Below are 288,358 nucleotides of genomic sequence, written 5' to 3' on the forward strand. Positions count from 1 at the left end.
GACATTAAAAAAGCAGGAATGGAATTTCTGTTAAAAAAATACTAATTATGACTGTACAGGACAAAATCAAAGAAGAGATAAGATGCATCACTTTGTCCACAGGGGGCGCCAAAATTGACACAAACCGAAAGTTACTCACAGGGGCTTTAATGGTTCCTGCATTCAGTTGCAAATGTTAAAAATAAAACATTTTGTATTCCAGAAAATAGGGTGTGAAATATTCCAGGCTTGTCCTTCATGAATGTGGAAATAAATCAACTTTTCTGTCACTTAAGAGGCTCTTAAAGTTATTTGTAAGTGTGAAACCATGTGCTTACTGAGAAGGGACAATTCGACACCTTTGAAAAGATGAGATAATCCTTTATTGATCGCCAGAGGGTAGACTTACGTTTTGCAGCAGGAAAAAAAAACAAAAACAAAAAAAAACAACAACATGGGCAATCGAGTACAAATAAAAAAATAAATAAAAATAACATGTAGTTACAACTATTTACTAGTAAGTTTAAAATAAACTGTGAACCCATTAATTGCCAAACAAACAAAAAACTATACAGGACATTCATGTTGTGGAGTAAGTGGCAAGTTAATTGGTTATGAGATAAAGGGGATTCATAGATAGGTAGGCGTACTTTATTGATCCCAAACTGAGAAATTGTGGTGTTACAGCAGCAGGTTATCAACTAATATTAAAGCAACAGAAGAATGAATACACAATAAATAAACCCTTACAAATATAAAGGAAATAATTATGTATACATACATACACATGTAGCTTAACATGACTTATAAAGTCTTAAATACAGTAAATTAAATTGTATCAGAATGTAAATATACTTAGGATAGGATACGATATGACAATACTTTATTGATCCCCAGAGGGGAAATTCGGGCGTTGCAGCAGCACAGACACATTAAACTATTCTGTTTAATGTATCTATTCTGATAAGATAAGATAGATAAAAATGAAAACAGGGGGTATATACAAGTACAAAATGAATGATGAAGTTAACTAGGCAGGGAATTGAGACAGTATTTGCAGAGAATGACAAGATAAAGTGACAAGTGATGATTAAAGTGACTTGGTATGATCAATAGCAGCAAGTAATGTAAAAACAGCAGAGAAGAGAGGCAGTGTTGTACCGAGTGCAGTTATATAATATAATATAGTGCAATATGAATATTCCTAAAAGAGCACATGTCACTCCGCTGTTCATCTCCTTACACTGGCTCCCAGTTACCGCTTGCATCAAATTTAAAACTCTGCTGCTCGCTTACAAAACAACAACAAAAACGTCTCCTCCTTACTTTAACTCTCTCATCCAGGTCTACACTCCCTCCCTCCCACTACGCTCTGCCAACGAAAGGCGTCTGATCCAACCTTCACAACAGGGTCCTAAGACGCTGACTAGACTCTTCTCCTCTGTCGCCCCCCGGTGGTGGAATGAACTTCCAAACTCCATTCGATCTGCAGAGTCCCTCTGCACCTTTAAGAAAAAGCTAAAGACCCAGCTCTTTCATGAATACCTACTAACTTAATGATGATGGTCTCCATATTATTGATGATGATGATGGTTGTGACGATGGTTTTTGTTTGATAACGACGACTTATAAGATGGTTTCTATACTGATTAGAGCTCTCAAGAACTGCCCTCAACGTTGTGCTTTGCCTCTGGTCACTTCCTGTCAGCACCTGTGTGTCCAATCAGACTCAAAGCTGATCGTTTGCTCTCACTGACATCGTTCCCTTTTTTTTCTTTGGATAAAAGATAAAAGCGGATAAAAGCGTCTGCTAAGTGAATTGTAGAATTGTATGAACAATATAGTGTAATATAATGAAATGTTATATTATATAGACTAATATAATAATATAATAAAGATATATAGAATGTACAGTATATATATATATATATATTGATGCTAAATAATAATAATAATAATAATAATAATAATGATACAATGTTAGTAATGATAACAATGAAGCAGGTCATGTGGGTAACATACTTCACTGGGAGGTAGAGGTGCAAATGTGCAAAACAGTGATTGCAGTTGTAAATGTGCAGTTACATTATATCTTAAAAGTGCAAATACAATGTGCAAAAAGATGTTTAGAAGCTTGGTAAACTTGGATTAAACATCAGATGATATAATAATAATAATAATAATAATAATGTTCTCTGTTCAGACATTTCACCCCTCTGAGCATGTTGAAGAGAGGCGCTGTGTGTCTTCAGGCTACACTCAGCTGCTACGCTACCTGTAAACACAAACCACGTGACGAGCCGCTCTGCCTGTCAGGAGCTTTTTGCAGCAGTGGGACGAATGACGGCTCAGTCAGAGGAAGTTCTGCTGGTTAGCAGCTGTGCTAGTATGTAACCTCACACGAGTTGGATCCGGCAGTTGCAGCAGTTAGTTAGAGGTAAGAGTCGCGTAATAATGAACAAATTAACGTGTCTTACTATCCATACTGCAAGTGTTGGAAAAACAAACGCATGTGGGCGGGAACATCTTGCAGCACTCCGGCTACAAACAAACTTGGTGAGGCCTATGCTAAAGCGAGCTAGCTGCAGCCTGTCTGACAGATTTTTTTTTTTAACATCAACATTAACACAATTTGAGCGACGTGTTTTAACTTTTCTAGCGCTTGTATTTATTGATAAAGATGTGCTTTGTAAAAACTGCTCCATCGTTTAGCACAACGAGTATCTACTGGTGATAACTTCCTCCACAAGTTAACGTTAGCATGCTAACGCTCTGCAGCGGATTGTTGTTAGCGGTCCTGCAGCGTTAGCATGCTAAGTGGCGAGCACCTTATTCTGAGAACGATCACTACTAATAATTACAACACCAGCGTGCTGCTTTGAAGTTTCTACAGTTTTGCTACAAACGTAACCCTGCAGTACTTAACTAAAAAACACCAAAGGTTTGTTTTTAAGTGCATAATTTTAAGGTTTTGTTAACGCGGAGCTATCAGCTCTGCAAGCTGGGCAGCATTTCCAGCTGATTGAGGCAACAGAGGAGGGAAGTTTGGAGCCAGCAGTCTCTCTATTTTCAGATTTTAAAGTTAACAGAGATGTTTTATGATGTAAAAAAATGTTGCACACGCTACATACAAACGAGCAAAATAACATATAACAGTTTTCTTTCTGTTTTGTTCCCCTGAAACTTGTAAATACCTGCTCCCTGTTTTTTTTTTTTAGGACACCTAAACCTTTAGGACACCTAAACCTCTTCTCTGAAAGTACATGCATTCATGAACTACTTCTATGGTCATGGCAGTGTTTCCTGTGCTTTCTTGTGCATTATTTGGTAATTATTTAGAGTTTGTTTACATTGAAGAGGTCAAAAAGCTCCTGCAGCTGTAGTGCTTCCCAAAGTGGGTTAGGGGGGACATCAAGAGGGGGGTCAGGACTGGAGATGCCTTCCCAAAAAAACTAATACAAATTGAAAATGATTTGAAATGCAATACGTTACCCATTCTATTTAAGATCACTGGCCCCACCACTGTTACAACTCGCCCAGAATCATTCATATTAAGATTTACTTTATTGATCCTGCAAGGGGAAATTCTGTTTTTACACTCTGTAAGTCATGAACATGCACAAACAGGATCCTATGGATCTGCTCTAATGGCACCGGCAGGCGCTCCTGAGCTGGTGGTGGGTAGGGGGTTTGGTGCCTTGCTCAAGGGCACCTTGGCAGTGCTCAGGAAGCGATCTGGTACCTCTCCAGCTACCAGACCAACTTCCATATTTGGTCCGCACCGGGACTTGAACCGGCGACCCTCCGGTTCCCAGCCCAGGTCCCTAAAGACTGAGCTACTGCCGCCCCAAAAATTACTTTTGGTTTGAAAAATAACAGTCAGAAGTTAACAAAATTATCCAAATCTGATGCAAAACTGATTCATTAAAAAAACGCTTATGAAACATTGATGTTGTAGCAGTTAGGAACCAGATGATCTCACAAGAATGCCTGACAAAAAAACAAGTGTTACAGGAAAATTATGAATTAAGTGCGACTGTTTTTTTTGTTTTTTTTGACGGGCAGTATTTTAACTGGCCCGAGCAGGCCTGGAGTCTTTCAATTACGCACCATGCCAGTTATAATGTCGAGCTCTGATTAAGTGACATTTATGCTGAAAAGAAAGTTGCGCGTAAAGAATATTCTTAAAATGTCATATTGCACATAAAAAAAACAACAATGCAGGTGTCTGCTGCTCAAAGATTCACACACCTGTGAGTCTGTTGATAACATTTTCTATGGCCACTCAGTGCTCAAGTATGAACATGGAAATAACTTGTGTTCTGCTTCTGGTCTTTCGCACAACAAATTGCTATTTCTTCTTGCTTTAAGACTCTTTTGTGTTGTTCTTTTGTGTCGCCAGTCTATTGCTAGACTATTAGTGCGTGTGTCTGGCTGTGTGCAAAGTTATATGCTTTTACCATCTCCGTTGACAGTGGGGTTTCCCCAGTCTGACTCTCTAGCACCTTAATTTTGGGGGTTGTGAGCTGAAAAGTTTGGGAACCCCTGTTTTCTTTTGACTTGTTGCCTTCATTAGATTCATCAAGCAAACCTCAAACATCATAATCTAAATGATGTTTGCAATGTGTTTCTTGATGACCCTGATGGAAGTAACATACTGAAACACGTCAGTCTTATAAAGTTGTTCTTTAAACTGCTGTTGCTGAAACTTTTTGACCTTGACAAGACTTTTTCATTCTCCATTCACCTTGGAGGTTGGTAAAGTTGTGCTAGAGAAAACTCTGCTATGCTTCTACAGGACTTAGTTTACATTACCACAGCAGAGACTCACAACGACTGATGCGTTGTACAGGACAAGATCAGCAAAAGGGATAAGATGTACATGTTTGTCCACCAGGGGAGCAGAAATCAACATAAAACCAAAGTTCCTCTTAATAGCTTTAAAATGATTTCACTCATCCCTACCTCCTCTCTGTTTTGTTTTTGATGCAGGAAGGCAGCAGCATTCATGGATATTGTGGACACCTTTAACCATCTAATACCCAGCGACCAGTTGGATGAGTCCCTGATAATAGGCCAGAATCTGGAATGTGAAGCTGGTAATGAGTTTGGGACAGGATTGCGGGTTGAAGATTCACTGAAGAACATGCTCAGTGACAAAGATCCCATGTTTGGCTGCGCAAGCGCTCAGTTCAATCTGCTGGACAATGAGGACTCCACTTTTCCGATCGCTGGCTCAACAGGTATGTAAAACAAAGCAAACTAACATATTCCACTACTAAAACTTAACAAAAGGCCATACACAAAGAGTAGAGGAAGTAGACACTATCAGCTTCTATCAACGTTTTCAATCAGCCAGACTTTTCCCCAACTTTAGCTTTGCTCAGTTTGAATTCTACTAAAGCACTAGGACGGTTTTTTAAAACATGGTGCCTGCTAGGAGTTTTATGCCAGAATATGGCTGTGGAAAATGATTTAAAGGTGTTTTTTAAAATTTCTTTTTACATGTCATTGTAATTTAGCTGGTTTCAGTTGAACTGCTTATTTTTTTATGTGTCTCTCATTTTGATACCGAGGTAGAAGTATTTATTTCTTTGGCTGTTGCAGGTCTTGAAAGTGGTTCAGCATCCGCAGGCCTCAGTAGTGAACCGACGGTTGCAGAGAAGACCCCAGGGAAGCGAGGCAGGCCGAGGAAACGTCCACTTTCATTAGAATTCGGTAGGTTGGTGCTCATTAAGCTTCTGTTTCCACAATATGACACATTGAAACAAAAGATGTTGTAACACACATTTTGTTTCTTCTTGCCTAAACAGACCCACAACCCGCTAACACACCCACCAAAGCCATGGCTCCAGGTCGACCCGGGAGAAAACCAGCCAACAGGCTACACAGGACTTCTCTTATTGGGAAAGGGATTAAAGGCCCCCAGCTGAAAGAAGAATTGATGCTAGGAGGGCGTGTCAATGTAAATGATTTTGATGGTGGATTATGGCTGAAACCCACGGTTGTATTGAGACGGTTGACCGTCACAATTGGAGGATTCAAGATTGAGCTGCTTCCTGGACCTTCTTATGTGGAAACAAGCAAGTCTTCAGGCTTTGAAGATGGATTTACTTACGGTGGGGATGTTGGGTTTGCCGTGTTGCCAGATGAAGCTGTAAATGCACAGATTCCATTTCAGGAGAATGTGTCAGAGACGGAGAAGAGCTCTGCTGATGATGCAGCCTTTGGGCTGGGTCCGTATGTGAATCCTAACGACGTGCAGACCTCCAACGGGACAGTGAAGGGGAACGCCGGTGCACAAGAGACAAAACTTGACAATCAGAAGGTTTCTGAAGAGAAGTCAGAAGTTAGTAAAGACAAACAGCCACAAAACACAGAGAATAATGGAACTAGTGTCAGTAATAAGACTGATGCTAAGGTGAAACAACAGACTGTAGTGACAACAGTGAAGCCTAAAGAAGGTGTGACCGCTAACAAGAATAAAGACTCGGTTTCAGGTAAACCAAACAACATTACAAAGGGACACAAAGTGTCCCAAAATATGCCATCCACAATCATCCAAAGAGAGGACCTGCACAAAATGAAATCCTTAAAGGATAAGAAAGGTGTTGCACCCTTGAAAAGGCCAGCAGAAATCACCCAAAGTGAGCATGCTAATAAAATGCAGAAGATACAGAGCACAGGAGAAACTAAAGTGAAGCCAAAATCGCCAATTTCACCCACTGCTGCTGTGGTGAAAAAAATCCCATCGTCCGGCAACCAGGGACCAACTAAACAAACTCCTCCTCAGAATAGCTCCAAAGCTGACCCCTCTAACCTCGCACAGGGACGTCCGGGGCATTCTTTAAAGTCTCCGGATGAAGGAGGGCAGGAGAAGGCCAAGCTGAAAAAGCCCGAAAAGATCATTCAGAGACAGAAAAGTAAAACCGCAAGAAGTATTTCTGTGGAGGAGCCGCAGCTGTTCATCCCAGACAACGCTCCTGTTTCGAGGAAGGAAAGTGCTGACGAGCAGCCTGCGAACAGTGAGAGTGTTTGGGATGGAAACAACTGTTGTGGCCTGTGCAAAAAACACCACAACAACATGTAAGTTTTCCTCTTCACTCGAAAGCTGTTTTCACACACAATCCTGAATATTTTAGGACAGCCTGCCCTTGAAGCCTTCCTGAGTTTCTTATCAGCATATGTTCCACATCGCATGAAGTTTATCCTGTCCAATGGGAGGAGGGGTGGGTGTAAACAAGACATTAAAAAAAAAAGATGCCATGTAATTCCAAGACGGCAGACGAAGCAGTTGAGTCGGAACACTTTAATGACAGATTTTGCCTTCATGTCAGTGGAGGTGTTATTTGAAGCATCGACGGTATTGGCTAAATAACAAAGGGAACATTCTGGTGAGCAGAAGAGAGTAGGAAGCTGCTTTTATTACCTTTATGACGATCCCACCAGTCACTCACCTGTTGCATGACATCATCTCCTCCTGCTTATCTGCATTGAATTTGCCTGAATATGCTCACCCCGACTGCACAGAGATATTTAACTTTGGGAAAACACCATTATTTTTATATATAGTTATAGATGAAGCTTGATGCGTTTTTTTTTTTCAAAACTGTTAAAGCATTAAGTTGTTAAATATTTTATTTACTCAGCAAAGATTGCAACATTTTTAGAAATTTCAAAACGTGTGATAATACAGATAATGATGCTTTAATGACCCAGAACTTTACCACGATTATAATCTTCTATATTTCAGTCTTTGAGCGTTTTTACATATGTCCTCTCTGAGCATCTAACACACCTCTTTATAATTCTGTATAGGTTCATGGTGGGCTGTGGTCGCTGTGACGACTGGTTCCACGGCGACTGCGTTGGTCTGGACCTGACCAAAGTGCGAGAAATGGAGGAGGAGGACCAGATGTACGTGTGCTTGAAATGTTGTGAGGAGGAAAACAAAAAAGTGGAACCAGAGCCCCCGAGTGTGTCCAAACCAGAAGTTCCAGTAAAGACTGAAGTACCAGATCAAAAGCTGCCCTCAAAGCCCAAACCAGGACCCTCCCAGACACTAACATCCGGAGGGGTCAGACCAGTACGAAAGGTAAGCAGAGTCACCATCAGTTCTTTTAACACAACTTGTTTTTTAAATCATGCTTCTGAGACATTGAAATCTTTTATATACAAAGGATCCTTTTATCTGTCCCCACAGCTAATTCATCCTCTGATTTTAATCATAGCCAAGGGTTTGTTGTGTTTTTCCTTTTCCTTTACAGAAGGCTTGCACATGGGTGTGAGGTTAACATGGTGTACTCACCAAAACTTTGTTTCACACACATAAAACTCACCCTTTATTTGTTTGTAAACCTTTGGCCAGGGCAGGTTAATGTTTTGCCACTTTTCCCCCTTATGGCTGGCAGTGTTGTTAATCCGGTTTGTTTGTTTTCCACTTCCCTCCGACTGCAGGACCCTGACAGAAGACATTCTGCAGAGGGGAGAGACTCGGCTCATAGAACAGGTATGTTTATATTAGAGATGTTCCTATCAACTAATTCAAATGTTGATTGAACACAACATTTAATCCAGATATGGAGCAGATATTTTCTGGAGCTACAGCACCAGCTGGTGGCAGCTGGCTGCATTACAGCTTACACATAACATTGAGTGGCATTGCCTGCCTGAACCAATACAAACATCAATTATTATTTTATCCGAGTAGTAATTCTGGTGCCAACTCGTAAGGGTGTCATTGTCAAATCATGAACTTCTCTAGTTTATATTTCAGGAGCTGTGGATGTTAGAATAAGTTGTCGTTGTTTTCCCCCCTTGTGTATTCTTAATGCCACATATGAATCAAGGTCAGGCTGTGTTCATTGTTATTACATTATGTAAACAAGATGACATGAAGGAAATCACTACACATCAATATATATATTTTTATACAGAGTGAAAAAAAAGGTTTTCTGTTATTCAGAGTGATATTTGCTGCAGTGTGGTTGTGTACATAAGGGTGTGACCTGTTCACTGGTACAAAAAAAACACGTACTGAAAGTGTATTTGAACTAAGATTGCACAGCTGACAGATTGATTCATAACTTCCCTTGAACCAAGAATCCTCTCCCAGGGTCCCAGGACCCTTCAGAAACTCAAGTTTACAGTGAGTTTCAAATCAATAGTGAACAGGGACGACTTTCGAGGAGTTTCAAATGCTGTTTGAAACTCCTGGCAGGAAAAAGAGCCCAATTTTTTTTAGCACCATCTCGCTGCCTCATACAGTTTTTCTTTTTGCAGACGAGGTCAGGCTGGCTTGCCAAAGGTCTTCTATAGCTACTTCTAAAAGTTGCATAACAGTTTGATTTGCACTTATTTTCATATGAAGCATCTTTGTGTGTAACATTGTGTGTGTGTGTGCCAGCTCAGTGCATATATTGTCATTCTGTCCATATAGGCTTTCACCTGAAACAAGAGACAAAGAGTAAGACGTCTTCTTCGGCTTCAAAGAAACCCGTGTCTGTGGAGGCAATCAGACGCAGCGTGCGTGACTCCCTGAAAGAAATCCTTATTCAGAGGTAAGAAGTTCACGAGCAGAAGTCATCAAAAGAAATGTCTAAATACCAAGATATAGAGTTTATTTTTATTGAAAAACTGTACAAACAATTACCTCTGTGCACCAAATGTGTAACGCTTTCTGCTTTTCCAGGTTGAAAGAGTCTGATTTAAGCATCTCTGTGGAGAGAGCTTCTGAAGTTGCCAAGAAGACAGAAAGAGAGCTTTTTCACTTGTACAAAGACACCGACAACAAATACAAGAACAAGTACAGAAGTCTAATGTTCAACCTTAAAGACACTAAAAACAATGTAAGTACCATTTTAAGCAGAAATGATCAAAGAAAAATGTCTTCGATGTAACTCTTAGATATTCTTATTTAACTTTGTTTGTTATCATTTCAGGTCCTCTTTAAGAAGGTGCTCAAGGGGGAGATTTCTCCTGCTAACCTGATACGATTGAGCCCTGAGGAATTGGCCTCAAAAGAGTTGGCTGCATGGCGACAAAGGGAGAACCGACATGTGAGTTATACTTGAATTTTATCAAACGAATTCCCTCTAATAGGCCTGCCAGTCATTCCCCTTACAGCTGATGATAATTCTTACAACAGATAGAAATGAGCTATAAGCTAACTCTTGTACATTTACATTTAATTGTGCACCATCTCTGTTAAAAATAAACAGAAATTAAAATAAGTGTGGAGTTAAGTGGCAATAATGACAATATGTTTTTGAGATTTTTTTTTCCTTTAACAAATTTCCTTTAACAAAAATTATTATTGTCACATTTTGGAAAGCAAAACTTTCACTATCTTTCTAAAAAGCCAGCCTTCATCTTTTTACAGACGATTGAGATGATTGAAAAAGAGCAGCGAGAGGTAGAGAGACGGCCGATCACGAAGATTACGCACAAAGGTGAAATTGAAATTGAAAGCCAAGAACCAGCGAAGGCACCTGAGCCTGCAGAGGTAAGCCACAAGTCCTATACAGTTCCTCATTTCTTCATGTCTACCAGCAGAAGAGTGTTGCTCATCCGCCTTTATTTCCTCTTTATTTCTCTTGTTAGGTTAAGTCTCCTCCCAGAGCAGCTGAACTGTCAGCAGAAAAACCTCCAAACACCCCGGAGCAGACGGAAGAATGTGCCAAGACGGAGAAAGACACAACCAACCAACATAAGTCCCACTTGTTTGACCTTCACTGCAAAATCTGCACCGGTAAACCATTACACCGGGAAAAAGATCTTCATCCAAGTCATCAGGCTGTCTTTTTTTTTTTCTGCTTGCAAGTCACTCTCAGTAATCAACTTCCTCTGTTCCTATTCATTAAGGCCGTATGGCGCCCCCTGCAGAAGAGGCTCCAACCAAAGTGGTCAAAGTTGCTACTACAGTTGTGAGGAGGCAGTCTACCAAAGCAGAGGAGACAAAGAGCTCAGCTACACCTGCAATGGACGACGACCTGCACCTCACAGTCTTAGAGGAGAGCTTAAGAAACGCTAAGTCGGGCTACGAAGGACGGTAAGACACTCGATGTGATGAACCTTTAATGTGATTTTAATGCATCAAGGATGTTCTTACCAGCCTGAAATTGGAAATGAATGTCAGCGGAACATAATTCTTACCTTTTTATCCAGAGCCTTTAACTATATACACTAAATCATAGAATAAAAACGGCAGAAGAGAGTTTAAATACATGAGTAATTGGCTGAAAAAATCGTTTACATTTAAAATCTCTACACAAAACTGCTGCAGAACAACTCGGGTCTTTGTACAGAAACCGATGTGGCTTCATGTTAAACTTATAATTACGGTGGAAGCAGTCTTTGATCTAGGTTATGGTGATACAATAGCAGCAGATGAATAGACCACAGGACCTTTAGAAACTGGCTCTACTAACAATTAAATACACCTTTAATTTTCATTGATTGTAATCTTCACACATTCATAAAACTGCCAAAAGTTCCAGAAATGTTTAGGGGGGAGCTGCATGTGTGAACGCAACATCTCAAATTTTTCACCCCTGATATTAGTGCACATGCTCCCCCTAATGAAATTTCCCTTGTAAGTCGGGGTTTGGATCTTTGTACACCGGGGAATATTCAGGATAATTGAAGCTGGATCCAAAGGCAACTGGACTTAGTTGAAGATCTTCGGGACGTTTCACCTCTCCTCAGAAAGGCTTCTTCTGATCTAAAGTAACGGCTGTACAGAGCTAGAAATATAAACCTCTATGGATCATTAGCATACTAAAGATCAAGGATGATCACATACGACTTGTTAGCTGCGTCGTTGACCTAGTTTCCCATCATCTGCGGGTCGCTAGGGTCACATGTTCAAGGTGGGACTTTGTTTCAGGAGAGAAATTCAAAACAGCACCGTAGGTTGGTGATAGACCACCATCCCTGTCTTACTTTACCATCCTTGATCATTAGCATGCTAATGATCCACAGAGGCTTACATTTCTAGCTCCATCCACCACTCAGTGTAGAACTGAAGAAGCCGTTCAGGGGAGAGATGAAACGACTGCAAGCTCTTCAACTAAGTCCAATCGCCTTTGGATCAAGCTTCGGTATACCATGACCTGGATGACTGAGAACCTCCAGAGACATTCAGAAAAATTAACTGGGACTAAGCAGCAGCCGTGTGATAACATATCACACAGCCAGTGCTGTGGGTGTTCATGTAATGGAGCAGCTTCATACTCTCTTATGTTCACAAACACAGTATGTTCTTTACCACTCATTTATTGATACTGTGAACATGTCCAGTTACACAACGCATTGACATAAAGGCAAAAACTGTCTTTACTCTGTCAGACTTCATCTTCTGCCATCTTAGATTCCTGCAGCATCCTTTCACGTCTTGTCTTGCCCCCCTCTGGTCAGACAGGGAAAACTTGGGACACGTGAATAAGCAACTCAGGAAGATTTAAAGGGCGGGCTTACATGACATCTTCAGCGATGCATGTGTGCAAACAGCTACTAAATATTGTATATAACAGATTTATTTTCATTATCCGTATCTCAGTATTGTTGCAAATGAGTGGAATCTCTGGATTTAAGAAGGGTTTTAGTAGGATTTAAAGCAGTTATTCATAACCCCCTGAGCCATTCTTTTCTTTTTGCAGTTTTGTTATTTGAATGACAACTTAATTTCTGTTGTTCACCACAGGTTGGATCACACAGCTGGCAGAGACGAACAGGCTGCCTTCCTGTCCAACCTGAAGTCCCTGTGGCACGGATTAATTAACATGCACTGTGTGGCAAAGTTTGACACTAAAGCTTTCCCCGTCTCCGGCATTTTGGACCACCTGACCGAAGTAAAGTGGAGCCAACTGCCTCGCACTTACAGTTCAAACAAAATCCTGCAGAATATTTGAAACAAGTGCCGTCAGTAAGTTTTCATGTCTCCTTTCAATAGGACCTTCCAGACCGCATTCAAGTGGGGGGAAGGATTAGCCCACAGACGGTGTGGGACTATTTGGAGAAGATTCGGGCAACTGGAACAAAAGTGAGTGTGGCTGCTTTCCCTCTAAAGGACTTATGCAGCCTATAGTGCAAACGCAGTCATTATATATATCAGCCACAATAACACGAGGTTCAAGAGCAGCTCGAGCTGCAGTGCAGACCATTAACACCCCCTCTTGAAAAGGCACGTTATGTATTATAGAGCAGCTTCAGGTTCTGGTCAGGTTCTCTACTGACACATGCTTTTTTTTTAATTAAAGGAGGTGTGCCTGATTCGCTTCGCCCCTGAGACGGAGGAAGATGAGATCTCCTACACTCTCCTTTATGCCTACTTCAGCAGCCGTAGGCGCTTTGGGGTGGTGTCCAATAACCTGAAAGAAGTGAAGGACATGTATCTTATTCCTTTGGGCGCCACTGAAAAAGTCCCACATCAGCTTGTTCCCTTCGACGGGCCAGGTAACACTTCATCTTTTTTTCTCTTGGATGCTTATTTTTCCTTACTCAAACATTCCTCATCCGTCAGACTCAATGAATCTCCTGATTTCACAGGTTTAGAAAACAACCGTGGCAACCTTCTCCTCGGACTCATAATCCGCCAGAGACTGAAGAGAGATTTTCTTACAGTCGACATGAATGAAACCGAGAGGGTTGTTCCTGAAATCCAGCCCATCACTCTTTCTGCGAAGGAAACCAGAGAAACGGAGAAGGAAGAGAAGTTATTCCTCTCCTCTTTGACCGCGGTGCAGAGTAAAGAGAAGGAGAAACCTCTTAACACGACTGAAGAAGTTAACGAGCCTATCACAGAGTCTTCTGAAGAACCATCTGCGTCAGAGGCCAACAGTCAGGAATCCCAAAAACCGCTGCGCTTCCTTCCGGGTGTGTTGGTAGGCTGGGGCGGGGAGCTACCACCTCTGCCAGATGTTGGATTCAAACCTGCAGCGACAGCCGACGACATCCAGAAGACCCAACCGGCCCCGAAAACAGAGGCGTCTTCTGGAAATGTGAAAAGTCCAACAGCTGTTGCGCAACGAGAGCGCTTTGTCATCAAAAAGAAAGAAGCTAAACCCGTCAAAGCCGAACCGGAGCTCCCCGCCTCGACTGATTCATCTGCTGCTAACAACTCGCCAGCCAAGAAGCCCGCGGCGGTGACCCCCGCTGCACCGGTCTCTCTGAAAGATAAGCCCACAGATGTATCGACTGAAGCGTTCCTGGCAAGCTTGTCAACAACTCCGAGTGGGATCGAAACTAGCAGCAGCAGCGCCGCCTCGGCAAACAAAGGCGATACCGGCCTCGTTTCTGAAACTGAAAAAGGAACATCTGAAGGGAATTCTTCGTCGCAGTCGCACTCCCAGGCTGCCACGGCTCACACAAACAGCTCGAAACCTCCTTTGAGTGGAATATTGAAGAAATCTTCAGCGTTTTGCAGTGCGAGTGAAGATAAAACAACGGTGCTACAGAAGGATAAAGCCAGCCACGCAGCCCCTTTGAGTCCTAAACCTGTTCCCAGCACTAGAAATATTCCAGTTACACTTTTTCACCAGGGATATTTGCAGGTTTCTCAGGCCAGAAATAAACTCGAGGAAGTAAACCAAGCAACAACACGATCATTCTTAAGTGTAAAGGAAGATCCTGGCACGTCCCAGGCGGATGCTTCAGTAACTCAGACGGCAAATCCTCCTACAGTCCAAGGACCACAAGCAGCATGTAACACAGAAGCCTCTGAGCCCCAGCACTACACAGCTGTGGCATCCGCTCCCCAAGTTGACAGCAGTGCTGTACCGATACCATCACCAGAGACTCAGGTACCTGACGGCTTCGACTCCACAACCAGCCCTCTTCCTGACACTAACTCCGACCAGGATCAGAACAACAGCGAGTCGTCCAATCAGGACAGCACCTCACACGCCATCCCCGGTCTGGAGGGCTACTCCGAACCCCCCGGCCCGCCTCCATCTCAGCTCAAAGAGTACAAGCGAGTAGAGGAGCGATACAGCGACCCGTGGGAGAGGCCACGGATCGCAGAGGAGAAAGACCACCACGGGAGGCACAGCCATCACAGGGACTCCCATCACGGGAAAAAGAGCCGACACCACGACCGGGAGCGCGAGAAAAAGCAAGACCGCAGTCATGACGATAAGTACAGAGAGAGGAGCAGACACCACGGACACTCAGACGACCGCTACGGCGAGAAGAGGAAAGAGAGGCACAGCGACGACTACAGCAGCCGCCATAAGGACCGACACAGACACAGGCGGGACTCTGATTATGAGAACGGACGCAGGAGTTCCAAAGACAGTTACTCATAATTGTGTTTTTGTTAGTTTTTAAAAAGCCCTGCCAGGGCTCTAAGAGAGACTGTTATCTTGTTGGTTACTCGGCTGGTTCAAACCACTTCGGCTGAAAACGGCTGATGGCGTTTGGTTTTGTTCACCGGTCTGCAGCTTCATTGCCATTTCCTTCCTAGAAGTTTGATTTTATGTTCTCGACAGTACAGCCAAAATGAATTCTCATTTCAAAAGGATTGTGAATCAGAGCAGCAGAGCAGGAGGAACTCAATATTGGAATATTTTTAAGTTTTTAACCTTTTATTGTAAAGAAAACAAACAAATGTGTCCATATTGAGCTGCTGTACGGACTACAAACAGTTAGTAAAGGTTTCCAGTCGCGTGCGGACCATTTGGTGAAAAGTTGCACTCAAACATTTGGCCTGAATGTAACACAGACAACACTGAACTGAGGACGGCGGTTCAAACAGCAGCTTTGCTTCTTTTTCAATTGCTTAAATATTTTATAACCTTACTTTGAATTGCAAAAGGATGTACATTTTGGCTTGTAATATACAGTAGAGATTATTTGTGCCTTTGCACTGTGTGTTTATGTACAGTTCGTAATAAAGCTAATCTTTTTTTATTATTGATTATTAAAAAAAAAAAAAACGTCCTCTTATTTCCATCAAGTTGTATTAAATGACCTGGTTACTCTAAAAGTGTGCGCATTCAATAATTTAAGACAGTCGAGCTGTTTAAAATTCACACAGGAACAGCAAAGATCTAAATTGATTTGACACATTAGACTGCTAAACGAGGGAAATGTGTCAGTCATAAAACACTGCCTAGACATGTGAAGCACGAGATGGGGAATAAAGAATTGGTGCTATACAAATAATGATTAAGGTCTCCGTAGCAACGACAAATTTCTGTCAATTTCACAATTTTTAGTCCGTGTCAACCAGTCCAGAAAAAGTCAAACAGAATGTGTGTTAGTGACAATCCTTTACATGCAAAATTGTTTTTACTGTCAGGTAGTGTTGTAGTCACACTAACCGAGAGATAGCTGAGACCGGAGTGCTCCAAGAACGAGACATTTAGGGCTCAAGACCATAACTATCACTGAAAAACCATAATCCTGTGTGCAGCAGGCGTGTCACTCACTTAGACCCTAGCACCGGGAAGGTTGCGGCTGTAATGGGGATAATAAATCTAACTATGACAAATTAATGACGAGGAAAAATAGCCTATCAGTGGTGGTCTAAATCGGTCTTGATTTAATATCTAGAGTCTGACACAAGGCCGAGTCAAAATGCCATAGAATCTGAGACGAGTCCCAGACCCTTAAAAAAGTAGCTTCGAGACAGGTCTGAAGGACATGACTGATTTTGAGTCCTACAACACTACTGTTGGGCATATGTCTGAATCATGTAACACGTGTTTGTGTGGCAAAAGACAAGATCGACAAAGATCAGACGTATCACTTCGTCCAAAGGGAACACAAAAATCATCACAAACCAGAAGTTCCTCAGGAGAACTTTAAATTGTGCTGTTACGATCATTTGAGACGGTAAAGTTGTTTTAAATACAGGCATGAAGTCATGGAATCACACAGACTTTTTTTAAATTGTCTTTTTGGTAATTTTAACAGTGACTCATAAATCAATTCGTGACATTTTATCCAGTGGCGTGCAGAGCTGGATCAGTGTCCCCATATTGTATTCAAGTCACTATGAAATCCGTATGAATTGTTTGATGGCTTTTATTTGTGAAGCACTTTTAAACTGAGTGTTTTAAAAGTGCTATATAAATAAAGTTTTACACACTTACTATGAAACAGTAGAAGCCATATGATTGGTCAGTATAGTGCTGAAGAAACAAGCAGAAAATGACCGATCAAGTCTAGGCTGCTCACAGATCTCTGATCTCTTACTTTTTATAGACTAAAAACAGCACTAAGCATTTCCTGGATAAACATTAAAACCCTCACTATTCTGAAGAAGCAGCAGCGGCTTTGTGTCTTTAAACAAATAAACATTTCTGAGATTTCCTTCGAAGCCTTTTGAAAACAACCCGGAGGTGACGGTTGAAACGTTCCTCTGCAATTCAAATCCTCCCAAGTAAAGCTGGCCGCCGTAGTTTAAGGCGACGTAGCGCTCGAACGGGTCCATATCTTCAAAGACGACCCTCCTGTTGTCGAGGAACACCTGGATGGCGGTGCTGTTTAAAGACACGGACACGTTGTGCCACTTGTTGCAGCAGAGTGAAAGGTTCTTGAAAGTCATCGGGCGCAGCAATCTCTCCCCGAGATTCACCGCTACTTTGAGTCGTCCTCTTTCGAGTCCGACCGCGAGGTAGTCGTCGTCTTCCTGTTCCGCCTTTCCCATCCAAAGGATCAAACTGTCATTGGAGCTCGAGCGGAAGCTAAAAGAAACCTGCGCGTATTTCAGATTCCTCGTGTTGTGTCTCGGGTCCGAGTATTTAACGTACGAGTTCCCCACAAACTTCAGAGTGTCCGTGGTTACTTCGGCGTCGCAGTACCTCCCTCCCCATCCTAACGGGCAGACGCAGCTGTACGAGAAGTCGCTGGATGGAGAACATATGGAACCGTGTTTGCAGATGTTGTTAACGCAGCTTATAGACTGGTTGCATGCAGAGCCGGTCCACGGCAGCGGACACACACAAGAGAACGAGTTACCTCCCAACGGCAAGCAGCGCCCGCCGTTCTGGCACACCTTGTACCCACACGCAGTCCCGTCCCAGTCCCCTACATTAGCTCCACTCACCGCCCCCGTCTCTGTTAACTCTAACTCCTGACCGTTAATCACAAGTTCTCTGAAACCCCCGGTGAAACCAGTCGGCTCCCGTTCTGTTGCGTCCGTGGACACCGAGCTCAGAGTGGACACCCCGCCAATGAAGATGTCGGTGGCGACGTCCAGGGTGGTCATCCCTTCTGTCCCGTTCCCTCTGACCTCCTTATCGTCCAGACTGAGGAAGCCTCGGAGACCAAAGCGGCCGGCCTTCACCGTGTGCCACGTCCTCCCGCGTGAGTCCACTTTGTTGGCAGTCTGCAGGACACGGGTCCCGTCTCCCAGGTTGTACCGCAGCTGCACAAATCCAGAGGACAAGGAGAGGCAGAAAAAGTCTCCTGCAGGAAGAAATCAAACAGGGATGTTAATATACATTCATTTCATTAAAGGCTTTATATGCGATTTTTGGATCCAGTAGATGTCGCTCAATTAAACAACTTTTATACTCGAGGGGAGGAGTCAGCCGGCCGTCCGGGCGATGTAAACAAAGTGAAGATAGGACTCTGAAAACTCTGAAAACATCACAGACAGTGGGACTCGGGAGTTACACCCATTGTAGACAGTCATGACTCACAGAGTTATTTTCAGAGGATATACTTGATTTATATTATATTTAAGTGTGAAAAATCGCAGATAAAGCTTTTAAGTAAATTAATTCATAAATAAAGGTTCAGATCACCTGCTATTTCTAGAAAAGTTAATGATATCCTTTTTAAAGTTGATTAGTTCATCAGCAACATGCACTTTAAACCTTCTAGGTTCATATAAACCTTACATTATCTTGTTTAATAGAAGTAGCAGGCCTTAAAAAGGGATTTGAGTGTCCTCACCTGCTCTGGCACTGAGATGTTGTGCAGTGTAGACGAGGATGCCATCTGGTGATAAAGGCTGGAACTGCAGCTGTATCACAGTCCTGTGTCTGATACTCATAGGAGGGAATGACATCCATGACGACTGGTTGCCGCTGAAGAACGGATCACTGATGGTCACAGCTGAACAGGAAAAAGAATAGAGCAGTTTAATAAAATAGTAAAGGCCTTGCTTTAAAAAAAAAAAAAAAAAACAGAAACACAGATGTATTGTGAAACAGTTGAGGTTCAAGAATTGCAACCTTTCTCGCAGTAGAGTCCTGCGGTCCCCAGGGGGCACTGGCAGGTGTAACCATCAGGCAGAGGGATGCAGGTGGAGCCGGGGGCACACAGAGGAGGGGGACTGTGCTCGACGTCGCACACAGACACGGTCTCAGAGCAGAGCGCTCCCTTCCATCCTAATGGGCACTGGCAACTGCAGACAGACACAGTCAGGCACTGTGAAAAGCTTGTAAACACTGTCATTTCCCTGAACTGTGGAACGTATTTTCCAAGGGTTATTAATATCCTATTTACAAAACAGATGAGAAAAGACACTGAGGCTGTGTTTTCACCAAAGGAACTTCATATCCCAGGGGCTTCAAAAATAATCTCACTGTTCCAAATGGTATTGTTTTAAAGCTCATGTGAGGAGTTTCAACTGGTTATGAAACTGACTAAAAGTTATATTGACTTCATGTTATGATCTATACCGGCAAATGAGACCATCAGTGAAAAGATGGTATATTAATGGCCTGTGCATCAATGGTGCAGAAGCCCTACTGGTTGTTTTGTTTGGAAAAGAGAGTACAGATGTGTGCCAAAAGAATCTCATTTTCGACAAGCTCAAAAAGTCATGAAATGCAAATGTTTGGAGCCAAATGCCCCCACAGCACCCCCTACCATATTATTTTATGGAGCATGCCACACAGTATGTTCCATCTACATGTACATGATTAAGTAGGCATATGTTTCATGTACTGAAGCTACAAAAACTTCCATGTGCCAAAACTCTAAACTCAACAGGACGTCCAATATTTCAGTTTGAAGTTGAAATGTAGGTATATTTTTTTTCAATTTTCAGGGTTCATTCATGGTCAAAATACTTCTAGGGGATGAATCTAATCACGGTAAAAATAGCTGATCAGCTAGAGATGGCCTAACCTCTAACAAGTGATCAAAATCCCTCTCATTGCTCAAAGGGTGTGGCCCTCAAATTTGAAAATAGAAGTGGTTTACATCTCAGCTGTAGATACTCAGCAAGTCAAACCACTTGTTTCTCTGCAGATCTTCTTTATGCTGTAAGAATTTGACCAAATGACATTGACCAGCCCTGCAAGGCCCCGCCCCCAAAGTCAAAGTACATTCAGAAAGTATAACCGCACTGGCCCAACAGGAGTCCCCGGGACTCAATCTAGACCCTTTATTCTATCTCAAGTCTGCCGTCCCTTGTTGAAGTTCCAGCCGTGGAGATGCAGCGATAATTTAACGTTTTTGTGTGTGCATTAAATTAACCTACAGTATATCTTATTCAAGGGAGGACTCATTCTAAAGAAAATGAATCATTTGTCCTTACTACACAGATGAGCCAGAGTCCACACACGTCCCTCCGTTTCTGCAGTGAACATGAACACACGGCGTGACTCCACACTGACCCACGCTTCGCCCGAAGGCTGCATGTCCCGCAGGCTGTCCCAGTACCTGGAACTTCCTGTCCCTCCTAGTGGAAAACTGCACATCAAAAATGCACCCTTTGGAGAAAACAAACACACACACAGACAAAATGCATGTAAGAGGGATGTTGTTTACCTTCCATAGGGCATTAACAGAATAAATACATTATTTAATTTGAAGATCTGCAAATCTGATTGAGTGTATTTGAAAAACATTTCTGATGGTGTGTGCAGTAGATTCATTAACGTCTTTTCTAGATGTCTTAGGCCTTCAAAGCAATCTTTATAAAGTCTTCAAACTAGAATCCGCCTTATTTGATCTTAACTCTTGAATTTGATGGAATAAAGTCTGCAGTCTCTTCACATCCAAGCTGTCCGAGGTCTTTAAAATCTAATTTTTTCCACCTGTCATCCCGCATCTCTCTCATCCTATTTGCTTTTTTTTTTTTTTCATAATTCAATTTGATCAAGACAATATTTGCTTTGGCCCTTACCTGCAGAGCACAGGGCCCTTCTATAAATATAAGGCCAGAGCACAAGCCTGCTTGTCATCTGCACATGCACACAACCCTCCCCTTTCTCTCTGCTGCATTAGTCATTGGCATAAACAGGATGCAGGGGGAAATGTCATGCTCATTCATGAATATTCATGGCGTGATGCCGTCTACTTGGCAGACTCAAGTGATGGTTGCAGTGCCCCAAACATGGGCCGCCGAAAAACGCAAAGCAGATTCATAATAATGAAAGTTAGCTGCAAACACTGCCTTCAAGAAACCCAAGGAGTCGAGAAGAGCAATTATACCTCCCAGAGAAAAATCTGAAATTGAAATGATTTGTTATTTAAGAAAACATTTTCTTAAGAATAAACAAAATCGTCGTCGCTGGCACATTTCAAATCAGTTCTCAAAATCATTTTGGAGACCGTCTTGTCTTCAGGAATTTCATCTCTTTGTAGCTTTCACTCTTTATCTCTTTGTTTATATTTGATCTTTTTCACGTTTTACTTTAATTCAGCCGTTTACTCATTTTGAACCATCTAGCTTTCTTTTTCTTGTACATGTTTTCCTCTTACTGTTTCTCTGTATTGATGAGTGAATTAGCATTGCCTTGCTTTGTTGTCCTTATCTGGGTGTGTGTTGTTGTGTCGCCTCCTGTGTTTTCTGTTTTTGCCTTTCTAGTCAAAGCACTCAGTTGTGTTTTTAAATATGAATATATTCATATTTTCTACCATTTCACTGCGGCAATCTTTAAAAATAAATAAATAAATGACCAGAGGCGCGAAATAGAAATGACCTTCAAGATCGTTTAGCATGCCGAATAAATAATATGCATCCAAAGCAGCAGGAAGTCAAAGGACGAAATTGACCATGAATGGATTTCTGGGGGTCTCAGTTGGCCTAGCGTTGTGTTGCTCCACATGTACAGAGGCTATAGTCAACGCAGCGGGCGGCCCGGGTTACAGTCCGACCTGCGGCTCCTTTCCCCACATGTCATTCCCCACTCTCTCTGTCTGTCTGTCTCTCTCTCTCTCTCTCTCTCTCTCTCTCTCTCTCTCTCTCTCTCTCTCTCTCTCTGTCTCTCTCTGTCTGTCTCTCTCTCTCTCTCTCTCTCTCCCTAATTTCCTTCTCTATCCACTGTTTGAAAGCCAAAAATATATGTAATAAACTAAACCCAGTTCATTGTGCAGTTGGCTCTTTACAGATGTAATACAAGTTTCACCGTTTAAAATCAGTCTCCTCCCTTCAAATGAGTCAGCAGGAGCAACTCATCCGGAAAAGGGTAAAAAAAAAAAAAAAACACTCCCTATACACATCTTATTTAACCCCTACTTCTTATAATAACGTAATATCAAAGTAATACTTAATGGAGGTCTTTTATTTTGAGGTCATAAAGCGGGGGGATTTGTTGTCTTGATCATTGGAAACTTTGAGAGTAAAATACCTTGTTGGAGCCGTGGATGGATATAATTGTCTTTGTAGTATTTATTTAAGGTTAAGGTAGTCTGTTATATGTTGGTGTTTTGGGTTATTGATTATTATATCATTTATTAGGATTATACTGAGTAGGGGGATGTCGGGTCACATGGGTATGGGCGGAGATGTGTTGATTTAACTCACCTGTTCACCTTTTTGTTCTCAGTGGAAGAGAGGGGGTGAGCTGGGTTGCCGTATTTTTTGTTGACCGCTATTGTTTCTGGCTCACTGTGATTATGAGTTAATGCACGTTATCATAAGTTAAATTGATTCTCTTTATTCGTTAATAAAAAGGTCAAACTTATTTTATGTAAGATTTACTTTCATTGATCCCTGAAAGGGGAAATTTCAATTTTTACACTCTGTAAGTCATGAACACACATATAGGCTGAAATATACACACACAGGATCCTATGGACCTGCACTAAGGGAGAGATGTCAGAGTGACGGAGCCACAGCGGGCGCTCCTGAGCTGATGGTGGGGAGGGGGTTCGGTGCCTTGCTCAAGGGCACCTTGGCAGTGCTCAGGCACCTCTCCAGCTACCAGACCAACATCCATATTTGGTCCGCACCAGGACTTGAACTGGTGACCCTCCAGTTCCCAACCCAAGTTCCTACAGACTGAACTACTGCCGCCGTATCACAGTATTGTTTTGAAAGCGCGTCGGACAAACATATTAGGCCCAACCTTAGCCTCTCAGCGGCTTCATCTTCAGGAAAGCCGCTATATACCTTATAAATACTGTGGCGCAGTTACCACCAACTCTCAACAGATGGCTAAATGTCCCCCTCACTGTGCTTGGCTGAATGGTTTGTGAAATACACAGTTTCTGCAACGAGGTTAATTTGCACAGGAAGGGGCCGATTTGCCTCGAATGACTGAGTATGGTTCATATAAATACATTCAAACAGCACCGGTATACAGAGAGGCTAGTTTCTGTAGCGCATTTTGCACAGCATTCATTTAACCTCTTTTTTTTTTAACAATACCAACTTCCCACTTCCTTGTCATTTGATCAACAGCTCAAACTGAGTAAGTGATTTCCCCGCCCCCCCACAGCACTCTCAGTGCCTCCACTGCCACCTTTTCCACAGGAGAGTGTGGATCTGTTGATAACTGGGAGTGAAGTGCATTATCGGAGTGTTCCCTGCCAGCCATCATGATTAGGGCTCGAGGAAGGTCACACAGATCTGATTAGACGCTCATGAGTTCTCATTACATCCCGAGCAGAGAGGTTATGGTTCCACCGGTGTCGCCGGTGCTCAGGTAGTGATCGCCGGCGCGGAGGAGAGCGACAGCGTGATACAGCCGGGGCCAAAACGACGCGTCACCAGCACTGATTCGATTCTGGAAGGTTTATTTTGCGGGCAGAAAATGAATTATTGCGATGATGAATGAAAATGGCTGCAGTCCTTAAACAGAAAAAAAAAAGCTCTTGTTCACCTCAAATGGATCTGCCCTGACATTTTATAATAACAAGCCTCATTGCTGTAGTGCAGAGACTGCTGAATGTGCTTCTGATGATATTCATAGTTGTTGTCTGATTGCTGTTATGGCAATTTTGCGCCACAGCTCTGAACATTAGCCGGCAAAATGAATTCTCCCCAGAATACATTCCTACACGAGGTCACCAGAGAGAAGCATAAATGATGTAGATGATGACAGAGATTATTTGTACGGCATCCTTGTTTAAATGACTTATCAGCAGTGGAATGGATTTGCACACACGCACAAAACTGCACATGGTGAGGATTGATTAAAGGGTTGCAGATACAATCAACCTCAGAGCTCTGTTCTGGCTTGAAACACAGTCCAAGCCTGTAACTCCCTTTTCATTACACACTCTTCCCCCCTCTGCTTACAAACACACAGAGATCCTGGGAGAAACTCCAAGCCCCAGCACTCACACTCCAGGCAGCAGTGTTGGGTTGTAATAAAGCCGTAGCAGTCTTACCCTGAAAGCCGTAGCGGAACCTGGAGCCAAGTGGCAGCAGTTCAGGGGTGTACTCATTATATCCTCCCACAAAGAGCTGGTTGAAAACATTGAGGCCCACCAGGGGTCCTGGAGATGATCCTGTTCGGTTCCGTTGTCCATCAACCTAGGAGAGGAAGCAGGGAAGTGTTGATACTTTTAGGCATCAGTGTGGGCGCACAATTTAATTAATACCCTGCACAAGTTTACAAAATATCAGATGGATCAGAGTTTTTTTTCAGTGTCTACCACTGTTGGGAAAGCAACTTATGGAAGCAAATACAGTAGTAAGTAACTAATTACCTCACACGAGAAGACATTGAACCACAGTACGTTATGTAGTTTTGTGCATAAAGCTACCTATGGTTGTCAAAATGTTCATACCTTTCAATTTCAAGTGTTTGAAACTTTTCAACCTTCTTTTTTTTTTTTAAGTGGAGGATAGTATCAAAAGGTACTGGAGCTTTAAAAAAAAACTTCAGCTCTACAGTTATATTTGTTTTACCCAAAGCTGCTGCAAGTGAAAGACTGAAAGAGAGCATTGTCTAACTTGCATTAATACATTACACACATTATTTGTGCAATTTTAGACATTGTGCAGGAGTTTGCTTGCAAATTTTGATAATTGAACACTAAAAATAATTCATAGTTTCATTAGGAGACTGCACAAAACACTGCACACTAGAACTCTAACTACCTAAATCAAAAAGCAAATATGTAAGAGGTTGAACTACCAGTAAGCTACAGCACAATGTAGTTAAACTTTTAGTTGACCTATATGGAGTTTAAAACCCCCCAAACACTGGAGTCCACTTGCACTACATGCTCCCATGAGTTAGTATCTGAAATGTTTGAGGCATGTTTCCTTCTTTCCTTACTGACTCTATAACATCTTCACTGTTCCTACAGAGTTTTCTGCACCACTTGGATGGAGCATACAACCTGTTCTTCATGATCTCTGAGCCAAACTGATTTGTAGATGCAAAGAAAACTGAGCTAAGGAAACATCCAACTCCACATCCTACATACTCTACTTGAAATATAATGTGTGTCTGTGCTCCTTCATACCATACTGTTTGTTTTTGAAATAAGAAAATCTCTAGAAACTAAGAACATCCCTCAGGGAGAAATCAAACGTTTGAACATGTTTAAACAACAATTTTAAATTGATCAACAGTGACTTCAACTAATTGGCTCATTTAATATCTATCTGTTACACATTTCATTGCACTCATGATTCCTTAGTTCTTAATTTCTCGTGTCATTGTTCTTTTTGGAGCCTGTTTGGTGTTTTATTCATTAAATCGTTTGGTTTCAATCACACAGTATCTTTTGTTTTACTCTCCTGTTTCTTTACTCGATTGGAGAGCATAGTGTTGTAGTACTTTAATTCAGTCTTTGTCTCCACACCACTTTTTGAAGGACTCTGTCACGTCTAGGAATCTATGAAGCATTTTTAATCGGTCTTGTCTCAGACCGAGCAGACTCTGGATTTTAAATCAAGACCGGTGAGACCACCACTGATGAGCTATTTTTCCACGTCATTACTGTGATTAGCAGAAACATGCCTCTTTCTAAAAGAAAAAAAAACTTCATTTCATTTGATGTCTGATTTTTATCCCCCGGTTATGGCCGCAACTTTCCCAGTGTTACGGTCTAAGCGATTGAAGCGCCCGCTGCCCACAAGTTTATGATTCTCCTTTGATATTTTTGGTCATGGTCTCGGTCTCAGTCTCGCACTGCCTTGGGCTCGTTCTTGGTCTTGACCCGGTCCTGATCCCTAAATGTCTTGGTCTTGACTACAGCACTAGTAGAACACTTACAACCCTCCTGCAGTATGTATATGTTCTCTAGCATGTTTAGAAATTAAAATCACCTTCAGCCATCCTGTTCTCTTGGACCTTCCAAATATGACGGTGTGGATGCTGATCCGCGGGTTGAGTCGATCGCTGACGATGGTCGCTACACCTGATCCGAGGTTGAATTTGTGCAAAACTCTTCCGTTTCGTAACCCCAAAACCAGGAAGTCATCACCGTCGTTGCCTGGAAAAACACAGGAAATGAGAAACATATGAATCATTGAAAAACAACAGAAAAAGGAGTGATTCAAATGTTTCCCAAAATGTGCTAAGAAAATATTGTCTCTAAGCAGGGCTGTTTGCATGTATTTATATAACACATTATATCTAACTTAAGGGTAAAACTGTCCCCTTTCTATGCAAATGAACCTCATTACAGAAACCGTCTAATTCACAAGCGACGACCAAGCGAAGTAAGGATGACATTTTTTTGCCTCCTGTTGAGAGTTGGTGGTAACTGCACCACAATATTTTTAATTTTCCATTGATGGGACAAATATTCCACTTCTCTATGACCTAGAATGATCTGGAAAAATGTCAGTGAATATTGTACTTTTATTATAAGAATCAAGGTTTAAATAAGTCCAGGGCTGCCCGGGACTCTACCCCAGCACTTGTGCACATTCTGCCCACATGACGATGGAGATTGTGGGAGTCGTTAAGGAGGAAGGGTAATTTCTGTGTCACATATTTTGCCTCAGTTTATTTCAGTGCAACCTCATCGCTGCAGTGAAACAATTATTTCTGCTTCATTCCTTGGAGTTGGTTATCAAAAGATTCCGCTTCATTAAACCAATTATCATGCGTATTCTTCATATTTCATCTTTTCCTTTTATAGTGCCTTTGAGTTTGTACTTTCTCCAACTGTGCCGCTCTCTTTCCTGACACGTGTTTCATTATTCATTATGGCTCTTGTTTTGTTTCGCCTCCACCTTGATGAATTGTACTCTCAAGAGACAATAAGTGCAGGAGATCCACAAGATCCTGTGTGTGCGTGTATGTATGTATGTGTTGTGCATGTCTCTCTCTCTCTTTTTGTCTGATGAAATATGCTGCTGACGATGACACTGCGGATACCTGCTGCTGAACCGGACCCTGCAGAGAGGAGATCCTAATTTAAAGTGATGGCTGCTGACAGCGTCACATAGACCCTACACCCTCACACGTCTGTTTAAAGCAATTAAGATTGATATTTTGTGAGATGCTCGGTTCACATGTTCATTATATGCTCACGTTGCCAACATGCAAGTCAGAAACAATCACAATTAAGCTGGAAATCAACTCACTTTTTTGGGCTGCAGGAAGAATAAATTATCAATGTCTCAAAATCTGCCAGGAAATAAAAGCCTTCGAGATTAGTCTTGATTAAAGGATCTCAGAGGAGAGTGGAAATCTATTAGAGAGCACATTACCATACACAGCGGGGGGAAACCTCTCAAATTGGCAATAGCACTTCTTTTTAAAATCCTTAATGAAGTTTGACAACTAAAATCCAGCTAAAGACAAGTCCTTAAGTTGTTTTCCTCTTTCCATTTGACCATTTGGGGTTTTAAAATTGCTGTGTGGGGTTCTCAGACTGAGCTCACCTCGTCCTTTATGCCCAGCGAACAGCATCAGGTTGTCTTTCGCAGCAGATGAGTTATCGGCGAGGGTGAACTTCAGCTTGAACTCGTAGAAGAAACCGAGGCTGGGGATGGAGGAGTAAGCCACAAAGGACGTGTAACCGAACTCATCTGTTCCGCTGAATCTGGCACGAGTTATGTTGATGGCTGAAAAAACAAGCACATCATCATTGTAAAAAATGTGGCTTGTGAGGGGCTGTGTGTGTGTGTGTGTGTGTGTGTGTTTGACTGAGGAGAAAACAGGTCTGACTCATTATCTCCCTCCCAGGTTACCAAAAGATGGCACTATTGCTACACAGAGGTTAGAGAAATATTGTCCTTTTCTGACTGCTGTTAGATGATGACCTGTTTTCAAATACTATCACCTCCCTCAGTCCTATTCGATTTTCATTAGTCGCTCTTTAGGAAGGTTTTTGGCAAAGCATGCATCGCTTTTCATACTCGGCGTTCACAAGGGTAGCACAATAATCCCTCATATATTCAATTACAATCTCGGCTTTACTCGTTCAGAATGCACGGTTGATTCAATAATGCTCTCTCTTGTATTCCATCTCGGCATACCCATCTACTTGATTTTACACAGGGGGGACTCAATGTAAATTTCCCCCCACGCTCATTCAAAATTACAAGCTGCTGTGTGGGTCCCCCCGCGCCCCCCCTTCTTTTCCACACATCAGTGAGGATTCAAACAAAACAAAAAAATCCTCCTGCACCTCTTCACAGTATACCACCTTGCATATTCCTCTGCAGCCCCAGGCGTTGGCTAAGAGGGGGTTCAGAAGCTCCCCTCTGCGCCTGCCCCTCGGCTCTGTTTGGCTGCTAAATTATTAATAAGGCTGGAAAATGCTTCTGTTATCATCTGTGGTGTGGTAGGTATAGAGCTTTATTTGCTCTTTTGTTTCAGAGAACAGCCCGAGTGTTAAAGCTCCAGCTTATTTGGAAGTTGTGCTTGAAGTTCAACATACACATGCTAATGTTTCTGCCCCCTGTAATAAACGCCTGAGCTCTGCGTGTGGTCCCCCCACCTGTTCAGAACAGATACGTGCAAACCTGTGAGCCATTACTACAATATGAAATGACCTTGAGCTATTTACTGTGTTCATGTATGTATGATGCTTGAGTCTTTGGTTCCAAATTAACAACTAACTGAAATGATCTTAAAAAAAAAACTATCATCACAGTTTGATTCAATCCCTGAGGGGAAATTCAGGTTATTGAGAGACATGTTACCAACAAACACACATAGGACTAAAATACACACATGCACAAACAGGATCCCGTGGACATTAAATGTAAATGTAATATAAATCTAAAACTGTAAATTCTGGTTGGCGTTTTTTGTTTTGGATTTTTGAAATTTAAAAAAAATCAGAGAATCAAAAAAGACCAAGTACTTTGAGTTTTCTGTTGTATCTTTCATCACAAGAAGTACACTGATTTACACATGGGGGGGCGCCTCTGAGCTACTGGGGGATTTGGTACTTTGCTCAAGAGCACATCGGTAGTGCTCAGGAAGTGAAATGGCTTTTTCACTGTGACTAGATTTTTATTATCCCTTAGACTGAATTTATCTTGAAATTAGTGCAATTCTCAACCTTTAAATTGTCTCTACATCTTATTAAAGAGCCAGGAAAAGTTCTTTACTTAAAGCAACAATATGTAGGAATTCAGTTTGGGTGCTTTGACTCCTAACAAAGGTTTCTGAGAGACGCCACTCCCCCCTGTTGAAAGTTGTTGTACTACTGGATCAACTTTTTGAAAAGACTATTTTAAGATGGAAAAGTTGTTGCTTTAAAAACTATTCTGCTGAGCTTTTAAGTTTCACAGTGTTATAAGCGTTTGTTACACTGTGTTTGTGTCATGGACACATATACAAGGAAATCGTCATTACCTTTTGCTTTGGGTCTTGACTTTAACTACATTTCCATTTCCAGGACTTTCACTTTTAAAAACCCTTGATCTAAATCTTATTTAAGGGTCAGCAAAAGATTGAGAGATCCATTCTTCCAAAGTGTTCTGCAGGGCAGCTTTAATCTCCTGCAGTAACTGTACGCTTGTAAAAATAGGTTGATTTTACTATCAGTTACCTTTGGGTGCTCTAAACAGCATTCATCCAAATTCACAAAGGGCCATAATAACTCCTGAAACCAAGGAGGCGATGGGATTGTAGAAGAGAATTACTTCAGGTTTCTCTAACTCATTGAACCAAAACGCAGGCAGCCACTTATTCTCAGGCCTGCAGCATTAAATGTGATGAATACAGAATCATCAGAAAATCACAGAGGTTGACTGAAAAACACATTCATATTCCTAAACTCATCATTTCTGCTGGCTCACTCATCATTGCATCAACACACTGACACACCGCCGGTCACAGAACATATCATTACATAATAAATGTTAACATAATATTTACAAAAGGAGCTTATGAATCGCCTCGGTTGAAATGCATTCATGTATGGATTATAGCACCACACGCTATCAAATATTATTACATAGCATTTCCACTTTGCTGGGTATTTGTGTAATATGGTGCAAAAAGCAAACAGGAAGCCTGCAGAGGAATGAAAAAATAAATAAACCCAACTGACATCCCGCACCAGATTGTGAGACGCGCCCGGACACAGGCTGCATGTGTACGGTGCTCATCTGAGCAGCTGGGACAAACAACACTTCTCCTGACTTACACATACAGCACACATCACGTTTTTTTTTTTTGGTCTCAACTCAATGAAAGGCTGACAGAAAAAATTATGAAATCAATGCTAACACTGGATCAATGCTACCACTGCAGAGTGTTGAAGCAGGTGCAAAATCAGAGCGGAAAATGGACGAAACAGAGGCACACTAATGGTCAATGGACTTCAGTCACACCTACACATTCATACAGGATCTGGGGATCAAACCCCCGACCTTCCAGTTGAGTGACAACAGACTCTACCAGCTGAGCCACAGCCACTTAGAGCGGCCCCTAATAAAATAATTTTAAAAAGCTTACATTACATAACTGTCCGTGAACACAAGGATGTTTGTTTTTGTGTGTGGACTCGTGGGGACTCAAGCATCCTTACTTGACTGGAAACATTTTAATTGAAGATGATAATCCTCATCATTAACATTTTAAATATCAAACAAAACTAATATTCAAAACAGGCAGGATAACCAATGAACAGAGCTGAAAAACAACAACAATTCATAGTACTGTACTAACAGTACTGTACATTTCACACATGCATTAAGTGTTCCTGTCAGTTTCTTTCTGTATTCCTTCCACACATGAATCTTTAACAAGAGGTGTGGGTATTGTGTAAAAGGTAGAACGTTAATAATTCTGATTGAAGCCGTCTTAAATATCCGTTAATATTTAATGAACTTAAACTCTTGAGGCATTCCAGCACTTCCTCCTCTTCTTCCCTTTCCTCCACTTCCTGCTTCTTCAACCTTGTGTATTAAAGCGCACATGGGAATTACGATCAGAAAATATTACATGTAGAGAAATATTTGTGCAGTCTTGTCAGAAAGTGGTGGAGAGAGAAAAAAAAAAGAAGATGTTTATCAGGATATCACAAGTCATATTTAGCTCAGAGTGGTTCAGAGACCTCAGATCAGTTTTTTTGGACTCGGATGTTATCGGGATTCAAATTCAAATGTCAGCCGTACTGACTGTGACAGTGGAGGGATGCATTAGTGTGTCTGCCGTGTGGGGGCTGAGAGTGCGTCAGGGGCTGTGACATGGCTGAGCGACTTATATGCCAAGCACCCTGCTGCTCAGTTTAGTCGAGCAAAACCGTTTTTCTCTGACATCCACGATCTGAGAAGCCTCCTTCCTAAGGGAATAGTGTTGCGACTTATAGAAAAGACTACTATGATACAGGCATTTTTATTTTCTATTATGTGTAGGTCATGTTCATCTTCATTTTCAGTATAAGGAAATAGATGGTTGCTAAGTAAAAGTATTTATTGTCTTTATTTTTGAGGTAAGATAATCTGGGTTTTGATTATTTTGGCCGGTGCTCTACCTGAAGTTTGAATCATTTTTTGTTTAGTGGATGATACATTAATTATTGTGGACTGCAAATTTGTTCTCATCCTGCGACTGGTGCCATAACCCCAGACTGTACGTGCATGTCAGGTGCGCTCTCTCTCTCCATGCATGTTAAGAAACTGCTTCATTATAGTTTTCTGTTCACCTGTATGTTATTCTTCTTCGCTCTTTTGTTGATACCATGAAAATGTTGAACTGCACATTGCACTGAATAACTTGGATATAAAGGCAACAAATCTCATCGCACCGCCTGACACAAGCAGCAACCTCCGGTGTTAAAGGAAGAATGTGCAACATTTTACCCATGAATACAGAAGAACTCAAGTATATTGACGGCCTTGTGTAGGAAGATGTTTTAGTCGAGGACTAGAGGAAAGAAGAAGAACATCCTCACAGCTTTTGTAAATGTAACATATGTGTGTTTCGATCAAGGTCATTCTGTGTCAACTTCATGTGCAATATGAAGCTATGAGGGAACCAAAGTGTGCTAACATTAGCCTGCTAACACAACAATGCAGGTCACAGGTGATCGCGGCTCGGGCAAAGGACGATTTTGTCTGACCGCTTGTGCTTGGTGGTGCTCAATCGTGGCGCATTCTACCTCGAGGGCGACATCTACTGGATCCAAAAGTTTCACATTCTTCCTTTAAAAATTGAATCCTGCAGTTCATCGAGTGTCCACTTGAGGCTGGCTGTAGAAGCACCAGCAGTCACACACACACCCATTCAAAAAGGCCAGTTTTTACAGCAGATTTAACATATTTACAACTGGGTTAAAAAAGCAAATAGGTCTGATTAGCTCACGTCTAGATTGACACACACGAGGAGGGTGAATTTTTTGATAACACATCCGTGGTTTTTTAATGAAGGATAAGCGTTATTCACAATAAGGTTTGTAGCTGACCTGATCGACAGGTGGGTGCGATGTAACAGTTTGTCAAGAGGCTTCAAAACCGCCATAGCTCCATCTCTGTCGTTAAGTTGTGGCTCATCAGTGGGAGTGAGCGAGGGGAGGTCTTATGCTACGTCTGGTTTTTCCCCCCTAGGCTGGGCGTAACACTAATTGAAATGGCTTCTAATACGTTATATAACAGAGAACTAAGCCTGTCTTTGGTGAGTTTCCATTGTTAGATAATGGCATGACTATTAGACCCTTTTCCCAAACAACTGTCCACATGCTAACAGCTCAGAGTTATTATGAGTCTGGTTTGCAAATCACTCTTGTAATGACCCTTAATCAAGTCCCTTTTCTTGTGGCTGTGGAGTTTTTTTTGATTGAAATAGAAAGTCATTATACGCCAAGGCATTGTGTGAAATCTCGGTCTTCGATGAAATAATAAAAAACAAATGACCACAGAAAGACAGCAAAAAAACCCCAAAAAAACAGCAAGCCAGCTGATTAACATAGCTGTGAGAACACTTCAACACCGCACCGCAGAGCTGAAGAAGCCTGACATTTGAAGAAAAGGTTGTTAGGAAAAGTTTCTCTTAGTTACAATGAAGAAATTTAGACTTGTTAGGGAATAAGATCTTATAAAGTTAGACGAGTCTTCTGGAAAATTCAGCACAGCAGTCTGGAGTTTTTTGTGTTGATTCTCCGACTATATAGCTGGAGGAAGACGTTTTCTGCCTTTTCAGCAGAATTCATTTTCATGAATCCCTTTACTTAACAACGGGCTCTCATTCTACCAACAGCTCAAGGCTCTCATTCACCAACTATTAGCACATCAGCCTCTTAATAAAGCTGCTTAATCTACGCCGCATTGATCTGCAGGGGGATCCGTTCTCCAGTAACACTTACGTTCATCACACAGTAGACCTTGTCTTCCATAAGGGCAAAGGCACACAGCCTCCAGTGGCGACTTGGGGATGCATGTGGCTCCGTGACCGCAGGGGTTGCGCTCGCAGGCGTTGAACTGGCATAGGCGGCCCGTGTAGAGCGGCGGGCACTCGCAGAACCAGTCCTCAGCATCGCTACACATAGCAGACACAGAGTTAAGACACCATTAGGGCCAGAGGTGAAAATGGACCATGACATTGCAGACAACATGTCCAGATGCTTTACAAGCTCGCACAGCGGCCTGCAGAAACACACACAGTGGGAGAAGAGATGAGAGGTTCAAAAAGATATTAAGAGTAAATGTGTCCAGCCGGGCTTTTGATAAATGAGACCTGCTGCATAAAAACTAAAGAATTTGTGTGAGTGAATGTGGAGATATTTCTGGAGAAAAAAAATAACATTCTTTTTAAGGACTTATTCGTCTTAGAAGCTCCTGCAGGGGGCAAGATATGTCTTTGCATGCCTTCGGTAAAATCAAACACATGAACCTGGAGACAAACAGCAGCAGAAAAGCACATGATTAGTGAAATGTCAAAAAAAAAAAAAAAAAAGTTAAAGCAAGAAGATGTACAAGATTCCCAGTGTCTTCTTTCCTCGATTTATATAGGTGCACTTCCTCTCTTGGCAAGCAGAAGAGGGTGACTTAGCATGCAAAGTACTCTCCAGACAGGGACTTTATAAAACGCTCTGAGAGGTGCACGACTTCGAAAGGTATAATATCAGATCGAGGGAGCATTGGTGGGGTTTCAAATCTATAAATTAATAATGCGTTTTATGCAGCTGCACTGCAGGATGTATCTTGCTCCTTGAGAAAACCGGCTTCGTGAAATGAAATATTTACCTCCTGTCACCAGCGTTGAGCATTGTTAGACAGGACTGCATTGAAGAACAAAGAGGAAGCTGTATAATGGTGTTACATTTCTTTTGTAGGATTATTGGCAAGGCTGCTCACATCCATTTCTTAAGACATCTTAAGACCCGGTTACACAGAAATACACACTGTCGCTGCCAATTCTGTCTGTTTTTTTTTTATTTTTTAGAATAATAGTCAGAGATGAAAATTTGTCTGAAAATGTATTTGTATACTCTTTGACAACATGCAAGAGGAAGAATGAAATATCTAATAGCGCTCCTCCTGATGCAGTCTCCATGTTTCAATGCTTTGCGTGCTGCTAATTTGTCCTTCTGCATTGTCAGATAGTTTTTAAATGTTGGTGACACACAGATCGCGTAGGCTTTTTTTTTCCTCCAGATGCTCCAAGTTTCCTCCCACAGTCAAAGAAACATGCAGGCTGCAGACTCTAAATTGCTGGTAGGTGTGAAAATAAGTGTGAATATGTTTGTCAGTTTTTTTTTCACTGAGAGACTGAAGCCTCTCCAGGGCTCCAATACACTCCTCTCGGCACATGATGAGCGAGAGGAGCAAACAGATTGATGGATGGATACGTGAAATAATGAATGTTTTCTCCTCCTCACAGCAGACTTTTTACAGATGTCATGTTCACAAAATTTCTATTAAATTTGCGTATTTCAAAAGAAAGTTATTCATGCTGGCAGGGAGCTTCATCAATAGCTTGCATCTTTGTTGGAAGTTTTAGTCACTAAGTGGAGGATGCAGTTATCCATTTATGTTCCAACATGACAAAACATCCTTCTGGTCTGAAATAATGTAAGGCTTATGTGAGTTGTAGTTTTAATAGATTACACAAAATTTGCTCAAAGTTAAAAGGAAAGTGAAGAAATGCACTTAAAACCATCTATGGACGCCAACGGGAGAAAAACAATTATCTTTGGACGACTTGCAAGCAACCTCTAATTAAAAGAAGAAAGAAGAGTTCAAATATATACGATGCCTATTTCATATAACATTCTTCTTGTTTTTTCTTCATCCGCTTGTCATTCATCAAAACTCCTCATTCCTGCATTATATGTGTAATCCTACTTAGCAATGGACCTTCATTCTGATGCTGAATCTGAGCAGGGCTTTTATTTTTCTCTGTCATGGTGAAACATCTCTCTGTCTTCATAGAACATTTGATCCTCAAAAGGATTAAAAAACAAAACCACAGTCTCACTCAGGGTTGTCATAATTCCAGTATTTTAATTCATTTAATTGGAACCCAATATTGGGTCATTTCGCATTTTTAGATAACAAAAGGTGTTCGTAAGAGACATAAATTTAACTTTTAAATCATTATGAGATGCAAAAAGGACTTAAGAAACATCAATATTAGCGAACATGTGATTTTTAATGGAGCATGGCTGCTCTCTCTCTCTCTCTCTCTCTCTCTCTCTCTCTCTCTCTCTCTCTCTCTCTCTCTCTCTCTCTCTCTCTCTCTCTCTCTCTCTCTCTCTCTCTCTCTCTCTCTCGCTGCAGCTTTGTTTTGAAAACATAGCAGAAAATTGTAGGAGGTTGTACCAATTTCAAAATCATATATTATCAAAATGTATCATAGAAACAACAATTTGACAACCTTATAGTGCTCTCACACAATCCAGAAAATCTTCTATAATGTTTGAGGTGAACTGTATGTGTGAACGCTAACAGCTGAATGTGTCAGTCAGACTTTACCCAGAATTTTCTTCCTGCCAGCCTTCTAGTAAATCTTCCATCTGAAGTCCAGGTGGGCTGATGTGAGAATGCAGCATATGATAATCAGGAAAATGTATATTCTGTATGTACTCTCTCCTAGCATGTAATGAAACTGGTTCATTATATATTTTCTATTCAACTTTCTATTCTTCTTCACTCTTTTATTGATGTGTTTAAGATGTCAAACTACAAATAGCACTGAAATTAAAACTTGGATATAAAGGCAAAAAATCTCATCATGGCGTCGGACACTAGCAGTAACCTCCAGTGTTTAAAAATAAAACCCATGTAGAAGTGCAAAATCCTGCAGTTCATCGAGTGTCCTCTTGAGGCTGGCTGCAGAAGGACAGGAAGTCACATACACACTCATTCAAAAAGGCCTGTTTTTACAGCAGAAACTAACATATTTAAAAAAACAAAATAGGTCTGATTAGCTCATGTCTTAATCTGCTCACACTGTACAAGGGGGGTACATTTTTTGATAACTCTACGAGGGGGGTGAGTTTTTGATAACTCGTCCATTTAGATTCAATGAAAGATAAGCGTTATCCACAATATTGCGCGTTGATGACCATTTCCAGCATGGTGAACGCCATCGATGGGACTGCAAAGCCCCCTGCAGTAACAGATGAGTGACGTCACTCAAGCTTCATCTCATTAATATTTACAATCTATGGGTTGACATGTTTGCTTTGTCAGTCACTTACGCAATGTTCTTTTTACATCATCTACTCTCCTCCTGAGACACCTCACCACCACCACTACCGCCAACGTTCAATAGACCTAGCCTCCTGCTGTGAGGTGCATGTTTGAACTAGCAAGTCAGGGAGAGTTCAGGGGCAAGTGAAAACAGCTCCAGTCTCATTAAATGGATTGAAAATTGATTGAAAGTTGACTTTTGTAAAAAAAACAAACAAAAAAAAAAACAGGTTGCATATTTTTTTTTATTGGCTCCGTAAAGGTAAAGGGGGGAAAAAAGTGGCAAAGGAGCACAGTTGAAAACACTTGAGTATGAATTGGCCTAATCAAAAAACGCACATGTGTAGGGTGACAAAAGGTTATTTCAATTTGCCGGCGGTAATCACTTTGATTGCAAAATTGAAGTTATGTTTGCAGACACATTTGAGTAGGTTGATCACAAATGCATAGAGTCGGAACTCGCCATATTTCACGTCATTCAAAGAGCGCACCACGCTACAACACGCTGTAGGCTGAATAAATAATTAAGGATACATTTTCAGTCTAATGAGAACCAGAGAAAATGATAAATAATTGACCGGTTAGCTTATGATTTCCCTGTCAGCTGGAACAATGGGCTGTGAGTGCATCTCTACATGCATTTCTCATATTTCACAAGTTATTTATGGAACAATTCTTTTCAAGTGCAAGTTGGTATGCAAATCCAGTTCCACAGTAAAGCACTGATGAGACTCTGCAGTCTTCAGTTGTTGGGAGGAAAACATTTAGCCCACTTCATCCTTTGTTAAAATAAAAAAGAAGCAGTGGGTTTAGCTGATTTTATTTATAGAGAGGAGAAGGAATGCTTTGGTGCTGAAATGCCATTTGCATTCCAGTGTTGTAAACAGCCAATTGGACAGCACAGGCAGACAGTGGGATACTTGGTGGGTGGGAGGGATAATCATTTGAAAAGACTGCAAAACTCCTCACTCAATAATTTGACATCTGAAATGTTACACAAGCAAAAAGGGGGAGCAGTAGAATTTACACATTTCAATCACCTGAAGCATTCAGGAGCCTCTTTCTGCAGACGGCCTCTACGGCTGTTTCGATATTTCCTTGACCTCTCCCAGGCAGCCTCGCAAACATTTTCCTTGGCAGCGAAGAAGGGTGATGTCTGGTGAGTCTGCCTCACAGACTCTTTTGAAAGAGTCTGCCATAGAAAGGCATACTTTAGATGACACTTGAAATAAAATCCTTTAGAATAGAAAGCTTATAGCGTGATGGGAACTTTTCTCAAGGGATCAAACATTATTTCTGCGGTCCAACCTGGAACAGACTGCACTCTGCAGAAAGATGTGCCTCTCTCTAACACTTTTAAAGTATATTCACATGTTTAGACTCGTGTATTTATGCTTTTTTCTTTCTAAACTCCTTATACACTGTCTGAAAAAAAGGGGAAAAATCTCATCCACCAAAAGAAACACATTGTCCTTTTTTGAGTCCAATGTCTGACCTCCATATCTCAAACATGGATTATCATTAGGTTTTTGTTTTCACAGATTACACCAGATAGATTGACGTAAAGATATACCCTTGCTGCTCCATCAACCACTTTTATCACTGAGATTTTCTTATATGAACACAAAACGTAACCCACACTTAGGATGCATGCTAGCACCAGAGCATTTTTTTTTTGAGCATTCACACCACAAACCAAACCAACTATCCGTCAAAGTGCACCAGAGTTCATTTCAAACGGACCAAACAGCTTAGGTGTGAATGGGCCCTTCTACTGTACAACGCTTAACTCAAAACCAAAAAGTCTAAAGTAAACCTCTCTTATTGAAAACAAAGGCGTCAAATCAACATTTCATTTGTGTCATGTATAGCCAGTTAGCTGAACAATAACCTGTGATACTGTCAAGGCACAGAGCGAGCTAAGAGCTTATTAAGGGAGTTACACTTTTAAATAAAATTGGCCTGTTTCCCTTCATAACAAAAAAACATGACTGGTGGTTACTGTATCCTTTTTTCACATCAACAAATCCCAACATCTCATAAAGCTTTTACCTTTAACCAGGTGTTGTACCAGTAGAGAAGATGTGTCGTAAGCCATGATTTCGCTCGGCAGTCCCTCTCAAAAAATGGGCACACACAGGAAAATCCGTTCAGTTTGGTAGAGTCGTCGCCTCTAAATCGAAAGGTCGAGGGTTCGAGCCCCAGCAGAGCAACATGTCCGATGTGTCCTTGGGCAAGACACTTAACCCTGCATTGCTCCCGCTGCTTCGGTGACGGTGTATGAGTGGATTAGTGTTGTACTTATTCTATAATGTACGTCGCTTTGGATAAAAGCGTCTGCTAAGTGAATTGTAGAATTGTAACATTGTAACTTTATGTGTATCTCTACTGCTAAAATTAGGGTTAGGGTCCCAAACTAATATACATTTGTTTTTGTTTTTTGATTCACATTTGGTAAAATTACAATTCCCAGCTGTTCCCAAGGACATTAATGAGGCATTTCTGTTAGTGATGCTTTACATTTTGTTCTTGACGATTTACATCGGTACCAAGAAGCAATGGGCTTGAGGCTGAGGGCTGCAGGCACATAAAGAGAAACAGGAGAGTAGTGAGGGACAGACTGCTGAGTAGATTTTGGTCTTTACAAGACATTTGTTGGCAACAAAAAAAAATCTGCTTCAGCGCCCTACACCAAATCACGCTGATTATTTTCAGTGACAGATTTTTATTCAGCGCTGTCAGTATGAGATGGTGCAGAGTGTTCATGAACCTAAAATGAACTTTCCTTAAAGCCTCTGGAAATTTGGCTTGAAACCGGAAAAAAAAAAAATGCATATAAATGATATCAAAGCTGAGGCTCCACAAAACTCTGAGGCAGAAATAAAATCTGCATATCACTCTAAAAAAAGCATTCCTGTACTCTGTGTAGGCATGGCATAGGTCACATTTTGATCGACATCTGCCCAGCTCATCTTTACAGAACACACATGTGACTTTCAGTCAAAGAGTCAGAATCAAAGAAGGAAGCGGAAGCACTGACTTCTGAAAAAAACGATTTCAGTTTGTCTCTAAATGGTTGCCTCATCTGTGTCCTCAGCTGTTTCTTTATTAACATGTAGTATCATCGTAAATGGACTTGAGTTTGTATAGCTCTTCTTTAGTCTTCTAACTCCTCACACCTACACATTCACACAATGATGGTAAAGGTTTCTATGTGAAGTGACCATCAGAAGTAACTAATCAAATTCATACACCACTGATGAAGCAGTGGGAGCAACTTGGGGTTAAGTGTCTTGCCCAAGGACACATCGGAGTGAGCTACAGCCGCCCACCGGTGTGCTTATTAATTGGAGCTTGTAAACGAAGCCTGGGATTGTGTCTGCACTGCCAACACAACTGTCAATCAAGTCATGACTTTGGAACGACCAGGAGCCCCCCACCAGAGGATCTTCAGCAGCTGGCTCATGGGGGGGGGTCAACAATTCTGTAATGGAACTAAGAGGCAGACCTCTCCGTGCTTTAAAGTGATGGGTAAAATCTTAAAATCAATTCTGCAACTAACAGGAAGTCAATGTGGGAGGCGCTTAAACGCTAAAATTGGGGTGATGTGATGTCGTCTGACTTGTATTTCAATTTGTTGTCTATTATCTGGAATCAAAAAGGTCTGATCTCGACTAAAAGACAGAAAAAAAAAAATCAGCAGAATTAATTCTTCCTGTTTGTTTTTCATACAGACCCGCTGAGACTCGTCCCCAAGACATTCCAACACTTACATAATTATCATGACTAGCTCCTAAGTATGTCAAGGTTACATAGAATCTCATTTTTTAAACAAGGAAAATGTGCATATGAATAAATATAACAAACTTTGCCAAAAACAACATCCCACAGCTGTTTTGAATGCACTCGTCCTCCAAAACTCCAAGACACAAATGCAGTAAACTCCGTAATGAGCAACTTTTTCTCTGGAAGTATTCTTTAGGGACTGTAATCACACACACACACACACACGCTGTTTGTTTCTCATGGTAAATTAAAATAATTGTTTCTTGGACCTTGGGTTATTTTATAGGTACTTTGAAACAACTATAGCTGGAGCTCTGATTAGGATAACATTGGGTTCACTTTCTTTGTTAAGAACTCTTGTAGGCATGAGAAGCATCTGGAGAATTCACTGTTAAGTGGAGGTTTGTGTGCCAACGAAGCTGGACCATCGCAGAGAGTGAGCAGAGCACCGTCTCTACTGCAGCCAATTAAGGAGAGAATGTGTATGCACCTATTCTGCTGCATGCGTGTGTGTGTGTGTGTGTGTGTGTGTGTGTGTGTGTGTGTGTGTGTGTGTGTGTGTGTGTGTGTGTGTGTGTGTGTGTGTGTGTGTGTGTGTGTGTGTGTGTGCTCCAAAGCCTACATCTATTCCTTGCTAGGTAACAGTGGCTCTGTTTTTATGATCTATGTGTTTATTTGGGGATTTTACCTCAACAGGGGAGAAAATCTTATAAAAACTTTAAAAGCTTTAACAAATATTTTTGTATAAACTGTAAACCAAGACTACCTGCAAGAAAAAGGCGTCATTTATAGTGAATTGGAGAATTGTTTCCTGTTCCTGCAGTTCTTCTCACCGTTTCAGCTCCTTACAGCGGACTGCTTTGTAGGAGACGCTTGAGAATATATTGATGTGTTTACTTTGATTTGTGTCACGAACAGCAGCCAATAGCAGTCTGACAAAGTTAGCAACTAAGGAATGCATGCCCCTTATCATGCAAATGTGTTAATAGCTGTAAGGCTTAATGAAATCAGAATGATGGAGTTATAACCCACGCTCACACGCTTGCTGTCAACACTGCAGCCGTTAAATATTTGATTGTGTCATTCTTTGCATCAACAAGCCTCTGTACACCAATCATCGGATATGATAACAACATATCGAGTGAAATGGGAGTAAAAAAAAAAAATTCTAATTGAGTGTCTCTAACGAACAGCTGATGAAAAATTGTCAAAAGAGCAGAACCCCCCCCATCACATCGGAGTCTCCTCTGCACAGGTACAGCATCTTTCTGTGGTGAACACTGCTTCAATTGTTGTGCACAAAAAATAAATCAGGCCTTATTTCTGCTTGTAATATCTTAAAATAAGATGTTTATCTGGACTGTGAATGGGCTCAGATTAAATGGAACGTGATATTTTAGACCAGAATTTAGACGAGTACATTTTTCTTGAGTTGTTGCAGTGTGACTAAAGGCATACAGAAAAGTCTCGTTGTGATGGGTTTTGTTTTTATCATTTTCTCTCAGACTGTATAAATACATCCGTTCATATTTCTCTCTTATGAAATATTATTTTCTTGCATTTACAGTTCCTATTTGTTCAGAGACACTTGAATGCATTTACAACCCGAGTGTTTGCTCTTCCTGGAAACTGTATCTGCTTTCTCTTTTCCATTTTCTGCATTTACCTTCATGCTTTATGTCTTCTGAAACACACAGCTGAGGTTTTTACAAATCACACACATACTAAGCATCATAGAGCTGGCACTGAAGAAGATAAAGGCCATAGTGCTTAGATTCACACTGCCAGGCTTTTCACATTTATGTCACTTTAATACCTAATATGTATGTATCACCCCCACACACCACAGGCCATTATCCTCTCAGGTCTAGTATTGATATTCCCACATGCCTAAGTGAACTGAGAGCCACATAAAAACAGGGACAGCGCCAATCTCACCCCAACTGAACCCACGATCAAAATCCCTTTTTCGTTCTTTTATAATGTGTCGATGTAATCCGGGGAAGCTAACAGTATGAAACGTGCTCCGTGAACTCCCTGTGACCCCTGCACGCAGTGTGGTTCAAGAGCTCACTGCATTAACACAAATTCATCACAGCGATAATTGCACAGCCCGCTGTGTCACACATGACAAGCTAATGTGACCACAATGCCACCGGCTCTTAATTGGTATTCTTGAAGTCGTTTATATTCCAATATTCGTGGCGCCCTGTTCCATTACCTGTTTAATAAAAGCGCCTGTTAAGTTACAGTGTCATAAAACAATGAAGAACGCATTAAAGGCTCCAACACTCGGGATGAACTGAGGTGAAAGAGCAGCGTATGCACTTGACTGTAAACAGAGGAAAATGCTGGTGAGTGGGCTGGGGTGGCAATCTGATGAGGTATATCAGATAAATATAAGGGAGGAACTATTTGGCTAACTAAGCATGAGGGGCCAGGGATCACCTTCACTGAGCAAGATGAAGGAATGAATAAAAAAATGGCTTATCATAATTTCATTTCCACTGTAGAGAGACAATCTGACATGAACAACAAAATGACACAGATAAAAAAACATGCTGTCACAGCTTGTTGAGATTTTGTAATATGCAACCAAAAATGATAATTAGCAGAAAACATCTAATGAGAGAGTTTTGTAGCTTTTCAGGAGCTTAAGGCCTCGGGTCCACCCAGTGATTTTTTTTTCCTGGCAGGAAAGTGCTGGCTGTGCGCTCGGGAGCGATTGCATGAAGCGTTTACGCACTGACCAGAAAAAATAATAAATAAAAATCGCTGCAGGTCCCTCCTGTCTCTATGACAACAGTCTGTTGACAACGGCCGCTGTATGACCAACACTGCTCCGTTACTTTTAACTGTATGTTTTTTTTATTTGAGATCGTTTATTTACTGATGAGACACGGAGCAAAATGAATGTGGGCACAAGACTTGGAAAAAATGCGTAGTGCTCAGAAATAAGACGCTGGGCGCTGCTGGTGGCCGCTCCAGGTGGCCGCCTGCTCCTGAAAACGCTCTCTACTCACTGAAAACAAATTAAAAAAGGTGCTGGCACTCACTCAGAAAAAAAACACTAGATGGACACGGTGAATTACTGGGCATACATTTTCAAGTCAACAAACTTTTTATGGACTTTTACTGATTTTACTGCTTTACTTTACTGCTGAAAACACCATTGAAGTTTGAAGATGATTTCGATAAGCTCCTCCGGTGTTAACACAGTGGCAACAGTTGTGCTCTTCTCTGAGTTTCTCTTCGGGTTAAAACGTAACTGCTGTAAGACATTTTGGTTCATTATCTGAGTAAAATGTCAAACGATGACCAAAACTAGAAGTCGAATCAAGGAGTTGATTTCTAAAACTTGAACTAGAAAGTTCAAGGATCCCCACTCTGTGACCTCTGTAAGGAGAAGAAGAGAAGCTCCTCACCGAGCTGTTGCTGGACTGACAGAGATCGGGCGCTAAAACACTGCGGCTGGCGGTTTCTCTCTCGCCTTCTCTCGTGTTGCTGCACATTTTATTTAGTGTTGTGCGTTGGTGCAGTGCTAAAAAAAAACTTGCAGAGTTTACAAACTTGAAAAAACACTGAAGCATTTATGAGCTCACAAATCTGCAGCCAGTGTAACACTTTGTTATCAAATATCAGATTTGGGAACGACAGCATGCATGTGTCACTTCTCAAACTCAACCACAAATAACATTTGAATATTGGATGAATTTTAAATGAAAATCATCCTCAAACTTAATTAGATACACACATACACACACACACCAGTAAGCCAAATGTTTTTTTGTTTAAAATCATGTATACAATTAAAAAAAACTATTAATGTAATTTCTCTGCTGATACAAAGTCTCGGTCCAAAACATTTGTGTGCAGTTACCCTGAGAAAAGCCAAAATGGAAATTTGCACAATGTTGATAAGAGAAGCTAGACAACTGAACAGTTCTGCATGAAGAAAATGGTTGTTGCTTTGGAGAAGAGGACTTTTGCCAAAACTGTCATTTCACTAGCTGGCTGTCTGGGTTAGTTTGCTCTCAAAGCTGCCGCTGCATAGCTACAGCTCCATTCATGTTTGTAGAGATTGGGGAAACAATTTAAACTGGAATATATACCACAGAGACGCTGCCTCTGACAGGGCTGCATCATACTAAGTTTTTAATGGGCATGGAGAAAACAGCAGGTCTAACATAGAGTGAATGGACGTTTGCCTGTCATACTTTATCTCTTTACCAGAGCATACCCAGCAGTTCCCCCAATGTGGATGATTTCTTGCCTTTTTCTTTATAAAGCTGGAGACATACTTGCTGTTTGATAAACATATGCATGCCCGTGATGGCTGCCTCGCATCCCCTGGGTCTGTTTGGCACCTTGGCCCGACACGTCCTCAAAAATGGAGGATGCAGTATTCACATGTATGTTAGGGGGCAGTGTAGAGGCAGAGAGGATGTGACAGAGTCAACACAGCAGCAGGAACAACAAAAGCTATGACGTTTTGGAAGGCAGGCTGTTAGACGAACCCACCCTCCTGTCAATCATGTCAGCTACACGCCAAACTATGGATAACACGTATCGTTCATAAAATCAAAACAGAATCGTTTTAAAAAAGATTCAGCCGTACAGTGTGTGCCAGCGGTGACATTAACTAATAACTCATTTAGCACTTCGCATTCCCTTGATTTTTCAAGACCTGAGGTACACGCTTGGTGTTGCCATGTCTGTTGTTCACATCCTGCATATTTGGTAGTCGCAGACAGCCTGAGCACTCTGGGGTGCCCTCTAGAGGTGTCCTCCAGGAACATGCACAGTGCATAGCCTATATATGTGAAAGATTACCTTAATGACAGCTGGCTGAGTATGAGAATGCAAGGTTAAAAAACAGGAGTATCTCTTCCCTTATTTCACAGAAAGACAGAAACTTTTGAATCCTTAATGCATTTTCAAGTTCAAGAGTAGTTTAGTAATATTTCCTTAATGTAAAAGGTGACCCAGTACCTGATGCACGTTCCTCCATTCCGACAGGGAAGGTGTTGGCAGACAGGCGGGTCACAGTTCTTGATGTTTCTCCCTCTCACTGCTTCCCCCATCAGGTAAATCTCCTTTGAGTTGACCTGAAGTTCCCTGATGCAGCCAATGAATCGCCTCGCTCCTCTCGCACTCCTGTTGTGCATCTCCCAGTGGGATGAAACATCCCCGAGAAATATGGGTCCAAAGATTCCCTGCAACAACAAAACAAGAAAGAAAGAGAAAGCCAGTGATCAGAGTCATTATTGAGTAAATAACTCTAAATATTTTTCATGTTTACTTCCTTTTCAGCTATCCCAGACTCTTGATATCAGTGTGTATGAATCTATTAATATTGTTATGACATGACAGGATCTTACCCCCCATTAACATCTACAAGAAGGTAACACTATCACCTTCTCTCCAGTAGCATTACATCATATGATAGCACACATCCTTATGCAATTAAAGAGAGGTCAAATATAAAAATTAATTCTGCAGGTCTTCTTTGTTCTGGAAGGTAATTGGGTAGAATTAATGTAGATGCATTCTGTTATCTTGCAGCCCATCTTACCATAGCGGTCAATTGAGCAAGTAAGGCATAATTGTGTGTCTGCTTCCAAAGTGGAGCTGCAGAAAATAAAACATGTAGCACGAGCCTGTCTAATATTAGAACTTAATTACATATAATTCACTCACAACTGTGACCCCCAGTTGTGAACATGAATGTTTAATGCTACCTTCTATTAGCTGGTTTACATCACATTTTAATACTCGCACCACGGGTGAAGATTGTTTTATGAAACACAAATCAACATTTTAAAACATTAAACGTTCAACTTATTTCAAATTATGCTAAACTAGTGACTGCATTTTAAAGTTATCTCCTTTAAGTCAAAGACATGTTATTCTTATTGTAGAAATAGCTCTATAGAATATGTCTTTTTTTGAAATTGAGCAATTTATCATTAAATACATCAAATGCTAACAAATAAGTAACAGATTTTTTTCAGTTTACTCCACAGACCGTTAACACTAATGGATGAAGCCTGGGTGACGTCACACATCTGTTCCTGCAGGGGGCTTTGGTGTCTCATCGATGTTTAGTCACCATGCTAGAAATGCTGTCTCCATCTAACATTCAGTCAACGTAGAGCTGGAGCTGAGGCGGGTTTTAAGCCTCTTGACAAACCCTTACATCGAACCTGCCTGTCAATCAGGTCAGCTACGCTCCTTATTGTGAATGACACTTATCCTGAATAAGATCAAAACAGACGAGTTATCAATACATTTACCTCCTTATGTTTATGTCTCCAACGGCACACACTGCCTACAGTGGAGACATAAGCTAATCATTCCTATTTCTTTCTTTGAACCAGGCTGTAAACATGTTAATTTCATTGGTGTGTATGTGACTTTCATACTTCTGCAGCCAGCCTCAAGTGGACACTTGACAGGATTTTGCACTTCCGCATCTCTTCATTTTTATTTTTATGCCTTTCTTTTGAGGCTTTTTATGTTTTTATGTTAGAGATAGGACAGTGGATACAGTCAGAAATCGGGCAGAGAGTGAGAGAGTAGGGATTGACATGTGGGAAAGGAGCCACGACTCCAATTCAAACCCGGGCCGCCTGCTTGAAGGACTTTAGCCTCTGTACATGGCGCAAACACCAACCTTTAGGCTACCGACGCCCTGGCTCAAGTTTTCAACACCAGAGGTGGTCGCTTAATTTACCCTTAAAGTTCCTGAGGAGTTTTTATCTGGTTTTGAAGCTGACAGAAATGAACACAGACGATTCTATATGAACTACAAAAGAAAATAAAACCAGCATCAACAACTTTGTTTCTGTTGAGTCATTTTATATGCTTGTAACCACTGCCACCAGGTAGGTGTCAGACGAAAGGAGTTACAGCACGCTGCAGAAACTATCTTGTTAAAATATATAGTACAACAGACATTTATCTTCCTTGTGAAAACCAAACTAAATCCTTTGACAGCTTCTTATCACTCTTAAAGGTGGCTGATTGTACTCACTATCTTTGTTTGAGATTACTTAGCTGGATACTTAAATGTATCCCATCTTGTCATGGCAGTTGTGAATATGGCTTCTCATAGAAAGAGACATTGTAATACCTGATTTTAATGCAGGCCTCTCTGCCATGTACTTAAAGGTCTGTATCTGATAGATGTGATTGTATTGTCATGGGAGGCTGCATGTCAGAAAAACAAATCACATTTATGTAGGTGTTTAAAGAGGCGTCTTTTAGGTAACATCTCATGTAAATATTCACACCTATGCTGATGATATGCTACTCTTTATGGACAACAATATATGACTAAAAAAACCTTCATATAGGATACAACACTGACACTGTGAGCACTCAAATGCCGCTGAATCTTGACAGGTTCAATTTCACATCAGATGATACGAAATATAAGCTGTCACTTGAGAATTTATGCAGCTTGCATGTTCCTCAAATGTAACATCGATCCCGGTGGTGCACCAAGAAAAGGTGTTAGACAGCTGCAGCGGAGGTGTTCAGTGACACCACATCATCATTTGCGATTCTTGGCTTCATTCGCGTTTAAATGACATAGCTGTTGCACATTTTAAAGCCAATAAAGACACAGATGACAGGGTCCATAGGAGTGTGTATGTCAGGCCTACCCAAAGTTAAAAGCCCTAAAACTATCTTTAACAAAGCCCACGATTCAAATAAAATAAGCAGCTGTGTCTGGATACTTTTACTACGAGCTAAACTGTGTTTTTATGGGACTCGGCCAGCTATGAGCCACTGGAGCTGCATGATTACAATGGGCTGATATGGAAAGGCTTTACGGTGCCTTCAAGTGTGTTTACCATGTTTATGAGAAGGGTCCATTTGAGAGCCCCGCTGATGTAATATTCATGAGTCTGTAAGTGGACTCGAAGCACACACAGTCCATGAGTGCTGGAGGCTGATTTTCCAGCTCTATCTGAAGTTAGCACCAGTGATTGTGGAGTCAATTTCTACACACTGTTCATTTGCACTTGTGGGCCAGTTTAACACGGTCATACTAAAAAAACAGAGTCTCCAGGCATGTGGTGGTGCAGTAAATTGTAAAGAGCGGCTTAAGCTTCCTTTATTTAAAAGGAAATGGTTATAAACTAGCATCAAAAGTTTGGGAGCATATTTAGAAATATGCCAGATTTGAGACAACATTCAAACTTTTTTGATTTGAAACTTTTCTCTCTCTGCTGAGTGTTGGCCTTCAATCTGAATTGCCAAAGGTTATGTTGGCTATGACTTGATAACTGACTTTGCTGTCCAACATTTCAATTATAGCCCATGGCTTGAAACGACCTCTTCTGGTAATGGTATGAGTAATTAACCAGCAAACAACAATGACTAAAGACACTGGCTGTAACATCATGATATTTTTCAGCTAAGCCATGTTTTAGTCTGCTAGTAGCTTCTGTTTCTTGTCTTTTTCCTGAGTACATTTTTTCTACTCTATGAATCCTCCATTTTGGCGCAAAGATAGGATAACCACGAGCTAACCCCGCCAGCGATGAGAAATTAATGCATGAAATAACTTCCAACAGATTGTTGACCTACAAGTTACTAGAAAACACACAACGTCTACACATGGATTTATTTCACTTCCTCTGCACGGCAGCTTGACTTACTGATCATCATGGTTAAATTCCTTGAACGCACAGGCCGACGACTTTTGAGCAATGACGTGTGAATCAGTTCAGACTGAAGATGCAAAACCACTTACTAAGCATCTTATCAATTAAGAAATGATCAGTTTTAGTTAACTTTGCTAAAGTTTAATAGATTGTTTGTTATGTTAAAATTATTGTCTGGATGCTAATTCTGTTAGCCTGTTAACAAGTGTTACTAAGTGTTAGCATCAAGCTAACAACCTTATATGTATATCTTGGTCCTTAAGTGAGAATCATGAGCCCCTCTTGGAGTATAATGCACAACAGTAAAACCCCAAAAATCATTTAAAGAAACAAAAAATTATTGAAGTTATTTCCACTTTTTACATTTAAGATTTAAGACACTTAACAAATGTAAACTTTTCACAAAATGCTCCAACATTTACAAGAACTACAATTCTGAACTGTTGTTGATCATTATATGTCATGCCATGCTATTTGTGAAAGGTTTTCAAATTTGTGAAATATAGATGTCTTGGTTTTTTTTGTAAGATATATTTGTGTGTGGTGACTTTTGGTGTCACCATGTCAAACCTTTTTTAAATGTTATTGTGTTTTATGAAATATGATGTTGTGTGACCAGTTTTTTGTTTTGTGAAAGGTTGTATTTTATGAAAGTATATGAATTATCAGTCGATTCCAGCTCCTGCAGCTACATGTGGTCGGTGTCGTATAAATGGGATTAGTAACTTCTGATGGTCATTTACATAGCAGCTCTTACCATCAGTGTGTGAATGTGTCGGTGTGACCTGAGTGCTTTTCTAGTGAGAAGACTAGAAAAGCACTACACAAGCTCAAGTCCATTTACCATCTTTAAAAATGTTGTGTTTTCTAAAATATTCTATTTTTTTGACCTTCAGGGCCACTGTACAAAGCCCAACAGATTGAGGCCAGTTATTATAATCATTTTGTTTAATTTGCGCAAGAATCATATATTCAATGTTGCTGACTAACAAAAACAAACGAAAACCAAAAACCTATTTAATCACTGTGTCTATAAAACATGCCAATACATTATTATCTTTTAGAAGAACTGGCAAAGGGTAACTGCAAATAAATGTGAAATTAATTGCAGCTGAGCCAAGATACTTGAATGAATGTCTAACACACAAAACAGAAAAAAATAAACATCTTGGCATCTCAAATTAGAAGATCATAAATCACAGAGAGGAAGGGGGGGGAGGGGGGGGCATGTTGGGCCTGTGGGAAGGTTGAGCCTCTCTCTGCATCTTTCAAAGTGAAAAACAGAATTATTAATTTAATAAGAAATAAAGGTGTTGTTAATCAAACTAATGAGCCGGAGTGAAAAAGCCCAGCCTGTGATTAAAAAGAAAAAGAAGAAGGTCGTCATTTGCCGAGTGTGATCATCTTTGCAAATAATGCAACAGATGCACATGTTTCAAAAGAGAGCTGCTGTTCCTCATTCATGAAGCTACAACGGTGATGCTAATTCAGTGTGTGAGTTTGGCTTTGACGACATATGGTTAATCTAGTCATGATTATGTTGTTGTTGTTGTGAGGGCTCATGCAATCCACAATTAGGCTGTATAATAAACCTACAGGTAGTAGCGAGGTGCTTTTATCTCATATAAACCAATCAATGACACTTTTAACAGAAAAGCTTTGTTACTGTTGCTGTCATATATCAGCACCAAAACCAGAATACGTTTTGTATTCAATACCTGAATATGAGGAAAATACTCATCTTCCTTAAAAGTAAACTTTTTATACTATCACTATCGAGCTGTTGGGGGTTAGGTGCCTTGCTCAAGGGCAGTACACGGGAAATGCCCTGACACTTCTCCAGCTGCTAAACCACCTTCCATATTTTGGTCTGCACTGGGACTTGACCCTTCGATTCCCAACTCAAGTCCCTATAGATCAAGCTAACTGGCGCTGTTTAAGGGATGCCGATGGCTTAGCGGTTAGATTGTGTCCCATGCTCTAAGGCTATCATCCTCCAAGTGGGCACCCCGGGTTCAAATCTGACCTGTGGCTCTTTTCCCACTTCATTCCTCACTATCGCTACTGGTTTCCTACTCTATCCACTGTCCTGTCTAAATAAAGGCAAAAAAGCCGGAAAACACATCTTCAAAGGTTATTTCTTTGAGAAAAAAAAAGATCCACATGTTGAACCTGGTTCAGATTCTGTCTGAATAGGCCCAGTTGATACATTTGTGACCTTGAAGGAAATATCTAATTTTTAATGCGGGCTTCATAATGCCTTTTCAGACACTAAAGGGTGACATCACTGAAACTCTGTCCATGTTTTATACAGTCTATGCATCAAACTCATGGTTCTACATCTTATACTGGAATCCCTCGATCATTTCCATGTCCTTCTTATGACGAACAAGCAAAACCAACTCAAACAATTTCTTCTTTTTACTGACACAGAAGCTTTTTAAAAATCAACATTCTCACTAGGCTGAAACATACGAGAACAAAATGTGTGCAAGTTTAACAATCCACCTTCATCCGGATAATTAAATGCTTAATCAAGCAAATACAATTAATTAAATTTTCCTGATTGCTGATTGGAAAATAATCCAATGCAATTCATTAACAAAGTTTATATCGGGTGTATTTCCTGATTGGTAATTCATGTGAGTTCAAGACAGCTCATCAAATCATACAACTGTTTGAACTGACTTGTTATTATGTGTCTGGCACACTCCTCTGTAAAGAGAAGGAGACACAGGAACTTGATTATTATGGGTTAGAAATGCTAATTTACGCAAATGCTCGTACAAAAGGTTGATTTGACTGTAGAGGGGTCAGGTTACCTCTGACACGGGCTGTGACACGAACTCCTGGTGCCGCTGAGCTGTGCCATTATCTGCTGCCATTTCAATCATACACGACCCTCCTCGTTTGCCAACAGGCAGATTGTATCTGTGGAGAGAGAACGGAGAGACAGCGAGGTCAGACGGAGAGAGGGTGTGATATCTGATACCGACAATAAAAATCCAGCAAAGCATGAAAAATAGACTGATGGAGAGACGGACACAAGAGCAGAGCTGCTAATGTGACCACTGAGAATACACTATAATTTAAATTGACAGTGTATATCTATACATTTATACACTGCTTTCTGAGAAACTTCACTGTTAGGCCTGGTTGGAAGCGTGTTAGCATCCCACATTATTGCCCAAAACCCAGGAGAGGAAGCAGAAATACACATCAACATCCACAGCTGAATTTAAATAAGCCCAGCATAGATATTCTGCTGCGGTGAAATTCTTTAAATCGTTGTGTTATTCTGTGAATATTGAATTCACAAATAAATATACTGAAAATAAAACCCTGAAAAACCCTGGTAAGCATGCAGTCATAACAAGGTGGGTTAACGTGATCAGGCACATCATCAGATGATTTTTTGGGGGGTTTTATTTCAGATAAAATACCTATAAATAAACCAACATTATAATAATCATTATGGTAACAATAATAAGAGGAGACAAACCAGGCTGCAAAAACATCATCATGAGCGCTCATTATGTCATTCGGGATAAATTAATGAAAAAAATGAGGCCACAAAGCAGATATACATTATAAAGCTAATGAGTAGGGAGACAATTTTATCATTTGACCCCCTGCTTCTCTCTGGGGAAATATACAATTGTACTAGTCATTAATGTTGCAGCCATGATGTTAAGTAGCTGGTCTACTTGTGTCATACTGCAGCTTTGGCAAAGTCAAGTGATTCCCTCTCTCCAATTCATCACCGGCTCGGTACGGGTGATACACAATAGCAGCCTCTTCACGGGTCTGTGTATTATGCAAAGGGGCTACACGCTCGCACTATTAATGAGTTTCTGTAATCTGCACAATGCACCTTTGTTCTATACATTTTAGTCATTGTTTGGCTTTGAACATGTCAACAAAGCAAAGCAAATCGTATCTGTAAAAATATGAGTTTTGCGTCATTTCCCGACTGTGATTAGGAAAAAAACAAACCGTCAAACGTCTGCCAGATGGAAACAATCAGGGCAATAGTCCTCCTGCTAATATGAAACAGCCTTCTAGGATGCCTCCCTCAGGTAATTTTACGCTAACAACTGCAGGTAAGATTAATTAGATGTATGTACATCATGAGAGCTGTTTTGCACACACACAGAGACCACTGAAGTGAGGCACATTTCAGTCTGCTAACATGTCACTCAGCCATTGACGTACTAACACTCGTGCTGTCAGGTATCTGCACTCCACTTGAATATTCATGTTTAAGGTAATGGTAATTTTTATCTTCATGTCGTACAATTGAGCACAAATATCTTTTCTTTCAGCTCCTTACATTTTTAAAGCATGCTAGTTACTGTAGGCTTTTTTCATTTTGAGATATTTTAGTTAAATTTCATTTTTCTTTCTTTTATTCTTTATTGATTCCTAACTGGATATTCAGGTTTACACTCTTATTTATTTTTATTTTTTTTACCTTTATTTAACCAGGTTGGTCCCATTAAGATTAAGAACCTCTTTTTCAAAGGGAGGCCTGGCCAGGACAGGCAGCAGCAAAATCACAAAGTTACAGACAGAGACACAAATAGAGACAAAGTACAATTTACAGAAGTCTAAATTATGCATTAAAATAGAGAACCATCTATGAGTCAAACCTGGAAGTCAGTAGTTCAAGCAGTCGAGTTAAAAGCATTATCATCCTATAGAATCTGTTTCCAGGTTTTTCATTGTAGATCTAAAAACATTTAAGGACTCCGGCTTCTTGAGTTTTAAGTCATTCTTCAACAGATTCCAGGCTGAGGGTGCAGAATACCCAAAAGCCCTTTTCTTATTTTCTGTTTGAGTGTTTGGGTCAGAGAGCGTAAAAAGGTCCTGAGAACGCCAAGAATACTGTCCCGTACTTTTCTGCATGATAAAAACACATAGATAGTGAGGATAGTGTTATTGATACATGCAACTCACAAACATAGGCCCTAAATACACAATGCACCATCAGGACCTATGGAGGTGTCAGAGTGAGGGGGCGGCACACAGAGGGCATCCCGGCAACTGGGGGGTCGGCAGTAATCGGGAAGTGAACTGGCACTTCTCCAGAATCCAGACCAATCTCCATACCTCGGCAACCCTCCAAGTCAAAAACCCAAGTCCCTTCAGACTGAGCCGCTACCGCCTCAAACACTAATATCTGTTCTTTCTGCTCCCTGCATTTTGATGCATGCAAGTTGTGCATTTGAGTTATTGATTATCTTCAGTAAGCAACATTGCCCTCTGCCTTTCCAACACTAACATGGAGTTCAATCTGAAGAGGGGTCATAATAACACAGTGAAGATTCTTCCTTGGTGCATCAATGGTCCCATATCATGCACACAAAAAACAACTTGAAGATGTATCAAGATTCTCAGGATGTAGAAACCAACATCACTGAGGATGTTTTTCTTTTTCATTCAAAGATGGAATGATAAAGTCGATGATGTCCAAAACATGATGTGAGGTTCAGTATGCTTTGCACAAAAACAGGCAGTAGAAATATCCTTCAGAGGGCTGCATACTGAAATGTAATTTCAACATTTTATTTTAGTAAAAAATATATTTTTACTTCTGCTTGGCTCATTTATGTGTCTACCTTTGCCGCCTCTGTAGAAACCTGCTGTCCAGAGAAGACGCCCGTCCAAAAATCCCCAAACACATCAACAACCCTAATAAAAGATTCTGTGACTTCATAATACTGAAATCAATGCGCAGCAAACATGGGCTGCTGGTGAAGCATGAAACATCACAAAGTTGTTGCAATACTCCCACTTGCAGGGGGCTTTTTTAAAAAACATTTTTACTGCTTACTACTGTAGTTTTTCATGTTGCCTGCTAATGCTGCAAACACGGTCCCGATGAGACACAAGAGAGCACGCATGCAAACAGGAGGATGTTACTTCACGAGCTGACGTGAGCACACTGAATGCTCCAACCAGGCTGATTTACATTGGTCTTGCTCTAAGGCAAAGATGACTATTTATAAAGATGACTACCTTGCTTGGTCGTGTATACAGACAGAAAGGGATGAGCCCCACAGTCCCACATCATCACCACCCCCACCCCCACACTCAGACATACAAACAAACAAACAAACACAAAAGCACGATGGATTATCTCACACAAACAAACAGAGGAGGGGATCAGATGAAAAAGAGGCCAAGGGTTTGTCTCCTGTAGAGATGAATCGCTGTGTAATTTTTTTTTATACTGGAATCCCCGGAGCACCACTCAGCGCAGGGGTCTCAGAGGACCATCAACAGGAAAAAATTCCCAATTTGAGATAAACAAACAAACAAACCAACAAACAAACAAACAAACGACGTATGAATATTTTATTTCCTCCAACCACAAAAATCCACAATACGGCTGTGATCATTTGTACCCACTCCATCATCATTTATGCATTTCTTCATCTGGCTAATGTGCTAATCATGAGCGATTTGTCATTTCTAACATCCTCATTTAGAACTGCGTCTGTGTGTGACTAATTCAGTGCAACTAAATGCACAAGAGGAACTTTCCGGAGAATTACAACTGAAGGATAACCTGCAAACAATTCCAGCAGAGCAGCTTCACACAAAGGTATTTGGTATTGTGTTTGTATGTACAGTCCTTATTTGAATCGGCCCCCCTTCATAGCCCCACCCCGGCAGAAAACTAATAACAAGGGAGAATCAGTATTAAAATATCACCAGTGCATTAAACATCTCAAAGTATTGGCAACAGATGGCAGTAAAACATCATGCACAGCGCAATGCCCTTGCAACAGTTCCCACTGCCTGAGAGGCTAGATGTTACTTTTTTTCTTCAAATGGCTTATTATTCTTATCATATCTCAGATTCTTACAAAAAAGCAAATGATAATGTGGAGCACGTTAGTGGTGAATTCATAATGTGCAAGTCATTTAATGATTTAGAGTCAAGAGTCTATTAGTTCTGCATCCAGAGACAATGCTCAGTGTTGTTTCATAGTTTGTAAATGGGTCACACAGATTACATTTCTATGACATGTGCCACCTGTTACTCTTTCTTCTGAGAACAACAGGCTGCAGGACTTCAACATCAGATGTGACTGAAAAAGAGGAAAAAATAAACTCCCATGTGCTTTATCATCATGTGTTATTACAGACTTTCACATCACAATGCAGCACCTACTGCACACAATGTCAGGAAGGATCTGCTTGTTTTTTTTTTTCCTTGAGTACAACAAGCCCTCCCTGTATCAGACCATAATCTACACCTACATTGACTGTGATGCCTGCTCGGGCTCTGGTGCAGTGACTTCCTCACACGCAGCACTGCAGCATTTGCTGCATAATTTCTGCTGTGACTGGCAAGCCTCAATTAATTTGGGTAGCCTGTGTTCTATCATTATATCTCCAGCAGAACAATTAGACAGAACACAGCAAGTCTCTTTGCATTGTGGGGCTTCACAAAAGAAATTCCCAGTGAGCAGGGAGGGCTGCTGGCTGCCTCCTCAATGAATCTTTTATCGGGGAGCTTGTCAATACAATATGACACTGATTAGCATGTGATTGATAAAAATAAATACACTGCTTCATATTTTGCATTGTATTGAGAGGATGTTGATTTAAAAAGTGAGGGCTTCAATTTAAGGATATGCTTTTTAACTCACTTGCACATATGGCACGGCATTCACCCAAAGTAAATGTTATTTTCCCATTACTCTTCCATGGATGAACCCTCAGAGGAAAACAACTAAGGACTGCCTCTGTCCACTTTAAGTTCAGCTCAGAAATGTAATCAATGGCCGTTTACTAATTACTTTTCCAATTTTCAAAGGGATTACTTCACCTGTTAGTCAGATAAACACTAATTACTGCAGTGATTATTTGCTTTTGAGTTACCCACAACCCTATATACATCATGTGTAAAAAAAGTGACATTTAAGCGCCCTCTATCTTCTAACCAACGCGTTTGTGGGCGCGTTGACAGAAGTTAACACGTTTTTCTGACCTGGATTCATTAGTTTCTGACAGTTCCTTATGCTTCTTTGAGGATTATAAAAACAACTCATGACTTCTCAGAAGTTGTGACTTTTGAAAATGTTTTTCTCACAGTACCATTCTGTTGTCTTCCACTTACAGCAACTGTTGCAAAGCAACATTTTACATGTGGATTTTAAGGTAATGGTGGGTATATTAATAAAATTTCATAAAATTTAAATTAAATAATGCATGAAGCTAAAAGCTAAAAGCACTCTTTAAAGCTGAATAAAAGTTCAGGCATTATTTAGACATCATATTTACAGTATTTCTCAGTGTTTTTTTAGCCTAATGAACACAGTGGTCAGATATGACTTTAACTCAAATAACAAGACCTCATTGATTCAGGAGACTAAAAAGAAAAGTGCAGGCTTAGCGAAATGCTGTGCCTCAAAAATGGAACCGGAAATAAATCTGTGATGATTTTGAGGAAATTTTCAAACACAGAACTTACAATTGTGCCTTGCTGTAGGATAACTCTTCATATTGGCAATCATTAGAAAACAGTTCGGCTTATAGCTTATGCTAGTTGTCATACGTTACCATCAAGCTATGGCTAATAGTTTACTCTTAACTCTTGCTAGGTAATTAAGAACAAGGTTAAAGGGTGTTTGATGCTAAGATTAGCTAGCTAGCAACAGCTTACATAAGGATGCCATACAGCCAACGTGAAATATTTTTAGCTATCATCAGACAGCTAACGTTAGGTAGTGGTTAAGAGCTAACAGCCAAAGTGAAGTATTGGTTGAAGGCCAGTGTAAGCTGATATTTGCTGTCATTAGACAACAGTGTGTTCGGTCACTGCACTTGCAGCGCTCACAATCTCAGTTTCAGAGCCCTTCTCCCCGGCACTTATTGTTGCTAGGATACCTAAGTTGACTTCCACTTCCCTCTGTGATGGCCGTTAGTCTGTTTTAGATAGCTCTGAGTGCTTCATATTTGCTTTTATTGAAAATATCACCAAGGAAACATGAAAACAATGTAAAGGACTTCTGTCCTGGCAGCAGCTCTAGACCTGGAAATTGTTCCCTCGAAAAAAAGACGAGAGATTAGTTTCTCCTCTGTCATTGTTGTTGACAAAGCTGATATCTGAATTCTTGATTCTGAAATCTGAATTTCTTCATGATTTTGATCGGTTGGTGTGGGAGACGGTAAATTGGTGAGCGTGGCGCTGTTGTAAAAACTGAATAACATATCATTTCCACAATGGGAGTGACATTATAGCAAAGTGGCTACTAGACTGTAGTTTTAAAAGGGAGACCTTTCAATTTCCCCCCTACTGTTGCTTCGTGATGGTTGATGATAACTGCTCTTTAAATGAAAGTGTAAAGAGCTTGTTTTGATTTGACATTTTGGGCCTTTGAAAAGCTGTTGAAAGTCACAGAAAATGACAGTGAGAATCTGAATGGATCATGAATTTGCCTATAGCATAAAAAATGATCAACAGAGAGCAGAGCCAGTATTTCAAACTTAAGGGGAGAGCTTTAGGATGTACGGTAACTTCTAAGAAAAGTCACTATTAAACTATATCATTGGAATTGTAGGAACCAGCATTTTTGGGTGAGCTTGACTGCTGGGGGAATGTAAGTCAGGACAGCTAGACTTTTGCTTCGTCCATTATTAATACATTTGCTAGATTAAACCCTGGTTCAGACGTGCTACATGTCAAAGAGTCCTTGAGTGAGATACTGAACCAAAATTGTTCCTGCGGTATGTGCACAGGAAAAAAGACTTCAGTCACGTTAGACACAAATGTCTGCCTAATGAAAAGATGGCAAATGATATAATAGGGTTAAGTCAGAGAATATTGAATCAACCTGACAGATATTGGACGGACATTTGACTTCTAAACTCCAGAAGAGCTTACAGGTAATGTATTTTGCGTCCTTTACCTTCTGTATAATCAACCATTACCCTGCAATTTTAAAAGCAGCATCCCACAAAGATGTTAAGAGGCCTGAAAGAAAATCACAGGCGTAATGGCCAGGTTTTGATGCGGGGAATATCTAGTGCATTTTAGACTGAAATAAGATGACGGCCTATAAAGGCATCAGCATGAATATCAAAAGCATTTCGAGACACATACTTGAGACTCCCATTCCGTTGACTGGAGAGAGAGAGAGAAACGCACCCACAAAATTGGCACACATTTGAATAAAAGTATCTGCCAGCTACTTTGAGTTCACCTGTGACAAAGGCGGCAAAATGTGATGCTGCAGAACGCTATGTGTCATCCTACTGAACTATGAGCGTGTGAGAATGAAAATGACAAGAACAGTGAAATCTTACGACGAATTGGATTCAACCGAAAACGTACACATCCCTGGAAAAAGACCATGGGAGCATTTGGAGTCTGCCACTCTCGGCTTTAATCCTCGCAATATTGCCCCAAACAACCCCAAAGGAAAACTTACCCACATCAAAAAGCCAAGTCAACAACAAACATGTCCTCCTGAAATGAAAAATGACACAGACCCCCCCTTCCCTCCCCCCGCCCACCCTTCATACTCCCCTTTTGTTGGATTACATGTCAGCACAGGATGTTTCAGAAGTGGCCTTTTTTTCTCGCAAACCTTTTCTGTCTTTGGGCTATAAAAGTAGAAAAATTAAATTAAACATCGGCAGAAACAAAAAAACATACTTTAAAGTTGCCATATTATGGTAATGTTTGGAGTTCTTCACTCTGCTATCCATCTGCCTGTCCATTATGCATTCTTCCACCGGAAAACACAATGCAGCGTAACACCATTACAGTCAGAAAATCTGCATAACTATTCATAGCGCGCCTGAATAAATATGAGCTCAAATATCCTACTTTCCCTGAGCCGAAACGGCTATTTCTACCCCGAACTGCAGTTTCAGACAGAGCATAAAGGGAAAGTAAATCAAATGCAAACTCTTTTCTTCTCATTTTTAAAGAAAGGTCTATCCAGAATGTTTCATGTTTGTAGCAGCTGCTTTGGGATTCTTCTGATTGTTTTAGTGCACTCGTGCACAGAGAAAAAGCTGCTCCACAAAAGGAAAATGTGATTCATTCAATTCTGTTTACATTCAGAACAGGCTTGCTAAATACTTGATTAAATGTCCACAATGTCTTTCAGTCATTTGTTAGAGATGATTAGTGAGATAGAGTGGTTTGGTTTAAGACTGAACACGGGAACTGCAGATGAGCTGGGGGAGGAACACCAGACCAAACATCCTTCCCAGTGTAATTGGTAAATGGACTTCAGATTGACCTTGTATAGCGCTTTTTACATGTGGCTGCAGGAGCTGGGGTTCGAATCTTTGACCCTCCAGTCGAGAGACGACCGACTCTACCAACTGAGCCACAGCCGCCCCGTGCCTGTTGCTCAGTTTGTAGGAATACCTCAATTTTCTCTGATTTATTGACATATATTACCTTAATTGTGTTTACGCTTGAGCAGGAACAGTTTAGAGCTTAAAGATTTGAGCTGCAGCAACAGCTGTGTTGATCACCCACTGGAGAGCTTTTAATGTCATCTAAATAAACTCTCCACATTGTTGAATGTGTTGTTGTGTGCTCATCAATGTAGCTACTTGTGGCAGCAATTAAATCACCATCAAAACAACAGCGTGTTAAAAAAAAAAGAAAAGTGCCATTTTCTCATATGCTTTACAGAGGTGTCACACCACTTCTTCATGTCAACAATGTTGCATCAGTGTAAGAGGGAGCCAGCTTTGTGGTAAGTAGTGCAGCTGTATTTGTATGAAAGCACAGGCAAATACTTCTTTTTTCTGATGTGCTGCCACCACAAGTGCTCGAGATTACGACAAGATTGGTGGGTTGAAAATAAAAGCGAGTCAAGAGGACAAAAAAATGAGAGAAAAAAGACGGAGGACGATGAGTCTTTGTTGGAGTGTAAAGTTGGATATTGGAGCTTTGATTATTTACAGTTAAATACAACCACCACCCCCCCCCCCCCCCTGCACTGCATGGAAGCCGACAACAAATTGACATAGAAGCATTCAGCGTTGCCAACCACCATACAAGCAAGCTAGGCATTCAATAGTCAAACATGACAAGATGATGTCACATGCTCGTTTGCATGTGAATGAAATTGCTGAAGCGATGCAGAATAAATAGAGGCAGAGCTCAGGCTCAGCAGCAGACCCCCCTTTCTCCTTTCTCCCACCGGCTCACTCTGCCCTGCAGTGTGTGAGCTGTAAGCCTGTGTGTGCACATCGGAGGCAGGAGATCAGCTGTGCATGCGGAGGCATTGTAATCAGACCTATTTTGGATGAGACTAGCGAGTAGTGCAAATGCATGAGGATCAGCTACTACATTTTGAGATGTGTTGCTTAACAGTTAGGAGGCAACAGTTTCTCTCTCCCTGATAATTCAAAAGAAACTGCAACATTTTGCTACTTGTGGCTTTCGAGAAATAATTGAACCCGAGGGGGTGTCTAAGAAATTCCAAATGAAGTCACATGGAGTTTGAAGACAGAATTGCTTTTGATTATTACATTGTTTTCTAAATGAGCTACTTTATTTGACTCCAGCTGAGATACTGCGATGCAGTTCATGAACTGTATTTACATACCGTTTCTTCTTAACACATTTATGTACAAGGCGATATAGGTGGTCACCTAGGGGGGCCAATTTCTACTGTAAGGGGCGCTGGCACGAGCCCTGAATGTTTGCCTGTAGCTGTGAATATAATGTTAAATGTAAACCGACAGGCAGATTGAAAACCACACAATAACACAAGTGATTCACTACTCGCTCTGTTTCTCACTAACTCACAACAAGTTGCAGACAATAGTAACAAATGAAAGTAGGGACAATATGGGGTGTTGTGGAAAAAAAAATATCATGGATTGCGAACGTCTGACAGCACACAATTAACATCTTAGTCCGGTCTCGTCTTGTTAAGAAAATAAAATGTACGTGTCATCAGAGTTTTTAGTGTGAAAGATCTATTTTCAGGAAGTCAACGTCTCGTCTGGGTCATGGAAAAACAGTGGTTGACGAACATTTCTCGTCATATTTTTTTAAAACAAAATCAACACTGGTTTCAAGAAAAAAACAACTGTTCAATATCCCGGCCAATAAAGTTTTTACTTGGTTTGGTGTAGAGGTAAATCATTATATCTTCAAAGGTTGACATTTGGGATCAGTCCCAATACACCCCTTGCCCTTACCACTTATTATGTTCAGGCTACATTCAGAGGCACATTCCAAACCCAGAGTTATGAGAAATCTCCCTGAAAGCCTATCTGGTAACATCTATTTCCGTAAATGCTGTTGACGACTATTGATGACGTTTCAGGGTCTTGAAGGGTTGTCCCCTTCCATAGGGAGAGATTTCACTATAACCACTTCTAACTCTGTTCCGAGGGGCAAAGGAGGAGTCGAAAACTCGGGTAAGGGGTAAAGATTAGAAAATGGGACTGAGCCTTGAGCTCCTTGCTAAACTGATGATATTTTCTGCTTTCTGTAGCTTCTTTACAGAGATACATAAAGTATTCACACTTTGTACTTCTGCACTTCCTACACAAAAGTTACAACATAAATGTCATGCAGCGATGATTACATAATGGTTCAAAGACATTAACAACACTTTGGCTGTAGATATGAGGGAAAGGAAAGGAAAGTCTAGGAGGATTATCATACCTGATTGTGAAGGGTGTCCATCTGTTATTATTGATGTTCTGGACTGTAGCCACATTCAAGATATGGCCGCCACCACACCCAAGGTTAGCAGCGGGACATCCGTCCTGCAGGAACACGTGGAGGAACTGCTCCCCAAAGTTCTGCTCCTGAGCTGAAATGGTGAGAAAATGTGGTTAGTAAAAAGGTCTCTCTTTCCATATTTCCAAAAGCAATACATTCTGTAAGCTGCAATATTTATAAGATTTCTTCAGGCTTATATCTCAAGATACCGACTACAGGAAATGAGTCCCCTCTGGTTTATGTGAGATGAAATAAAACCAGTTTAACAAGACAATGATGGAGGCATACATACCCAAAATGGTTTTTTGACAGCTAAATTGTTTAACATGCTTTATTTGGTTTTCTGTTAGGATCTCTGAGTTTAAATTCCTCTGTTGGATTACTTCTTTTGTGTAGGCACTTGTCCCTGCAGGATTTTTCACCATTTAGAAACAACTCCAAGTCTTAGTTTCCTCTAAAGCCACCTGATGACAACATTCAAAAGGTTATTATGGAATTTCATGTTGTTTTATCAAAGTGATTTCTTGTAGTGTGCCATCGTAAGGTTTGTTATTTCTCTGTTTGTGTCTCTCTCGTGTGTGCTCCAGGTGCTGCTCTCATCCTCAGCAAGGGATTGAGTTCACCTGTGTCCACCTGCAAATCATGTCCTAAGTATAAAGAGCCAGTTTCAATGGACCATCAAGCTGTGTGTGTTACTTGGCGTCGCACAATAGTGTTTAGATAGATAGATAGATACTTTATTGATCCCGAGGGAAATTCAAACTTCATATCTGCAGGAAGAGAGTCATTTTCTTTGATACTTCTTTTGAATAAATAAGAGTTTTGGATATTGGACTTGGATTATGACATTTGAATTGCCCACTCTTTTGCTTGTAAAACAAATTTATTTTTTTGTTTTAAAGGGGACATATTATGAAAAATCCACTTTTAAAAAGGTTTTTGAACATATATTTGAGTAACCTGAGTGTCTACAGACCCACAAAATGTGAAATAAACCCATCCAGTCCTTTGTTTGTGGTCTGCATAAGTCTTACAACACAGAGAAAAATGCTCCGATTCAAATTTGCTCTCTTTGTGACATCACAGTGGGAGTCTGGTAAAAAAAAAATCCCCTCCCCTCCCGTAGTATCTCCATCCATGGACTCCACCCCCAGCCTAGAACCATTTTTATTCTCGCTACAGAGGAGTGATGTCTACAGGGAAAACTCGGGGGTCTCATTGCATTTAAAGAGACACACACACCAAAACGGAGCGTTCTGAGAGAGCTGGTTTATACAGGGTCACAAACCTCCTCTGCTGCTTGATTCATGTTATATTTTGACCAAAGCACAGCACAGATGTTTCATTTAGACCACAGGGGGACTGTTTGAAAAGGTGGAGAAGGGGGATAATATGTCTTCTTTTAGTCTTTGCATTTGTGAGTTAAATAATTCATTTTCTTGCTCATTCTTTGCTTTCCTTTAAAGGCTTTATATGCGATTTTTTGATCCAGCAGATGTCGCCCTTGAGCACCAGCATGAAACCAAAACAACTTGCGGTGCATTGTTGTGTTAGCATGCTAATGCTAGCGATCTTTATTATGCTGGTATCTTCACACTGCATGTAAATTTACCTGAAATGAGCGTGATCTAGAAACACAGTTAAGCAGTGAGTACAGTATGTTATTCTTCTTTTCTCTAGTCCCTCAATTAAACAACTTTTATACTCGAGGGGAGGAGTCAGCCGGCCGTCCCGGCGATGTAAACAAACTGAAGATAGGACTCTGAAAACTCTGAAAACATCACAGACAGTGGGACTCGGGTGTTACACCCATTGTAGACAGTCATGACTCACAGTTATTTTCAGAGGATAAACTTGATTTCTATTACATTTAAGTGTGAAAAATCACATATAAAGCCTTTAACCTTGTATTCATTTAACTATTACTCTTCTCACCAGGAATGTTACTTCTACAGGCAAGAAAAACGCCATTGTCTTGTAAACAAACAGTCAAAAACACAACAAAAGTTCACCGTTTTCCGCTGAAATCATTACCCTGTAAATGGGGCCCTAAGTCCTACAGTGTGACCTGACGTTCCACCACGACTTTTATACAATCGTACAGTGTACGCTGGGCTTTAGACTTCATAAGAACAGGGATGATTTCTTTAAAACATGAGGTACTGTTACACTACAAGAACAATGATACCAAAGAGCTTGATCTTACTCTTATTCTCCTCTATGATGGGGTTCAGTTCCTTGGAAAACATCCTTGGTCAAAGTGATGAGTTTTTCTTCAGGGTCCAAACACTCACAACACTGCTTACAAAACAGTTTTGTGACTTCACGGTAATGGTGAAGGACAGACACTTTTTTTTTATGTTTAGAGCTGAGAAAGGTTGTGAGACAGGACACCATTATTGGATACGCCGCTTCTCTGACTCCAGAACATTATATCACAGCGGGACTCTCTCCTTGGCTCGCACAGAGTGTCTTGGAAGTAGGACGATTCAGTGGGGGAGCAAAGGACAGCGGCAGCATTAATCCTCCCACACTGGCTTACCAGGGTCTGAAGGAGGGAGTAAGCCAGTCTAGCACTGCCGTCTATGAGGACATGAGCAGAGGGCAGGTAACATAAGAGCGTGGCACAGTGATGGAAACAGATAGAGGGAGAGCCAGTGACTCATATGCCACTGTCAGGGAAAGTCTTGGTTGCAGGGCAGAAACACAAGAGGAATACTGCCCTGTTAGAGACACCTGAAATGTTTCACAAGACACATTTCAGCTGAAAAGACAAGTGACATGTCCTCAAAAATCCAGAGGGAGCTACTGAGTGTGAGCAACACAAGCAGGGTCGACCCCCTTTGATTTCAATCTGACAAAGATAATCGAAGACTTCATAGGAGAAGCGGGCCGATGAAAGTCCACTGAGCCAGGACTCTGACAGAGGTGTGTGGCCTGCAAAGACAGTCTCGAGTCCCAACAATGGTGCGTGTCATCTCTCGTGAAGTAAATGCATGTGCGGAGGATTTGAACACCATGGGAGAAAAAATGGCCCCGAAAGCTGAGCTTGTTGTTTCAAAAGCTGTGTGGCAACCGATATGAAAGCTGTGAACAATTCCACCAGGGTAAAAAAGGGTATCCAGAAAATCCCCATCTCTTTTGTCGGAAAGAGGCTACGCTTAGCTTAATATGCTGCACTCTGATAATGCACTTACTAAGACGGAGCTGGAAGTCTTCCCTGTCTTAGGACTCAACAGGGATGCACTTAACAGTTCTGTGTTACTAACCGCCGCTGCCGAGTGGACCACAGGAGGAATATCCTGTTCAGATAATCCACCGTTTCCTTATCCTTGTGTAGCGAACTCTTACAAAAGCAACAGTGGGGACAAGTTTGCAGCCAAAGTGTTTATTCCTTTGAGTTATAATCATTTTCAAACACATTTTTGTCTTTGCCTGAAGCATTTGGATAGTGTACAGCATTTATTTCTCTTTGACAGGAAGGAGTGTGAGGCCCTGCTACACACTGGCTGTGTGTTGGCGGGGTCACAGCTGAAATGGGGACTCCTCCAGCTCGGACCGTCATGGTATTTATAGACGCTACATGATGGCTGCGTGTATCATCATATATTGCTGCTATCATCTCTAGCTGCTAATTGGTTATAGACGTTGAAGGGAGAATGTGCAACATTTCACACATACATATAGGAGAAATCAAGTATTTGATTAGCTGGCTGTGTTGTTGTCTGAGACATGTCCTCCTTATACAAGGTATAAAAGCTGTTTTTAGTCAAGGACTAGAGGAAAGTAGAATAACAACCTCACTCTTTATTCAAACGTCACCTAAGTGTTTTTAGATCACGGTCATTTGTCAATTTTCATGCAATGTGAAGCTATGAGCTAACTAACATTAGCGTGATAACACAACAATGCAGGCCAAAGGCATTTGCAGCTCGAGTTAAGGAGAATTTTGTCCGCCATTTGCGCTTTGGTGTGAAACTGAGGGGAGGAGGGTTAGAGGGGTGTCGCTAGAGGAGAGCCGAGGTGCGACCAAACAGCAGTTTATTTTGGTTTCATGCTCGTGCTCAAGGGCGACATCTACTGAATCAAAAAGTTGCACGTTCTTACTTTAAAAATGTTTTTACGTCTGAACATCAATCAATAAATCATGCTCTGAAAAAGGGCAGAAAAAGAGCCGTCTCTTCTAGCTGTAATCCTGTAACTGTGAAAACAAAACTATCTGTGGTCTGTATATTTATGCTTCAGAGAATTAGAAGGGAATTATTTTAAGACGGCTAGAAAATGTAATCTTAGCGATCACCAAATGTTGTGCTTCATTACATAAAAATGTTATGACAGTCATGGAGAGTTTTTTTTTTTTTTTTTTTTCAGGGATTCTGCAGAGAGACTGCAAAGCTTGAACTGTAACTTCAGGAAACAAACAAGCCAAAAAGGGGCCAAGATTGAAACTTCCATTTGATGCTCATTTTCAGGAAAAGAGGATTTTAACTTTCAAGCGATCACTGGGTCTCTCGGAGTTGTTTGTGAATCAGATAGGAGGAGCAGCAGAATAAAGTCACCTTGAAAAGTACAAGAGATTGAAATGTGTAACTCACTGGATATACAAAAAAAATAGTAAAAAAGCACAGAAAAGAATCCTCCTAAAAAAGCAAAGCATATCAGTAAGTAATAATTATGCCTGTCATATAATCATCCATGTTATTGCTAAACGACACAAACAGAAGAGACTGGAGTTGTTGAATGCAGCAGCAGAGAAAACAAAAAAAAAAACACACAGACCCCACTTCCCTCTGCGACAATGAGCCTTTGTCTCCTTCAGGCGTCACACCATAACTCATTTGTTGACAAATATTATTCACTATGGATGTCAATGTTGCCCCATCCTTTATATTTCTATTTTTCGGGCTGTTGTCCCCATGGCCCTGTTACTCTGCATGGAGCCCAACAGAGCATACGTCCTTTTGTCAGGGCCTGTCACCTGTTCTCTCTCTCTCTCTTTCTCTTTCTCTATCACACACGCACACACACACACACACACACACACACACACACACACACTTCTTCATATTTCTCTTCTCGAGGCTGACAATTGAAGTCCGAGGGGAGACTCGTGTGTTTGCTAAGGGGAGAGGTGTAAAAAAAAAAAAAAGGGGGGGGGGGGGGGGCGGAGGAGAAGGAACAGGTCTGGGGCGAGAGGAGAGATTCTCTGCATCTCAATGCATGTCTTTTGGTTCTCTTCTGATTAACTTTGTCTGTTTGATCTCTGGAGTTTCTCTTTTTCTGTTCCTACCCTCTGATGTGAAAAAGAGATGCTGCACTCTAAGCCGGGGAAGCATTACCAGATAAAAGGCACCGTGCCCTCTATGTATGCTTTCTGAACATTCATCTCTTTTTTATGACAAGGCTTGCAGTCTGTTATCTGGCTTCCGTATGCTGCAGCAGAGAAACATTGTAAACATGATTTGGAGTAAAGAAAAACAGAAGATGCTGATTTAAATATCTTAATCTTATTTACAGAAACATAGTGAGAAGTGAAGATGGTATCATGTTATCACAGTAATTATGAGTTTCCATTATTATCTATGCGGAACATCAGTGAACACTTAGATGCAGTTACTTAAAGATAGGGTTGGTAATTAATCCAGCATATACTCATCATTAAAGAAACAATGTGCAACATTATACACATTAATCGCAGTTATTTACTCTGTGCACTCTTCAGTTAGCTTGTAGCTTCACATAGCATGCAAATTGACACAGCGTAAAACAGCTTTTATATGCAAGGGGAGGAGCTGGCAGCCCCGTCCATGTAAACACAGCTCCAACAACAACACAGCCAGCGAGAGCTGTGCTTCTCACTCATTGTAGACAGTCATGACATTGGTGTCTGCAGACATTTCACATTTTTTAACGGTCCTCTTTTTAGCTTTTTTCATTTACTTTTTGATCCAGAACCAGATCCTTTTTCCGTAGTTAAGTTAATTTTTTATTCTAATGTCTAATTTTTTCTTAGAAATTAAAGTTTTGTATCCAAACAGGAGGTAAAGTACCCTTAGATTAAGAAAGAGCAAAAATACAAAATAACAGCATTTTTTTTTAACTATAGAGTTGTAGTGTTGAATTGTAACAAAAAAAAGAAGTGCTTTGTCAACCCTAATAAAAAAGCAATACCAGCTACAACAAAAGGTGACTACAAGTGACTGAAAAGTCATTTGTCCGGGGGCAGAAGGATTTTAATTCTTAATTTATCATGATTTTATGCATTTAAAAGGAGCAGTACATGGGATTGAATTGCATGGAGGGACAACATGAGAGTTATATAAAATAATTGAAGGGATCTTTTTTATTTCTTTATACAATATAAAGGACAATATGGAGTGACATGCAGCAAAGTTCAGAGGGTGGGAGTCGAACCCAAGCCACCACCCGCTTCATGGCCTCTCGTCTCTGTACTTGGGGGGTGTGATATAACCGCTTGGCTCTCCTGTGCCCCAGCCTGCAGATTCTAACTAAAATCTAAAACAAAAGGGAAGTGTGTTTCTGGATCTTATCTTTAATCTACAGTAAATTGTAAATATAGAATATAACTCATTATAAATCACTCAAAACACAACAATTCTTCATTTGATACTTTATTAAAAGCATCCGTCTGAATGTTGGATTCCATTCCTGCTCATAGATCAGCCCAAATTTAGGTCCTTTAAGGCTTAACTGGTTGACCTTTCAAGTGCACCAAGCGTACAGTATGAAAAGCACTAAATTAAAGTCCTATTAGGTTGTGAGAGCTGGCTAATTAACAGCTCATTGACTACAAAAGATTTAAGTCTTTGGTGGAACAGTGAGGCACTCAGCTGCCATCATGGGAGGCCTATGTCAGCTCAGAGAGATAAAAGTGGAGCCATCATTACTGGGAAGAATTCAAGACCGTTTTATGGTTAAATTAAGAAAAAATGGTGGACTAATACTTGTTGGTAAGTCCTTCACAGAAACACTGTATCTATGTTAGAGAAAGACACATGCTTTCATACATTTAACAGTTGGTTTGATCTCATAGATTACCAATAAACCTCTTTGAATAATGGAGATATAAAAATCCTAATTGTGATGCCAGAAGAGATCGCTTCGGGTTAACCCTGAGGTGTTCGGGCATCGTAAACAGGACTGTAAATGAAACCCAGAGGCCATGAACCTGTGGACATGTCACTGATAAGGGGTTGATCTAGGTTACATCGGCAAGATGGATGAAGCGATGTCAGAGCCCGTTCGGTGTAGAATAAATCACCTTTGATCAGGACACAATTTATGGCCGTTACAGTTGTGTTGGACTTGCTGCAGAGTCACACTGGGACCTCGAAACAGCCTCTTAAGATCAAGGTGGCTGCAGTTTTCAGAGCAAGCAGTCCAGTGAGACACCCTGTCAGATGTTTTTAGAATCATTTGAGGACGAAAAACACAAAGATGTCATGAAGGGTCTTCAGTCCTGAGCTCACCGGGTTTAATGTAGGCTTTAGGGTCGGGAATTTATCTCGATTTTACCATCATCGCACTATGATCTTTCACAAAAAACACATTGCAAATGTCTGAATTGATCGCAAGCAATGCTTTTCTCACTCAGCATGTGTATTTTTGACCAGTTGTATGGAGGCCTGTGTGTATGCTTTAAAACAATTTGATGCAGTAAGATGGATCTGAAGCTAAATATTAGCTACTCTCAAAGTAATTAGTGCCAAATGAGTGGAGAGAAAATGTTCTGATTGATTTATTTTTCTTTAAGAGTTAGAAGGGACATGATGCAAACACAGATGTTCTGTAAAACATGGTGAACATCAGATAAAAATAGAAAATGAGGCACAACGTTTTTGCACATTTTTCTTATATCATGCAGGTCTATCGGCATACATACTTATAATGGACAACTCAAATGTTTACAAGCATTTTTGCGTGGTTACCTGTCAATAATATCTCATTACACTCATAACTAAGCCACATTCACTTGACAAATCCAGATACAAATCTCTTTTCGAAATATAAAAAGCAAAAATGTAGACCTGAATTGCTTGCAATAAGTTAAAATAGTAATTTTTGAAGTTTTTGTTTTTGAAGGTATACTATGCAACATTTTAAACGTAAATTTAGCAGATATGAAATCCTTTAGCCAGCTTTTAAGTGTCTTAAAATGAGACATACTAACTAATTTAGGTATTACATCTCATTTCATGAAAACTGAAAGCTTACAATTTGGAGATACTTTCACTTATTAGGAGCAATTCATTCCAATTATATTTTGAAATGTAAGTTTTCGGGACTTGTGACTCGTGAATGTGGTTTATAAAAGCGTTTTTAAAAATATTTTTGCAAGAAATTAAATGATTACAACAGCAAAGACTTGAGTTTCTGTCGTGTATTAAACACACAAAGCTGGAAAATGGAACATAATTCTCCTGGCTCAGCTTTCCTAAAGCCCTAAAAAAATTACCCCAATCTAGTGACTTCCTCTGATCTAAAAACAATGCTCTATTGTTAGGAAGGTCTACTCTGTGGCAGTCAGGGCTACCTTTCCAAATCTCTCTCTGAAACAAAAGAGAGTGTGTCTATGTTTGTGTGCGTGTGTGTGTGTGTTTGCAGGTGTGGGAACAAAAGAGTGGGCGAGAGGCAGACGTACACTGTAGAGCTCAGTGTGGATGTAAAGGGTCAGCCTGAGCCCCCGTCCCCCATGAGACCCACCAGCTTCTCATGAGGGTTCCTTTTGTGTTTGAATCCTCCGTGTGTTTGAATTCGGCTTAATTCCACTCAAAGGAAGTCTAACTATTGCATGTTTCTTACCTCTTCTCTTCAATTCTTTCTTATCATCTAACAAAAAGCGTTTTTCATTGACGACTTTCTTTATAAATCTTCAAAAAAAACAAAAAAAAACTTCACGAATGTTTGAATCTAAATAAGTAAAATATAATGAAATCTTGTTAAATTGTGTGAAAGTTGCATAAATAACACACTCTCAGTGTTTCTTTGATTTCTCTCCTGTACCCATGGAAACACAGGAGCGGTGAGCTCATACTGCTGGTATCCTCAAATGACTTCTTTCTATCGACCTGGAAACTTTATGATCATAACTAGTTCATGATTTTTATTTTTATTTTTTTAAATAAACTCTTTATCAAATCTCTTATGTAATCATCCTCTACATTCAGAATAATGTTATCAAGGAAATCCTTGAAAGTATTGTTATGAAAGCAACACAACTTGAAGAAAGTGATGACTTATATATTCTCAGAGATGGGTCATCATATTAGAACATTCGGATAGTTTATACAAAATGAGAGTTTTTATACTACTTTCATCTCATCTTTGAAATGTTTTTTTCCCCATTATTTATACCAGCTGGTTGTGATGCAGTTTCACCGCCAGAAGGTGGCTTTAGCCCATGTGAAATCTTTTTGCCAACCGCCATCAAAAAATGAACAAAGAAGAAAGGATTAGTTTACACAACTGTGGCAGCACAGACTGTAGAGATGCCAAGAAACTTACTGAGCATCTCTTCACTTAAAGGTCACATATTCCCCAAAACATGGCTGTGAAGTTTCTTGTTGTAAATCCACTCTGATCCTGTATTTGATCATGCCTATAAACCCCTCTATTTCAGCCCTGCTCAGAACAGGCTGTTTTTGTGTCTGTACCTTTAAATGCAAATGAGCTGTGTCTGACCACGCCCCTCTCTGGAAGGGCTTGGGTGGCTAGTGCTTTCTTGCACTCTTGTTTGCGGTGAGAAGGCAGACTCAGAGGGTAGAACAAACACCTAGCTGTGGGAGTGTCACCCACCTGGGGGAGGGGCTACTGCCCTTTGTGATGTCACAATTTCCAATGTGTTAGCATCGACCTTTATTAACTAATCACAATCTGAATCAGAAATACTTTATTAATCCCAGGGGGAAATTCAATTAAGATATACTAAACTATACATCATTGTCCAACTGTGGGAATTTGAATTGCTGGCAATAATTTGAATATCAAAATATTTGGTTAAAATTTAGTAAAATGACAAAAAGAAGAAAAAAAGATCAGATCTATCAAATGAAAATGAGAATTAAGAAAGTAAAAGTGACTCCAGAAATATAAAGTAAGGATGAAGAGCTCCGCAACATGTTGGAAATTCCAAAATTATCTGAATGTGTTCAAGTCCTCAAAAGGGATGTATTTCCAGTTGGTCTATATTTATAATAAGGCGTGGATAACTTTTGTGGATAACGGTACAACTCTCATATTTTTCTTTCAATTTTATATGATATTACAAGCAAAGATTTCTGCATTATTTGGGGGATAAAATATAAATCGATAAATCTAGTCCCCCCTGGTTAGGAATATTAAACTCCAAAAAATTATGCAAAATGTAAAAATGTGTAACATCTCTTAAAGTATAATCTATAAATGATCTGATTGGATGGCAAATACTGACTAGAATCCTGATCAATGTGCAATTTTTTCTCCAAACCATTGCTGAACAACAGCAACACATCAGCCACTTAAAACATAATTATCATTATAAACCAAAGGCGATTATGGTTTTTATTCAAAGAGACTCCACAACCCTAGTGCACTCACAAGAACCCAGGTAAAGAAAACGCTGTATGAGAGGGTATTCAGCTCGTGAGACATGCACAGTATGAGGAATGTATATATTTTTCCTATTATCTTTATGTGGCCTTGCTTTCAATATGTTGCAGCCCTTTGAAATGATTGCTATAAAGAGAGCGTGTACTCACTGTAGAGGATGGTGCCCTGAGCTGATCTTGTTTTCACCGTCAAATAGAGAGTAACTGTGGCGTCCTCGACAGAAGCAGGAAGATCATTTCTGGCACCAGCAGGCCGGAGAAAAGACGCAAGTGGCTGCAGCTCCAAATAAGATGTGCCATCAAACGAGGGTATGTACACTGTGGCATCTAGGAAACAAAAAAATGCAAAATAAAGGTGGAAAGGCATAAGAGAGAACAGTAATCGCGAAAACCCTTGAAAAAAAAAAACATTTACATTTTTGCTCTTGAGGATAAAACGCAAGTACACTCAAATCTAAATGAAGGGTCTAGTAAAAAGACATGCCCTGCAGTGCTTTTGTTAGTCAACAGAGCAGCAATAACTGTCTGGTTTGTGCCTTGGCAGCACTGATAGCCTGGCTGTGAGCAGAGTCAGCAGGGTCCTGTCAGGGCTGTGTGCTACTGTGTTATTTCCCACTGGATGAAAAAGGAGTTTGACTTTAAGGAGAGGTGGAGGAGGCATCCGCTCAGGTCATCAACTCCACCAGCCGGCGATGATCTGTTGGCTTTTACACAATGGACATGGTACACCTGGCGGATAGCTTGCTGTTCAGCTTGCTGTATGACAGTTGATTCAAAACAGGCGGCCCCTGCCTCAGCTCAGAGGAGTCTGCCCTCCGAGTCCAGCCCTCACAGATAAATTTCAGTTTATTCTCAGCTGAAAACTTGTAATATACAATATGTGTCGGGTTCAAAAACTCGTTTTTTCGATTGTCAGAGAAATATGAACATCCTCCCAAGACTCTTGTGATCTCTTGCGCTTTGATGTTGGATCAAATATATTTGAGGCAGAGCTGTGAATGACTGACAACAATTACAAGAGAGCAGCTGCTAAAGAAAAGCAATATGAGGAATATTAAAGAGAAACATTTTCCATTTCTAACAGTGTACTGACCCTTTGAAAATGGACCACCTGCGGGGGGGAGGGGGAGGGGGGGGGGGGGCGCTCTGGGGCAGTTTTTTCATAGTCTTGTTAAAATGATTCAAAATTAGAACGGGAGATTTCACTCTTTCAGAGCCAAGGTCCAAAACGTTTGTCTTTTGCATCAACATGTTGTGTTTGTTAACGCAACAATATGTAATTTCTACACCTTAAATAGTTAATTCAAAGTCGATTTAATAGGGGAGAGTGGTGCTTACCCCGTTTCCAAAGACTGCCCCAGTCGCCTAATTTCTGGACTATGTAACAGCAGCAGGCTGAGTTTCTCTCATGAGAAGTGCTTACTGCTTTACGGCACTAGTTCACACAGCAGCCTTCAGCTAAAAAGAAGCCAGTTAGGCCGTCTCAGTACTGTTTGATACAATGCAGAGACGGAAAGGGACAGTGACAGATGAATATAGGAAGAGAAAGGAGAGAGTGACAAAGAGAGGCCGGACTAGAGGAAATATTGGATAGATGTTGGGTGAGAGCTTAGTGAAACAGAAGGCTACAATTCTGATGCCAACCTGGGTATGTCAAGACATTATGAGGTTATTCGTCAGTGCAGTTAAACTAGGAGAGCTTCAGGGAGTGCCACAGGGCACCAGACTGAAACGCTCCTCAGTTAGCCAGGCAAAATCAAACCAACAGGTGTTGCAGCGATGACAGCAGGTAAGCGAAATGGTCCAGATATGACTGATTCTACCCGACCTAAAAAGCCTCTGCATGGTTCTAATAAGCTCCACGAGCAGAAACGTGCTCAAACTAGGATCAATATTGGAGATTCTTTTGAAAAAATGGAGAATGCAGAAAGGTTTCAAGACTGATGCAGAGCTGGCTAAACGCTGAAGCTTCAGTGTACGCGAAATGGCAACCTGCGTGCACATCGACTCTGGGGAGGAGGGAGTAGGGGGAGACAGTTCTTGCCATTGTTTTGAATTTGGACTGCAGTACACATTTTAAACACTAGGTGTCAGAGTTGCATATTAGCCCTTTTACAAAAAAATGTAACAACACTCTGGAAAGTCAAAGAACAGTTAAAGTTGATGCTTTTTCTTATGGTTTACTTTTGGGCCCTTTGGTCTTTGATCCATTCAAGAAAAAAATGTTAAAAAGACACAAAAACAAAAATAATTAAATACAAATGTGTATGCTGTGAAATGAGTCATTTCACAGGGGCTGAAAATGATGACTCAATCTTTTTATGTTTTTGGCAATTTCAGAAAAAGGTTTAAATAAAACTGGCTTGCTTTCAAAGGATCCAGCGATAACAGGAAACACATACTAGATGCCCACGAAGAAGCTGGCAGCATCTAACAAAAGGTTTGGCAAAACAGGAAGCTGACAACCCTTCATCAGGTGCTATTACTGTCAAACACAAACCTAGAAAAAAAAACAACTTTTTTTTTGTTGGTTAAATTTTACTGGCTACATCTTTCTAGGTCTGATATTTACACAATAAAGGTTTGGAGACGGTAACTGAAAGACTATCAAAGAGAGCCATGTTTGAACTATTTTACAACAAACTAACACAAATAAGACTTTAAATGAGGAAGTACGAGGAGCACATCTCATTTGGATTGATGTCGAGGTCTGGCAAAAAGTTGTCGAAAAGACATTACTGGGACAAATCTGAGCTCTCACCCTTCATTTTATTATTCCTCCCTGGCCGACATCCCACATCACAGCTTCAAGAAGTGAGGACAAAAGGTAATGAGCCGTGGAAGGAGGTCATGATCAATACCGACAAAGTCTGAATAATTTCCTGCCTCACTGGTTTCCTCTTTTTTTCCCCCTCTTCTGCCTACTTCCTTCTTGCGGCCATTTCCTGCGTAACTAATTTTTGTGATCACTTAGCTTTCAATTGAATGCTTACATACTTGACGGAGTGTCTTTGGCAAGGTCCTCGACCTACTGTGTCTTCTTTGAAGAGACTATTTATCATGGCTTAAAACCCCTGACAGACCCGGATGAACTGGCTTTATCTTGACAAAACCTGTCTTATGGTTGGCTACTTGATATCAAATACTCACTCAACCACCAGGAGGAGCTGGCCTGGATTGTGACACACACTTAAAAAGTGCAGCAGCAAGAGTCCAAACATGAGAAGAGCCGGACTCAGAGCTCAACACATGTCAAGCTTCTTATGTACAGGCTGCAACATAGCTCCTAAATCTGACTGTGAAGTACGTCTGAAAGCTGCTTTGAATAGACAGGTTTAAAAAAAATCTATTGAAATGCGGTGATTTAGCTGGTATGGTGATATTAAATGTGTGCAGGCAATCGCTGTGAAAGGCTAAGGCATGCAAATCTGTTCCAGTAATGCATCTGACCGTGTGGCACCTGACATTTATGCTACAATGGAGGATTGAAGATTTGCTGGCGAGGGAAATGTTGCAGTCACCAATACTTATTGTAGTCTTAATCCAGCATTGACTTTAGGACCCGCTGCTCTCTTGCACTGTATGTACTAAGAGGTGTCGGTAGCTGTAACACCAAAATGTAAACACACTCACATTAAAGTGAACGTTCCCTCTGACGGTGAAGTGAACACACAGCACCTGAATGAGTGTGTCTGCCTCCTCAGAGTCTGATGACATATTCTTTTCCCTTCATACCATGTTCTGTCATGAGTAAAATATGTGACGTCTTCAGCTGTCAAAGCCACTTTTCTTATAACCACTTTTCACAGCTGTTTCCGTCTCCTTGGTAAACGCACAGATGTCAACCAGACTTCTTTCTGTGGATTTCTATGATTATAGTTCATCTTGATGTTAGTATTTCAAGCTGCATCACTATAGCAACTGCCTGCTTTGCATAGTAACGTTATGTTTTTCTTAGCAACTGTGTGCCAATTGAGGAGTATCACACCATAGCTATAGGCGTTTTCACATTAAGGCTCAATTGTTTTGTACCGGGCCCGAGCATGATTGCTCCCCGCTCCCCCCCTCCCCTCTCCCATGCTGTTCTGCATTCACATTATTAACATCGCTCTGTGCCCGAGTACACTTGTGTATGTACACAGTACGATGCAGCAGGTGGCAGTACGCACATTGTTGGTTTGCAAATCCGCTAAAATGTAAAAAAAAGAAGAAAGAGCAAACATCAGCAGTCCACTTCCTTGTTTGAGCGCGGTTGTGTTCACATCTCCTCTGGACCGTAATCAAGTACACATGAATCGTGCCCAAGACCACCTCTTCAAGCTCACTCGTGCACAGTACCTGAGTACGGTACTAGTAGGATACGCTAGTGTTCACACTGATTAAATGAGTCTAACTTTGGGGTCAAGCGGACCCACACCCGAGCCCGGGTCCAGTTTGAAACCCCCCCTATGTGTAATAAAGAATTTATAACCTGTACAGCACATCACATCAGCTTTGTAGACTTTACAGCAAAGTCAAGCTCATTATTTAACTGTCCACCCAAAGCTTAAACAGGGAGATAAACAGGGATCTATGTGAAGAAAGTGTCATCTGATCTGTTCTATTTGTCATAATGTGACACTGACATTTGGTACTGTCTGTGTAAAAGGTAGGTATGACTCTAAGGAAATAGTTTTTATGATGGATTCTTGGAAGTCTTGAAGGTAAATTTGTGATCTAGTCCTTAAATACAATTTACCAATTGACTTGTTTTTTAATAACCTGGAACCCTAAACCTAACCCGATAAATGCAAATCAAGTTAAAATGTTAGCCCACATGTTAATGAACATGTATTGCTAATCAGTTGCAGGTTAGGCCTTCATGGACAACAATAAGGAGGCCTCAAAGGCTCATGCATGCTGTATGCATCCTAATACTTCTCTTAGATCCCTCCAATGTGACATCAGCTTTTCATCTATCGACCAGAGACACAAGTCCCCATGTCCCCATTAGTCACTGTGCAGGATGACTTTTCTTTTCAAATGACAGCAGGAGTGACTTTCTTCTCTTCTGTGAAATCTTAATTCAACACGATGTCAGGACCACATCCACGTTGTCACCTGGCCAAGCTGCCACAAGTTCACAGACGTTGTCAGCATGTACACAGCCTCTGGACTCTGTCTGCAGGCTATCAGGAGGAGTGTTGCAAAGCACATCACTGCATGAGTGCTCATAAGAGATTGCACAGTGTTAAAACCTGAGAGACCCGGCTGCTTTTGAGGAGGAGCGAATATAGTCAAACTCAGCAGAAACGTCTCCGAAAGGCCAACTGCTGGTTTTCAAAGGGAAAGTTTATGAGTGTGACAAGTTCAGGGATAAGAAGGTACTTACTTTATGGTCATGGAGGGAAATAGCAGAGGGTAAATCCCATTACGCTTTTTTTAAATATGAGTTATATGAAGGGGAGAAGAAAGGAAAAATAGTTGTGAGAATGAATTATCAAATCAAGCATGAAATCTTATCAAGTCAAGAAGAATGGAAGTGGGAAAATCTCAAGTCACAAATTAAAGGAATACATTACTAATGGCATACATGGTTTACATTCAAAGGTTGGATTTTGTTAAAGCTCCTGTGAGGAGTTTTTTTATGTTTACATTTTTATGAGACCTTCAGTGACAAGATTTACAATTTCCATTAAGATCTTTTTTAATGTCTGAAACCGCTGCCACAGGGTAGGTATGTGATTTACACTACTTAAACCTGGCCCACACTAAAAGATCAATGATATGACCAGAACGAATCCGAGTCCATTCAAGAACAAACCAGACTCTGACCCTCAAAAATGAAAAATCTCCCCAAATCTCTTGTGGTGAAACTTGACTTTTGAGTAAACAAACATGGCCGACACCTGGCAGGAAGAATCTGTGATCGTTTTGGGACTACTTTTAAGAGAAAATTCCCAAAGAGAATATAAAACTGTGGATGAATTGTGGAGATGGCTTGAACATGGGCCGTACATGAAGCTGGAGCTGTGGGATGAGTAAAAATTGATTTGCTGCAGTTCATGTTCTTCCTTCTTCAGTCAACTTTCTTCCCAATTGGCTATTGTGTGGTTCCATGGGATAATCCAATAAGTCCTGAGCAGGATATTGGATTGTTAATATTGAATATTTTTATTACTTGAGATTTGAAATAGGTGTGGCCAGAATGTTCAAAGCATAACAGACATCCCTCACGCCACAGGAAAATCTTTAGAGCCGTCAAAAAAAAAAAAAGACTTTGTCTACTCATATCGGAAGGTGGAGTCAGGCCCAAGGTCAACTTGACAATCTTGCAGTGTTTACCCCGCTAAACACACATACAAATCAAGACTATCAAAGAGATAGGACATACTGCTTTGTACTACAGGGGTCGCAAAAAATGTGAAGTATCTCACAGAGGCTTAAAGTTGACTGGAGGTCTTGTGTTTTATATTTACCATATATGCTCTTTTGGATGTGCGATTTTGGCCTAAAAAAAAACAATACAATGGGGGCACAAGTGGCCTAGCGGTTGGTGCCTGTGCCCCATGTGCGAAGGCTTAAGTTGTCGAGGACAGGCTGCCCCGGATGTCCTACCCCATTCTCTCTCTTACAGGTTTCTGACTCTGTCCACTGTCCTGTCTCTAAAAGAGGCACAAAGGCCCCAAATTTAAAATCTATAAAAAACAACACAATGATATTGTTTCATCATTTTGAGAAGTGTATATCATGTATCATCCATTAACATTGTGAGGTTACGTTGCATCTTTAGGTTATCTGGTTAAACCTACAAATAGTAAGATCAGCCTTCAGGAAATATGGCCTTTCATTTTGTGAATATGCTGCACAACTGGCTACTGATGACTGGCAGCACATTAGTAATCAGTGTTAACCCGGGTGCTACGTTTGTGAGGAATAAATGAATAAGTGAGTGAATCAATAAATGATACACTTTCTTATTTCAACTTTCTGTTTAAAAGTTACCCAAAGCATCTTAAATAATTGGTTTCACAAAGCGGCATCTCTGTCATGTAAACGAGGGGTCGGGGTGGGGGTGGGGGGGGCACAGCTTTCCTCAATGTAGCCGTCTCCCACGGGGGGGAAAAAAAAAACAAATGAGAGTGAAGTCTTAAAAATAGCATCACTATTGTTGCAGTGCCTGGAGAGACAAGTAACATTTCCAGCGATTCCTTAAACACCTGAAAGTGAGCATTTGTAGAACACGTGGCGGAAGTGTCACATTAAGGCGTCAGGTGCACACACGCTGCTCAAGCCACGTTAACAGCTGTTAACATCAGCTTTGAGCGACATGCTGCCAGATTTACACGTAATGTGTCAAAAATAATCAGCCTTAAGTCATGTGTGGGAAGGTAAATATCAATCCAGTTTTTATTATTGAAATTACTTAATATGCTCATGAGAGTTCTTGCTGCTTAAAAAAAAACGACCCCAGGATTCAAATCTGACACTTGGTGGCCACTTTTTTTTTTAAGCGCTTACTAAAAAACCCTGACTGAAAGCATTGTAACAGCAATGACCTTCAAAAGGGGACAGGTGTGCTTTATTATATGAGGTGAAGAAGTGATCAAAAAGGCAGAACTCACAATTTACAACAATTATTGTCTGGTTTGATTCCTGCTAAATTCCTGGATACAAACAACACATCTAAACTGAGAAGGGTGACACGAGGAGCATGACGAAGAGGAGGTATAATCGCTCCAGTTTTTCCTCCACATAGACGATACTCAGGCGGTCTACCCGGGTATAATCACGGTCACACAGGTGTATTTCCTGACCTCTCTTTTATCCAATAGCCAAAAAGAGAGAGAGAGAGAGAGAGAGAGAGACGGAGATAGAGAGAGAGAGCCGGAGATAGAAAAAGAAGTCTGCAGGTACTTCTATTGACAGCCCAAAATGGTATTGTCTGTACCCGGCATGAGGATAAAAAGTGTCTTTTCCTACAAACACATTTCAATAATCACTGCTAGAAGTAGGTGGGTAAACTAGCAAATGGTTAGACTGAGATAATTAGGCCGAACTACAGTTTATTTTCTACACAGCAGAAGAAAGCTAAAACTTTGGATGAACTTAATAGAAGAAGAAGACATACTTTACTGATCCTGTGAGGTGAAATTACATTTTTTTTACATTGAGACATGCTCCAAATATACAAGAGCTCAAGGGCACCATGGCAGAGCTCAGGAAGTGATCTGGCACCTCTGAATCTACCAGACCAGCCTTTCCCAAAGTTAAGACTGCCGTGGCCCGCTTTGAAAAACAAAATTACTCCGGGGCCCATTATAAAAAAAAAGTATGACTACATCTATAACTTTCAGTAAGGATAAAATTATCGGACATGACAACATGATATTATGGCCCAAGTCCCTACTGACTGACCTTTTACATCTTTATTCTAGCAGTAGCATTTCAAACTGTGTTTGAGGTATAATCTGATATTTGAGCTAATCCAGGGGAGAGTAACCTCGCTATCATGACTCAATGCCTGCAGTGTCTCTCTCTTGTGAGCAGCTTGGCTGGCCTAATCAAGCAAACAAGCTATTATTTCAAAACCTCAGAGCTCCTGCTGTGTGACAGTGACTCAGGATGTTACAATAGCAGGTTGTTGTTATTTACACTGTAAGAGAACAGGATGTACAGCTAGAGAGGCAGGAGAGGGACGTCATTGGCCACGTAATGAGAGCCCTGAGAAGAAACCTAGAGTGTAAAAAAACATTTGTAGCATGTGAGTCTGTGAATGCTGCTTCCTTAACGGTGTCCCAGTGTTTGGTTAAAGACAAATGTTTGTGTGGAGACGGGGCTGAGGGCTGGATGTTGAGACAGAGCTGCAAGGTCACGCACACTCGCTCCCAGAGAGCTCTCGAGGTGAACATGGACACAGTGACACTTCAAGCTGCTTATGTGGATCTTTCATTTCATTAATCATATCCTGAATTATTCACATCACTCTAAATTCCTAAAGCAGTCGACTCTCTTCCCCCTCACAGTGAAACCTATTAGCCAAAGAGGCTCAGCATATATTATATTAACCCACATCATTTGTTGGCTGGCCCTTGATGGTTCCACTGCGGAGGTCACGGTACGGTATGTTTTTTGAAGCCTTATGCTCTTTTATGTGTGGGTGAATCTTGAAATACAACTATCTATATATCTATCAATATGTATTTTAATGTATTTGTACCTTTATAACAGTATGTATTTTCATGTCTATTCCTCTTTAAATGCATCTCTATCAATATAGCCTGTTATTGCACATATATTTTTATCCTTGCACAGGTTATGTACATTTCTTGAATAAGTTTATTATTTTTAATTGCACAGTTTAAGTTTGATTCATCTAGGGGTATTCTTTAAATCTTTTTTCAGGTTAACATATACTGTATGTATGGGAGGGGGGCGTCGGTTTTGTGGTTTAATTCTTAACAAATGTTTCATGTCATGTACGTCTTTGTAACCTGCTACTGGATGCTTTGAATTTCCCTCAGGACCAATAAAGTATCTATCTATCTATCTATCTATCTATCTGTTATTATTGGTATTTCTGTTGATATAGTCTTTCAGTTATCTAGATCTATTTATTGGTATCTCACTCAAAATTGTTTTTTATTTTGGTATCAATACATGTTTCCATTTTTGTATCTAATAATCTTTATCTTTCATTATTGGTATATGTATTTTATTGGAGCCCGACAGATTAAATCGGCCAGCCGGTTTCTTTTAATTTCTGTTGAAAGGGTCATGTATGCTTGTAACATGCAAAGCTTGGGGGGAGTCAAATTATGGAGCAGCCTTAATTCTGTAGTTCTCTGTGGAGTTTAAAAAAAAATAACCTTCAAACGCAAATTAATTCATGATTTTAACATGAAATGATGAATACTTGAAAAAAATGCTTTATAGTTCATCTGCTTTCGTTTTTGTTGGATTGCTTATGTTCTGACTTATATGAAGGATTTCAGCCTATTCCTTTTTTGGTCATTGATTGTTTTATGTGTAAACATGTAAAGGTTTTTTTGATTCTGTTTCTGTAAGTGGACTATTTACACAAATATTTTTGACTCTTGTTATTCTTTAATGAATGACCAAAATAAAAAAAAACACTCATTCATTCATTTCTGTTTCAACTTACTGCTTGTCTATCAATAGATTGTTGTGAGTTCTCTGAATCATTTATTGAAACCTATCTATCTGTCAGTATCTATTAATGTTTTTATCTATGAAAGTATCTCTCAGTGTCTGTCTATTGTTATCATCAATCAGTATCATCTACCCATCTATCAATCATTCCGTCTTTCTTTCTTTCACATATAAGAACAGGAAGACAAAGACAGTGAAAACATTTTTTTTCCCTTTCCTACCTTTTTCACAAAAAGTTCCAGTAAAGTGAAGCGGGCAGTGACAGAGCGGCAGAGGCCCCGCAGACATCTGCAGCTGATGACATGTTCCTCCGTTTCGGCAAAGACCCTCGTGGCAAAGTCGAGGTGCTTGCAGAGGATGTTTTGGTGTCTGTGTGGGAGCTGCCTTTGCTGTCTCGTTCGCTGTATTGGCCGCGGTTGATGGAGTTGTCAAACTTGGCAAAGGGGGTGTGGAGGCTTCTGTGGCTTGCAAACTAAAAATGTAAACATTGGATATAACTTTGAGTAGTTTAAATGGACCAGAATCCAAATTTACATTATGTGTACTTGATCTGAACACTGAAAATATGAATCCTATATCATTGCAGAGTCAGTATGGTCCTTTACCAAGCAGACTGATTCATGACTGATACCCCAGGAGAAGAGAAAAAGTGATCAGATGTTTCCACTACATATGTAAGTAAGAAGGGGCTCTTGCTTTTTTTTATTAATGTTCTTATTACTTAAAGGAAGAATGTGCAACATTTGACACGTAACTACAGCAGGAATACAGTATACCCTGTGTAAATGTCTCTTTGAGTCATTACTGTCTACAGTGAGTGAGAAGCTCAAGTCCCGCTGGCTGTGTTGTTGTCAGAGCTGTGTTTACATATACAGTACATCATATTACTGCATGTATCTATCTGTAAATCTCAGTCACTAACCACCTACTTTCCTGAGAGCTCTTGAGCTCTCTTAGGCTCCTCGAGATCATTGGTTGACGGCCTGCCTGAACAACACCCCCCCCCCCCCAACCCCTTGCTCCCTATCCCTCTTCCTGCATTTTATCCCATCTCTCCCCCTATCCCTTTCCAAGCCCGGCGCAGTCTAGGCCTGTGAAGGCTGTTTCGTCATGAGCCGGGGATCTGGCCGAAGATTTCTGAAGGTCTTTTACCTGCTTTTTGTAGCATAACAATGAGTAAGGTCTTTTACCTGCTCTTTTGTAATGTTAACAGACAAAGAGTAAGGTATTTTACCTGCTTTTTGTAAAGTGTCTCGAGATAACACTTGTTATGAGTTGACGCTATACAAATAAAATTTGATTGATTGATTGATTGATTGATAATGTTTACATGGACAGGAAAGTCAGTTCCAACCCTTGCGTATAAAAGCTGTTTTAGTCAGGGCGACATCTACTGGATCAAACAGTCGCACATTCTTCCTTTAAAATGTTGATGCAAGCATTTTGTGGCAGAATCTTCTTTTATCAAAGAGGCACTAAAGAGAGACAAAATGTGGATTTTTCTTGTATGAATTTCTGTTACGTTTTATTATCTCAGACCACTAACAAACATTTTATGTTGCTACGAAAACATCAAACATGTCAGCTAATTAAATCAAAAGATGAGATCATGATGAAGCCATTGACTTTTCCACAATCTAAACACTTTACCTGCATCGGCCGATGTTGCTTCCCGATATCGCGTCAGACGTGTAAAAGCTCCTCCTTTTATTAATTTCAATGATCTCAATGCAGCCGCTGTGGTTGTGGAAAGGCTTGGCTCTCTACATGAAAAGAAAGGACAACTTTTATGAAGATAGTTCATCACTTATAGCAGTAACCTTCCCATTCTTTAAACATATGTACATATATTGTAACATTCATGTAACTCGGCTGACACTGTTTGTCTCTCAGAACATCCTGACTGAAGGTGAGAAAACACTCACTCAGGTGTCTTACCTGATTGGGTCGATATCGTTGAGGCAGACCGCCTGTGAAGATGTGGTTTGTTCTTTTTATCATGTCTCCGAGCCAGTAATTGCTTATTGTGCTTTTGATTTTCTCATGACCAGAGAGTGTGAGCTGCGCTTCACAAGGGGTAAGATGTTGTCTAAAAGAAGAGAATGGAGAATTAATGATCATTCAATAAACAGAGGCATACTGATTGTTATTACGTTTTTTTATTGGTTGGAATATCAGACTGCACCTGAAAAAGTGGGATTGTCTTGTTTTCAGGGTCTAGACTTAACTGAAGTTCACAACAGTAGATGTGCCACTTATCTGTAAAAGGGAGTGTACCGCTAATGACTGAGGCCAGCTGTCACTCACGCCTGCCGGGGCCAGGAGGAGACACAGTGATTGCCCGGAAAACAAAGTGGCTCAAAAGTAGGTCAAGTTAACCGACACCTTTAAGATAATGGTTACTAAATCAGCATTATATCCCCGTCTAAGAAAGATAATGGTGGACGATCTGCACCCGCTCTCTACCCTGCGGACACATGCTCAGCTGTTGTAGATTATCAGAGAGAGAGAGAGAGAGAGAGAGAGAGAGAGAGAGAGAGAGAGAGAGAGACGTCTGCTGTTAGGTCTCTCCTGAAATGTGTAGAATATGGTACAACAGAATCACTAGAACATTGTTCAAATGGGAGTTTTGTTTTTTTATGTGACTTTGTGAAACATACTGCTGATGAAGATTATCAAAGGAGCGGGACACTAACAGGAAAGATAAAGTATAATGTATAATAATGTATAATCTCTATTTACAGATTCTTCATAAAATGTACAATCTCATGGCGCTGGTAGCCTTTAGTGGTTTGTGCGCGTGCCCCATGGTGATGCTATGGTCCTCCACGCTGGCGGCCCGGGTTTGAATCCAACATGTGGCTCCTTTCTAGCATGTCATTGCCCACTCTTTCCCCAACATCTGACTCTACACACTGTCCTATCTCTACAAAAAAAAAGGCATGAAAAGCCCAAATATTAACCTTTAAAAAATAATCTGTACACAGGGTTCTGGATTTGCAGCATCAGAAACGTTCTTGTTGGTGCTTGTAGTACATTTGTAGTCCAAGCTGTATTGACCAATTAGGAATCAGAGGGCTTTGGTGTATACAGGGAGAAACATTGTCTGTGGACAGCAACAAACAGTCCGAACAGTATTCTATTCAGTATTATTTATTTGTCTCTATATACAGATATCTGCAGTAAAGTGAAGCTAACAGTCAGTTATGGATTGAACATTTCAACATGAGAAATTAATCTGCTTAATGCTGTGTTGTGAAAAACAACCTTCCTGGTCTTTTAATCGAGGTCATCTTTTTATTTTGACCCTTAAAATATGCCTTGTCATATCACTTAGTGTCTAGAGAAGACAGTCTTATAGTCATGATTTTTTTGAATGCACGTTTCTGTTCTGTCTTCTTAAAAGTCTTTACGATTTCACAAAAAAATACCCCAAAAATATCTCCTAAGCTGAAAAGGTGGGAACTGTAGTGGCCTTGATAAGAGGATAGTTAATTCCCTTTCAGAAATTAAATTCTGGCTGTCATAATAACTCCACACACTAAGAAGAAAAAATCCTATCCTGATAAAAAAGTGAAGGGGAAAAAGAACCTTTTAAACTACAAGACCAGATCTAATGCTTGACAGAACAAAGTCCAGTAAAGCTATCCTGCAGAGTTTAAACAACCTTTTGTTTGTAGTGACCAATACAAACTTTTTCGACTAGAACTTCATCGTTGTTAACTTACCTCTGAGTAAGAAGAGTGAAACAGTGAATGTTCAGATTTATAAATGGGTGTAATTATCCTGTTTACATTCATTCATCAAGAATCTCTTTCTACGGTGCCAATGCAGAACTCCCAATTTGTTTTCTCTCGAACACCTTCACACACCTATTTTGGACCCACCCCACAGCCATTCATGGATTTCAAAAACCAATCCTCCTCTCTGAAACAACAGGGGAGATCAGATAATTACCTAAGTGCAGATTCTGGACCAGGCATGTGCAGCTCGAGGGTACTCAGGCCACAGATGCTCTGTCTCCCCCTCCCTCAGTCTCCTGGTACCTCTTGTTCCCCGAGTGGAAGCTAGGAGCTCCGCTAAGCAATCTAGTCTGATTTGTTAAGCCTGTACTTTGCAGGGCTGTTGCATACAGCGGCTAAACACTCGGGGCTCTGACTCGGAGCTGCATAAGTCCATCCTCTAGAGCCGGTGTGGAGAAGCGGTTAATTTAGGAGCAGCCTGCCAGAGCGGCCTGGCCCGCAGCCAGAGGGCACTGTGCTCAATGTCCTTGAGAAGTCAGCCCCACCGGGTTTCTATTTAACATATTGAAAAGACTCTTTGACGGGGGAAGATATATTAAAAGTCTATAATGAGCTAGGCGGTGACGTTGAGGATGGCCATGGCGTTGTAGCTCTGGGTCAAATCAGACAAAGATGGAGGGACTCGACCGTCAAGACAATTACAAAGAATTTGCTTTGTGACACCCAGGAACCATTTCTCCACGCTCCCAACCCTCTGGTTATGACAGCTCTCTTTCTTGCGATGTCTCCAAGGGGGTTGGTACAGAACATTATGATTGATTCACACTACTGCTGTATTTTTGTGCCAAAAAAATAACAAACAAACAAAAAAAAACAGCCTTGTAGTCCTTACACCTGATTGGCCTTTTCTGGATGCACTTGCATATTTAGGGCAGTGCAGCTTTCTGCCAAGAGTCACAAGGCAAACTTCCTGCACAGCTTTGTTTCTGCAGGAAATCATTTGCTCATTTATTTTTGGCACAGCATGTTCATAATCACCTTCAGTATCTTTCCTTTAATCTGTGCTCATCGTTTTTATAATTTCATCTGCAGTTCACCTCAATTAATTTTTTTTCCCTGCCTCTTAATCTTCAGTCGTTTTTTTCACATACACACTCCTGAAGATATCTAGATAATTACAGGTGGACTTCTACGGATATTCTCCTGACCTGGCTGTTCACATATGAACCTCCCAGGGGGAGACTATCCCTGTCAGACAGGAGGGGGGGGGGGGGGGGAGGTAAGACATTACATTAAAAAATGATGTGGAAGTAGTGTACGTAGCAAGAAGCATAATGCAGCCTTTTAATTACATGCTCAGAAATCGTAGCAGTCGTGGGCAGACAGTCAATGTACTGACTCCAGTTACAGAATATAAACTTCACTCCCCCTCCTATTGGCTCGTGCTGAATTCTCCAGAGAATATCCTGCTGCGTTCTCACATCAGCCCACTCAGACTTGCTGCGGAAAGAAATACTAGTGGTCTTTTTCGAGAGATTTGTGCAACAAATAAAGTTTAACAAGCAATTGTTCCCCCCCCCAAAGCAGAATTTCTGCAAAAAATTGATGAAATGTCCTCTTTGCAATGTTAAATTAAATTGTCTATACTCCCTTCAGATGCAAAGTAAACAGACTTGATATGAGTCAAACACGAGCACACTTTGTCTCAGCTTCCGTCTCCTACATAATAAACTTTGTGTCTCCAAACCTAAACCGCAATCTTTCTCATGTCAGAAGATAATGGAGAGGGGCTGGCAGCGGGATCGCACGCGGGCTTAGGAACAATATAACTAAAGGGGGCACAGCCTCACTTTAAATCATTTAAACATTGATTTTGTGCTCGGCTCTTGCTTGTTAATCTTTTCGTAATGAAAAACTGCAAATGAAGACTTTGGAACAGCCAATAAAACATGGTCAGTGATCACTAATGCATTTTAATAGGCACATTCTGACGTTTGTTTTACTTCTTTCAAATGGAAGCCCATTTTGTAATAAAATTGAAATTCCCAGTCCGGTGATTCCTGCCAATTAAAGGCCTATACCTTCTCTTTCCCCCCCACCACCCCTGTATTAGTCCTTCTCCATGAAAAACCTGCCACACTTGAAATGAGTGGATAACTGAGGATCAAGCTAATACCACCTGAGGTGCAAACACTATTTGAACAAAATATGTATACTGCTAAGTAGCTTATCATGAATGTGCCTCTTTATTTCCCAACAGAAAACATTTTGGCCTGAAGCAGATACATAACACACTGTGCTGGGGGTTTTATGTCGTTCCCTGGAAATTAGAAGTCGTAAAAGGAAATTATAACTCATTGACTTCTGAAATAATACGTTTCTTTTCCTCCAGCATTTACAGCAGCATTTCTTCGGTTATAAACGCGCTGAACATGAATAAACCAACACACCGCCTGGTTAAGGATCCATGACGGTAATTGATGGGAACATACCTGATGTTAACAATGTGAACCTTGGCATCATCAACATGAATCGAGGTGGTGATCTGTTTCACCTCTTCCTCCTCATTACAGCTGAAGGCATACTGAAACAAGGAGATGAAAGACATGTTTGGTGTATGTTTCATGTACATACCCAATAAGCTGTACAAACTGCCTGCTGAACTAGACAACTGGCCATGCAAAGCTAATATTCATGGGCAAACATGAGGCAATTAGGCGTAAATTATACATTATAAATACATCACACCTTTACATGCCTTTATGATGGATATTTAATGGTTTTCTTTCATGTCATGTGCTGCCCTGTAGTCTTTTGTTATTTATGTTGTTATACTCTTGGTGCAAGACTACGGAAGCCCTTAGAGGACATACATCCACATTTTATTTTACTACATTTTCCCACGATAAAGACTACATTGTGGATGTTTTCTGGAGTTCTCAACTTATTCATTTTGTAGTTTAGGATAACAAAGCTGGTTTTGCTATGATAACAAGTTAGTTTCAATTGTTTTTTGTGAAATCTCGAGACATTAAGTTACTAATGTGGGAAAATAAGCATCGTTATCCTGAGAAATTGGATAAATAAGTCGAGATCTTGAGAAAACAATCGTCATTTACTCGGAAAACTGAGTTAAATAAAATGTATGGATGTATGTCCGCTTAGGGCTTCCGTACAAGTAGTCTTAATGAAGTCATCCATTGGACATAAGGGTCGTTTTAAAAGCCAATTGATGGTGGTCACCATATTAGAAATTCTCTCTCTAACTACCTCGGCCACGTCACTAATTATGCAAATCTATGAATATTCTTAGCCTTAATAGAATCAAAACAGATTAAAAAATGTAGTCACCCCCATAAAGTGTGTAACAATAACAAAATAAGCCATGAAGACCAAAACTAGGAAAGCGCTATATAAGACCAATTTATTATTATTATTATTATACATTTTAAAGCTCCTTTGAGGAAGGTTTTGTTTCTGTTGATTGTGGCGCCCCCTGTGGACAAAGCAGTGCCTCTTATTGCTTTGCTAATTTCGTCTGGACATTTGTCAATTAATGTTATTAATGTTTTTTTGATTGTACAAAAATCCCCCACCCCAAACTTTCTTTTTTAAACAGTTAAATGTATCATCAAAAATATTTTTCTGTGAAAATATTTTAAAAAAAAGTTTTTTATGCAGCTTGCTATTAATCACTCCTTGTGACATTTTACCCTGGCTGCAGATTTAGGCATTAAAATAACTCTATAGAAATAGCCAATCCTGTCAGCTATGCTCTATTTTGCTTTTGGGGGTTATAGAGAGGCATCAGAATTAATTTTATTCTATTTCATAACCAGCTAAAAACTCCTCATAGGAGCTTTAAAATGGGTGTTAATGGTGTTTCCAATATGATTTTGCTGCCAACCCCAAGTGGCCACTCAAGCATCTGCACTTCTTTCCACTTTTGCATTGGTTTCACTTTCAACATCCGAGGTTTCTTCTGGGTTATTACCTGCAAGATTCCATCCAGGATGAAGAGTTTCATGAAAAAGAAATCTCCATTAGCAGGTCCTTGGTCCACGTACAGCAAAGTCCCTTGCGCTGCTTTAGTTTGAAATCTCACCGTGATATTATTGAGTTCACTCAGGTCGATTCCCTCAAACTCCAGGTAGGAATTCCCAAAGTACTGAACAAAGCTTGAATCTGGGAAAAAGAAAACAGGGGTTTAGGCAAGTGGTGAAAACAAACCTAGGGGGGGGGACTGCAGTTTATGCATCTTTACTATAAATTCTGCAAAGATTGTCTATTGATTCCCTGAGAGAACAATTCAACTTTTCACTCTGTGCCTCCACGGGGAGGTCAGAGCACGGGGTGAGAAACAAGAGCAGCAACTGAAGATTTAATGAAGATCCAGAGTTTGGCTAAGGATGCCTCAGCAGGGCAGATGTTTGTTACAACTGAAGCTTGAACTTGGACTTTCTCTGCGGCGGCAAACATTACTACATAGCAAGAAATGTTAATGTGACCCGTATCCTCACATAACCTTGGCAACATGGACAGAATACACGTTAAGGGACTAGTGCCGGCAATTTACTGTGTGAAGAAGATGCAAAAAAAAAGAGAAGATAATTATCATTTGGAAGCAGAAGAAAAGCCTTAAAGGGCTTATGGTTACATCACATTATAATTATTTCACCCGGCTCACTGTACTGGTATACTGTAAATAGTTTTATTTTTGCCAAAAAGCTTTGAAGCATGCTAATGGCACTCTATTAGGTAAGAGAGTCTTGGCAAAAAATCAACATTCTCACACAAAGTTTATTACATGCCTCATTTTTATAGAGGAATAACTTGGCTTATATCATCCATGAGAATGGGCAATTATGGGACATTTCAGTAAAAGTCCCACTGCCCGCGAGCTTATTGGGGGTAGTGACGCAGACAAACTTAAAAGACTGGCACAGACTGCAAATGGAGGCGAGCTTTAGGGGTGCTCATGCTCAATATATTTCTCATTTGAGGGAAGTAGTGCAATTTGTTGCTGAAAAGTCAAAGCGGAGGGCCTGTTCAAATGAAACGCACTCCTGGATGCACCTGTCTTATGCTCTGTCTGTTCTTATCTTGTTGTGTGTGTTTGTGTGTGTGTGTGTGTGTGTGTGTGTGTGTGGGGGGGGGGGGGGGGGGGGGGGTCATTACACAGGAGAAATCAGCAAAGCTCCTTTAAAGTTGCTGCCATGATTAATCGGGCTGCTGCAAGTAAGACCTTTATCAATAGTTGTTACACGTCAGGCCTCCGTTTGATCTGACGGCAGGCCCCTCAGGGCGTTTGGCAAACAAGCTAACCTTAATACCCCCCCTCATTTTCTCCCCGGAGACCAATATGACCAATACCCCGCAGGAAATCCCCCTGACAAAAAAAGTGAGAATTATCGTGAGCAGACCTACTGTGATCTGTGAATAAATGAAGATAAACGCACCGAGCAACAACGCTGCGCTGTCTTCTTCTTCACTCCTGACAATGGGGGTTGCCAATAGCTGATGATGGAAAATTAGCCCTCAGAGACGAAGCTATTCATTAATTTTAAAGCCTTGTTTGGTCTGTTGTAGTCTTTGATGCAGTCTGAGGCTGCTGCCAGGAGGCACTAGCTCACCTCATTAGCAGTTAGCTTCAGTCTTTTTCCTTTTAAAAAGGTCTCCTGTTTATACCACCACTTTTCCTTTCGTCACCAGATTCTTCATCCATATGTTTAGCTGAGCTGAATTTGAATTGTAAATGTGTATAATATAAACTGTTCTCTATTTTTTGCTTGATGTACCATTCAAAGGTAACGCAGACCAATGAGCACTGGTAGCTGAAGTTCTCTGAAGTGCTGAATGCACAAAGTAAAAAGTAGCTCTCTGAGAAACATTTCTACCAACTGTTTCCTCGTAAAGCTAACTGAAGATTATATTTGGGAGACTGTGAAAATGGAATTATCCTAACTTTAAAGTCTTTATATGTGATTTTTCACACTTAAATGTAATATAAATCAAGAATATCCTCTGAAAATAACTCTGTGAGTCATGACTGTCTACAATGGGTGTAACACCCGAGTCCCACTGTCTGTGATGTTTTCAGAGTTTTCAGAGTCCTATCTTCACTTTGTTTACATCGCCCGGACGGCCGGCTGACTCCTCCCCTCACGTATAAAAGTTGTTTAATTGAGGGACTAGAGAAAAGAAGAATAACATACTGTACTCACTGCTTAACTGTGTTTCTAGATCACGCTCATTTCAGGTAAATTTACATGCAGTGTGAAGATACCAACATAATAAAGATCGCTAGCATTAGCATGCTAACACAACAATGCACCGCAAGTTGTTTTGGTTTCATGCTGGTGCTCAAGGGCGACACCTGCTGGATCAAAAAAAATTGCATATAAAGCCTTTAAATAAAAAATAAAAAATATTGGAATTTATGAGCATCAACGTTGGTAGCCATTTTGTTTTTATTTAAAGGCAGACATCAAGTATATCCTCTGTAAATGTCTCTCTGAGTCATGACTGTCTACAATGAGTAAGAAGAGCGAGTCAAATGGTTCTTCTTAGTGATTGTGAATTGTTTGTTCTATTTGAATATTTATTTTTTTCCCTCTCTCATGATGCTTTTGATGTTGTGTGAAGCACTTTGAATTGCCTTGTTGTTGAAATGTGCTATATAAATAGACTTGCCTTGCCTTGCTAATATTAGCCGGCTAACATTAGCTGGCTAATATTTCAATAGAGGACACGGGATTGTAGTTTGAGCAAAGGACAATTGTGTCCACTTGTGCACAATGGTGCTTAATTATGGTTCTAATTGAAGCTTCTGTGTCTACAACATGGCGACCTGCGTTCACATCGAGGAGGAGGCAGGGGGGAGACGACTCTCTCCAATGTTTTGATTTTGGACTGCAGTACCCATTTTAAACACAACGCGTCAGAGTTACGTATTGATCCTTTAACATGCTATTCTCACCTGTTTCTGCCAAAAGTTTGTCCCTTCTCTTTTTGAAAGAGTTGTACTTCCAACTGGAAGGAGAAAAGTCCTCTCAGTGGGAACATTCCTTAAAATAAATCTTAAAGATCAGATTTAATCAGGCCCGGTCTTAATACATGTCCATAATAGAGGTGAAGAAGAAAATTGATGAGTCATATTTAATGTAACTCAGAAAGTTGGAGCTCTGTGTTGCAGCATATGACTGCATTCGAGTGTGAGTCAGCTTAAAGCAGAAGACATACCAGAAGAAAAAATATATTTAGAGAAAATTCAGATCAATTAATATGATGATCGACTTTGGACGTGGAGGATTAATTGATGTAGACTTAATGCCCCATTGATTTAAAGAAAAACCCAGGATGTAAGGCCTGTTTCCTCCCTGATTTATGGGGGAAGGTAATAGACTGACTGATTGAACTTGTCACAGGGCGGAGATAAAATACTGCTAAGGAGCGTTCTTGGACCCTTGTAATTTCAGAGCCCTGAGGGAAGGCAAAAGGTCATCCTGTACTGTACTTACAAGACTGTGCAGGAAAATGTCTCATATTCACTTATGTAAGAAGATTTAGTTGAACATTATCATACTGCTGAGACGTACCAAGGAGTCAAATCCTCAAATATAATGTCTCTTTTTTTTTCAAATCTTGTCTCTAATTATATCTTTGCTGTCTGGTTTTAAAAATAACTGATGACATTACTCCGACGCACCGCGATGACACTTACTGTACAGGAGCACAGAGGCCATAAAGTAGAGCTGAAATGACGCACTCGCACACCGTTTTCCACCCACCCCTGTCTAAGCCTATTTCTCATGAATATTCATAACTGTGTACACCATGCAAGTGTCATTATGACTCTCAGGCAAAGTTGTGTCACTGAATACATAAAATTCTTACGGGCCCACTAATCAGGGGCTGCCAACTCCATTAGGATCAAACTGAAAATGAACTCGTAAACATAAACCAGGGCTACACAGAGCAAATTAAAAAAAGCATGTGTAAACAGAAGGTTAACAAGGGGCCCCGCCCCCCCTAGACAGGCCGTGCATGTTTGAACTGACCCCCTCCGGCTAACCTCTTACTCATCAACTTGATTTTCGAGCAGCTTAAGTAATTTTCATTTCCGCTCCACATGGCAGCTAAAGATAACGGCTTTCTTCACCTGTGCTGTGGCGATCACTCCGAGGAAAGTCAACCAAAGCGAGGCTTAGCTTGCAGTAAGCCTCCCTCCACCAGCAGTGTCCTCTCTCTAGATTCCCATCAACTCTCATATCGGAGAGCTTAAATACTGCGCAGCTCAGCATTGCATGTACAGTGATAAAAGAAAAAAAAAAAAAAAAAAGAATACCAGAGGACAATCACCTAAATCTGTGGAGTAAGGTTTCTTTTTAGTTGCTTTTGAACTGACCTTACTGTATTTTTTTTGCATCTGAATTGAGATAAGATCCGATTAAAGTAGGTCCTTTTTTGTCGTTGACTCATTCTTTGGCTTGAAGAAGTAAAAATAAAATACCTTTTTTTTTGATTTAGGATGATGTTACACCTCACTGCATAAATTAGCTCAAACTATCCTCATCAAAGCAGCTACATCAGTAAAGTCCTCTGTGGACATGAAAGCTTAAAGGATGATAACAAGCACTCATTGGAGAATATAGAACATACATTTAATATTTTTAAATGTTTATTTGATGTCAAAGTCGAGGCATTAAGCATCAACAAAAGGTTGAGTAAAAATAAACCTTTCAGAGCTGATACTTATTGGAGTGATCTCCACAGCACAGGTTAAAATCTGACATCAGCCCTTTGCTCCCTTTGTCAATAAAGACAGAAATGGCCCAAAAAACATCGTGCACTTTTGTCACTCAAAGTCCCTCTTATGCTGGGAGAGAACCTTCTCTGAAGCAGGCGCTCAAAAGTTTCCTCTAATCGGGGTTCTAGGAACTAAAATAGCTCATAGTTCCTGCGGTGGGAATCAAGAAAAAATTGGGGTGGGTTCCAACAGTTCCTGCGGTCCGAAAAGGCTTCAAAATAACAATCCAGTCTTCCCTCTGATCACCCTCCTTATGCAGGTCAGAGGCATCTTTATTGATTTCAGTTAGAACTCCTCACCATCGCTTTAGTAAGGCAGTTCAAAACCCAACATCAGAAAAGCTGGGAGGGAAGTGACAATATTTAAAATCTGAATTGAAGATGCTAATAACTACAAAAAGACCCTAAATCACATAACTTGAAGGCTATTGAGGATGTGGGTTTCCGGTGGCTTTAACAAGAAACAGACTAAATTTCCGGCAGTGAAACACATTAACCACCCCCACAATGTTTAAATTCTATCAGACTTGATACATTTCAAAGGTTGTAGAGCAGTCTTGGGTTTAAAGGAGCACTGACTGAGTCTATTTCAAGCAGCACCAAGGGCACTGCATGCTTTTAGATGGTGACCTAGTTAGATAAACTCATGAGTTTCTGGGTCCTCTTACTTTCTTTGATTATGCGCTTAAATGTTAAAGAGTAGAAGGATGTTCTGGTGTGAAGAGTCCCAGATTTGTTTTGCCTTTTACCAGTTTCTTGTGCGTATATTTAACCCCTTTCTAAACTGGTGGCATTATCTCCAGGAAGTGGGCTGGATCAGGTGCGGCGGGCGAGGACTCCATTATTTTTTCTTTGGCCCACAGTTATTTTCAGAGTGTCGCAGTGAATTGCTTCAAGCTCGTCTGTGTTCAATAGGTTTGTTTTACAGCTCTGTGAACAGTTTCAAAGGTAGACAGACCTCATCTGTCAACGAGTAACAATCTGCCCACTGCTCCCAATTCCTCCTCTCACATAGATGACTGAATCCAACACCATTAATGTTCAACACAGTGTGCTATGTGTCTGTCATTGGAGTGTTAAAGGATATCTCGCCAAGCACTGATTGGTTGTCTCACTCTTTTAAAATTATTGTTCTGAAATAGAAATAGAGAGGGCTTTTTTTTCAAGTAGCTTCAAACTGGATTTTTTTTTACCCCCCCACCACCACAGCTGCACAAACTATGACAATCTCTCAATCAATCCTAATATATAATTTCCCGGCATGTTCCAAAGGCTCTAAAATCACATTTGGAGTGCCGCCTCAGTGGGGTGGCCCCTCTCTTTTTGAAACTGGCAAACCATGTGCTGCAAAAAATGTTTGGAGGGAAGGACAAGACAAGGATAGCTTTGTAATTTGTCAAAAATAATATTGTCTGCACCGTCCACAGTGCTAATTGATTGGTGTAATGGCTTATCTTTTTTTTTTTTAATTTGGTGTCACTTGCAGACATAATGTTAATGGAAGTGAGAGCAAGGTGATTGGAACTGTGGCTTGATTGAGACGCTCTCATTGAGGGTTGATCCTCTGCCAAATGTCTCACCTTTTTCATCGAGGTAACAGGCGTTATTCTTGGTGGTTAAGTAATTGTTCATCAAAATGATTTTCCTTTTTCCAGAAGCCATTAGTCTGTGTTTTTACAGCGTATCAATATAAGTCATTATTATATCGATATAAAGTTCTTGTTGTGCCAGAAGTTAACACATTAAAAGCTTAAGAGCGGACACACTTTACACTTTCAGCCACTGAAGTTGAACCCTACTTCAACAATAAGAAACCAAACTGCATGAAGATCATTCATTAAGTCACTTTATAACTTTTACTGTCAAACACTCATCAGCAGCACAGACACATCTGTCACTTTAAAAGACAAAGGACTTTCAAATAAAACACTGAAGCCCCATCCTTCTCACTATGTAAGTGCATTATATATATACTTATACACCTCTCATACCCTTTCAGAGCCAGGTGTACCTGCATGCTGGCGGGTTGTTATTTATCTATTCTTAGATAGGCCGAATTCCAACCAGCTCATTGAACTTCTCTCCTCTCATTGTGCCCCTGATCACACAAAACACACACAGGACACCGTCTGAAATATGCTGATGGGGTACACAAGTTATATTTCGCTGACGCCAACATCAGACACAATAAGCGCCATTTCCCAGATATTGGCGTCATTTAACGTAAGTCCATCTTTCTATTGCACCCTCTAAAGAGCAGGAACATACCACACCACAGACGTTGGTCTTTAGGCCAGCCTTCAGTTGGTTTATGGTGCAGTTCATTTCAAGAACATACCACCTTCTCATGTTAAAACCAACACATCCCTGGGCGCTAACAGGGGTGCAAGTACATTTGACGATGGTTTTTGTTTGATAATGACGACTTATCACTGATTGCACAGCTCTGGACAGCTCCCCGTGTCAATACTGTCCATTTACAACTCTGTTTTTGCACATTTACATCTATCTCCAGCAAAGTATGTTGTATTTAATCTTTTCTTTATAAGACTAGTAATGCTAAGTTAAATCCTGGTTGTATATATTCACATTCTTAGTTTTGATATTTTAGTGCTTATTTACTTTGTATTTAATATTATGTTGTGTTTAAATTTGCTAATATTGTGTGTTTGGACAACCTGCTGCTGTAACGCCACAATTTCCCAGTTTGGGATCAATAAAGTAATTCTATTCTATTCTATTCTATTCTTATAAGATGGTTTCTATACTGATTAGAGCTCTCAAGAACTGCCCTCAATGTTGTGCTTTGCCTCTGGTCACTTCCTGTCAGCACCTGTGTGTCCAATCGGACTCAAAGCTGATCGTTTGCTCTTACTGACATTGTTCCTTTTTTCTAGATCCTTGCTTGTGTTGTACTTACTCTCTGATGTACTTCGCTTTGGATAAAAGGTCTGCTAAGTGAATTGTAGAATTGTAGAATATGCTTTCTACACCAAGTGGTCGCCGGGCAAGAAAACGACAACTGCGCTGCGTCGCCAAGATGCTTTTGTGCCAGGTGTACAATGAGGCCCCGAGTCTTTCAGCCACTCAAGGTGGGTTACACTCCTCACCGACATTCCCCCCATTCACACCCACATTTGCATACTAACGACGGCACCATCTAAAGGCTCATCATTATCCGACACACTGATACACCGCAGGCGATGTCTTAGAGAGCAATTTGGAGTTCAGTTTCATGACAAAGGAGAGTTGAACATGCACACTGCAGGAGCTGGTTATCAAACCAACAATCCTCTAATTAGCAAACAGCCCACCTCCTGAGCCAGCATGCTCAACTGTTTAAAAAGAGAAGCTAAAAAACCCCCACATCTTCTCCTTGTTAGACTTTATTTAAAAGTGTACCTGGTTTTATTAAAATAAAGTTAGTCCATGTCTACTAATTCTTTAGTTTCCTATTATATATATTCACAGGCGTTATTGTCCTTATGTTGTGCATCTCTTTTTGTTATTGTTTCTTTGTCATGCTGTGTACTCTCTCTCCATATTTATGTAAAGTGAATGTATTTTCCTTATTCTGCTGCACTCCGAGCTGCTTTTTTTATGAGAACGCCCTCTATGAATAAAGTTTATTTTCATACAAGATACTTGATATTATAGCTCCTAGAAAAATGTAGCAGGGAAGACGTGGAGCCGCTGAAATGAAGATAAGGAAAATAAAGGAATAAAGTGGATATATTGTGCAGAGCGTGCACCTACATGCCCGCACAGTGTGTTGTGTACCTGCAGATTGCTCAGCTGTCAGAGCCGGGCTGAGTGTTGGCGCCGGAGCTCTAGGTGTGGAGCCGCGAGTGATGTTCTTGAGCACGGTCGCCAAGGGAACAGCCTCGGTAACGGGAGGCAGGCAGCTGACCTTGTTGATGCCATCTACACAGGAAAACGCCTCTGGACATGGACTCAACAGGCAGTCGTCATAGTTGTGCTCGCAGTTCCTCCCCTGGGTACGTAAAATAAACAACCTTTAGATGTGTGGTGTAATTCTGTGATAAAATGCTTCACAGGACTAAATGTTAACAGCTTGAATAATAAAAAAAAGGAACATTTAGTAGGAAACATGGCATTGCATAACAGCACGGCTTTTCTAAGCTTCAAAACCAAATAATGAAGTTTGTACTGTCCATTTTTGGTGCAACATGAAATTCAAAAACACATTTTTTCCCAAAGTAACTTTGAGAGTTGTGAAAACTGGTTATTTAACTTGGCAGTTGTACAAAAAAAGCTCTATGTATCAATAATAAGATTTAATTTGAATGTCAAACAAACATAGAAAACCTCTCACACAAACAGAAACAATAAAAACATACCCTGCCCACAACAGACTGACAACAGACCATTATTGATTGACTGATTGAATTTTGATTTTCAGACAAAGACTGAAATTTGTCTTACAGCAAAGCAGCGCCATTTGCAACATAAACAATAAAGACAATTAGGCACAGGTAGACACTTAGATTACAACGATGATATTTAAGAATTAAACCATTATTTCTCCTCTGTTGATCAATAATTATCAGGGTTGCAGTTTTTTATACATTTTTTATAATTAATTTATTAACGTTCGTGTGGCAATTAAAATACAAAATTTGGAGTGCTGTCCTTATCATTTTTCTTGTTCAAATATTTTTTGGGATTCAGCACCCAGATGTTTTGTTGAAAGTGAGTTGAGAATGTTTTTTGTCTAAAATGAAACCTATCATTTCTGTTGAATTTGGTTGCTGTTACTGCCAAACCCCGCTCTTACAAGGGAAGATGGATTGTAGGCTTTCTGAGCAGGAACATATCACCTCCTGTACTCTCCAGAGTTTATTGAATTAGAGCTCAAATGCCTGCCTCTGCACCCCGGTGCTTTTACTGTGAAATGCTGCTTGCCCAACATGAAGTTATTTTCTTGCTGCTATTTTGAAGACAGTGGTGATATCAAAACAGTTTCATACCGGTACAGGTATGTGTACATGTATTTACTGTATATGTATGTATGTGAGCTTCTTCTATAAGCATGTTCTCCATATTTGTATCATATATGTTATGTATTTTATATTGAAGGCCTTTTCAGAGCTATGAATGCTGTGGTGCAGTGCATTGAAAAAATGTTCAGTTTTCCATGTATACTGCATCTGTACCTGCCAAATAAAACAAGAAAATAAAGATGACAAAACCTATGATCAAATCTAGCACAGCTAATGACAGTGGGAAATCAAAACCGTAATTGAGACAGCCCTGACGGTGTATATAACAGCTGTACAGGGTTTCTATTCTATTCTATTCTACTCTAATAATAGGTGAATAAACAGATGAAGATGCACGAGGATAAAGGTGAATAAAAAAATAAAAAGAGACAGATACGGGGAATAAGGTGGGGGAGCCTCACCACAAATCCAGGACGACAGAAACAGGTGTAGCCGTAGCCCGGATCATTCTGAATGCAGATCCCCTGGTTGCAGGGCTGAGGAAGGCACTCATTAATGTCATCCTCACAGTGAAGGCCTGTCCAACCTGCCAGGAACAAAAGCCCACAGAGTGCCGTGGTGAGCCCCGGCTCTCCCACTTCCACCCTCTGAAGTGAATATCAATCAGATTCTCCTACATTGATTTGCTTCTTTTTTTGGGTTCACACACACATACAAAGACAAGAAAAGGCTTTCACTAAAGAGTAAGACGACCACATACATTTTAATGAGCTCGGGCTGTATCGTCTTTTTTTGTACTGTACGACTACAAATTTGTCCCTGGAGAATAAAGTGGAAGACTTCTGAATGAAGGTATGCAGGCATTACGGCACCCTTTAGTGACACTCATGTGGCCCCTTTCAATCTGATAGAAGCATTAACATGGTTTACATATGGTAACGTGTACTCAACCACATCTAGGCCACAGTAAATGAATATATAGTGCTTGTTCACAAAATGTCTCACCATCCAGGCTGTATCTCATAGATCTTGTTCATGAGTCACAAAGGTTTTTCTTTAACAGGTCTTAGAAAGAAAAAAAAGTGCTTTGGCTGCCTCGTCTCAAAGCAGAACTGAGAGACTCGCAGGATGTCTGAGTGACTCACCTGACCTGCAGTGGCAGACGTAGCTATTAATAAGATCTTGGCAAATGGCTCCGTTGAGGCAGGGCGCCGAGCAACATTCGTTAACATCCACTTCACAGAAGTCCCCCATGAAACCTGGTGGACAGCTAAGAAAACACATCATACTTTAAGAGTGTGCAGGCTGTCTCACAGTGCTGTCACTGCCTTCATGTGGCTCTGACACTCTGTACCTGGAAGAAATGTTTTTATTTTTTTATCAAGAAATGCAACAACTCTTTTTAAGACAGTTCTGGCTTCTAGTGTCAAAGTATATAAACAAAGGCTTGTTTTTTTTTGTTTTCTGACACAGCAGTGGAATCAGAAATGGACATGATAAACTTAAGATTGGGTTTGAGTAAAACTGATTTGATTAGGTGGAGTACTCGGAATTGGTCTTTGTCTCAAGACCGGCCTCGAGACCACTTTATGAAGATCTCTGTCTCGTCTCAAAATTAAAAGCATTTTTACACCGTCTTATCTCCGTCTTGGACTGGCCGGACTCCCAAATTTTAAATCAAGACCGGTCAAGACCACCACCACTGATAGGCTATTTTTCCACATCATCACTGTGATTAGAAGGAAAACACCCCTTTCTAAAAAAACAAATAACTCCCGGTTACAGCTGCAACCTTCCCGGTGTTAGGGTCTTGATGATTTTTCAGTGATATTTAGATAGATAGATAGTTAGACTTTATTGTCTGTCCCAACAGAAACAGAAATTCTGCTTTGACAAGGCTTGAACAATAAACCCAACTTACATTAAAAACAGAAAGTGCTGTAGATTAAAAGAGGACTTAAAAACAACAGTTTATAAAAAGGGGGTTATCTATTTGATTTTGTTCAGAATGGTTATTGCAGAGGGAATGAAGGATTTTTTGTAGATGGTTTTCCGGGCCAGAGGGACTTTGTAGTGTCTGCCTGATGGCAGTAACCTGAAGGAGTGGTGGAGGGGGTGAGAGGGGTCCTCAGGGTGCCTGATTACAGAGCGATTATACAGTTCGGAGAGGGTAGTTTGTGGTGAACCGATAATTTTGCTGGCCTGATTAACGATGCGGGAGAGTTTGGTTTTGTGTTTGGTGGTGAGGGAGTTGTACCAGGATGAGATGTTAAAAGTTAGGATGGATTCAATAAATGATCGGTAAACCACAGTTAAAATATGTTTGCTGACATTATGGTCTTAGTCTTGACTCGGTCTCGATCCCAAAATGTCTTTGCCTTGTCTTGGTCTCGGAGCACTCTGGTCTCGGGTATGTCTTGGTCTCGTTTAGTGTGGTCTTGACTACATCACTACTTTGGTGTGTTTTATTCATGCACAAAATCACATTTACTTTGGGGCTAAATGTTAATATAATCAAACTTAAATTTCATTTCAAGACACTCAACAAGTACAAGTTTTTTTACCTGGTCCAGCATCAATCATTGTAAAAAAAAAAAAAAAAAAACACTCCTGAAAACTCAAGTTAAGGCTCCAGACCTCACACTTCACTTCAAAAACTTTATATTATTTTCCCTCTTATTGGATGAGAAGATCAAAAAAGAATGGATTAATCCAGCAGTGCATTAAATCCGCAGGTGAACCAAGGGGAAAACACTTAGCAATGGTGATGGTTTTCCTGTTTTGGGGTCGATCATTTGCACAGGAACAATCCTAAACCTTTAGCAAAAGAGAGGCACTGCTCAATTCTGCAGATGTCACACCCACTGGCTTCATGTTTTTGTAGAAGAGCAATCATTTTCCAGATGGACAAAGAGCGTGATCATGCAGCAAATCTACCTGAGGCCAAAGGATGCACAGGGTCTGCTGGCTTGCATGGATTTCCCATACAGAGTCACCAGACCTGCAAACCCGCTGAACATCTTTGAGAACATGTGACATCATAAATAAGAGACACAAACGCTCACATTTATGGAACCAGACTATTTTATGGTTCTAAATTACTAACTAAGTCTTGCAACATTTTATTGGAGAACCTCTGTTGTTGAGATCTAGAAGTTTCAGCTGATTGAATCTTAATCTGAAACATTAGAAAATGTGTAAAAAAGTGTTTCATGAATAACCCTCCCGGCAGAGAAAGTGGAACAAGTTCAGGATTGAAAGTGTACCGCTTCACACATAACATGCAGACAGAACAACACTCCAGTATTTCATGTATGGTAGATGTGGGCTTGCCAAGAAACCGTTGCATGACTGATTTAACATTTTAGGCCATTAGTCAACGCACGAGCCTGACCACACCACATCCACTCATGTGGAAAAATGTGTAGAGGTAGAAAACATGCCTGCTTCTAAAAATATATATATTTTTTTAAGTCTGTGATGTAAATACATAGGGCTGGCTCCTCCAACAAAAAACATAAAATTAGAAACAGCAAACCCATGGAAATGAAAAACATAACTTTAAAGTAGAACTACACAGACTGACACTGGACTTGTGATATTATACATGTACTCTCCACTAGGTTTGCACTACACATTCAGTGTGAATATGATTTTAAGACAGCTGTTACCACCCCAGTCCTCTATAATAAGACCAGATATGTATTTATCAAATTGTTTAAAGGAAGAAAATAGCAGAAATCCAGTATATTCTATGTAAATGTCTCTCTGAGTCATGACTGATTGAGAAGCGCGAGTCCTGCTGGCTGTGTTGTTATCGGAGCTGTGTGAACATGGACAAGACAGCAGGCTCCTCCCCTTGGGTATAAATGCTGTTTTAGTGAAGGACTATAGAAAATAAAAAATACCCTTCTTACTGCTTAATTGGATGTCATGTAAGTGTTTTTAGATCACGGTCATTCTCTGTAAATTAACATGCAATGTGAAGCTACAAGCTAAATAAAGTGTGCTAACATTAGCCTGCTAACACAACAATGTAGGCCACGGGCAGAGCGACTGAGACACACATGGTGTAGGAGGAGGAAAGGTGGAGAAAAGACAGATTGAACAACATGTTTCTTCATGAACTTCACAAATAAACCTGTGGCTTGCACCTGTGTTACTCATACGTCATCAAGCACTTCTAACGATGCTCTATGATACCTTTAGTCTACATGACCAGCCCTGTGATAGTAACTTCTGATATAATGAAAGCTCACCGTCTAGAGCTGCCTTGTGACTCACACAACACTTCACATGTGCACTGCAGGGTGAGCAGCTGAAAGTATGAAATCAGCGGGACATCCTCTCTGCTAACAGATCCCTCTATGCAGCGACATCATACATGGAGAAGCACCACGCTGCTGATAGCGGGACAACACTCGTTTCAAATCTGAAATGAAGCATATGCCTCGAGGGTCATGCCGGTGTATCTGTGTAGCCGCTCCATTTTTAAATGCTTGCACAGTGGTCAGCTTTGACTACTGATGGTGATATCAGACTGACTTTTATAGCAGATTAGTCATAGAAACGATAAAACTGGCAGTTTTGATTTGCTTCGAGCAATACAAAGTAGCAACATGTTGTGCTCTAGGTGACTCACTGACATCACACACCCTTTGCGCATGTGCACCTTGCAATCCCGATGGTGAAAGGATATATTGTTCAGCTCTAAACTATTAATTTTATTCACTCAATTGTCCCGTGCGCTCCACTTATTATCTTATTGTCCATGGATAACAATGCAGGATTTGTGATAATAAGTTAATTTCAGTTGTTTTCTCAAGATCTCAACTTTTTTTTTCTCCTTTCTCTGGATAACAACGCCAAAGTAAAACAGACCAAAGTCACATTTAGCTGGACTTGTTTCTGAGGATCGATATAACTACTGTCACTCCTCCAGATGCTCTGAGTAGAGCCCTGGCAACAGTGTGCTCTTCTTCTTATTTCTTTTTTTTTTCTTTGGGTTTTTTCACACACAATCACTTTGGTTTAATGTGCAATTTCAGCAAAAGCATCTCCTTTTCTGTTAACTTCACACAATGCACAATCATCATGCAGACCAGCAAGACGCATTGTTTCAATGAATGTGTGTGTGATCACTAAGATTTTTCCTAGCACACTTTTGTCTGCTAATGCACATTTTAAATTACATTATCTTTCTGTGAAATGAAAATGAGCCTGCAATAAAGAAAAACGCAGTTAAATCTGTGCCAAGGCAGTCGGTCGCCCAGTTCATCAATAAGTAACACAGTTAAGAGCAGCAAACCTATTTGGAGTTTGTAGCACTGTGGGATACATTAAATCACGACACTGAGCGTACAGCAGCACATCAGCACAAGGTTAGACAATGTAATTAACTGTAAGGCATCCAGGGAGCGGCCGTGTCAAAGCTGCACACTTTTACTACATACACCTTGTATTCAGACACACTTCATCACTCAGGGGGAGCATGGCAGCAATTAGAATGTAATGATTCACCTGCACCCGACGTAGACGAGTGCAGCAGTACGTGATCACATGCACACTGTTTACTGTAGCTGCAGTCTTTTGAGACCTGATGTAGTTCAGACGAGCAACATGATACTCATAGTACAAGTGCTTTTAACAGGGACTGGTCTGGATCAATTGTTAGACTTCTAATAGAAGAGAATATTTCTATGGATATCCCAAAATGACAGAAAAGAGCTATGTCTATATTTAGTTAAAAATGTTCAAATAATGAGGAACATTGAAAAAATAATAAGTAAGTAATCCTTATTAATGACCGAGGGCCAGATCCAAAAGTGCTGCTGCCACTAGAAGTGTGCAAGTAAGAGAAAAAGAGAGCGGGGAATCCAAAAAGCATGTGCAAAGGGTGAGAGACACACAAACTGCTAATCCACTAAAAAACTAATCCACAAAGACCATTTTTTTTTTGTTTTTTTTTAACTAAAAGCGGCCACAATCCGTTCTTAGTGAATCAGGCCCTTAGTATAAAATAATGAATTAGTGTTTTTAAACAAATAGCAATAACCCCAAAGCAGTTAGCTCCTAATGTTCTATTTTTAACTCTTTGTATCAATGTATCAATGGTGCTTTATAAATTAACCTGCATTGCCTTCTTTAAAAAAGGACTTTTTTACAACATAATGAGACACTCTCTCAAAGTGTGGAGTCTGTAACTAAAAACAATAGGAAAGTATTTTAAACCAGTAAAACATTTTTGTCTTAAGATATTGAAAAATAAACTTTGAGGAGGAATACTTTGTTCATACATCATCCCTAAAACTAAATTAGCCCAGTCAGAAAACAATATGCATCTAGGTGTTTGAGGTCAAACTCAACTACTACTATCCAACTATAGGGAGCTCTCAGTAGGGTCATGTTTTTCCAATGAACTCTAAATCTTCCTCGATGATTTAGAGTTCATTGGATGCCCCTATTGGACCAACTCACCGGCATGTAAAGTTGGATCCTTCACCATCCATGCAGGTGGCTCCATTGAAACACAGCGAGACGTTAAAAGTGGCTTCTCTGCAGACGTCTACGTCGGTCTCGCAAGTTTTGCCGGTGTATCCATCCTGACAGAAGCATGCATATTTATCAATGAGGTCCACACATGAGCCGCCATTCAAACAGGGGCCCGATGCACAGTCCTGTGGAGGAAGAGAGGTACAGCTAAAGTAAGTCACTGCTCCAAAAAATGAGAAATGTCCCCACAGAGACGATAATAAAATGGCTTTTAAAATGCTTAATGGGTGGTTAAAAGTGGATAATGAATTCTTGGTAGTTAAAAGCAGAAGATCCGATTATGCATTTAACAAAGACTCGGTAAGCAACTCAATGTTTTATCTCTGGAGTCCAGCACAGGCTGCGGTCTAAATCAATTAGGTTGTAAACTAAGCAATTTCTTTTAATCAGGTATTTGTACACTGCTTACATGATCCTGCTAGTTCAATTGACTTCTCTTGTAGAAAAAATCCATAGCATTAGTGATACCAAAGGCCACACAAAGATTATAAACTTCCCCCCTGCCATTGCTCTTGAACACCCTGCAGGTTTTTTCTTATTATTAATTATCAGGTCTACTCACGTCAATGTTTGTTTCACATCTGCTGCCGGTCCATCCAGACTCACAGAGACACGAGTATGAGTATATTCCATCCTCACAGCTGAGAAGAACACAACACATGAGGTGATACATTGATTTGTGACATTTAAACTAGGTGTGAAATCAAAAAACATCCATATGCTCTTCTTTTACTGTATGGTTAATGCAGAAACCTCAGCGAGAGACAGTCTTTTGACTGAGTGAGCATTTCCCCTTAAACAGCATTGATGACTATAATTGAGAGCAATGAGTCGACCTGTAAGTGCATTACATTATCTTCTCTCCAATATGCGGCATATGTCTCTACTTTCTTGCGCTGGCAAGGAGTGTAATTAAAAATAATTCCATGCCATTTCTGCACAATTTGCAGTTTTAAATGACAGAGAAGAATGTGTACCTCCCGTGGAGACAAGGCGCTGACATGCATTCATCAATGTTGGTTTCACAGTGGAGCCCGGCGAAGCCAAGAGGACACAAGCAGTGGAATCGATTAGGAGCGTCAATACAGCTCCCCCTATTTTGGCATGGGTTTGAAATGCACTCGTCGATGTCGACATCACACCGTGCCCCTGGAGGGAAGAAGCATATTCAAGTAGAACATCACAAACAAACATGTCTTCTTAGTGCTTCAGTGCTCAAGCTGAGATACAAGTTATGAGATAAAAAGGTTTAGTAAAGGGTCGAGAGCCCACATTCTCTGGTCTTGGATTTAGGAGTATTTTTAAACAGACAAGCACCTTTGAGTTTTATTTCCTAAACTGGTATATCAGTTATCTTTGTTTGAAGGACTTTTTTGGGGGGACTTTAAATGCCTTTATTGGAGACACAGGACAGTAGATAGCAGGGATGAGCAACTTTGGTCACAGCAAGGACCACATTCGTTTAATTGTCACTGCCGGTGGGCCAAATTGTAGTATAAAAAAACAATTACAGTCAATTATGTCTCAAATTTAACTCAACATATACCAGTGATCAAATATTATTATGGACATGTTTCTGGTTTTCGTGATTTCATGGCAGATTTTGTCGTGTTTTCCAATTTATTGATATGTAACAATTGACCTGAGGGCCACTTTGAGGGTTGATTGGGGCCGCATGTGGCCCCCGGACCGCCCACCCCTGGTGTATAGAAGTTGGAAACTTGAGAGAGTGTGAGTGGTGAACGACATGCAGTAAAGGAGCTACAGGTCGGATTCAAACCATCCACTCAGAGGTTGACAGCCGCTGCATAGGGCCTCCGTAGTAAAGAAGTCAAATCAAGGAACATTTTGAATGTGCAACATCTGACACATAAATACACAAAAAATCCAGTTTATCCTCTGACTGTCTACAATGAGTGAGAAGCGTGAATCCCGTCGTGTTTACATGGATGGGACAGCCTTCACATAAGTGTGTCTTAAGATCAGGGTCATTCTGTGTCAATTCATGTTCAATATGAAGCTATGAGTTAACCAAAGTTAACCAACGTTAGCCTGCTAACACAACAATGCAGGACACAGGCAATTGCAGCTCGAGAAAATGACAATTTAGTCCGCTGCTTGGGGGGTCTGTGAAGCAAGGGATAAGTTTAAAATCGCTGTAAAACAAAGCAAGAAAAACAAAAACATTCTGAATATCCTTTTAAAACATTTGACTGAAACCTACAGAGAACACCAGCGGGGTTCTTGCAGAGGAAAAAACTGCAGTGATCATATTGTCCAAAAAAGGCCGCCTCAGCAGCATGACATGTTTTCCCTCTCTGCTCTCTCTCTTTGGAAACCTTTGATCGAAAGTGATCACAGGCTGACAGCCACGATAAACACGAGCCTGCTGTGTGGATATAACCAGCATTGCATTACAGAATGTCTGAGGTCCCTCTGTAGAGTGAGTTCACCTCGAGTCACCTCTTTTCTCACCAATGATCCTCCTGGTACTGACTACGTACCTTCATGCTCCTTTAAAAAATAGAGGTAGCTGTGACAGAAAGGATTCAAAGTAGCTTCACTTTAGCCTCTTGATTCTGTTTGACGCTTCATTAATTATTACATGTGGAAACGTCCTTTAGATTCATGCTGGCATTTTACTTTAATGATCAGCAGCCACATAAACAGCAACTTGATCAAAGAATGAAGCAGAAAATGTCGTCTCCCACCGGGAGTTTCAGCCGAGTTTTAAAGCTCTTATTTTAACAAAATATCAAGTGAACTTCTTTGAATGGTAATTTGGATTTAAGAGGCTGAATAGATTTATTTTTAATTGAGAGAGTAGGAGAGAAAACTAAGATTTGGAATGAATTGTTCTATGTCGTGTTGTAGTACTCAAAATGGACCACTCGAGACCACTTTTGGGATTTTTTGGGGCCTTGATATTGTTGTATTACTCAAGACCGTTCTCGAGACCACTTTTTGAAGGTCTGAGAATTGAAAGCATTTCTACTCGGTCTTGTCTCGGTCTCAGACCGGGCAGACTCCGGGTTTTAAATCAAGGTCATTCTCACATTCGTCATTACTGTGATTAGAATGAAAATGCCCTTTTCTAAAAGAACAAAAAACTTTAATTCATTTGTAGTTTGACTTTTATCCCTCGGATACGAACAGAACCTTTACGGTGTTACGGTCTAAAGCCCCGTTTCCACCAAGCGGTCCGGTTCAGTTCAGTTTTGGTAGGTTACCCATTTATTGGCGTTTCCACCGTCTAAAGTTGGGAATGGAACCAAAATAAGGGATCCGTACCATCCTACTTTTTCGGTACCCTTTTGTTAGGGTGCCAAGGGTACCGGTCTGACCCTCAAGGGTCCCTTTTGTTTACTGTGTCCTGTTCTTCCGGGACGTTGAACTTAATTAATAGCGGGCTACACTGTGTTGGGCTGCTATGATGTCACATTATTACATGGCTGACGCGGCTTTCTCCATCTGGCTTACACCCCGCTTACCAAATAAGGGAACGGTTGGCTGTGGAAACACAAGCAAGATCAGGGTTTACCGTACCGAACAGTACCGAACTGCTTGGTGGAAACTGGGCTTAAGAGAGTGACACCCCCACTGCACACAAGATGATGATTTTTCATTGATATTTATGGTCTTGGTCTCACCCTGCCTTGGTCTTGGCTCGGTCTTGATCTTGGTCTTGGTCTTGGTCTTGGTCTTGGTCTCGCCCTGCCTTGGTCTTGGTCTTGGTCTTGGTCTTGGTCTTGGTCTTGGTCTTGGTCTTGGTCTCGCCCTGCCTTGGTCTTGGTCTTGGTCTTGGTCTTGGTCTTGGTCTTGGTCTTGGTCTTGGTCGTGGTCTTGGTCTTGGTCGTGGTCTTGGTCTCGCCCTGCCTTGGTCTTGGTCTTGGTCTTGGTCTTGGTCTTGGTCGTGGTCGTGGTCTTGGTCTTGGTCTTGGTCTTGGTCTTGGTCTTGGTCTTGGTCTCTCCCTGCCTTGGTCTTGGTCTTGACTCGATCTTGGTCTTGGTCTCGCCCTGCCTTGGTCTTGGTCTTAACTCGGTCTTGATCCCTAAATCTTGGTAAATAGTTGACCACCTCCTGAATGGACTCAGTGAATTGCAGCACTCAGCGTATGTAGAAGTTAATCACATACTGAATAATGTTTATTCTTACAGCTGTGAAAACTATGAACTCATCCCTCAACAGAGACTCTACTGCCCCACTGTGATGACCCTGCTTTCCTTAAATCAACTCATTTGTCCTCTGAACATCATCCACATAAGAGATAAGTCTGTAAGTTCTAAAATTAGTCTTAAATAAGTGAGGGAGTTGATGGTATTCATTATTTATGCTGACTTTACAAAAATAGCAACAACAAGCAGATGACAGAAGAAACGAAAAGGAGGGGAGAGTTCAAGCTGTGAAGAAATCACCAGACGTCAGGAGCTGACAGAATGAGTCTCCCTGCCGCCAACAAATCACCTCACAACATAGACAAACACACTGACGAGTGCTTAGAGTATTCTAAATTATAACGGATATCTCATATTACACTCATTTTCACCTTTCATTTTGTCAATCTGTGTAATTTATAGAGTAGCTTTATATGATTTGCAGCTCAAAAAACTCCTCATTTATCTGATACTGACGCCAATAAAATCACTTCATCTCATCCTCTGCTCTCCAGTGCTGGGAGAAGAGAATCTATGTAAGAGGTTCTTGGCTTAATATCGAGGAACTATAGCGTGATTTTTACGTCATGTACTCCCTCCTGAGACTACCCCCCCTCCCCTCATCCGACAGGGATGGCCTCCTGCTGTAAATTGCATGAGGAAACAAACAAGTCAAAAAGATTTCGGAGACAGCCTGCCTTCATTTAAAAAAAAATAAAAAAATAGGTAAATGGTAAATGGACTTTAACTTCTAGTTATTTTCTAGTCTTCTGACTAATCAAAGCACTTTCACACCCGAAATTTCTACCTACACATTTACACACTGATGGCAGAGGTTGCAATGTAAAGCATCCGTCATAAGCAACTAATCCATTCCCACACATTCATACACCACCGCTGAAGCAGAGGGAGCAACTTGGGGTTGAGTGTCTTGCCCAAGGACACATCCACAACCGCCCCTGGGTTAAAAAGCTGAAGAATTTCCAGAAGTTCAGAGATGAAAAGGCTGAACCAATCTGTTATCATTTTGTCAACTTTAAATCTAAAAGCAGCAGGAACTTTTTCATCACCTCCTGAAAGAGAATTCTAAAAAAAACTGGAGCTGAAAAATTTAAAGTCCATGACTGAAAAAGGCTTTAAAAAAAAAAAACCTCCAAATCAAAAGAGAAAGTTACAACAGACAAGAACTATGGGAAATGCAATGCAACAGTGTGACGAGGGAAATGAAGCAATGAGTGAAAAATGATGCAGGGAGAATATCTTATTCAGTGAATAAACACATTCATGCCACTTCATGTTCACATTTTCCACAGACTGATGCTCCCATTATGGACTTTGATGTTTTTGTTTCAGTTTGAAGGAAAACACTTTAGCTCTAAAATACAAAGAGGACTGGCCTTCAAATGAGGCACTGAATTACACACTGAATATATTTATAGCTGCAGCCGGGTCAGAGAGGACCTGGAACAGCTTTAGATATTACAGAGCTCACAAAGATGAGCACACACCTGTTAATACAGCAGAGGAGATCAGGTCAGCCGAATCAGTCATCTCTTTTAAGTCCCTTTCTTGAGACACACATTTTCCGGCGAGCCTTTCCTGATTTTTGTTGATTTTAAATTTTTACTAATTTCACTTTTTAGAATGTATTTGTATGTATTTCACAGTTCTTTTAAAATGGATTTTATAGCTTAAAGTGATTGTTATTTCTTAATCTTGCCTTCTTTATTATTCTATGACCTGCCTGTTTTTATATTTGCTGTCCTCGTAAAGCACTCTGTAACTTGTTTTTTTGAAAAGTGCTCTATAAATTAAGATTATTATTATTATTATTATTATAATAATTATAATTAATGGTTGTGGTTGTTTCACATCACTCAAGAGATCAGTGAGAGACAGATATGTGGTTTGAAATCTATCGAACTGAGACCTTGTTAATGCCTCTTCTCAACTCTTCTTCTACTTTAACAACTTTTCATTAACTTACAGTTCCTCCTTTCTTTTAGTTTGATGTATGTACAATTATTTAGTTACTTCGTGTTCATCCTTGTATGCCTTGTTTTTTAAATTAATTTTGTAATTCTCTTCCTCATTCTCTCATGTCATGTTTATGAATTGTTTTCACATTTTTTGCAGAATTAAAAAAACAAAGAGCCACATTTTAAAGAGCCCTAAAACATTGATATCTCTCTTGAGAAAGTGTTGTACCAACCAAACAGATTAAACACATCTCCATAGCAACCGATCAATAAAGCCCAAATATTATCAATCAACTGCACAAAGCAAAAAAAAATACAGCAACAACAACTGGATTTCCTAAAGCCTGAACAGCAAACAACAATGAAAGGGCGACATCATCATCAATGTGCTGACTGAGGAAGCTGCAACAATGTGCTGATTGCACCGTACTATCACTCAAGGGAGCGCGCTCCTTAATGATGGGTGAAGAAGAAAAAAGACAAGGTGACGAATAGTGTGCTTAAAGCGTGATTCATACAAAGAAGATGACCCATTCATCATACACAACCCGACGTGTATGATGGTACACAACCCGGCGGCCTGTGTACAGTTAAAACCGCACAGAGCCTTTAAAAACAAAGCATCCCGTACCACGATAAGACAGCAGATCTCAGCAGCTGTCCTACAGTATAACAAACAGCGTGCTTTAAAGTGTCTCTCAATGTGACGCGAGGAGAGCACAGTGACAGCATGTGTAAAAATAAAGCACCATTACACATGATTATAGGTCAGAGCTCTAACTGACAACTTTTGTTGAACGAGCCGTTCAAACCTGACGCCTGACTTCATGTCAAAATAAAGGAAATCTTTAATCGGAACAGCTTCCCTCTAAGTGGGTCAAACAGACTTTAAGAAAGGTAAAAAAGGTTCTGACGGCTGTGTCAGAATTATGAATTAAACAATTTTCTGGCTTCTTGCTCCGATTTTTATCTCAAAGCTTGAATGTTTGAGTTAAAAGAAAAGCTTGAAAAGAGAGGTAATAACTAGTAACTAATTTTAAGAATGTATGTTTGAATATATGCTGAAAGAAAAGAGAAATAATACTAAGTTCCTTGCATTTCTATTAAATGGACTTGTGCTTGCATGACGCTTTTTTTGTCGTCTTCTGATCGGACATTTATGTGGTTGTGTATTTCTACGCTGTATTTGACTCAGTCCCTGGATTGTTACGATTAGAAATCAATAAAAAACAATGTTTAAAACTAAATCCACAAAGCTGAAATCTGCTGAATGCACATCGTCATCGCCAAAGGGTGATCACAGGTTTTGTCCTGTGATATCACCTCGGCTGCTCTGGAACAGTCTTCCATCTTTTCTACCCGTTCAGCTGACAGATCATTTTATCAGAGCTCCCGTGTGCAGATTTTGAACTCTCCTGTTTTATTGTTTTTACCTTTCATTTGTCTTCGGCTCTTTTAATGTGCTTCTGTTTGAACTGTCTGTCTCAATGTTGCTGTTTCTGTGTGCGCAATCGGGATCATCTTATATTACAATATAAAGATGTCATTACATCACAGAGAGAAAATGTATTGAATTTTGTCGAGTAATAATGAAGTGTTATTACATAATGCTTTGTTACGCACATGTTAACTTTTTCTTAGGCTTCTCAATTTTTTTGTTTGTTTTATGATTTAATTCTTAAACTATTTGTAATATCATTGTTACAGACTTTAAACACAGATCTAGGAAAAATTACCAAAAAACAGAGTTACAAAAAATCTTTGAGAAATGACGGCAACCAAGAAAAATATGTTCAGTATTCAAATATAGAGAATTTAATCTAACAACGAATGAATGAATCATGTCATATTTTCACCCTACTTAAAAAGCTGGCGTGCTTTTGTGCAGGCCCATTCATGCAACCCCTCTAAAAATCTATTTTAATTTATCGTCTTAACAATGAAGACATGATGGAACAGAGGCGGGAGCTTCAGCGCCAACCCTCTAACCAACAACAAACCGCAGAGATAATAAAGCACGGGTCATGAGGCAGGAGGGAATAGAGCGCCGTAATAACATACATGGAGCTCCGCACTGATTTATTAGTAAGTAGCTTCAACTGTAACAATCAGAATGAATGTTGGCACTCCGTATGCTTCGACTTCCCTCATGGCTGGAGGAGCACATAATATCATAATACCATCGAGTGACACGACGAGTTAGAGTCCTTCAGGGTAAGAAGAGATGACACATCATACCATCAACGCAGAATTACATTTCAATCAATTCCAATCAGGCTGCACGAACACAACGGGATGAATCACCCCATAAGACTGCAGATTAGACTCCTAAGAAGAAGAAGAAGAAGAAGAAGTTGCTCACAGCTGCAGCAGTAAAGCAAAACTCTGTTTGGGTTTTTTGTCAAAAGTTGTTTTTTGAAAAGCTTGTTTCTCGTCTTACTAGAGCAAACATTCTACTCGGTTCGAGCCAATCCGAACTGTATCCTCTGGCCACTCGCTGGCTCTCTAGGGGGGACCCTGTTTCCTCAGATGAGCTTAGAGCAACAGAAAAAGTAATGACTTGTACTATGCTGTGCGTGGGCCTAATAATAAAAAAGCTGCTTCTGTGGGAATTGGGCCATGTGTGTCAGGTTCTGCTCTCCAGAGTCGCAATACCTCCGAGACTTCCCCCCCTTTCTCTCAACTGGGGAAGGATAAATTGATGATACAGTGCGGAAGACAAATGAAATTAATCTTCCCCGGCACCTTGACAGGAATTGGACTTTAGATAGTGCGCACACACACATGCAACACACCCGGGCGCTAAAATAGCTTGATATCCGTCGGAGTGGAAAATAAGACAAATGGATTGAAGTAAAACAACAATAACGGTCCGAGACAAAAGAGCCTGATGAAACAAAATAAAAGCAACTAACAGACACCCTTGACGTTTTCATTGGATTAAAACGGTGACATGAATTTATCTCTTGTTAGCTTTACTGAAGAGCAGGCACTGCATCTTGCATAGACAGACGGGCTAATTAAAAGCAAGCATTGGGAAGCTTTTTTTTTTCATTCTAAGCCTAATCTGTGTCAGAGTTCCTAGGCCGCAGAAGTCATGGTAAAGGCTTTGTAGCCTCACATATTGATCCTCATGTCACCTGAGGGCAAAAGAGCTACCTGAGTATCCAGGGCGACAGGCACACTCGAAGCCCCCGGGCGTGTTGATACAGATGCCCTCGTGTAGGCAAGGTGAAACTTCACACTCATTCACATCCAGGTCACACAGCGTTCCAAAATAACCAGGAGGGCAAACGCAGCGGAACCTGGGGAAGATGAGATAACACTCAATCATTAGGAAATAAAGGAAAAAGAAAAATCCAGAGAGCAGCCGCCTGTAGACAGTGATTATATCAAACTTTTATGTTCCGAGGTCTGAAAAATAAATGTGCCGAATGATTTTACTGAGAAAAAGCTGAAAACACTCTCTCAGAAATAACTGCAAGGTGTGTGTGTGTTTCAGACTCAAACATACAGACATCTCCTTAGATAAAAAAAAGACAGCAATTAAGATCCCCTGTGTTACTTCATTTGAATTATGTTTGATGACTTAACACTGAAGGGACAACGTTTAACCTGCCTAATAATGTGCTTCACTCAATTCTAGTCCCCCTCTGCATCTGTTGAGGGTCTAATACGCCCTGAATACACACCTCAGAGGACATTATCCTGTTTATGAGTGAGGACAGAAACGTGTAATTAACTCTTTGAGCTGACGTCATTTGTCCTGTCGGTTAAAACATCAATTTGTCACGTGTAAACCAGTGACATCCCATCAAATCTCTGTAATTTCTTTAGCTAAGCAGTATGTTTAGTCATGTGGATCAACAGAACTGACTGTTTGTGCTAATTTTAAAGCCACTGCAAACCCCTAAACTACAGGATTTAGTTTAAAGCATTTATTAACAGCAGAAATATTCTCATTTAAGTTGACATATTATGCACTGTACCATGTTTCTCTAACACTAATATGTGTCCCTAGTCTGTCTACAAACCCCCCCTTATTATGAGAAAATTCCATCCGTCTCCGTCTTTTACCTGCTTCACTTTTCAGAAAATGTGTGCTCAAAAAGGCCGTTTGGAGATTTTCCCTTTATGACATCACAAAGGGCAGTAACCCCTCCCCCAGGTGGGTGACACTCCCACAGCTAGGTGTTTGTTCTGCCCTCTGAGTCTGCCTTCTCACCGTAAACAATAGGACATGGAGCGAGAAAGCCCAAATACAGATTCTCTTCATTCGAGGGGCGTGGTCAGACACAGCTCATTTGCATTTAAAGCTACGGACACAGAAACAGCCTGTTCTGAGCAGGGCTGAAATAGAGGGGTTTATAGGCATGATAGGCATGGGGAGCTCTGAGACATAGGAGTATAATATGTGACCTTTAAAGTTGCCTGTGTTTGTGATTTACAGCTATTGCTGATTATTGATGGCTGTGAGTGTTGGTTGTCTTTTGATGTATTTTTCAGTGATGGGTGTTCTGTGTTTACTGAGGGAGTTCAGCACCTTCATAATAAGCTACTAGCAAATGCAGTACAGATATTAATTAGAATTGCATCCACAGGGGGCTTATGTTTGGTTATGAAATGTTTTTTTAATTCATCGTTCAGTGACCAATTTCAGAGAAAAACATGCAGGTGCTTCTTCTCTGATTCTCACTCAGACTAAAACACTGTACTGTTAAGAGCTGAACTGAACATACTTTCATATGGAGTGAGGCAGATGTCAATCAAAACATGATCCGACACGACGACGCATGGGATACCTGCTTACACTCCCGGGTTCTCCCGTATTCCAAGGCCGTCTTCTAGCCCCTCTCCTGTTTGCTGTGTCTCACAGGAAACTCCTGTGATTTTCACAAACCCTACAACCGTATCATAAATAATTCACAGATCCATACGTTGTGTATGTCTAACTGAAAATACCATAGTTGCTAGACAGGATACACATGCCTCATCCACAACTGCATAAAATGGGAACCCCTTTGTCCCTGCAAACTGGCATTGTGGGGGTGTGCACGGCTACTCTCTGCACGAGCAGAAAGGCAAAAAAGAAATCTGGATGAAGGAGTAAACTAGTTGAAAATGTCAGGACAGTGTTCTACCAAATAACCCAAAAACACCTGCAGTTTTAAGCAGACCTAGACTGAACAATTTCTGTTTATAAGCACGAGTCACCTTGTAAATATCCATGAATTTTGCAGTAGTGGGTGGGGTGGATTAGACCCAGCATATCAGCTCCCAGCAGCGAAAGCATGGCAACAAGGCACGGTAAGGCAAGCTCTCACTCCCCTCCTTTGTTTTTGTTTTTTGCAAGAAAATATTACTTACACATGTACAGGAGGAGATCAGCAAATGAAATAAGACTTACAATTTGTCCACTAGGGGTGCAGAAAGCAGCATAACCACAGAGCTCCTCACAGACACTATCAGTTTTACTATTCTAAATGCATTTTGACAATTTAGAGTCAAATTTCCAGCTTCTATAAAAAGGGGGCACTGGTCTGAGATATGATTTTTTTATGACAGTTTTCGCATTTCTGTATTTGTTTAATTCAAACTTGTGCTATTTTGAGAAAAAAAAAAGGATGGCTAGAGAGACAGAAAGGACTCAGTGAGCATACAGAAGAGCAAGATTCATCACCACAGATGGACTTGTTCAGCGTGTTGGGTCAGGGAGACGGAGATAGCGGCGCGCAAGAGTGTTTGCAGTGGGCAGCGAGGTTAAAACACACCTGATGTGAACTCCCTGGACTGTGCAATCAGAGGAGGTGCTCTGAGCAGGGCTGGGTCACATGGGAGCCAAATCATGACGGGAGACAAACTGGAGACAAACCATTTAGGACTCAAATTGGCCCTGGGACTGCTCTAACCCATCTGTCCGACTAAGCCTGGAAGCCCCGGGGCTCCCATTAAGCACAGCAGAGAGAGGCACCGGCAGAGTCAAGCCCAATCTAGATACATGATGTGCTCCTGCTGAATTGGCTCTCTGTCTTTAGGATAGCAGCTTATGTGTGTCAAGGAGGAAGACGGCCTCGTTATATAAAAGCAGAACGCTCTGGCAAAGAATGCCACAACCTCACGTGTTTTGGCTTGGAGCACGCTTGAGGTCATGATTCTTTAAAAACAAACAAATTCTACCGGGCCGTTTTGTCTGATTTCAGGCTTCTTTTTAATCACACAGTGAATACAAAAACGAAGCTAAAAACTCAGAGAGGAAAACGGTTTATATTCATACTTACTCGTTCACAAGGTCTCGACAAATGGCAGCGTTGTGGCAGGGGCTAGAGGCGCACTCATTGATGTCTTCTTCACAGTAAAGGCCAGAGAATCCTCCTTTACAATCACAGCTGGAGAAAAGAAAGAAAATCGCTGGCATTGACATTTTTTTTCTCAGAGGGCAAAAGAAGATCTATGGATTTTCCTACAAGCGTACGCACAGTGTGAAAAAAATTACTACAAGTTTAATAATATTAATTAAACATTACATTCAGTCTGAAAGCGCACATAGTGTCATGACATACAGGATGTAGCATGTTGGCTTTTTAAAGGTAGAAATACAGATGCAGTCATTTAATCGTTTTTAAGCTTATAATGTAATAACCTTAGTTATTCATGCAGCCTTATCCTTCTGTTATTTTATTCTATTTGTATTTTTTTGCACACTTTATTAATCTCGAGGGGAATTTCTTCTTTACACTCTGTTATCGAGAGACATGCTTCTCACACACTTTACACACATGCACCTCTCAAGCTCCCAGACCAACTTCAATACTTTTGGTATTTGGTATACAGGAACTTGAACCGGCGACCCTTCCTGTTCCCAACCCAAGTCCCTACAGACTGAGCTTCTTTCGCCCCCTCATTTTGTATATGTTTTAGGAGGGCTCATGAGCCAGGCCCTATTGTTTCTCGTTTGGGAAAAGTGGTTGCAGAAGTCTGCCAAAAATAACACATTTTTGGCAGCCTTAACATGCTCAAAAACTTGTGACAATTTACACACACAGCAAAAGTGGTAAAAATCATCAAGTACCCTGCACAGTGTGTTTCAGCTACAAAAAAAGATCCCACTCACTCAAACTCTTAACCCAACAGAAACTCCAGTATTTTCATTTTAAGTTCATATCTAGATGTATTTTTTTAATTTCCAGTGATTTTTCTTGGATTAACTCCTTCCTAGGTTGAATCTGATCCAGCTCCAATTTAGTGTAAACAAGAGGAGACCTATCCCGCTGTTTGGGGCCCAACTAGGGACAAGAGTTGGAAATTAGCAATAGCTATATACTCTTAATGCAGCACTTCAGTTTCATGCGTTGTATTGAAACTATGTTAATTTGCATTGTCCCTATTAAATAAATACATTCAAAGTTATTAAAACCGTCCTCATTACTCAAAGGGTGTGGCCTTGATGAGCCCTCATCTTTGCATGATTTTGCCATGAAAAAAGAAAAAAATGCAAGCTTGTCTTTTTGTCATTATTCTTACAAGAAAAAAGAAAATTGATCTACCGTAAAACTTCAATTAATAGCCTCAACTTTTATTCACTTCACTCTATGCAATGGCACTGCATTTACTTGGACAGGTGTCAATAAGAGAGCGGCCTTTGATTACTTTCAAACAAAACTCGAGCACAGCCAAGACGGGGAGGACTAGAAAACATTTAATTTAAAGCAGGAAGAATATTTAACTGCACATAGTCAGGAAGAGATAAACAAATGAAGTTAGAAATCACTCATTGATTGTGATATATAAGACAGTACGTCCACCTGCTGCACGGCTGGTCCACATACAATCATCATTATGTCTTTCCTGGACAGAAGTTTAAGTATTTTTTGAGCCAAATTTTTTTATTCAACTAATCCACTCACATTAATAGTCAAAACATGCAGCTACACTAGGCTACTTATAGGGACGAGATGGAGATGAGCTTTTATTGGATGTTTTAAAGGAAATAGTACTCATGTACTACATACTCATCACTGGGGGGTCTGTAGTTTTAAGTACATTCCCAGATACATTACAAGAAGTATTTTGATTTGATGTTTATTATTACGATTTCCAGACACCATTGCAAAACATTTTCTCACGAGGAGAAACGACACGAACAGCACACATGTAATATTGTTCTGCTAAGCCAGGTCTGTCAGACCGGCCCATAGGCTTGGTATCGTCAGGATGATGCTAAAGTCAGGGACATGTTACCCTACCTACTCTACCTAAAAGCTTGTGATTAGACACGATAAGAATGTGACATCAGACTGATTGATATTTTATAAATAAATAAATTAGCCGGGGGGCGGCAGTAGCTCGATACTTGACTTGGGTTGGGAATCAGAGGGTTGCTGGCTCAAGTCCTGGTGCGCACCAGGTCTGGAAATTGGTCTGGTAGCTAATTAGGTGCCAGTTCACTTCCTGAGCACTGCTGAGGTGCCATTGAGCAAGGCACCCCCCTCACAAGCTCAGGAGCGCTCGCTGTGGTCAGCCCCCCTCACTCTGACATCTCTTCATTTGTGCATGTGTGCGCTGCATAAACCCAAAACCTGCAGACAGGTGTTATCCTAAAATGTCAAATTCATTCATCTATTAAAATAAATTGAAAGAAAAAGAAAACATGTTTGTGCTCTGAGCAGTCTACAATCAAAATGGCAGCATAATGACTTCAAACCTCTTCAGAAATGATATCCACTGGTGCTGATAATCTATTGACTGAATGTTTAAAGTCGCTACAGTCCCTGACATTTCCCGTCCTCCCAAGAACTAAAAAGCCGGTCGATTTCTTTTTTACCTGTAACTGTTGACCCGGTCCGCACAGTGGCCTTGGTTCTGGCATGGATTTGAGCTGCACTCATTGGTGTCAATTTCACACCAACTTCCTTCAAATCCTGAAAGATAGATGAGATGGTCATGGATCAGCAAGCCCCACTACATCCTGGAAACGTCAGGGCGGCTGATAACAAAGGCCCCAGTGAATGCCATTTTAATGGAACTAGTAGCCCCTGTAGCATATCTCATCTTCCAGCTCTCAGCACTCACTGTTCCTCCTTTGAGAGTGTGTAAGTCTAATAATACTTTAGTGCCACAGACAGATTGGTCTGAGGGTTAGTGGTTTGGGGTTTGGGGGGGGGGGGGTATGTGTGTGTGTGTGTGTGTGAGAGAGAGAGAGTGCAGGGGAGTACGGGGACATCTTGTTAAGTTAGGGTAAGAGGGAGAGACTAAGCCCAAGAGCTCTTTTGCCCTGGTTCATTAGGGGGTTGAGGGGCACGATGGCTAAGCAGATCAGCACGGATGTTTTGTTGTACTTTTTGAAGGCCGCCTGGGAGGCTGTGATGTTGTAGCCTGTCGGAGGGATTCCTCTGCTGCTCGATCTTTGTAAGCACCATGAGATGGGGTTTTTTTTCTGAACAAGTCAAATGACATGATGGAGTTTTATGAGCTAGAATGGAACAAACTGGATATCAAAAGTAAACTTAATGTACTGTTACATGGAAGCAAAACAAAGATCCCAGGGTTAATTAGCCTAGCACTGAATCTTAGTCACTTCTGATTATGCTGTTTATAATATTACACCACTGTATTCAAAGAAATGGAAGATTTGACTTCAGAGAGAAAATCTATTTCATCTGGATTCCCTTCTTCTGAGACTCTAATCCTAGTAAATTATTAATCTATGAATTGTAGTTTTGCTTTGAAGAAATGCAGTTTGTATAGAAGAAGAATGTGTTGGTTATATACTGTATGATACATTTGCAAAAATACTTTCACGCTCGAATCCAACTGGAGTGTAAATAAATAAATACATGACTGTGACTCTGCCCTTATGTATTTAATTAAATAGGAATTGTACATTCAGTCTACCAAACGCTCTGAAGAACGCCTTGTGCCGGTGATGTGAGCTAAATGAACGAGTGAACTGTTAAGGAGGAAGAGAGCCGAAGAACAAGATCGCAGATACAAGCAGCTGAAATGAGTTTCCTCCAGAGGACGGCTGGGCTCAGACTTAGAGATAGTGCTGATATTTGGAGGGAGCTTAGTATTTCATTAGTATGGCCCTTATAAAGTAGAAGTAAACAAAAGAATATTAAGATCATAGTTCATGTTCAAAAACGTCCCAACTTGTGATCAATAAGCAGTAATTAGGAGGGTTTGAGAGCAAACTCTTAGATAACGCTGTATTAGCTTTAGGATATGGTCATGTAGAATAAGGTACTAATAAGCTCTTAATAATTACTAATTAGCAGCCAGTATGCTACTAATTAGCATGCTAATGAGCAACTAGCTAAAGGTGAATAATATTAATTATTCATTTTATCAACAAAAATCTTATTCTAGCCTCCTTTATAATATTCAGTTATTTAAGAAAACATGGATGATGAACATGGGTTTGTAATTTTTCCTTTGTCTTAAAGTCACAGGGAGTTTGAGGGTCTCCTATATTTCATGTTATAAAGAGGGGGGTGTACTATTCAAAGCTCCGTCGGGGCAAACATGACTTTATTCATTTCAGTCCTTTGAAAATCCACCATACACCACAGATGGTGGAAAAATTAAATACATTATTTCTCAGTGTGGATGGATGCAGATTTTGGGAGGCATTATTTGCGGTTTTATTATTTGGCCAGATGACGCTCTGCACTGTTGATTATTTAGCTGCTGAATAAAAAATGGGACGGAGCTCTCTAGGCTACTCTTACAGAACATTTTGAATCAACTGAATAAATTAGATTGTATATATTTGTATTAAAACAAAAGAGAGACACATTTCCTGTACTACTAGAGGGATGATGCAGTGAAAAATAGTACGACAGAGGCACTGGGATGCAGGAACGAGGGGGGAATCCATGAGACCACAGAGAGCACAGAGCATCTGGTGAATTATGGGACGGCGCAGGTTTCCCAAGCTGGTCTGTCAGTCAAAACAATGGCGGAGGACCTCAGGGACTATTCCGACTGTCACCACAGCGTAATGCATCTTGTGCCACGAGCAGAGAGACTGGAGGTTTCTCTTTGACAGAGTACAGAGAGGGATACCCAAGGCGCGTCCTCACGTAGTCATTCCATCATCCGGCTGCAGCTACAGTGTGTAATCACTGCCGCCGCCTGGGAATGTCTCCGAGGAGAAGAAAGTGTGGGTAATCCCCCCGGTGGAAAGTGAACTAACAGTGATGGACGTTTCAATTGAAATGGGAGTGATGTCTTCATTTTAACTGAATGAATTTGGTTTGGACGGCTACATTCATGGCTATAGTCTTCTTATCAAACTTGCTGTCAGTCTGATGTCACAAGTTCTCAGAGGGGGTCATCATAAGTCATATTATCTACAGCTTGTCCCACATAGAGAATAGACTTCCGTCTGTGGTGACATTTGTGTGCTGTCAAACATCTAATCCCAATTCTTATGCGCTGATCTCTTAATCTGTGTGTCATTTTACTGCCAAAACCACAATTGATAATCATTCCAAGTTTGCTGTCAGAGGAATTATGCCGAGCAATTTTCCTGAAGTGTTTTGACTCTATTTGGTTTCAGGATACCAGAATTTAAAACTTCAAAACCACTGCAACAAAGCTATCAAGGTCAAGTCAAGGGTTCTTTCTCCCTCGGGAGAAATTTGTCTCGGATATGTGGAAATTGCTGCATAGACAATACATGGACCAATGAAATAAAAACATCAGTTATTACAAATGTGTAAAACATTATCAAGCGCATGCACACTGTGAATATTCATCCTGGGCACTGAACACTGGCTCATTTCTTGTTTTTGATAACCCGAAACTGCAAGAAAGAAACTCCTGCACACTGTTTGTGCAAATGTTTTTAATTCAATTTAGTCAATGTCACCTTCTCTGTCTTCAGTCTGTCTGCAAAACACAAAAAGTAACTTTTGCATTCTTTAAAGGAGCCAAATGGATTTTTTTTTATAATTAATTCTCTTTGATTTAATTATAAAATAGTTTTTGGAAATTTAAGTCATTAGAGATGGAAGATTTCTGAAAAAGCATTTCCAATAAAGCGACCGCCATCATTGGGCTTCTAAACACATCTTTAAAAAACCAGTGGGTGACGTCAATTAGACTATTTTTTATGTCTGGTATTATATTGAAACAAAGAATGCCAGATTGTTGTTTTTTTAAAGATATTAGATTTTTGGCCTTTTTGCCTTTATTAGATAGGAAAGCTAAAGAGAGACAGGAAATGTTTTGAGGAGAGAGAGGGGGGATGACATGCAGCAAAGGGCCGAGATCAGATTCGAACCCACGGCCGCTGTGCTGAAGTCTATTGCCTACATACATGGGGCGCTCGCCATAACTGCTAGTCTAGCGCCCCGGGATGCCGGATTGTTGGTGGTGTTTTAAAAATGAAAACGTGCAACTGCAATGTTGACCATTGTTTTATAAATACCATTAATATCCTGTACATGTGATATGGACAATGCATGAAGTCTTACAGAAATGAAGCATGATATGTTTGAAATGGAAAGACATGGAAGAATGACATGCATTATATCCTTCATTCATTTGTTTTAAAAAAATAGGTGCAAGAAAAGATCTCGAATGACGGATTTGAGTGCTGGGAATGGAAAGGTCTTCAGCTGCAACCGAGGAGGTTAACACTCACTTTTACAGAGCACTGTAACTAGAAGAAGCCCCAACTTGCTCTCCCTCTCACGAGACTCGGACTTGCCATCAAAAGTAATTGTGTCACCGTCCCTCCGTCCCTCCTCTGGCCTTCAGCCCAGGAGGAGCAGCAGGCCGACCACCGGCCTGGGACCCAGCTGCCCACAACCTCAAACAACCAGATCAGTGACACACATATGACTTTGAAACCAAGACGATTCTAAGAAAAGACTTCTCAAACTAGTTTTCCAACACAATAAAAGTTAGTTTCTTTGAAACCTGCAGCAGAGCGAGGGGCTCCATTACTATTTGGAAAAGAATAAAGTTAGAAACTTTCCGACCCTGCCACTATTTCTCTTTCGCTGCTACTTTTTCTCTGATCTGATCTTTCTCCTGATCTTATAGCTCTACCATTTAAAGGAAGTCAGGACGTCCTGATTGATGCCTTCATGTGTCTGTTTGTTTATGTATGTATTCAAATATTCTCTTACTTTCAAAATAAGTCTTTGTAATTATGAAGAACTTGTATATGCTGTTTTTTGTTAATCAAATGTTGAATGCACTCCCATGACCCCCAGCAGATTTTACATAATATGTGTTGAAAGGGCTGCGGTTTGATTCCCAGATTTGTCTTTGGGCAAGACACTTAACCCTGAGTTGCTCCCATTGCTTCAGCGGTGGCGTATGAATGTGTGTGAATGTGCTGAATTAATTCTGATGGTCACTATTACCCAGCAGCCTCTGCTATCAGTGTGTGAATGTGTAGGTGTGACCTGCGGTGTAAATTAATTAATTGATTAATTTTTGCTTTATTCATCCCAGGGAGGGGAAATTCAGTTTTACACTCTGTCTAATGAACATGCTACACAAACATATGCTGAAATACGCACACATGCACCAACAGGATCCTATGGACATGCATTAAAGGGGAGGTCTCAGAGTGAAGGGGCTGCCCACAGCGAGCGCTCCAGAGCAGTTTTGGGGTTCAGTGCCTTGCTCAAGGGCACCTCGGCAGAGCTCAGGAAGTGGACTGGCACCTCTCCAGCTACCAGACCAACTTCCGGACTTGGTCCGTGCAGGGAAATGAGCTTTGAGTAGTCAGAAGACTAGAAAAGCGCTATACAAGCTCAAGTCCATTTACTATTCATTTGAAAGCCAAATGCTACATGTGAAGGCTGAACATAATAACTTTTTTGAGTTCATTAGATTTCATCTTGTGCTGCCCACACACAAAATTTTCAACCCATGACTTATAGATTCATTTGTAATGTATAAAGCAGCCATGAGAGTTAACCAAGAATATACATCACCACTGATTTAAAAAGATCTCATATCTGTAATTACCTTCTAAAGCAAATCCCTGAGGTCAGCAAAAACAGTCAGTGGACTGACCAAGGACTTCCCTTTCATACAGGAGGATTTATGAGGCTCATAAGTCAAACATTATAAAACTGGATGTGCTCGCCATGATATATTTCTTGACATGAAAAATGTAGAAACACTAGATTGAATTTGCACGGAAAGCAAAAGAAAAAGAAAAAAAGAAGTACTCTGATCCATCTCTTGTTAGATGTAGATGTACATCTTGGATACTTCTTTCCATTCCGCTTACATAATTGATGCGCTGTCTTGGACAAAGTGCAGCAACAAAAAAGGCACCACAAGTTCTGTATTTTTTATTTTTTGCTGTGAAACTCTATCGGGTAAAAAGATCAATCAATCAACCAATCAATAAGTTCCAAAGAGTTCATAAACTAGATTTTTTTTTTTTTTTGCAAACATCTGGTACAGACCGACACATCATCATCCATTCAGTGTTACAGCCGTAAAACAATTCAAACAGCTAAAAGCAATCAGAATCCGACAAAAAAAACAAAAAAAATAAAAATCCAATACCACAATTTGCCTCCATGTTGTGTTTGTCATAATCAAAACACACGGCATGCCTGCGAGTCCTTCACATGCTCTGACTAACTGGGATACTGAATAAGCAGGTTAAGAATAGAAACTCTTGCGCACATGTAAACAGCAGCCTCTGCAGCTCGTTCAGCCCTCTGCCTCACACCTGGACCACCTCTTCGGCACCGCTAATGAAGGCACAAAGTGATTTAACACTCAGTTTATTTAAAATGTGTTTACAGCTGCTACAGACTCAGGGTGTTTTATTCATTATTTAGGAGTGTAGACTCTTAACACTCTCTCTCACAGCGGCGTGCACGCACTAAACCACAGATAGTGTCTGGCTTACACAACGCTCACAGTGCACAGTAGACATGTTTGTTTTTCTCATATTTGAAGGCTATTAAGTTGACTGATATACAATTATTAACCGTGCAACTTGTAATGTCAGCTTAATTAGTAAGTGTTTGTCAATTTAACAGTGTGAGGCCCAAGTTTGATACTGCTGTGTGTGTTTCAATATTTCTGTCACACACAAATAAAGAAGTTAAGAAACACCCCATGCCACCTGCACACACAAAGTACAAACTGTCACTTATTATTATTCATGGTTGATTTTAAAGGGACGGATGCAATTTAAATAGAGAAACTGAAAACTGATTGTTGTTCCATCTGCTTCTTGAACATGTTATCTGTTAAAAACCACCAAACTCACACGCATCACAACCACAGCTGCCAGAATAATCGGTCTCCCCACACCCAACCAAACAGAACTCAACAACAGGGCCATCACATTGCAACCTCAACAGAACAGGACATCCCACATCCACTGAACATGCACCTCACCCCTACTTCCCTCAGGATGGAGGTACAGAGCACTGAGGTGCAGGAGGGATCACCTTGGGGAAAAGCCTGATCCCTGCTGTAATCCTGAACAAAAGGCCTCGCTGAGCAGGCCAGAGCGGGAACTCTCGATTGTTGTTTAACTCTGTTTTATTTTGTACTCTGTGTTCTGTGTATTTGCTGTTCTTTGGTGGGAATTGTCTGTTTGGACAGAGACAGTGCTGTGAAGAGGAATTTCCCCATTGGGACAATAAAATCGAAAAGTCTTAAAGTCTAAAAAAACAGCCATGCAAAGCGTCTTACACTTGGATCAAAACATGCAACTGGCAGGGGCGCTGTTTGTCAACAGGCAAGGCAGGCAACCGCTTAGGGCCCCCTCAGGCCAGTAGGGGGCACCTCCAGGTCTGACACACCTGAAACCACAGCAGTGGCTCAAAAATGATGCAAAGTCTGCAATGACAGTAGGAAACCCCTCTAAGGTGGCGCCACCTGACAGCACTCACGCTTGTCAGCCGTTGCATGCATTCTTGCTGTTAAAACCCACTAATGTCAGTGAAAGTCACCAGAGGAACATTATTGTTCAATAATGCTAATATATAATATCTGTAAAAGAAAAAAAAAAAAAGGTTCACATTTGACATAATGTAGATGATTGATCATTGGAGGGAATTTTTGACTAGGGCACCAACAGACTGTAGAGTCACCACTGGCAACCGGTTAAACCAGGAATGTGCTGAATGCTCGAAAGAGAAGAGAAGTGTGAAGAGCCATGAGGGAAAAAAAGCCTGGGTGCAGGTGTGCTATCTCTGAGAGCTGCGCTAAAGTTAGTCACCTCTAAAAACATGACCTAAAATAAAGGAAATACATGAGCTGGCCGCAGTTGTGTCATCTGCACTTTAAAACCATTAGTACTTCTCGGCATTAAAAAAAAAACATGGCAAGAGGATCATCTAGGTTCATTTTGGAAGGATTTGCTTTGGTGAATTTCCTTCTTTTGCTTTTATCTCCTGCAGTGTGTGTAGGTCACTCCATCCTCTCTCCACACCGCCCAGATGTCATGATCTAAATGGAAGAGCACTCTGACTCCATACCAATTCAGACACACTCTCATCTGGGTTGCCTTGGGCTGTTGCTGTGTGCTCACAGCTATAAGCTTCATGAGTTGCAGTGAAAGCTTTTGTGACCGTTTTTTTTTTTTTGTGCTGCTGCAAGGTTTTGTCTCTCCGGCTAAACACCGGGCTGCCTTTAGTCGTTTGATTGGTGGAGCCTGCTGGGGGGTGCTACTTAGCCTGGCAGCCTTCCCAGCAGCAGACAGACACTAATCTAAAAATTACAAGGGTGAAAAGGGGATGAAATATATATTAAGGTTTGTTTTCATTCAGAAATTCTTAGCACTTAGCATTAAAAATTACATATATTGATGCATTCCTAGAAAGACCAAAATTAGCCAAATCGCAGTTTGCCTTCATTTGATCTGAAACGACACCTTTGCCCTTAGCTCTTGCTGCATGCATACAATTGGTATTCTGTCAGCAAGTGTCAGTCTCCATAGATTAACATCGAGCCCAGTTGGGTATTTTTTACCCGCTGTGAAGCATTCAGGGGTTAAACACCAGAGTGTTAGAAGCTATTAATGACTGGGGGATTATATAAAGGGCAAACCTCTGCTTCCACAAGGCGCTCATTGGGGCTTTTTTCAGCATTTTTTTTTTTTGATGCAGCTGTTGTTCTGGCTGGAAACAGAGGTCTCAAAGCTGAAATGGAAGAAAAGAAGCACCTTTTGCCCTCAGCAATGGAATATCAGTTGCGTGCCGAGACCTTTGCCCAGTGAACGGGCACGCTCTCACACTGAGACTGAACACCTGCTACATTTTAATATTTTTTCGCCTCTCTGTGTGGCTTCACTAGCAGAATATTAAACGAGAAAATACTTCTCCCATTGGAGCGGAGATTTGCATTCTATGAATGTTGCTTAAAATACAGTATGGTGGAAACCATTGTTCTCCTGGAGATTTCTGTACATACGGTTCACTCTAAAGACTGTGAGGCGTCTATTGTTGAAGCTTACTGTCACTGCGTGGACATATATAACACTTTATTTTCATTATAAATAGTGTCTGAGTTATGTAACTTCCAGAGGTGTGGACTCGAGTCACATGACTTGGACTCGAGTCGGACTCGAGTCACAGATTTGATGACTTTGGACTGGACTTGACAAAATCACGAAAGACTTGCAACTCGACTTCAACACCAATGACTTGTGACTTCACTTGGACTTGAGCCTAATGACTCGAAAATACACAAGGTTTTAATGTTATTTTAGGTCCCATATATCATTTCCGCGATGCGCAAAACACAGACGGAATCACAGAATATCGTGGGATTTGCCTCAATGTGGGTGTGATTTATTAAAAAACCCAACATGTTTTTAGAAAATATATGAGGAGTTTTATGTGCGTTTGGTGTACCTGCAGCTTCTCGCTGCTGCTCCTCTTCTGTTTGCATGTTACTCGACTCGGGACTTGCCTGTCTTTACTTGGGACTTGCCTGTCTTTACTTGGGACTTGCCTGTCTTTACTCGGGACTTGACTCGGGACTTGTAACCAGAGACTTGAGACCAAACAGATAGACTAATGCACACTTTTATTACCAGCAGGCTGGACTAATGTAACACTCTTCTTTCTGGCCTTCCTAAAAACACAACCAATCGGCTAACAGCTACGACAAAACTCTGCCGCATGAGCACACGAAAAGACCAGAAGGAGAGAACACACCTGTTTTAAAATCTTTACACTGGCTGCCTGTTAGTTTCCCTTTATTAGTTTATAAAGCACTACATGGCCTTGCACCAGACTACCTATCAGATATGATTTTAGTTCATGAGCCAGTTCCTCTCTTTTAGTTGTTCCACTGAGCAGGACAAAAACCTTTGAGATTTTTAAACACAGTCTTTAAACTAATTTAGTCAGTCTGGCTCTTTTATATAGTGCTTTATATAAATTCAAATCTTAACATTATTGTATTGTCTTTTTTATCCTACTACAATTTTAAATATTTTTCTCCTATGTATTAATTTTAATATCTTATTGTCATATTTTATTTTTTCATTTTTATATATATTTTTTTAAATTCTTATTGGTGTGCATTAGTCTCTCAGTGATTTTATAAACTAATTTTCCGTCAATAACTTTTCTGCACTCCTGTAAAGCACTTTGAACTGCAATTTAATTTGTCTGAAAGGTGCTATATAAATAAAGTTTGATTGATTGATTGATTGATTGATTGACATAACTGGCCGAATAACACTTAATGACAACATGGAAATCTACTGGATTGAAAGGTCGCACATTCTTCCTTTAAAATTTCTAATTGAAACTTTGCCTTCCACAGCATGCAAGTAAATGTTTGTATTTAATAGTCTTAAATGATTAGAATCATGATAAGCTACATTTTGATTATCTTACCTTGCATTATGTGAAAACACAAACATAATAAACATTATGTTTGGGTGATCTGTGGTATATATTTAGTATTTTTGTACAACATGTGCATTTCATCTCACATCACTTTCCTGAGAAAAGTTAAAAGGGTGAATGTTTTTCACATGTCATCTGGTTTATGAATTGAGACTCTAATCTTCTATAAGTCAAACTGTCCACCTCCGCTATAAGAGAAAAATCACTTTCAATGCATGCAGCGAAGGATGGACTCCTCAACACATCCTTGGCAACACACACTCTCAACACATCTCTTTCAACATCATATTAAGTATGTGTCAGTTCTTTTGCTGGCACCGTTTCCCAGAAGCTCATTAACCAACTGTTTGCTAGGACACAATCTCAATCTTGTGGAAGGTGAAGGCTAGTGTAGCATGCCATGCAAATAAAGGGGGTTTGTTCTCCATCTGGCCAGGAACACCTCTGGGGATATTCTGAGCCATGGAGACCAAATGGTTTTTGCATGTTAAGGGACCACACAATGCTTCTGAATTAATTCACTTTACTGGAAGAATCATATTTCTCCACTTCATGCAAAGGACCGGAGGGCGAACCGATTGTGCCCTTGTCAAATAGCTCACTTTTAGCACAGAAGTATGCCAAAGCAAAACCTGCTGCTCCAGAAAGGTCCAGAATATCAAGTGCTACAGCCACACACTGTTCTCTTTATGATTTAAAAGAAGGAGAGAGAGACATTATGACCCATCAGTCCAAACCCACAATCCATTCAAACAGCCTTTGAATACAAATCAATATATGACTATCTTACATTTTCATGATGCATTTTTATCACATCAACATGGTCACAAATCCTGAAATGGAAATCTAGTCTCTTTAAAGGTTGTGACGTTTTTATTTATCCATCAAACGGCCTCCAGCTTTAAAGGCCAGCTGATGTTCCGGTGTCTAACTATTTGCATTTGTACTATTCCCCACTGCACTGTTTCATATTCAGTCATGTAAATATTAGTCTTTTTTTATTATGTTTATTGTTGATATTTAATGTTGTACCTGTACATAAGAGAGCACAGTTCACTGAAGTTAAATTCCTTGTGTGTGTGTAAGCATACCTGGCCAATAAATCTGATTCTGATTCTGATTCTGATTCTGATAACAGCTGCGTTTAACCTGTGGTAGTAACCTCTTCTGAATATGAATTTAGGATGGCTATTTTTGTATAATTTGGCTGGATTAGTAGTCCTTGTTGCAGTTGACTTTCACCCTCAAAGAGTGTACCAATAAAGTCTCAGAACCTTTGGTCAATCATCGTCTAAAATTTGATATAAGACTCTAGGAACGGATGTGAATTTCTCAGTAAAACCAGTCCAGCTATTGTTTAGCATTTAAAGAGTTCAAGGGTGTGCTAGCGTGTCATTTCTTGGTCCATTGTATCCCTGAGTAACGCCTGATCATCTATTAAGTCTCAGTTCAACAGCAGAGGCCCAAAATGAAATTATTTTCTTGTGATTGACTTGACACTTTACAAGTGTTCAGAAGGACCGATATGATGTGATTTTTTTCAAAGGAATTGGTAAAGCCGAGCAAGACGAATGTTCAGATTTCTTTTTTCTTTCTAATGTAATAGTTTGATGTCCTACACATCTACTTCATAGGATAGCTGGATGTGCGAACACCTCCTTTAAAACTTTCTGATTCACTCGCAATTAACCTGTCAGAAGTTTGCTGAAATAAAAACATCATGATGCAGATTTGTACAAATTAAAAATGTAAGCTTTGTCAGGTCTGTCCTCAAGAGGAGAAGAAAACAACATTTAAAATGTTTGTTGTCGGATGGATCTCTTCTGATGCTTTTCAGTTAGTCTGTTAGTGGCTTCTGCGACACGTCATCGAGCGGATTTGTAGCTGAAGTTGAAATGTTTGATCTGTGATTTATTGATATCTGCACTTTAAGCAGATATCTGTTCATAGAGACAGATAATTCATTATTAGAATGCTGCAGTTTCCACATTTCTATGTAGAATCTGTTAAAAGAAGTTGATATCAGGCTGTCAACATGTTTATTTCTGCTGTCAATGCACACTCGAGGTACTGCTCTTTCATCATTAGCTTCATTTTTCAACACTGGCGGTTGCAGCTATTGATCAAATTATTTTCCTAACTTCAAAGAAAAATGCTTCCATTTCACCTGTGTACATTCTGAAATGACTTTAGAAGGGGAAAAACACATCTGTTTGTAAGTGTTTGTTCCTAGACGGTAAGGACACAGTGTAAGACAGAGTTGGAGGGCATCCAGCAAAGGTTCCAGATCACTTCTTAACCCCGGCATGTTGCAGTTGACTTCAGCAAGGTGAGCGAGGACACCCAGGCGTTATCGATTGAGTAACAGGACTCTGAATCTGATGTATCTCTGCGGTGTGCTCTAACCTGTGTTGAGCGATGCTACGCGTGTTTGTTTCATTTGTTGCGGTTGTCGGCCGGTAACCCCTCAACCCCAACCTCTACCCCAAATCTCCCATTTTCAGGTTGCTCTTCTATCAGGTTTGTCACTCCCTGCTGAGGCGCATCATTAGGAGGAAAGTGGAACATCTGTGCCGGTCGGGGCAAGATGACTGAGGCCTCCTGGCCAGAGCCTCAGCGGAGAGAGTCACAGCGAGGGAAGAACAAAAACTTCCTACAGGAGCCCTCTGCATTGAAGAGAGGATAACAGCTTCCCTTATACTTCTCTTTCAAGAGGACTCTTTCAGCTGGCTCTGGTTTAATTCTGGCCTCCAGCTTCTCACGGCATACCTTTGTAGACAAAACTCATTTCCATTGTGGCTTTGTTTTACAAATCCCTTTAATGCTTCTCCCAGTAGGAAACTTCTAATGGCTGCCTTTTAGTTCCTGCTGAACTGAAGAGTAAAGTTGCCACGTCACCCTTTTTTTGGGAGAGTGATACAGTCGAGTGAAGTGTCTGGGGAAAACTATGGCTGCACACTTTCCTTCATAACACATCCAGTACGGCGTTTAGATTATTAAAACCCACTGCGAAAGAGCTTATCTTTAATAACAGACGACTATCAGATACTGCCATGAGACTGGTCATGAGACGTTTGCTGCGACCGTCGAATATCACAGTCGTACTTTTTATTTTCTCCTGGGTATTTTTCTAGTCTGATAATATTGCCTCTTCAATCAACAACTAGCAGAAGAAGAAGCAGGAAGCCGACCACATAACCAGAAACACTGATAAAGTAAAAAGCAAATACTGATTCTTAAATGGTGAAGCTTCCTTGAAACAACATGTAGCCTTATACAGACAAACACATTTTTATCGTAAGGCCGTCTTCTAATCCTTGTTTCATCCAGGATGTTTTATATGGTTTACTGTTAACTTTAGCCGCGCTTTGTCTCGGTTGTTTCTCTTTTCTCTGTTAATTGGATGATTGCTGCATTGTTGTTTTAATTTTTTATTGTTGTGTATTTGACTGTTGGGAATTTTTCCTGTAAAGCACTTTGTGACGTTGGTTTTGATAAGTGCTTTATGAATAAACTATTATTATTATATTATTATAATGAAACTTAATTTGAGTATATTTGATCTTTTTTGTGACTGATTAGTATGAATATTAGAAGAAGATTTACTTTATTAATCCTGCGAGAGGAAATCACATTTTACACTGTATTTGAACATGCTACACACACACAGACTGAAATACACACACATGCACAAACAGGATCCTATGGACATGCACTAACGGAGAGATGTCAGAGTGAGGGGGCTGCACACATGAGCGCTCCTGAGCTGGTGGAAGGGTTCGGTGCCTTGCTCAAGGGCACCTTGGCAGTGCTCAGGAATTGAACTGGCACCTCGGCTGCTACCACTCCAATGTGCAAATTTTTGGTCCGACTTGAACTGTCAACCATCCGCTTCCCAACCCAAATCCCTTCAGACTGAGCTCCTGCTGCCAGTCTATAACAAGAATCATACCTCTTAAACGTTTTTAAACTGGTTGAAAAGGAGTATTATATTTGTCCCTTAAGACTATTTAAAAGGTTTCAAAATGGTTCACAGGTAAACCTAAAAAGTGCTCTCTGTTACAGCTATGTAAAACAACACTAAGTCATCCAAAACCTAACTTTGGGCTTTCTGTACAGCATTTTAATATTACTTATCCTCTTACACATAGACCAATAAGCAAAATATGTTAATGCAATGAGCTCATGCTGGCTGATACTTATGCCATGCTGATTTATTGGTTTAGCTGTAATGTAAACATAACATCATAAATATGCATAAACCACTGCACTGATTTGTTCGCTATCCTGATGACCCTCTGTCCGACTTTACATATCAATGCAATCCTGTCAAAGACAATGAAGTGAAATCATCCTCTGACCTTATAATCATCATCCGCACTTCAATCACCTCTCTTAGTGCAGAATAAACTCCAGGTCTAGACACCTGATCATTTCCATTATACCACCTGTTTAACACGATCCCCCATGTCTACTCCACCCTGAGGCGTGTTTTCACAATGCTGCAGCCATTAAAGGTTTCCAACTGTGCCCATGTATAAGAGCGCACACTGACTTCAGTGGAGTGTGGATCGTGTAGATTCCACTACTCTGCATTTACAATGTGCACCACGGCACGCTGGGCTCGACGCTAATTATGCACCGCTGCTGTAAGCAAATGACAAGTTTGGAATTTAAATGCATGTTTTGTTTTGCACAAGGGATTATTTTTAATCCTTTGGAAACTGAACTCCTGCAGGCAGCTGTTTTATACAAAATTATTTATAAATCGATCGAATATAATAACTCAAATAGCTTGAGGCTGTACTCTTTTGCACCAGACTTTTCTTCTTCTGCTGAATCATGTTGGCGTTTTATAGTTGACATACATGCATTGGACATTTTTGATACTTTTTGATACTCATTTTATGATCGATAGAATCAAAAAGTACAGAAGCTTTGAAGAAACTTCAGATTTTCAGACATATTTTTAAGCTGCTGCAAAAAGAACAAATGGAGCAGTGTCTAAATTGCACACATTAAAAGAACTCCACGTTGTATTTTGAAATTTTCAGTCAAAAATTAGGCAGGGACGATTCAGTGGTAGCGGGATATTAATTGAGACACGTCCCTATTATACAGCCCAAACGCTCTTGGCTGTTAGGTGAAAATCTGCAATGCAGAAAACTTTTTACTTCTTCATCTCTTTACACTTTTCTACCTCTATGGAAGTTTTGGCATCACCTTTTCTGTCGACTGGAGTGATTACAACACACTGCTCCCCTAACATCGGCGTAGTGGATATAATTGCAGTTGAAGATGATAAATTCACCAAGAGTTGTCTTTGGTAATCTGTCGTCTTCACAAAAACACTCATAAGACTTTGGGGGGGGGGACACTCACTTATGCTGGAGGCTGCCGCATCAGAGTTTTACCTGCAGCAAAAACTCTGCAAATAAGTTGCCAAACATATTTGTACAATGCAGAAAGTGTGCAGGAGTTTGCCTGCAATTTCTGGCAATAATAAAAACATTAATTAACCAATAAAAAGCACCTAGGGCTTGGATTTTTGTTGCCCTGGTACTGAAACAGGAATCGATATCCTTTAATTGCTAGAATCACATCAAAAATAAAAAATAAATCTGATTTAGTGACAACTGTGTCGATGCATTGGTTCAACATCGGTATGGGCTGATACCGGTCCAGTGGACAGACATCGGCACATCTGTAAATACTGTGGTATGAACCTACCTGAGTCTATCAGCAGCTGATTTTTATCTGTTGGGTCGGATCATTTTAATGCTGACATCTAATACACCCAACTTCACTATTTCTGTGGTCAAACATGAAGGATAATGTTGGCATTGTGGGAGTCTTAAACCAAAAGAAGTTGTGAAAAAATATATTGGTAATCAGCTGACTTGTTGTAAACACTGATATCTGTGTGGGCCCTGATTTTCACAAATAGATGCATCTCTTGTGACAACCCTTCAAGCTACTCGCAGGACATTTCTGTTTGCTCAGTACGGTTTAAATCCATCAAAATGAAAACCTGATAGCTACAGTATTACCTTTAAAACTTAATCTTGTTACTTGTTAAAAATGTTACATACATGTAAAGAATAAGAACTCAGAGATAGTCCTGCAGGAAATTACATTACAATAAATATGACCAACAATATGACTCGTGCCATTCAATTGCATAATGAGTTAATAAAAAATGATTATAACTACAAATCTAAAAGATTCACAGAGCTTAAATCACTTTGAAAGTCATTAGGACAAAATGTATTTTTCCACATTTAGACAAAAACTATTGTTATGTTTTATGTTTTTAATAAGCATAATCTACTGAAAATATGTATATTGTTTTATTTACCCATTAACTGACCCAGTTTCAATCGTCGTAACAATTGCAGTTGATGGGATTTCGTTGCCTTTTTGGCTCACAGCACAGATTCTAGTTGTGTAAAAGTCTTTGAAGATGCTCCAAGAAATGACATCACAAGTCCCGACTGCTGCCATACTGTATTAAGTGCCAATTAAACAAGCAGGCGCATTTCAATGAAATATGGTGTTATCATTCCATGTCATATTAACGTATATGAATCAAACTCATTCTCCTTAATTAGGTACCTCCACTCACACAATGCAAAGTGGCCCAAACACACACTAAAAGGCTGAGGGTAAAGAGGCTAATTGTGGAGGATTTTCATGACAAGTTAACCTTGATAACATTCACTGCGTGTCCCTCTTGACTGTGTGGGATGAGATTTGCTTATGGCTCTAAATCTTGCAGACATAGGCAGACAAATTCTAATTTAATTAGGTGTGGGAATAATGTAAGGCCTACACCATTTTCCCTGACAAATAACCTACACACTGAGTGGAATAACAAGTCTGTAAAATAGTTGGCGCTGGAATGGAGCCATGTGTTGTATAAGAGCTCCGTGGTGTAAGCTATGTAGGATGGATTTATGGTGAATAATAATGGAGTAGTGAGTCACAATGCTTGTGTGAAGTGAAAAAAAAAAAAAAAAAACGACCAAGCCCACGCAGAGCTCTTGGTGTAATGTATGCAGCCAGCGCCTAATTTCCTATTCCTCTCCAAGGAAGCTTCAGAAACTCACCCAGTTGCTCTATTTATATCTGGCAACATCTTTTCATCTCCACGCTGAAAGAGCCATTAGGAAGAGCGGAAACCTGAAGCATCTTAACCTGCACTCTGATGGCTGTGGATGTTAAAAACTCTTCATCATTTGCAACCGTAAAGCGAAAAAAGAAGCACTTATTGATAAACCTTCCAAACGGTCACTTCAACAAAGAAGGTGGTCAACTTAATTGCCACACTACTAATGTGTTGTTTTCTATTAATCTGGACGCGCTTGAAAATGAGATAGATTGTCATGTGTGGAATCCTAGATGCATCAGTATGTGTTTATATGTGTGATCTGAAGTCTGAAGGGGATGTGTATGTCTGAGTCATTTATGAACGTTTGTGAGGTGGTTGTGCAGGAGAGAGAGAGGGAACAAGTTCTGCACAAAGTCAGTTGATTCATTCTTCTGTGTGGGTTCCCACAGTAAATATTTAGCCGTATTTTGGTCGAACATTCCTGTTTATGCACCCACTGAGCATTTGACTAGACAGTGGAGAAGGGAATTGTGCTTCAAGACGGGTGGGTTGTTTTGCCTTGCGGCACACACCTACAAACACTGCATAAGAGGACCAGTAAAATGTGCTTTGTTTGCCCATGTATCTGCATTGTAAGTATCTCTGAATATCCTTGAGACGCCTTCTACCGATTAACCTTTGAACCTTTATATAGAGATAAGTCTGTCAAGGCCTACAGTGATGTATTAGTTTATCCTAAACACATTTCTTTAGGTTTCTTCAAATGCTTCCTACACTTATGATTCTATAAGGACTATGCTCAAAGTAAGAATTGACATTTTTGCAGACGAACAAAAAGTATAAAACATTTGAAGTCTAACGTGACATGAAGGAGATGATGATGCACATGCAGACACATGCAGACAATCAGATCCCACAGAAATAAGAGTTTGAACCCAGGAGGGCGGTGTGCACAACAATGGAGGAGGTGGACGAGGAAGAGGAGGAGGAGAAGCATGAGGACAAAGAACAAGAGGACGAGGGAGGAAGAAGAGGAACAGGAAGCAGAGAATGAGGAAGAAGAAGAGTCAGAGGAGATGGTGGAAGAGGAGAAAGAAAGAGGAGAAAGGAGGAGGACACAATGCTTTCATCATCATTGTTTTTCTAATTTTTAGACAGACAGGACAGTGGATAGAGTTGGAAATTAGGGCGAGAGAGATAGTAGGGAAGGACATGCAGGAAAGGAGCCACAGGTCGGATTCAAACCCAGTATTCCCGCTTCGAGGACTACAGCCTCTGTACATGGGGCGCCCAAACTAACCACTACCCAACCGGCACCCTAAGAATAGAGATTTTATCTCCACTTTGCATTTGCTGTAAAAACAGAAATATGCAAACAACCATCTCTTTGGACTTTTTCAACCAGACGTAATGTTAGGTAGTCATCAACAAACATAACATGATGAAGTTTGATCCTTTATCTGCAGAAAGAATGAAGGCTCCATGTAATATATTTCTCATTTTATATCCATTCAATCATCATGGATAAGACAAAGTATACTGCACAGTACTGCTCACAGGACACTTCAATCATTACAACAGAAAGCAGGGACAACAAACCAGCCACGGTCGGGGGTTAAACTGTTCTTGTGTTGGTTACAGTTACCAGCAGGGATCGAAATACGCGCAAGTAGAAAGCAGCTTCCTCTTGTAACAGGCTCGAACATGAACCTGCATCTTTCATTGATTTTTAGAATTACATAAAATCGCCTGGTACTTATCTGTTGTATGTTTTACAGAGAGGACCTTGGGACTCCATGATGTACTTGTTTGTGATCTGCTTTGAATATAAAATGAACTGTTCCTGACCTTCCAGCGGGCTGTGAGTGGCTGTGTTGTCCTGCAGCCAATTGATTTGAATTTAAATGGATTTTGAATGACGTGTGTTGTTAATTACTGTCTTGTAAAAGATGGGCAGATTGTATAAGATTACTCTTCTTTCTGCTGCTTTCCATTCAAGATTTGAGATTCAACGTTTGTGTTTACTTGTATTGTTTGGTCGATGAATGAAATAATGTCACAAATAAATAAATCAATATTTCTATAAATTCTCTGAGCCGTCTCTCCCCAGGTCCTTTTTATGTTATCCCCTGTAGGAGAGGTGGGCGTCGTTTGTTTCAGATAATCTATTCCCTTGACCAATAAAACATATTTATTGTGTCTTACTGTCTTTCATTACTACTGAACTGGATCATTTTAAAAACACAGAGGCTTAGGACTGAATGGGAAAGACTGCTTTATTTCATATGGCATTTTTAAAGATCGAGTGTCTGAACACTTTAGGGAGGGAAATAGCAAAACAAAATGTGACATGATTGAAGTGTCTGTTTTTTTTATCCTTTAACCACTTGTTTCTATTTATTTTTCTGCTCTTACCGTCTTATTGCTGTTATCTTTTTATTTGCTTTTAGCTCTTTTAGTTTCTTACATCTTTTTAAATCTTTGCTCCTCTTGGTCTCAGCTTGTGTTGTTGGGTTCTTGTGTTGCCTGGGTTCTTATGGTGGTTCTTATGATGGTTCTTATGATGGTTCGTGTGATGGTCTGGTTATATATGTCTTGTTGGGTATCTTGCAATATGGGTTCTTTTCTGTTGAATTGCATTGAATTATTTTGCAATTGCTATGTTCTTGCTGTTGTTTATGTTCTTCTGTGTTTAGTTTGCTTTGTTCTTGTTTTTGTAAATCTGTGTTTTTAAAGGTGCTATATAAATAAAGTTATTATTATTATCATCACGATACATGAGTCACGATACGATACCATTAGGATTTTAAAAATGTTGCGATATGCTGAGAATTGCGATACAAAATATTCTGATTTCACTTTTTTAACTGCATATTATGTCCACAAAATTAAACTAAATCAAGAACAGCTTTATCAAATAAGAAAACAATTCTCAGTCTATTCATGTCACTTCAGTTTTTTTATTTCTACACAATGTGAGTCAAGTCCTCAGACTGACTGACACGGTGATCAAAGTGAAACCCTGTAAAAAGGCTGCATGCACCTCACAATCTGAGCTGTTGGTATTTCAGTCTAATCAAACTGAACACAAACATGGACGAACGACTGAACCACTAAAGTCATTTTAACAATGCAACTTGTTCTAAATGAATTGTGCAGATTTGCTATTAATATGATAAAAAATATCGATACTTTGCGGCCATGAGATGATGTCTATTTTTATGACTATTTGTCCTAGTTGTTATTTGTATCTCTGCAGTGCTACTCTGGAAAAGAGACGTTGGTCCATCCTGCTTAAATAAAGGAGAATTAAACAATATATTCATTTGTTCTGTGTAGGAGCTGGAGCGGTCTGGGTAGTTTCATGGGTTGTTCTTTGTATCATTCTGTATCTGCCAGGTATGTTATATATATTACATGTAGTGTTTATTTCCATATTTATTGTTGTCCAGCATCCTTTTGTGTAACTCACAGTGAGATGGAGCAGGCTGAGAAGTTTCATGTGCTTCTTTGTATATTGTCTCTGCAAGCGTACATCACGGTCAATGGAAAAACAAATTCCATGTTAGAGCATCATTCAAAAATTCAACAACACAACCCACTGGTTACATTTTTGAAAGGGAACAAAAAGTGCAGAATAAAAAGACATCCTTGTCTGCCTTTGTTAAGAATTCTTCGGAAAAAGTGAGTTGTTGCTTTTTCAGAGGTGTCAGGGGTGAAGCTGCTGTGCATGGTTAATGCAAACAAATTCATTGTCTGTTGATAAAATAACCTTTTTAAGAAATCAGATACATTTCCAGGAGACGATACAAACCATGCATGCTGCAGTGCGACATATTTCTTCACCTGTTTGATCTAAGACGTGCATGTTTACAATGTTGATTAGTTTAAATTAAAGCGCAGACACTGTACAGGATGTGAAGGTTCAGTGAAAATGGTTCAGATGAACATGAGGGAGAATAGGCTTTAAAAACAGGGCACTATTAGTTTGAGGATGTGTCGGCGTGTTCACTCACCAGCTGGGCATCTGCAGAAGGCTGTTCCATTGGAGCGTGTCAGGCAGGTGGAGTTGTTCAGGCAGGGATTGTGGAGGGGGTCACAGGGGTCATAAGGCTGGTTGCACAGGGGGCCCGTGAAGAAGGGGGGACAGGTGCAGGAGAACTCCCCAGGTACGTCTGACTCCTGACACCGAGCTCCATTTAGACAGGGCCCCGAATCACACTCATTCACATCCTCCGCACAGTCCACAGCTGTCCAGCCGGGTGAGCACAGACACCTTGGATACGCAGGAGAGGGAGAAAAGACACCGTCATTTAAAATGAGAGCTAAATATACAACCACTAGATATCTAACCAATTACTCTACAGGTTTTTAAAGGTTATTGGTGACATTCTCTCTCAGACTACCAAACTTAAAACTGAGCAATCAGACATACTCTGAGATTCTGTAAATAAGAACCACATGGCATATACTATTTCTGTGATGGCTAGCACAGTGCTTTTGAATCTGTGTTAGCAGACACTAGGGGAGGGCCTTACTGTGAAAACTGATTGACGTTTATAGCAATTATTTACGCTCAAACTAGACCTGCACGATATGAGAATAACATGCAATGCGTGATAACAATGTTCAATATTGGGGTAACGATATTAATTGCAATAAATAAGCTAAATTAAAGAGTGTATATTAGCTCAAACTCACAGTTTATGTCCGTCTTCGGTTCTTCATTTTTCAGAGAACTCCTGATTTTGCAACATGTCCCTCCAAAAGCCAAAAATAATTCCCCAAAACTTTTATTTTTCTCTACTTAATTAGCCCTTATTAACCCGAGAGTAGCTAATAGTTAGCCTTAGCTTCAGCTGACATTTATTGGGATAAATGCAGAATGCTCATTACGCCATTACGATAAAATTTATCATTTATACTTTGTGCTCAGAAATAAAGTTTGTGTAGTTAACATTTCATAGAGAAGCCCTGAAGACATGTGTGAAAAGGAATAAAGCCAACTAAGAACTTTACATTCAAATGATTTACAGGACACATTTTTTAAGTAGTACACACGGTGTTACAGTGCATGTGTTGACACTGCACACTTCTGGATCTTTGTGCGAGAGCGTGCAGGGACTTCACAGGTTAATTGAACTGGTGGTCGGAGCAGCGTTTCATTCTGGACAGCTGAATGTAGGACACAGGAGGTTAGAGCACTGAGAGGGGATTAAATGGAAATGTATGCAGGCGAGACACAGACAGAGATAGAGAGAGGGGAATAAGGAAACAGAGACAGAAGCTGAGTGCGTGTGTGTGTGTGTGTGTGTGTGTGTGTGTGTGTGTGTGTGTGTGTGTGTGTGTGTGTGTGTGTGTGTGTGTGTGTGTGTGTGTGTGTGTGTGTGTGTGTGTGTGTGTGTGTGTGTGTGTGTGAGAGAGAGAAAGCTAAGGTATCTGCACTTAATGCAGGTGAATATTCCACTTGGTGGCAGTGAGTACCCGAGCACCACATCCACTCCACCTTGCATTCCTTTTCATCCTCCAACTTTTCCACCTGAAGCAGTTTCACGTCTCCCCAGCGGAGTGGGGAGGGGATGGGGGGGGGGTTGGCGGGGGTGGGGGGAGGGGGGGACATTAGCTGGAGCAGATACACCAGCTTTTTCCTCCAATGAGTCACAGATCCCCTGGAACCTTTTCATGCTGTGAGCCATTGATTGACTCATTTGTTTTACCTGCCATCTGCAATTCATTATCCCACGGCTGCCAGTGGAAGGAAGGACATATTGCCATCTCTGAACGGCTTCTTTCCCCGTGCGTTTATTAAGTGACTGATGCACCGTGCGAGGACGGCGCCCTCGAGCACACCTACTTGTAGCCGTTGAGAAGGTCTGTGCAGGTGCCGTTGTTTTTGCAGGGCTGCGATAAACATTCATCAATTTCTCGTTGGCAGAACTCCCCCTCCCAGCCGGGATGACACACACACTCGTAACTCTGCAGTGCAAAAACAAATAAATAAATAAAGGAAACAATACTGAAATAGCATTTGAATATAGTGACACCATTCATTTGCAATTCTAATTTGGGTCGTTGGATTGTAGTATTCAAAATGGCCTTGCATTAATAGAACATAAAGTGTGTGTATTTACGGATGGGAGCAGGAAATTAAGCTGTTATGACACATTTAGGGGGGATTCTCGAGTCCAATTTTTATAATAGCAACACAAAACATGGAAATTGAGCTGAAAATAAATGTGCATACAGGTGAAAACAATTCAGCTCTTATTGCACAGTAAGGGGCCGTTCTTAGCTCTTAGTTAATTATACCTGTTATGTTTTAGTAAACAGTCATTGCAAAGCTTTGTATTCTTGATAAAAATCACCTATATTTGATGATATTGTCAAATAAATTCTTCAAACAACAAAAGGTCTTTGATATATATATTTTTTTTTTTTGGGGGGGGGACTTTACATTTTATTAATGCCTGAGGGAAATTGTGGTTTTACACTCAGACATGCTTCCCACACACACATAGGCCTGAATCACACACATACACCAACAGGAGCTGTGGAGAGATGTCAGAGTGGGGCTGCTACACACTGCTACGCAGGGAGCGCACCAGAGCTGTTGGGGGTTCAGTGCATTGCTCAAGGGCACCTCAGCGGTACTCGGGATCTGGCACCTCTCCAGCTACCAGACTAAATTCCATTTTCTGGTCCGCATCGGGATTTTAACCTCCGTTTCCCAACCCAGGTCCCTACAGACTGAGTCCAAATATAGTCACCTAACAACTACACCTGCGTTTAAGGTCTTTAGATTTTAGTATTCAACACACTAAACATTAAAAATAGACCTAAACAGAAGCGTGACTGCAGATTAAAGCTGTGAATAAAGCTATCATGGAGCACTCAGGGGGCATTAAGTTATTTACACCTGGCATTTCAGAAACAACCAGTGTGATCGTCGATAGTATTGATTAAAAGATGATTGCAGAAATATTGTCAAACCTCCTGTGCACAAATCAATTTTTGAAATAATATAACACCTTATATCTTAAAACAGATAGAATAGATTTCATGTTTTGAAAGTTTAAGATTTTTAAGATTTAACTGAAAATAACCCTGTATACAAGTTAAACCAGACAATTGAAATCTTATAGCATGAAATAAATGTGATATAAATGATTAACAAATGAAAATGATCCCTATCTTTGTGTTCTCCTTATCCTCCTCCTTTCTCTTTCTCACTTTTTTCCTTCTCTCTACTTCTCTTCCACCATCTCCTCTGCCTCTTCCTCATTCTCTTCTTCCTGTTCCTCTTCTTCCTCCGTCCTCCTCTTGTTCTTTGTCCTCATGCTTCTTCTCCTGCTCTTCCTCGTCCACTTCCTCCATTGTTGTGCACACCAAAGAGCACACCTCCCTCCTGGGTTCAAGCTCTGATTTCTGTGTGATCTGATTGGCTGTGATGTGTCTGCATGTGCATCATTCTCTCCTTCATGTCACATTAGAGTTCAAAAGTTTTCTATTTTTTTCCTCTAAATAAAAGGCACAAAAAATGCTCAAAAATAAACCATTAATAATAAAAAAATATTTTTCAAGTAATTCAGAAAGAGTTGTATTTGTAACTGCCACTTTAAAGAGGAATAAATGTCTGCCGATACCGATGACAGCTGTTAATTAACCTGTTAAAGTTTCAGCCAGGGGGGAATCTTGTTTATTTAAATACAATTGTTTCAGTTCAGTTATTTAGGGAGCACGAGCCTTCATTAAAAATGGCCACAAAGCTTTAGATACAACTGAAACCTGTTCATGAAGCTCCTATGGCACAGTCTGAGCTGCTAGTTATTTAAACATGTTATATTCTAGTGAACAGCCATTGCTATTCTTAATATTCTTGCTCCTCTTGGTTAAAATAATCTACATTTTGTACTAAAATCATTGAAGAACAAAACCTCTCAGCCATAAACAAAAAACATCTCCTCTGTGTAAAAGGAGTCACGCTTGTGTCTTGAATCGTCACTTTACTGCTTTGCACATTTCTTAACCGCCCACCCTCTGACGCCTTTTCTTTTTTCTTTACATCTCATTTGAGACCTAAGCTGCAAAGTCTTTATGGAATATAAAGCACACACACCGATGCTTATTTTGCGTGGAAATTCATTTTCATAAAAAGGCAAACATGTATGTTTAATCAACGTTGCGCCCAATGCACCTGAAGAAAACGAACATAAGCCTACTCCACACATTGCCAATCTATTTTCTATCCTCCGTTTAGAGCATCACATGCTTCACTTGTCCTTTATGCCATCACTGCAATCTGCATTAGGATAATTAATCATGGCATGGGAGATGAATGGTCTGTTGTCTATTACTTTCCAAGGTACAGATTTAATTTAAACTCCTCTTTGCATAAAGGATGAAGTCAGTCATATGGTCAAGGTTTTTTTTTAGGTTTCCTCGTTGCCAACATCCTCTCCAAAGGTCCTGGGTGCTGCTGGTTGAATGCATGCTAATCTGTATTTCATACACTGGAGGGGAGCCGTTAAACTTTGTCTGATATAATTTGTACACCGTGGGCCCTATGGTGGCAGGGGGGGAGGGGGGGGAGGGGGATGCCGTCATCTCGTGATAAATTAGATACCTCCAGGAGCCTCCAATTCCTTACCTCTGGCTATGGAACATAATCTCATTTTTGCTGCTAAGTCACCTTCAGGGACCGCAATTCTCCAAAATAAGCTGGAGCTCTATGTGACACGGTGTTCAGAGAGGAAAAGCTGCACTGTAAACAAGACTATGTGAAAGTGTTACCAAAAAGTGTCGCTGTTTGAGTAATCACGAGGAATAAAAAAATTGTGTGAAACAAAGAACAGTGTGACTGGAAAAATCAGGGTGGATATTTCATTTTATCCCCCCGTATCACACCCGTTTACTTTACTGTGCTGTGTCCTTTTTCTCTTTCGATGAGGGGTATTTAGTTCATCCCAGAAAATGACACTGAAAATGTTCAGCAAAAATTCCATGGACAGGTAATTTTGAAATCCAATCATCTAATCTTTCACAGCAGATCGAAAGCATAGAGGGGGAAATTGAGCACTTCTTTTTCAAAAGGACAAATTGAATAAGAAACTGACACAGTGTCAATTACTGAAACCGTTTGTCCTCATAACTATGTTAAAACAAGCTAGTTTGCTTAAGGTAGTGCCATAAACACAGCTGAAAACCAGAATGTGCAATACTTTTACACAAATATAGAAGAAATCCATATCCTCTGTAATCATCTTTCTGAGTCATGACTGTCAACCATGAGTGTGAAGCACGAGTCCCGCTGTGTGTGATGATGTCTGAGCCATGTTTACATCGTGTTTACATGGACAGGACGGCCGGCTCATCCCCTTGCATATAAAAGCTGTTTAAGTGAGGGACTACAGAAAAGAAAAAGAACATACTCACTCCTTATTTGGACGTCACATAAGCGTTTTTCATTCACGGTCATTCTGTGTAAAATTACATGCAATGTGAAGCTACGAGCTAGCTAAAGAGCGCTAACATTAGCATGCTAACACAACAATGCAGCTTGAGACACGGACAATTTTGTCCGCCACTTTCGCTTAGTGCTTAATTATGTTGCATTCCAATTTTAGAACTCATTTGTGCAAACGTGAGTGGAGAGGGGTTGGAGGTGTGTCGCTGTAGGAGAGCAGAGGATTCAGTGTGGCGGAGATCTTTGGTTTCATGCTGGTGCTCAAGGGCGACATCTACTGCATCAAAAAGTCACACATTCTTCCTTTGACCTATGACTCCTAAAAGTCCTTTCTGATTGCCTTATTACCAACCAAGATGACTGTGCAATTTATCAAAAGGAAAATTCAAAAACCCAAGTATAATAATTATGGAAACTGTTGGCCATTAATGAGCTGTTTCTATGGAGACGCGTTACTTCTACATTAAGTTACTACTATTAAGTTGATCCCATATTAGGAACCAAAAGGTTATTTGGAAAAGCTGAAGTTTAAGGTTCAAACATTCATCATATTTAAGATTCATCCATGAAAAAGTAATTTCTTCCTCAATGAAAACCTCAAACAGGCACAAAAATACTTGTTTGAGCAAATATTGCTTCTTTCTTGGCTCCTTTGAGACTCTGCAGGCTCACAGCCGAGTAGACATGCTGGTTTTGTTAAATAGATCTCATCTTTCTCACATACATTATGCACTCGTTTTCAAAAGCCCAGGCTTATTTTAAACCCTGGCATTAAGTTGGGACTACACACCGGAGGATATTTGTCTTTGTCAAATGAAGAAAAGAAAAAAAACTAAACAAAACCCAAAGACTTTATGTGTGACTTTATGTGTGACACATCTGGTTCACCGCTGCAATCTGTTAGCAAATAAGCAGCTGTTGGAAAAAGGCCCCTGGTACTCTTTGCACAGTTTGTAAGCAGCACTCAGCTCCCAAGGCCTTTTTGCAGCTGCACCAGATCAATGTGATTGGTTTAAAAAAAAACTACTCAAATAACTACAGAAGTAGAGCTGTTTGCTTTGCAAAAGTAAAGTCTTAAAATGCTGCTTTCAGCCCGAGTGTGTGCATCTGTGGAGACAGACTTCCGCACAGAAGGACCAGCGGCACACTTGGAAAAAAAAAGTAAAAAATCTACTTAGAAGAACAAACCACACACTTGATGGTTGATGCACAAATTTACAGCCTAAATTTCACAATTTAATTTTTGCATTCATCATTTCAACAAGCAATAACAGCAAAGTAACTGAGCCCTGGAGCTGGAATAAAGATTGTTGATATCCAACCTCTGTGGTTTGATCAACATTTGGCAAATAATAATGGAGCTTCAATGATTATTCAAGTCATGAACTTCTGCAGTGTTGGACGTACAATATGATTGTTGATGGACGGCTTGCCAGAACAACCCGGCTCCCCACCGGATTGTTGATGGACGGCTTGCCTCCCCCCACCCCCTTGCTCCCTATCCCTCTTCCTGCATCTTATCCCATCTCTCCCCCTATCCCCTTCCAAGCCCGGCACAGTCTAGGCCTGTGAAGGCTGTTTCATCATGAGAATGGGGTCCAGCCGAAGATTTCTGCCTTTTAATAAGGCAGTTTTTTCTTACCACTGTAACTTTTGCTGCTTTGTTAAAGTGCTCATGATGGATAGGCCGGATCTTTGTAACATAACAATTAGTAAGGTCTTTTTACCTGCTTTTTGTAATGTTAACAGACAAAGAGTAAGGTATTTTACCTGCTTTTTGTAAAGTGTCTCGAGATAACACTTGTTATGAGTTGACGCTATACAAATAAAAATTGATTGATTGATTGATGTAGAATTGTATAACAATGTTTGCATTAAAAAATCTAAATAATTTAAAAGTCACTAAACCCATGTTATTATTTTTTTAAATATTTCCAACAGTTATCAAAGCCAGAGAAAGCCTTCAATTTATAGTTGTAACAGGACGTGTTTTGTCGAGGCGGTTGCCATGATGAGCCGCCATGACACATAGAATGTTTCGTTACCGTGGAAACACCAGACTTTACGTCAAAGACTGCTACATAAGGAAGCAGGAATTGCTACTGAAAGCTGCCGTACTGAGAACTCCCATGATTCCCCGCCAGCCTCAAAGTCATCTTCTGTCATTGTAGTATTGATTGAGAGCCCCCTGGTGGCGGAATTGACGTATTGTATCTTGAACTGTACTGCAAGGAAGTCTTGGCTGTAAGTCGTTAATGGCTAACCGCTTGCCACAAAGGAGTTACAGAAAAGTAACCAACCAATCTGATGATTGTCCACCAGGTGAACGTGGAGCATTATAGCCCTTTTTCATATACACTTAATGTACAGTTGTTTGATTAACTGCATGACAGCAAACTAAATGCAGAGCTTATGTGACTCAGATCTTTTAATAATTTACAATACAGGCTTCTGTTTTAACGCTTTGCATACTGCAGTGATTCATAGGACACTAGCCCATAAAATGAGCCCACTAAACTGCAAAATAAAAACATGCATGTACATACCAGATGGAGGTCCTTACACACGGAGTTGGAGCTGCACAAACTGTGCACACAGTCGTCAATGTCTTGCTCACATCTCGGCCCAGCGTATCCCGGATTGCAAAGGCAGTAAAAGCCGTCGACAACTGAAACAAAATCAGTACGACGGTTACAGCGCCTTGCATCATAAATTCATTCACTTTGCTCTCAACAGGTCCAGCTAATGTACTACACATCTACACAGGTAAGTGATGGTTACGAGCATAAAACAGAGCGGTCCACTGTGATTTAATTTTTTAATGGACATGAGCATTAAAACACACGCCCTGTGCCGTTTGCTGAATCTATGAGACAGGTTACCTCCCTTTTGCATCAGTCTTGATGGGGTCTGACACTCTAACAATCTTTAAATGAACCTGTCTTGAAATGGCCAGTCAATGCTCTTTTTCCCTTCTCCCGCATCTGTCCTTATCCCACTCTCTCAGTGACAAGTCTGAAAGCTCGGTCATTTGTTTTCACACTCTCCACACACTCGCAACACATTGAACAAGGCGGGAAAAGCAGTGTAGCAGAGGCAGAGAGCCCCCATTTCATCACCATTCTTTATTCAGTTGTTACAAATGTGCCAATTTCTTCCATCAGAAGGTAGAATCTCCCACGTCTAATAATCTATTCCTTCCGCTTGTTAATTATTAATGATGTTGAAGCGGGATGCATCATTCTGTTTCCCCGACACAACACTGGTGTACAGGCAGCCAGTGACAGAGGTAATTGCAGTTCTTACAGGAGTGAATTTATTACTTCCCCAGCCAGGGTCCCAGGATTCTTCATTATCCCAAAGATTTACCACGTAATCTATGCTGTCACTCTGTCTTGGTGCGTGTAGCTGCTATTACTCTCATTAAATGCTTTAGGTCCTGGGTGGCAGCAGCATTACTCATTGCTGCCACTGTGGCTCCGCACTGCTCTCCCTGGTGGCTGCCTGGCTGCTGCCGAGTGCCGGCCAATAGCTCCTAGAGGCCTGCCTCACTAACCTAAGGTGAACTGCCTGCACTGGAGATTTAGTCGATGCCGCTGGCCGAGGTCTAGTGTTGCACAGCGAGGGATAGGATACTCTTAGATAGTGATCCACTGGCATCGCTGTTTTGTTTTTTTTACCGCATAATCCAGTGGAACAGCACTGGCAGGAATAGCTGAGATGACATGCAGGCTGCAGGGTAAGCGAACAGCTCAGGTATTTTGCCTGTTTTACTTGACAGTAATCATCAAGATTTAAAGTTAAATATGTGCTTTTTTATGTGACTTTCCTTTGGCAAATGAGCCCATTGGTGAATGAAGCCAAAGGCCCACTTAAGAATTCCCTTGCATCCGCAGTGTTCTTTCGTATAACAAACAGGGTGTCAGCTCGATATTCCCAGGGAAATTTAAAGTGGCATCCATCTCCCAGCAGCAGTTGGAGGCAATTTAACATTTTCTCTCCCGTCCTTACTACCCTGTAAGACGATGTGTTTTTAACCACTAATACAAGAGATGTGATACACAGGGAGCAGGAAGTCCTATATCTTAACTCTAAATAAAGAGTAACATTAAGATAAACAACCCAACCTGCGAGTGACAGCATTGTTTAGATTTCATCTAGATTGAAGTCTAAAAACCCCTCTGCAATTCCAGCTTAACGCCACAGGGGGCACTACTAAAGAGAGCCAATACATTCTTTGAGATTGCATCATTAAAGGAACACTATGCAACTTTTCCACCTGAAAATAGTAGTTTCAAAGTCGATCTAACAGTGCAGCAACTTTTTACGGGGAGAATATCAGTGGGGTGGCTGTGGATCAGTTGGTAAAGTCGGTCGTCTCTCGATCCGAAAGATCCCCAGCTCCTGCAGCCACATGTGAAATTTGTCCTTGGGCAAGACACTTAACCCCAAGTTGCTCCCGTTGCTTCGTCGGCGGGGTGTGAATGTGTACAAATGTGATTAGTTACTTCTGATGGTCACTTTACGCAGCAGCCTCTGCCATCAGTGTGTGAATGTGTAGGTGTGACCTGCTTTGAGAAGTCAGAAGACTAGCGAAACGCTATACAAGCTCAAGTCCATTAACCATATCACCATATCATCCCTCCCATGTCCGCAGATCACCCAGGTCGCCTACTTACAGCACTATGTAAATTTGGCAGCTGGCTGTAGATGCTGGCAGAATCATATTTGCGCAAAATCCAGTAAAATTGCTGAACCTTGACGGTCTTAATTCCAACACCACTCATCTGCTTGTCTCAAAATGTACATTGTATTTTAAAACAATTGCACTCAGACACCTTTTGTGGGAGCCAAATTACACCAAAGGGGAGTTTTTTATCATCTTTGACTGCAGGGGAAAAAAAAAATAATTTAAATAATTTGCACCGCTGATAAATATTCCTAAACTCTCAGACAGTGCCTTCGTATAACTTAAGCTACAGATGAGAACTTCAGGACCAGATAGTAACTTTAAATAGGGATTATTAATCATGCATTAGTCCAACAACAACACAACACTGAGGCCGGATTGAGCTCTCATTTCTGTAATGTTAAGGACCTAATCAAGCCTTCTCCTGCAGGTACAGTCCTAGATCCACACATCACATGGGATAACTCCACTCTCCTCATGACACTCGTATTAACTTCAATGGTGACCCAAATGAAAACAGCCTGTCAGACTGTAAGAGAGCGAAGCGAGACCTGACACGGTCACCGCTCGTGTGTACGCGTGTGCATTTGTATGGAGTTTTGCTTCTGTCTCGAGAGCCTGTTGTTAAGCATGTTGCCAAGACAGGCTGATTTTTCTTTCTTTCTTTTTATTTTTTTTTACCATCATAGCAGAAGCCATGAAAACAGGGGCTGGAGCTGCACTCATCCACGTTGATTTCACAGCGGGGGCCAGTGAAGCCCCGGCGACAGTGACAGCGGAAACCCAGGGGGAAATGGTCCTGATCCATCTCCTCCACACACACTGCACCGTTCTCACATGGATTACTGGCCTCGCAGGGTAGAAACTCACAATTATGACCTGGAGAGAGGGCAGAGAAGCACACGTTGGAGAAGCATTCAGCAGACAACAATCTGTGTAGAAATCCAATGAAACTGCAAACCTGGCAAAAGGTAAAGATTAAACCCATATTGTGTTTCCTTGAACTTGTCCTTGTGGTAGATAACAGGGTGGGGAAAGATTATTCACTCAAAATATGACGGTTTAAAGGTGTTCAAGTTGCCGATGACGCCTTGTTTTTAGTGATTATTTCTTGCAGATCGTGTTTCCTTTCTCTTTCAGTAGTTTCCTTTTTTTCCAATTTGAATATTATTTATGAAAGTGATGAACACAAAGAACACAAATATTTGCAATCACAGAATACCCTTGAAGATTTACAGTCAAACACTTATTTATTTATACACTTAAATTGCAGACGTGATTACAATTCATAAAGTATAACACATTTTTGTGCTCGTGACAAAACAATTACGAAATGAATGGTCTCCTGTCCACGCTGCGGCAGTCTTGTTCCATGCTGATTCAATTCAACCAACAAAAGCCCACCTGTGGCTGTGCAGCACTCCATTTTTAATTACTGAAATGCTTATTGAAAGTTACCGTTTGCACTATTAAGATTTCTGTCGCCGAACGGTCACACTGTTTTAGCAAACTGCTGGAGCTGTGCAGAACAATTAAAGCCCCCCCCCCCCCGGCATCGTTATATTCAGGTCATGCATGAGGCACACATCTGCTTAAGAAAGATCACTCTTCTCAGGCACAAACAAGAAAGTTATTAAATACAAACAGGAATAAATTATCTGAGAGCATGCAAAGCAAAAAGCAAAACCATAATCAGGCCAGGCAATGACAATGAAGTCGAAACCTAAGAGTCAAAACAGACAGGGGGAATTCATTAAGAATGGATCGCTGACACTCATAGCTCCATGAATTGAGCTTCATTTGCTCTGTCTCAAGGTCCGTTGTACAAAGCATATTGCGCTCATGATATTCAAGTGCAAAAAAAGGCCATTAAATTTTGTTTTTTTTGTGGGGATTTGACACACCAGCCCCTCCTCCAGGTGTGTGCAGAAGCTTAATTCAGTCCTCATAGGATACAGATTATGAGCCGGATGGGGAGGAGAAATCTTTCTAGTTTGTTGTGCAGTCAAGTTTTTAAAGATGTGATTCAGGTCTGACAGTTTAGAAAATCTGTAACTGAGCCAGTAATGGAAGCTCAACAAGGTGAAAAAAAACAACACAACAACAACTCTTCGTTGTGCTGCTTAACGGCTCCGGACCTTCTCCACAGATGAAGATAAGGTGTGTGCGTGTTTGTGCATGCAAACATTCTTGAATTTTAAGAATTTGCTGCAAAAATTTGAAAGCACAAAAAAATCCAATGAAAACAGTTTGTAGTTGGAATACAAGAATTGCTCAACGTGAGTCTGCAAACTCTTATCTAATTATAGAAAACAAACAGCATATGTATGTGAGTAATTCAGCAATCCAAAAAAGAAAAATCCAGTTTTAGGTAGGTCAGGAAATCACAGAGAGATTTGGAGGAATCTTTAAAAATGGTAAATAATTCTGAGACTCCGTAAAAAGCCGTAAATCAACTCCTCTGTTGCTATCATTGCCATGTTTATACGCTCACTAAGAGTAGGAAGGAAGGAAGCAGGCTTCTCTATCGAGCCAGAGAGGACAAAGTATTTCTGCTCGCTTTCAAGACTCGTTTTTCTCACATGCGTGATCTTTAACGAGGAAGACGAATGAAGTGCTGATTGGGTATAACACCAATCTAGTTCAAACCTAGAACCTAAAGGCTTCTGCTTTTCTGAGGTGTAGCATTGACCGAGTAGATTTGGGATTGGCTCAAAACTTGGCGATTTATTTCAAGGTGATTCAAAGGTACTTTGAAACAGCAGAGCAGCTGCATGTTTGGTACCGTGCATGCATTTTTAGATCCTGTGATTCGTTGCTTTCACAATCCTAAATGAGCAAACTTTAATCAACATTTTGTTTGATTTACGGTTCCCTTTACCTTCGACTATGAAGAGCCGACACATCATCTAATGGCCTCTGCTGTGCCTTTAAGTAGTGAAGGTGTCACACAGGTAATCAACTGTGCCTCTTTTCTATGGTCTTTTAAATTACATCTTCACACAGCCCTGATAATTCTCCTTATGCTTTCAGCTGGTCTTTGAAGTGCCTTTTCTTTTGTAAATTCCATGTGCTTTTCTTCTGGAGTCATTTCATCCTTTTGGCCAATCTGCTGTAAAGCCGTGATTTGTGAAGTGCAGCCCCAGACTGTTGTCCTTCTAGGGAGATTTCACAGCCGTGGAGCTCATCAGATCTGTCAGTGAGTGGTCCTTGGGTTGTGACCAAGGTCCCTCTTTGACTTCTGCTCGGTTTGTTAGGATGACTGCGTGACGAGGAACCCGTCTGGCTCGGTGATTGTTTTTTCCTCACATTTATTAACGATGGAGCTCCTCTGCGTTCTGGTGAAATGTCACTGCTTCATCGTTATCTCCTGACAGGTCCTCACACTTCAGCGAGTATTTTGTTGGAAATATTAATCAGTAAATTGCAGCCAATAAAATCGCCATCATAAAAACAATCCTTGGAGATGTTCTTGCTTGATTATATGTTTCTGCAGGTAGAAGACGTTATGAGTGTATAAAACATGGACTTCAGTGACTCCAAAAGCCCCAGAAGTCTTCTACACAGCCAATGAAAAGAGTCCATTTTGACAGCAGAAATAAACTTGTTTACTGCCTGGTTCAGAAAAAGGAACTCAGTCTAAATATCTCATTTATTGATCGGCACAAAGTGTACTGGGAGTGATTCTTTTTTATAACCTATCCTCTCTGATTTTATGAAGGGTAAGAGATCTCCATCATAAGGCGATGTGACTGACAGGTGGTTGTGTTATACCGTAGCTGTTTAGCAAGAAGCATACTGAGCCTTAGCTCCAGTCTTAGCTCCAGCCTTAGCTCCAGCTCTTTGCCTGTTACTAAGCGGACCAAAACTTAGTCTGAGAGAGCATTTCCACTTTGGTGACTGTGAACAATGGGCTTATATACACTAGTGTTGAAGTCAAGCGCATGCTAATTGAGACCAAGACATACTCGAGACCAGAGAGCTCCGAGACAGAGACAAGACCAAGACCAAGACCAAGACATTTAGGGATCTAGACCAAGTCAAGACCAAGACCAAGGCAGGGTGAGGGCGAGGCTGAGACAAGACCAAGACCATAAATATCACAGATAAATCATCATCTTGTGTGCAGCGGGCACGTCACTTACTTAGACCGTAAGACCAGGAAGGTTGCAGACATAACCAGGGGATGAAAATGAAAGTTACTAATGAAATGAAGTTATTCCTTCTTTTAGAAAGAGGCGTTTCCCTATATTTAAAATATGGAGTCCAGCCAGTCTCAAACTGAGACAAGACCGAGTAGAAATATCCAATTCCAAGACGAGACTGAGACCTGCAAAAAGTGGACTCAAGACCGGTCTTGAGACCAAGACTGATTTTGACTTCTACAACACTTATTTACTGTACATACTTTTACACTGCCGTCGAGTGGATTGCTGCTTAACATAATGTCATTGTTTTGATCACAACAAAGTATTTTAACTTTCCTTGACATCTCTTATATAGAAGAGGCGCAAAATACGTGCAACTTGTTATACGAGTCACTGGAGGCCTGGGGTGCTGGATTGTAATGCCCAAAAACCAGAAACACGTCACCAATCAGTAACTTCAGAACGTTTTGATACTTTACTTCATTTACCTAAATTTGTACATGTACAAAAAGGCTTTATTGACAACTAATTTAAATTTAGATGAGCCTACTTTTTCAGATATATTTCAAGATAAAATAAAAACTCTCTCCTATATTTGGACCAATGCTGTAAGAGGCCGAATTACATATAATTAAACCTGGATTCCTTTTTTGAGGCGACAGTGACAACTCATTAAATCTGCTCTTATTCTCCTGATGTAAATTCATTCAAGCACTAATGTTTTTCCACTGATGTTAGATTTGTCCATTACCTCATATAACCCTGCTTTTCCCCTCATTGAACGGCAAAGATAAAGCCGCCCAGGAACAAAAAACCTCCACCCCTCTAACTTAAGTTATCACTCGTGTGGCTGAATCACCGACCAAAGCTAACATCCCTCTAATTACTCCAGATTTCTTTATTCAAGCACAGATACCAAATGAAGACGTACTCATTTGGTTGAGACATGTGAAGCGAGTTCAGACAGGTGAAAATAATAGCATGTGAAGTTAATTAACTTTGCTTTTTTTGTCCCCCCCCATTCCCTCAGTGCTCATTACCTTTAAATGGAGCCACACATTGGCAGAAGTAATTACCGGGCTGGTCAATGCAAGTGGCTCCGTTCTTGCAGGGAGATGAAGCACACTCATCAACGTTGAGCTCGCACTTCGTACCTTTTGACAGAGAACAACACAGATTGATAAATAAGCTATATGGAAGGGTCACTGACATTGCAATTTGGCAGCCAATGTTTAAATCAGGAAAAACTCATCACTGTAGAGTCTGGAAGTGGACTCAGTAGAGCTGCGGGGATTCTACATCTCATAAAGTACTGCCTTTTATGATTGCACATACTTCAGGCTTGTTTACATCACTGCTTTTCATATGAGTAGAAAGTGGAATGGAAATCTGAGATAAACAACGTTAAGTCTAAAATAATTGGGTGTGTTTTTTTTGCAGATGAATCTTTTTTATTCTCGAGATTGGGCTCTTTAAACTCTGCGCGCAAATGATGGGAGGGCAGACACCGAGTCCACTGGAGTGTTGAGAACCACAATAACGCCTTAAAAAGGGCTCCCTATGGCGCTGCCACGGCGTACAAAACAGCACAGAACCTCCTCACAGCAAGAAACCCATTTCAGATGTAATTTTCTGAACACTCAAAGAAGTTTTTCTTCAATATATTATTCTCAGAAATGTTCAAAAAAAAAGATCCAGCATGCAACCAACTTATTGCTCATAATGAAATGCTAATTCAGCTCTGTGGGAGTTATTAGCAATTATTCAGTGTATGTTTTAACAGATGGAAATACAGGCTACATCACAGCACCATATTTAGTGCAATAATTACCACAAATAATGGTCAACATCTGTGACAGTATTAAACACCTTTGCTGTTTCTATACAATGAAGAAGAGCTTCTGGTGGTTCACTTTTTAAATGCACCTCTTCTAACAGCAATGCATCATGTTTTAATAAAGATGCGATCGTTTGAATGTGTTGTTTTAATTGGAGACATTAGAAGAATACAAATGTAGCTCAATGGATTTGTTTCCCTTCACATTGAGCCAATGACGCACGGGCAATGCCACGCAGTACTTTGTGATGCTTCAGCTGCTTTTAAATATTTTCCAAATACGCAGAAAATACATTCACTAACCTGTAAAGCCGGGCACGCAAACACACCCGAAGCCGTGGACAAGGTCGACACACGTGGCGTTGTGTAGACAGGGTGAGGACATGCACTCGTCGATGTTGACTTCACAGAGGGTCCCTGCAAAAGAGAGGATCAGAGCCAGTGGTCCCAGTGATCACTTTCCTTTCAGCTTCAAAGAAAACAGCAATGACTGAAAGACTCTCAGACATGACGAGTGATGATCTGTGACTCCTTAAGTCTGTTAGTTTTAGGAGATTTAAGTTCAAATTAAGACAGCCAGATGTTTCTCATGCACAGTTTGCACCACATAGTCTCAACACAATTCCAGCTGTTATGCCTGCAAAATTATTTTCACACTGATATTGAGTTTTTGAGTGTTGAAAGAGGCTTTATTTGAGCTTGACATTTTGAAATGTTATTCATGCTCCTATTTGTTGTGTTTTTATTGTGTTTCATTCAATATGTTATTTTATTTGTTGCTTTTACATTGTGTTTATTTACACTTGTACAGCACTTTGGTCAATCAACGTTGTTTTAAATGTGTTATAGAAATAAAGATTGATTGATTGATTTATGGGGGTACTTGTGGACTAGCTGTGCACACCCCATGTACTGTATGTAGGCTGTGGTCCTCCAAGTGGTCGACCCGGGTTCAGGTCCGACCTGTGGCTCCTTTCCTGCATGTCGTTCACCCACTCTCTCTCTCTCTCTCTCTCTCTCTCTCTCTCTCCCCCATTTCTGATTCTGTCCGCTGTCCTGTCTCTAAATAAAGGCATAAAAAGCCCAAAAATAAACCTTAAAAAAAAGAGGCTATACACCCATGTTGTAGTTTTAGAAAATTAACTAATCCTCTACTGTCATTAAAATAAATATCTAACACAATGTATAGTCCATTAAAAGAGACACAGATACATCTCAGTTTCTCTCCTTTTACTTTATCTTTAAAATAAAATGCAGATGAATGCACATGAACAAAGTGGTCAGTTACTTTTCCTCCCCCATTCCACATATTCACCATCTCTATAATCTTTGAGGGAGGATGTTGTTTAATGTTAAACGCCGCAGTGCACTGATAAGACGTGTTTGAATAACAGCAACACTCCATATAATACCAGTGTACTGTTTGCACTCTTCTTGTAACACTACAAAGGATACAGCTTGTTTAAGAACCTAATCTCCGTGTGGCCTGGATGTAGCCTGGAGGGTGGCAGGAGTTAGCTGTTGACACAATGAGGTTCTTCTAAAAGATGTTTCTCATACTGATGCCCTATGAAGTGAAAAAAAAACATTTTTCGATTTTCTGAAAAAGACCCCGGGGACGTCCAAAGATTTTTATCAATCAGCTTAGAACAGAAGTGCAGTTTCAGTGAAGTGACTACTGAAGGTTTTCCTCTGTCGAGCACTGCCATGTAAACACATCATTACTAGCCTCCGTCTGTTCTTAGTCTTAATAACCAGACCACGAAAATAAAGACAAAGTTTGACTCTCACTTATCATAATACAGGGTTAGAGCCTGTGTCACATCACGCTTTTTCTGAGCGCCAGCGTCTTTTTTTCAATTGTAATCAATGAGTAGCGAGCGTTTGCAACAGCAGGCGGCCACCTGGAGAAAAAGTGCTCAAAGCGCTTTTACACCACATGTCAAACCTACCTATTCACAGCCATTCACACACTGATACTAATCCCATTCATATACACGCATACACCGCTAACGAAGCAGAGGGAGCAATTCTGGATTTGTTTTTCCTTTCAGGACACATCACACCTAATCAATCAACCAGTCACTGCACAATAATAACTGTATATATTCTTTCAGTCACCACACCTGTCTATTTATTTATTTATTATTATTATTCATTCACTGAACAGTAATTGCTCTGGCCACTTTTCACAAAAATATTTGTCTCCATAAAACCACAAATATATTTTTATATAGGTGAACAGTTTTTGTAAACGCTGCTGTATAGGATTGCTGCTAACGAAGTTTTGTTGTGTCCTTGTATACAATGATAATAAAGATTCTATCTAAAGATTCTATCCATCGGACATGTTGCTGCAGGAGCAGGGGAATTGAACCCCCGACCTTCCGGTTGAGAGACGACCGACTCGACCAGCTGAGACACAGCCGCCGCCTAACAACGTCACCGGCACTCGTTTCAAAATGTTTAATATTCCCCATATTTGTCTCCTATGGATCGTGTCTTGCCCTCACATCCTCGTTGCTTCATGTCAACTGGGGTAAAAACAATCTCCAATATAAAACAGACAGTATTATGAAAAGCCCCTCAGCAGTGTGCAGACCGGTCTGACCTGCAGCACTTTTCTTTTAAGCGCACAAACGCTTCATGGAAGAGCCCCCGAGCACACAGTTGGAACTTTTCTACCCTAAAAAAATTTGCTAGGTGAACATTAACAAGTGTTTTTTTTTATCTTTATTCTACTTGATCACAGTCTAACCCTATAGCTAATAGGCTTTTAACTTAGAGTTTGCCCTCGGCAGCCTCCTGATTACTACTATTTAATCACAAGTTAGGAAGTTCATACTCTGAATGGGTAGCTGTGCTTTTTTAAAGGTTTATTTTTGGGCTTTTTATGCCTTCATTAGAGTGACAGGACAGTGGACAGTGGAGAGAGAACGACACGAGTGTAAGGTGTCACAGGGTGGATCCGAACCGGGGCCACGCACCCTGAGGACCACAGCCTCTGTACACGCCCCTATACTGCACTGTTAGAGTTGATTTTATTCCTTAGTGGGGTTTTTTTTTGTTGTTGTTATAATGTTATATTATGTTATAATGAGTTATGCTTGGTGCTGGGAGAACAGCATTTTGTCTTTTGTTTTTATGTAACATAAGGAAAACGATGAATAAACAGAATGTTGAATCTTGTTTTAAAAATGTGTATTTGTTGCAGATTTTCTTACACTGGGTTAGAGTTGGTCTTTTAAGTTCTGTTGTAGTAGACGTTCTAAATGTCTGAACTCAGACACCAGCACCATTAAGCACCTCAGATGTCACACCCTGAAGCAGAAACAGCCAATCCCCTCTTCACATAAAAAATATCGCCCTGATGGGATTACTGTGTCTCCTCTGTAATGACACTTCTGGAAAATGGTTTCCATTATTGAGAGGCATCAAGGTTAAATGGAAGGGAATTGAAAACAGTTTGTTGATATGAATCGTAAAAAAGATCGACAGCCAGAGTGCAGTACACCTTTCCATTTAAAATAACACCTGTAGATAGAAGAGGAAACAGAGCGGGGTTATGACTGTGAAACACTGAGTGGAGCACCGGGTGCAACAAAAGGTCTGTGGACTTCCATGACATTTGCATACTTCAGCTGTGGACATAAAGTAGCTCTTTCCTCTTTTTTTTTTACTTAAATCAGTCAAGAGCAGCCGGGGTGCAACTTGAAACATATTTTACTGTTGAATTATTTTTATTATTTTGTTTGCTTATGTGAAAAGCACTTTCAATTGCCTTGCTTTTTGAAAGAGTACATTTGTTAATATGGGGATTAAAGGTCAAGTTCAGAAGCTCTTATTGTCACAGTATTTGATGTTGTTTATATAATATAAAGAATTAAATTGGCATGGAATTAAAAAGTGTCACTATCCACAGAGACAGAGGTATTAAAGTTTGGCTGCGTTTCTTAAAGTTTTTTTTGGGGGCCTTTTTGCCTTTATTGGATAGGACAGCTGAAGACACACAGGAATCGTTAGGAGAGTGGGGGATGGCATGCAGGAAAGGGCTGCATGTTATTATCCCTTTGCTATGTACCCATGCCTGCTGAAACGACGACTACAGCCTCCGTTCAAGAGTACCGCTAGGCTATCAGCATTGCAAAACTTTTTTTTTTGGCATCCTCAAAAATGAGTGCAGAGGATAAACACAAAATACAATGTTGAATTTTTCTTAGAGTCTGACATTTGCTCAGACAAAAAGCAGCCAAGAAAGCCAAGGCTGAGGGTTTCTCAGAACGCAGAACGGTTTCAAAACTGATACAGAGCTGGTTAAAGACGGAGGCTTCAGTGTCTGTGATATGGCAACCAGCGTGCACATCAAGGACGAGGGGGCGGGGACACACTTTTGTTATTTTGAATTTGGACTGCAGTGCCAATTTTAAACGCTAGGTGTCAGAGTTACATATTGCCCCTTTAAGTACATTTGTTGTGATTTGAAGGAAGATTTAGGACTTCCAAATTTGGTGTGCGGTTCAGTTTAGTTTGCACAGAGGCAGCCGGAGGAAACGTCCTTCAAAGGGTTCGTTTTTACTGCAATACTCGGAGTATTAAGTGAGAAAAGTTGACTCAGTACTTCTGCGTTCACCAGAGAATTTATCTTATGCATCTGCATTTGTGTCAAGAATGTGTTTGCTCTTTCTACCGCCGGTCACAAAGTCGCGTCGTGCAAAACAAACACAGTCATGGTAAGAAGTGTATGATTTACCTGTTATTCCAAGGGGACACTTGCAGCTGAATGAGTCGAGCTCATCAATGCAGCTGCCTCCGTTTCCACAAGGCTGGCTGAGACATTCATTCACTTCAATCTCGCAGCTATTTCCTGAGAAAAAAAAAGCATGAAAGACTCACAATGCGCTGACACATTGCCTCAGTGAATCAAATGCCACCTTAGCGCATAAGGAAAAAAAAGAAACTTCAAAATGGCTTTCACTTACCAATAAATCCAGGAGCACAGAAGCAATTGTAGCCATTCAGGATGTCTTTACAAATGCTCAGGACGCCGCACGGCTTTTCTTCACAATCGTCAATGTTTATCTCACAGAACTGGCCTGTTAAACCTGCGGAGAGAGGAAACAATGCGCGATAGGATTTCTCTCCCCTCAGAGGACCGATCTTTACAGTTTTGCCTTCGGGATGATTTATATCGCTGCCTCGTAAAGATCTATAGTAATGATCATACGGTTAGTCCTAATAATGATTATTAACAACTGCAATATGTGATGAGGTGATTTTTGTCCTGCCTTTTCTTTCCCTCTCAATGCATGCGCGTGTTAATAAAAGAGGGGGATTATTACGTCAACAGAACGCTTCAAAAAGCAAGAATTCTGAACAGAAACATGTCAATATTCAGACTAAACAGTGAAGAATAGTTTGAATATTCAGATGTGATGATAACTGATTCAAAACCAGGGGCCTGTTGCACCAGTTAATGTGCACCTACATTCGAATGAGTTACGTTCTTCAGTTGTGTCGTTGTTGGGTTGAACCACAGAGACATTAGGTTCATCTTACCTCGTAGAGTGGAACGTCCAAACTAACGGAAATATTGTAGCAGATGTGGTGTTTTTACTTCCTGTGGCCAATCAGTGAAAAATCTTTTTTTTAATTCAGTGTTTGTTACCGTGCTGTATCTTGTACCTAATTATCAATGAACAGCATAACAGCTGCAAATAACTTTGGTTAACACCCGTTTATCCACAAAACAGAGTTGAAATTGTACTTCTTTGAATCTATATTACCATCAATGAGCTCTCCCTAGAACTTAACCTGGAACTGTAGATGCAGTTGAACGCATAGTATTTTTAATCCCGCCACCAGGGGGCACTCAATCAAAACAAAAATCAAAAGATGACGTCGAAATGACGGCGGGGAATCATGGGAGTGATTATCTCTGCTACTTCAGCCCCATTGGAAATCAACTAAGCGTTGACCCTAGTCTAGACGACCGGGTGAAACCGACCTGAGAAGAGAATATGTTACGAGCTAATGTATCCTAAGTATCATTTACATGACCTTTTTATCACAGCAGCGCATAAAGCAACAGTACGGCAGCTTTTTCAGTAGCAAGTTCCTTACGCAGCGTTCTTTGACGTAACATCCAGTGTTTCCACGCCAACAATAAACATGCCTTGTCTGTCATGGGGGGCGGCAACGACAAGATGTCCAGTTACAACTCTACAATGAAGGATTTCTCTGGGTTTTATAACTTCTAGAAATATTCGAGGTAATGTAAGTACTCAACAACAAAAAATATATTACATTTTTAATGACCGTTTTTAATTCATTTAGATATTTTAGTGTAAAAATTCTACATATTGTACGTTTAAATTAAGTTAAGTTAATACTCTTTTTTTTTTAAAGCTAATACAACCTAATTATTAACCCGAGATATTCAGCACTGCAACTCTGTCTTATCAGCCTGGAAATATTCCTTCAATGGAAAACCAATGCATGACTTTTGATCCTGAAGGCATCAGCACGTCATCACTGCTTTGAAGTCCGCTCACGGACCGATGAAGTGAGCCTCGACTTACACATTTCATAATGCCTTTACGTGTTGTTGCTAAAGGCCACAGAGATTAGACTCCCACAGAGAAGGAAGCTGAACAAGTGAAAACATCAAAACCGGGGAGCGTGCGTCTGCTACGTTTCTTGATTAATTCGAGGAATTGCTTCCTAAGAAAGCGGGGGGCCCTGCTGGACGGAGAACCTACCTGGTAAACAATCACACTTGAACCCTCTTGATAGATCCGCACACGCTGAACCGTGTTGACACAGGCCATCAACACAGTGGCTTATGGGTGTTTTGCAGTGCAGCCCGGTGTAGCCATGTTGACACACACATCTATGAGTATTTGTCAGCTCTTCACAGAGGAGGGTCCCCTCGGGGTCGCAAGGATTTGACACGCAGACGTTCACAGATGAGGAGCAGTCTTCACCGCGGTATCCTGGAAGAGGTGGGATCAAAGAAGTGATTGATGTGCTGTTTCTGCTCAGTACAGTATCTTCCTCCCCCCCACCCCCAAGTCTGGCACACATCATGGGTTTGTGATTTCACGTTAGGCTGTCATTGCCACTGTTTTTTCCTCACTGCCGATTTACATATTTTATCCAGCCGGAGCCTCGAGCTCTAAAACCAAAGAAGGATTTCAGTAACAGTACCCAGCCTACAGTGGCTTTTTTCCCCATCAATTGTACTAATTTATGGATTTGTACATGTGTTTTTTTTTTTTAAATGGCTTTCACTTTGACGTCAAATCTGTTATGGTAATATCACGCTAATCAATCAACAACACTAATATGTGTTAACAACATGCATTTACGGCTGGATTGATGCAGAATAAACAAAGAGCAGTACATGACACTCTTTGGTTACAATGATTATAAAAGCTTAATATTAACCCTACTGAGCTCACTACTGCATGACTGAATTTCTTGATTGAATTAAAGTAGAACTTACTGAGGAAGCAATGCCACGCTTGATTTGTGTATAGAAAGACGGACTGAGCTGAACAAATTCAGAATCAATCGACTGCAGAGCGCTGCTCATGTAATACCTGGAAGGCAAATACAGCGAGTTTCACCAGCCTGGTCGTGGGTGCAGGTCCCTCCATTTTCGCAGAAGTCGACATCTGACGCACATGCAGAAACAGGCGTTGAGCAATTCTTACCTGAAAGGTGAATAGAGAGAGTGAACGGTTGACCCAAACCTGTCTGATATATTTAAAATCAATTAACCTCATCGCACTTGTATGTTGTTTTTTTTTTTTTTAGTGAATGAGAGAGACAGACTTCTGTTACTGTAATTAAGTGAGGTCATGTCCACGTTTTGCAGGTTCATTAAAAGTCTTTAAAGAGCCGCATTTGTTGTTGTTTTGCCAGATTAGAAGACGGTAGTGTAACCACCTGTAGCCTGCTTGAATATTTACTTTGTGATAATGAAGACATTTGTCAGGTGTGAAAGAAAATAACATTGTGAGCAGGGCCCGACTGATATGGGATTTTTGTGGCAGATACAGATGTCGATATATAATAATGGCGTACATCTACGATAAAACTAGCCGATACTGAGAGTCACTTGATATGCTATTAGCTGACCGATTAATCGGTCTACTCTAGCTGTGAGCGGACATTTATGGCATGGTGTTTGAGTGAGAAGAGTGTCATTCAGAAGACCCAGATTTACATTAATATGCAACCAAAGTAAACAATTCATAATAACAGCCATGAACTCCTCAAAGTCTCTTTTTGTATCCAAGTGTGCAATAAAAAACACACAAATACTGATCCAGATTTATCTCAGATTTATAAACATAATTAAAAATGTCTTAATGCTCCACAATGTCTTTGAACTCTTTACATTTAACAGGCTATAAAAAAGGTTATCAAAATCAAGTCAAAGTCATCTTTATTGTCAATTTGCCATACGTCCTGGACATAAAGAAAAATAATTTCTCTCCGAATGATGGTGCACACTGCAATAGCTTAAATATGAATTCAAAATAAATACAGATATATAGAAAAGTAATAAGATAATGCGCAAAAAGGTGTCCATTCAAAACAAAAGCAACATCAACACCTGTGCATAGACTTGAACTAAGTATTAATGTATATGAGGCACTAACTTAGTCAAGAGATTTTAAAGTGACAGATGCTTCTGGTTGCTGATGAGGGGACAGTGCGTTAAAGTTTAAAAAGTGTCATCAGCTTTTGGAATTCAAAGCAATATATTATAAGAGCTTTAAAGACACCACTCTAAATCCTTTGTTCAGTGTCTACAGGGCGGGGCGGGGGGGGGGGTGGGGGGGGTGGGGGGGCAAAGATATCTTTATACTCAATCAGCTGCAGTCAATCTGAAAACCGGTCAATGTGCTCTTGCATTTAACAATGGCACCACTTGCGTTGTTATCACTGCAGAGGACTCATCAATCTGCAGCACATTCATTAAAGTCTAAACTATGAAAACGATGACATAGATAACTCACCAGAAAAGCCTGAAGGACAGATGCACTCATAGTCCGCAACCAGGTCAATACATGTGGAGTTATTGGCGCAGTATCCGTGGACACATTCATCATAGTTGATTTCACAGTTCAACCCCCCAAAGCCTGGAATAAAGAGAGAAAGCAGAAATCTCATCAGAGATGGTGTGTGGATGTCAGTAAACAGCAGCCTTGAAAAGATACTAATTAGAATCAAATCGCACCCCGAAGCGATTTACTGCTGTCGTGAAATTTTACACGACTTTTCACTGCAAGCTCATCACAAGTCGGAGAGTACATAATACGGAGAGCAGCCGGCAACACTGTCTGTTTCAGGAAATAAATTACATTTTGTGTTACTGTGTGTCGACCGACTTAACATTTTTTTGGACGGCGAGTTATATCAGCACATTTGATGTTTTTAAAAAAGGAAAAGGTTAAAGTCATGAGGTAAAAGTGAGTGCTGCCAATTTCTGACATTTTAGTCCACCATAAATATATATGCCACTGCATGGTCACGCTACAAAATGACTATCATTAGCACTGTCACACACTGCAGCTACAGGAGGCCCATAACTAATGCTCGGCTATCAGCACCATCGGTGCAGGTCAAATTCTCATCATTTCTCAAACTGACCATGGAACCAATTTCCACCTCTCTCCATGTCATAAAATTTCACAATTATCCCGACTTCATTAAAAATGCATAACAGCCTTCACCGGCTATCAAGGTTCAGTCAGAGGTATGTCTCGCAGGTAAGATGTCAACTGGACCAAGAAATGATCGGAGAAATGGCTGAGATTAATTCCTGCTTATTCTAGAGATGCAATGATTAATCCTGATGGAATGACTTTATGTGAGCAGAAAACGAACGATTGTAGAAAAAACGAAGAGGAGGACCCAGATGCAGATCTAACAAAAAATATTTATTTAAACAAAACGGCCAAAGGTAAGCACACAACTTACTAAAGGAGAAAACTAGCCACGAGGAAAGCAGACATCGACTGACACTGATAACTGACATACAAACAGTGATCTGACACAGAAGGGAAGAAACACAGAGACTAAATAGACATGGGGTAATCAGACACAGGTGAGACCAACAAGAAACGGGTGAGGACAATCAGGGCAATCACACTGGAGGGAAACACACAGAGGCAGGACAAGAGACACTGAGGACAACTACAAACTTAATCATGAAACACTGAAGACACACAGAGAACTCAATGTAGATAAACACTAGAACCTAGAACAGTGGGAGAAGAAATACCAAAATAAAAACACGAGTAACTAAACAAGGAAATGAGAACTACTAAAAGAGGAAATACAAATCTAAACTCTGAAAATACAAAATATAGTATATGTCAAATTATGGGAAATGTGACCTTAAACCCAGGAAACATGAGCATATGTGTAATTAAAATCATTATGAATAAAGGTAGCAATCCCCATCATGTGCTTGAAACACCTTTATACGGACGTATGTTTCGATCTAAGACAACACTCCAACAATGAGCCCACTGATTAGTTTCTGCTCTTTGGGCTTTAGACGGGCTGTCTTAAGCCCAAAGAGCAGAAACTAATCAGTGGGCAATCAACACAATCACCTGGTGTGTTTGCTTGGACTAAATGCAGTTGACCCTCAACACATTATGGTACAATGCTGTACAAATGCTTTAAGCTAACCTTGTTGTGGTCGACATGGTTTGGGCGACAAAAGAAGGTTAGCATCCAAATCTCTATCAGTTGCACAAGAAATGTTGAATCCTTGTACAATCCTCAGCTGCATGAAGGTAGTCGTCATTGCTCTGTTTAAGGATTAACTCCAAAGAAAGTATCCTTAATTTAATGTGCAAGACGTACTGCTTTAGCCGGGACTTTCAGATGGAACAGAATTCAAAGTCACACAAAACAGGGAGACCTTAAAATGAAAACTCCACCGGACGCAGACCCATAGTGGTCAAACTTTCTGAGGTGTATGGATGAGAAAGCAGTACTAGAGAGTTCAAAATACCTTGAAGGTAGCAAACATCTAGCTAAATGATTACGTCCCAGATGCAGTGCGTCACAGAAGGAAAGATGTACCTGCCTGCAATGAGAGCTGCCAGAGGAAAGGGTGAGATTGTCTGATGCTAAAGGCTTCACAGCTAATTGTGGGAAGGACAGACCAAGCAGCTCCTGATTGATGTCCAACAGATCCTGAGTCACCACCTCCATCCGAGAATACTCCTTCAACAGGTTCTGATCCACCACATGCCTAGTCTCCTCCACCTGTGTCATGAAGTAGTGAGCTAAAGTAATAGCTTTAACTAATGAGTAGAGCCCGACCGATTAATCTGCCAGCCGATGATATCGGCCGATATTAGCTTATCCAGTGATTATCGGTATCGGCTAATTTTCATCGCAGATATGCTCCGATATTACTCGATATATTCACCAGTCAAATAGCATTTCACTTGAGTTTCATGGTTTTACACTAGCAGTTCTCTGTCACCAGCAGAGTGTGCTGTATGGATGGATTACAACGCGCATTATCACTCGGCAGAGTGTCAAGCGGTGATTCATATACATGCAGTTACTTTTCAGTTGGGTGACCATCTTGTCTTCATTATATATCTTTTCTACTAATTATTGATCTGCATTTGAGGAATTAACTCAATAAATGTGTACATCTATCTATCTCTACAGATCGAACATATATCTAAGAAAGACATCGGCCAATAAATCAGACTCCCCCCCCCCTAAAATCGATAACGCTATCGGCCCCAAAAATCCCATATCAGTTGTGCCCTACTAATCAGTAACTAATGTGTGTTATTTGAGCTGAGTCATTAATAAACCAACTGAATGTTAAAATTGCAGATAGAGATTGTTCAGTTTGTAATCCTATAACTGGTTATTTAAAGTTAAATCTGGAGGTGATTTGAAAAGAAAAACACTTTGTGTTTTGCAGACACTTTCAGAGTGATGCCTTGTTGAGCTGAAATAACTCTAAACTCTGAAAATCTCTGTGTACACTTATCCATGAGAGTGAGAAAACTGTAGCCGACATTACATTTTGAGAGAGAATGTGTTTGTGTTTCATTTGATCCGAACGGTTTTTCTTTTAATCCACAACTCCAGGGCTCAGAGAGAGTGGTTGGTTGTGCACAAAGGTCTGAATTAGCCACATAATCGTATCAACTCGACTATTGGGAGATTTAATTGCTTTGCAACTTACCCTCCGAGCAAAAGCACTGATACTGGTCAATCCCGTCCACACAGATCCCACCGTTCTGGCATGGCTTGGACTTGCACTCGTTGAGATTTACTTCACAAAACGACCCTGAAAACCCTGCAGCATATTTAAAAAAAAAAAAAAAAAAACGAAAGAAAAAAGAGATTGAAGAAGTTATTGGGATTCTTTTGCTTGGTTTCATTCCTCAGCCAATTAGGATCAGCATGACTTTGTTTTCACAAACAAACGCTGCTTTTCAAAGCTTGTATTGATTTAAAGAGCTTGCCGGGCACATGCAGACTCAGTTCACTGGATCATTTAATCATGTTTAATAAGAGCCAGTCATTGGCCTCCTGATTTATTACATTAAACAAGCCCAATGCAGTGATTTTTAAGATCAAAGACAATCTATACAAAAAAGAGAACCACATGAAACAAATAACATGCATCAGTGCACATGTGTAAAAGCCCTCACACACCTACACACACACACCTACATGCACACAGGCCAATAAGGAGAAACATGTCAGTGTTTAAGGTAAATCATTGCTGCTGCTGCAAAGGCTGTTCATGTATTAACCACACACTTATCTACCAAAGAGTCAGCCAAGTACTAGTCAGGGCTTATTGGTCCTGAGATTCTCTTCACAGTTACAAATAGTGGAAAAAAAGAGGATGTTTTTTTTTGGGGTGGCAGTAGCTCAGTCCGTGGGGACTTGGGTTGGGAGCTGAAGAGGCGCCAGGGCACTTCCCCAAGTAGGCACCAAACCCCCAACCGCTCTGGTGCCCTCCCTGTGTGTAGCAGAGTGTTGCAGCCCCACTCTGACATCTCTCCATTAATGCATGTCCACTGGTCCTGTGTGTTCATGTGTGTGTATTTCTGGTCTATGTGTGTGAGAAGCATGTCTCTCAATAACAGAGTGTAAAGACCAGACTTCCCCTCAGGGATAAATAAAGTATACACAATTCAAAAATAAAAAAAATAGAGAGAAAAGTCAGAATAGGCACTTTTTTTTTTACAGGACTAATACAGCAGCTGTACAAAAATGAGAACAACAACCAGGCAAAAAACTACGACTGCAGTGCAAATTGCTTCTTCATGACAAAACACTTGCCAAGTGAAGCTTTTTTTTGATGACTCACTTTTGAGAGCTCAGATACTTCAATAGCACTTTAATTTATGTAAAACCAAAATATTCTGCTGTCAAACATCGTTTTGAGGTTACAATTATAGGCCAGTAATTAAGGCCTGTTCATAAATGCAGAAATTAAACTCCTGAAAATGTCCTGAAACATTCGGCTTGAGCTGTATAAGTGAGCAAAAGCAGCAGAATGTTTCACTTCGACTTCAACTGGACATTTCTGTGCCCGGTCCAAGTAAATCTTCTGCATGAAGTTGGGGTAGCTGATGTGTCAACGCAGCAAGAAATATCAACTGGGAAAATGACCAGCCAGCAAGCGGGAGATTGCGATTACATTTTGTTCCTGTGACCAGCATCCGACTGGTGAGATCTCTGTGCACGTAATAAAACTGCTTCGTTATTGTTTTCCTGTTCTCCAGCATGTTCATCTCCACTCCGACTGTGAATATGTTGAACTACATGTAGTATTGATATGAAGGCTTCATCTGTGTCATATTTTATACATCGTGACCTGCCTCTGTAAGGTGCATGAGTGACAGGCATGTCAGGAGGATTTCAGGAGCAGCCTGCCTGAAGTCTTCCAGGAATTTAGAAGCGCGAAAATGTGCAAAAAGTGCTGAAGAGTGTTTTAGTTGTGCACATAAAAAGGAATTAATCTTGGTGTTTTTAGTGCCAAAAACAAATGAACGCATATTCCATAATTCTGTACTTGATATATATGCAACAAGCAAAATCACAAATGCACCGCCCACCATTTTGAGTCCGGCGACACTCTTGACTTCACTGATGTGATTTAGTGCGAGTACTAAATACCAGGTCAAAAAGACGGGCAAAACGATATACAGTGGAGCTGAGGGAGAGTGTGAGTAACAAGTTTTGCATCATATTAGGTTGGCAAGCATTAGATAATGTGCACGCCAAGGCTGCCGACCTGAAGCACCGAGACAAGACAGCAACCTCGCAGTTTGCCCTTGAGAAGTGATCTGAGAGAGCAGCTCGCCGCAGGTTGCTTTCATTTACATAGGAAATCACTCACAATCCTTCACTCTGACATCTGCCGAGCATAAGTGCAACAGCAGTAATGGAGTTACGGTTATTGATTGGGTTACATGAACTTCTGTGTAATAGCCATTCATTTGGAAAGAGATAGCAAGGGGCTGGTGTGGAGTCGTGTCGACTGAATTATGATTGGCTTGGCAGGGAAAATATTTTTATTTCAAGTGCCGTAACCTTACCGAGGAATAAGCTGCATGACTTCCTGTGCATGTACACACATAGCACTACACCGCCGGCACTCTGTCACTTACTGCACATATATCCTTCCCTTTGCAGAACTCTGAAGCCTGCTTACCCCTGGCAGAGCTCACAGTATCTAGCAGGTCAAGCCTTTTCTACTTACAGCTGTGTTATCCCTGTCACTGCTGGCAACTGCTGCTGTGATAACACTGTCATCCTCATGGAGGGGAATCAGGGGGACGGGACTGACACGCAAACAAAATAGTGTTTTTGCAGGAACTGTCAAGTTAATCTGTGTAAATGAGCAGTAGCGTGAGATTATGCGTACAACAACCTCTATCCAAGGGTCTGTGGTTAGAAGGAATTAAAAAGCTGGAGAGATGTTCAAGCCCCTTCAGGCTAATTTTAGATCTTTTTTTTATTGTGCTATAACATTGATTGCATTTACTTCATTTTCAGTTAAAAAGGTGTTACATTATTCTTTTTTTATTTTGGTTATATTTTTGTTGTTGTTAAAGGCTTTATCTGCGATTTTTCACACTTCAATGTAATTGAAATCAAGTTTATCCTCTGAAAATAACTCTGTGAGTCATGACTGTCTACAATGGGTGTAACACCCGAGTCCCACTGTCTGTGATGTTTTCAGAGTTTTCAGAGTCCTATCTTCAGTTTGTTTACATCGCCAGGACGGCCGGCTGACTCCTCCCCTCGTGTATAAAAGTTGTTTAATTGAGGGACTAGAGAAAAGAAGAATAACATACTGTACTCACTGCTTAACTGTGTTTCTAGATCACGCTCATTTCAGGTAAATTTACATGCAGTGTGAAGATACCAGCATAATAAAGATCGCTAGCATTAGCATGCTAACACAACAGTGCAGCGCGAGTTGTTTTGGTTTCATGCTGGTGCTCAAGGGCGACATCTGCTGGATCAAAAAATCGCACATAAAGCCTTTAAGCACGATAACTTTTAGAATTTATTTTTTACACGTTTTCCTAAATTAGATAAAACAGCTGAAGACAGGCATATATATTTATATATGGTACATCTTTGATTCAAGAAATATGTTCGACTGTTTACTACTAATAAACTCCTGTCAATCAATTAATCAGCCAATCCTTACTGCGCAGACTCGAGGCTCCAAATGTGCAATATGACAGCACCCGTCACTGGGTAGTTTTGGCTTCATATTTGTACAGGATGAAGTTGTGGCACATTGTCCATCTTTATATACAGTCTACTGTCCTGCCATGTAATAATTTAACACGTGTAGATAGATATTTCTTTTTCCCAAACTAGGACAGTTTTAAATAAAGCTGCATGAATACCATAACACATGTTTCAGGTAATACTCACCACTTTTACAAATGCAAGAGACGTTCTGTCCATCCTTGGTCTCAGAGCATATTAACGTATGTTCGCTGCACAATCCAAACGAACAAAGGTCAATGTCCACGGAGCAATCTTTCCCCTTGAACCCTGCAATGAAAATGTAAATGAACAACTCTAGAAAAGAAAACCTGACAGACCTGAATAAAAAGCAGCAAAATAACACACGTTATGTGACGCACATATGTAAAAATATGTGTGGCTTTGCATTTTATAAGGTTAGAAGACCTTTTCTTTCACAGATTAATGGAGGTATTGATCCTTCCCCTTCCAATCTACCTGCTATGCAGTATGCTAATTGAGTGAATCATTGACAGAGACCCACCCCAGCAAACTGATCTATATCACATTTATCTGCCCCACCAAATGCACGTCTGCATGTCACTGATAGATACCCCTGTCAATATCTATTGTTGTAAATAAAGCTCAGACAGATGGTGAGGTAAATGTCATTACTGTTGGAACAATTGAGGATGACTTGAAGAGAGAATCATGAGATGGATTATTGTGTTTATTTCAATGACATCACAAAGTGAACATTGGGAAATTTAGGTTAAAAAAAATATGGTATTTTTGTTTAAATTATTTTATCTACAAAGGCTTGAAATTTTACTTAAAGGCTTTATATGCGATTTTTTGATCCAGCAGATGTCGCCCTTGAGCATCAGCATGAAACCAAAACAACTCACGCTACATGTGATGTAAACAAACTGAAGACAGGAAATGTTGGGAGGAGAGAGAAGGGGGATGACATGAAGCAAAGGGCAGGGGTCAGATTCAAATCGAAGGCTGCTGCGATGAGGACTGTTGCCTCTGAACATGGGGCGTGCAACATAACCTTTAGGTTATCTAGCGCCCTGCGTCATGGAACTTTTGAGTTTTTAAAAGCTAAATATTCCTAATTTCATTTCTCTGACTTAAAACCTCTTAAAACCCAGTGCATCTTCCCACATCTTCTTTCATGTACAGCTGTTTACATCTGTGTGCTGCAAAGCAAGTCTCACTCTTGGGAGAATGGGTGGAATCGTAGGAATGTAAATCCCCTTTAGCAAGACGTATAGTCATATTGGAATGTGTTTTTCCTGTTGAAAGTAGCTTATCACTTTCTTTATATTGTGGCTCGTCTCCAGAGCAGCGTACTTTACATCAACACATCTATCTAGATATTTGATGACCTTCCAACTACCCTTTTTCTCATCATATTATGTATTGCACCGACTAGTTAATGGTGGGCTATCGCCTCCAACAGAGTGTTTCAGAAGTGTTTAATAACCAATTGTGCATGCAATTCACTCGGAGGTTAATGTTGCATGAAGGAATGTCACATTTACAGTGTCACACGCTCCAGAAGGGACCTCCTTTTCTATCTGACAGCTACGAGTGGCTCAGCCAAACTGTGCTGCAGAGAGAAGGGCAGAAAGTACAAAAAAAAATTAAAAATAGAAATCTCAAAGTTCAAAGTCAACAAAACATGCTGTGATGTATTGTTGAATGCAGTAAAGAGAGTCCAATCTATTCTCATGTACAGTGGTTGATGATAACACTCATGGGTCATAACTACTACCCGTTGGCCTGGATTACTGCTGTTCATCAGCATATTTAATCATATCTCTCATTATCAATGTTCTGGTCGCTTCACTGAACTGAAAATCATGTTCTTGGATCTAAATCCCTGAATTAAGTTTAATAAATAAAATGGGATTAATGGTTTTGAACAATTACGAAACCTGGATGTAGCTTGTAAGCTCATTACCTCCTGTGAGAGGTTATACTGTATGTTGGGCCTTCCTTGTTGGTTTAACCGTTTGAAGCAGAGTTAATACAATATTGAGAAGATTATTGATGGGTCAAGGAAAGAGATTGTATCCGAAACCCATACAAATGTACTGCCTACCACACACTCGAATAGTATTTACTGCGTACTAACTAGCAGGATTTTGCACTTCCGCATCAGCTCCATTTTTAACACTGGAGGTTACTGCTATATTAGAACTTTTGAGTAAGTGCAATTCATTTATTTTGTCATCATTTGTCGATCAGGTGAAGTTCTTTTAATTTATTTCTCTTCACTTTTGAGTTACATGGCTGATTTGCTCTCCTTCCTGGTTTAAACAAAAGATGAGGCTGAGGACAGTGTCTGGCTTTCTGGGAGAGGACCATACCAAGTGTTCTGACCGTATGGCTAAGTCCTCCCCTGTGTGATATTGTTGTTTTGGTCAGCTGGCTTAAATATATCCCTCACTTCTCATTGTGTTATGTGTGTTAATAGAGTTCATATCCTGTTCAGTTAGCACTCTTTTTTCAGTAAATTAATAATATTTTTCCTTTCATCAAGTCCTCCACTTACATATTTTGCTATTTTGCTTTTGTAAGCACAGTTTTTGAATAAAGAAGCCTGGTTTTTGAACTTGTAACCTGTGTTTCTTATGCCTCAACTGCAAGGTCCATAACATTTTATGTCATAAACGGAGAATGTTGGTACAACTTGGTCCAAACACAGAACCTTTCAAAATAGTGATAGTCTTTCTGACCCTTTTGGTGTTTTTGTAGGGAGAAGCAAGCAAACCTGATGCACCATTCATCTCACTGAATTACTGAAAAGATAAAGTAATCAAATTAATCTGTCTATAAATCTGTCGATTAAATCAAAACCATAATGGAAGTTTTACCGACACATCGGTGTTCTGTTTTTTGCCCAAATCAAATTAGAGCAAAATGCAGAAACATAATAAGGGCAGATTATCTACAGAGATGTATTTACGGCACCCATTATGTCATAAAAACACAGCAAGTAACAGGTGCTGCACATGTTTCCAGGCAGTCAGTGTTTTAATGACTTCACCTGCATTTGTGATGATTTAGTGTGCAGTAAAGCAGAGGGCTGTTTAGCAGAGGGAGCTGCACAGACAGAGGGCTAAAAAGCTCAATGCCGACTCCACAGGGGGAGTATTGTCTCAGTACATCAAAATTTAAAAAAAAACTCAGTTAAAAAGTAGACTTACAAATATTGGAGTTAAATACCCTCTGTTAATTATGTTACTGAATCCAGATCTTCCTTTGTTAAGTATTCTAACCTTTGAACTCTTCTAAAGAAACGAGTCAGAGAGTGCATACATTGGAATTACAATGATTAGAATCTGTACCTACCGAGGTTATTAGGTTTTGTTCTTAAAGGTCACATATTCTCCTCCTTTTCATCCAGTTAAAAAAAAGTCTCAGAGCGCCCCAAAACATGTCTGTGAAGTTTCTTGTTCTAAATCCACTCTGATCCTGTATTTGATCATGTCTATAAACCCCTCTATTTCAGCCCTGCTCAGAACAGGCTGTTTCTGTGTCTGTATCTTTAAATATGTAAATGAGCTGTGTTTGATCACGCTCCTCTCTAGAAGGGCTTGGATGTCTCGGGCTTTCTCGCTCCATTCCCGATTGTTTACAGTGAGAAGAAAGACTCACAGAGCAGATAAAACACCTAGCTGTGGGAGTGTCACCCACCTGGGGGAGGGGTTACTGCCCTTTGTGATGTCATGAGGGCAAAATTGCCTGTTTGAGCACACATTTTTTGAAAAGTGGAGCAGGGAAAAGATGGAGAGGATGGACTTTTCTCATCATTGGGGGGTTTGTAGATTGGTTAGGGCCACATATTAGTGGAAAAAAAACCATGGGAAAGTGTATTTTGCATCATATGTGACCTTTAATACTCCAACTTTGTACATTGTATTTTTTTAATATTTTCTTGTTTTCATCTTCAAAGAAATACAGAGCCTACATTGTTGTTTTGCTTCTTGAGATGTCATTTCTTGGAGTTACTTCAAGTGCTTTAGAAATTGTATTAACTTACGTTTATTTAGGTTTTGTGAGTTATTTTTTAGCTTTTATGGTTTTTATATGACGTCATTTAAAAGACTATGTTTAGCAAACAATGAACCCATAGCCAGGCCTTGGCCACTCTTTGACTTTCAAGCCCTTTTTAAACGGACATCGTTGACCATCCTACACATGACCACGGGGCTTAGGTGTCTTTGTTTTTTTTAATAACAATTTCTACCTTTTTATTATACTTCACAACACACAACAACTTATACGCAATCATGTGAAAAATCAAAGCAAAGAAAGGACTTAAAGGTTAAAGAAATGATTTCCAAAAACAGATCAATTCTCTGTGCCAGAGTGCATTGTGTGCGTCCTTTACACCTTTGTTCTGTGAATGTTCTCTTTCAAATATTAGTTTGTAAATCCCGTCCTGTGTGATGTGGTTGTTTGCAATGGAATGTGACATTGGACTTGTAATGCCAAGTGGGCGGACTATGGCACTCTGACTCGGGCAATCAAGCAGTGATTAGGCATTTCATTACCAGAGGGCATTGTAAAATCAACCGCACATTGAGGACTGTAACACCACCTTCTATTACGGGCTGAATGTGGATCCTTTGAGGAACATGTGTTCTAAAGTTCCAGACCTATAGATTTGTATAAAACATGGTGTACCCTAATTAAAGGACCAACATGTAAGATATCCTGTCCTTTAAACACTCCACTGGCTCCCTGTCGAATACCACATTGACTATAAGATTCTCCTTCTCACTTTCAAGGCTCTCCATGACCTTACACCTTCACACCTTTCTGATCTCCTTCACACATACACACCCTCCCTGACCCTCCGTTCTGCCTCCTCCATGCTCCTCACCACACCTCCTGCCCACCTATCATCAATGGGGTCGCAAGCCTTTAGCCGTGCAGCCCCTCGTCTCTGGAACTTTCTCCCACATACCATCCATGACATTAACTCTCTCCCCACCTTCAAATCACAGTTCAAAACACAGCTTTTAGATTAGCCTACTGTGTCTGACCATGCCCTTCTTACTCTTGCTGTTTTTGTTTTTAAGTAGTTGATTGTGTTCTTGTTTTTACTTAATAAATAAAATGCATTATTATTATTACTATATCTACTGAATTAAATGATAAAATTAACTCACTATATCATAAGACATTAAGGAAACATGCTCTGTTGAAGCGCTGGCTTCTATGACAACAATACAGCAGCCAGTATGTCCCCCTCTTACAGTAAGTTTAGATTTCGGTCCGGAACGGTTTGTTTTTGTTTTGACCAGAGAAGGTAGGCAGTTTTTAAGGCACCCCCACACATCCATTTTGGACAACCCTCAGTCTGCCAGACAAATGTCAAACCAACAGGTGTTGCAGCGATGGAAGCGACCATTGAACTGGTTCAGATTCAAAATTAAACCCGACCTAAAGAGCCTCAGCATTATCTAATACGCTCCACGAGCTGAATCCTGGTAAAACTAGGATAAATATTTGAGATTCTTTTGAAAAATGGATAGAGGTTAGAACGTAGAAAGGTTTCAAGACTGATGCAGAGCTGGTCAAACACTGAAGCTTCAGTGTCCACGACATGACAACCTGTGTGAACAGGAACCAAGTACCCATTTTAAACGCTAGGTGTCAGAGTTACATATTGCTGATAAATAAGAATTAGAAACTAAGAACAGAGGTTGCAGAAGACCTTCTTGCTGTCCTTTTGACTGACAGGGTTGTAAAACATTGTCCTGACAAAAACACAGCACTTTTAACTGTGTCACTACAGTAATAGCTTAGTTTGGCTAATGTGAGCATTCGCTAGTTAATGCTAATCAAACCAGTTAGTTAGTGTGTTGCGTTTATGCTAGCACAAGTATGCTAGCGTACCTTGCACAAGCATCAGCTTAATACAGTCACTGAGCAGCTGATTTAGACTTAGCTGTATCCTGGATAGCAGATAGCTGTATTCTCTCAAACTCAGACTAAAGGACAACACATCTGTGCTGGGCACAAACACCCTTAAACCCTGTGTTAGACATTATAAATTACCTTGCTGTGGTTTTTAGCACATCCAGCCTATGGTGAATAAAGTTTATTTATGGGGGGGAAAGGCTCCAGAGGTTTTATTTGTGCCAACGTTGGGGTACACTGGTCCCACTGAACACCGGCCCAAATGCATGTGTGACTTGGGCAGTGAGACAGCAAGCTGGTGCCCAAGGGATCTTGACTGATGCAGCTTCCCCAGTCAGTCTGCCCTTTGTACACTAAGCAAACGTTTGCTGTGTGTCATACACAGAAGTTAAAACAAAAAAATTTGTGCAGAATTTTACGGCATCATACGTGCCAGACTTGTGGGAATCGCTGGGTAGAGAACAACTAATTTGTACTCTGGATCGCCCCTTGATATAGTAATCTGTCAAACTGACACACAGCCTTCAGAGTTTCCCAAAGGCGTTCCAAAAAGGATTTGGTTTCAGGCAACCTCTGAACAGAGACGTGATGCTAACATGCATCTTAGCAAGAAACAGCACCTTCTGATGTGGATTTTTTAACCATTGCTCACGATACAGATTTTTTTTTTTTCCATGCAATCAACATTTCAAATTGCGAGATACTCTATAATTCTTCATTGTGCTATTTTAAGAGGCATATCTTGGCAAACAATTGAAAAATGACCAAGGTAAACAGACAAGTGTGTACTACATACGAACAAAAAAAAGAAAAAAACCTTTTCATGCATCCCCAAGGTACACAGTACACAGAAAATTAATGGCATGATATTTTTGTAAACATGCTCAATATAACACAAGAATTTGGTACTTACCCAGCGGACAATGACAAATGTAGTCATTTATCAGATCTATACACGAGCCTCCATTTAGACAAGGCTGCGACCAGCAATCATTTACATTCAAGGAGCAGGCCCGTCCTGCAGGGAGAAACAAACAAACTCTATCCATTTATGTCACAGGGAATACAGGTTAAAATATGTTTATACTAACACACTTGCTGCCACTGTGGACATGTTGAAATGATTGGAAAATAAATTAATGCCGCAGACGCAGTAATAGGTGGATATTAATTGTAGCCACGGCAACATTTACCACATATTCAGCCCATACTTGTTTTTTTTCTCAACAGTAATTTATTGACGTCAGAGGGAGTTTATTACCTCTAGTCCTACAGGCTCAAGCTGTGATTGAATGATAATGTGTTCAGCTTGTTGCATGCAAAAAGGGTCAAACCTCAGTTTTAGTATCCTCTGGGCGAGAGGTAGATGTAGAATATTTTCAATGTTGTACTGACACATCCAAAGCCCCACCAGGCCTGGCCTCTGGCGGTATTTTAGCCCTCTTAGTCCTCTATGAACTGCAGAACTCATAGAGAACTAACAACCTGACAACCTCGGGCACTGCTCTCCACACACCTCCTGCACACCTCTCCCTGCACTCCTGTCTCCACCAAAGGTAATTGTGCTTTTGCCATCATGACCCAACACATTGGAAAGTGCTCTCCTAATCACGTACTGTAAGATCCTCACATAATTAAGGTAGCTGCTGACAGTCGCTGCCAGCCTAAATATACAGTACAAGCACACGGTCTATGATAATGTGACAGACTGTTCTGCCAGCATGTATTAATGAATTTAGCAGCTTACATGTTACTGCTCCACTGTTCAATTTGGACCTTTCCATCACACATGGCCGAGACTTTTAAAGTAAAGTAACCGTCTACATTATGCCAAATGTCTTAGATGTCAAACTATCTTAAATGGATATTAGAGGTAATGCCCTGTTCCACCAAGCGGTCCAGTTCAGTTTGGTTGGTACAGTACACATTTATTGGCCTTTCCACTGTCAAACGCTGGGAATAGTACCAAAATAAGCAATCCTATTTTTTAGCTACCCTTCTGTTGAGGTGCCAAGCTTATTGATCTGACCCTTATGGTCCAGCAAAACACACGGAAGTTTGTTGATTGGTCAAAAGAGTATTTGCTTCTCTTGCTATAGTATTATTAAAGGACAAACACAAAACATGCCATTTTTAAAAATTGACTGGATTTCAAGTTTTTTTCGACTGTCAGTGTGTAGCATTGCCCATCTTGCCCATCAAGCGGTGCACCGTTGGATCTTTTGCAATGCTACCTCAGTCAGAACAGCCAGGTTGGAGACATGTCACATTAATGTCAGTTTTGAGCGACACCTGCCACAGTTTTGTGCTAACGGGATAGGCGTTAGCATAAGTCACTCACACTTGGAAAAGAATTTGAGACAGCTGCAACAGATTTAGTCTCAAGTGGGACAGTGTGGGATCTCACAGCTATTTTGGGTTGAACTTCTGTACAAGCAAAATCTCGAGGGGTCATATTGTAACCGACTTGTGTCTGAAAGCATATTCAAAGAATAAATGTTTTAAATGTTATATTTAAAAAGAGAACTTAATACTCATATTTTCAGTTGTATTAAGGAACAATATGACAGTTAGGAAAACATTTTTACTTTTCTATTTAGGGTGATTTCAATCATGTCTTACTGCTTCTCTACAGTACAACTGTTACCATTACTTAATTCATATGTAACTCATATATTTGGACTCACCGCTTTCACATCTTAAGTTTACATATAAAAGATCTATCATTAGTTTAATGATCCTAATGCTCAAGTAACTCTATCAATGCAGCACATTCTTGGTTTTTAAATCCTCACAGTAGACTAAAAATCTGCAGTGGAAAGCTGGGAGTCCTGTGGCTGGCCGCACTAATGGCTGTAAATAGGCTCACATTCACATCAGATGGTCTCATACCCTCAAACCCCGGGGGACAGTGGCACCGATAATCACTGATTAGGTCCACACAGGTGGCGCCGCCCGCGCAGGGGAAGCTGTTGCACTCATTTGTTTCCAGTTCACAGAGCGATCCTTCATATCCGAGCGTGCAGCGGCAGGCAAAGTTACTCCGCTGGTTCACGCAGACACCGTGCTCAGAGCAGCGATGACCAACACAATAATCAATGTCCTCCTCACAGTAGACGCCTGTGTATCCTCTGGGGCAAAGGCAGCTGTGGACACAATGAAGAGAATGTCTTAATACTGCATAGAGTCGGAAAGAAGTCTTTCAAGCCTGAAGGGGAGAGAAACAGTAAATGTCACGACTTTTACAATCATTGACATTCTGCTGCATGAACCGCCTGGAGACGACCAGCGAACGCTCACCTGTAGCCGTCAATCTCGTCCACACAGGAACCTCCGTTTTGACACCAATGCTGAACACAATCATTGACATTTATACGGCAGTTCTGACCGGTCCAACCAGGTGCACATATGCAGGTGTATTTGCTGGCGTTATTCAGCACGCAGCGTCCTCCGTTGGCACATGGCTGTTGGTAAAAGATAGAACCGTTAGATAGTAGACACGTCATGGTTCATGTGAAAACATGGCATTGTTTCATTCGGTGTGTTAATATCTTAGATTAGAGAGAGCCTCTGCTGGTTAAAATGTCACCAATAAACGAGAATGAAACCTGGAGACATTTCCCGCTCCTGGCAGCCTCAAATTGAGCTTCATCACAGCCATCTGACTCACTCATGAATACAGATTCATGGTTTTATTCTGGCTTCTCGCAGTGTTACGTGGAGCATCTAAATCATGTCTTACAAGACAAGCTCAATGGTGGTTGAGGGGCTAAACCTCCCAAGTGTTCTCCATAACAGAACAGATGTGCCTGCTAGCTGCTACATGTGTATACTTAAAGGAGGGTAAACAAAGGGGAAGAGGAAGAGTCGGCTTCTAGGAAGGTGTATTATGCAGCCATCATGGCATTTCTGTAAAGGGGCCAACAGACAGCCTTTCTCCACAGTGAGTGATCATCTCAATCTGTCATCTGAAGAAGCTCCACTCCTCACGTGGCAGACTCAAAAATACAGACATTGCATATCTTCACATGCACTCATCCGTTTCAATGGCAGGAGGCCTTTTCATTCCTGTAAATGTGCCACTCATGTGCATGCCAGAAGCAAGGAAACCTGGCAAAAATAAGATCAATTCCAGCGTTCTTTTTTTTTTTTTCTGATATTGTGCAAAGAAAGTACCAAAGCTTTTTTCTTTTTCTTTGACCATGAATACTTGTGCGTCACCACGTTCAAAATCAAAGAAAATATCCCAAAAATATGCTTCAAATATTCAAACATGCATATGTGAATAAACAGAAACCCCCATACATACAGAGTGTTTATGTATTTAGAGGCATGCCACAGTTCACAATCTTCTTACTTAACAACAACTCAGTATTGATTCAAATGTTTTCACAGAAGCATTTCCAATTGAACAATAAACATCAGAAGAAAGCAGAAAATTCCCTCATTAGTCAGAGTTAAATACAGATTTCTTCCTGGGTAAACCAACATACTCTGCAGCTTCAGCACCAGCTGATTGCTGTGTTCATGGATCATGGCATTTGCTGTCAATTTTCTTGTGGGACTTATTGTTATCCCTGTGTATAACAAAGGATTACCACATGTTTTATAAACAACATACTGAATGAATATGTGGTACCTTCTCACTTTAGTTCTCCATTTCAAAAATTCAGTTCATAATGGGAGTTTGCAGATCTCTTGGATGCTACTATAGGTTAATGGGAATATTCCTACTCTTCAACTTGGGAGGTGTTAAAACCCATTAAAGATTTAGCTTTCTGTTTTTGTATACAATGATTGTTTAATTGAGTTTTTATAAAAGCCCGACCAATTAATCAGAAAGCCGATAATATCGATAAAATGTACTATTTTCATTGTATCACACTAGCAGTTCACCTTCCCCAGAAGAGTATACTATAGTGATTACAACAAGCTTTAACACTCTGTTTGTGTCAAGCGGTCATGCACATATGTACATGCACAGTTACTTTTTAGTTGAGTGTCCATCTTCTCGTCGTTACACTGTATATCTTTGAGTGTTTGATAACTGCATTTGAGGGATCAACACAATAAATGCATACATTTCTATCGATCCACCTCTACAGATTTCATACATTTTAGAAAGATATCGGCTGATACATTGGTACTGGATTTTTTTTCTCACCAAGATTGATATCTGCCGCAAGAATTCTGTAACGGTCGGGCCCTAGTTTATATGCAAATGAGAGACACTAATCACTCAGAAAGCATTCATAATGTGCTCTAAACATGGAGTCTATCATGGGAAAGTCTGAGAACAAAAGGAGGAAGGCCTTCTCTTGGCCTCCATTAACTTTCAGTTTATTTTTCTTGTTCTGCATTCCAGTTAGAAGTTTTTGATGGATTTGATGTTAGCTTGTTAATGAGTAACAAAGACTGTTTCTTAGTGGTTAGTCTAAAGTGGGCGGTCGATGTTAAGAGTCCAACCTGTGTCTTCTTTCCCACATGTCAGTCCTCACTTCGTTCTCTCCCCGGTTTCTGACTCTCTCCACGGTCCTATCTAAATGGTATTCTGTTCTCATAAGACAAAAATGATCAAACAATTTCCTCGCTGGCTTTAAGTGGAAACTCATCTGAATAAAATAGGTCACAAATGACATAAAAAAAACTCATTATGGTTCCCTGCTGTCGTGATAATGTAGCAGCTCTGATGTAAATAAACAAAAGACAGAGAGCTCTTTAAACAGGCATAAAGCTAAAGAGGAATAATTCACATGTGGGTACAGAACAGCAGAAGAAGAGAACAATGAAACTGTTCAAAAGGTTCTACTCACTTGGAGGTTTTGAGGACAGGGTACACGGCAGGTGAATTCAAGGCCAGATGGGAGATCCAAACACTGAGTATTTGGTGGACAAGTGTTGTTGGGTAGAGCACAAGCGTCGATGTCAACTTCACAATTCCTTCCCAAAAAACCTGAAACAAAAAAATAATGAAGTAATTGATGCAACTCAATAAGAAGAATAGTCCTGTTTTGATACAGAGTCCATGTGTAATAGAATATTATTAACTCAGTCCTTTATTAAAGAAGGAATGTGTAACTTTTTGATCCAGTAGATGTCGCCCTTGAGCACCAACACAAAAACAAACTGCTGTTTGGCGACACCTTCGCTATTCTGAAGCCTCCGCTCTCCTCCAGTGACACACCTCCACACCCTCCCCCCCTCCAGTTGCCATCGCACAAAGGAGTTATCAATTAGAACGCAACATAATTAAGCACAATGAAGTGCAAGAAGCTACCAAAATTGTCCTTGGCTGGAGCTGCAATTGCCTATGACTTGCTTTGCTGTGTTTGCAGGCTAATGTTAGCATGTAGCTTCACATCGCACATAAATTGACAGAATGACAGAGATCTAAAGACAATTATGTGACATGCAAATAAGCAGTCAAGGTCAAGGTCCAAGGTCCAAGTCACCTCTATGCAATCCAAGGAAGTAAAAAGAAAAGGTATAGTAGTAAGTACACTTTGTGTTTCGCTTGAAAGGAAGGTGATATTGAGAATTATGACACACTTGTTCTTAAAGATGATAAATTTGATGTATCAGAATAGACGGATAATAATTCTGTCAGCTTTAGACGAGTGTAAATTTTGCCTTAATAAGAGTAATTCTGTTAAGAAAACATGCATTATTAAGTTGCTATGATATAATAAATTCAGGTGCAGGTAGGACTTGGAGAGAGACAACAGTCACAAGCCAGCAACTTAAATTCTAACCATGTTCTATGACTCTGCTTGGTACGGTGGTCCTAAACTCACCAGACAATTTTCTTACATGGAGGAAGTCACTTCAGCGTGAGAAGATGCAGCAGATCAGGCATATGAGCAGAAGAGGCTTAGGTTTACTGAGATAACAGATGAGATTTAGCGGCAAGGCTGGAAAAAGCCAGGGTTCGCCCCGAGGAATTTCGTTACCATGGATCCGTGGCCACATCTAGTTCCAGTTTACTCAGGGAGTTAGGGATTCATGATCGGGGATTACCGCAGGCTGCAAAAGGCAGCTTCAGAGGCAGCAGAAAAGAGCAACTGACAGCTCTGGCTGAAAAGAGAGAAGGCGGCAGCTTGTGTGCAAACCAGCTCATGTTTAAGATAGAAGATACGGCAAATCTCAGAGTCAAGTCAGTGGACAAATAACGCTCCCTCCTCTCTGTATATTTAACACATTTTTGAGATTTTGAGTGTTGGTTCACTATGTACAGTAAAGCTTATTGTTAATATTAATAGAAAGTGGGAAAATCCAGTGGCAACACTTGGATTTAAAGTGTAATCATCAAACTAGTGGCCCAATTTTCATTAAACTTTGAGGAAAGCTGCAGCATATGGGTACAGAAGCACCAATCAGTCTGCAGGAGATCTGAATACAACTCACAATTAAAGCAATAAAAGAGGATCAGACTAACAAACAAGCAGTATTATCGACCAAGCTGCAATGCTCGTCTCTAAACGACAGTACATCAGACTCTCAAAAAAATATTAAATGGCAGATCCAGCCCCTTCAAAAAGCAATTATGTTAGATACGATAAATATATCCAGATAATACAACACTATTATTCTCTTTGCAGCTCTGCAGAACAACACCGCACTACTGGCCTTGATTGAGGTCTGCACTTTACCAGTGCCCTTTGGATTTCTTTAGATATGCGTGTAAAAGCAACAACCACACTCGAGGCTTTTATGTGTTTTCTACTTCATAGTATGATTTAGAATAAGTGGGGAAAAAGGCTTCTACATTTGAAAATGTGCTCCTAGCAGATGTCCACCTCTGCAGGTTGGCTGAAAATGAAAGCATTGAGTAGTTCTCCAGCTAATATGCTGACAGTAATGTAATAAAAGCATTAGGCATGTGCAAAGGGAAGCACAAACATCGTGTCAAGATATATAAGTGAACCTGGATAGAAGTATATACATATGTATATGAATTTCTTTTTACCTCAAAACTTTCTAAACGTAACTCGATTGTCCACTAATTGTAAGCAACAGTAGGAACCAATCTGTATTTACTAATTATTAGGACACATGTACTAAATTGTGGGAAATTATTCAGTATATTGCTGGCTGTGTAACTCATAGTAACATACAGTATGTTATGTATGTATGACGACATAGTATGTAATATGCTGCAGCTTGCATGTTCCTAAATATCCAGACAGCTCAGTGTTGATAATAGTCCTGATCATCGCTCGGAGGAGGTCGACCAGGGATGGCACACGATCACTGTTGAGCCTGCTGGGGTGTATCGTGGGTCTAATTCATCTTGACATCTGTGTTGGGAGGCTCTCACTTGATAACCCCAATGACATAGCCATCAGCCCACCCCCCAACTCATTCCTCTAACATCACAGAAGATATTCCCGCACATGCTCACACAGAAAGCACAAGGCGCAGTCACATCTGATATTGTGGGAAAAAATTAGCATCAAAGAATGAAAACACTCCAGGTGATCATCTTTACAGGGGCTGTCTTACACTGACGTTTGATTAAAGCCTTTATTTTGAAATCACTGATCAAAAAAAGAGGAACATAAGGATAAGATAATTCAAGAGAGACTTGGTCTGAATCATTTTCCCTGCATCGTTAATTCTTATTCTTAACTGGTTAAGCGCTGTACACATGTGCTCCTCACAGTATACCCGTCAGACAGGAGGGGGGGGCGGAGGGTCTCCTGAGGTAAGAAATTATGTTAAAAAAACAACAATATGAAAGTAGTGGACGAAGCAACAGAGTCCGCTCTACAATGCTTTAATGGAGGTCGTAGTAGTTGTGTGCATGCAGTCTATGTAGTGATAAAAACATCACCACCATCCTGGCTCGAGGTGAATTCTCCGGATAATATCCTGCTGCATTCTCACATCAGCTCACTCAGACTCAGGGTGAAGGGTAAGAAAATGTGGCTGTTTCTGTTGACACAATCAGCTCCTCCTGGAAATATCAGGAGTTTGTCTGCCCTATAACTTTTTCATATTGTGTCTAAACTTAAATTAAATGAATGATGAAACCAAACCAAACGTGCAATCATCAGTCGCCAAGAAGGGCTATCTCCAATATAGAGACAGAGCTGACAGCAGCATCGCTGCAGCTGACAAGCAGTCTGTGTCAACACCCTGACGCTATGAGCATTTCAGCAAGGCAGTTGTCATGTTCAGCTCAGTCAGGAAGTGTGACGGAGCCATAATTCATTTCTAGAAGAAAAACATCAAACATTTGCTGATCAAGCTTCTTCAGTATAAGGCCTATAAGGCTTTTTAGCCATTCATGACATGAAAACTCTTTGGGTTTAGGACTATTGTTTAAATTCAATTTGTAGTGGGACTATATTTCTCTGGGCTCCAGGAAGTTTTGATGAGCATTTTTGACAACTTTTATTTCAAATGATAAATCGATAACCTACATGACAAATTCAAAGAGCTTAAACAATGATGAAAATAAAACTGTGTTATACTCCTTCCCCTGAGCTCAAAAGACTTTGATTCAAATGTTGTAATGTTAGCTTTTTCATTAGTATTAACATTTTTGGCAACAAGTTTACAAATGAGGTTCTGGCTTTAAAACTTGCAGGATTTTTTTAAGGAGTTCTCAAGTGCTCCTCGATTCTGCCAAATCTACAGTTTCCTCCTGAAGTTCAAAGACATGCCAGTTTTGTTTAGCTGGAATCGTTCAATTCCCCGAGGGCAAAACTTTGTTTTTTCTTGCCTGGGTGTCAGAACTGAGAATGACTGGCAACCTGTCTAGGGAGTACCACATGTCTGAAACGCACGCTTTAAGAGTCTCCAAAATCCAACAACCCAGAACTGGATAAGCTGTAAAGGGAAATGGATGGATGGATGGATAAAAGCTTCAACCTATCAGTCTGGTAAGTTTCACTACAGACACTTCCAAGGGCTGACAGAATTTCTTCACTTGATCAAAATATGATTCCACCTCCAGAGGTCACCTTTGACAGTGAGTGGCTTCAGCAGCTGATGAGGCGAAAGGACTCGACGTGTCATTAACACTGTTATTGTCCTTTAATGTCTAATTGAGCACGACTGAACAAACACTGTGTTTCATAACCGTCCATCTTACATTCTCCCTTGTTAGCATGAACAAAACAGCTAAAAATAGAAGCAGCAAATTCTTCCGAGAAAATAATCACCTGGACAAAGATGCTCCGCTCGCAGTGTTGTTCGCATGTTTATGCAGTAAAATGTTCCAGTAAATCAGGCAGACACACTAACTGTGCCAACTTCATGAAGCTCCTGCGAGTCGTCCATCAGTTCATGTTCAGTGAGTGTAAAGTCAGACTCAGGCCGTCAGGCACAATAAGCAATTATGGGGAAATTATATTAATGGGAGCTCCATAATATAATGTTATGAAACTCTCATTTATGTATTTGAACAATTTGGTGCACAACCGAGCCCTGGCAGTGAGCAGGGTGAATTTTCTCAGCTATCAATCACAGTGCGAGGCTGTAAACTGATACTGTGAATAATATGCTGTGAACACTGGCTGCACCATGTTGCCTCCACACAGCACAATTAAAGATGCTTCCATCAGGAGCCTGCTGAGAAGAAGGCTTTTTAATGGCTTGTTTTATATCTTAGAATTCTATGATGAAAGCCTTTTAAGTGCTTTATGAAAACACTGGAAGGAGATAGAACCATAAATGTGAAAATATTACAAATTGAAAATAGCCCAAGAACAGAAACATATCTTTACTTAACAGTAGTTATCAGAATCACTCATATTTAGTGATATTGATACCATTATACCTCTTTAACAATACGAGTCTTTACCATTTTCTACTACTTCTTATTATTTGGTGGAGCGAGACATGACTAATTGACTGATTATGAGAAAAAAATGGTTGTATCTTTATTTAATTCATCATCTGTTTAAATTATGTTTTATAAGCTTATTAGAGCTTGTGTTTAGAATAAACCAAGCAGAAACCTCTGTTGTTTGAAAATGAAGCCAATGCGGAAATGCAAAAAAGCTGCAGTTCCTCAAGTGGCCACTTGAGGCTGGCTGCGAAAGCCTCAGAAGTCACATACACACCCATTCAAAAAATGGCTGTTTTTACGGCAAAAAAAAAAACATGTTTGCAGCCTGGTTAAAAAAAACTCAACTTGGTCTGAATAACTCATTTCTTTATCCACACACTGACTGTAGGGAGTGAATTCTTTGATAACTCATCCGTTTTGATTACATTAAGGATAAGAGTTGTTCATAATAAGGGGAACACTAATTTGACTGTTGGGTGGGTGTGTTGTAGTTGTTTGTCAGGTGGCGTAAGACAGCCTCAGCCCCAGCTCTTTGCCTGTTACTAGGTTACCCAAAAGTTAGTATGAGGCACCATTGAGACTACCCCCATGTTTATACAGTCTATAGTATGGCTAGGTTGTAATTCCACCTGTAGCGTATATTTTATATTGCTGATAAAACACATTTCTCTAAATTTAAGTTTCTTACAAAAACACAAATATATTTTTTCTTGATGTTACATTTGAACATTTACGTTTTATTTATCTTTACCTTATAGTGATTTGACTGACCTGACCTTGTGTGCCCCGACCTCCTTTGTTCCAAAATTATCACCTGAAGAAGACCTCTGGTCGAAACGTTGTGATCAATTTAAACTGATTGTGGCATTTGAGCTTGTGTGCGGGCCTATCTTCTTCCATGACCTGACCTTTAACACATCACAATGCAACTTTATGCCTCCTAGTTCAGTTAGCTAACTAACTTTTATACTGCTGATATTTATTAGAGGAGGGGCGGGGGGAAGTGGGGAGAAAGGAGGGGAGGAGGGAGCTGAAGGATGAAGGAGGTGTGTCTGAAGAGAGCATTTGTTTTGGTCTGAAATCTGCTCTGAACATTACATAGTAAGCCTTTAATAGAGGAGTTAAGATCCCCATTCCTACTTAACAGGGTATAAGTAAGAAATAGGATTCATGTGTTGAATTACATCATGCAGACTTTACCAGCTTACTCATGCAGGCAGGATGTTTCACAGAATTGGCATCGCTCGAGAAGGTTAACAACCTTTGGTTTACAGAGTACACTGAGATGGTCCGAGGTGCCCTGGCTAAGATCTTAGGTCACATCTACAAGACACGCTTAAAAAGTCTGCAGCACAGCCTGCCTCTAGAGCCTGAACAGATAACACTTAAATGTTATTAGAAAGTGCTAGTGTTGGCCGTAGCCCAACATACCTGTAGGACAGTGGCATTGGTAGTGGCCACGCAGGTCAGAGCATGTTCCATTGTGCTGACAGGGGCTGGAGTCACACTCGTTGATGTCAATCTCACAGTTCATCCCTGTGCAAAAAAAGAGGGATAATAAATATGTCAACACGTTTCACTGGTGTCACATTACCATATTTTTAAAATAATCATTTTAATTTTCTTTATTTAGGTAGGACTAGGACAAGGCAATATGGACCAAAAATCATATCTCTATATTATTTTGGCTGAATGGTGAGTGAGAGTATACATTTATTTTTTTTCTGTAAAGAAATAAAACAAACACAGTCAGTTCAAAGTCAAATCCTCATGGGCAAAATGCCAAATGTCACACAGGCTCTTAAATGAACTACCTGCTGCATAATGTTAATATGAAAAATTACATAAATAAAAACAGAAGGTCCAAAGAAAGGGAGTGTAGTGATGAAGAGAAAAGAAAGAGTCAGTCCCAACATTTGCATTTGCTCTTCTGGGGCCTCATCAATCTGAATATTTCATCTGATTATTGGATGATATGACCATTACTACTGACCCTTGGATGCTAGCAGCTAGTTAACCTAACTAAAAATGATGACTATATGAAGAGGAAAAAGCTAGTCTGGCTTGGTCGAAGACGTAAAGGAAAAAACCTGTAGAGCTTTTGAAAAGTGTAAGTTGATTTGGCTGTTGGATACAAAACTTTGACTATTTTTCCCGATTTAATAGTTCATCACAACTGAATCCGCATGCATGACTTTATTTTGTCTGATAAGATGCACTAAAATCATCTTCCATAAACATTTGAAATTTACAAATGAACTTGAGGAAGCTACAGGGGAAACAAGTTTTTCCCTCACAATAAAGTTACAGTAAAGTCATTTTCAGTGTGCCGCGGATTACTCATTTATCTAAGATTTCCAGTTGAAGAAAATTCTGAATGTTTCAAGGCTCACGAACATCACTTTGACCTTTATTATCTTACTGGAAAAATAATGTTAGTCATCTGAAACATAGAGACAAGCTGATCCAAAGTCAGGGCCAGCTCAACATGCAGTCCACAAAAACAGCTCTGGAGAATTTTAACATCAAACCACTTTATTCACTGTTTTTTTCATGTTTTTATTATATGATCTCTTTTGTTCTGGAGAGGACGAGACAAGAATCTTAACAAGTTAGCAGCAGCTCAGCTAACAGTCCCTTCAGACATAATAAGCTCACCGCAGAGCTTCTGAGGAAAACAGGGTTTTAACAAGAAACAGTTTTTTATTCAGGGTTCTTATGACTGGCTCTGTTTGTTTTGGAGAGGGGAGATCTTCTGCACACAACTAGGCTCTTGGCGTAAACCTCAGGAACAATGCATACTGTCATTTTGAAAGAAAGAAAAAAAGCATTGTAAGGTGTAGAGTCTGCTATATGCTGTTACCCCTGAAATGCTCTTTGTCAAATGAGGATTTAATAATGAACCTTAACTGGGAAGTCATAGAAACCCTTCTACAATTGTCTTCTTGTAACAAAATAAAATATAACAAATTCTGTTGGTAAAGAGATGCCTTCAGCTGCCCTGCAATTTTTCATCCTGAACAACAATTAGATAAAAACATTTGTTTCTGAAAATCAATTAGAATTCAGCAAGTGAACCCCTAGAAGAAAAAAAGGGACTTGGGAAGAAAATGTCCCTGGACAGACGGGCTGAATTTCTTCTCATGAAAATTGACACTTAATGAAGAGCTCGTCTGTCCAGACTGAAGACTGAAGATGAGTTGGGGGTTGCAGGCTGCTGGATGCAGAGAATTGTTTGGTGCTCAGCAGCTGCTGTGGTTGGGGGTGTGTGTCTTCCAGTGCTGGTTATTAATTTAAAATGTCCCGTCATCAATAACAGAGCAGCAATGACATGTAAGTGAGAGTCTCTTTTTGACAGTGGCACCTTCATGCTACAGCACAAACACTATGATTGATACCATCAGCACTGTAGCCGCTACAGGTCATTACATACAAAATATGACACGCTGTGGAGCAGCAAATTATACAAATTGGTCGGACTAAATCTGAGCAACGCCTACACACATTCTTGACTTTGAATAAAATCCATTCTGTAGTAATGTAGCTTTTTTTTAAAGAAGCTGTTATTATACGAAACATGATGATTTAGCATCAATCCCCACAATTTCTTTATACTTACAGGTAGATACAAATATGGACAATTTAAATCGATGAGATAAAAATATCTATTTCAGTATCCGGTTCTGAATTGGCTTCCCTTTGTGATTGGTTTTAAAATCTTTTTTTTTTTCTTTTTTTTTAAATAACATTTTCAAAAAGACTATCAGTGTCACTTTTTTAGAAATAATTTTTTTTTTTTTTTTTTTATGTAGTAGCTATACAACCTCAAATTTGTAAAAAAAAAGATATATATGACTCATACCAAAATTACAAAAAGGGAATTTAGCAATTTTGTTTTCAGGAGATTTTAATACAAGAATCACAATTATACTTAAAAAAAAATAATAATTTATGCAAAGAATTACAATATTATAGAAATTTGTAGAATTTTTTTTAGGAAACCCAGTATTGTGATACATATCATGAGTTTAGTGTATTGTTACATTAATAAATACAATCAATTATAAAGCCAATGGAAAAACCAATTAAACGTTGTTTTATTGGATTTTGAAGAAAACACTTATTGCTCTCGAGTAATATCAGTAATATCGTTTTCAACACGTTCTCCAGATAGAGGTTCAAATACAAAGATTTCATGTGGTGGTTTATCTCTTAAGCACTCATTGATCTTTGGTGGAGTCCAATCTGACATTTCACAGCAAGTCCCGTTTCCATGTCAGAAATTGTTATCCACTTATAAAAGAAAAGAGTGTGTATGAATGAGACCGGTGAAATACATAGGCCAACAGTTGTTGTGCCATGAAAAATAAAACCCTCCAACATAAAAACGTGAACGCCGGGGCCTGAGTAATGTATCCCGAGTTATGATCTATGATAGACTACGGTGGGGTTTCTGGGCGAGGCTTGAAATTAAATTGGCCTTTCTATGCTGCGAGGCTGGAAATTCTAACGGAAAAATCCCAAGATGCCAGAAAATGATGAATTCTATCAGTCACTAAGACCTGCCATGGTGTAGGAGACAATTTTCCATTACTGAAGTGGCACCAGATTTCGGCTTTGAACAGAGAGAGAGAGAAAAAAAAATCTCATTCATGTAGTGCTATGTAAGGGCTTATCTGAGTGACAGGTGAGTGTGTCAGGACTTAAAGCGAGATTGGGAAATATGCTATAGGCCAAAAAGCTGAGAGCACTGCTGGGAGAAACACATTCACTGGTTGTTTAACCAAAAAGACAAGGACAGAATCATATTGCTCAGTATTATCAGGACTCAGGCAAGGATCACATTCTGTTTTGCTGTTTTTTTCAGTCACATAATGGCAAGAAGAAAAAAGAGCATTAAAAGGCAGAGTAAACAGTTTAGATAAGCAATGTTACACACAAGATCATCTATTATGGAGTAGCTGCATTTATCCAACTATTGTACCAAAAAGAAAGGCAGATAGAGCGGGGATAGGGGGATTAGATCGTTAAACGGCCATGACTTTTAACACAATAAACAAACCAACAAAAGAATCAGGACATATACACATCAATATGAGTGGGCGCAGACAAAGCCCTACACTGACCTGAGACATTAATGCTTCACCCAATTTGATTCCATAACAGTACAGTACCGATGTTCTGCTGTAGTTATGCATTTGTGCCCGAGGCTGTGTATTAAAATGGATGGCGCAACAGTCACTGGTGAGTGAAGCCAAAAGACTGGCTGGGTGCAGTATAGGTCATACACCTCGTCTCCTCCATGTTATCAGATGGGACATGGGTCAAACTATACAACAATTGTCTTAAAAAGTTATTTATTTCCGTGCTGATTTACGTCCAAATGTTCATTTTTTTTCTGAGCAGCTTTAATTCATTTTTGATGCCTAAAGACACGGTCATGATTGACAGCTCTGTTGAAGAATGAAGCTCCTTGCAGTGTTCTTAATCAGATCATCAGAGTAGAGGAGGAAAGGTGAGAGAAAGTCTTACCAACAGAAACAACACAGACATTGAGAGTCTGCTCCGAGAACACACAAAGAATCTGTTCTGCTGTGGACCGTACCAACCTGAGGAATCTTTGACGCTCTATCGGTAAGTTTAATTATTTTTTTTTAGTTAAGTGGAAGGGACAAGGCGTCAGGTCCTGATTGGTTACAGGAGTAAAAATAATAATAATAATAATACTGATAGAAGTAATAGTAAGGTGATATTTGCAGTCATATAACAGAAATTAAAGTGATCATACAGAGATCGGGGCAGCTGTGGTTTAGTTGGTAGAGTCGGTCATCTCCTAACGGGAAGGTCGGGGGTTCAATCCCCAGCTCCTGCAGCCGCATGTCAGTGGGCAAGACACTTAACCCCAATTTGCTTCTGCTGCTTTGTCGGCAGTGAATTACTATGATTGAGATAAGTTACTTCTGATGGTAACTTTACATCGCAACCTCTGTCATCAGTGTGTGAATGTGTAGGTGTGACATGCGATGTAAAAGCGCTTTGAGTAGTCAGAAGACTAGAAAAGTGCTTTACAAGCTCAAGTCCATTTATCATCCATTTATGAAATTATATAACCATTTGTATTTGTAACAATTGGGTGTCGCTAGAAACAAATCACAGCAGCAATCAGCAGACTTATTAGTTGAGGTGATTTTTCACCGTCGACTGCACATTGTTCTTGCAATCACAAGACGTCTTCAGTGGCACACTCCTTTCCTAATGATGTGCAATATTTATAAAGCAGGGCGAAAGAAAAAAAATGATTTTTTTGTGTTTCTCTTTTGTTCCCTTGTTTTTTTTTTTGGTTGTTTTTTTTTAACATCAGTTGTCATTGACAGCTTAACAAGTTTCAGCCATGTTGAGAGTTGGCAGCTAATTAGGAGGCCCTCTGCCAGTGTGCTTGGATTAAATGCAATCAACAGCATGCCTTAGAAATGTCACGCAGGCAAGGCTTCTTCTAAATAAGCTTAAAGGTTGAAAAACAGCTTCGACAAGAGAGCTGTGCTTTGCTTACAATCTGTGGTCGGCCTGTGCTTTTTGAATCATTAGCCGACCACAGATTTCTTTCCTGAAACAGACATCTAATAATTCATTTGCATTTAAAAGGACATCCCGTTTATTGCCTCCAGGCTACATTAGATAAGGACTTTTTTTGAGTTTTGCCTATGCAGTGAAGCACCAACAACTGCACTCATACTCATAATAATGAAAAACATATGTATGACTGTTGGGATCACTGATTACCTTGTCCACCTCTGCATTGTTGTAAGATGTCAGGGGTCAGTTATGGAGCAGCAGCCCTACAGTCGGCTGTGATTCAGTCTAACAAGACATTAATCAGAGCTGATTCTTTGCACTGAGAGTTGACGGGTAACACTGACCTACTGTGCAATCAATGGACCAGAGGTCTCCAAAGAGCTCCCATGTGACCCCTTCACCCTAAGAAAACGGCACTCTGATGTGACAGGTTAATACTGTATTACAGGAAAATTGGGATCGGCAATTCATCCAGTCCAATCCATGACCCAATTTCCCTCTGGGATTAATAATGTATTTCTGATTCTGATTCAATTTCTTCTAAAGTTTTGGCTTCCCATGATTATGAAAAAACAAGATATTCAAGATTAATCAATTACTGTGCTGCATTTGTTTTTACCCCAAAGGTGGATGTTCCAATATTTAAGAAATGGCTGCCTCATATGTCTCCAAAGCATAAGGCATACATTGTTTGCACACAATATAAGTATATACATTTCATAACTGTAACAAAAACCTGTGCCTACAGCGTGTAACTGCTTAAGTATACCGGTCATTCCTCGCTCCATGACCAACCTTCCCCAAAAGAGATTGTACAAATAATCTAACCATATCGAGTGAATTCCTGCCAACAGACAGACGGGCGGGCAGATGGGAAGGGGGCAAGAACAGATAATGAAGCAAAGCTATCTCACCTGTGAAGCCGAGGGGGCACTTGCAGGTGAGTTGCGGGGGAGAGGAAGGCTGACTCGTTGTAATGCATGTGGCTCCATTCAAGCAGCTGTTTGGTTTTATCAGGCAGGCATCACCTACATACTGACAAAACTCTCCAATCCATCCGGGGGCACAGACACACTGCAAGGGAGGTAAACAGAACTGAATGTGTGTGGTCAGGGTACAGTGCAGGACACGTGAACTTATCAGAATGTATTATACAGCAGCAAGAAGCTTTTTTTATATTTGTATTCTGTAACTCAGTATTGGGTGAGAGTAGGAATCAAATTCCTTTTTAAACTTAACACGGAGAAAACAACTTTTTTTCATCTGCGTTGACTGTAAACAAATTAAAGGGTCAGTTCACCCAAATTAGAAAAGCCCTACTCTCTCACTATATTTCCCAATTATATACACATACAGTAAAAGGTAGTTTTGGTGAAATTTCCTTACATGTTGAGATGCTCTTGAGATTACTTTGTTTACTTAAATATTAGGAAATTCGGTAAAGCAGCATCATTTATGTTCAGTAACAGTGGCCTTGTTTCTCCTGAGCTCTGTGAAGTGTATTGTTTGTAGAAATAAGAGATGTACACACCTAGCTGACTTAAAGGTTAAACATCGTCACCCTCACTAGCCGGCACCAGAATTAGAAGAAACATAGTGTCCAAGCTGTAATGCAGACCAAACTAACCGAGACCGGAGTGCTCCAAGACCAAGACAAGACCAATACATTGAGGGATCAAGACCGAGTCAAGACCAAGACCAAGGCAGGGTCTCACACAGAGACCTGTAATACACTAATGCACAAACAGGACCTGTGGACATGGATTAATTAAGAGATGTAAGAGTGAGGGGGCGGCACACAGGGGGCGCTCCTGAGCTGTTGGGGGTTTGGTGCCTTGTTCCCTACACGGGGAAAGTCACCTAGCTCATGTCCAGCAACCAGACCAATTTCCATACATTGGTCCTTACCGCGACTTGAACTGGCGACCCTCCACTTCTCAGCCAAAGTCCCGACAGATTGAGCTACTGCCTCTCCCATAATAAAAGCTACAACTTAATATCATTTCTAAATTTTAGGATACATGCTAATTGAATCACTTTGGGGTGAAGGTAAAAATCCAGAAGAGTGCCCCAGCTATGTGACGTATAATCCATGAGAAGAATTATTACTGAAGTAAGTTTGTAATTTCTAAAATCATACTTTGTTAAAAGCAAATGACTGGTACCATTACACCAAAATGAATGGATAACTTCATGTACTGTAAGTAACAGGATGTATTTTTAAATCTGGATCAAAAGACCCCTTGAAGCAAGAAATCAGCACTTTATTCATTTTTAAAATCACTGCTTGAATATCCACCCAACAAATCCTCTGCTTTCATTCGTCCTGTTCAGAGCATCTTCATTAAGTTGGGAATGAAATGAGCATGCTGCCTTTAATGAACTACCTAATGATGTTAGAAAATCCACATTTACAAAAACAATGAGAATAAAAAAGGTATAAAAATAAAACATAAACTCTTATTCACGGGGAGTTACAGTTTTTAATTACGTCCGACCTCAACCGACGTGAAGCCTCTATAAAGGTGGATGTTAGATTAAGAACGCTCTCGGTGGTCTAATGGAACAAGACTGATGGAGAATAATTAGGAGCTATGGGGCATTACGGAGCACTCTCAGGTGTTGTAAAAAAAAAAAGAAAATACAGACGTTTGAAGAGACTGAGCAAGAGAGAGGCAAATTAGAGCAGAAGTTGTCAGTCCGAGCGATGTGTCCACACACTCGCCATGATTAATGAGTTAGACTTGGATTACTGCTGTCTGTACACATCGACCACTTTCTTTGTTATTTATTATAAATATATGAGTTGTATATCTTTGGAGAACAAAGATGAGGGGCATTTTATGCAGACATGCTGTAGCCTAATTTATGTTAGAGCCAAATGTGTTCAAAGGACCGTGTTGTTTCTGTGAATGTGATGTTGGGATGAATACATCATTAGGGAATTTGCATTATTTAGTGTTTGAAGTATCCCATGTTAGATAAACTACACAAATACATGATGCAAATAACAGATCTGTCCCATAACAATTTGATACAGTATATATTTCACCCATATTGTCGCCACTCTGAGCCATTACTTGTCAAGCTTGAGTCTTGAAACCAAAGAAGATTTTGTATGTTTCCAAGCTAGGGCAGGATGTATTCATACTTATTAAGATCTCATAGTCCACTGCACAGCTCTGACATTGCACCTTTTGTACATGTTGTGTTTTTCATTTTTTATTTTTTTCATATTTTACATCTTTAAATTATATTTTATATATTGTAATAGCTTCTGTAATAGCTGTATTATTTAAGTGGTTGCTAGTTCTGCTTTATTTCCTTGTTAATTGTTTAGCACCAATACACCAAGACAAATTCCTTGTATGTGTAAATGTACTTGGCAATAAACCCCGATTCTGATTCTGATTGTTCTCTGTGTATATTATTGATGTTTGAATTCTAGAGAGAATTTTTTTTAAATATTGAATTAGTTTCATGCAAATATGAAAGTATGCTATTTAAATCATGTATATTTTTTTAGTACCTGATTGGTTAATATGAATTTCCGCTATGTTGGTTGACATGTGTATTTATAGTAAGATGGCGACTCACAAATCACACCTTTAAGTCTGAGAGAGAGAGAGCATGTTGGCTCGAAACATCACTTCATGAATCCTCTAAACAGGAGCATCTTCTCTCTTTTTTTTTTTTTTAGCTTGGAGTGCCTGTTTCCCCCCGTTTTGTGTGTGTATCAATCTTTTTGTTTAAGCAGCTGTAATCACAGCTCTGCTTTGCTCCATGTGCATTCTGGTCATACTGTACTAAAAGGTGCAACATGCGATGATTTCTTGCAGGCTTGGCAGTATTTCATCGAGACTGAATCATTGAATTACTTACCTGATATCCGCCAATTACCCTCAAGCACAATCCCTCATTTAGGCAGTTGATATTGAGCAGCCCGCAGTAGTCAATTATTTCTTCACAATTCTTCCCGGAGAAGCCTCGCAGACATCTGTTAAGAGGAGGTCAGTGTCATGAAAATCAATTCACCTTCAGCGCTAGGATGGCACTTTTTTTCTTTTTCTCGCAGGGGGGGAGTGAGGATTTTGTTTTCAAGATGACCTCTTTGTGAAACATGTGTGGGCGAGGTAGTGAATTATAAATGATTATTTCCATTCGTATGACCTGGATTGTCAAATGAGCGGAGTTAGCATATCAAGACAAATTGAATGGGCATCATGAATCACAGATTATTCCTTTCTATGACTATAAAAATCCCTTTACTTTAACATTTCTTGGACTGTCTAACAAGGCAAATACATTCCTTAATTAACAGCGTCCATTTGACATTTTTTTCATTCACGTTTTTCATGCATGAATTACAATATTTTGGACTATGATTAAATTATCATCACAGGTAAATTAGCTACACAAGGTTCTGGATACACTGACAACATAAGTAAAATGAAGTCATTGTTGGTTTTAGTCTTCAAATTGGATTTGTGGACAAAAAGAGAAAAATCATTTATACCACCAGCCGACATTGAGGCTTTAAGTCACCACACAGGTAGGTATTAGTCATCGAGTTTTGAAGGAAAATGTAAATCCTAACCACATTAAATGGCAGGAAAATAATAAGATACTCATTTTCTATTAAATCTCAGCGGAGAACGTATTCACGAGACCGTCCAATCATCTATAAAAGGTGCTCATGACAGTGGCCTCCATTACTGCAGATCCCTGAACGTGTTTCACCTGCATACATAATCGTTTCCCCCGGACACACAGGTGCCATTGTTGAGACATGGTGACGGGCTGCACAGGTTCCACCGCCTCCTGCACGCCGGGGCCACGGTCCCATCTGCACAGACACACTCAGAGTCCTGCACACAGAGGCAAAAATAAACCAGGTCAGCTATCACATCCAAGACAAAAAGGGGTTACACCATACATAAGGTCGCTCACTTTGCAAACATCATCAACAAAAAAAAAAAGTCAAGGTCACAACTGTGAGGATATCATTAAACTTTCTATGCATAGCCTGTCTAATAAAATCATCGTGCTTTACATCAACAAAAAACAACAACAGCATACAATCAATGAAAGATGAAAAAAATAAAAAATGAGTATGTCATGGATGACATTATGAAATCCTGCTATAACCAGGAACAATAATTGGCACAATAAAACATAGATGGGTAGGTACACTGGGTGGACCTGATTACCCATAGGCCTGTCTAAACATTAACGTTTTTAATAGTTTTTTTAAAAGACTCAACAGAGTCAGAAAGACGTAGCGAGATGGGTAGAGAATTCTAGAGGACTGGTGCTATGGTAAAGATTATGAGGTTACATGATTGTATACTCTCCCTTGAAAAAGAGATTTCTGATCTCAAAGGGGCCAACCTAGGTAAATTAAAAGCAGGGTTGGTCATTTTCTCCAGATCCACTTTTTAAGATTTGGGTTGAAATTGCCTTTAGGCCCTGAGAGACATTAATAACTCATGTTCTCTGAAAAAGGAACAAAGAAAATCCGTCATCTGTATCAGTTGTAAGCCTTTAAAAAGTTCGACCAATGTGTGCCACGAGGTACCAATCTGATGAACCAATCAGGCGCCTCCCTGTCTCCCTGCTCGCTCTCTACCCCATGCGCGCACGAGCCCAAACTCAGAGCGCATCAACGATGACGGAATTTACACTGTGAGTTGACGACATCATGAGTCGTCACAATGAGCTCAGGTCCAATTCTGGACCAATGGCGCTCGTGCATGTAAATGAGGGGGTGTGGCTTTTGAGGGAGCACAGAGGGGAGGGCGTGGGTGTAGAGGGAGCACTGAGGGAATGCTACTTTCAAAATCATGCAAATTTTCCAAAATTACCAACTCTGCCTTTAAGATGAAATACATTATAAGAGTACCTACTGCTACGCTGAGTGGGACTCGCACTACTGTGGTCTTTTTCTTCTTCTGCTTTAACTTAGTGTTGGCAGTCTTGATAAACTCTGTTGTGGGTCATGACTCGGTCTTACTCTAGTCTATTGTGAGTAAAACACTAATATGAAGTTAGTACCACAATTGTTTTCTGTTATAATGTGACATAATAAAAGGCTAATATGTGCCAACGATAAGGAGATTTGAATACCACAATAAGCTTCTTGAAATATATCCGTGTCAGGCTGCAGCACTATCAGCCGTTATTTTTGATTAATTCCCCTTTTAGCCTGCTTATTCCGGTATTCTCATGTAGGCTGTGAAAGTGTGTAGAGCACTCAGCACACTGTAATGAACAAAACAAAGGTCAGAGGGAGACAATTAGAGCATAACAGTATTTTCTCTAGTGCATCCTCTGCAACATTAGAAACAGCCTTTGGAAAAAGTGGAACCACAAACACATTCGCACTGAAAGGTGCACATTGCAGCAGGTGTCCAATTACAAAAAAAAAGCTTTTGATGAGAGCCGTTTCAAACTGGTACTTAAGTATGCGCTGGGTCATTCAATCAAAATGCTAGAGGAAGCAAACACTCTCTTTCCCTTAGCTCATCTGCACGAGGAAATATTAATTGCTGTTGCAGCCTTCAGAACGAAGCTATTTGATCTCGTTTCCAAACACTATATTCATTTTTATGTGCCGCTTCTTGTTTATCTCCTCCTCCATTAAAAAAATAAGGGAAAATTAAATCCTCACATGCTCCCCTGCAGCGCAAATTTGTTCCTCTTGACATGCGTACGACATGCAATTCAAATCGAGTCTGGAGTCGCAGGTCAGGCCTCTGAATCCTTCTGGACAAAGACAAGTGAATCCTTTGAGGTTTTCCTCACATGTGCCGCCGTTCCTGCATGGATTTGGATCACAGGGGGCTCTTCTCTTCTCACACGGTGGGCCTGCAGAATGGAAACAAAATGATTGCAGGTTTAAAAGATTGTATTAGCATGTGAAAGCTACAGTAATGCCTAAACACCTTTAACTTCTACTCGAATCTATGAAACCCGAAGCAAGGGGATTGTCTGGATTTCTGGGCACCACAAATCGCATAGGAGCCGGCTTTCACCACAACTTCATCCAACTCTAGGATGCTGCTACAACCACAACTTCTCTTACACAAAACTCTGCTGCTAGCTTACAAAACAGCATCAAAAGGGGCTCCTCCTTACCTAAACTCTCTCATCCAGGTCTACACTCCCTCCCGTGCACTACTATCTGCCAATGAAAGTCCAATGAAAGGCGTCTGATCCAACCTTCACAACTCTAACTAGACTCTTCTCTTCTGTCGCCCCCCGGTGGTGGAACAAACTACCAAACTTCATTCAATCTGCAGAGTCCCTTTGCAACTTTAAGAAAAAGCTAAAGACCCAGCTCCTTCATAAATACATATGCATTTAATGATAATAGTGACGATTATGATGCTGATGATGATTTGTTTGATAATGACGATGTTAGGATGGTTTTGATGCTGATTAGAACTCCGCCTGTCCTCACCTGTGTGTCCAATCCACCTCAAAGCTGATTATTTGCACTTTTTTTTATTCTAATGACTGATAATATCATAAAGTATTGAAGCTTAACAAAAATACATCTAAACAAAAAAAGGTGCTTAAGAGAAGAAATAGTCCTTTAAAAAAAATCCTGCACACCATCTAAATTGCACAGATAGATTGCCAGTGTATTTGTGGAACTGAGACAGTTTACAGGTGTGAAACTTTTAAAATAAAGTAAATAAAAACAAAAATATTGGGGGCCTAGAACTTTAATATCTGTTGCTGTGGTATTGAAACATGAATCAATATCATTTGATAGCTTGACTGCTTTAAAGAACTTACACTTCATGTCACACCCTTAAAAACTACATTTCAGTTTAATTATGACCATAAACATGAATTCAATTCGTAATTTTATATGCACATTTTTTTGCCATTTGAATCATTTTTAAGCATCTAAAAGATTTTTACAATTCTTTTTTTTTTTTGTCAAGAAAGACATAAAAATCTTTATGTCGTCAATGTTAATTTATATGAGCAGTTATGACCTAGAAAGAAACAAATTTAAAAAAAACCAATATACCGGTAGTTAAGACCCAATAAGGACCTTGTCCTCCACTGGGGCCCTGGGGGGTCAGTCTCATTTCCGATCCCATTACAAAGCCAATGACAATGACCCAAAGTGGTCAGCATGTAAAGTGAAATGAAAAAAAAATTGTTTTAATTCAAGACATGACTGACTTCATTCATAAACCATGAAGGAAGGGTTGATTGACGTCTGTTGATTAATAATTACAGTGTGGACCGCTGCACGATTGCTTTTAGCCACTCTGCATGAACATCATTTAAGAAAAACATTCTTACAATTACTGAAAGCTAAAAGACAGACTTACTGCACATAACATCATTGCTGTCAGAAATTCAAACTGTTCACTGATTAATGAAAGTGGCAGCTTCCGGCCCCCATGTCCACATGAGGCCGGCTCCAAAGCAAAGGAAAAAAAACCAACAACACAGGCCCTTTATTAAAATGCTCATCATTACAGCAGACATAATATATTCAAATATGTTCATGGTTGTGACAAATTAAGACAAAGTACACTTAATGTTTCTCAGTAATAGTTATTGTTAATGTTGTATTTTTATGTACTGCTTTGGCAACATGGATTGCTGATCTGTCATGCCAATAAAGCTCATTTAAAGTGAATTGAGAGAGAGAGACTGTATGATTTTCAAATGTGTACATCTTTACATTCAGTCAATGTTAACTGACTGAATTGAATAAAGAGTAAAGTCATATATGAAAAGGGCCCGGGAAAAAAAAACGTACTGATTTGTAATGTGCATCAAATTGCACTATTTCAGACTATTTTCAAACTAGTAATGCTAACATACATCTCCAGTTTAAGGTTTTGAACTAAAGTGAGCTGGTCTGAGACATGAAACTTCTGGGCTTTTAACGAGTCCCAGTCCGGCCCTGCTCAGAAAACTCTGATTGAGCTGTAAACAAAAAAATATAGTGAAATGGGATTTAAACATTTGCAGTACAAGTAATCACAAAGACAATAAAGGAGACCTAAGGAGTCAGTTTTCTTATGAGGAATATGTTGTTTTTATTAATCGTGTCTAATTGTTTGAAATGTGTCTCCTCGTGTGTGTAATGTGTTACTCTGAGACTTTGAAGTTTATTTGTGGGGCTTTTTTATGCATTAATTCAGAGATAGGACAGTGGAAAGAGAGAGTGGGTAATAACTGCAGGAAATTAGTCCACAGGTGGGATTCAAACCTCAGCCTCCGTACATGGAGCGCACGCACTGACCACTAGACTACCAGCTCCCTACATTGAGTTTTTAATGGCATATATTTGGTGTTTTGATGATTGAGGTGAAAAGTTATCTCCAAAAGTGTTCGACAGGGTTCACATCTGCTGAATGCCGAAGCCAAAGGTTAGGATTCAACATCATTTTCATTTCCTATTCATGAAGCCGTTCAGTAACCTCCTCGTGCCCTACGGATGGGAGGATTGTCTGCCAAGAAAAAAAGACCACGTCCATCAGGATAGAGAATCTGAGATAAAGATGATCTGTCTGAAAAGCTTTGTGCTGAGTAGCTCTGACCCTGACCTGTACGGGGTCAAGTGCAGAAGTGCTGCAAAATACCCAAACAGCAGAACAAGCCCAGCAGACACTCTCTCAGCAGGGCTCCATCATACCTGAACCCGAGTCATGTTGTACTGCACACATGCACTCAACCATTTGTCAGGAATAATATGAATAAAGATTTATCATAAGTGATGAGCGATTTAACCTGAAATGTTTCACTTTCTTGTTTGTTTGCATTATAACAAAATGACAAAGAACACATGTCCATGCACTACAACCCCACTGATCCCGCTTAAACAAGACTGCGATGCAACAGGATTGTAGGTGTAGGTGCACCTGGCTCCGCTCTTAAAGGAGACATTTGCCACTGGACAAATAGACTCGTCATAAAACTAGACTCTCTCTGCTGTAGAAAGTTGAATTTTAAAAAAAAATGTTGCTACATATAGCCAGAGAAATTCCAGAAAAGGGTTGTGTTATTCCCTTCTGCCCAAAGGGTTTGAATACTCTAACTTCCAGAATACACTGGACTTGTTGCCTTCAAAGGCCCATCCCAGGTCGTTCCCTATTGGACAGGCCGTAATTCCTCTCTATGTTCTGACTCTTTAAAGATGCCTTGAATGGGGGTGTTTGTTTTTCAAGCCTGTGTGTGAGTAGCATGTCTCTCATTAACCATCAGACTTCAGTTTAATTTCCTACCCTCTTAAGTCACTAAGGACAAAAATGTCCACTTCCAAAAACTGCTTTAAAAATAGAACATATTAATCTTTTTTTCTACTTTTTTTTTGCATAAATCTCTTAAACAACTCCAGCCCTGCTCAAAACCATCAAATGTTGAATAATTATCAGGAATTTAACCCTTTAAATGCCAGTTTGATTACATGATTCTGGCATTTAAAGGGTTAAATTCCAGGGCTTTTGGAAGTGGATATTTTTGTCCTTAATGACTTAAGAGGGTAGTAAACATGTTTCACAGTGTTCTGTTGATCGATTTAAAAAAATTAATTTGCATTCCAAAATGTGTCAAGAGAGAGACTTTCTTACAAAAATGTGTGCCATCTGCACTAACCCAGCCAAAAATGATTGCCAGATAAAGAGGAAACATTTGCACAAATGGATAAAAATGTCCATAATGATGAATGAGGGCAGAGTGTAAACTCAAGTTCCTCCTTGTGAATTAACAAAGTATCATAAAAAGAAAATTACTTGGAGGGAGCAGAAATTGTTTCATGGAAATGATACAATTAACTGCAGGGCGCCGCGACTAGTTTATTGTAAAGGTCAAATACTGTATGTACACTGAGTTAAATAAAAGAGAGACTACCTCTGTCCCAAATACAGTAAGAAGAAGAAGAGTCATCTTATAGACGTTTAAATGATTTTCATGGAGGATTTCCACTGAAGCCGTCTCCAGTCTGGTGCATAAGCACATTCTCAGATAAAAGTTATTCTGAACTAAGCTTTAGCCCAGTAGTTTTTCTTAATACTGAAGTACCACAACACTTTCTCCCCACCGGCAGCTTAAGCAGAGACAGGCCAATGCCATCGTGACATTGTATGCAAAGGATAAAATTAGACTGAATTCACTCGAGGTTCAAGGTGAAGAAAAAAAAACTTGATGTTATTCCCCTGTGAGGGTTTTCATTTTTTTGTGTTCCTCTCAAGGTGCCTACACATTTATCTTTGCAACGACTCTTTCTTTGCATATTTCCCATAATCCCCCTGCTGATACAAGTGCCTATGTCCCAGAGGCTCCTCACAGCCTCCTCTGTGGGCATCAATCTTACCGTGTACGACTCCAGGGCCGGCTTTTTTCTCGACTCATTTTACAACAGAAATGGAGTTTTCGGAGCTGGTCCAGTGAAAGTTGCACCAATGCAATCTAAATATATATACATATATAGGGTCCATTTCATCTTTCACATACATTTAGGACATTGATAATGACAGCAGCTCTCATTTCACTTTAGATCACGCATGGTATGTTGTAATGATTACTTTTTAAGATCTGAGCTGGGCTTTCTGTGCTCCACAGATCTGTTTATCTCAAACACCCTTATCATTGCTGTGATTATTAACTGCAGCGATCTAATAAACATAAAGTAACAACATTGTGTCAGTATCTAATTAAAAGGATTAACAAGGGTAATGAATGTAAATATAGTCCAACTCAACCTTAAAACATTTCATATTACTGACTCACAAGATTGCAAAAAAAAACAATTAACACCTTACACCAAATGGACACAGGGCTATAGAAATGGTAATACCTCACAACAAATACCCGAGAGGTGGTGCAGAGGAGAGTCAAATCAAAAAGAAAATCTCATTTGAAACGTCCCATGAGTTTGGCTCATTATTCTGTGCGCATAGACTTTGGCCTACGAGGGCAACCAGCGCTGGAGCAGCCACTAACTTCCAGTTGATTAATGAGGCAACTGTAGTGAGGGGGGGGGGGGGGGTGGCTGTGTGTGTATATGTGTGTGTGTGTGTAAGAGAAAGCACAAGCGCTACAGAACCCCCAAGAAGCTGAAGCGACAGCAGGACACCGTGACTATGCGAAAGCACCCAGTGGAGTCCGCTTACTTGAAGGAGCAACAGCAATTAAGGCAAATTAGATAAAAGCTACAAAGGCAGAGGGAGCTTTGTAACTCATCAATGTGTCCCCGGTTAAAGTTTTATAAGTTAAACATTTAAAATCAGACAAAGGCGGAAAGTTTTAAACTGCAACCCTGGAATTTTTAGTCCTTTTTCTATCGTTGTTTCTGGACAAGAAAATTGCATTTCTGTTCTTAAGTCTTTGGTAAGTCTGACTGCATGACTAAAGAATAGTTTAAATAAGATCAACAGGGTGGAACTTTAATCAAAATAAAGTTGATTTTGACAATATTTACCTCTGTGGCCAAAACTTACTGTTTTAATAAGAGTCATACATTTCAGTATATCACAGTACACAGTGTGTTGCAAACAAGATGAGGGTATGGTTATGAGTGCTGGAGCCCTACAGTGAGAATATCTGCTGGGTTTGTTCTGCTGGTCAGGTCATTTTGAAGAACTGCTGCACTTGACCCTTTAGGGTCAGAGCAGCATGTCCATAACAATGTTTGTAGTTCTTATAAATGAATGCATGGCTGTTACCTAAAAGTGCTCAAATTCTTGTTGTTTTTTTAGCAACTTGCAAACTCCGGTGTTGAGGAAAATTTAAAAGTGCAAAAAAAAAAACTGCAGTTCCTCAAGAGCCCACTTGAGGCCGGCTGCAAAAGCCAATGAATCCCCATTACGTCCCATATTAAATAGTCAGTTTTTATCATTTTTATTTGTCAGGTTTTTGGTTTTTTTGTTTGTTTTTTGTCTTGCATTGATAGTGTTTCCCTTAGTGGGTATTGTTCTATATCATTTATTGTACTGTTGTAAAACGTTTAAAAACAACAAAAATGTTGGTCATAAAAAAAACTCTTTGTGGTGTGTTGTTCCCCCCTCATCCTCTTTTACTCATTAAGCCCAAGAGTTATTCATTAATTTGTATAATAAGGGGCGTGGCTGGGTTGACTGACAGGCGGGCTCGTTGTAGCCGGTTGCCTGGAGGCTTAAGGTCGCCTCTGCTCCACCTCTTTGCCCGTTTCTAGACTGATTAACAGCTAGGTGGAGATAGCATTTCCAATATGGCGATCTCCATCATCTGTCATATAAACCAATGGGTGACGTCACTGATACTACGCCATGTTTCATACAGTCTATGGTTTTATAGCCGAAGAGCATAAACTTTCCAGATGAGCAGGTGTAAAATGTGAATATTTTAGAGATCTATTTCAGATAAAACTATGTGACTTATAATTCAAAGTTCTTATGATATAACTTTTTAGTGTGATCTGGTGATTCAATGTTGCATTCATGAACATAAACTCTGGTTTGACTCTAATGCATGTCCTAAATTTTGATTATAAACATCCAGCATTCATTCAGCGAACAATCTTGTGAACGCTATCTCTTATCCGTCTCTTGGTGAGATTTTCTAACCCGTCCCCTGCTCTACTTTAATTTCTTCTCCTATTGGATAGACTTAATTTGCTCTACCCTAGCCTAATGCCAGACAGTACCGGAAGTAACCTTGAAAGCACTCCTGCAAAAATAATAAGCTGAAAGCATGGGCTGGACTCAGAAGGCGAAGCTATGACACTTCAAGAATGCTGCCAGGACAAATTGTGCTCCAAACAACCCAATGAATCAATGTGAAGAGCCACCTGGAGTTGTTACTCAGGGAAGTTCATCCCAGGATGTTTTTTTTGTTGTTGTAGAGCAGACGGTGATATCCAGGGCAGCCCGAGAAGTATCCAGGTCTTATAACCTGTTTGTGTGCATTAACCTAAGTGTGCAGTAAATGAGACTCATTACAGAAATAATGGCTGGAGCAGGGATGTCTCATAAATGAGCCTCTAGCATACATCGCAAATAACAAATTTTATGGCAATTCAAAGTTCTATTTGTTAATTTTATCAAAAAGAAAAATCAGAGTACTGCTGGTTTTGTAGTTGTGTAACATTAGGAGAAGTCTTAGCGTTCATTAGCTCAAAGAATTAATTTTAAAATTAAATCAAAAGATAGGATTAAATTTAAGATTCAGGTTTTAGCCAGCTTTTTGCTCTGCCAGCTCCCAGGAGCTGACCAGTATCAAAGTTCTGATTTAATACGCTCAGCAGAAACAATGGTCCAATAAATCCTCTTTTAATTGATCACTGTAAACCTTTGTTTTTATCAACTGTGACACGCTCAGTTAGCCAGCAGTTTAGCCCTGGCGTTTTTTACAGCCGCATGTCACCGCTCGTAACATGAGGTATTTGATTTGGAGTGGCCGCTTCATATATTATGATGACAAATATAACATCTAGTGGGATCGGGGGTTTTAAAGCCCACGAGGAAATGCTGATCTTTAAAAAGATATATGGCTTTTGTGGTTTCCAGCTTTGACCTTTTCCAAAGATAGCTGCCCCTTCGAGGCAAATGACTGGGCTGTGCGGTGCGGATGTAGAAAAATCTTTCTAACTGCCTTTGGTGAAAAAAAAAAAAAAGAAATGAAAAAAAAGAAGGATCATGAAAAACTGACTGGCTGTCTATGAGCTCTCTCTCTCTCAGGGATCACAACTGTACAATCCTACTCAAAGATGTTTTCATTGTCTCACTGTAGAGACAGATGAACTAGACCAGTGATACTCGACCTGTGGCTCTCGGGCCGCATGTGGCTCTTTTGTGACTAGTTGTAAGACCTAATGGGGGAAAAAAATCACGCTCAGAGAGAGAGAAGAGAGAGATACATCTGTGGGTATGTCCCTCTTCTGAATGCACTGATTGAGATGTGATGTCTCTTGTTCAACCTGAAGCTACTCATGCCTTTGTTTCAATATTTTTCTGCAGCTGATGGTGCTGGTGCTGCCCTGCATTCATGGTTTATGATAAGTGTAGTGATAGGCGTCATCATCAACAAGAATACAATGTACATTTTAAAAACACACATCATCTTATTTGAGTGTCTTTAGCGTACTACTAATGAATTTTGTCAAAAAGCAGAAACAGACAAAAAAACAAAGCTACAAAAAAAGGTGGAATGGGACGTGCAAGTGGTTGTATGTGTGCACGCAGAACTGAGCGAGTGTGTGTAGATAACTCTTCTCAAACGCTTTGAGGAAAGAAAAGGGACATTTTATTTTGGATTGTGGCTCTTGAGTCCAACGAGGTCAAGTACCACTGAAGTAGACAAACATCCAGCTGAATGAGGACCGCTTACCTGAGAATCCCGAGTCACAGACACATTTGAAGGAGGTGGTCGACACTTCAGCACATTTCCCATTTTCACATATTCTGTCACAGTTTTCTTTGCCAACGACTTCGGAGCAGTTAACCCCTGAACAATACCAAAAAAAGAGGTGGAACAAACATATAAACAACAGAACAGGAACAGAGAAAAAAATTACAAATATCACAAATGTCATTATGATGATTATCTGTGTGCACAAAGATACAGCTTTTATGATTTATTTGTGTTTCTTAGTAGAAAACTGAGATTTAAATCTCGTCTTTAGATCTGTTGTGTGCATAATCATTCATCTTATTTGGACACTTTAAGCCTGGCTCTAGATGTTCTGCCAAATATATTCTTTTATTGTGGTTGATTTTGACAATTATCTGCTGTATAACTTGTTATTTCACGTCTTTGAAAGTATTCATACATCCAATCATATGTTTGTATGCCGGGCCGCTTAGTGTTTTTCAGAAACTTTAAACTTAATCAATGATTTATTATTTTTTATTTAGTACTTACATTACCTCTAATGTACAGTTATCAAAGGCAGAGTTATCTGTAGGGTTATGTCCATGACAAACACGACATGTCTATCGTTGCCATGGAAACACCACATGTTACTTTAAAGGCCGCTGCATAAAGAAGCTGCTACTGAAAGCTGTCGTTCTGTTCCTGTATGTGCTGCTGTGATAAAAGATTATACTTGGATACATAAGCTCGTCGGTAAACATATTCTCTTCATCAGGTCGCCCGTTCATCCTGGGGATGGAGGAGCAGAGGGAAGAATATCTCCCACGATTTCCCCCCCAGTCTTGACGTGATCTTTTGTCATTGTTTTGATTGAGAGGCCCCTGGCTCCGGCATTTACATACTGTGTGTTTAGGTGTGCTAATTGGCAAGGACACTTTTTGAGACAACAGTTTTTTGTCTAAGTTTTCGACAGATGAAGAAAAGTTCAATTAAAAAACTTAATTTAAAAAAAGTGTCCCAAATTGGAATTCAAATGGATTTTAGTTTACTTTTTTAAACATTTGGTTAACAAACAAGAACTATCCAAATAATATATTTGACATTTATTTGATGCACAAGATGACCTGAATTCATTCGCTGAGCCAAGTTAACGACCAAACAGCAAAACTTTTAGAACTTTTATCAAATCAGATTTTTAGGTTTTAAACTGTGCATGCGATACTTCCCGTACACAAACGCACAAAATCAGAATCAGAGACCATTTAGTGTTCTTGCATTTCATTAAACCTCAATAAAAGCCCCTTTTCAATTTGCAGTTGTATCATAAAAGCAGATGGAAAGGTCAGAGGGGGGTAAATACTTATGCGAGGCGCTGTAATAGAGCTGCAGGGGAAACATGTTGCTGCTAAGGCACTAAATAAAGATGTTTTGAATGCAAGCCTTTTTAATATTAATACTGTGCATCACAGGGGAGGGTTTGGGGTCACGCTCAAAAATACTACTTGATGATTTTAAGAAACTTTGAGGCTTACAAAGCACCTTCTCTCCCTCCCCTTCTCTCTTTCTCTCTTTCACTTCTTGTATCCTTTCTTAGGTATTTCATATAGTTTTGTAATGTATTTGCTGGTTGTAGTCTGATGTGTGTTTATGGATGTCTTAGTATTTTGCTGTCTTTATTTGTTTATTCTTTTTATTTTTTTTACTGTGTTTTGAAATTGTTGTCCTGACCTTGTCTGGTTTTTTTTGTGCCTCATTTGTTATGCATATGTCACCAGTTTGTCACTCTATTGCACCTAATAAAAAAATAAGAAACTTTGAGGCAATAAAGTATATTTTCTATATTATTCCAAAATTCTGACAAATGTGTTTTATTAGAGAGATGTTTTTTTGTTTTTTTTCTTGCAGGTGTAATTCACTTCATTCAACAATACAACGGAGTTAAAGTGTTGAGAATTGAAGGAGCTCTAAATCCTGGATGTTATTCAAACAGGAACGGTCAACAACAACGGGATCAGTGGGGTTTTTGTCCTTACCTGTAAAATGTGGAGGACACAGACATTTATACGTTCTGTGGGTTGGATCTGTAGATCCATTGCTCAAACACACTCCTTTGTTTTCACAGGGGTTATCCAAACACGCATCAGACTTTTCACAAAACCTCCCCGAGTAGTGGTGGCGGCATCGACAGTGATATGCACCTTCCCAGAGGGACGTCTGACAATCGCCGCTCCCCGAACAAAGTCGCAGCAGAGGGGAGGCCTGACAGAGCTGCGTTTTCACCGACACGTTGAGCCTCAGACCGAGCCTGCACAGCTGCACGTCCCCCCCGTGCAGCGCAATGAAGTAATGACGACCCGGGACGAGCCACTTGGCCCCTACTTGCTCACTTTCCTTAAGATCGTGGGGGAAAAGCAGCTGATCTTTAACGTCTCCTTTTGCCGAACAGCTCTCAAAGTTTTCTCTCGACACGTTGAGAAGTTGCACGCCGTAGGTCTTCAGTGTGTCGTCAGCCGACATCAGCAGTTTGTCTCCGTGCTGCAGCTGAAGAGGGCACATTTGAGGGAAGTTGAAAGAGTGCACGGTTGACTCCTCGGCCCCCTGACACTCTGAAACACTGCCGCAGATGTTTCCTACGAGAGTCCAATTCATCTGGATGGTGTGTTGTTGAAGGTGCCATTTAAGTGAAGCCTCTCTGTCGCAACCCGTTTGGCAATGGATCATGTTGACAGTCACAAGGATGGCTATCAAGCGGAACAACGATACCTCCATGTTTCCCCCTCACTCACTGTTTAAACAAATCAATCTGCAGCTTGTAAACCCAACTGGTGTCATCTGGAGAAGGAATGAAGCAAATATGTTGTTTTCAGTAGACAATGTTCAATTAACTCCAAGAAGTCCACATGAACGTTAATAACCTGAAGAAAAGAGAGGGTGATTAATAATTTGCAAAAGAAACAAAAGGACGTTTATTAGCCCTGTAATGATTCACAGATGAACTCTTAAAACTAGATTATTAAACATCACAGCCCTGTTTACATCCATGAGAGTAAAACACAGTGATTTGTGTTTCCCGTGGAGGATTATTACTGTTAATAAGAAAAAGACGTGTGACAGCATTGACTGCAAAGTGGAGGAGGGTAAAGAAAGTATTGAAAGGTTAGGGAGGAGATGGGCCATAAGAAAAAGAAAAAGGATAAACATGGACTGTAATATTCACAATCTCAGTTGAAAAGAGGACCGTGCACACAGGCCCACTCTGCTCTCATGAACACTTAGTTGGACTGTAACACGCTGTAAGACTTGTGGCATCAGCGAGCCTTAGCAGAGCTGTCGTAATCACATACAGTGACGCTGACCAAGTGTGTCAAGAGCAGCCTCGGCTTCCCTGAGGTTTCTACAGAGAGTGACAATGTCAGATAAAATATTCTCTCTCCCCTCTGCCGGTGCCTCACTGTCTCGCAGTGAGATGAGTCAAAGCAGACAGCATTGTCGTTTCTCCCTCGGGGCCTTTTTCTTTTTTTTTTTCATACGTGTGCGCGCCAGATAAAACAACAAAAGTAGTGAAGCCTCCCTGCAAACAGATAAAACTCTGCTGCATGATCAGCCCACAAAGGCCCAACGATATGAACAACTGCGTGGTGATAAGTAATAAAACGCTGAATATGGAACACCGATATCAATAGAGGGGGGGGTGATAAAACTGAATGAGATTGCTGGTGTTGTCATTGGGGCTTCATTTACATGAAATAGGGTTGAACTAGTGTTGCATATAAAGGTGTCAAAAGGATCATTTTGGGGTTGCCCGTAGCCTTGCTGTTAGTGCACGCACCCCATGCACAGAGGCTGTAGTCCCCCGAGAGGATGACCCGGATTCAAATCCGACCTGTGGCTCCTTTCCTGCATGTCATTCCCCACGCTCTCTCCTCCATTTCTGACTATATCCACTATCCTGTGTGCAGGAGCCATGGATGAATTAAAGTGTCACTTTCCAGGTTAAAGGGATACTTCACCCATTTGCATTAATCTTTGTATCATTAAAAACCTGGTAGTATTTTTGAATGGTCGTACATCCCACCCTCATTTTCCCCTGAGAGGGGAAATCTTTGTATTTCTAAGTCTGAAAAGGAGCTTCCAGTGACGCAGAATGATGATTTTTGCGTCACTGGAAGCTGTTGCGGTTAGCGGGGTGAAACTACAACGCTAGTTCCTCATATTTTCGACCACTGAAGCTACAGACCAATCACAGATCAGTGGGTGGGAAGCTCAGCAGCCGAGACATGAGGCCTGTCTCTCGGCGGCGGTGAGGACGAGGAGCCCGGGCCGGCTCGAGCTGGGGTGGACTGGTAGTGTCGGTGCTCTCACTCTTTGCATATGGACTCAGACATAGAGTCTGTTTTCTGACAGGAATTTACAAGATCAATTCTGGAAGAAATCTCAGAATCAGTTGAGGAAATGGCCTCGTGTTGAAGTAAATATGTCTGTAAATGTTTTTATTAATATATTTCTACTGCTACACTGTATATTTTGGAGAAACTGTAACGATCGAATTTCCCTCTGGGATTAATAAAGTATTTCTTATTCTGATTCAGACCTTAGTGGGAGTGGCCTGCGGTGCTGTGCATTCTGGGACTTGGTGTCTTTCATCAACATGAGCCAAAAAGACACTTTCTGCCTTTTCTCGGCCAAGAAGGCACCAACTTCAAAATGTATTTCACATTTCTACATATATGACCCAATGTCAGTACAGATTAATGATTCAATGGGTGAAGTATCCCTTTAAGGTTTGTAATGGGTTGTATTTTTTTGTTGTTTTGGGATATTGTTCATGGTATTTATTTTGAGATTATACAGAATAGATAGATGGGGGGGGGTCAAAGGGGCATGGGCACGGATGTTGTATTGATTCAACTCACCTGCTCACCTTTTGCTGTCAGATGAAGAGTGAGGGTGAGCTGGGTCACCATATTTAACCGTTGACCGAGTTTCTTTTGCACGTTCTCGTGTTGATTATCTTTTTTTTTTGTCAAACATATTTTCGCATCATTTTTTAGTCCAGCGCATCACACAAGGTACTAAACCCAACCTCAGCCTCTCCATGGCGTCATTGTGCCGGAAAGTCGCTATCATAACAAAGACAGGCAGGAGTAGTTTCTGCTGCTGTGTACTGTATGAGCAGGAGTGTTGAATGACATGACTAACAGTACTGACTCATACTGCAGGTCTGACTTTTGAGTAGTTGCCATAATTTAGGAACACTGTGCAGAAAAGCACAAATACACATTTTTTTTTAAGTCAACAACTACAACGATACTCTAACAAGACCTCGCTCACCAGGACAGCCGACCCCTGTTTTCACCAAGACGTGTGATCTAAAGTTGGAGCGGTAGAGACAGCCGGGAGAAATAGTCCCTCTTATATCACCACGCATGTGACAGCGAACTGGCGACGTCAATAAGCAGCACGGGCAATAAATCCATGTTAGAGGAAACACGGTGGCAAGGGAATGAAACGCAGGAAGAAATACTGCCGTTTTTTTCCTTTTTTTTTTTTTACTTCTAGAGATACACAGCAAGGAAGCAAGAATCCTTACATTTGATCCTAATACTGATTTTCTTCTGTAAAACTCCAAATGCGCTGCAGCTTATTAGCTACAGTGCATTTCAAAGTGAGATATTTAGAGGCTGTTTCTTCCTACACAGTCTGCACGATGAATTCAATAAAACCCTTTCATCACATTCATCCTCCTTAAGAGTGAATTAGTTCAAACTCATTGAATCTGCTTTACATTCAATACTTGTTTAAATTATTACATTAGTCTATACTGCGTTTAAATAAACCCACCAAAAGCTTTTTTCTGGGATTTGAAGGCGCCTCAGAGGTATCGATCAGTCAGGATTAAACTGCGGATCTCACACAGCAGTGGCTCTGGTAATATGGGCCATGGGGTCACAGGCAAGGTCACGTAACGTGTGTGTGTGGGGGAGGGGGGGTGGGGGGGGTCAACTAATTGTCTCCCCCAGCCTCCTGCTTTCATTATCGCTCAGCCGAGCCCACATTTTAGGATGCCAACCACGAAGGTGTGCAGAGGGCAATGGATCAAGGAGCCGTGTAAATCCTCGCTTGACTTGATGACTGAGAGAGACACGGAGAGGGGACACGACAAATTATAGCATCAAACTGGCCTGTCATACGACATCAGAGAGGCTGCAGCTGCTGCTAAATCTGAGTTAATCATTCAGGCGATTAAAATGTAATGGCTTTTATCTTTAATGATCAATAAACTGTTCCAAGTTTATTTTTTAATCAAGTTAATTAAGTGCCTTAAAATGTGAAACACTTCAGGGGCGGCGGTGGAGTGGTGGTTAGTCCTCCAAGTGAGCGGCTCGAGTTCAAATCAGAAATATACTGTATAACCCTTTTCACACATGCAGAAATCTCCTGAAAAACTCTGGAGATTTGGCTACTCGAAGGTTCTTTAGGCTATGTGTGAACGCAAACAGCCGCATTTTTCGCGCGGTCTTTACCCGGAGTTTCTCCGGCCAGACCCCTAGTATTTTTTCCGCAGAAAATCTGAGTGAGCTGATGTCTGAACGCGGCAGAATATACTCCGGAGATTTCAACTCCAGCCAATAGAAAGAGAATGACGTTTATATACAGTGACCGGCTAAAGTGTCTGCACGCGACCACTACGATCCCCAATGCACGTAATTAAACGGCTGCATTCTGTTTTCTGTTCGTCAGTATGTTGTTCTCCTCTCTTTTGTGGATGTTGTCATTCCATTAGATTACACATAGCATTGATATAAAGGCAAATATTCTCATTATAACGTTGTGTAGCGGACTCTGTTGCTACGGCCGCTACTTCTGCGTTGTTTATTTACGTCACGTCTTACCTCGGGAAATCCCCCGATCCCCTCTGACAGGGAAAGTCCCCCACTGTGAGGAGCATATGTGAACGGCTACGTCGGGAGAATCTCCGGAGCAGTCCTCCTGTAATTATCTAGATATTATCCGGAGTGCATATGTGAAAACGGCTCTGTATGATCACTCTGTCTGGTGGAAAGAGGGCATCACAAGGGGCTGCAGGCTGAGCTGCTGCTAGCTTGTTTTTAGGTCAGTAACCTTTCTTTAGTAAATGTTAATGCAATTTTTGTTACATGGAGGTAAATAGACTGCAGAGAATCTGACATTTAAACTGATAAAAAACACTTAAGAAAGCAAAATAAAGGTCTCCCCCATTCTCTTCTATGTGACTAAGGAAGCTGCACGTCCAACGCTTACTTTAGCTAACTAGCGGGCTTGAATCCTTCATCTTTTTAAATGATACAGTAAAAACCCAGAAACCACATTTTAGGAATCTGCTAGAAAAGAAAATGTCCTGACCACAGCTGGTCAAATATGAGTCTGTGTTGCAAAAAAAAAAAAGACAACCACACAAGTAGAAAAGTTTGGCTCATTAAGCCGTCAGTGTGAAGCAGAGACAGTGATGAAGATGTTGGCTAGTGAACGAGAAACAACTGCTAACAGCATGATGGCACTTAAGCAGGAATGAGGACGCACAGGTGTACAGTACAAGAAGAAAACAATGTCGAGACAAACAGAGTAAGCCTCCTTGAATATGGTAATGTCTCATTATGATTTCCTTGATTCTGAACTTCTCACACCCTCACAGCTGCACCGACTGAATGCTGTGTTTGTCTTGTGCTGTACTCTGTTTGTCTGCACAGGGACTGGAAATGTTTTCTTGAAGGTTACCTTTGCATTGCATGTTAAATTAAGTAGAATTAAAAAAAAAAGAATCAAGTGGTAGACCTACAACACTGATGAAATCGGCTGCTTCTCTGTCATAGTCCTCAAGAAAATCCACATAAAGAAGCCCTTTACAGAAAAGAAATCAAAAGGCAAAAGAAATTCATCTCTCCATGATCTTCTCAGTGGTCTCTTTTTTTGATCATACCAATTAGTCAGCAGAGCTGGAACATCATTTGTCACCAGCGCTGCCATTTGTTCCACAAGCCCAGCCCCTTTTTTTTCTGAGCAAAATGTCAGCTATTTTATGGGGAAGTTGGTTCACCTGGAGAAAGAAATTGGTCCAACTGCAAAGAAAAACAAACAGGCTTCAAATCAAGTGACACAGAACAAGTAATTTCTCTGTCCACTCGGTGTGTTTCTAACGGCACTGTGGTGATGCATTGGGTCGATGACGTCCCATCTCAGTGTAGGTGAGAGCAGAACGAGGTCAACCGTCATCATCATGAAGTGTGCTGGAATACAAACGTGTTCACAAACACAAATCAAAAAAACCCTTCAGTTCTTCAGCAGACGTCTGCTGCTGACAGACCAGAAACATTATCTTAACTTCATCACATGAGCCATATTAGCTCCTGATATCCTGCAGATAGACTCAAAAACACAAACAAATCTGTTTCAGTTTTTGATGTTCTGTCAGCAGCAGGAGTCCACAGAAACAGCACTGAGCTATTGATGTCACAGCAGAGCCACTGGAGGACTGTGAAACCAAACAGCAGCAGGCTGCCGGCCAAAGATGCTGCCGGACCGATCTCTGCTGCTCCCTGGGTATCTCACAGCTAATCGGGTTATAACAGCGATGAGAAAACCAAAACCCATATCACTGTCCTGATTGATGCAAATGGAAAAACAAATGCTTTTACTCAAGTATCAGGAATGTTTTGTGAACCACTTGAAGACATTTATGAGGAAATATTAAACAGATGAGGGTATCATAAGGATTAGAGATGCACTGATATGTAACTGGATCTCTCTTCTTTTGAAAATAATCAACTCAAATGTGTTCCACATAACAAAGTTCACTAAAGTGCAGCTTTTAAATACTTTTTTGCAGCTGGTAATTCATGTTATGGATACAAAGCAAGGGAAGTGACATTCATCTACTTTCATATAAATATCTACTTTAAGTGTTATTCCTAAAAGAAGCTCCTTTGCTCTTTCTTTTTTGTTTGACTGCATCAGTGGGATGCTTTCATGACCAAAGTCACTCAAAAAAAAAAAAAAGGTATAAGCATGGGTTAATTTAGGCTAGAGCGTCAGCAGCAGGACAGACTGCCAGCATGACTTCACCTCTATGAATTGCTAATTTCTGTTTGACACAAAGCCTTCATCAGTCACAGGCTCCCCTCTAGTATAGACGAGTGCTTCCTGTTTGTGCAGCGCTCTGGAGGAGAACCTCAATAAGGCGAGGTTATGCTTCTTTCTTTCTTTGTAACACTTGTGCAGTGCCTGGGGGGAATTCTTGTATATACTCTTTGCAGCCACACAGAGCCCTAAAGCTCTGCAGGTCTGTAGGGCAGCATGGTCACACAATGATTATCCAGAGCAGAAAATTGCTTTATTATTTTCTCTCTCTCTGTGGTAGGTGAGTCAACGTATGAATTAAAAGTTTGGTTCATGTGCTGACTCGGAGCCAGCTGCAGCTTGCTGTTAGCAGGTGTGCCTGCTGGAGTTAAAACAGTTCAGCTCACTTCAATCAGGATGAACACACCTTCAACAAAACCCCCTACTCCTTTTCTTGGAATGCTGTAGTGCACCTCTTCCAAAACTAGTTCTTCTTTTATCGTTTTTTTTTTTTCTAAAGCTCAAGATGAAAGAAAAAAAGAAAACCAAAAAGTAGGCTTCCAACTGCAAAATCTGACAGAACTATACTGTAGCGTTGCGGGGTAGCTAGGCAAAATATGAAAGACAGAGGAGGGGGGAGGGGGGGTAAGGTACATTTGCTGTATAGCTCAAGTGAGCCCAGATTTACTTCCTCGTCGAAGCGACAGCTAACCTGAGGCATCACCAGTAAAACTTCAAAAACAGGATGGACAGCACACTGACTTTCTGAATTAACTAGCTTTCTGGAAAAACATCCTCCTTCCCTTTAGCCTGGCGTGAACCAGCTCAGTGTCACAGAAAAACGTAACCTTCCTAATCCGCCCTGGAACTACTTTCAGCCGATACTCACTAAAAAAGGACGACTCCCTAAATCACAAGAACGTATACCCAGCATTACAAAAAGATGTATATACAAATGTGTACACATTTATAACTTACAAGTTGTACAGGATGGTGTTAAGCAAAGTCATAAAATGTAGACCCATGCACTAAGATACAAATAGATGATCCAGCATACAAGTGCTTCTGTCTTCATAGCTTTCATCTGACATCACTCATCTATGTCGGGTAAGAACGGCTTCCTACTGCTGTACGCTATACAGACAAGTTATCAGTCTCAGTTGTCACTCACGTCCTTTAACCAGTTTTTATTTTTTTAAACCGAAAGACAGTTGTCATTTAATTGGATGCACAAACCGAGGATTTTCTTGCAGTTGCCTCAGTCATCACAAAACACAGATCAAAGCTGGACGCTGAAAATGAACTGAGAGTGGCAGTCTCACAGCTGCACCCCAGACTTGAGAAGATCTGCAGCTCAAAACAAGCCTCACACTATACTCACTGAGATGATTGCAAGAAATGGAAGAAGAAAATCGTACAAGACTTTCATCCATTTCTTTAATTATTTTGAGTCAGAGTCAGATTTTAAAAAATCAGTTCAAAGCTATGACTGTCGGTACATCTTAAACATTTAGACCATCACATTTTACCGCCTCCTCTGTTAAAGTTGTTAGTTCTTTCAGTTTGTTGTAACACTAAAGTTGCTTTTCTGTACTTTTTGCAGACACTGAGATCAGGGGAGCTTCCCGAATTGCAAAGTGCCGACACAATCTGACAGTACACAGTCCCTTCTATCTGTGCTGTATTCTGTTAGGACCTAGTGTTCAGTAGGCGGGCAGAGTAGACCAATATTTGTTTTTACACTGATTCATTCAGTGTGGAAGTGGCGTCATCAGCCCGCCTCATGTTACTGACACTCCAGCTCCGATGTGATATGCACGATGGCTCAGTAAATAATACAAAACTTCACAATGCATGTAAACAATTTAACGACTTAACATTTGAAAAGTGTGTTACCCGAACCAGCCGCAAGCATCCTTGTTTTTTTTTTTTTTATGTGTGCCGTTTTACATTTATTTGGTTATTAAAATACATCTAATTTTCCTGAAAGGATGCATCCAAACCATGCACAAAACCAGGAAGTAGCATTGATGCTGAAATGTTCAGTCTACTGAAGTGGACCCAAAAAATGCTCACTGAATGACCATGAGGGTTCAGTCTAAAGTCTGCACTCCATACTGAACTGTGGCTTTTCAGGGCCAAAGTCTGTAAATATAGGAATTAGGGCGCATTCACACTTAAGCCGCTTGGTCTGTTTGAAACAAATTCTGGTGCACTTTGTCGGATAGCTCGTTTGGTTTGGGGGCAGTGTGAATACTCAAACAAACTCTGGTCAACGTAAAAACAAGGATCTCAGTACGCTTCCAAGTGCCAGAACCAGAGTTCGGTTTGCCGTTGGTGAGAACGCACTCTGGACAAAACAAGGGAAGTGAACCAAAGTTAGCAAACCTTAGTGACTGACACTGTGAGTAGATTATATCAATGTATGTTTATGTGCTGATGAGTATGGTGAAGAAAAAATATCTTCATCTGCCAAAGGGGGAGCCTGGCAGAAAAAGTCTGAGTATTTGCTATGTGTGCTTTGTAATCTTTTGTTTACTCTGATTTCAATATAAAATACAATTGTTTAAAATGTAATGAATGCATTTGCTGCAGAAATATAGACAGCTGATGCTTGTTTTCTCCTCTCTCTTAAAAAGTAGGTCATCATCACTGTTGAGCACTATTAGCATCATAGATAAGAGTAATATAAACAGACAGGGTTTGACTAGTGATGACATTTGGCAGTACTTGGGAGTTCCACATTCATTCAGGCAATCAGGCCCTTGTTTCCACCTCATCACCACTACTACTGCATCATCTAAACAGTCATTTAGATTACGCTGATTTGATTCTGTTTGAGTGTCTTGTCATATATTACAGTCCTGTTTAAGAGACCGTACAGTAAAAAATCTATACAACCGACTGTTCTCCTGGTTGCTCCGTGCAGGTAAGTCTACATATCACAGTCTGAAAGAGCTGTAATCAATTATAAGGAAGGAGTCCACCTGTGTGTTAAAGTGGGGGTGAAATTAACAGACACTGGCCAGCACTCTGCTCCTCACACATTTTGCAGCCGAAGCAGGGCCTGCAGCCAGAGGGTCTGCATTAAACAAGAGCTTAGCATTAAAGTCAGCCGACGTGTCTCTCTGCCCTCATTCTGCAAAAGCACAGCCCAGGATTTACTATGGACTATGGGTAATCTGACTAGTAGGATGCGCACGTGGACCATCTGCTGCTTTACGCAGGGCGGCACGGTACACGGCCTGGTGTCTGCTGCCTGCCTGACAATTACACTCTGAGGTTACTTTGTGTGTGTGCAGGGTATAGGATGCATATTTGCTCACCATGAAGTTGTAAAGGTGGTCCGCCCTGGGACGGCGACTTGTTAGCTCATTTTGGAGAGATTCTTATCACAGCTGAGATGTGTGTGCCTCTCTGGGGGGAAATGACAGCTGGGCCGTCTAAGCTCACTCAGGAGGAAACATGTTGCAGAGGAAATGTGATCAGACGCTGAGGTGCTGGAGGCGTGTCTGCACGCGAGGAGATGGCCCTCTGGGGGCAAGCCAGGGCGGGGATATAGCCTGCCTGATTGATTATTTAATTAGGCTTAACTAAATATTCATTAGGCAAGCCGAGGCATTACGCTGTGCAAACAAGTGAAGCTCTTGTCAGGGAAGGAAAATGATTTTTATATGCTTATACCTGTGGGCTGAAATCAATTAGAAACAAAACTGACTGGACTGTCAAATAGCAGATCTGATTTAGGAAACCCATTTAACAAATTTAAAGACATAAACTTTTAACTTGATAATGAATTGATGGCTATTCTATTCATTAGCCATCAAATAAATACACATTACCGCAGTTCATTGGCCATGCATTAGCCACATCAATTACCTGAGCTGAAGTAAAAGAAGTTTCTCACCAAGCCAATCAGAAGCCTGATTGACAGTGGTTAGTGCGCGCCATGTATGGAGGCTTTGGTCCTCCAAGTGGGTGGCCCAGGTTCGAGTCCAGCCTGTGGCTCCTTTCCCCGCATGTCATTCCCTACTTTCTCTCTCCCTGGTTTCCAGCTATATCCACTGTCCTATCTCTCCATTAAAGGTCCAAAAAGCCCCAAAATACATCTTAAAAAATTAAAAGGAATAGTTTGCTCTCTAGGAAAGATGTTAATCAGGGGTGTGCTCACAACATTTTGAGGGCAGGGGCTAAAGAAACAGAAGGGGCACCGAACTCCACCCTTTAAAATTCACTCTTCCCAACCAAGCAGCAACCTCTGGTGTTGAAATGAGAGACAATTATGAAGGTGCAAAGAGCACTCGAGGATGACTCTAAAAGCCATAGAAGCAGAAATAAACATTGTTACAGCCGTGTTCAATAAATTCTTGTGTTCTGAATTGCTCATTCCTTTATTTATGATGCACACTGTACACAAGTTGAATATTTTATAACTCATCTGCTTTGATTATATTATAGCGGAGAGTTATACATGCATTTGCATAATTAAGGGCGTGTCTTATTTGACTGACAGGTGGGCATATTGTAGCTGTTTGCCAAGAGGATTAACTCAAACTCTTTACCTGATAGTTGGCGATATCATTTCCGACATGGTGACCGCCACCGTTCGACTTAAGAACGCCTCTTCAGAGTGCAATGAGTGATGTCACAGAGATGGCATCCATCTTTGAAACAGTCCATGTGTCCAACCCAATGTTGCCAAACTGTGAGTCAAAATGTCACACTATTCATACGCGTCATTTCAAGAAGAAATCATGAATTATATGTGATTCTGTTGTTCAACCTGCAAGACGTACATTAATCAGTCTTCAGACAAAATGATTCTCAGCCAACAAGAAAGTTTTCAAGCAACGTAATTGTTTAATATGAAGCGTCTTTTTTCTTTATGTCTGTACTGGTAAAAAAAAGCGAGCTAGACATACAGTATGTTGAATAATTATGCTTCTGGTCAAACCTAGTGAATGTATAACTCTGAACATAATGTACATTTTCTCTAAAATAAGCTGTACCTGTATGAAACACCAAAATGTAAAAAAAAAAATACTTAAACTGATAAAAGTATCATTGTGGGATATTCAAAATTAAAGCCATTCTGAGTCAAAAAAACATTTTCAAGATTTCTGTCAAACCATCATCCAGTTGGACGACTTGGGAATGAGACTGTGCTGGAAAACGTTTCTTTTTTAAAAATCGAACCTGATGTTGTTCATTTATTATCCGTTACTTGACCTCCTCATTTTGAAAGTCAACGCTGATGTTGCATATTTATGAACAGTAATTTGACCACTGAGCCAGTCTTGGGCCGAACTGAAAGTGGAAACTAGATCAACATATTTTAAAGCTCGGGGCTACTTACCAAACTTCCATGTTTATCAAGTAGAGATATAATTTGATAAACCTGTCGCACAATAGAAAACCATCTTCTCCTCCAGTCTCGGAAAGAATGCTATTAAACATATTTCCTGAAATGCAACTAGTTTTTAATCGTGCTTTCTCGCCCAAACTTCATTAAAATAAATACAATTGTTCCTTATTTATCGTCTTCTTCACATCCTCCTACACTCAACCTGCAAAAAGAATGATTCTATAGCAGCATTGTGTTTATATCATGTTTAATGTTTATTTGCTCGGGGACTCTTGTGACAGCTAGTGTACGATATGTTCCTGCCCTGACCTACATCCTCATTAAGTGTACAGCCACACTCACTCCAGGGAAGTGCACCGCCATCAGTCTTGTACTGCTGGTTGCTAAGCACCAGAATAAGCAAGGGGTTAAGTGCCTTGCTCCGGGGCGATTCGGTGGCCGATGCTGAGGGAGAGGAGAGAGTTGGCCGTTTTACTTTCCAAGCCCAGAGTCCTCCAGCTGGCCGGATATCTCAGGAATGGAGACAGTCCAGGAAATGCTCCAGTGTCCCTGTAAGAAAGTCAGTTTAGTTATTCAGAGAGACTTCTTCCACTGTAATTTGCATTGGCACCAAGGATCCTCTGACTTAATGCATGACGGCATGTGTTTTTATCATTTCTTTGTTATGTTATGAAGTAAAGTACAGTTAAAGGCTTTATATGCGATTTTTCACACTTAAATATAATAGAAATCAAGTATATCCTCTGAAAAAACTCTATGAGTCATGACTGTCTACAATCTCTCTCTCTCTCTCTGTGCATATACAGTAGATCATATTACTGCATTTATCTATCTGTAAATCTCAGTCACTAACCACCTACTTTCCTGAGAGCTCTTGAGCTCTCTTAGGCTCCTCAAGATCGTTGGTTGACGGCCTGCCAAAACAACCCCCCCCCCCCCCCCTCCGGATTGTTGATGGACGGTTTGCCTCCCCCCACACCCTTGCTCCCTATCCCTCTTCCTGCATCTTATCCCATCTCTCCCCCTATCCCTTTCCAAGCCCGGCGCAGTCTAGGCCTGTGAAGGCTGTTTCGTTATGAGCCGGGGATCCTGCCGAATATTCTTACCACTGTAACTTTTGCTGTTTTGCTAAAGTGCTCATGATGGATAGGCCGGATCTTTGTAACATAGCAATAAGTAAGGTCTTTTTACCTGCTCTTTCGTAATGTTAACAGACAAAGAGTAAGGTATTTTACCTGCTTTTTGTAAAGTGTCTTGAGATAACACTTGTTATGAGTTGACGCTATACAAAAATAAATTGAATTGAATTGAATTGAATGAGTGTAACACCCGAGTCCCACTGTCTGTGTTGTTTTCCGAGTTTTCCGAGTCATATTTTCAGTTTGTTTACATCGCTGGGACGGCAGCTGACTCCTCCCCTCGTGTATAAAAGTTGTTTAATTGAGGGACTAGAGAAAAGAAGAATAACATACTGTACTCACTGCTTAACTGTGTTTCTAGATCACGCTCATTTCAGGTAAATTTACATGCAGTGTGAAGATACCAGCATAATAAAGATCGCTAGCATTAGCATGCTAACACAACAATGCAGCGCGAATTGTTTTGGTTTCATGCTGGTGTTCAAGGGCGACATCTGCTGGATCAAAAAATCGCATATAAAGCCTTTAAAGTATTGAGAAATTAGAAAGAAAATTATTTAATTTTAAATATTACTAAAATTTGATTGATCGTGATTGAATATTTAAACTTGATTTTAAAAATATTTCTTATTTTTACATTTTTACATTTATTTTTAAATTAACCAAGAGAACATCATTGATGTTAAGAATCTCATTTGCAAGAGTGTCCTGGCCAAAAGGGGCAGCAGCACCACAAAAAGTTAGAGACATAAAACACAGAGTAATTACAAACACAGTTTAACACTGAGTCACAGAGCACAAAGTCTACATCATCTACATCTACAACCTGAAGCATCTTCCTCACACACCTTCAATCTACTTTTAAAACTATTTAAAAATAATCTTAATAAAATATGTTTTGACTGCCCAAGTACCCAAAAGACGAGGACAATGTCAACGACTCTGCAATCAATTATACAACAAATATTTGTTTGGATACTAAAAAACATTTTGGCTTCAGAAAAACATCAGAAACATCAAAAAAATAACATAAAGCACAGATCTATTTTTCATGCACTTGTCCATTGAACTGATGTCATTCTTTGACCCACTTTTTTATCCCCGCCAGCGGAGAAACACAGAGAGAGAGACGACAGAGGTTTTCATAAAGGTCACTGGCTTCTGTTACACCTTACTTTCATGATTGTTTGTTCACAGTAGGATTTTTTTGGATTTTTCATAAGTCTAGTTTCCTCTGTGCTCCATGTACTCACTCTGCCCTTTACACACAGTTTCTCCTGCAGAAGCTCTGAAAACAAAAGTCCTTGCCAGTTGTCAGTTTCTAGTCATTCCAGGATCAATTTGAAGAGGACTCTTCTTATCATAACACATCAGTATGAAGCACCTGTCTGACCTTAATATTTGACATGTTCTGTCTCCTTTATGCTTCTCCTGCTGAAAGACGTTTAAGTTCTCATATTTGCTTTGCTTCCCTGCTGTGACTAGATTAACGAGCTGCCCTTTTGCCAGTAACGTCGGCCATATTTCCTGCAGCTTAAGGTTTCTTCATTAGATATAGATACATTGACCTTCAGAGCTTTTTATGAGAATGTACAGCAAAGAAAAGCAAGCATTTATCTGTGTGACCCTGCAAAATATTCTCATCATTCCAGATCCTCCTCTACCGTGCCAAGTTAAAGGCCGTTATTTTCTATTGCACTGTGACTCCTTATGTGAAGAGCGTGTTTTTCATTCTGATAGCTATTTGTAGAAAAAGTGGAAAAAAAAAAATGAACAACCATCGTAGTGAATTTGAACCAAAAAAAAACCTCAACACATTTTTAACTGCATCGAAATGATCTCTGTCTTCAAAATAACAGGAAATAAAAGGAGGATCAACACACTCCAATTAAATTTAATGGTTTAGTTTATAAAAGATTTTGTGAGGGCTACCTCAGATAAGCCTCAATAGCCCCCTCCAGGCCTACTCAGGCTTCATCCGTTAATATTTACAGTAAATTTGGATCCTGTGACAACTGCCAGTTAGCCTATATAATTACTACAAAGCTTCTTTTGATTATAAAAGCAGAAAACGTAAAGAACATTTGCAACATATTGAATTTAAACTATCTAAAAGTGTTGATGACTCTTCTGTTAATCACCCAGAGTCATGAACGACTGATCAGCAGTAATCTCAGGTCCATTTTTAACACCTTGCTGTAGGTTTGAGAGTCTGCCGGGCTTGAAGCACTTTAACTACAGTATGTGCTGACTCAACAACTTGTTAATCAAGCCTGCAGTTATGCACACACAGTCAGCTGCACGGAGCCCGCTGAGAAATACTCGGATCCCTCTTGAATATAGATATAATTAGATTGTTGCACAAGATCTCGCCGGCTGAATTATGAACTCGGGCGCACACTGTGTGTTCACTAAACAGAGTGAGTGATGCTGCAGCAGCAGCGTGTTGTCTGAGAAGCATCACTGCTGGAGTACTCCAAACAAGGACCTTTATGTCTACAGTGGCTTGTTTGTTATGGAAATACTGAAGATGTGAATATTGCATTTATTCAAATCAAATTTAGTCAAATAATAATCCTCGCTGCAACAATGTCAGCTATTGACTCATACAAGCAGTGCAAATGTAAAAAAAAAAACACATTGAATCTGTCTACTTTTTATTTTTTTACATCCAGCCTTAAATGTCAAATAGGTAAGGGAAAGTGAAAATAATGAATATGGATGGATGTAACCAAAACATTCATAATTGAATTATTGAATCTGAGGCTAAATGCCATGTTGTAATTGCCTGAAACTTAAACATTTGAGGTGATAAAACTCAAATGTTGCGTTTCATAAATCTTCCAGCATGTCTTGTAGGGATTAATCAACACGTCCACGTCGCAGCGCTGACTTCAGCCCCTAGCTGAGTTAGGTGACCTTTCCCTCTCTGTTAGCGGCACACAGCAGCAGAGCTCTGGGGTAAACGCCCGTGTAGAGTGTAGGTAGAGTACGCTCATTTAATACAAATGCAATATATTATCCTGCTGTTCCCTGAATTGACCCACAAATAATGTATTCCCATCAGGTTTGGAGGGAGACAACATGTGCAAAATGAGTAATCGTTGTAAACGGAGGAGGATAAATCTGTGTAAAGGAAACACACATGAACACAGCTTTTAGTGTTGTATGGGATTGTATATGTAGGACAAAGCACTAACACATATTTAACCATCATTATCCTGATCATTGTTAGTGTGACTGATATTTAAAATTCCGTCATAGTTGTATTTGAAAACATGAATTGTAATGGCAGAATGCACTTAGCTGTTTGATCGATTACTCTGGGCTGATTTGATAGAGTATGGAGGACACTTGAAACAAGGACGCCGCCATCTTTCTTTCTTTACCTCTGAGATTTGAATATTAAACATTAAAGCATGGCAGATTATTATCCCTGTCACCTTGCCTCAAGCAATGATATTCTGTTATAACGGTGCCATGGAGCACCCGCTGTGTCGCATGTTAGTGTTATTTCAGCTTCTTTAAAAAAAAGACTGTTTAGAAGGCAAGTGAGCAAAATCATATCCAGAGAGCGGTTTGTTCAGTCGGATAGTATCTGTACGCAATCTGAAATAGTTTGTGTGAAGTGTGTTTAACTTAATATCACAGTGAATAACTGAAGTCACTGTTTTAGTCGTGCAGTAAAAAAAAAAAAAGTATTTTAGCAGTAATTCATAGCTATTTCTGTAATCATTCTATTCATATATGTTTTAAGATGAAAAGGCTTTTCAGCTCTCCATTGTGTTAAATCTTAACCAGTGGTTTCTGTAAGTTCACTCCGTCCTGAAATCCGCCATCATGCATTTTTAAAAACAACATCTCCTTTTATTCCCTACATTTGTGTCTTTCCCCACTGTGCTTCTTTGGCATGCCGACACGGTACATTTCCAGCAGGAAAGAGCTCATACTTTCTGCTTATTTTTATTTTTTTTCAATCGGCCGTTTCCATGACAACGTTATCAAAATTCTGCTGCTTCTGCCGTCTTCCCCGCATTACAACACAGATTGACACGACCTGCCGGGGTTTCATTCAATCCACTCTGCGTTTAGATTGAATATAGTTCTTTATGCTGAATACAGATGTTTTTTACAGATACACAGCCGTATTATCCAATCTCCCAACAACTACATACAATAATACCAGGTTCCTTTTGAGTTCTTTGTGTGTTTGAGGCCAGAAATTTAACTGGAAAGCAGCTTTCATGCTGCAGCTGACTTGAAAAAAGAAACTTGGGTTATCTGAAAGTCCACAATAGGACAGGAGAGATAGAGTAAACGACTTGGCTGCTGTTACCAGAAATAGACTAAGATGTGTAATATTTTAAACCACTTCAGCAAAAAAAATAAAAAATAATAATAGTTTGCACAAACTTTATTCAGCATGCTGGCTGAAGGATTTCACGCTATACTTTAAGGAAAGCCACAGAGTCAGAGACATCATATTACATGTACCCGACTCTGTAGTGTCCTAAGAGAGCGATGTGAAATCCTCAAAGCCGGCAAAACATAAATCATCACAGAAGCACGAGGAATATCAGCTACTGAGCTCTGCACTCACATGAAAGTCTCGGTCCATGCTGGGAGAATCAGGGAGGTGAAAAAAAAAATAAAAGTCACTACCTGTGCTTCTCTGGCTGCATGCTCAGAGACTCTCCATGGTTTCTGCCATCCAGTAATTTGCATCCAAGCATCATGAGACACGCAGAGATGATACTGTATCCTGGTTTCCTTGACACAGCATCTTACACTAACACTTGCAAAAAAAATGTCTTATAGCAGCACGTTTCAGTAAACTAATAACATTAAACAAATCATTTAAATGTAATTATCATATACAAAGTTTGCAGCACAGACTCATTGGAGTGTTGAAGAGAAAATACAATAAATCATAAGATTTACAAGTGAATCCAAATCTTATGATTTGCCCTATAAGGCATTGGACACTGGCCAATTAGAGGGCATTATAGAGCACTTTGTAGGGCCCCTACAAGGAGAATGATAGACCTTCATTGAATACATTTAAAAAAATATATATATATATAGTTTTCAGTACAGGCTATATGTACTGATCCGATTCAACTAGGGGATGGTAAATATAATGTAGTTATTGAGTAAGATGTACAGTATAATCAGCAATAAAATGTAGATTTAAAACATTCTTCTTGTCTAAAGTCACTGATTGGTGACATGTGTCCGATCAGGGGTCGCTAGACTCCAGCACTCAGGGCCTTCAAAGACACTCGATATAAGTTGCATATGTGTATTTGCTCCTCTTCAAAACGAGAGACAGAAGCTTCGATTAGCGCAAGAAAAATGCGCTCATGAACGCATTACACACCTCAGCCCAAAAGGAGGCAGCAGAGGGATATGTTGTACAAACTGAGACATAAAGAGCGAGTCATGCAGCGTCACCGGATCAGAACATTTACAAGCATGAGTCAGCAGTTTTTTTAGTTTGTTTCCACAGAGAGAAGCAAACATATGCCTGCAAGTACGACCGCATATGTTTCTGTTTTCTAAGTATGTTAAGTGAAATAGATCGTAAGGTCAAATTTTGTCGATACTAATTCTGTTAGCATGTTAATAGTGTTAGCATCAAGCTAACTAATACAGTTGATATCCCAGTCTGTCTTTGAGAAATTGTGCCCCCCCCCCCCCCCCCATGGAGAAACAATGCACCAGTCGCCAATGATATCAGAGACTTTGCATTCTTTATAATCTTTCAGTAGCCATTACGTTCTACAATATGCAGACAAGAACTCCAAACAACCTCTTAGGTCTCGGCTTCAGTTCAAATCTTTGTTTTGTCTTGGCATCAGTCGAATAAAAAAACAGGTTTGTGTCATTGTTGTGCTTTCTGGCTGCATCCCAAAGTCTCTCAACACCCTCATCTAGCCAATCATTTGCATCTAAGCATCATGACACACACACACACAAAGAAAAATACTGAGAACCTGGTTTTTCTTTAACAGAGCATCTAATCTTTGAACCATTAAAAAACAAAGACCAGTATACAGCATGAAGTAAAAAGTTTACCAGAGCCACCAGAAACTGCACCAGGAAGAGAGATGAGTAAAACATTTAGAAACAGAAATATAAAATAAAAACTTTTAATCAAAGTTAAAAAAAAAGGAGCAGCACAGACATTTTGTGTGAGGATATTGAGGAAAGGTAGGTCTCTTGATATTCTCCCTTTTACTCTTTCCAACATATACAGCACCATTAGCTCCAAAATTAAAATAGTTTAATGTTATGCAGTGTTTTTTTTTTAATATTGATTAGACAAAAAAACTCTGAAATTACAACAATGACTACAGTTTTGCATTAATCTTTAAAACCTTGGATTCTTATAAAAAGCTCTGAAAAACAAACCTTTGGCCTCAGCTAATATTCTGTTTTTATAGCATCAGCCAAAGAAAAATAATTTGCTCTCTGGCTGAGTCCTTAACTGTATTCCTGTATCCTTAACAAAGCATTTATGTCTTAAAAAAATAATAATATAAAATAAAATATTTTAATCAAAGTTTCAAAACCCAGAGGAGCGATCCCGGCATGGACATTTCTTGGGAATCTGGAAGAGAAAATAGGACCATGCTTCATTCTCCTCTTCTGGTTTCTAGATGTAGCTTAGCTCAATGAATTACATTTTTACAACATGACCATCCATATATTTCCTTAATTAGACAAAAAGATATGAAAACATATAATTGCTTATAAGCCTCTATTTCCTCCAATTCTCATAGCAGAAAAAACCTCCCTCTGCAAAACAAACCTTTTGGCCCCGGCTTCAGCTGATATATCTTTGTGTTGTTTTTTTGGCATCAGCCTGATCAAAAACATTTTGGTGCTTTGCTTTCTGGCTGCAACCTCCAAGTCCCACCACGGCCTCATCCATCCGATCAGTTGCACACAAAAGCGTTATTATACCACTAAACTGACTTTCTGACACAGCGTCTTACCCACAAGGGAGATGAGCAAACTGCTTTAAAGGAAGAATGTCCAACTTTTTGATCCAGTAGATGTCGCCCTTGAGCACCAGCATGAAACCAAAATGAAAAGTTATCAATTAGAACGCACCATAATTAAGCACCATTAAGCGCAAGCGGGGGACAAAATTGTCCTTTGCTCGAGCTGCAGTTGCCTGTGTCTGCATTGTTGTGTTAGCAGGCTAATGTTAGCACACTTTAGTTAGCTCGTAGCTTCATATTGCACATAATTTGACTCCAAATGACTGTGATCTAAAGACACTTACCTGACATCCAAATGAGCAGTGAGTATGTTCTCTATGTTCTTTTTTTCTCTCGTCCTTGACTAAAACAGCTTTATACACAAGGTCGTCCCGTCCATGTAAACACAGCTCTGACAACAACACAGCTGGCAGGACTCACGCTTCTCACTCATTGTAGACAGTCATGACTCAGAGAGACATTCACACAGGATATACTTGATGTCTGCTGTATTTATGTGGTAAATGTCGCAGAGTCTTCCTCTAACTATGAAATAGAAATATAAAATTCAATATTTAAACCAAATAGTAGCTCAAGAAGCTGAGCGATGGCAGCAGAGGGAATAAGGGAAATAAATTAGTCCCTTTGCTTCACTCTCTTCTCTCCTCTTATCCAATTACCCTATCAACTTGTTGCTTTGCAGTTGAACACAATTTGTACGAGATATTTGTTCTGTTCAGGGGTTTCAATAGACAAAAAAATATTCCCTAAGATCTTCATAGAAAAACTCCTCATAAGCCTCAGCTGTTTGTTTTGTTTTGGCATCAGCATTAGCAAAAAACACTTTGGTGTTACTGGTGTGCTTTCTAGCTGCATAAAGTCTCTCCATGGCCTCGTCCATTCCAGCTATTTGCATCCAAACATTGTGACAAACACAGAGGACACTGTATCCTAGCATCTGACCCAGCAGAAAGACAGATGAGCAAACAGCATTAAGACAGAAATTAAAATATAAAATCTTTTAATCTGAATAGTAACAATGGCAGCAGGGGGAATGAGGGGAAGCAAAAGAGGCCCCTTGCTTCACTCTCTCCCTCCAATTGTTATTTAGATGCACCATTATCTCCTTACTTGACAGTTAAATACATTTTTTATGAGATTATTGTTCCCTTCAGGATTTTAATTAGACAAAAATTCAGAAACGCATTCTCTGAAACTGCTAATTAGACATTACTTTCTCTAATTCTCGTAAAATAGACCCTTTGAAAAAATGACCTTTTTGGTCTCTACCCTTGCTTTGCTCTCTTCTCCTGTAATCGAAATATTATTATTTTTTCAAGGGTTTAAGTTTGACACAAATACAGAAATGCATTCCCAAAGATTCCTCATTAGCCATTCCTTTCTCAACATTTTCTTGACCTTTTTTTTTTGGCCTCAGCTTGGGCTTATATTTTTGTTAGGTTTTGGCATCAGCTTAGGCAAAAAAAAACACTTTCTATAATGGAATTCAGTGCAACATAAGGACGCTTGCCAGAAGTCACCCATAACCCCAAACCAACTCTGCATGGGACTTAATCAACATTGGTACAGTAGCTCTTTCCAGTGAAGCTTTAGGGGCTATTCGCTCTGTCTTATTGTGCCCTTGCTTTGCCACATTTCCTTCTGCAGTGCGCTCAAACTAGTGCACAAGTTAACTCAGAGTTTCCCACCTGCCAAAATATTATAAAATATGTAGCCATCCATGAAAGCCTCCATGTTGTTATCATGGGATGTAGCATGTTGCTGCTGGGTGTGCAAACATTGCTTATTCATCTCTATTGAGTGGTATTTTGTGGTTAGCGATGCTCTGAGGAGATCATTTATTCAGCTGTGAAGTATTAGATATGGATACTGCACAACTAAAGATTTTACTGTCTTTTGAAGTCAGCTTGGATCGGTGGGAGCTCTGAATGTAAGAACACATGCCGTTGTTTTGTTTTACTGTTGCATCCAAGCTGAGGTCAGTTTTGTGGATCTGACTGATGGTTGCAGTAAGAATCAGGAACACGTTACCACAAACAGGATAAATTAGCATGCAGGTACATGAATACATGTAAATAATTGAAGTTTATACAGGTGATCTGCGTTTATATCGAGGTTTAAGACTGCCCACAGATACAGTAAACACTCAACACTTCAGGAGTTACTTACAGTTAACATTATGTGCATGGTGCACAACATTTAATGTGCAAAATGATTCATGATGCATTAAGACTTAATGTGCAGTAATACTCAAGATTTACTGAGTATTTTTATGGTGCAATAGCATTTAATGTGGAATTCTATTTTGGTGCAGTGCTCCTGTGCAGCATTATTTATGGTTATGCATAGTAGGTAGTATTGCACATGAAATGTCACATTTGAATATGTGTTTAGTCCTGCAAGGTGCACTAATACCAAAGATCAAGGTACGGAGACAGCAGACAATGGCAACCGACCTGCGCTGGCAAAACCAACATCATGGAAAAACATACAGTAAATTCAGAAATGTTACTAATGCATAAGCACATTGTTCAAAACAAATGCAAAGACTAACACATGCCGCAAAACTAGAAACTTAAAACATTAGGAATACAAACACAGAGAGGGGCATTACAATGACGTAAACTGCTGTAGGACATTTAAAGTGAGTCTGGCCTGGACTTTCAAACCTAAGGTGAGACAGCTGAAAGGGGGTTCTGTAGGGGCAGCCCCATGATTCATGGAGATAACCCTAGCTGCAGGGCTAACATTAGCTGCAGGGCTAACTGAGCACCGTTGCTAACCCACCCCGCTTTTACTCGAAGGAGGGTCATTTGGGCATTGGACCGTTGGGGTTGTTTGAGTTAAAATATAGAATATTTTTCTAAATACCTTTATTGTTATGTATCACTTAAAAAAAATAACTTTAATGGATGGATATGTGTGTGGCTGAATGTTTTTGTTTTCAGAGAAGCAGTACATACAGTGTGCAGTAACAATATGGTTATTATTTTTCAATCTATTCATTTCAAAAAACGGTAAAAATTAGCTCCAGATAAAAGGTTTTTTTATCGAGAAATGGACATTTTAGCATGCCGAGCGTCTGAAAACGTATTAACCGTGGAAACATTCCACTTGGGGGGTAAGTCTCTAACGTTCTTTGCATGATGGGGAAGAGTTGATGGAATAAGACAGTTAATTCGTATAGTTCCTCATGAAATGCTTTGCTTCTAACACACAGCAGGTGGCATTTATGCCTTCATAATTTCCCGCTGACATTTCGTCAAACTCTAACTGAATATAAAGAGTGAAGCGTGTGATACTATATAACACTGAGTTTCATTTTAAAGTTGTTATCTGCAGCCTAGTCTGGAAACTCCCTGCAGATGTGTCAAGAATTCACGCCTCTACATATCTGAACTTGTTCGTATCGTTTCTCCTCAGATGTACGAGCCCTAAATGAAGTCCACCTTTGAAGTGTTATATCTTTAATGCCTTCCATAAGCAATTATCCCTGACACATTCATACCGACCTGCATATCCAACACACTGATTCTAGCTCAGATTCTCTTATGAATATTAATTTGAGTAATCCATTAGCAGGGAGAACAGTTTTCTGATAGCCTTGACTTGATGAATCCTGTTTTTTTTTTTCCGCATACCGACTAAATGGGTTTCCTTTCCTGCCTTTTCTTTAAAAGGAACAAAAAAATAATTGAAGCCAAGGTGTAGCCATAGGATCAGGGAAAAAAGGATCAAGCACATCCTCCCTTTGACCCAGATATCAGTCGCCCCAGCCTCCCTCTAACTGAATCATTACATTTGTGGTGTGATCCCCGACCAAACGGCACTACTGTCCATTACACACAGGTGTCTTCGAGTCACTTCCGACTTTGCTCAGTCCGGCTGCAATTCCCTTGATATATTATGGGATGGTAATTGGATGGGGAGTAGCCATGACTCAGAGTGGACGGGACATGAATCAAGTTGGACAGAGAGTTTTTTTGTACCCGTTGACACCTGAGGGGTCATCACTCTGAGTCCATAGGCATTTTTTCTTTTCTTTTTGATGGGTACCAGACAGCGCTAAATTTAACAGTGAGGCTATAACCACAGCTATTTTGATTTCCTGTGCTGCATCATTACACTAATACCAGCTGTGGACAGACTGACATGACGTTAAAGGGGTAGATTGGTATTTTCTAAGTACGGTTGTATGAGGTTCTTGTCAAAAGTACCAGGATATTAGAGTAACAGTATATTAGCAACTGGACATGTTGTTCAGCAAAGCCCCTCTAATGAGAACCAAGAAGTACAAGCATGGAAGCTAGGTTATATATTAAAGCAGATGGGTACGTTTTCTACATGTAATTTTAGCCAATTTTGACAAACTGTTTGACACCAGGTTTTTTCCAGGCACATGCTAGTGACCCACTGAAAACAGCTCTGCGACCAGTGGTGTACTGGTGGATGAAGAAGGTGGTATACTCCTAATACCCCCCAATGTCTTGGGAGTGATCCTTCCAGCAGAGGAAAAACTGCCTCTGTTATAAACAGTGACATGTAAGACTACTCATGCACATTCAGTTGGTCATTACTAGTCAATTACAGACGGCGTAGGAAGGTCGTCCCTTCACCATCCTAGGAATAAATTGCAGCAAATACTACTGAATATTGTCAATCAATAAATGAACTGGGAATCAGAAGAGATTTAAAAGTGGGAATACCCTTTATAGAGACTTTATATACCCTACTACACTACACCACTGTCCACTACCCTCCTTTGGGTCCCGACCCGTCAGTTGAGAATCACTGTTATAAAGCACAACATGCAAACCCAGTTTGGCTGTTTTCAACATATTAGGTTTACATGAGGTCAGAAAGAAGTGAGGATATATTAAAGGACCAAAAGTTGTGGAATTAACAGTTGTTTTTAATGAACACTTATGATACACCACTGGGGTATCAGGGAGAAGATGACCCAAACAATAAGGAAGGAAGGCCAGCGTCATCAAAATCACCACACATGTATATTTCCTCAAGTGAATGCAATAACTACAGTCATCCTGTAAACAAAATGTGCTGATAAAGGAAGAGTTTGATCATCTCTCTGAAGAGGTTTTTCAATCTTGTCCGTGAACTATCCAGTTTGCAGCTCTTGGTTATTCAGCTGGGTGCTTGGACCGGATCAATTGAGCCTTTGTGAGGCAGGAGAGGCCGTCTGCCTCGGAGGTTCCCTTAGTCAGCAGACTGCTTTCTTAGATGTAATATCCTGTTGCTATACCGCACGCTGCAGGTTATTTGTTATATTTCCCCTGGCGCTTTCTATAATATGTTGCTCAGATGAAGCTGTGTCTGTGCGGTAAAATAACTGTTTGCTTACCTTGAATTTACAGCAAAATACCGTCTGAAATTATAGGCTAATGGTTAAGAGTTTAAAATGCTGCAGTGATATGTGTTTCCCTCCTCATATGTCTTAACCTTGGGCTGTTCTGCGGATGTAGGGGCTTGTTCCCGCTTCACCTTTCTTAGTGTATTTCTGTCTTTCAATTCCCAACGAGCCACCCAAGTCGGGCCTGAAAGAAAAAAATAAAGGTAAACATTTTCCTCCCTCGCCTGGAATATATTTCTTTTCTTTTTTTTACACTTGTGTGCTCCCCTGAGAAATGCATCATCAAAGACATGAGTCAACCTTGCAACTACAACATGAGTTATTTAAAGCATGTTGTTATTTCAATATGCATGCAGCACACCATGCATAATGCTATCAATAATATTATCAATAACATGCTGTAACTACTCTGCATGCCCTTGAGACTCAATATGGATAATCAAGAGCCATGAATCTCAATGTCAATATTTTACCCCCGCTCAGTAATCACTGCAGTTGTGGGAATAGACAAAGGTGATCATTTCGTAATGCCATCATTTTGACCCACTTACCCATCAGAGTTTATTTGCACAGACAGCAACATTCTCTGCGTCTGTGCTCCGAGGAGCAGATTTACCCCGCTCATTGCATAATCACTCCTTTTCTCTTTGCTGGCTATACTTAGCAGGCAACCTGACATGTCTCACCACCAACACGGCCCCGCAGACACCTCCATCCTCATGTACTGTTTTCTACGACTGTTTGCTTTGATGTATCAAGACCTGGCATTGTGAACATATGTGCCTGGGATACAAATGCAGGCAGGTATTTATTATGTGTACAGAAAAAGCAGCGCCTGTCCTATAGCGCCTCTTTTTTTTCTCCTTGCTGCTTGTGCTGAAGGTTAGTTTCTAAATCTGGCTGTCTTCTGGATTTGTTTATGTTTTTATTCATCACTGAACAAAAATCATGTTTTCTGCAGAATGTGTGCTCCATCCTAAGCAGATGTTTTTCCTCCTTTCGATTTTTTACCAAAGGTATTCTGCATTACAGTTGCTCAAAAGAGCCCCGTCCCTTGGGAAGATATTCTCCGAAGAAAAGCTGATGGGATTTTTACACAGTTCATGAACTAAACATTTCGATTCATTTGATGCCAGCAGTACCTACCTGCTCATGTATTTAATGAATTATCTGTATTCACTGGCACAGAGTTAAATATACAATGATTTGGATTAAGGTTTTTTATTATGTTACATACTTTATTATTCCCAGAGGGGAAATTATCTTTTACACTCTGTTATTGCGAGACATGCATTCCCTACTCTCTCTCCCTGATTTCCAGCTCTATCCACTGTCCTATATCTCCATTAAAGGTCCAAAAAGCACCAAAAATAAATATTTAAAAAAAATGAAAATCCATTCATCTGTTGACAATTGAAAACATAATTAATTTGGGATATTAGTTCTGTTTTCTTTGTGATTCAGACTTGCATCATGTTTAAGTCGATTAATAAATAACTCCTTAATACATTGACGGAATGAAAGGATTAATCATACAGCTTGAATTTACATGAATGCTTGACACATCGTGTCAATCTATGGTGAATTCAGGTAGTTTATAGCTTTAATAATATCATGTAACATCCCATAATTTCCCTTGCTTCATAATGAACTTCATTATGATTCAGATCACAACAAGGTGCAACAAAGTGAAGAGAGACAACAAAAAAAACTTAAAGAAATAATTACCCTGAGGCTGAATTACTTCATCTCAGGATATCTGCTGTTGTCATTTAAATCCTGACATGAGGATTTAAGTTATAAAAGAAGAAGAAATCAAAACAAATTGTGGTTCAAAAAGAGAAAAATCTAATCCCAGATCGATGATCAGAAAAGCAGAGAGAACAGACAAACAAACAAGCTAAATGTCAAATGCTTTTAATTAAGTTATGTGATGACTTCTAATGGATCTTTATTTGTACCCTTTCATTTAAAAAAAAAATCTGAAGGCCTTTAATGCTGCTGTGATGCCAGCGAATACACCTTTACACCACTAATCCTCCTCCCAAGACGAATAAATGTTATTTAAGAAGCTGCAGATCAATCGACGATCGCTTTATATCGCATATAAATGGAGCGTGAGCAATTATAGGAGGACAAGAGTGTGAGGATGTTTGATGGCGATGCTCCAACAGAGGACTTTAAAGCCGACTGGGCTGGCTGTGCCAGGTATGACTGCAGCAAAGCCAAATGCTTGATGTATGTTGGTGATACACAGCTCGACTTTGAACCCTTTAAAGTAGAAAATAAATAGCAAAGAACTTTCATATTTGAGATGTTTTTGTAGAAGGCCTCCTAATGTGTGCTGAGAAAGGTTGTCATTATTTAGTTTTAATGTCATTATAATGTTTTTGTGGGTTGGAGGAATTTTCCTGGCTAACCTGAGGCCCCACTGGGTCTGAATCTGGAGCGTGAGCAGCTGTACACACAGCTTCACATGATCACAGGAGAACTACAAGATCACACTGAATAAAGAGACTTTCACTTGAGGCTTTCATGCATCATCACAGGATATGTGAAGGATAATAACTAAACAAAAGCCATACTTTTTAAGTCATTGATCACTAAGATATTTGTATGCACCATATGTGATTTCCTCTTTTTCTTAGTGTTAATCCAGTGGCAGACTTTCTGACAGCGTTGGAGTTGTACACTCTCTCTCTCTCTCTCTCGGCTGGAGTCGTGCAGGTGGAGTGGACGGCTGAGAAAAACTGTTAAGAGCAATAAGTTCCACATGATCTAAACCGTACGGGTGTAAGTAATCGATTTGGTGTCCATGAAACCTGGAAAGGGCACCTTTGCACCGTCACATTCTCAGCGTCTTTATAGGCAATAATAGCTGCAATTGTTCAGGTATAAGAATAATGGTGTTAACTTCCAACCATGAATCAATTCCCTTTAGTGAGACAAGTTCAAGTGTTACTATATCAGGAAATTACTGGGTGAAAAAAAAAATAGCATGTTAATATGCTTTTTGATGTTTGCAAATCTCTTTGACAGACTCTTGCAGCTCCTTGAAAATGATCCTCTAATGGCAAACACAGCTTCTGAAAGAGGTTTAAAGGTTGGGATGCAGGAAGTCTTTCCAACCTATTTACCAAACCTCTCTATCCAATCAATCCCTGCTTTATATGTAAGCGTCTGAAGGTCAAGACAAGAGGCGCAGACTGCCTTCAGGATGTTAAATTGGCCTCGCAGTTATTATGCTGATTGATTGTAGTGAAAATGTAATCGACATTACCTTTAATAACAATGTTTATATAGATAAAACGCAGGAACCCTGAAACATATTACCGTGAACAAGAAGGGAAAAAAAGGTCTTTTTCTTTATTGGGCCCAGTTCTATTGGCCGCTTCCGCCCTCTCAGATCACAGTGATCAAACCAGTCAGGGCGTGTTGTGAGAGCTGTTGAGCCCTCCAAAGTGATGGAAGAATGAGCACTCAGACTCAGCCACCATCTTATGAAATGCACAGACAGCACACTCCCACTCACTCTGCTCCCAGAGCCTGTTGTTCTGCAGAAAATATCTCCTGACCCACACTGCCAGCTCCAACTGCTGCCATTGGGTTTCTGTCTTTTGCCGTATACGGAGCGGGCAACAGCCAGACACGGAGCCTGCTTTTCCTGCCTCGGGCCATCTACTTACTAAACTAAACAGGACAAACAACAAAAAAAGCCTTGTGCATCATCGAGCTGCTTTGCCTTGCCTACGAGAAGCAGCTGAATAAATGCATTTAACCTTACAACCCGGGATCATGGATGATTGTTGTTCAGTTGCTGCTCTCTCTGACCTGAAACAGATATTCAGATCGGATGTAAACGAACACAACTCAAGCGAACAGAACCCGTATTGATGTCAACCCTGAACTGAACCAAGCTGCAGGAGTGAATCCGTGTTTTAAAATGGCAGAAATGCTAAACGAGGTTGTTGAACTGTTACGTGAACATAAACAATTAAGAGCTTCACCTCGCCTTACCTGTGCATGCTCGAGTGGAACAGATTGGTTTGTTGTATTTGTTGTTTTTGAGCTGCAGAGATAAAAAAAAGAAAGAAGTGCAGCTCCAGAATCTCTGACAGATCGGTGATGTACTGTGGCTCTTGGCACAGAAGTACTTGTACTTTCTCTCTGTGTGGTTTCTGGCCAAACAAACAAACAAATAAACAAACAAACATACACCTGGTAATATTTTTAGCCTTGCTGTCGGCGTGCCTCTTGGGATGGTAATCTGGGTCAGCCTGTCCATCAGTTTAGTCCAGACGGAGGGGGAACTATTGATTACTGCCAGGACATTTGGTACAGATATTCATGGTGCTCGGGGGGGAAGAGTCCTAATCACTTTGGCAACCCGCTAACTTTTCATCTAGCGCCACGAGCAGATCAGAGTTTTTCATGATCAGGTGTGATATTTTACATCTGCAAGACAAACTAAAATCCAAAAGTATAATAGACATTCAAGGTTCCCAGATTTTGTATCCTAGACTTGTGTGATCAATCAATCGATCAGTCTTTATTTGTAAAGCGCCAATTAATAACCAACCTTATATCAAGACACAATGCAGCTTTCCACATACTATATTTTTCCAGTTCATATTCAATATATTTTTATCATTGAATAATTTACCATAAACAACAAAGTGTCATAATGTTATATTTATTTGTATCATTCTGTGCATTCCTTCTATCTGCTGTGTTGTCTTATTGTTGTTCTGTGTCTTTAAATTGTGAGCCTTGTAAACTGGTGAAAAATTCCTCGTATGTGCACACATACTTGGCCAAAAACGCTGATCCTGTTTCTGATAATGTTTATGACCAAAGCTGCACCGATTGCAGTGTCTTCGGCCAATTCTGATTTTTTTTGCTGACACTGCTTTTTTTTTCATTAAAGCATTTTAACTGACCGCAGAAACAAAACTTTCTTTTGTAACTTTCCTTTATTAGAGATTTGATTTAGGAGACGAACAGGCTGGCAATTTGCCAACTGGTCATCAGCAGGTTGATTGGTGCACCTTTGCTTATGAATTTTGTCAAATTGTATTCCTGGTCTGTAAATTTGAATTAAAGACTAAAATAAAATCTGCAACAAAATTAGAAACAATCCACTGTTTAGAAAAAACAAAAACAAGGTCACCCTGGTCACCCTGCAGGCCAAGAGATCTTGATCTCAATGTTGTTAATGACCTGGTTAAATAAAATAAAACATAAAATATAAAGGGTCTAAATAGGCTTCATAGAGCAACCATTTGGTTTCTTAAAAGAAAAAATCCAATAAGGGAAAACATTCAGTCAGATTCAAATCTTTCTTTTTAGTTTTGCATTCTTGTTGTTATCCGGCTTTTTGTCTTGTTGCTCCACGCTCTTACATGAATGAATAAAAGGTGCAAAAATAGGGTCAACTTGTGAAAAACACAACACTGCATTAGGAACATATTTGACCTCAGTAGCCTTACACCCTGCTCACAGTGACACAACACAGTTTGATGTCACAACAGTAACAAAAAACTGCCTGGTTTGCATGAACGCATACTGATGATGTGGTGGGAGCAAAGAGCGCTAAAGGCATGCCACGGGCCGGTGACTCTGTGATTTTTATTTTATAAAATCTCAAATAAAAACATCCAACCATTAAATCAAGATGTACACCGATTCTCTGAGTTATGTGAGCGACCTGCCCCAGTGACTATATTAAACTCTATACTGGTTTACACAGAAGGAAGCATGCAAATGATGAGATCACATCATTGTTTTCATAGTGTTTGAGATTAAATGAGCATGTTACATTGTGAAATCAGTCAGAAATTTAACACATCTGATTGAAAGAGCTTCACCCACTCGTTGATTATTACGAGGGCTGTAACCGTGACTGGTTGATAAATATGTGCAAGAACTGGAACAATGTGACCTTTTGGAGATATAAATGTCTTGCACTAGGCATTATAATTGGCTGCGCTGAATACCACGGGGAGAACAATTAACGATAACGCGCAAATATCTCCGTCCCCCTTAACAGTAATGTGACAGCGTGCAAATAAATGGTTCAAAGTTGCGTCTGCAGGCTTTTACTGTAACAGCGAGGCATGCATAGGATCACAGTCACTCTTTATAGTTACAGTACATGTGCACACTTTGCTGATTACAAGTCGTTCTCTTGGAGCAGATTAGACGCATGGTGTGCTGCAGAGGTTAAGCAGAACACGATACACGTGCAGGAGATGACAGTGTAATTAGGGGGATGACTGCAGCATCCTGCGTTAGCTCAGTGTGCAGCAGATGACCCCGAAACAAGCTCGGCCCTTAAATGTGACTTGTCAAGCCATTGTTTGGGAACCTGCAACAAAGAACATTACAAACAATCTGATCATAATCAATCAGATGGTATATCACGGCATCCTAAAGGAACATTAAAACCTGCTTTAAACCCCACCTCTTTCTTCAAGAACTGTTGTTGTGACAACAGATATGAGTGGAAGGAGGTTCTGAATGTTGTATTAAGATGCTCCACATTCATACTGTGTAACATTTATAACATAAGAATACAAACACTATCATCTTCATTTATAAATTAGTTTTGTCTGCTTACTTTTTTTCTTTTTTTTTCCTCCCGAAGAGTTGGAGAAGTCTGTGCAGCGCTGCTGCTGCAGTATAGCTGTGCTTGAGGAGTCTGTTTTTTTTTTGTTGTCAGCAGGATTTTTCTTCACTCCTACATAATTCATAACTCTGTCCTTCACTTTCATATAGTTCTACTTGAATGCAAGTCAACCCCCCCTCCACTCAGACACAAAAATAGACTTTGGTTCCGAGCATCCTTTGCCTGCTACGGTAAAAAAAAAAAACCTAACGCTCATGAACTTGAAAACTGAACTATTGGCAAAGTGCAGCCCTGTGGAGACTACAATTAAGTTTACAAAAACTAGCAGTGACTATAGTTCTCGATATATTGTATACTTAGACTACATTTAAGCTTTTTTCATCTGCATTGGAATGGTTTCAGTAGCATCTTTGTTTTGTAAAGAATCTTCCAATTTTAGCCACATTAACCAAACCTTTGAATATCATTTTATATGCCAAAGGGGGTCCGTCAGAAAAGCTTGGGAACTACTGTCCTAACTCAAGATACATCCTATTTCATTAATTTTTTTTGGGGGGGAGCTTCTTGTGCTTGTTTTGGAGAGACAGGACGGTGGATAGGGTTGGAAATCAGGGGGAGAGAGAGATTCAGGAATGACATGCTGGAAAGGAGCCACAGGTCAAATTCGAACCAAGGCCGCCCACTTCAAGGACATTAGCGTAAAGCGTCTGTATTTACACACACTTACCACTTGGCCACCAGCATCCCAAATATCTCAAACCTTGAGTTAAAACTGTGATTATGACGCTCATTCTCTTAGCCTGTTAATAGCAATTTCGTTGTTGTTGCTGGGCATTAGATTAAAAGATAAATACCACTCTAATGTCTGTGATTTAAATATGAAGCTGCCATTAGCAGCTGGCTTAGCTTTTTCTTCGTACTGACCAGACAAAAGGTTTTCACTCTAAGCTTAAAAGGTTCTTTATGGTAGATAATGTTACGTTTAAACAGAGTTGGGCTAGCTGTTTACCCCGCTACAGTCTCCGTGCTAAATTAAGCTAGCTTGCCTTACACTGAACGTATTTACATGAAACAAATATTTTTGTCTGACTTCCAGAAGGATAGCTAATGAATATGTTTTTCAAACCTTCTCCTTGAAGGATCGTGATATGAAGCAACACTTGGTGAGGTTTAAAGGGAGGCTGAGCTAATGTGTTAATGTTTTTGATAAAGCTTTTTATGTTTCATTTAACTCCACGAATCAAATGTTTGCTTTATTCCTTGAGTTTAGTCTCATTTCATCGCTGTTGCAACAGATGGTTAGTAACTCCCCATGACAGATAGGCTATAGCATCTTGAAGTTAGTTTCAAATTGCGATACTTAAAACGTCTGGATGTTCTGAGGATAAAAAATAACATCAACTTATTTTAATAAGAAAAGTATTTTAGAAGGAAGATTATCCCGTGTGTCTGGTTGTTTTTTTTTCTGTGCCTCATGGGAAAAACATTGAGATCAGAGGTCTTGTCTGTCTGAGAGTGCGCTAACTCTATTATTCTACGGGCCGTGTTTCCAGAATAGGTCAAATCATGTTGCCATTAATATTTCACACATGCTAAATGGAAAAAGATGTTCATATGGTCACGGTGTCCAAATAGCTGTCCCTTTTTCTAATAAGACAATATATTTGAGAGACAGTTTCCGACATCAGATCGGGAGGGAAGATGGGCCCCATCTATTTCTTGTCGAGCCATTTATCTTACCAACATTGATGAATTCATTACGGCGACAATCCCTCTCCCTATAATGAAATGCCGCCCAGAGATTGGCCCCTGGATGAAATGGAGAGCAGAGATATCTTGCCTAATAATTGTGAAATTTCACTTGTTGAGAGATCCATCTTCTGTACACTCATATAACTCTGCGCGCGCTATTGTGTCTGCCGTCGCTGAAGGTCTCTCTGATATCTAAATGAGTTCAGAACGTCTCCCATCAGCAAACCCTTTTCTTTTAATTGGGGCCTTTTCAGGTTCAGACAAGGATGTGAAACTTTGATTAAAACTCATTACGGAAGAAATCTGCATCATAAATAGCAATTAAGAGTTTTATTAGTATATTATAAGGTTAAAAAGGCTGTTAGCCTGTGATACCAGATTTTTCTTAGACCATAAAATCAGCAGCTTGAGGAAAAAAGTTAAAGTGCATGTTTTTTTTATATTCCAATTAATTTAAGGACAAGTTAAAAACAGGAAAAATAAACTAAAGCCAGCCCTAATGGTGTATCAGTACATAATCGCTCTCAGGTAGTCAATTAAATAAGAAAATGTACAATAACAATATTTACTACAAAGACAAAGCAGGCGCTAAATCCACTTGGCACTCCAATATGTTCTAGTTCAAAGGAGAATCTGTTGACGGACTAAACGCTCCGTCCCTCACAAGCTGTTGTCACTCTCCGCTGCCCAATGCTGTAAAAGTTTTGATGGGATGTGTGTCAGTGGATTATCTCGCCCACATTCCCCCCGGGCTTTCATTGTAGGTCTGTGACACGGGCGCAGGCATTTAGTGCGACTCCCAAGTGTCACTGGCAGCACAGCAGGACCCTGCAAGGCTCCGGGAAACATCATCTATCATTGTCATAAGAGCAATCATCCACATCAGCAGAGCCTTTCTTTCAGCAGACACTGTGACACCCATTAAGCGCTCTCCCTGACCCTGTTCTGGTACATATTATTTCACTGTTATTCTTTTTTTTGTCCTCTGTCGTCATATGAGACAAGTATTACAATGAAGTACACAAGGCACAACACAACGAAAAATACCATGTTCACACCATATTGCATGTTGTTGTTTTTCTTCAGAAATGTTGTCAATTTTAAACAGATTGACTTGGCTGCAATAACTAGCTATTATGTCGATAGAGGGGCAATGGTGGATTAGTGTTTGGAGCGTGTGCACCATTTACAGAGGATGTAGTCCTCCATGCGGGCGGCATGCAGACATGCAGGAAAGAGCCACAGTATGTAAAGTGGCCATCAGAAGTAAGTACATGTAATCCCATTCATACACCACTGAAGAATCGGACATGTGGCTGCAGGAGCTGGGGATCGAATCCTCTACCTTCCGGCTGAGAGACGATCGACTCTACCAACTGAGCCAAAGCTGCCCGTGTCTGAAAAGAAAAGGCATAAAAAAAACAAAAAATAAATCTAAAAAAGTGTCAATAAAGTGTTAAAGCTAAGTTTAGTGGAGAGTACAATACGTGTGAACGTGGGAACTCAGGCCCTGCTCGGTTGCAGAGGAAACCCCATAGCTTTGTCCAGTGCAGCCATATTGGGTATCACTTTTGAGTTTAAATTGACATGTGTGCTTAAATGTTTTGCACAATTCTTTGAGAAGTAGTATCTGTATCGTATTTTGGTAAATGATTGTGAAAATGTATTTAAGTTAAGCGACTTTGTGCTCTACAGTAAGATAAGCGAGGATCTATGTTTCAAATGATTGCAACAAAAATGTAGTTTATACTTCTCTGTACTTTCCTGTGCATGTATATATGTTTACAGTACTTCAAATGTAACCAAGGAAACATGACACTCTCACTAGTGTAATTATTTCCCCACATGTTTCAGGACCGTGACAATTGCTCATGACCTCAGTGTAGAGTTTACAGTAGGTGATAATTGCCTTGCAGATATCGAGTTGGGTTGAGCTACTTCACTGTCCAGATAAAAGTCGGGGTCATCAGGAAATCGCAAAGGTTTTTATCACCCTTACCCTGTTCCTCACTAGATAAGAAACTCTTCATGATGATAAGAGTTCTTGGATATTGGCACTCTAGTTTTTGTCAACAATGATTGGGTGTCACCATGATAACCTCAATGTGACCAGAATCATGACACAAAGTAGAGATCCTAAAAAAAAGGAGTATGTTTCTGCATTGAGTACTGAGGCTTTAGGGGGAAGATATTTGAGATTTAAGAAAACATCAGAGGCATAAATGGGGAGGCTGAAGAGGAAAAGCAAATGTTTACAGACCTATTTATACTCCTGTTATTTTTTCTTTTTTGATGGGGGATTCCACCTGTTATTATACCTATTCCTTTATTATTTTACTACATCCTACCTAAATACTGTAAAAACAAACTTGCTAACTTAAAGGGTAACTTAAGCCAGGCTCAGACTGCAGGATTATCAGGCGGATTTGAGGTCCCCCCCTTACCGACAATCTCAGCGGTGTTTCTGACTCATGGCTGCTCGGAACTGATTATCTTCTCAGATTATCTTGTAGTGTGAGTGTTATAAAGCTCCAATCTTTATGTTCACAATCTGCTCAGAGATCATCGGAGACGCCCCTCGATTTATACCAAACATGTTTGATGTTTAGAGAAAAAATCTTGACAGGTACATCAGTAAATGGCAGTAAATGGTGGACAGTATAGGGGTGACTGGTGACAAGACGCAAGCCCGACAGGTGTGATGGACGACTTGTATCTTGTAGTGTGTGTTTAGCTAGTTGGAGGAGGAGAAGGAGACGCAGCAATGACACTTTTCCGACAGAAGTGTCGCTTAAAGTAGAGGACTCCTCTCCTGCAGAGTGTTCTGGAGGTCCAGATGATCCGTACCAGTTTGAACCATAAGCACAGGCAGCGAGTGCAGAGAAAGCAGACGCAGAGGACATACAGGGGCAGGAGACGATGGGGAACTGGATGGTTTAGTGACGAGAGCTGGCCCCACATATGGCACCTGCCTCCAGAAAAGCTAAAAGAAAAGTGTATTTGCAGTAACCGGGTTTCAACCTGGGGAGGGAAGTCACTATGCATAATTCTAACACAAAATCCATCCATCCATTTTCTTGCTGTTAGGGGTTGCGGGGTCGCTGGAGCTGATCCAAGCTGTCATTGGGCAAAAAGCGGGGTACACCCTGGTCTGTTCACCAGCCAATCAAAGGGCTTCTAACACAATATGTAGATTTTAAATATGTTGTTCTCAAACATCCAGATCGACAACACTACTTAATGTCCATATGCAGATGTTTAAAAAAGGGTTTCTGGGGGTTTACACCTAACGTTACAGTTTGCTACTAGAATAATTACAGTTTATAATCAGAGCTGCTCTTTGGAAGACTTATCTTCATGCACGAAGTGACAGATGGCGGTAAGAAAATGCAGTTGATTAGCTCAGTGTCATGTAGATATAATCTAATTTCTGATGCGGTACACACTGAACCACTTCCCTCCATTTGACTACCCAGACAGGGTGATACTCTAAATAAATAACCACAATCCTCATAGCACTATGAATTTTTAAGATGTCTACTTCGGTGCCAGAGTGTGCTGTAGCCTCAGGTGTACATATATTTAAGGAAGCGCATGTAGACAGACAGGCAGGAGCTTCAAAACAGATGTTCCCATAATACAGATGTGTATTAGGAGGTTATAATCATTCTCACATTTTTAATCACGGCTTAAAAGCAAGCTCATATTAACATTGTTTGAAGTTTATTTGCTGAAACTGTCACAACGTTCAGATTTGCAGGTTGTCCAGTTATTTGAAGGGGAGGAAAAAAAAATGCTTGTCAAGACAAAACTCGGAGCTGTGTATAAGTAAAAATTCCTCTTGCTGCTGTGCCTAGTGATCCAAGAAGTTAATTTCAAGCCGTGCTGGCAGTACACAAATGAAATGTGGTTTATTTTGCCCAGTTAAAAAGTTTTCATGGGCGTATATTTCTTGCATGCTTGTATTTCACTTTACACAGCCCGGAGCTCAACCATGAAATCCATCCACAAAATGTAAAATTACTGGTCAATCAAAAGTGCACATCACCCGATTTCAATGCACTGACGCTTCTTACGAGACGTTCACAAGCCTTAAAGTACATGTCGAGCTCTCTGCCCACATCACTCCCTCGCTCCCGCAGCTTGTTAATGCAGATTCCAACACGGAGAACCTCCGGCTTTTTTTATTCTCCCGGTGCAGATCATGAAATAGAACGCTAGCTCATTCAGTTTGATGGAGTCTGCTGCTTTGGCTCACCCAGCGAGATAGTGCCTTGGCCTTTTTTCTCTGTGCAAAGATGAGCCCGGGCTGTACACATCTGGAGTAATCCACCTGCAACCTCTGGAGAGTGGTTCAATTCAGGGCACAGAGCCATTTTTCAGCTGACCCGTTTTGAAACAGCTTACCAGCAGGATCATGCATCATTTTCTGCGCTTGTCCAAGCAGCAAATGGACATTGTCATCATCTATGTCAAGAGCACAGCATTAGAGTTCTATTTTATGAACAAAGATGGATGCCAAGCCTTGCCCTAATCACAGGATATGAATGTTTTGTGGCATGTGTTCCATCTCTGCTTTGCTGCACGAATACTTTCTGTTTCATATTTGTCTTTTTATCCTAAAATAGACGGTTCTGATTTAGCAAAATATTTAACTTTCCTATACAGTGGGCAACATCAACTTGGATGGATTGTGTACATCAATCATAAATGAGCGCATGGCTGCAGCAGACAGCTGTACTGCCCCGAGCTCGAGAGGAACTGTTCGTGCGCTGTCCTTTTTGGAAGCATCGGCTGTGAGGGGCTGTGTTGAACAGCAGAGCGAGAAAACATCCTCCAGCCTAACAGCCATAAACAGGATTGATGTCTGCAACCAAGACGTTTGACTTTATCCAGCCGAGCTTGAGAAGGATCATTCGGCTTCATTGAGCTGAACTGAGGTTTTGATGAAATTGTTTTTTTTCCCCACAATATTTTCTTTACCTGTTGGAACCTATTATCACTGAATTTAATATAATAGTACGACTGAAAGACGAGTCGCTCACAAGCTCAGAGCCCTCCAGGTTTGGGCATCGGTCTTTCTTATTGGATGGTTTAAGCATACTCTTGCTTTGGGTTTATTTGTTCTTTGTGAGAGTTTTAAGTTCATCTCATACTGACCTATGATTTTATAGAGACAAACACAATTTGGGTTCAAATATAAATTCAATTGCTGTCCAAAACATAACTTAAAGTTACAGAGCCTCCCAACACCCTAGATTATATTCACGTTTCTAAACAAGGAATTAAAAAAATATATATTCATTTACACTTTATACATTATACTATACATTTACACAGTTTGGCATTGGCAAGTTTTTCATGGGCGCAACCCACATACTCAGCTCTGCTGCTCATCCCACAAATGCATGTTGCTTGCAAATGTGGCACCATTTAAAAGGGAAATAAACAGGCTTTCCTTGAGTATAAGATTTATTGACAGGAAGCATTGTTACAACAAAGAAATAATCTACCAAACACTGTCCTTACTTTTTGTGCAATGTTTATTTGTAACACTGCACAGGAGCCAAGGAATAGTGATTAAAGGACAGGTGTGACATTGTTTATAGCCGATACTAGTGGTTTTTAACTCAAAAAACCATTACAAATAATTATACTCTACTTGTAGGAAACTAAAATCAATGAATCCTCGGATTAGCACTGAAAAGCACATTATTAAAAAGTATAATGCTAGCTCAATTAACTTAACGCAAATGCATCCAAAGACAATAAAACAACAACCACAAGCAATTAACATCCAATTCTTGGTCACCACACAAAGTATCTGTGGGTTTATATCATGCATCATGAGCAAAAGTTATCGCAACATCTGGTTGAGTTTGCTAGTGTAGAGTAGATTCATCAAATGTTATTTTGGAAACTCTTGCTAGCTAGCATCTGCCTGCCTGCTGCAGCTAGTGTTAGCCAAAAAAATACGATTCAGCCAATTGCGTTTACTTAAAAATATAAAGGCAGCGTCTTAAGGCAAACCTCTTTTCATCACCCTGATTATTCTCCTTTCTGTATATCTAGTTGCTGGAATGATCAGTGTGTAACTTGTCGCTACTGACATCATTCACTCTTCATGTTTTTTTAATGAACGCGCTAATTGACTTAAACTTTCAAGAGCAAACAAATTTGTATTTTACAGAAAACACTTGACAATGGTGGTAGTTCCCGGCCTTGAAATTGTTGGATTATCTGAAGAAATGTTATTACACAGAGCAGTAATTATATGAGCCAACCAATCAAATCACAGAACAAGCAGCAAATGACAATGGCTCTAACTCCCAATACATCTTTTGAAGTTTTGCACCATCCTAAGCTAGTTTCATGTCTCTGTGTGCATATTTTATCAAACTCATTGCATACATACAGTATATCGTTACACAAAATAACTGAGGTAAGGGAGGACAGTCCAATCCCTCCCTCCTGCCACCTTTGCCAATAATAGGTAGGCCAGTACAGTAATATCATATGACAACATAGCCAGTATTATTTGTCTAATATAACGTCTCAAGACTAAGAATTAAGAAAAATGCATTGATGAAGCAGCAATCTCTTCACAGCCCAGCTGACAGGCAGAGGGTCGAGAAATGATGGAAAATACGCACAAATAAATGAATATATAATGCAATGCAGAAGGAGAAGGGATTATGACAATCCCCTGCTTTCATTGCAAGTTCCGGTTTGAAACTGTTGTGTTAAGGGATATGAGACAAATCTGCCAGACTAAAAGTTGTGAGTTGGATCAAAAATAAACACAACATCAATCTGCTTCACACCCTGCACTCGCTCTGAAGTGTAATGATGCTTACAATATCTGAGACCTAAAAAGGTAATAAACTTCATCCTAGTGTTGTTGTATTTGTTTAGCACTGTGCAGAAAGGTGTCAGCTCCCTCCAAAGCTGCGACATAATGCGCGAACACTGTTTGCATCACAGGGTACAGCTGGTCTCAAATTCTCATAGCCTCATCTTCCTTCTTAGCCGCTCACAGTGCATTGCAATCTGGGGACCGATTGTCTCTCATGAGATGGCTGTCCATGCCATTAGTGTACCACCACCATCATGTTAAACAGTCTGCAGCAGTCATTGGACAGTAAATGTGCCCCTCTTATTTTCTGCAGACTGACGCCCATCATGCATTCAGAGAAATGGTCAAATGGAAAACCTCACATAAATGCTTTTCGAGTGTTCTGGTGTATGTGCTTCTACTGCCTTTGCATGCATTTGTTTTCCATGAAGCCACTATGACAATAAGTGTATTTTAAAGTTGGCACTCTATTTGTCATACTTTTTATTTATGACTTTATGACTTTTTATTTCGATTTATGTAAATATCGAGATTCTTATCTTCTGAGATTTTAAATAAGTTCATAATCTCCAAAAATCAATTTAAATGTTTTGGCTAATAAGGCACCCACTGCTAAGTGCTAATGCTAGCTCTTTAACTCAGTAGAATACCAAATGGAGAAGCAAGTAATTCAGCCAGTCGCACAGATGACTGGAGTAGATCCTGAAGTATGTACTTACTCATAAATAAACTTTGAATCATGAATCATGAATCCAGAATCAAAACAGATTCTGAATCGAATCGTGACCCCAAGAATCAAAATCAAATCATGAGACACCCAAAGATTCCCAGCCCTGCTGTTTAGTATCCCTGTTCCTGTCTCTGTGTATATCTAACAGACACATTGACTCTTGCTGATGTATTTTGTTTGTCTGCAGCAGTTATTACAAATAAGTGCTTGATTATTAAGAAAAATAATGAATGAGCAGTGATTCTGTCTTTGATTGTCTGACAGTTATTATGCAAGGTTTTAATAACAATTGTGCGAAATGAAAAAATATGACTGGAGCCTGTTTTTGAAAGCTGCTAAGTAAAGTGTGGAAAATAGACAAAATAAACCCTACATTAGACAGCTATAAGTCCTGGCAAAATATGCCACATAACACTTTCATAAATGCATATTGATTTTGTATAAGAAAATGATAAGATCCAAAACGACTGACAAGTGATGTAATTCAATTTGTGAACACATTTTTTTTTTAAATAGATAACTCAGATTTTATCTCCTATCCTGATTTCTGTTCAGAGCGTCCTGATTATTGTTTGTCTTCAAAGATCTTATCTCTGCCCGAGCACAAAGCCGATCTGAAATGAGTCTTTGCTGTGATCTGGCAGTCAGCTCTGCAGGCTGAAACGTGTCTGCTGTTTGCACTGAGACAGGTGCAAAGGTTTGGCCGGCGTCCCGATCGATTTTCATCTTTGTATGCGACATTCATGCAGTGCATGTTATAATGTGCCGCCTCTGTCTGGCTCAGTTCTCCCCTCTCTGCCAGGCAAACTGTGCTACTGCTAGAGTGTGCATGGAAATGAGCTTGTGGTTATAATCCCAGGCAATATCGGCACACATACACGCAGACATTTCTCAGTCGCTGCTTATCCACAGACTAAGCTACCTGCCACACTTATCCAGCACCCATTCAGGACATGGAAAGAAAAAGAAACCGGGGTGAACTTTTCTCCTGGAACTGAATTCTAAATACATAATTAACCTATATTCGGTGGAACTGCTTCTTCATATTATTCCCAGAAAGTTCACGTAACAGAGAAGCATTAATAAAAAACTTTATACTTCCCTTACTTATTTAGGGGGGGGGGGCCACAAGAGCGTGGATTTGTTGAATTGCAAATATTATTCAGGTTCTGTGCAAATATGATTCCAGATGAAGCAGAAAAGCATCTCTATGGGAATGAGGGCACGCAAACTTGTAAGAAAGAAAGTAAAATAAAATAAAAGATAGCACGGCCATGTTTAAGATAACTCAGCTGGATAATGCTTCTGTAAAGTCTGCAGTGTTTGCAGGAACCTTTGCACATTTTTAACACATCAAATTATGCTTAACACCTTGTCTCCACATCTGATTGTCTCATTACCTCATTTAAATATCACATGTTAAATAAGAGAGAGCAATGACAAGATTCCCTGAAAACTTTGGTGGATGCACCTGTTTCCCTGAAAACTGAAAACACTATTTGTAAAATGACTCACCTGGATAATGCACCTGTAATGTCTGCACTGCACCATGCCATACGTCTGTTTGCATATGTTTAACACATCGGCTGCACTTTAACACCGCCTGTCTACCCATCTGATTGTCTCATTACCTCATTTAAATCTCACATAGGAACTCACAAACAAAACATAACAAGTTGCTCTGTCATTAAATTGCCATTACCGCTCTGGATAAATAGATCCCGGAGGACGACGACGACGCAGGAATACAACCCTACTGTATATGATTAAGTAAATGTTATCAATTTCTGCAATAGCAATTTAACATTGCTGATTCCATGTCCTGGGTGAATACTTGATTGTAATCAAAACTGCTTTATCTAATCACTGCTCTTCAGATTAGACCTGAATTATGCCAAACAAGGCTTCAAGAGGGAGGACTGAAAAACTCCGCCCTAAGCTCAGCAGTGAGTAGCGTACTCTTTATATCAAAACACAATCGATTTAAGACTGTGACAGGCAGATTTGAGAAGAAGATCAATAGAAATCTTTGCTAATGATGAGGCAAATGTTGCATTCAGGGGGTTTTCTGTGATATTTTTTCTCACAATCTTGCTAGAGATAAACTTCTTACTGGAAGCAATTTGTGCTTATAAATAATAAAACATAAATGGGATTTGTCCCACATTGGGAGGGATTGTACAAATGGCCATTTTCACAAGCATGCAATCCTCTGCTGAGGCGCTTTATGCTGTGCAGGTTTAGTGAGCGATAGCAGCAGGTAGATTCACTGATCATGCAGATCATGCAGACATGCAGAAGCAATCATACCTCTAATGCACACTGACATGTTTACTCTAAAGAAACATGAGCGCCAGAGTGCTGGTGCAGCAGCTTCGATCACTAACGCAGTGTGTGATGAAGAAGGAATCCTGTTGGGAGAAAACACCTTTAACAGCAATACCAACACTTGTTTCAAGCATGGTGGCTGTTTGCACTTCACCAAATGCCAAGCACATCTGTAATCACTTAACACTTTACATAATCATGGCACTAATAGATTAAAAAATAACAAATAATTGAGTCAGCGTTTTCTGTTGTGCATCATTTGCTGAGAGGAGGATGAATTATTAACAGGAGCTCCGCTTAATGCAAGAAGAATGCCAAAGAAATGTCTCCTCACATAACTAAAGACATTCATATCCTGCATTAATATATATTGGAAAATGGAGTAGAACACATTAATATAGATTGGTATTTTCCATGTGGGTCAGTTTAACTAGTCAAATGTCATTAATGTAACCCACATTTATGAACATCATGGCTGTCTGGGTTTTAGACGGCTCGGTGAGTGTTAGTAAGGTCACCGCCTATTTACAAAAGGACTAACTTAGAAATAAGAAGTCATTGAAATGGAAGCAGAAAGTTCTCATCATATTTGTTTTAGCTGCAATGACAACTTTGCAAACTTTACAAATGTTGAACACTTTATGTTGTTGTCCCTCTAAATTATAGTTAGAATGTGGAATCATAAAACTATTAATAATTCTGATGTGAGAATTTCTAAATCCTGAGACAGGTTTTTTGGAGGTTTCCCCTTTGTGACATCACACGTCTTTCTTCTCACCGTAAACAATAGGGCATGGAGCGAGAAAGCCTGAGACACCCAAGATCTTCCAGAGAGGGGGCGTGGTCAGACACAGCTCATTTACATTTAAAGCTACAGACACAGAAACAGCCTGTTCTGAGCAGGGCTGAAACAGAGGGGTTTATAGACATGATCAAATACAGGATCAGAGTTGATTTAGAACAAGAAACTTTACAGACATGTATTTGGGGAGCTCTGTGACTTATTTAAACTTGATGAAAAGGAGGAGAACATGTGACCTTTAAATAAAATGTTTCTTTATTATTAATTGTTTTTATTTCCACAGATGAAGTTTTGAGTGGTTTTATGACAAAGGTTTAAGAAGTATATATTTGATACCTCAGTATTTGTGTTAACATCTGTTGTTGTTTCTTCCTTGTGCTGTTTCTCTCACTTACATTTAAATCAAAGTCAAAGTCAACTTTATTGTCAATTTCAAAATATGCCAGACATACAGTGGAATCGAAATTGCGTTTGTCTCCGTCCCGCGGTGCAATACAACCAAAATAAGGTAAAATAAGATAAGGTAAAAATAAGATAAATAATATTTACAGTAATAAATTCTAAATTGTGCAAAAGGTACAAAATGGTAAATAAAATAAAATAAAATTTAAAGAAGAAGTAAACTTGTGCAATGTGCAGTAAACTGAGTGTACTTTTGAATAGTTAGCTTCAGAGTTATTAGTCCAGAGTTCTTGGTGGCAAACGGGAGGGGGTTTCAACGTCCAGTGTTCGTGGGGGCAGAGGGGAGGGAAGGAAGAGAGGGGAGAGAGTTAAGCTTCCTGACAGCTTGGTGGAAGAAGCCCGCAGGCGGCTGGTACCGTCTCCCCGGCTGTGTGAGGGGTGGGTGGGGTCACGCACAATGCTGGTTGCTTTGCGGGTGAGGCGGGTACCGTAGAGGTCCAGAAGAGAGGGGAGTGGGACACCGATAATCCATTCAGCAGCCCTCACTGTGCGCTGCAGGGTCTTGCGGTTGGCAGCAGTGCAGCTCCCAAGCCACACAGTGATGCAGATGGTCAGGATGCTCTCGATGGTGCCTCTGTAGAAGGAGCACATGATGGATGGGGGGGCTCGTGCTCTCTTCAGCTTGCGGAGGAAGTAGAGGCGCTGCTGGGACTTCTTGGCCAGTGATGTGGTGTTGGAGAGATCCTCACTGATGTGAACCCCCAGGAACTTGGTGCTGCTCACTCTCTCCACAGCAGCACCGTCGATGGTCAGTGGGGGTTTAGGAGTGGGGACTCTCCGGAAGTCGACAACAACCTCCTTGGTCTTGTCGACGTTCAGGAAGAGGTTGTTGTCTCTGCACCACGTGGCCAGTTGGCTGACCTCCATCCTGTAGTGCGTCTCATCGTTGTTGGAGATGAGGTCAGCAGTCGTGGGTCAGCAGCGTGAAGAGCAGGGGGCTGAGCACACAACCTTGGGGGGCCCCCGTGCTCTTGACGGTGGTTTTTGATGTGCTGCCGCCAACCCGCACTGTCTGAGGCCTCTCGCTGAGGAAGTCCAGCAGCCAGTTGCACAGGGAAGTGCTGAGTCCCAGCTGGTCCAGTTTGCCGATCAGCTGCTGAGGGATGATGGTGTTGAATGCTGAACTGAAGTCTATGAACAGCATTCTGACGTATGAGTTTTTGGTGTCCAGGTGGGTGAGGGCTGGGTGAAGAGCAGAACAGATGGCATCCTCGGTGGATCTGTTACCTCGGTATGCAAACTGGTAGGGGTCCAGGGTGGCGGGGAGGGTGGATTTGATGTGGGCCATGACTAACCTTTCAAAGCACTTCATGGCGATGGGGGTCAGTGCAACGGGTCGATAGTCATTGAAAGTGGATGGTGAGGGCTTCTTTGGAACGGGTATGATGGTGGTGGCTTTGAAGTACGACGGAACAACAGCCTGACTCAGAGAAGCGTTGAAAATGTCTGTGAAGACATCTTTGAGCTCCTCTGCACAGTCCTTCAGCACACGGCCAGGAATGTTGTCTGGACCTGCAGCCTTGCGGGTGTTGATCTTGGAGAAGGTTCTCTTCACGCTGGCTGCAGTCAGGCACAGGGTCTGGTCGTGGGGAGGGGGGGTGGTCTTCTGTGGGGGTGTGCTGTTGTGTGCTTCAAACCTGGCAAAGAAGCTGTTGAGGTCGTTCTGCAGAGAGGTGTTGCTGTCACAGGTCTGTGGCTTGGGTTCGTAGTCCGTGATGATCTGGATACCACGCCACAGGCTCCGCGCGTCTCTGCTGTCCATGAAGTGTCCGGTTATTTTTTGTGTGTAGCTGCATTTGGCTTCCCTGATGCCACGGGACAGGTTGGCCCTCGCTGTTCTCAGGTAGGCTGCGTCCCCAGCTCTGAAGGCGGTGTTCCTGGCCCTCAGTAGCCCGCGTACCTCTCCTGTCAGCCATGGCTTCTGGTTAGCCCGGGTGGTGATGGTTCTGGTGGTGGTGACATCAGCAATGCATTTGCTAATGTAGGAGGTAACAGTGTCAGAATACTCCTCAATGTCTGTGTGGTTGTTGTGGGTGGCTGCCTGCTTAAACATCTCCCAGTCTGTGGTGTCAAAGCAGTCTTGTAGTGCAGCAGAGGCCCCCTCTGGCCACACACATACCTGCTTCAGAACTGGTTTGGTGACTTTAACCCTGGGTCTGTAGGCTGGCATTAGCATTACACTGATATGGTCAAAGTGGCCGATGTGGGGGAGGGGTGAAGCTTTGTAAGCACCTTTAACTGATGTCTAAATCATGTCCAGAATGTTACCTTCTCTTGTGGGAAAGGTCACGTGTTGGTGGAAGTGGGGTAAAACCGTCTTGAGATTTGCATGGTTAAAATCCCCAGCGATGATGAAAAATCCGTCTGGGTGGGCTGTCTGTTACTCACTGATGGCGTTGTAAAGTTCCCAAAGTGCGTCGATTCTATCAGCGTTGTTGGTGGTGGGGGGAATATACACAGCGACCAGCAGGGTTATCTGTTATCTCTCTCGGTTGATAGAAAGGACGGCACTTTATGATCATAAACTCCGCCAGCGGTGAACAGTGTTTACATACCACAGCAGCATCTCGACACCAAGTATCACTGATGTAAACACAGACTCCACCACCTTTCTTATTTCCTCCTTTAATAAGGATTCTATCCGAATGGTAGCATGTGAATTGTTCGAGCTGAACGGCGGAGTCTGGGATGCGTTCGTTCAGCCATGTCTCTGTGAAAATGTACGCACAGCCGTCCCTCACGTCGCGGTGCGCAGCTCTCAGTAGCTCTATATGGTCCATTTTATTGTCCAGAGATCTTAGATTTGCCAGTAGAAGAGTTGGAAGAGCGGACCTGTGTGGCATTTTAGCCAGTCTCGCTCTTATGCCTCCACGTCTCCAAAAATGAGTGAAAACAAAGTTTTAAAGTGTGAAAAGACCCTCAACAAACACTCAAAGCAGATTTAGTGAATATTATATGCAAAGCATTTTGATGTAACTGGTTTCCACTGTAGTAAAAAAGGCTCTCATTCATAAAGTGTTTGTACTACACATTTCTGGTGAGGATAATATAAATTTGTCTTTCAAATTGAAGTGATTCTGAAGAGCTGCCTCTTTCATCACTGAGAGATTTTTTTTGGCTGCTCAAGAGGAGCAGACAGCTGCTGTCGAAACTCACGTTTTCTGACAAATTATCTGTCACGGTTAAGTGCTTCCAAATTGTACTCAGCATACAAAAGAAAGGCTTGGAGCAGGTACACATGGCTCTTGTAATCACCTCAGCAGGAAGAAATGCAGCTTGAAATGAGAGGAAGTGGAAGATTTTTTCAAAAGAAACTTGTTGGTCACTTTCCAATTATTAAGAGAATAGTCACCTTTACCTCAACTGAGTCAGACATACTTTCTTCAATAGATCGATTCTCCTCCAGAGTTCTGTATACTGGGACAAGGACTGTATGGCAAAGACTTAACTGTGCATGCAACATGCTCACTGTGTCCGTATGTGAAGCTGTTGGTTTACACACCGTTGTGCTTCTACAAGCCATAACCAATATTACCGGGCTGTGGGTGCAGTGTATAAGAACAAAGGCAAAATGATGGCTGAACTTTGTTACAGAGCTGTGCCCGTGTATAAAGGGCTACAACCCTTAGTCTTTAAGCTATTCTCCCTGTTCTACATAATACATATGTTTGGAACATGCCAATAAGTCAAGGCAAGACAAGTTTATTTATAAAGCACATTTCAACAACAAGGCAATTCAAAATGCTTCACACAAGACATCAAAAGCATCCATGAGTATGCAATAAGGGCGCAATCACACTAGGCAAAGTTGTCCCATACTGTCCTTTAGAACGATTGTCCCCCCCCTCCCCATTCCCCCCCGCTGGCCTGCACTCACACTGCTCCAGGACTAACCGGGCCTGAGCGCGGTTACTTCTTTTACATAATGTCGTAATACAACACATTGATGGCTTTATGTAATTATGAAGCGTGCCTAGTTTACAAGACAAGCAGACTTGAAAATAAAAAACAAAAAGGATGCACGATCAAGTCCGCATCTGCACATCAGAGAACAACACAGAGTATATGAAAGCTACTTTACTGACTCTGCGGCTTATTTTGAGTCATTGTAGTCGCTTACAGCCAGAACACTCCGGGATTCCTCAATAATGAAGGCCGGGATTCAACATACTTCATGTCCACGTTGTGTACCCGTGCATGCACTTGTGAATTAACTGTACCGTGCCAAAGCACACCTCTTCTAAGCGTGCCAGGGGCAAAGAAGTGTAAGGATCGGCGCACTCATTCAAACAACTGGACTTTAGGAGTGAAATGTGCTTAGGCATGGTAAGGATTGCCCAGTGTGAGTGCGCCCTTAATCTGAGGTTAGCTGATAGCTAGCTTAAGCTGCATTAAAATAGTGTTACAGTATGGACATTGTACCCAGGCTTCCATTAGTCAAATGTTTGGGGAGTGAGAAAAGTGATTTCCTATTTATTCAGATTAATTGAGACTTTTTTCAATGTGTTTATCGTGAGTGCTGATATAGCTGTAATGATGAAACTGTGATGAATTACTTTGCCCTACTATGTACATGATGAATATCTGTTTTCATGCATGTGTGTGCTAATGCCCCTTATATAAATGTTTTACAGTATTAAATATTGGAGACGGTTTTCCGATCTTCCCAGTGGAGAAGAGAGACTTAAAAACCACAGTCCTGGACCCGTCCTGACTCCATGCTTTTTATCCTCCTTCAACAGGTATTATCTGTTCACCGCTCTCACTCCAGGGACCCAGTAAATATTGTTACTTTAGCAACGTGTAGCCTCTGAGCAAGTTCAACAAGCTTCAGTTTTCATTGGATAAAAGCTAAAATGTGTTTGTCTCCTCACCACTGCCACAGCTCCAGGAATGAATTATAAAGCGAGGGATATAAAACCAACCGGCTCCACCACAGCGCTCACACAACTGCATGTTCCGTAGTGTCAAGTACACTGCTCATCACCTTTTGCCCACAACTAGAGATGGGTTAGTTTACATTAAAAACTAATGTCCCATCATGCCCCCCAGGGCCCCTGTTGCTATCCTTGGTCCAGATTCAGGCTGCACTGTGACCTCGGGGAAGGACCCGTGCCGCCTGGAGTTACTTGGCTGACCTAAATCCTGGGCAACGGTGGAGGCGCCCGCTGTGACTCACCTTCTGTCTTTGGGAACATATTGCAGTCGACTTCCTGCCATTGTGTAGCGCTTTGAATCCTTCTGTGCTGCCTATTGTAGCTATAGTATCAAAAGTAATGAAATGTATGCTGACCTAGATTCATGATTTACCTTTAAAAAAAAAGAGCCTGTTCTGAAATAAACGGAGGGTGCTCTGAAAAGTCTCCACAAACAACGCTGATGAAAGCCTTTCTGAAGTTACTGGCCTTACACAACCTCAATATGATGTTTTACAAATAAATGTTAAAAACAGCAAGAGCTATCAAAGAGATGACCATGACTACCATTCAGAAGACCATTCTGTACATTACATACATTCTGTTGTAGATTTCTGTTGGCTTATATCTACACTAATGTTAATTAATATATTAAAATGAGGACTGTCACCAATAACTAATTAATCATGATTAATTAGGCCTAAAATTAGTGAATACATTTTTTTAAACAACAATTAATCGTATGCTATTTTGTCCCTTCAGGTGCACCGTAGATAGTCGTCCTCAGTGTCTCCCTGTAGTCACAGTGATGTAAAAGAAGGACACCGCTGCGTCTTTGAATGTCTCATTTTCCCATCAACCAACTCAGCTGACGAGTCCAAAGTAATATCCACCTCATGACATCACACCTTGACCTTTGTCAGCGTTCCTTTGAGCTGTTTTCATTTCTATCTAATCTATTAATTCTGGCTTTTATACTTTAACTTTTAAAATATTTTATACTGATTTTAATGTTGTTTTATTGTTTCATTGTTTCACTTATTTTTTATTATTTAACTATTCATTTGCATCACTTGGTGCTTTTTTTTAACATTTAATCTTGACTCTCTTATTATATCAACTCTTGTAAATCTTTAACGTTGATCTTACTTTGTTTGTTTTAAACTAAATATATTTTATTCATATGTGTTTGCATTGGTCTCTCCTTTCTAATAATTTTTTGTTTGTACCATGCTTTGTCACTATTTAATGTGTTTTTTTTCTGTCTTGTTTTTCTGTCAGAGTAGAGCTCTTTGAGTTGCATTAGATTTGTTTAAAAAAGGTTCCATATAAATAAAGCTTGATTGATTGGTTGAAGAGTTACTTTTTCCGTGATTAAGTTAATGTCACCGGCCTGGCCACAAATACACATTCACACATTGATGGCAGATGTTTTTATGTAAAGTGACCATCAGAAGTAATTAATCCCATTCATACACATTCACACGCCGCCGACAAAGCAGTGGGAAAAACTTGAGGTTAAGTGTCTTGCCCAAGGACACATCGGACATGTGGCTGCAGGAGCCGGGGATCGAACCCTCAACCTGGTTGAGAGATGACCGACTCTACCAACTGAGCCACGGCCTCCCCTCCATTAGTAAGTCTTTGATCTGGAACACCTGGATTTGCAACTGGACTTGGGTTAAATTAGACTTTTCTTTGTTATATAATAAAACATGTATTTGCAAACAGGCCTATGAGTAGTGAATAATGAACAATTTATTCTGGCCTTTGGAACAGAGAATGGACAAAAGCACATGAAAAATATGAGAGGAGGTGACAATGGTTATTCAAATAGCTGCAGATACCTTGTTACAACATGACAAAGGGCTAAAAATGTGTTTAATCTGTGCTGTTTTTCATAAACTTTAATACTTTTGGCAGAAAAAATTAATGTTTACGTGTGTTGCACAGGCAACACATTGTCTTTGTTTTGGGTGTGTGTGCATGCCGGGAACCTCGACGACTTTCAGATAAAGCAACAGCTTAGAGGTTGTTTTTTTTTTTTTTTTAAGAGTTTGAACTATTACACAATACAACTGGCTTTTTTATCCTCACAACATCGCCTCTCTCTCTGATCTCTGTTATGGTGGCCGATGTCTACTGAATGAATCTGTGAACACGGCCAGCTGTGACACCCAGGAAATACACTGTATCCTCCCATCTGGCAGACTGCTAACCACAGCAGACAATAGTCACGATTTATCACCATCAAACAAGTTCATATGTGTTAGAAAAGAACGTCCACTTACAAGAGCATGTGTCAAATCTATTAATGTTAGCGTTACCATGCCGACACAGAACAGAGAAATAATTGCATTAAATCAATCGGGAAAACAGTAAAAAAAAAAAAAAAAAAAGACGAGGGGAAGATAATGTAAAAGACTTCCCCGCACTTCCTGCTCTACTTCATCGTGGCGAGCATTGAAGTGGATAATTAAATGTAAACTGCCCAGTGTAATTTGTCATGTCATTGGAAGGACCCAAGGCGTTTTTCACAGCGAGCAGATGCTACTCAGCACTTCTCTCGCAAAATCTTTCATATGGGTCACAGTTTCCTTTGCTGTTGTTCGTGCCAGATGGCTAAGTTAGCGGGCTTTGCCTTTCAAAACCACCTTTGTGCACATTTTAATAGCTGCCAAGTGTAACATTAACAAGAGGCTGGAATTTACAGTATATGTGCAGGTGCCTCTGATTGAGACATGTGACCACCTGGTTGCTAAGCGACCTGCAGTGATGCTGTAGTTTTACTGGGCTGACTCTGTGTGACCTTTGTTCCTTAAAAAGTAAAAGTAAATAAATATGATAAAACCATTAGCAATAATGTATCACATTGGTTTCCAATCAGGGGAACCAGCACTGGATTCTGGTTTCAGAATCAGAATCAGAATCAGAAGTACTTTATTAATCCCAGAGGGAAATTTGATTGTTACAGTTGCTCCAAAATATACAATATAGCAGTAGAAATATAATAATACAAATATTAATCAAATATAATAGGAATGTAAGTAAGATATCAATAATAGGTACAAGAAATATTTACACAAATAAGAGTCAGATGGAATATATACACACATTTTCAAGATTATTGCACTGTTTGTTTCAATATTGCACTTTGTTATATATTATTCATTATTATTATAATGCAGTTTTAATAAATAATGAGTTATGGTGGAGGTTACAGTTTTTCAGTTTTTCGGTTTACTCTTGCATGTGCTACAAGAAGATTTCATATTTCTATATGGATATTTTTCAAGGCCTGTTAAGCCTAACCAGCAGGTCGGTGACAGATCAGAGTATTAACAGTATTAACAGTACGCTGCTGAAACAGCCTTTGTTCACACTGCAAACATTTACAGTAAGTGATAAGTACGACTGTTTAATGACCGCAGGAAAGGGACAGATGGTTTGAATAGGCGAGCGGGGCTAAACCTTATTTTTCTCATACAACAAAGAAGAGAACATTATACATGAAATAACTTACAACTGATTATTTTATATAAGTAAGTGGATCCCAGAGTATAGCAACCGGACTTAAGAGTTAAAAGAAAAACATGCAGTATCTCTACATTGGTTTATTTGTTTTACAGCCACAGCACTGTCGCATCCTCCTACATTCACTTCCTGAGTGTAAATAAGTGACATAGGTCATGGCACACCAGCTTGATGAGCTGATCGTTTATTAACTATACATCTCTTAACTGAAGCAACAATCTATTTCACTCAACAGTAGGCAGTTTGTTTCTCAAGTTATAATTACTGTGATTGGGATGCTAATTCTGTTATCATGTTAAAAGCCATTTCTGTTTCGTTCCATCATGAAGCTAATGCACCAATGTGTACATCCTGGTCCAGATTTGACACAAACCAACCGTTCCTCATTAGAGCTTTCAATGTTTTTCAACTTTTCACAACTTGAATATCATGCTAGTGTGAAAATGATTCAGAGAGAAATTACTTTTTGTTTGTAATTTATAGGCGGAGAAGTTTATTCATTAACAGCAACAATGTTCTGAGCCCTCTGAAATAACTGAAAATTGTACTATAAACCCCCCAACTGTTTTAGTGAGATTTCAATACTCTGAAACATGTAGTGTAGATATGCTGTCTGCATTTGATTGGCATTTTGAATAACGTTATCTTAAATAAAATTATAACATAAAGTGTCTTGCCATTCACAGATTCCTCAAAGTGTGACTAAATCTTCTCTGTGTGTGAATCCAGTTTCTAAAAGGGCACCTCTATTCAAAGTTTGTCTCTCAGTGAGAAACTTCATTTGAAAAGACGGCATGCAAAAAAAAAAGAAAAAAAACTTTTAACTTTAAAGGCTATCTTTGTTGCAGCCCACAGCGTGAGTGACACATATTGGAGGATATTTGTTAAATGTTCCATTGATTTATCTTGAATGAGATGCAGAGAACAAAAGATGTGGCCTGCTGTGAAGCCTGCGTGACCTCTTTATTTAGTGTGTGTGTGTGTGTGTGTGTGTGTGTGTGTGTGTGTGTGTGTGTGTGTGTGTGTGTGTGTGTGTGTGTGTGTGTGTGTGTGTGTGTGTGTGTGTGTGTGTGTGCATGAGTTACTGAAAATCCGCCTGTGATCACAGTTCGGCAGCTTTTTCTTTTACCATTCACAAAATATATCAACAATAGTGTGAACTAACTCTGTAGTCCCCCTCTGAACTGTCACTGATCTTCTTATCTATCATTTTCATTCACTACACAACTGACTTTAGTAAAGTAAGTGACTTACATATGACTTTAACCTCGCATTCTTTGTTCTTAAGATCAGATTTCTCAAACGAGAGATGCGATAATGAAAAATATGACGTGCTCATTGACAACATTTTTCCCCCGACAAAGACGAGACAAGCTTAAAATTAGAGCTTTATAATAAAAAGGCTCGTACATTTTGTTTTTACTGAACAAGAAAAGAAAGGACTAAATGTCAGAGGTGGTCTGTTGGACGTCCAATCCACATTTTACCTAAATGTGCATCTAATTGGAGAGGTGTGCGTGCGCTGCCAGGCAGAGAGCAGGAAGGGCTAGTGTGTGTGTGTGTGTGTGTGTGAATCAGAGCGACAGAGAGAGCATGAGCTGATGAGCTGATGTGGGCAGCTGTGACTCAGCTGGTCGTCTCTCAACCGCAAGCTCAGGGGTTCGATCCCCAGCTCCGGCAGCCACATGTCCAATAAGGGCGAGACACTTAACCACAAGTTGCTCGCACAATAATTAAGCTCCAAGAAGTGCAAGTAGTGGACAAAATTGTCCTTTGCTTCAGCTGCAAATGCCTGCATTGTTGTTTTAGCATGCTAATGTTAGCACTCTTTAGTTAGCTCATAACTTCATATTGCACATAAATTGACACAGAATGACCGTGATCTAAAGACACTTACATGACATCCAAATAAGCTGTGAGTATGTTATTCTTCTTTTCTCTAGTCCTTGACTGAAACAGCTTTATACACAAGGCCGTCCCGTCCATGTAAACACAGCTCTGACAACAACACAGCCAGCGGGACTCACTCTTCTCACTCATTGAAGACAGTCATGACTCAGAGAGACATTTACACAGCATATATTTGATTTCTGCTGTATTTATTTGTAAAACGTTCAGACATTCTCCCTTTAACCAATCAGTTCATTTATAGGTGTTACACCTTGTGACATAGAACGGAGCTATACACTGAAGAGCGCTTAGATTTGTGTGTTTGCTTCAGGTATTGATGTTTTGAGCCATTCATATGTCATCTTCAGGTAAGTTTTTGCAGTGGAGATAGTTGCATTTTGATCCACCACGCATTGTCAGTGAAGAAATGATTATCTGTGTGCGCCATGTTGTTGAAGGAAGCCGTAAGAATCGGAAAATGGAATCAATAAGTGAAGACTTGAACCATGCTGGAAAAAAAAAATCTGAAAATGTGCTATTTTAAATGTTATTATTTATGTTTGAGAGTTTTACAGTGAATACCAAATGTTGAAACTCTGGATTAAATAAGCCTTTGGTCATCTTTTATCCGATCATCTTTAAGTCATTAAGCTCGGCAGACCTAATTTGTCAACGGTGCCAGAATAAGCCCCCATCTTAAAGATTGGTGGTTTTGTGCAGGCAGAACATCTGCAGTTATTGATCCACCAGACTCTAATGCCCTTCTGATCCATATCACTGTAAGGCCTTATCAGTGACATACAGGGATTTACTTTGATGCTTATAGTCTCCACTGAAGTTTCATGCACAAACGCCTGAAGGGAAACCAGAATGTGCAACTTCTGTTTCAAGCAGCAGCATGAAACAATCAAAGTGTTTGATACAGTATCACATTGTTTCTATACATTAAACGGTCCTCAGTGGACTCGGATTGAACAACTCTTTGTAGATCACTACAATTTGATTTTCCAAAGAAATTATGTTGATTTCTGTTTACTAGCTTGCAGTGCTCAAAGGTTTATTATATGCACTGTTTGAAGGCAGCCTGGCTTTGTGGGTACAAAAGTGTCTTCAAGAAGTTGACCGAGATGTCACGTGTTGGTTTGTTTGCCCCCCTTTTGAGGGCCAATCCTCTAGCAGAGATGATCCTAGCCACTCATTTTTTACCAACAATTAAACTCAAACTTAAACTCTGGCTAGTGGACTAATGTCAATTTAAGAAGAAAACAGAAAAAATGTCAAAAATTAGCACAATTTGTGAATGTGGTTTGGCATTGCTGCAGTGGAGAGCCTACACACACCTGTAACTCCATTTCCCAAATCAAAATACTGCCAAGCTGCTCTGTGCAAGGAGATGACATCCATCCAGTGTGGTGGTTTACATCCGAGGTAGTCGCTTTACGGCAGAATGGCAGGAGCCGCTGACCAAAGCTACAGCCCTGGCTAGTGGCTGGCAGCTGCTGAACAGCTTGCACACAACAGTTGACAGCCATTCCAGATAATACAAATACAAGTATGTCATTTTATCAGTCAACATGTTGTTTTTATAAGGGCCTGAAGTGGCCACATTTGGAAAAGAGGGAGGCTATTCATCGGTGTGTCTGGCTGAAAAGCCAGAGTGGAAGCGACCCAGTCAATCACAGATAACTGCATCAAAGAATACCATGATTTATTGTCCATTTCAGTCTAAATGAAACTTTATTTAAAAAAATTAACATCACTCTGTAGAGGATTTGGAACCAGCAACTGAGCAATGAACTTCCTTGAAAATAACTTAAGTGAGTAAACGTTCTCAAATAATAATGCTCTTGTTTCAAATAAAGTCAGGTCAGGACTCTATCACAATATTATAAAATGTTTAAGGTCAGACAATCACTTTCTCCTTGGAGGATCACTCTTTGATAAGAGATGAGATCGCAAGCTGCTGCCGTTTCCATGGCAATGCCAACTCTCATTTCTTTCTTCCTTTTCTTCTGTTGCTTCTTAGCTCTTGTCTCATGTCAGTGCAGAAATATTTCCATTGATTAGCCCCAGAATTTCATTACAACTTTATTGCAGAAACCTGAAGCCAGCATATAGTGTAAGATACAGAGGGAGATTAAAGAAACCATTTAACATCTTTCCCACCTAATGACCCCTTTAAGAGGAAGTTTATGCAGCAGAAGAGGCTTTCGGGGACATTTGTGACTCATACAGGATTACTCTTTAGAAATAAGTCAAAAGCAAAATGAAATGCTGCTGTCGTTTTAGAAACTACTCTAAAAGCTAGATGTGTTTTTGTGAATCTTCTCATGTGTTTTATACCAGGTGCAAAAATATGGGGCAGCAGTAACTCAGTCTGTAGGGACTTGGGTTGGGAACTAGAGGGTTGCCGGTTCAAGTCCCTGGTAGCTGGAGAGGTGTACTTCCTCAGCACCGCTGCGGTGGTAAGGCAAGGCACCACACCCCCCACCAGCTTAGGAGCACTCACTGTGGGCAGGCCCCTCTGACATCTCTTCATTAGAGTATGCCCATAGGATCTCGCGTGTGCATGTGTGTGTATTTAAGCCTGTGTGTGTGTAGCATGTTCAAAAACCAGAGTGAAAAAAAAGAACGTCCTTAAAAAGGTCTCCTAAAGCATTCTGCAAAAAACAATAAAAACACTTTTTCTTACTCGTAGTAAAAAACAAAAAGGGAGAACTTATCAACATTAAAATAAATTAGGTTTACAGTTAATATAGGACTTAATTTAATGAATTAGTTTATACACTTTCTCAAATTGATATTTTAATTTCCAGTTCCTAATAAATTTAAAAGACAGTGTTGGTAAAGAAATAATAAATGTTTGAAAGACGAACATGACATAAATAAGATATAGGTTTAAATAATTCACAACCTCAAGTACCTGTTGTGCCAACAGTTCAAGCCGGAACAGCAAAAACTAAAAAAGAAGAAAATGTCAGATTCTTTTGTAGAAAATTGTGCGAGTTGGTTTGGAACTAACATTTATGAATTTATCTAGACCGTGCACATGGACAGTCAACTACAACAGAACACCTGGGCAGGATCGTGGCAGGGCACAGTGCGAGAGGTCTGTGCGAGACCTCAAGACCAGATGCAGCTCTTTTTAAATTATTATTTAATACATGTGTTTTCTGGTTTTACACTCTGTTATTGAGAGACATGCTTCACACAAATGCACATGCGTTAATGGAGAGATGTGAGAGTGGGGCTGCTACACACTGTTACACAGACAGCACAGTTCAGTGCCTTGCTCAAAGGCACCTCCACTGTACTCGGGAAGTGACCTGGCACCTCTCCAGCAACCAGACCAACTTCCATACTTTGGTCCACACCGGCGACCCTCCAGTTCCCAACCCAAGTCCTCAAGTTGTCCAATCCAAAGTAGGATACGTGGGAGTATAAGGGTAGTTTAATCGTTTAAACGCATGTATCCATTTTCATATGTAAATGAAACATGAATGAGCCTTCATTGGCTCTTCCTCACATGTGGAAGTGTCCTTGGACAAAGAGACACTGGACTCCAAGATGCTCCCAAAAGCTGCCAATGCCTTGCATAGCAGCTCTTTCCACAAAGTGCTTTGTCTCTGGGTATAGGAAAGCCCATAGGAAAGGTTCCAGTGGACACTTGTGGTAGTGTACCTTAAGGCTCTTTGGCAGTTGCATCAAGTTTTGGGCACAGCTCTGGCCACATGGCTTGCTGCCTTCTGTTGGAATCCACGCTCAGTGTTACGCATGCCTCTATCATAATGAAGCTCTTGTCATTGGTTGATTTCCCATTTTTTTTTTAACTCTGCCATGTTATTGTTTGAACCTATTTGAATTTCACATTTAAAGATGAGGAGAATATAGAAACTTGAAGTACCTACATTTGCATTGAAGTATTTACTTCATGCTTTATTTTAACTGGGGAGTGCTGCTGTTGTTCTGGTTTATTTTTGTCTCTAGAAGTAAATGTTTATCTCTAACATGAGCACAACTGAGTCATAACAACAAGCTGAACTAAAATTAAATTCATCACTGTCCTGAGCTGAAAGACGGATTCAGTTGGCCTCCATAATCGTTGCTTATACTAATGTTCCCTTTTTTGTAAGGCCAATGACTCATTGGCATCACAGTCCGGAGTTCCATATAAAATATTAATGTGTCTCTGTGAGTCTTTTAAGTCTGGCCAAGTTAACACTTGCAGCACACCTAAACCCCATATCAAACAGCAGCAGCTGCAGAGAAGCCCCAAGCCACCTCAGCTTAATCCAATTTGACTGGCCATCACTGTGGGCGATGCTGGATGGAACATTATGTGAGGTGGATGGAGCTTTTTACTCTGCATTAGTGGAAAGGGATTTATCAGTCCACTTTTGACTTTGCTGTGAGGAAAAAATAAAATTAAAATGTTGACATATATGGTGTTCTGTCCCTGCACATCAATGTTTTAGTGATAAAATACATTATCTAGCATCTAATTAATCAATAATACTGAGAAACAAAGAAGTGCATGGAATGATGCAGTGTGTTGACAGCTGGTTTTACAACTGTTAAGGAAACACAAAATGCTCAAAAGATCTCTCACACTTTTGTAATTATTTGTATTTTCACTCTTTGACCTTGGAATTTAATCAGCACTCTTTTTTTCCAAGGATAGACGCACAAGTTGGAAAACCTCCATTTCTGCTGCTTGGCCGTTTCACAGCCTACACACGATTTGGAAACTGGTGAATTGTCTGAGGACTCTGAGCTCCACTGACAGAGAAGGTACAGAAATAAGCTTTTAGCAGATCCATGCCAAACATATCAGACATCTGTCACTCGCTGCGCAGGCCAGCCTTCTGCTTCGCAAGCTCATTTGGCTCTTGAAACCAAAGCTTTCCGAGACAATCTTTAGATTGTGCTGCTTTGTATCTGCCTCTGTGCTTTCCTGGTGCATGCACTCCATTGTAGATGCCAACACATCGGGGGGGGGGGGGGGGGGGGGGGCTCCCTGTGGTTTAAATGTCAGAAAGACGCTCATTGCAACCGACAGAATTAACTTACAGTCAGCTCAGCGCGCAGGGGGCTCCAAATGATAGGAAGCACCATCAGGGGGTAATGTAAGTCACCTGAGTTGCAGCACTGGGAAAACAAACAAAACATGGACAGATGCAATGACACAGTGGCATTGTCAGAAACCCAGAACAACAATTAGAATCGTGTAACTTTCATGTGAATAATGGATAATATGCCATGATCTCGCTCTATCTTTGACAAAAACAACGACAAAAAAACATTCATTTTTTCCCTCACTCAAAACACATCTTTTATTCCCTCAAATCCTCTCTGATTCTCCGCCTCTCATAACAGATGGTGAGAGAGAGCTACTCCGGGGTCAGAACAGGTACCATGTACAGTAGTAACTCAGCACACTTCACTCAAGTGTCAGGAAGGAAAGTATTTCACAACGGCTCAATCTGAAGAACAAAAGTTAGCTTGATGTGAATGCCTGTATTACTAACAACACCTGACACAGTGGTGTTATCATGGTAACTGTTGCTTTCTATATGACATTTAATTACCGTGCCAGAAATTTCGGTTTTATGCACTTTGGTTCCCATTGAAGGTTTCTTAGTGATTGCAACTTCACTGTCACAAAACACACACAGTGTATCGACATAGCCAGCTCGCTGTGACTTGTAGCCTACTGTTCAGTGCAGCTCTCGGAAATGTGATGCCATCGTGTCAAACAGTAAAGAGAGAGGCCAACTGGCTACTATTAACCTGGAAGCGGGTGTGTGAACTAGAGCTGTAAAGCCGTGCACACTTCACACGAGAGAACCACAACGACCCATAATCAAAGTGACATACAGTGCTGAAAACAGGCAACCGGGACACTCTGTGGATATGGGATAGACACCATTCTACTTGTGGAAAGATACTGAACTAGTGCATTAACTTTGAAACTACCATTTTAAGGTGGAAAAGTTACATATTGATCTTTCAATTTGTTTTCATTCTGGCGCCCCCTGTGGACAAAGCAGAACCTATTTTTGCTCACTGATTTTTTTTCCTGAGAACAAATCTGTCTGCTTTCTTTTAAAAGTCAAATGTTTCACTCATTAGAATTCGCTGTTGCAATTAAAAGTACCAAATACCTCCGGTGTTGAAATTTGAAGCCAATGTGGAAGTACAAAAACCTGCAGTTCCTTGAGTGTCCACTGGACACTGGCTGCAAAAGCCATGGAAGTCACATACACACCCATTTCAAAATGCCAATTTTTACAGCAGAAATAAACATCAGCTACACTGTATTAAAGTGATTTTTTTTTTTAAATAACTCATCAATATTGTTCTTTTTGGATAGTTATAAGTTCTTCATCGTAAGGTGTGGGTGTCTAGGTTGACTGAAAGCCAGGTAAAGACAGCATTTTAAATATAGCAACCACCATATCTGGCAAAAGTCTCCTTCAGTAACCAAACTTCACTGAGACGCTTTCTGTTCCATGGTGTTAATCACTTCCTCAGAAAACCTACCCAGCAGCAGCCTTTGCAGACACGTCAAATATATCGAGAAATAATCCTTTTTTTTCCCCTGACAGTCTGGCAGTATTAAGTTCAGTCAGTTTCATAAGCAGCAAAAAACTCCTCACATGGGCTTTTAAAAGGCTTGAAATAAGTCAAAATAGCAAAGAAGTAAAGGAAAGAACAAAAGAAAAGACATGAGATAGCAAGTGCATTAAACCCAATTATCTGTAATATGCTTCCATTTCATCCTGAGTGAACATCTTAACTCGGGAAGAACGAAAAAAAGAATCCCATAAAGGTATGCAGAGAACTGGTAAATCAGCTTTAAAAGCACCAGGGAGTAAAACTAGTGGAATATGCTGATGGGGAGCAGCTCACAGGGATTATGTAATGTTGTGTAGTCGCTTCATTTGACAATAACGTGTTAAGGCAGCTCTGATAGGTTTTTAACTTTACATTAAGTCTCCACCATTAAATTAAGCAAATTGTATTGCTTTAAATTTGTGAAATAGAAACATCATCTTGTGCCTAAATAGGAAGGTTTTAAAGGCAGGGAGAGTCAGTGTGCCGAGGAAATTGAAAACTGAAAAGCTTTGGCACCCTCTGCTGTTAAAGTGATTTCCAGATGGCAGCTATTTACTCAGACCTGCTGTAGTGACGCAGGCATGGCAGAGGACATGCTCTAACAGCCTGACATGAAAGATGCATGAAAATACAGCTTTTTTAGGGGAGATTTAAGGACACCACCATGTCCTAATTAACCCGCCTATTCTGGTGAGAACTCGTCTCGTGTTGATTAATGTTTGACTCGTTTGAAGGGTCATCTCTTATTCATCAAAAAACAATTCTCTAAATAACACCAATGCAGTTTGATAATTTGATAATGTATTTTTCTAGTCTTCTTTTTTGTTGAATGTGAGGTGATGATTCCACACTGGACTAATTGTTGCAGTTGGTTGTTTCATATTCCGAACACAGGACATTTCTCCCACTCCCAGGTGTATCACACACTCGGCTGTTATTTGCCAGGGCAGCGCTGTATGCCAGCATGGTGTACAGCGTGCTCTGGTTATCCAGGGGTGAACTAAGACAAACATTAATTGGTGGCACTGGATCCTCTGCTCTGTACCTGCTGTGAGCCTGCGCCGCGCTTCTAGTGTGGCAACCCCATCATCCCAAATCTCCTCTGACAGGGCCAGCAGCACCGGGCTCCTGGTCATCATTTATCATCCCAGCAGATTGGCTCATGTTACACACGGCAGACTGATGGGTCATCCTCATGCTGGGGACCTGGCTGGAGTAAAGCCGTGGCGAGTTGTCTGCATGATTGGAGAGCTGAGGGATGGAGAGGAGAGCTTGTCATTAAAGAAAAAGAAAGGGGGGGGGGGGGGGGTTCCAAATTCATCCCACTAGTCATCGCTCGGCAGTGTAAGTGCTTCAGACATCTCCAATATCGTATTAGCACACCTGCACTGGCCCCAAGAGGGAAGGAGAGGGCTTCTTAGTGGTGTTCCCTTGGAGATGTACACCAGAGATTACCCCATTAATATATCCCACTACTCACTGGGGGTGTTTGGGGAGGTATCTACTTTCCATTGCACATCTGCAGGATACCACAGGTGGCCTCCCCTCCGCACAGGGAGGTATACGGGTTGTTTTTTCAGGCCTCAACAGCTCAGTATAGAATGTTTGGTGGGCATTGTTTACTGGGAGAATACTGAAAAATGAATTATAATGGATGTCACCACTGGTATGTCGCCATTGGTTTGTCTACTGAAGCCTAAAAGTGACTTGACTTGACGTCAAACTTCAGCTTCTTTGCCGTCACCATGTAGATTTTTCTGGCACCAAAAGTGGCCATATTTGGAAGAGAGGGTGGAGCTGGAGAGGAGGAAGGGGGTTGGCAAACGTTAGCAAGGCTATACAGTCTGTGCCCGTGTCTGATTCATTGGCTGCCGATTGAGCTTGTTGAGGATGTTGTGTCCTACAAATACACAAATGAATTAGTATATGACAAACACTGAACAAGCTAGCAAACAAGTGCATTGATGTCTATCTGTTAATTGCTGTAGCTGATCAAGAAAGCCAATCAGCAATATTTCACCTCCTGAAAAAAATGACAGACTCCAGGGTAGGTCTGTCGGTTGTATTAGCTGCACAGCGAGACATATTATGTGTCATATAAATCATCATTAGCACTAACACATCCAACAGTGCCAAGAGGTTAAGTTTAGTAACCTAATTATTTACTCAGAAAGGTGGCAGTGCAGACTGGTCATTCAAAAGAACCACACCTAAATTCACTTGTGCATATCTTCAAGCCCTCCTATAATTAAAACAGATGAAAATATTCAGCCCCTTTACAGTTCCATAAGTAGATAAATGAGACCACAGTCATTTTATGTAGCAGGCTGTAATTGTGTTTAACTCTGCTGTTAAGGCTGCCATTTTAATGGTGCCTAATTTAGATTGACTCACTTTTTATGTCAGTCCAAGTGGCCATTAGATGAACTGCAGTTCCTGGCACTTGTTCACAAAAAATTTAATCACCCGAACCATTGCCATTTTAGTTGCATGCTGAGCCCAAGCGGCAACCTATGAAGTTGAAAATGAAGCAAATGTGTAAGTGCAAAAAAAACTGCAGTTCCTCAAGTGTCCATTTGAAGCTGGTTCCAAAAGCCATAGAAGTCACAATAACATCATTTTATGGACTGTGTTTTTCTTTATTGGTACATAATGTACATTGGGTGATTTAATTTAAAATATATATTTTTTGATTGCATCAAGGCTTAGAGTTATGCAGAATTAGGAACGTGACTGATCTGACAGACAAGTGGGAGCATTGTAGCCAATGGCCCGCCTCAGCTCCAGCTCTTTGCCTGTGGCTAGGTTGAACCAAAGGTTGTTTGAGACAGCATATCGAATATGGCGACGACCATTGTTGGGCTTCAAAAGTCAGCTTCAGAAACCGATGGGTTCATCACTGAGGCTACGTCCATGTTTTAGACAGATTATGGCTGTGCTGAGCAAGCCTGGGTCATGTGTATTTTGGACTTAAACGCTTTCTACTTTTGTAACTCCAGTAAACTCCACTTACTGTGAAGAACTCGAGGTGATCAAACGATGACGGCTGACAGGTGATCATTTGGTCATAATCTGCTGAAATCTCCTTTTGTTTTCCTTAAGATCTTGTGCAAATCTATACAAACTCACACGCATGAGGGTTATTGTCTTGAAAAAGTCAAACCAAACCCACCAATCAATGATATGATAAAGAGACATGAGCTACTCCATCAACCCGGAGGTGACTTTGTGGACTCAAGGGAATATTTCCAGAAGCCTCTACACTTTAATGAGCTTAATTTCATAGCAATGTTCAACTAGGGAATATCTCTCCCTCTCCCCTGAACGTCACCATTGATACGGACTCTTAGTCAGTGTTAATGGGGCGGACATGGACAGTTTGGCTTTGGAGGCAAATTGAAGTATTTGGCTGCTTTCATCAGATAAAGAAGAGATATGGTCTGAGACATCAGCCTAGATTTATATGTCCAAGTTTAAAAAGGTGATATAAACTTTACTTTAAAGTGGATATTTACTTTAATGGAAATTACTTTGCTTTCACTTTTTGGCATCCAGCAGCTCAGCTGTCACCCTGTCAATCATCTCCTGGGATGGACAGACTCTGACAGCTTCAACACATTATGGAATATATATGAATTGTGCTGGGTATTTCTTTTACCGGTCTAATAAACTAAGTCAGAGCATAAACAGTAATTTGAACAGCCAGGCTTGTAAAATTATAATGCAAAGGGTAATATGTGTTGAATCTAATTATATTCATAGTGGTAAATCTGTCAAACTTACCCACCCACTCTGATAGCATGTGAGCGCTTAAATAGCAGCCAAAGAACCAAAATACAGGTGAAGGAAACTCTCAGAGAAGCTGTGAGGTGAGATTTAAATGGACTGTCTGGTTGTGATGACAGAAGCACAGTTTACCATGACCATTCATGCTGGTGAAAGCAGCTCTCTGGGCAGATGTGATCAGCGGAGGCAGTGTCTCCCTCCAGCCCAGATTGACAGGCCAGACCAGACTCATGAGACGGATATCACAAGGGACAGCTGAGCGGCTGGAAACCAGTGGTGCAGGCAATTTTCAGCCAGCCTCATTACAGGGAACAGGTTGATCCAGGCAATTGCTCCTCAGACAAGGTTGACTACGACGCACTAATTGCGTAATGCAGTGTAGGATGACCATTATTATACAGTTGGTTGGTGTAAAAAATGACTGTAAGCAACTGGGATATTTTTTTGCCTGTGCAAGGTGAATTATAAGCAGGAGTCATATTGAAGCCTCTCTCTCTTTCTCGAAATAATCAAGATAAATACATAAAATCAAAGTTAAGCGTCTCAAAAATTTAACAAAAATGCACAATCATAATTACAAGAAAAGCTGGATCAAAAAGCAGCTCAGGTCATTGTTAAGACATTTTATCAATGCTGTGGAGGAGTGCCAGAAAACGTTTTGACTGACCTCTGCCTGGCACAGCAGCAGCCAATGTGACATTTACTGTAGTTCAATCCTAGACAGTTATGTTTGAAGAACCAGAAGAGGCAGAGGAGGCCATCTGAAAATTGTAGGGTGAAGGGTGAATGTTAATCTGCTTCGCTGACCATATAGTTAACAGTTGGTACACATTCTAAGATGCCCGAGTATGAACTTTAACGTTAAACGATGGCTGTGTGGCGTTAACTAGTGCTATACTGTTAACTAAGCATGCTGTAGACTCTCAACATCTGCCATTAAACACTGATCATTGGAGTGCTTGTTTGGCTCGGTTGGTAGAGCAGGTGCTCCTTGAACTCCTTGAAGTCCTGATCGCTCGTCGCAGGTTCTTTCCCGACGCCATTTGGTGCATGTCATCATCTTTGGCTGTCTTATCCAATCATTTAAAAAAGATTATAGACTCCCCAAACTCAAGTCCCGTAGACGTAAACACACGAGACGCTTCAATCACTGGCCTGATGATGCAGCTTACACAAGCAGTAAACAGAGTAGCTCACTATTCCTCTGATTGGGCCACTGAATAAATTCTCTAATAAATATCAAATCAACACCCATTTCAAACCCAATACAAGAAAAGTTCATATATTTCAAATTGGAGCTAATTTGTACATGTGTTCATGTTTACTTTGTACATGAAGACTCATTTTGAAAAGGCAGAAGTTCATTTTGGTTTCCCATGGCTTTTAAACAAACAAGTGTATGGAGATAAATTGTCCCAACGCATTTGCAAAACAAATGATTTTATATCTAATTTAAGACAGGCCACATTAATCCAAATGGAAACCATGAAACCAGCTCACATAATCAGTAACTAATTCAAAATATGTACACTACAATTGTAATCACATAAGTGTGGTGCAGGAAAAAAACACCTTATCTGTAATATGCTCATTCACTTTATCTTGTATTATTTCATTGTTTGATGATTTTCTACTGCTAAACATAAAAACCATCAGATTAATTATTGCCTCTGCATGCTCTGCCTGCATTTCAGTATTCTCTAATGTGTCCCACTCACCATGGCAAAAGCATAATCTCTGGGCATTAATCTTTATTATTCAGCAGAGCCACAGCAGAATTCAAATCACCAACCATATATCCAAGGTCACAGTAAAAACAAGAAAGAGAAAAAAAAAAACATTTTACACCAATTAATAAATCAGAGGGTATGCCCCCAATCAACATGTAGAAAGTGGAACACTCAGTATTGATTGAGGTTTCCTTATTTTGCTCAGTAAAACCATACTGGATGCATATTTCATAACACATCCAAAGATACTTAAAAAGTTCAATTTAAAAGATGCTTTTACTCTTTACTTGCTAGTCTGATTTTTTTGTTACTTAGCATTCTGAGACTGTAGTTTTCCTCCACTTGGCTCGAGGAATGCAAAGTGCTGAAGACAAGCAGTTGTTCCCAAACCTGCAGTGACAGCAGACAGATACCGCTCAATTTACTGATTGGACACTGGAGGTATGTGCATTGAGCTGCAGCCAACACTGACCGTTATACAGTGCAGACAGTGGATTTTTTCCAAATCAAATCTAGAAAAATAAAAGACGTGTCAAATAAGTGTAGAGAAAGGGAACATTACCTCCCATTAAATAGCTGTAGAAAACTTAAATTGGACAATGTAGGAACAGTTTTTTGACCGGTTTTGTTATTTGCCTCTTTCTATCAACATCCAACTCTAATTGACCTTTAACTAAACCCCCCTGAACAATCCTGACTTAGCAACCGTAACTAAGCATGACAGATCTGCATGGTGCAGTAAGTCATAGTCTGCATGTAAAAAGTTTGGAGGATGGGAAAGATTTATTCAAAAATATATATACATTTCACTCCTCTGTGACAAGCTGCTGTCAGCATGTCTGACTAGTGGACTTAGTCCTACAGTATCCATCCAGCATTTATTTGAAGTGAAGACTTGTTTTACATGAACTAACTCCCTAAGTCTTTGGGGTTGCCTTAAAAAATGTCACTATTCATTACTAGCACAGTGAATATGTGTTATTCCCCCACTTTGTGGCTACCTTTCGCTCCAGATTGGAGAAGCTTAAAGAAACCCAAATCAGCTTTACATAATGTAATGTTTGACACATTGGTCAGTCCTTATTATAAAGGCATTTCTCTTTTTCTCCTAGACTGTATAAAACATGGACGTAGCCTCAGTGACATCCCCCGTTGGTTTCTGAAGAGGTGCTGAACACCATATTGGAAATAGTGACTGCCTAACTTTCGAACAACCAAACGAAGCTGTGGGGTTTGAGGTGGATCTTAAGACTTCTGGAAAACAGCTACAGCATGCTGGTGTGTGAGTCAACCCAGACACTCCCCTAATTATGTACATTAACGAATAACTCTTAGCCTTATTAAAATAAAAAAAAGGATGAATTATAAGAAAATTCCAACATACAATGCGTACCAATAAAGAAAATTAGATATAAACATAATCTGTAATTCTTGAACCAGGCTGTCAACATTTTCATTTTTGCTGTTAAAATGGTCATTTTAATTTGAGACCTAATGGTGATTCCTTGGCTTTTGGAGCCAACCTCAAGTGGACACTCAAGAAATGGAAGATATTGGAACGTCTGCATTGGCTTCATTTTTTAACAGTAACCAAATGCAGTTCTGCATTTTGGTGCTCCATAGTTCCCACCCTTTGGACCCTTGTTCTGATTTAACTGTTTGGTTTGTTTGCCAGTAGACAGATTGTTTCTGGAGCGACGTCATTTACACACTTCTGATTTATAAGAGAAATGTTTAAGAAACTGTCAAAACTAAGTGTACTGTGTTGCCATCTAACTGATCTCTGATCCATTACTTTCAGTACCTGTTTTTAAAATATCCTGATGGGTTTAATTGTTGTTTGGTTGGACTGGCCCCAACCTGTTATAAGATAGATGTGAAAATATCATGGCATGCATAAACTGCTGTGCAGGGGCGTGTCCAGACTTTTTGGACTGGGGGGAGGGGGGGCACAACTGGTGCACTAACTTGTGCAGGGGTGGCCTTAAGTTTTTGTGCACACGTGAACTAAGAGCATTTATTTACCCCTTCTTTCTGCACTAATCACATCAACTTTTATAACACACGATAATAGCAACATTTACATCTTCTAAGCTTATTTCTATCAAGGACTCAAAACAATCTGTACGTCCAAAGTCACAATTGAAATCTGCACACTGATAAATATCAGCTGCTTGTTGCAACATAGCCTGTACAGTGGATTTCAAAATGAGTCCCGCCTCTGGCAAGGCAAATAGCCAATAACAGTTAAGGAATTTGGGGGGGGGGGGGGGGGGGGCACCTGAGGTAGCCAATAAGATCTCAAGGGGGGCCCATGCCAATCACTCTGGACATGCCCCTGCTACTGTGCTGCTTTCATATATATGTATAGTCTAAATCAACTAAAAGAGTCTATATTGGTTTTAACAGTTTTGCCTAAGTTCTTCATGTCTATCAAACATTTCAAACAAAACCAAAACATTTGAACTAACGTACCTCTTTTTTTAAATTTCTCATCATTCTCTATTCTAAAAATGTCATTCACTTTGCTTTTTATTGAGAAAAACAATGGGGCTGTTTTATCATAGTTCAGGGTCAGATGATTATTTCAGAGCTACTGACACAATAGACATTTCTTTTGAGAGTATCACTGCTGCCACTTTTAGTCAAGTCCTTAAAAACATTGAACTGCTTTCATAAAACATAAGCATCACACATTGTTTTGATCCACTGGTGCATTTCCTCCCACTAGTATCCAGGCAATCATCCAGGTAAATAACCTTGTACTGTTTTCTTTTTTTCTCCTGTTAAATAAAAAGCATCACCGTGGGTGAACATTAGTGTCTGAGTTATGGTTGTCCTGTCGACTGCAAATTGTAAGATGCTTGAAAAGTTTCTTATCAGTTAATTTGAGTGATTGCGAAAGAATCTCATTCTCCATTGTCTGCCGGGGAGGCTAATTATTTTATCACAGAAATTTTAATTAGCTGTATCTCAGAGTTGTCCACGGAGCTACAAAAGCTACAATAGATAGAGCGACTACTGTATGTGAGGCGTTTCATTAAAAAGGGAGTGCGCTTCACATGGAGAAGTACAAGGAAAATATGGACTGTGCAGGACGTATAGTCCACAGGGAAAAAATAAAATACAAGTCTGCATGGCACTCAGCTGTGCATTCAGTGCAGCATAAAGGAATGTCAGGATTACTGTAAAGCCCATCGCAACAAGGCAGACAGAGCTTGCATTCATGTTTGAGTTGTAACACTCAACAGAACCTGACTCCTACATACAGCAACATCAGAGCAAAGATGAATGTGATGAAAGGATTCTGCAAACACAGTAAGATCATTAATAAATCCAACTCTTCCTCGTTCTGAGCAGCCTGCAAAACGCTCGGGATTTGAAGATACCGGTAATCATTTTTTTTTCTGCAGTGAAGCAGATATCAGCTGGGGGCTAAAAGTGTGGCTGACAGAGATTGATTA

General features: G+C 40.4%; 2 protein-coding genes across 3 annotated transcripts; one reads left to right on the plus strand and one right to left on the minus strand.

The window, feature by feature from the left end:
- Positions 1-2,277: 2,277 nt before the first annotated feature.
- Positions 2,278-15,888, plus strand: phf3 (PHD finger protein 3). Of its 2 annotated transcripts, none has more exons than XM_065959488.1 (16): positions 2,278-2,416; positions 4,972-5,222; positions 5,587-5,697; positions 5,793-7,065; positions 7,798-8,074; positions 8,437-8,488; positions 9,419-9,539; positions 9,671-9,827; positions 9,921-10,037; positions 10,361-10,483; positions 10,582-10,729; positions 10,843-11,029; positions 12,683-12,830; positions 12,932-13,021; positions 13,239-13,434; positions 13,528-15,888. In XM_065959488.1, the coding sequence occupies exons 2-16, from the start codon at positions 4,988-4,990 to the stop codon at positions 15,282-15,284; spliced, it is 4,992 nt and encodes a 1,663-aa protein (XP_065815560.1). In that variant the 5' UTR covers positions 2,278-2,416; positions 4,972-4,987; the 3' UTR covers positions 15,285-15,888. The 2 variants fall into 2 exon arrangements, with proteins under 2 accessions (XP_065815560.1, XP_020488448.2); XM_020632792.3 differs by having other exon boundaries at positions 2,404-2,535.
- Positions 15,889-16,854: 966 nt separating this feature from the next.
- Positions 16,855-217,653, minus strand: eys (eyes shut homolog). Its single transcript, XM_065959486.1, has 50 exons — positions 216,918-217,653; positions 214,900-215,016; positions 206,337-206,424; positions 204,298-204,423; positions 203,440-203,554; positions 200,472-200,631; positions 194,416-194,520; positions 188,000-188,139; positions 185,487-185,650; positions 185,079-185,332; positions 183,100-183,204; positions 176,427-176,549; positions 172,696-172,809; positions 169,478-169,600; positions 168,050-168,163; positions 167,207-167,440; positions 165,428-165,550; positions 165,199-165,312; positions 160,752-160,865; positions 159,652-159,765; positions 155,145-155,342; positions 152,320-152,441; positions 146,165-146,286; positions 144,327-144,586; positions 123,155-123,251; positions 120,612-120,719; positions 117,493-117,638; positions 109,177-109,348; positions 108,762-108,840; positions 108,125-108,324; positions 102,793-102,917; positions 102,109-102,233; positions 100,464-100,677; positions 91,870-92,060; positions 90,368-90,459; positions 86,071-86,221; positions 85,780-85,895; positions 84,354-84,607; positions 74,131-74,307; positions 63,314-63,464; positions 52,467-52,575; positions 45,959-46,182; positions 33,850-34,022; positions 27,968-28,150; positions 26,399-26,565; positions 24,505-24,649; positions 20,480-20,654; positions 19,167-19,339; positions 18,886-19,047; positions 16,855-18,393 (listed from the first exon to the last, which is right to left on the minus strand). The coding sequence occupies exons 1-50, from the start codon at positions 217,651-217,653 to the stop codon at positions 17,201-17,203; spliced, it is 9,087 nt and encodes a 3,028-aa protein (XP_065815558.1). The 3' UTR covers positions 16,855-17,200.
- Positions 217,654-288,358: the final 70,705 nt, after the last annotated feature.

This window comes from Labrus bergylta, chromosome 10 (genome assembly GCF_963930695.1).
Source record: "Labrus bergylta chromosome 10, fLabBer1.1, whole genome shotgun sequence".
NCBI classification, from domain to species: domain Eukaryota; kingdom Metazoa; phylum Chordata; class Actinopteri; order Labriformes; family Labridae; genus Labrus; species Labrus bergylta.

Coding starts and splice junctions, on each gene's coding strand:
- eys (XM_065959486.1), bottom strand. CDS start 217,653: ATGGAGGTATCGTTGTTCCGCTTGATAGCCATCCTTGTGACTGTCAAC. Junction 176,550..183,099: donor CATTTGTCATTGTCCGCTGG/GTAAGTACCAAA, acceptor TTTTCATTGCAG/GGTTCAAGGGGAAAGATTGC. Junction 108,325..108,761: donor GATGTGAAACAAACATTGAC/GTGAGTAGACCT, acceptor CTTCCTCCACAG/GACTGTGCATCGGGCCCCTG.
- phf3 (XM_065959488.1), top strand. CDS start 4,988: ATGGATATTGTGGACACCTTTAACCATCTAATACCCAGCGACCAGTTG. Junction 8,075..8,436: donor GGGTCAGACCAGTACGAAAG/GTAAGCAGAGTC, acceptor CTCCGACTGCAG/GACCCTGACAGAAGACATTC. Junction 13,022..13,238: donor TTCGGGCAACTGGAACAAAA/GTGAGTGTGGCT, acceptor TTTTAATTAAAG/GAGGTGTGCCTGATTCGCTT.